At 57.9% G+C, this 268393-nt stretch overlaps 19 protein-coding genes and 1 pseudogene across 32 annotated transcripts in view; 13 read left to right on the forward strand and 7 right to left on the reverse strand.

Moving 5' to 3' along the window:
* Positions 1–213: 213 nt before the first annotated feature.
* SPEG (striated muscle enriched protein kinase) lies at positions 214–37670 on the reverse strand. The gene is given in 42 exon segments (XM_030952538.1): positions 214–684; positions 923–1072; positions 1328–1403; positions 1881–2104; positions 2177–2416; positions 2504–2804; positions 2807–3175; positions 3358–3522; positions 3708–3830; positions 4082–4249; positions 4329–4445; positions 4519–4671; positions 4798–6991; positions 7122–7190; positions 7285–7327; positions 7547–7699; positions 8014–8040; positions 8146–8318; positions 8478–8555; positions 8756–8816; positions 8965–9165; positions 9520–9613; positions 9697–9865; positions 10050–10162; positions 10905–11077; positions 11465–11588; positions 11714–11920; positions 12031–12135; positions 12533–12652; positions 12831–13060; positions 13207–13396; positions 13533–13691; positions 14968–15228; positions 17275–17456; positions 17652–17740; positions 18013–18224; positions 19892–20074; positions 20888–21031; positions 21975–23503; positions 24548–24929; positions 25190–25279; positions 37262–37670. Coding segments are annotated over 42 exon segments (10458 nt in total). The 3' UTR covers positions 214–476.
* A 2396-nt stretch (positions 37671–40066) lies between these two features.
* On the reverse strand, positions 40067–45423 carry DES (desmin). The gene is made up of 9 exons (XM_030952664.1): positions 44793–45423; positions 43297–43357; positions 43026–43121; positions 42775–42936; positions 42560–42685; positions 41676–41896; positions 41493–41542; positions 41128–41210; positions 40067–41008 (listed from the first exon to the last, which is right to left on the reverse strand). The coding sequence occupies exons 1-9, from the start codon at positions 45341–45343 to the stop codon at positions 40967–40969; spliced, it is 1392 nt and encodes a 463-aa protein (XP_030808524.1). The 5' UTR covers positions 45344–45423; the 3' UTR covers positions 40067–40966.
* A 6743-nt stretch (positions 45424–52166) lies between these two features.
* DNPEP (aspartyl aminopeptidase) lies at positions 52167–57247 on the forward strand. The gene is made up of 15 exons (XM_030952088.1): positions 52167–52194; positions 52325–52400; positions 52477–52565; positions 52639–52752; positions 53075–53200; positions 53339–53469; positions 53836–53920; positions 54333–54440; positions 54668–54745; positions 55077–55160; positions 55447–55607; positions 55752–55791; positions 56107–56208; positions 56569–56736; positions 57132–57247. Exons 1-15 carry the CDS (start codon positions 52189–52191, stop codon positions 57180–57182), a joined length of 1419 nt encoding a protein of 472 aa, XP_030807948.1. The 5' UTR covers positions 52167–52188; the 3' UTR covers positions 57183–57247.
* A 797-nt stretch (positions 57248–58044) lies between these two features.
* PTPRN (protein tyrosine phosphatase receptor type N) lies at positions 58045–70101 on the forward strand. Of its 5 annotated transcripts, none has more exons than XM_030952587.1 (23): positions 58045–58165; positions 59808–59858; positions 60050–60163; positions 60399–60504; positions 60624–60822; positions 60979–61303; positions 61514–61630; positions 61759–61838; positions 61914–62200; positions 62654–62740; positions 62846–62925; positions 63547–63611; positions 65854–66066; positions 66347–66556; positions 66648–66795; positions 66960–67033; positions 67325–67402; positions 67536–67655; positions 67768–67934; positions 69008–69061; positions 69173–69237; positions 69326–69399; positions 69500–70101. In XM_030952587.1, the coding sequence occupies exons 1-23, from the start codon at positions 58069–58071 to the stop codon at positions 69569–69571; spliced, it is 2883 nt and encodes a 960-aa protein (XP_030808447.1). In that variant the 5' UTR covers positions 58045–58068; the 3' UTR covers positions 69572–70101. The 5 variants fall into 5 exon arrangements, with proteins under 5 accessions (XP_030808447.1, XP_030808448.1, XP_030808450.1 ...); XM_030952588.1 differs by having other exon boundaries at positions 61759–61793; XM_030952590.1 differs by having other exon boundaries at positions 61144–61303.
* Positions 70102–70250: 149 nt separating this feature from the next.
* Positions 70251–75656, reverse strand: DNAJB2 (DnaJ heat shock protein family (Hsp40) member B2). Of its 4 annotated transcripts, none has more exons than XM_030952596.1 (10): positions 75563–75624; positions 74624–74712; positions 73492–73601; positions 73013–73066; positions 72750–72866; positions 72484–72573; positions 72255–72360; positions 72030–72100; positions 71589–71810; positions 70251–70658 (listed from the first exon to the last, which is right to left on the reverse strand). In XM_030952596.1, exons 2-10 carry the CDS (start codon positions 74686–74688, stop codon positions 70648–70650), a joined length of 846 nt encoding a protein of 281 aa, XP_030808456.1. In that variant the 5' UTR covers positions 74689–74712; positions 75563–75624; the 3' UTR covers positions 70251–70647. The 4 variants fall into 4 exon arrangements, with proteins under 4 accessions (XP_030808456.1, XP_030808455.1, XP_030808452.1 ...); XM_030952595.1 differs by having other exon boundaries at positions 70254–70658; positions 72750–72869; positions 75563–75656; XM_030952592.1 differs by lacking the exon at positions 70251–70658 and having other exon boundaries at positions 70677–71810; positions 72750–72869; positions 75563–75656.
* A 10252-nt stretch (positions 75657–85908) lies between these two features.
* Positions 85909–90088, forward strand: LOC115905640 (annotated as a pseudogene).
* A 1776-nt stretch (positions 90089–91864) lies between these two features.
* LOC115905520 (tubulin alpha-5 chain) lies at positions 91865–96306 on the forward strand. The gene is made up of 4 exons (XM_030951869.1): positions 91865–91957; positions 93585–93807; positions 94354–94502; positions 94714–96306. The coding sequence occupies exons 1-4, from the start codon at positions 91955–91957 to the stop codon at positions 95683–95685; spliced, it is 1347 nt and encodes a 448-aa protein (XP_030807729.1). The 5' UTR covers positions 91865–91954; the 3' UTR covers positions 95686–96306.
* Positions 96307–96825: 519 nt separating this feature from the next.
* STK16 (serine/threonine kinase 16) lies at positions 96826–99336 on the reverse strand. 2 transcript variants are annotated; one of them, XR_004060869.1, is made up of 8 exons: positions 99216–99336; positions 98306–98525; positions 98100–98233; positions 97905–98025; positions 97735–97830; positions 97543–97664; positions 97183–97456; positions 96826–97072 (listed from the first exon to the last, which is right to left on the reverse strand). XR_004060869.1 is itself a non-coding variant. In XM_030951870.1 (7 exons), exons 1-7 carry the CDS (start codon positions 99299–99301, stop codon positions 97318–97320), a joined length of 918 nt encoding a protein of 305 aa, XP_030807730.1. In that variant the 5' UTR covers positions 99302–99336; the 3' UTR covers positions 96826–97317. The 2 variants fall into 2 exon arrangements, 1 of the variants encoding a protein (XP_030807730.1); XM_030951870.1 differs by having other exon boundaries at positions 96826–97456.
* Positions 99337–99910: 574 nt separating this feature from the next.
* GLB1L (galactosidase beta 1 like) lies at positions 99911–105139 on the forward strand. 2 transcript variants are annotated; one of them, XM_030951872.1, is made up of 16 exons: positions 99911–99979; positions 100402–100574; positions 100893–101043; positions 101295–101355; positions 101622–101716; positions 102096–102276; positions 102358–102416; positions 102543–102754; positions 102841–102881; positions 103164–103282; positions 103396–103470; positions 103549–103638; positions 103771–103884; positions 104168–104299; positions 104628–104843; positions 104920–105139. In XM_030951872.1, exons 1-16 carry the CDS (start codon positions 99926–99928, stop codon positions 105136–105138), a joined length of 1992 nt encoding a protein of 663 aa, XP_030807732.1. In that variant the 5' UTR covers positions 99911–99925; the 3' UTR covers position 105139. The 2 variants fall into 2 exon arrangements, with proteins under 2 accessions (XP_030807732.1, XP_030807731.1); XM_030951871.1 differs by having other exon boundaries at positions 102543–102703.
* A 122-nt stretch (positions 105140–105261) lies between these two features.
* Positions 105262–112192, reverse strand: ANKZF1 (ankyrin repeat and zinc finger peptidyl tRNA hydrolase 1). Its single transcript, XM_030952316.1, has 16 exons — positions 112150–112192; positions 111646–111795; positions 111254–111363; positions 110760–110862; positions 110177–110361; positions 109787–109902; positions 109516–109669; positions 109094–109316; positions 108819–108917; positions 108476–108631; positions 108285–108383; positions 107607–107871; positions 107007–107118; positions 106733–106900; positions 106554–106624; positions 105262–105953 (listed from the first exon to the last, which is right to left on the reverse strand). The coding sequence occupies exons 2-16, from the start codon at positions 111764–111766 to the stop codon at positions 105833–105835; spliced, it is 2103 nt and encodes a 700-aa protein (XP_030808176.1). The 5' UTR covers positions 111767–111795; positions 112150–112192; the 3' UTR covers positions 105262–105832.
* Positions 112193–112313: 121 nt separating this feature from the next.
* Positions 112314–122639, forward strand: ATG9A (autophagy related 9A). The gene is made up of 14 exons (XM_030952173.1): positions 112314–112495; positions 112722–112765; positions 114119–114183; positions 114473–114634; positions 114738–114879; positions 115785–116533; positions 116826–116979; positions 117203–117382; positions 118172–118417; positions 118710–118930; positions 119349–119466; positions 119639–119861; positions 119983–120125; positions 120232–122639. The coding sequence occupies exons 1-14, from the start codon at positions 112393–112395 to the stop codon at positions 120235–120237; spliced, it is 2556 nt and encodes an 851-aa protein (XP_030808033.1). The 5' UTR covers positions 112314–112392; the 3' UTR covers positions 120238–122639.
* Positions 122640–122719: 80 nt separating this feature from the next.
* On the forward strand, positions 122720–129624 carry ABCB6 (ATP binding cassette subfamily B member 6 (Langereis blood group)). Of its 3 annotated transcripts, none has more exons than XM_030952175.1 (20): positions 122720–122841; positions 123690–124229; positions 124764–124901; positions 125181–125370; positions 125578–125670; positions 125925–126117; positions 126205–126326; positions 126409–126518; positions 126587–126652; positions 126788–126913; positions 126995–127071; positions 127176–127239; positions 127336–127421; positions 127511–127568; positions 127741–127845; positions 128218–128392; positions 128673–128785; positions 128877–128971; positions 129151–129219; positions 129309–129624. In XM_030952175.1, the coding sequence occupies exons 2-20, from the start codon at positions 123714–123716 to the stop codon at positions 129433–129435; spliced, it is 2523 nt and encodes an 840-aa protein (XP_030808035.1). In that variant the 5' UTR covers positions 122720–122841; positions 123690–123713; the 3' UTR covers positions 129436–129624. The 3 variants fall into 3 exon arrangements, with proteins under 3 accessions (XP_030808035.1, XP_030808034.1, XP_030808036.1); XM_030952174.1 differs by lacking the exon at positions 122720–122841 and adding an exon at positions 122985–123047; XM_030952176.1 differs by lacking the exon at positions 122720–122841 and adding an exon at positions 123059–123081.
* A 282-nt stretch (positions 129625–129906) lies between these two features.
* On the reverse strand, positions 129907–135700 carry ZFAND2B (zinc finger AN1-type containing 2B). Of its 2 annotated transcripts, none has more exons than XM_030952178.1 (9): positions 135590–135700; positions 134761–134855; positions 134201–134332; positions 133417–133568; positions 132866–132961; positions 132654–132723; positions 132050–132126; positions 131359–131437; positions 129907–131107 (listed from the first exon to the last, which is right to left on the reverse strand). In XM_030952178.1, exons 1-9 carry the CDS (start codon positions 135642–135644, stop codon positions 131069–131071), a joined length of 795 nt encoding a protein of 264 aa, XP_030808038.1. In that variant the 5' UTR covers positions 135645–135700; the 3' UTR covers positions 129907–131068. The 2 variants fall into 2 exon arrangements, with proteins under 2 accessions (XP_030808038.1, XP_030808037.1); XM_030952177.1 differs by having other exon boundaries at positions 131359–131440.
* Positions 135701–136292: 592 nt separating this feature from the next.
* RETREG2 (reticulophagy regulator family member 2) lies at positions 136293–150331 on the reverse strand. The gene is made up of 9 exons (XM_030952665.1): positions 150015–150331; positions 147715–147821; positions 142927–142957; positions 142047–142182; positions 140639–140723; positions 139738–139875; positions 139331–139425; positions 138320–138455; positions 136293–137596 (listed from the first exon to the last, which is right to left on the reverse strand). The coding sequence occupies exons 1-9, from the start codon at positions 150227–150229 to the stop codon at positions 136872–136874; spliced, it is 1668 nt and encodes a 555-aa protein (XP_030808525.1). The 5' UTR covers positions 150230–150331; the 3' UTR covers positions 136293–136871.
* A 102-nt stretch (positions 150332–150433) lies between these two features.
* CNPPD1 (cyclin Pas1/PHO80 domain containing 1) lies at positions 150434–156893 on the forward strand. Its single transcript, XM_030952333.1, has 8 exons — positions 150434–150664; positions 150848–150950; positions 153358–153439; positions 154004–154124; positions 154213–154341; positions 154501–154562; positions 154809–154926; positions 155446–156893. Exons 1-8 carry the CDS (start codon positions 150596–150598, stop codon positions 156085–156087), a joined length of 1326 nt encoding a protein of 441 aa, XP_030808193.1. The 5' UTR covers positions 150434–150595; the 3' UTR covers positions 156088–156893.
* Positions 156894–157847: 954 nt separating this feature from the next.
* SLC23A3 (solute carrier family 23 member 3) lies at positions 157848–162097 on the forward strand. Its single transcript, XM_030952479.1, has 12 exons — positions 157848–157886; positions 158151–158311; positions 158723–158817; positions 159145–159218; positions 159515–159696; positions 159847–159970; positions 160285–160429; positions 160510–160763; positions 160953–161058; positions 161133–161300; positions 161503–161598; positions 161766–162097. The coding sequence occupies exons 1-12, from the start codon at positions 157848–157850 to the stop codon at positions 162095–162097; spliced, it is 1776 nt and encodes a 591-aa protein (XP_030808339.1).
* Positions 162098–163812: 1715 nt separating this feature from the next.
* Positions 163813–205511, forward strand: NHEJ1 (non-homologous end joining factor 1). The gene is given in 9 exon segments (XM_030952496.1): positions 163813–163828; positions 163831–163907; positions 164470–164655; positions 165513–165722; positions 168113–168251; positions 169717–169775; positions 204355–204472; positions 204715–204818; positions 205079–205511. Coding segments are annotated over 9 exon segments (990 nt in total). The 3' UTR covers positions 205160–205511.
* A 4717-nt stretch (positions 205512–210228) lies between these two features.
* On the forward strand, positions 210229–220323 carry IHH (Indian hedgehog signaling molecule). The gene is made up of 3 exons (XM_030952543.1): positions 210229–210882; positions 216447–216708; positions 219652–220323. Exons 1-3 carry the CDS (start codon positions 210580–210582, stop codon positions 220311–220313), a joined length of 1227 nt encoding a protein of 408 aa, XP_030808403.1. The 5' UTR covers positions 210229–210579; the 3' UTR covers positions 220314–220323.
* A 12851-nt stretch (positions 220324–233174) lies between these two features.
* Positions 233175–241461, forward strand: LOC115905932 (motor neuron and pancreas homeobox protein 1-like). The gene is made up of 3 exons (XM_030952659.1): positions 233175–233610; positions 240486–240646; positions 241153–241461. Exons 1-3 carry the CDS (start codon positions 233175–233177, stop codon positions 241459–241461), a joined length of 906 nt encoding a protein of 301 aa, XP_030808519.1.
* A 3237-nt stretch (positions 241462–244698) lies between these two features.
* CFAP65 (cilia and flagella associated protein 65) overlaps positions 244699–268393 on the forward strand; it is a 32007-nt gene continuing 8312 nt past the window's right edge. Inside the window, exons 1-24 of one of the 2 annotated variants that reach the window (XM_030952417.1) lie at positions 244699–244746; positions 245430–245498; positions 245797–245951; positions 246635–246737; positions 248176–248342; positions 249422–249621; positions 250300–250430; positions 251537–251759; positions 252077–252342; positions 253558–253758; positions 254171–254527; positions 255242–255379; positions 256230–256478; positions 256904–257128; positions 257371–257523; positions 258772–258937; positions 259495–259623; positions 260113–260338; positions 261264–261392; positions 261674–261850; positions 262527–262593; positions 266410–266520; positions 267299–267490; positions 268234–268392. In XM_030952417.1, coding sequence (XP_030808277.1) covers positions 245430–245498; positions 245797–245951; positions 246635–246737; positions 248176–248342; positions 249422–249621; positions 250300–250430; positions 251537–251759; positions 252077–252342; positions 253558–253758; positions 254171–254527; positions 255242–255379; positions 256230–256478; positions 256904–257128; positions 257371–257523; positions 258772–258937; positions 259495–259623; positions 260113–260338; positions 261264–261392; positions 261674–261850; positions 262527–262593; positions 266410–266520; positions 267299–267490; positions 268234–268392 — 3993 coding nt within the window. In that variant the 5' untranslated portion in view covers positions 244699–244746. Of the gene's footprint in view, positions 244747–245429; positions 245499–245796; positions 245952–246634; positions 246738–248175; positions 248343–249421; positions 249622–250299; positions 250431–251536; positions 251760–252076; positions 252343–253557; positions 253759–254170; positions 254528–255241; positions 255380–256229; positions 256479–256903; positions 257129–257370; positions 257524–258771; positions 258938–259494; positions 259624–260112; positions 260339–261263; positions 261393–261673; positions 261851–262526; positions 262594–266409; positions 266521–267298; positions 267491–268233; position 268393 lie in introns of those variants that run through there. The other variant, XM_030952418.1, reaches the window with a different exon arrangement.

Consider the following 268393-nt stretch of genomic DNA (forward strand, 5'->3'; position numbering starts at 1 on the left):
GGAGCAACCTCAGTCTTCTGGTGCTGGTGTGCAAACCAGGGGGAGCACGAGGACTGGCACACCGTGGCCAGGGGCAGCTGCAGGCTGCAGTGTAAGGCACACGCCTGATGGGACCCATGTGGCCAGGACTGGCTAGCAAGCTGGCAGCTCTTCCCCTCCCACCGGGGGCTTCCCTTGCCCCTCTGCCTGCATCCCATTCTTCCCCCGACCTTCTGCCACATTCTCTGTTCCTTGCAGCAAGGCTTCCCACCACCCTCCCACTGCCGGACCCCACTGCTGGTCTGGCTGCGGCAGCACCTCCTCTTCATCGGCACTGCCAAAATGACGCTGCTGGCCACCATCACCCCTGACAGCAGCACGTGAGGTCCATGGACTCATCCTGGCGCGTCCCGGCTCCTCCTCAGCCGCCCCGTACTGCGGCCCATGGAATGTTCCTCTGGCTCCCCGGCCCCTGGTGGCCGTGGCCAAGGCAGCAGTTACTGTGGCCCTGGTGGCTGGCCGCCCTGGTAGGAGCGCAGTAAGACCTTGTGCTTTGTGACGGCCTCGCCGCGGCGCCTCTGGTGATCCACCAGGAATTCCTTGAGGCGGTTGGTGGTGAAAGTCAGGGTCTGGCGGCGCAGCTTCATCAGGTAGGCGTCCTGGAGCCAGGCATTGGCGAAGCAGTCCTTCACCGTGGGGCGGCTCCTGCGGCAGAGCCGGCTCTCTGTCAGGGACTTCTGGGGTGCCCTCTGCTGCTCCAACCCCCAAACCCAGCCAGCACCCTTGCCCTGCAAGACCCAGGGGTCCCAGCCCTGTCCAAGAGCAGCGATGGACTCCAGGCTCCCACTGAGGATATCTGGAGGGGTCCCATGTGGCAGGGGCTGGCTCAGCCACAGGCACAGTCCGGTGCCATGTGTCCTCCCTGGCTGGGCTGGGCACTCACCAGGGGTGGACAGTGAGGACCTTGCGGATGAAGAGGGCAGCAGCCTGTGAGACGTTGGGGTACAGCTTGAAGGCATCAAAGCGCCCTGCCAGGATGCGGTTCTCCGTCTCGATGGGGTCCAGTTCAAAGAATGGGGACCGCCCACTGAGCCTGTGGTGGTGGAGGGGGTGATGGGCTGGGGGGACAGTGGTGGGAGGGTACTTGCTGTCCCACTTCCCCCCCATCCCTGGTTTGAAAAGCCACAGCTACCCAGAGTGTCTTCATCTCCCCATGTCCAGCTGGGAAGGGTCTGCTGGGCTAACAGCATCCCTTAGCCCTCCGTTAGCTTGGTGTCCTCTGTGGCACCGAGCCCTGGGTGGGGCTGACTACACTTCAAGGTTCTCATCCCCCGACCCCTTGTCTTACATGATGTAGGTGAGGATGCCAACACCCCAGACATCTGCTGCAGAGCCCACTGGGTCTCCCTTCACCACCTCTGGCGCTGTGGGCAGGGGAGCAGGTCTGTCATATACACAGAGACACCAGCCCCAGCATCCCAGCACACACAGCATCCACAGTATCCCCAGCACTTACAGAAGCCCCAGATCCCCAGGATCCCCAACACCCACAGCATTCCCAACGCCCATAGCAGCCAAGCACCCACAGCAGCCACAGCACTCCACTACTGCACCCTCCAACACCCCTCCCTGACACTGCGACACCCTGACAGAGCCCAACCAGCCTCCAAGGATGCCCCAACTGCCCCACAGCACCCAGACTCTCCCACTGACCCCAGCAATGCTAAAGAAATTTGCATACACTCCCAGCACCCCAAAGGCCTCCCACCTTCCCCAAGGATACAGTTCCTCCCCATTCCCAAGTCCCCCAGAGCATAGGCATACATGCACACCTTTGGGAATAAGCATGCCCCAGTTCTGTCCTGTCCCCCACGCCACTACACCTGTGGTGCCCCACTCACACATGTACTCCAGGGTGCCAGCACGCCGCCCCAGCTGCCGCAGCACAAGTGGGTTGTAGGTCTGGGCACTGCCAAAATCGATGATCTTGAGGGCATTTGTGCCTGAGACGATGATGTTGTCTGGCTTGATGTCGAGGTGCACAATGCGGCGGCCATGCAGGTACTCGAGGCCCTGCAGGAGCTGCAGTACGTAGCTCACCACGTCATCCTCCGAGTAGCGAAACCTGGGGGCAGGTGCCATCAGCAGGTAGCCCCATACCAGCCACTGTCCCTGGTGGCCCTGTGCCCCCCTGTACCTGTCCACGATGCTGTAGAGGATCTCCTTGCCAGCACAGTTCTCGCAGATGAGCACCAGGTAGCGGGGGGTGATGTACGCCTCATGCAGGGCCATGATGCGCTCATGGTGCAGCGCCTTGAGGATCTCGTACTCCTGCAGCACGCTCTGCTTCCGCTCTGCCTCGTAGGGCACAATCTTGGCCATGAAGTGCTTCCCTGTGGCATTCTCCTTGCAGAGCCGGATCACCCCAAAACGGCCTCTGCGGCATAGGGCAGGATTCAGCATCCCTGGTGTGGGGTGCTGCAAGAACACCCCTGGCAGAGCACCTTGTCCTACCACTACTCACCTTGCTTTCTCGTCCAAGAAGGTGTATGGCTTCTGGGGGATGCCCTGCCGCAGTGATGTGCTGTCTTTTGCCCCTGGGACCCCACTAGCAGCTGGGGGCTCCTTGGAGGGTGGGGGAGTGGTGGTGGGCTCCGGCGCAGGGGGTGATGTGGGGGGCATGGAGATGAAGGAGGTTACCATGTAGGGAGGCATCTTCCGGGAAGGTGTGGTGTTGGGGGTGGGAGATGGTGTGGGGGCTGAGCTGGGCGTGGTTGACACTGGGGAAACGGTGGGGGACTTGGAAGGAGACAGAGCCTGGGGCGGGGGGAAGTGTCCGTGGGAGGTGCAGGGGAGCCCAGAGTGGGGGTGTCTGTATGAGGAGAGGCAGCAGTCCGAGGAGGAGTGAACATCAGCTCAGGAGGCACATAGACAGTGATGTTGGGTGGAAGCTCAGGATCTGGTGGCACTCCCTCTTCACGGGGGGCAGGAGGTGGAGGGACCCCTGTGGGGGCACCCTCCTGTTCTGCTCCAGCTGCCTTCTGTACCACTCCCTTGTGCTTTCGTGGTGGTGTGGTGGGAGGGGCCCCTGCAGCCACCGGCTCCACGTGCTCCTCGGGTGTCTGGGTTGACCGGCTGGAAGCCACCTTCTCAGGAACGGGGACAGCAACATCCTTGGCTGGGGCAGCTCCAGCATCTACAGGGAGCAAAGGGAGGTGTGAGCCAGGTGGGGGAAAGTTAGGAGTGGGCTGTAAGTGGCACCTCATTTCCCAAAGCCCTGGGGGGGAGATTCCATGGGACTCAAGGATCCCCAAAGCACTCCAGAGGTCACAGGTGGCCCCATAGCCACTCCATGCCTATGGGACAGAGCTTGCTCACCTGCTGCCTCAAGATGCACCTTTACTGAGGGGTTGCTGTAGGGTCCCTGCCCAGCCTTGTTGACACAGGCCACACGAAACTTGGCAGTGCTCCCTGGAGGCAGCTCAGTCACATTGAAGTAGCAGTCAGTGATACCAGTGCTGACAATCTTCCACTCGTGCTCCCCTGCCAAAGCAGAAGTAAGGTAAGGCGAGGGCACACCAGGGACAGGGGCAGCCCACTGTCCCCTGTCCTTGATTCTGCCAAGCCACAGGGGACAGCGAGGACATTGGGCACTTTTGTCCTAGGTGCCCCTCCATGAGCCCATATTCCTGGCTGTGGCTCCCAGGGGATGGGAGGCAGCCCCACACCTTCCAGTCTGCGCTCCAGCGTGTAGGTGCAGGGGGCTTTGCTCTCAGCGGGCTTCCACAGCACTAGCACCGTGTTCTTGTACTTCTGGGGGATCTCCGGCGTACCTGGCCGCCCAGGGAGCCCTGCAAGGGTACAGACAGGGTGGGCTGGGTGTTCAGACAGGGCAGAGCAGAGCTGCTGCAGTGAGAGGGCATAACAACACATGGGTTCAGAGATGCTGGAAATGCTCATGTAAAACCAGTCCTCTTTCAAAAGCCCCCGTCTCTTGCATGCCCCAAGAGAGCAGTACTCTAGCGAGCTGCACCAACTGATCCCCAGCCACGTGCCCGACTTGTGCCCTTCCTGTCTCCCGAGGACCCCCCAGGCTCCTTACGTGCTACAGCCAGCGTGCAGGAGCTGATGGCTGTGCCCAGGATGTTGGCGGCTGCACACTCGTACAGCCCTGCATCCTTCCTGGAGACCTTGGCAATGGTGAGCATCTGACGTCCGTCCTTGCAGGAGACAACGTTCAGCCCACTGTCGGGCTGCAGGGACCTCTTGTCTGTAGGGGGAGAAGAGGAGTGGGATGATGCAGTGCCTGTCAGAGCCCACCCACCGAGGCAGTGCGGGCAGCGCCCCACCTTTCATCCAGAGGATCCGTGGGGTTGGGCTGCCAGCAGGAAGGCAGCAGAGGGTCAGCGCCTCGCCCTCCAGCAGCACCTGGTCCTTCAGCTTGATGTGGAAAATAGGGGGGAAATCTGGAAAGCAGAGTGGCGGGTTAGGCTGGGGTGGGGATACACACCCGCCATCCCGTCCTGGGGCTGCACCTACCCGATTCACTGGGTGTGTGTGGCCGGCCGGCGGCGAGTCCCTCCTCCCGCAGAAGGCTGGAGGGGATGCTGGGCTGTGAGGCCATCTTCTCCTTCTTGCCCCGGGACAGCCCCCAGCGCTCCCAGCGGGACCTCTTCTGAGTGTCACCCCCACCTGTGGGCACCCATGGCAGGTGAGAGAGCGGGGCCAGGCCAGGGCGGCCACACCTGCCGTACCCACAGCGACTGGGCCGTGGGGTGCCCGCAGGAGTGCCCCGCGGGATCGCCCCTCATCGCTCACCTTTGGCAGAGGCAGAGGAGCCTGTGCTGGCCTCGGAGCGCAGGGACTCGGAGGAAGGAGCGGGAGCAGGGGCGGGCCCCGGCCGCAAGCTCTCACCCTCGGAGCTGGCGCGACGGAGCTGCCGGGAGCCCTCGCCCTCCGGCCGCTCATCCGACACGCTGCGGAGCCGCGCCGAGACCCGCTCCATCGTGGCGCTGATCTTCCTCCGCACAGCCACCGCCGGTGACTCGCTCTCCCCACCACCCCCCGGCTCTGACTTGAGGCTCTCTGAGTCCCTCCGCTCCCTGGAGCTGGCCAGAGCCATGCTCCAGGAGAAGCGGCGCCCACCAGGTGGGGTCTCAGTGCTTCCGTCCTCCCCCATGCTCTTCTTCCTCTCAGCCGGCGGGGTCCGCTTGAGGAGTATGGACATCCTCCGGAAGAAGCCTCCATCCTTCTCCACCTCATGCAGGTCCTGCACCGACTTGGACTTGGCCGCCAGCCCGGTGGGCCGGTCCCTGCGCAGCTCCAGGGGCACGCCGGCCGGTGTAGGACGGTAGATGCCCTCGTCAGAGGCTGGGGGGCCGGCCAGGTGCCGGTCCTCGGAGCGGGAGCGGGTGAGGCGCTTCAGTCCCCGGGTGAGGGATGATTCGCGGCTCCGCTTGAACTTGGCCTCAAAGACCTCCTCCGAATCGATGTCCTGGATGACCAAGGAGCTGGAGGAGCCGGTGGGTTTCACCTCCCTCCTTGCTGCTGGTGCTGGCGTAGGGGGCTTTGCAGGGCTGGCTGGTGGTGTCTCCTTGATGTTTGGTGGGGGCTCATTGGTGGTCAGTGGGGGCTCCTCGGTGCCTGTCTCCTCACCTTGAATACCTCCCATGACTTGCATCATCTTGGCATAGGAAGACTTTATGTGAGTTTGGGGAACAGGGGTTGTGGACTTTGGTGGGGTGGGAGCTCCTGTCCTCGCAGCCCCCTCCCCACTGGCTCCAGCAGCCTTGGTGGGTGTCTTCTCTTCCTGTCCCCTGTCCGTGGGCTTCTTCCCTGTGGTGGTGGCAGCCTTGCCGGCCCCAGGTGGGCCATGCTCCTCAGGGATGCGCCTCCTCCCTGAGGCGGCCTTTGCAGGGCCAGCCTGGGGAACAGAGATCTCTGCTGGAGGGGGCGTTGGTGTGCTTGGGGTGTCTGGTGGCACTGTGGGCCGAGCATCAGAGAGGGCAGAGAGAGAGGGGGACTCCTTGAGCCGCTGGGCCTCCAGGCAGGCCACCGGGATCTCCAGGGGCGCACCGGAGCGTCGGTGCCGGACTACAGGCTCTGCGTCCCCGTGGCTGAAGGAGCTGCTCTTCTGCAGCCGGCACTCAGTGGGGAGGAGGCGCGGCGAGGTGGCTTCACTGGAGGCTGCCCGCACCAGCCGTGGCATGGCTGGAGCCTCCAGGCGGGCTGACCGTGAGACTTTCTTGTCAGGGCTGACCCCCAGGGTCTCCAGGAGGGGACCCCGCAGGCCACTGACCTTGCTGTCCCCAGAGCTACCCCGCAGCAGTCGCTGCCGCATCAGCTCCAGGCGCTGGGCATGATCATCCTCCCCCCAGACCATCTTTCTCCTTGGCAACTCCATGGAGGCTGCCTTGGCTAGGGCCTCACGGGGGCCCCGGGCTGCCTCAGCCCCCTCCTCAGTCCCCTGGAGCTGTTGGAGCAGCAGGGCGCTGTCAGCAGAGCTGCCCCTCTTCAGCTCTCCCCGACGGGCACTCCCTGGGGACTCCAGGCTGGAACCCTTCCTCATGGCTTTGCGAGGATACTCCGGCCGCTTCTGGGCTTCAGGGGCTTCCTCATCAGAGGAACCAGCTGCCTCCACCTCTGCACATGGTCGCCGTGGCCCAGCACTCCTTGGCCGCTTCCCCAGGGCCACCCCAGGCTTCCCTGTGCCCTGGCTCTGCCACTCCATGGCAGACGCATCCCCCTCCGGCTGCAGCCCCTCGGATGTCCCAATGGTCTCATCGTCTGTGGGGATCTCATTGAGTGACATGCGGGAGCCAGAGAACTCCACCTGGTGTGGCATGGGTATGAAGGGCAGCTCATCCAGGTCGTCTGAGTCTGAGGAGGATGACAGCGCTGGTGACTCTTTGAGATGCCGGGGCACGGCGATGGAGAGGTGGTTGGACGTGTCCTCCAGCAGCTCTGGGATCGGCCGCAGCACCATGTTGCACTTGTAGCTGATCTGTGAGCGCTGCAGCCAGCAGAGAGGGCTGGGTCAGGCTCAGGTGCGTGGCATGGCATCATCCTGCCATTACACATCCCCCCATCCTGCCCAAGACACAGTCCCACCTGCCCTGTCCCTCCCCAGCCCCTGCCTTCACCTGCCATTTCCGACGGGAGATGAAGAGCTTGAGGTGGTCGGTGCTGATGACCTTCCCCTTTGCCAGTGTCTGTGGGGTGAGGGAACAACGGTGTCCCTTGGAGCCTGCAGCAGGCTCAGGGAACCCCTTGGCCTCTTGGCATTAGTTCCGAGCCCAGACTCACCTTAAACCAGGGATGCTCCAGGGTCTGTTCTGCATTGGGTCTCCTGTGAACCGACACCATTGGGTGAGAACACCCAGGACCACAGGCTTTGGCCAGGGGAAAAAGGGCAGGAGAGTCTGGCTGCCCATGGTGCACCCCAGCAGAATTGTGCAGCTAGCCTTGCCCTTGGGCACCCTGATGCATGGGGGTCCCCACCCTCCCTTGAGCACAAAGCTCATGCTGAAGGGGCAGGGGATGGGGAAGGGAACCCTGCAGTACTCACAGCTTGTCATTGACCAGCACTTTGATGACAAAGCCCTTGGCTTCCCGGGTGAGCCCCTGGAACATCCTCTCCTCAAATGCCACATTGTAGTTGCGGATGTTCATCAGCGTTGTCTTGTCATTCTCCCCCACAAAGGGGGAGATCCCTGTCAAGCTGCCAAGGAGGAGACACTGTCACTGGGCCATGGGGCCATGAAAAACAACATGGAAAATACAGGGAACTGAGGACAGGACCCCAGACCCCATCTCTGGGGTCATGGGGACATGGGAAACAGCATGGCAAGTATGGGATGCTGAGGACAGGACCTCAGACTTCAGCCCTGGTGCCATGGGGAGGGCAGGGGTAGGAGCAGCTGCAAAGGAGGCTGAGTCTGTAAGGAGTCATGTGCATGGTCACAGCCTCAGCTCTGGAGCTGGTGAGGGGGTGGAAAGGGTGTCTCTCCTGTGGAGACACACCGGGGCACTTACCAGAGGTATGCGATAACCCCCACAGGCCTGCAGAGAGGAGAGCACAGTTAATGCACATCACAAACCCTCCAGGGTGCCCAGTCTCTCCTGGCACAGCAGGGAGCCCACCGACCACCCAAGGGCCGCCCTTACCAGATGTCAGTGACGCTGGAGACAGGCGTCTGGTTGACAATCTCAGGGCCCACGAACTCAGGGGTGCCATACTTGCAGTACTGTGGCTCCTCAGACGTCAGCTCCTGTGCATTGCCGAAGTCACAGATCCGGATCTGCTCGCTGCTCAAATCTGCCATCAGGAGGTTTTCTGGCTACAGGACAGTGCAGAGCAGAGGGGAGCTTGGCAGGATGCAGGGGCTTTCCCCAGGGAATGAATGTTCCCTCTCAGCAGGACCACTCCCCACCCAGTGCACCAGGAGCCCTTCACTGGAGGCACCGGGCAGGAAGAGTCTATAAAGACTCTCACTCACTTTGATGTCCAGGTGCAGGACACTGTGCTGGTGCAGGTAGCAGATCCCTTCCAGGACCTGCCGCATGTACGAGCGGACCTGCAAGAGATGGAGTGAGAAGAGTGGGCAGCCCAAACGGGAGTCAGCTGCACACTGACCCTATGCAGAGGAGAATGAGGGCTGTGGCCCCCTTAGTAGCCTGATACAATAAGCACTACACATTTCTAGGCTGGGACAGACACCACTGTCCCCAGGATCCCTCCCTTCCACATCACTTTGCTCCCACAGCGTTCACTCACCTCCGACTCACACACTGAGGGCTTCCTCACCATCCTATCCAGCAGTTCTTCTTCAGAGCATCTGGGCCCCAGTCAAGAAGCATAAAAATTCCATGCTCCATTGTGCCCCACACCCAGCTCCTCTGCACCCACTCTGCCCACCTGTCCCCTGTAAGAGCCTCCCCTCCTCCCCTGTGCTGTGCACCCATGGAGCAGTGCCCAGAGGATACAGCTCCATGACCACGATGACGGCATTCTTCTTCTCAAAGGCATCGTGGAAGAAGACGATGCGCTCATGGTCCAGCTGAGACAGAATGTGCAGCTCCCTCCGCGCCGACTGCTTGGCCTTGGTCCTCCCAGGGATGAACTTGGCGGCGAAGTCCAGCCGGGTGCTCTTCTCTGTCACCCTCCGCAGATAGGAGAAAGCCCCCCTGCAATTCAGCAGTAGGGGTAAGGGAGGATAAGAAGGTGTGTGAGCAGGAGAGCTCCCCCTTCCCTGAGCAGCTGGCACAGGCACCCACTCTGCAGGGAGCTGCTTGCAGCCTCAGCTGCCTCTGTTACAGAGGCACAGAGACCCCAAGCTGGGCTTTTCTCTGACCATGCCAGGTCCCCAGCCTAAGCTGGCACAGGAGCATCCCCTGACAGCTGAGAGGAGCCCCAGCACACCAAGATCGGGCATATAATGGAGCTTAGTGCCCTATGTCGGAGCCCCAGGGTGCAGCCTGGCTCCAGTGCCCCAGTCCCTGCAGTGCCCAGGATGTCCCATCCTGCCGGGGCCCACCTACCTCCCGATCTCCTCGTGCACATCATAGTAGTCGGTCAGGCGTCGTGCCTTGTGCAGCGCATCCTCCTCCATGGCAGCATCCGCAGTGGGCTGGGCTGGGAGAAGGAAAGGCGCTGGCAAGGGGCAAGCCAGACATCCAGGCTCTGCCATCCGGGGCTGGGGAGCCAGTCAGCCATACCTGCCTGCACCACCAGCTCTGCTTTGCAGGAGACCTCCCCAGCCAGATTCTTGGCTGTGCAGGTGTAGACACCACTGTCAGGCTCGGCAGCACCCAGCACCACCAGCGAGCACTCATTGTCCTCATACACGAAGCTCAGGTGGCTGCTCTCCTCCAGCAGCTCCCCATCCTGAGGGTAGCAGGGGTATTGGGGGCGTCCTGTCCCATCCCTGACCAACTCCCACCACCCTTTCCCCATGGGTGGGGCATAGGACACATCCTTTATCACCAGTGCAGCAACCCCGGTGAGGCTGTGAAATGTGTGGGTCTGGTGGGAATATGGTTCAGGAAGGGGTTGGGGGCTCCCAGCCCACCTTGTACCACATGATGTCCGGCAGTGGTTTCCCCTCCACCACCACAGCGAATCGTGGTGTCTCCCCTTCCTGGGCATCGATGTCCTCCATGATGGACTCAAAACGCGGTGCCTCTGCCAAGAGATGGGGCATGGGGCACCGTGGGGCAGTGCCAGCCCCCTGCCAGTGGCACAGAGCGTACAGCTGCGAGGTGCTGCAAGTAGGGGTAGGGGCATGGAGTGACATGGGGCAGTGCCACTCCAATGCATGTGGAAGTGGGACTCCTCTACTGGGCAAACCACCAATGGCATGTGTCTGCAGCAGCATTCAGCAGTTTGCCTTTGGAGTGGGGCACTGTGGAGCAGTGCCATTCTCAGCACACAGGCATGGGGCACTGTGGGAATCCATCTCTCGTTACATATGGATGTGGGGTACTGTGGGGCACTGTGGAGGTGTCCCTTATGGTTCTTGGCTATAGGGCACTGAGAGCAGTGCCTCCCAAGTATACTCAGGGATGGGACACCCTGCAGCAGTGCCACCCATGGCACCCATGGCTAAGGGACACCATGAGGCACTGCCTCCCCAAGTACACACTTATGGGACACCTCTGCCCAGGTCACACATGGGTATGAGACACCAGGCAGCAGTGCCAATGTTCGTGGCTTATCAATTCCATGATTGCCACCCTACAGATCGGAATTGCCACAACATACGAGTGTGAAGGACTGAGGAGCAGTGTCACACTATGGGGCAGTGGCCCCATGGCACATGGGCATGGTGCACCATGGGGCAATGCCCCCCCAGCATATGGGCTTGGAGCACCATAGGGTGGCACCCCCCAGCAGAGGGACACCCTCCCCGTGCAGGGGCACGTACCTGCGAGGCGGAGGTGCAGGGTGCAGTGGGCAGTGCCGTGGCGGTTGCTCACCTCACAGGCCAGCAGCCCCCCAGCCCCCCGGCCCACGCGCAGCAGACGCAGGCAGTGCTGGTCATCGTCTGGCATCATCATCTCACATGTGCCCTCCAGTTCCCCCAGCACCTGCCCAGCCCTGCAAGCACAGCAGCTGTCACCTCACAGCTCCACAGGCAGAACAACTGCCCCACTGATAGATCCCACCCCACAGCCCCAGGACCACCTTCTTACCCACAGTCAGCCCCAGTTCCCATCCCACAGCCCCAGTTCCCATCCCATTGCTAGCTCTGCCTCCTCAATGGCTCTTGCCCCTTAATACCCTACAGATAACACCCCACAACCCGCCCCCACAACTCCTCAGAGCCCTGGACATCATCCTTGTGCACACATCCAGCCCAGCCCCAGGGAAGGAGCCCACCCCACACACAGTGGGCTGCATGGAGAGGCGGAAGTCCTTCTATGTGCATCCTGTGGGCTTATGCTAGGCACAGGGCAGGCAACAAGGCACAGTGCCATGTCCTACCTCTTCCAGGTGACAGTGGCCTCCACGTGGTTGATGGTGATGGTGATGGAGGCTGGCTGGCCTTCTACCACATACACCACGTCTGGCTTGTCCAGGATGACTGGGGCCTCCTCCAGGTAGGGACCTGCCAAATGCATTTTCACCAACCCCTGCCCACTCCATGCCACCCAGCCCTGGGCAGCTTGTCACCCAGCAAGGGACAGAGACCTCTACCCCAGCTACCCACTCCCTCCCCACTGCCCTTCTCACCCCGGTCCAGGAGCTGCACGGGCCCCACAGGTGGGGAGGGCTTGCTGTTGCTCTTGGGAGTGGCAGTGATGACACGGAAGAGGTACTGGGCACCCTTGGTCAGCCTGTGCACTGTGTAGGTGGTGTCCTGCACGCCGGTCACCAGCACCACCCACTGCATCGTGCCCAGCACTTGCATTTGCACCACGTAGGTCACCGAGTTAGGGTCTGAAAGGGGAGAGGGTCAGTGCAGAGCCCCTGGCATGGAGCTACCCTGTACACCCCATCAGGCACTGCCCACCCCCTGCCATCTTCCTGCCCATAGCCTGTCCCCTTACCTATGGCAGCATCCAGCCACTTGGGCTTGTTCCAGGTCAGCGTGATGGCTCTGCCAGTCACTGAGGCCACAGTGGGGGGCCCGTCTGGGGGGGTTGGCACCACATCTGCAGGGGGAGGTGGGCAGGAATGTAAGCATAGCCACTGCCCCAGCTTATCAGGGCATCTGCCTCATGCTCTGGGAGATACTGGCTGCGGGGATGGATGAGACCAGTAATTTCTGGTTTCCTGGTGGGGGCTCAGCCTGCCAGCCCCTGTGGGTCTGGCACTGCCAGCAAGCTTCATGCAGGACCTAGTGGTCCAGGGATGGCTACTGACCACACAAGATGAGAACTGCACTGCTGGCCCCACTTTTAGGTTGGATTAGAGACCTCCTGAGGTCCCCTCCAACCTAAACTGCCCTGTGATCCTATTCCCCTAGGACCTCACGACGATCCTGGGTCACAGCCTGGCAGGGTGGCAGTGAGTGGCCACACATCCCAGGTGGTGTCTGCTGCTGCTTACCAGTGACATAGAGGTGTGCATAGCACGTGGCCTTCCCCACTTTGTTGGCAATGACACTTTTGTAGACACCAGCGTGTGCGTGGCTCACAGCCGTGAATACCAGACGATGGATGTCTTTATCTGGTGGAGAACAGGGGGACACAGGTAAGACCCTACCAGCTAAGCAGCACAGAGCTCCTCTTCCTGCCTCATGGGGTGAAAAGGTCTAGGGGGTGATGCCTCCTCCAAGGGTGTTTCCCCTTCTCCCACCCCATGTAGAGGGACCCCAGGGGATGGGGAAGGCAACGAGGAGTCCTACATTGCATCATCTTGCGGTCATCAGTGCTGTCAATTCGGGAGCCATTGTGGTACCAGGTGATGGAGGGGTAGGGCATCCCGGCCACCTGGCACTCCAGCATGGCCTCCTTTGACTCCACCACGTCCAGGTTGTGCAGTGGCTTCAGGAAATCAGGCATGGTGAAGCACTCTGTCTCTGTCTCCACCTGCTCTGGCTCCTCCGGGATAGATGGCATCTTCTCCAGCTTAGAGCTGCAAGAGCCCGCAGATGCTCACGATGGGAGCACGGTGCAGTGCCCCCAGCTCAGCCCCAGCCCCAGGCTTTGTGTAAGCCTGTTGTATACTCCAGAGGGGAGTGAGCAGGGGGAAGCAGATTCCAGTGACCATCCAACTCTTACATCTGGGAGGCTGCAGATGGCCGTGGCTCCTCCACATAGAGCTCAGCAGAGCACTCCACATGGCCATGGATGTTTCTGGCGATTGCCTTGTACTGCCCTTCATCTTCACTGCCCACGTGCACAATGACCAGCGAGTGCAGCCCTCCGTCCTGCTGAATCCGCACGTTCTCCCCCTCCTGCACTGGCAGGCCTGTGCAGAAACACACACCACCATCAGCAGCAGCATCCCCTCCAGTCCCAGCCAGGTGCAGCCTTAGTGTGCAGCCCCCAAGGGGATGAGGTCTCCCTGCAGGGCCCTTGGCAAGCTCTCTGAGCTTGGGGGTTACCAAAGTGAGTCCAGGTAACCGTCGGAGGGGGAGTCCCGCTGATCATGCAGACAAAGCGCGCTGTCCGCCCTTCCACCACGTCCACATCCTCCAGCTTGCGGGTGAAGAGCGGCTGCACAGAGGGCTGCACCATCAGCCGGGCACTGCAGGTCAGCTCATCTGCGAGGAGAGCAGGCACTGTGAGCCCCACAGCACATGCCTGTGCAGGGCAGGAGCAGCCTGTGACACCCCCTGGCTGCAGCCCAGCAACCAGTGTGGCTGTGGGTGAGCATACCCCACACATGGTGTGGGTGACCCCGGGTGTGTGGGGTTCCAGGCTCTGACCCTGTGCAGGGCAGGGGGGCACAAATGTGTACAAGGTCCCCCTGCCCAGGGCTGGGGCTCTGATGGCAGCAGGCACCTCTTTCCCTTCTGCACAGCAGTACAGGTGCCAGAGCAAGGTGGGTGGGAGGATGCCCTGTCCTCCCCACAGGGCAGGAGATCACAGCTGGCCTATCCCCTTGGGAATGGGGCAGCAATGCTCGAGCAGGTAGTGCCAGCACATGCAGCATCCAAGGAGCAGCATGGAGACACGAGCAGGCTCGATGCTCCAGGTGAGGGGACTTCCAGCAGGGACCACTTTGCAATGACAGTATTGTCACCCACTCTGGGTAAGGATGGGCAACACAATTCTCAGGCACACCCTCACCTGCCTGAGCCCCAAACTGCTGCTGCCTTCAAAGCCCCATGGGAATACAGCCTCCTTCATGGAGGATTGCACAGGCACCAACCACAGGGTGCAGGGAATGCTGCTTCTCCCTGCAATGCCCCCCAGCCCAGCTGCCTAGGTGGGCAGGAGAGTGGACTCTGCGTGGGTCACAGCTGTGGGCAGCATGCACAGGCACAGGTATGTCAGAGCCATGGGACTGAGGCCCATGCAGCTCTTGCTGAGCTGCCATCAGTGATGGTTTGGTGGGAGAGGCTGGGAAGCCCTGACTCCCTGTCCATTTTCCCACCACCTCCCAAGCCAGCAGAGGCACATCAGTACTGGAGCAGGATGCCCAGAAGCTCTGAAGCCAGGGGACAGGGACAGCTGGACTCCAGGCCTGCATCCACCTGGTGCAACCATGGAACGAATGCATCTTCCCAGGTTTCAGGGAGCCTCATGCATGCTGGCAGAGGAGCTGACTGGAGTGGGGTGGGACAGAGCTGCAGGGCTCAGGGTGCCGGAGTCCAAGAACTGATGCACACCAGGTCTCCCTGAGAAATCTTCCTACCACCTGGGGCTACCACCCATTCCCTATCCCCCTGTCTCCCTGTACCCCATCTCCAGCGCTCACAGCTGCATCCCTGGGAACAAGAGCTCTGAGCCCAAGGTAGAGGGGGTCTTTCCACCCCGCTAGGGCCAAGCCCTGAGTGAGACCCCCTCTGGGGGAGCTGCACGCCCACCGCTTACCTTTGGCAGTGCTGAGCTTGCAGGTGTAGATTCCGCTGTCATCTTCATGCACAGAGGTGAGCAGCAGCTTGCACTTGCGCCCATCAAAATGCATCTTGCATTTGAGCAGTGCAGGCTGGAGCAGCCGGCCCCGGGACAGCCAGTCCACGTCCATGTCTGGCGGGCCGGCCACCATGCACTCAAAGACCGCCAGCTCCCCCGCCCCGACCACCAAGTCCTGCAGGGGAACCACGATGGCCAGGGACTGGCACTCGGGGCGAGCTGCCCGGGGAGGGGGGAGAGAGAGAAAGAAAGAGAGAGATGCATCTCAGCAACTGAAAAGCAACCATGAGAGGTAGCAGGGATGGAGTGGGAGTACATGCAGGGCAGTGGTTCATGCAGGGAGGGGGCCTGGTGCAGCGGGCAGGGAGTGCAGCAGGGAAGGGTGGGATGGGAGGCGAGATGTGGAAAGCAGAGCTGAGCAGGGAGGGGGCTGGGGGTGAGGGGAGGTGTCCGTGCCAGGAACACACCACACAGCGCTTTACCAAACAGATTTTATTAGAGCTACAAAAAAAAAAGGGTCACGGCCTCGCAGCCCGCCCTCCCCATCAAGCCCCCTCCCTGGGAAGAAGAGACCCACAGCCAGGGGATGCTCCTGAGGGACCCAAGCCCTGGGGCTACAAGGGACGTGTCTTGGTGGCCAAGCTGGCACCTGAGTGGCCACCGTGAGCCAAAGGGGCCAATGATCTCCCTCCCGCCTGCACCTCACGCAGGGTGTTCCCCGGTGGGGTCCCTGGGGTCTCCTGTCTCCCGCGCTCCAAGGTGACTGTCACAGAGCTCCCACCGCACTGCGGCTCCTTCCCTACAGCCCTGGCCGGCACGGCGGCAACCGCGGGCTCAGCTCCCTGCTCCCTTTCCCTGGGCAGCAAGAGAGAGGCAGCAGAACACACAGACAGGGACAAACGGATGGAGCAAGAGACAAGACAGCATCATATGGGCACCCTGGCCCGGCTGAGGGGGCGCCTGCTGCTCCCCTGCTGCTCCCCCCGCCCCGCCTCAGTGACGCCTGCCCCGGCCATCTGGCGAGCCCCGGCCCGCAGTCGAGGGCCCGCGCGTCCCCGCGGTGCGTCCAGGACGAGGCGGCGGATGGAGAAGGAGGTAATAACACAAGGTGAGGTCCACTGCCTAAGAGGTGTCCAACTAAGAGCCCCGCAGCCGCGGCTCTGAGAGATGCACCCCCTTATCGTACTCCCCCTGCGTACAGACAAAAACCGCAGTCAGCAAGCAGAAGGGTTAGTGCAGCAGCGACGGGAGCGGCACGGACACACATACCAGCGCCAGCACGAGGGGTGCGAGTGGGCAGCAAGGCACGGAGTCATCTGCTGAGCCCCCCAAGAAGGGCCGGGGTTGGGCCATCGCCCCTGCAGCCCGGCTTCTGCCCGTCGTGGGACCCTGGGAGGGCTTCCGCTCCCGCCCCCGTGCCGCCGCGCCTTGCTGTAGGCTGGGAGCGCTATCCCGGCAGCGTGCAAGCAGCGCAGCCAAGGCCGGGCTGGGATGGGCACAGCTCAGGGGGGCTCAGGCAGCCATCAGCGGGGAGGGCTGGGGGAGCAGGGCACACACAGCAAAGGGCAAGAGGAGGGAGGCAGCATCACTCATCCCCACAGGCCCCTTCCCTGGCCTTGGGGATACCAGGCAGAGCCTGGCTATCAGTCCCAACTCCCCCCTCACCCCCTCAAAATGCACACACACTTTGGGGTCCTAGGGGGACCACAGCAGGGCTGAGGAGCGATAGCAAGGAAAGGGGAGTGGACAGTGAAGTCCTGTACATATGGGACATTGCTGGAAATGGGCAGGGAGGGACCCCCTGCAAGTTGCCCTGTGCCTGGCAGGTAGCCTGGGGCAAGGAGGGAGCAAGCTGCAGGGAGTTTCCTACAGAGCCCCCAAGGCAAAAAGCCCTCCCTGGTTAGCCAGGGGCAGCACTGGGGCGACATGGGGTGAAGCTGGGCTGTGAGAAGCAGTTGGGTCTGGGTCAGATCAAGGGGGCTCTGGGACAGCAGGCAACAGGTGGGACCCAGGGCTGCGCATCTGGATGAGACAGCAAGGCAGACTGCCTTTTGCTGCAGGGCCAGCCTCTGCAGACAGCCCCAGGCACGCAGCTCCACTTTCCTGTTCCCCACCTGTGCCACCACAGGGGGAGCTGGCTTGTCCCCTTCTTATGTCACACCACCAAGTGGGGGGCCTGCAGTGGTGCCTTCTCCACAGCTCATGCAGGGCACTAGAGCCAGTTGGCCTCTCAGGTTCTTGAATGACATACTCAGGGAGTTTTACCTCTGACCTCCAGCTTGGCCTCGCACTGCTTGGTGCCATACTCGTTGACGGCCTTGCAGGTGTAGAAGCCGGTGTCAGTGTGCTCTGCCGCCAGGATGTGCAGTGTGAAGAGCCCCCGCACGCCCTCTGCCTCCTCCGCGTGGTGCCGGCGCCCATACTTCACTGGCTGCCTGTTTCTCAGCCTGCTCCAGACAGAGACGGAGCATCGTGGTCACACCTGGCCCTGCACACCCAGCCTGGCTGTCCCCAAAAAAACCTTCTCCAACACTCCCTGCTCAGGATCAGAGCTCCGTGCAACCATCCCCAAATGGAGAGGTCACTGTGCCTGTCCCCTCCTTTTCTGCCTAGTTGTGACCCCAGAGAGCAGCAGGACTCACCAGTAAATGATGGGCTTGGGCTCCCCACGGACACGGACGCTCATGCTAACATCCTGCCCCTCCAGCACCGACTGGTCCGACAAGGATACCTGGGGAAAGAGGGGTCAGAGAGTAGCAAGCACTGTCTGCACACAGGACCATGCACCCCACCACTGCACCCAGGGCTGTCTGTCTGTCCCCTGTCACAACAGGAGTACCAGGGAAGCTGGTGGGGTGGAGCCTGCCCAGGCGCTGGCAGGACCCCACATCAGGTCAAGGGCTAGGAAGATGAGACCCAGCACCTCCTGGCACCGAGGACCACGGTACCAGAGTCACAGGGCACTCTACCCCACTACCAGTCCTGGGGGATTTGCTATCTCACCTCGAAGGTGGGTGAAGCCTTGAAGGTGGTCTCAGGGGAGCCGCGGGCAGCCCCGTGCTCGGCTCTTGGCTGCAGCTTCATGGCCGGTCGGTGCTGGGGGGTGCCGGACTCGGGGAACTCTTCCAGTGGGCTCAGGTACTCCTCGTCTGATGTGATGGGGCTGGCCTGGCCGACGGCGGGGGGCAAGCTCCCATGCCGCTCCACAGCGGGTGCTAGCACAGGAGAGGCTGGATAAGGAGCTGGCAGAAATCGGAGCCGGACAGGCGGGTTGGGGCACCCCTTTCCCCTACCCGGCATTACAGGGGTGGACACGCACCCCGCGGCACATCCCGGCTCGGCAAGGGCCGGCAGCGAAGGGGTGCGTGGCCGCGCCGGGGGAGGGGGTGAGCGGCAAGCACGCCGCGGGATGATAAGGGCACGCGATATTCCGCAAGGCGACAGCAGGGCTCAAGTGGCTCTTACGCAGCAGCCCGCGCTCCCATCCTTAAGCCGCCCGGATTCCCGGGATGGCTGTCCCTGCCCGGGCCGGCACGGCTGAAGGTGACATTGGCAGCTGCGCTCCCCCCTGCAGCCCGCCCGCCCGCCGGTCCGCGCCATCGGGGGCCGGACTGGGGGACTCGCGGGGTGCGGGATACGGGGGCCTGCGGGGGACGGGATGGAGAGCGGTGACCGGCACAGGGGACTGACAGAGCCCAGTCCCCACCATGGGGGTGCCGGCCCCCTCCGGCCGGCCGCCGGAGCGCTCTCAGCTCCCTGCCCCGCGCCGGGAGTGGCGGGCGCCCTTCCCGGTACCGGGCAAGGGCTGTGTCCCCGCTCCTCCGTGATACCCGCGGGCAGCTTCCAGCGGAGAGCTGGGAGCCTGAGCCCGACTTCCCCCTGTCCGCACCCCCCGCCCCCGAAGCACCCCGCACTCACCGGGGCCACGGCGGCCCCGCGAGCCGACCCGCGCCACGCCGCCGAACCGCCCTCGCTCGGTGCCCGCGGCGCCGCCGGTGCCGGGCGCTCCAGCCCGCAGCGCCGTCGGCCCGCTGAGCCCTCCCCGCCCCAGCGCCGGCCGGCCCCCGGGGCTGGGCCAGCAGCTGGGGGAGGGCCCGCGGCGGGCCGGGGTCTGCCGGAGCCCCTCCCGGCCCCCAGCGCTGTGCCCCGCTGTGCCCTGCCCGGCCGCGGCTGCCCCTGGGTGTCCTGTCCCGCCTAACCACGGAGCGGGGGAGTTTTGGGTTCTTCCAGCCCTAGGGGCGGCTCTGAGCCTCTGCCTGCCGCCCAGAAACACTCTCTTGGAATGGAGTTTGGGGCTGCAGCGGACTGGGTATCCCCATGGTCAGCGCCGGGGAGGTTCTCCCTGCTAGCAGCTCGGTGGGCAGGGTGTCCCCACAGGTGATGGTTTGTGGGGCGGGGGTCTCCCCGCGGCCAGCGGAGTGGAGCGCAGGGATATACCCACAATCTGCGGGGTGAGGAGCAGGCTGGGATATCCCCACGGTGCACATGCTGGAGGTAGGAATACCCACAGGGTCTGCAGGCTGAGGGCAGGGGTACCCACATGGTCTGCGCGTTGTAGAACAGACTGATGTACCCCCATGTCTAGCGAGACACGGGGCAGGTGTGGGGGCCGGACACTGGGCTGCTTGCTGGGCGCCAGGGGATGCTCACAGCCTAACCCCGCTCCCCCCACGGTAGGATCCTTCCATGGCTGCCGGGAGCACGTCAGCTGCTTTGGTTTAGACCGAGCCTTGTAGGGTAAGGAAGCCGGTTTCTTCCCAGTGACAGCAGCGGCAGAGCTGGCAGCCAGCCTGCCGCGGCGCCAGCCCTCGCTCCCTCCCTGTCTGCCTCCCTCCTTGCCTCCCTCCTTGCGTCCCGGCGTCCCTCCAGCCGCGGTACTCACCGGGCCGCACGCTGAGGATGGCGCTGCAGCAGGTGGCCCCCACCTCGTTGGCCGCGGTGACAGTGTAGAGCCCGGCGTCCGCCACCCGGGCGCTACGCACCAGCAGCGTGTGGCGCTCGCCCTCCGCCTTGATGGGGCGCGTCGCGCTGCTCCGCAGCGGCACCCCGTCCTTCCTCCAGGACACTGCCGGCAGAGGCGGGGGTCACGCGTGGGCAGGACAGCCCGAGCTTTCCCGGGGCCCGCGCAGGGGCCCGGGGAGGCCAGGCGCTCCTTTGCCAGGCCTGAGGACCCATTTGCTACGGGAAGTAGCCCCGGGATCCCACGGCCCTCTGACGGAGAGACCGTGGCTGGTCCCTATCTGCTTCCTGACATCCTCCTGCCCTCCAGTGGAGGCTGGAATAGGGAATTAAAGCGGCTTGGCTTCTGCCTGGCTTTGGCGACTGGCACCGGTCCTGGATGCCCAGCTGCCCCCGCGCACTTCCTGGATACAGCGTGCCCGGAGGCCATCAGCCCTAAGCTTCTGGCCCCGGGAAACCACCTGAGCTGCCTCAACAGCAGCCCAGAGCACTGGAGAATCATAGAATGGTTTGAGTTGGAAGACACCCTGATGATCATCTAGTCCCAACACGACCCCCTTTCCCCCCCCCCCCCGGCATGGGCAGGGGCGCCACCCACTAGATCAGGTTGCATCACCGTCCCTGCCCGCGCAGCGCTCAGCAGCCCTTCTCCCACTTTCCCAACAGCCCTGCCCAGCACTGGGGGACAGCAGGCACCCTGTCCTCTGCCCTCTGTCCTGGCAGGCGGTGCCCAAGCACTTCACTCCTGTCTGAGGGGAGGAAGGGCAGAAGGAGTGCTCCCAGGATGGGCACATCACCTGCCCTGAGATACCCAGCTCAGCCCGGGTGTCCCACTCACGCCTCACAGGTGGGACATGGACATGCAGAGAGTCCCTCTGCCACGCCCGTGCCCCTGACACCCCGCTCCAGGGCAGCTCACCTTCTGGCTGGGGGTTGGCCGTGACAATGCACTTGAGCAGCACCTCTGCCCCCACGACAACGGCCATGTCCTGGATGGGGATCTCAAAGATGGGGGCTTCCAGGGGGTCTTCACCCGCTGAGACATAGGAGTCGTCTGAGGACTCTGCACAGGGAGAGACGGGCCCCGTGGCTGTCAGCAGGGTGAAGTGGGTGGGTGCTGTGCCATGCGGGGCTGCATGCAGGCAGAGCATGGGTCTCCCAACCCACTGCTCAACCCTCTCTGGGGCGTTAGCAGGTTCTTGGGCCATGCAGTGGATGGAATGGATGCATCAGGATCCACCATGGCACAAAGCAGGCAGTGGGGACAAGACAGGGGACCGGGAAGGGGCAGGAAGCGTACAGCTTTTTGTACATCCCCCATAGGGCAAAAGAAATGAGGTGACAGTGGGGTGTGGAAGAAGGAGGGTCATTTAGCTGCTGCACCCCCTGCCCTGAACTTCCCCCAATCCCTTATGGGATGGTGGCTGCTGCACCCCAATACATCAGCAAGCACCTCCCAGCTCCCTCCCCTCTCATGGCCCCAGCACACAGACAAAAGTCCTGGGGCTGTGCCAGGAGCCTCAGACATGTGGGCCTGACACTTCTCTGGCTAGAGTAGAGCCTAAAAGCTGCCAGCCCAGGTATAGTCTGATCTAACTGCTGCAGGCTGGGGTGGGCAGGACACCTCTCGCCCAGCCAAGCCACCTTCCCCTGGGGAAGCTTGGGCTGCATGCCCTGCCTGGACCACTGAGCGTGGCCCATACAGGACGAGTTGCAGTGGGTCCCCTGTGCCCTAGACCACAATTCAGCGTGCTGTATCTTTCCTGTGCCAAACAAGGGGTATGGAGAAGATAGCAAGCGTTGTAACGTCAAGGCCCAGCAAACTGGCAGCCAGGCTGGTCTGTCTTATGACACTGCTTGGTGCCAACTACCCCAGCCTCCAGAGTCTCGTCCCTCCACCCCTGGGCTCACCACACCTCAGGGGCAGGATGGAGGTCCCCCAACCCACCCAGGGGCTGGCCAGGCCAGCTCTGTGCCTGCAGGAGGGCAGAAAGCCATGCCCATACCTAGCTCTGGAGAGGTGGGCCTGGCTCGGCGTCCCTTCCCCTTGCTCCGTGTGCTCCTGCCTTCTTGAGCCATCCGGCCACTCTCTTTCTTCTCTGACACTTTCGTCTGCCTTCTCTCCACCTCCCTGCCCACACCGTGCTGTCCTGCCCAGCTTCGTTCCAGACGAGCTTCCTGCTCCATCCCCGGCTTTGCCCAAGGCAGGAACCGCACTTCTGTGGGCGTCTCTGGCCGCCGGTACAGTCCGTGGGGCACGGCCAGCCGGGCAGCCAGAGCCTCGTTCAGTGCCCCAGGGCCACGGGCAGGGCCTCCATCGGGGTACAGACTGCCTTCGGCGGGGCCCGCCTGCGAGAGGGCCACCCTTCCGTGAGGGCTGGCTTGTGCCAACGGCCACTGCTCCTTCTTCTTCACTTCCCCAACGCCTTCTTGCTGCAGGCCCTTCCTGGCACCCGCATCCTCCACTGAGCTGGGCTGTCCAGCCGCCCCACCCCCCCCCACCGGGGCTCTCTTCCCGCGCTGCCCCCCTGGCAGCGGCTCCCCATCAGGTCCCACCAAGGCCACGCTGGAAAGTGCCAGGTGCTGGATGACGTGTGTGCTCTCTGCCGGCGGGCAGCTCTTGGGCGGCAGTGCCTTGCGTCCGCCGGCGCCCTGAGAGGAAGAGGTGCGGGGGGTGCGGGGGGCACGGGGTGCGGGGGGCTCGCTGGCCGCTGCGGGTGAGGGTGCCGGGGGCGGCCCGGCTTTGCAGAGCTCCTGGGAGCGCCGCAGCTGCTGCTTGGAGACCGTCCGCTTGATGCGGCTCAGCTCCTCCGCAAACTTGTGCTCGATGGCGTAGACGCGGTTGGCGAACTTGCCCCTCTCGTCGAAGGAGGCGGCTTTCTGCCGGAAGGCCAGGCGCCGGCCCGCGGCCGTGCTGCCCGGCTCCCAGCGGCCGCCCTCCCGCAGGTCCTCCCGCGAGCCGCCCGGAGTGCTGGCGCGGCGCGGGCCGCTGCCGGGCTGCTCCAAGGAGCGCGTCTTGCGCAGCGGCAGGTTGGGGCGCGCGGGAAAGGGACTGTCCTGCTCCAGGCTCCTCTGCCGCTCCTCAAAGTACTGCAGCCGTTCAAAGATCCTGGAGCCAGCACGCACCAGCTTGGGCGATGCCCGGACGGAGATGCGGCCGGAGGCGTCGCTCATGGGTGTCTGCGGGCGGGAGTCCTGTGTGCTTCCCTGTGAGTACCCAGAGGACTTGGGCTTCTTGATCTTCTCCTCGTACTCCTCAGGAACGATGTCCTGGTACTCTACCGGCACCGAGGACTTCTTGCGGGGGGTCACGGGTGTGAAGGAGGGGACGCCAGGGCCACGGGCAGCGGCCTGGGATGCGGCAACAGCGGGCGGCTGCAGACATGTGCCAGCGCGAGGAGATGGCGAGCGGACGATGGGTGGCTTGGCAGTCAGTGGCAGAGCAGCGGGGGATCTTGGGGCCTCTGCACCAGGCTTTGGAGAGACAGGGGCTCTGTGGAGGTCATCTCTCCGGTAGCCTCCCTGGGGGATGCTGCTGCAAGGGCAGAGACAGAGGAGCATGGCTTAGAGACCACCCTTCTACCTGCTTGGCTGCATCCCAGCTTCCAGCTTGCACCACAGTGCCCAGTGGGGCATGGCAAAAGGGTCAAACAGTCAGGGCAGCCTGGGGAGACTCAAGGGGTCCCAGCAACGGCATCTGGTCACCTCCAGACCACTGGGAGCTGGCTGGGTTTTGTGAGAGTCCTGGGCTGCTGGGACCCCTTGCCCAGGGGTACTCATATGGAGCTGCAGGGTGATGCTGGGTTACCCAGTCAGTCCCCTCCCCAGGGCCACCATGCAGACAGGACCAGGGGATGGGGGTGTGCCCCAGTTTGCTGGGGTGTCCTGGTGTGCTGAGGCAGTGCAGCCTGGCCAGAAGGGGCCCCCAAGGCTGCAAGCCCTGCCTGTGCACATGCTGCTGTGGGCACATCTTCCTATCCCACTGCCCCCAGAGGGGCTCAGCAAGCGCAGAGTGGAAATCATAAGGTGGAGATGAGGTTCTGGTGGAAGAAGCAGCCTTAAACAAAAAAAAAGAGCAAGATGGAGGTCAAAGGAGCAGGCTTGCAGGTATGGGAACCAAAGGCAGTAGGGAGGGACGGGGGCTCTGAGCACATCAGCAGGATCTGGGGAGGCAGCACCCCTGCACCATGGGCAGACACTTGCCTGTGTGTGTCCCAGGCTACTGTGCACCTCCAGGTCCCCACACTGTGGGCTGCACCCCACCATGGTGGGGTGGAAGAGGAAAATGCCAGTGGTACAATCTGCAGGTGGGGTACTGCAGCTCAAGCAGTGGCACGGGCGATACACCCAGCCTCAACCTGGCCACAGCAGAAAGGGACCCCACTCTACATCACCCCCAGGCTGCGTTGCTCCCACCTTCTCACCAAGAACAGGCTGCCTACTGCTCAGAGTCCCCACTCCTCATCGGGGAAGGTGAAGGCAAAGAAAGCCCAGGTGGAAGGAAGGAGATGGCCGCAGGGGTTGGAAGGAGATGGCCCCAGCGCGATGTCCCCTCCGTGCGCTCCCCCTGGCTACTTACACGTGGAGCGAGAGCGCCCGTCCTCGGTACAGGCTGAAGGCGCTGCCGTAGGGGTCGCTGGCCACCGACAGGCTATCCTCTGACCCCCAGCTCGTGCCCACCAGATTAGCCCGTGATGCCCGCACCAGCGGCTCCACGCCCAGGTGCCGGACCTCGGCGCCACGCGGGGCCGGCGTGTTTGCTTGCCTTGGGGTTCCCTGCGGCTGCGGCCAGGCAGCGGGACGGAGGTAGGGTCCCCGTGCAGAGAGGCTGGCATCCGTCTCCTTCTCCACCACGGTCTGCTGGCTGCCTGACCAGCTGGAGCGCTCCTCTGCCTGGGACAGGGCCAGCACCGAGGTCGGCGTTGTGTTCATGGAGGCGTCCACGAGGGTGTCAGACCCACCTGAGAGAAGAGGGATGAGCCAAGAATGGGTGCCTGTGGGACAAGCTCAGCATCCTGCTCAGAGAGGGCTGAACCACTGTGGGGTGTCCCACAGGGTCCTGAGCAGCACCCTGCTGCCTCAAGCCCTCCCCGCTTTGTATGGGTGGATCACAGCTCCCTCTCCATGGACACCCCCAAAGCCTGGCCAGCAGAGGCCTTGTGGGGAGTCATGGCCAGCAGCCAGTGTCAGGGCTCAGTGCCAGCCAGGTGTCCCTGCTCACCCGTGGGGGTGCTGAAGGCCGTGTCATCCTGGAGATCACTGCGCTGTGTCACCTGGGGGTCGCCGGATTCATCCTCACCTGTCTCCGAGTCTGGGGTGGGAGGGGAGAGTAGGGAGTGAGGGTACAGACAGACAGCAAACCGCACTGGTACTGCCTGTTGCAGACCCATTGGCTCCAGGAGCACAACAGCAGTGCCCAGGCAGCTCCAGGGCAGGAGGCATGACTGTGACCTGCAGGGACAAGCTGCCAGGAGGGAAAGGCAGGACTAGGAGTGGGAAAGCCCAGCAGGGCAAGGGCAGGCAGGAACAGTGTTAGATGACGGGAGAAAGGGAGGCAGTGCCAGCAGTGGGAACACAGCTGGCAGAGGTGGCACGGGGACAAAAAAGCAGAGCAAGGGGACAGTAGAAGTGACAGAGCAGGGTGGCAGGCTGGGGCACAGGGTCCACTATGGAGACAGTGATGGCATTGGAAAGGCGTCTTCCTACCGTAGCTTTGTTTCCTGCAGGAGCGGAAAACTTCGCTTCCATAGGGGCAGCAAGAGAGAGAGAGACATCAACACCCGGTTATCGGCCCGGCCTGCGGAGACGCGGGGGCAGCCGGGGGCCCTTGTCCCCAGCACTTCCCCACCATGTCTCCACTCTGCACCACAGCCACTGCACAGCACTCCAGCGCGGCACACAGACCCTCTCCTCACACACCGTCCCACCTGTGAGTGCACAGCACCATTCCCTCCCCGTGCCACAGCCACATCCTGCCCAGCAGGACAGCCACCCCCTATCCCTGGAGCTGCTGGCCTCACCGCTGCAGTATCCACACATCCATCCCTCTGTGCCTGCAGGGCATCTCGGCCTGCAGCTGGACCCTCCCAGTCTGTGCCCCAGCTGGGCACTCCTGGGGGTGCTGGAGCACACGGACACGTGTCCATGTGCACGCAGCCTCCCCCTGGCATGTACAAATCCACCCCCTGCCCCACCAGTGCAAGTGCTGTACAACACAGCTGTGCTCCACAGCACAACTGCAGTTGATAAAGCCAAATTTCTCAGGGCAGGGCATCACTAAGAGCTGCCCCCCACCGGGCAGGATGTGGCAAGGCCATTTCAGTATCACCCTAATGTCCCATTCCAGGAAAAATAGTGCCATGCTTCCAGGGAAGAACTCTCTTTCCTCCTTGCTGCTGCCTAAGTCCTCCCAAGCTGCAGCAACAGCCCCTGTGGTGAGAAACATGTCCCCAGCCCCACCACTGCTCCTCTCCATTGCACTCTCAAGGTGTGTGGGGAGCCACACTGCTTCCCCCCACTCCAAGCCACCCCTCTGCAGCCCAGCACACGACCAACTGCTTCATGCACTGCTAGTGCATCAGATTCCCAATCCTTGCCGCAACAGTCCGGCAACGCCTGAGCAAGTAGAGCTGCAGGGCCAGGAGCAGACCAGCTGCATGGGGGACACTGTGAGCTCCTGCCTGACTGGGACCCTATTTTGTGGCTGGCAAGATGCAATCCAGCCCTGCCCAGCCTCTGCTTGCAGCATGGCGGTGGGCCCCATCCTGGCACACTGGGGGCAGCGGGGGCAGTCGGGTCCTGGTAACTCAACGCACCATGCGTGAAGCGCCCGAAGCGCCGCGAGTGGCCGGTCTTCTGCAAAGGAAAAGAGAACAGAGCATTACCCGTGGCATGGTGATAGGTACCTGCCATGCACTCACACTGCTGCCACACCACACCTCGCACTCGCACACACACACGCACACGCAGCCCCCATCCCAGCACACGCAGCACCGCTCACACCCACAACCTCTCACACGCACTCTGGCACGACAAATGTCACCCCACTCACGGCCTCCCACAGGCAGGGCACACCTGGCAGCGCTCACATGCACCCCCGCTGCACACCCACGGGCCCCACAGCACACGCCCCCGCGCACACACAGAGATGGATGGCTGTAGGTGGGCACGTGCGGCGCATGCCCAGCCACGCACGCTCACACACCTGAGCGCACACGCGCCGCACACGGGGTGCCCTCGGTGATGCCACTGTGCACCCCAGCCCTGTGCTCCAGCCCAAGCCCGAGAGTGACAGTGGGGCACCCCAGATGCCCCAGAATTGCTGCCTGCAGCTGGCATAGCCTGCACCGAAGTCTTTGCCTGGGCTGCTGCCCAAGCGCTCTGCAGCCCCTTCAAAGCCACCCAGCCAGCATGGGGATTTGGCCAGCAAAATGTCTTCCAGGCACTGGCCCAGACTCCGCCATGGCCACTGTCCCAGCACGGGACAGCATCCTTCTTCCCCTGCCAAGGCCGTGCCAGTTGAAGAGAGGCTGCCTGGCAGCAGGGCACCAGCCTGTCGGTGCAGGGCTGGAGGCACAGGGGCTGTGCTCGCCCATGCCGCCTGCGCGGGCAGGTGGGAACCGAGCACGGGCTGGAAGCACCAGGAGCTCCCTGCCAACTTGGCTGCCCTCTGTGCTGCAGCCCAGGCCTGGGCACCTGCGTGCCTGGGAAGGGACCAGCTGAGGGCAGCCTGTCTGCCAGACCCAGTGTGCACTGACGCCATATCCCAGGAAAGCAGAGGGACGGGGTGATCTCCAAGGCAGGCAGGAGTGGGAATGTGGAGTGCAGACAGGCAGGGTTGGGCTGCCAGGACTGAGCATCCTTCCCAGTCAGTCTGGGTGACAGGGTCTCCCCAGGACACTGATGGCCCATGCCCTGTCTTGGCAGTGGGGAGCCCAGGGCTGGACACCCGACTGTCTCAAAGCCCTTTGCTCCACCAGCCCCTCCTGCCCCACCATCCCTCCAGCCCCAAAGCAGGTCAGGGACAGCCAGACCCCAGGGACAGCCAGCCACCAGGGATGGACAGCCAAGCATGGCAAGCAGCTAGTTGCCCTTGAAGGGCAGCAGGCTCATTTCACAATCCCCAAAGCTGCTGCCGCTGCTGTGGCAGACCCTGCACATGGGCAGCACTCGGGTTCCCACCAACCCCCTGCCTGCATGCAGCGCTGGCCAGAGGGCAGCGGCTGCACGAGACACATTTGTATTCAGGCTGAGCCAGGCTTCACCTCCCCTTCTCGGCTGACTCTGCTGGTTCTGGCTGGCTGCCCATCTTCCAGGCCAGGGAAAGATGAGTGATTAACTGCACCATCGGCGGATAATTCCCCCATTAAAAAATGAAAATGCAATTGAGTGCCATTATCGGGTACTCCTGTGGCTTCCCCAGGGACGGGCGCCATCGGCTCCCCATCAAATATGGTGAGTGTACCCAGAGAGCTGGGCTGCATTGCCCAGAGCTACAGAGGGGCTGAGCCCCCTCCCCTTCACCTCTCAACAGGTCCCTACAGGATCAGGGCACCCTGAGGGATCAGGGCACCTTGCAGGATCAGGGCACCCCACAGACTGGACCCACCTCAAGCACAGCATCCACCTGCAGCCCACTAGGGAGCAAGGGCTGGGTGATGCAGGATCAGCCCCAGGCCAGGAGATAGAAAGGGGGCAGGAGCAGCTCAGGGCTTGGTGTGGGATCAGAGTCTGCACGAAGGGGACAGACAGGGAGTGGGGGTAATCCTCCTGCTTGGGATTTCATTTGCATGTTGGGAAAAGGGGTGGAGGAGCCCCAGGAGCACACTCTGTGCCACCCAGCCTGGAGCAGAGAGAAGAGCTGGCTGGGATCCACGCCCAGCTTCGGCCCTGCACTACGAGGCAGCTGGGTGAGACCCGGAGGTGTTTCCTTCCCCTGTGCCAGGCATGGATCCACCTGCCCAGGCTGGAGTCCTGTGCTGGCCCAGGCATGGGGCATCCCTCACCATGGCCATGGGGCCTACAGGGAGTCGAGGATCTCCTGGGACCGTGGAGTTTGCCATCACCTAGCACGTGGAACCCAGCACCACATGGCACTGCTGCCTATTGTGTGAGACAGGCAGACAGGGAGCAGGGATGAGGTGGGGAGGCAGTGAGTAACTTGTCTGGTGCAGAGAGACAGAGCTGTGGCTGTTCTGATACTCCTCCCGTGCTCAGCCAGCGCTGCAGGACCCTGCCCTGCCACACGGGCAAGCCCCTGGACTTGCTGCCCCCAAATGCAGAAGGAGCAGCCAGACTGTGCAAACCACTCTGCCCCAGAGGGACCCTCAGCACCTGCTCTCCCTGGGGACCCGTGTCCCATCGTGCATCTCCCACCCCTAGGAAGGTGCGGCGCGTGTCAGCCCCTTCCCAGTCCCCTCTGGGCCACCAGGCAGAGTGACAGTGGAGATGCTGTGCGTCCGCATCGGGCTGGCGTGCCCCGGGGAATTGGGGGCGGGGGGCTTCCTGGAAGTGTGCTCCCCATCCTCCACGCCCCGCGGAGGCCAAGTGACGTCCTTGTTGCTTGCTCGGCAGCGGAGCGAGCGGCGGGCCCGCGAAGGAGCCGTGCCTGTGCCAGGCATGCTCCTGACGCGGAGGGGATGACGCATGCAAAGCCTCCTCTCGGCTCCGTGACCACCGCCGGCGGGGCTGGCGAGCCATGCAGCAGCCTCCATTTGCTCCAGAGGGCACAGAGGGAGCAGAGGGGCGTGCGGAGAGCCCCGGCGGGCGCCTGGCCCGGGTGTTGGCCCGGCAGGCGCTGAGCCCCTGCCCTCTGCCCCTCCTGCCCGGGCCGGCGAGGCAGGCAAGCAGCCGGCAGCTCTGCAAGCGGGGCTGAAGCTGGCGCTGTGCAAAGCCCTGGGGAGCCCCGGGGGGCAGCGGAAGGGCTGGAGGGACACTCCCATTCCCGTCCTTTTTCGCATCCCAATTCCCGTCTCCATCAGCATCCATTCCCATCCCCAGCCGCTCTCGGCGCTGCCCCCTTCTCCCGGCACCCGCCCGCACGGCAGCCTGGAGCCCTTACCTGGAAACGCTTCTTCACCCAGATCTTCTTCATGCTTCTGCAGAGCCCTGCCGGCCCGGTGACACGGACTCAGGCCCGGCAGGACGGCAGCCCGCTCCCGGCGGGGTCCCCGCTGTCAGCACGCCGCGGCAGCAAGCGATGCTCCGAGCATCCTTCACCGCCGGCAGCCGGGAGCGGCGGAGGGAGAGGAAGGGGCTCGCCAGGTTGGGCTCTCGGGAGGGCTGGAGCTGTGAGCATGAAGCATCACTGGAGTGCTCCTCCCTCCATCCTTCCCCCGCCTGCCTCCGCCTCCGCCTCCCCGCCAGCCCTGGCACACAGTGACAGCGGTGGGGGACAGGCAGGGCACAGGTGGTGGGGGGCGAGGGCCACCGTCGTAGGGGAGGGAGGGGGCGTGTCTGAGGCGGGTACGTGGTTTCTCCACCTCTGGTTTTGTCTGCACGGCAGGCAGGGGTCCGAGCCCCCTGCCAGGCGGTGCAGCTGTACCACTGTCCCCTGTCACCTGTCCATCCTGCCCCACTGCCCAGGATAGGGGTTGCACTCCTCTCTCAGGACACAGCTCCCCCACTACAGCCCCCGCATGCAGACCAACTGGGATGGAACCAACACAGCACAGCAGCACCCTGTGTGCTGTCCCCAAAGTGCTCTCAAACAGGGCAGACTCAGTGCCACAGCTGCCACAAGCCTGCACCCAGCAGCAGGTTTGCAGTGTGCCATGGCACTGCCCAGCCAGGATACAGGCTCACCACCACTCTGCCAGCCTCTGCTCAGTGCCCCACATCCCCCAGGCATCAGTAATGCAGAAGGATCCCCTTGCCAAGACATGGGTGTGGGTCACAGCACAACTGTACATGGACAGGAGCTAATATGGGCACAGTGCTTCACATCAATCCCCCTGGCAAACCCACAGCCTCCAGTCTCAGTGCTGCTGCCAAGAGAAACCTTGCACCCTGCCCCCCAGGTGGCTCAGGACCCACATGGGTGTGCAGGGCTGGGCTGCTCAGCCCTGTTGTAGCATCGCTGCTTTGCGGCTGAAGGGGAGACAAGCTGCAGCTGGGAAGGTAGGCTGCTGTCCCTGTCCACGTGGCATGACACACATGAGACCTCCCTTCCTGCTGGGGTGAGGACCCACAGCACAGCTCAGAGCAGGACTCTGTGCCAGGACCCAGCTGTGATGGGGCTCCTGGGATGTGGGCAGAAGCTGTGGGTGGCAGTCCCCACGGAGGCTGGCCAGGGACATTAGAACCTGTAAGTGCTCCTTGGGTGCTGGCACGACCCTGGCACAACCCTGGCACACCTTCCCCAGCTGACCATCCTGAGCCCTGCTGCCTGTCCCAGTTTTCTAGGTGATGCTACAAATAAGCCAGAGGGGCAGTCCCAGCCTCACAGTCCCAGCAGATCCTGTCTTGCATGCCAAGCCCCTCACAGCTCTTGGTGCCTCATAGCTCGATACCTTGCCTCATCAACTCACCAAGCCCTGCAGCATTCACCAGCCCCCTTTCCAGGCCCTTGGAGAGGCTGCCAAGGTCCTTGCCTCACCTCTGTTTGAGCTGCCCCTTCCCACTGCAGAGCATCCATGGGGACGCTGCTGGAGGCCTCCCCACCCAGTGCGTGTCCCCACGCTGCTCACCTGTCCCCTGGGGAGCCAGCTGCTCCACGAGGAGCTGCTCACAGGCATCACGCTCCCCATGGTGCCTGGCAGCTCTGGGAGCTTTTCTCTGCTTCCCCTCCCAGCTCATGACTCCAAACGTGAGGCTTTTCATGGCTCCATAATAAGTTGCAAATTACCCAGTACAAAAGGAGCTGTTTATACAACATTTCTGTCAGTCCCACAATCCGAGTGATGCTGCGGGGTTTCCGTGGAGACCCTGCACGTCAGACAAGTCCTACAAATGCTACAGCTGGCATTAAGGGAATCTCCTGTCAGAGACAGAGGTCTCTGCTGCCCCCCACCAGCCCTGGCTGGGGACACAAATGGGTACCCTTGAGGCAGAGCTAGGTAAAGAGCTGAGCTGTGGGGCTCGTGTGTGTCAGGGCACCTGCACCCAGGGCTATCCTGCCAGGTACTCTCACCCTATCTGTGCATGCCTGTGGTCCTGCTGCAGACACATAGCCTGTGCATTCTTGTCACACTCAAGTGGGAATAAAATACTCATCAGGGATGCTGGGAAGAAGCACCAAGGCTTGGATGTGTCACACAGTGGTGCCAGGGCGAGGGTGCTGTCACCAAAGCACCTACAAGGACACCCTAGGTCTGGCCCCAGGAGGACCCCCTTTTTCCAGCCAAAACACAGTCACTTGTATATCCTCCACCTATCCTACATCTGCTGCCCATTGGTCACAGCTCCTGGCTGGCAGGGCACACAGCTCTTTCCAGCAACTGTGACTCTGTGGCCATCCCTCAGCAAAGGCTTCAGGAGCGACTCTGGGCTGTCCTAGAGATGCCAAACCTCTGGGAATAGCTGGATCACCTCCAAGAGGCTGTGCCTATTGCAGGCACCAAAAGTCACTGCAGAAGGTGTCCCACGGGAGGTGATGGTCACCTGCAGCTAGGGCTGCCCTTCTGCCCTGCCCCAGCCCAGAGGCAGCCCTGACAATGCCCTGCTCCTCTGCAGGTCAGGGACCCAGGACAGAGAATGGCAGCCAGCGCAGTGTGGCATGGACAAGAAGCAGACCTGGAGCAGATGGCCCCACTGCCACCCAGCTCCATCTTTGCCTGCTGGACACACATCAGCCCCAGGCAAAGCAGGCAGCAAACACTCGCTCAAACTGCAGCATTAATCCCACCGTTCCAGGAACCACAGCCTCCACACCTTGCTGGCCTCCCGACTGCCCTGCACAGGTCCTGACCAGTCCCACAGCTCTGGCCTGGCACCAGCCCCCTGCCCTGGTCCCAGGCAGCAGCCCCTTGTCTCAGTGCTTGAATAATTGATGGCGGTGTGTGCATGCAGCGTCGCGAGTAGGAGGAGGTCTGGCCATGAATCTTTCATGCGTTTGCACCTCCTGGAGCTGTTGGGGATGGTCTGCAGGAGGTGGGGATGTGCTTGGAGCCTGGGTAGGTGGGCACCTTCCGTATTTCTGTCCCCAGGGAAAATAAATACAGCAGTGGAATGTCCCTTGTCACCCGGCAGGGCAGTGCCACAGAATCCCTGTGAGCCTGTGGAGGAGCAGTGCTGCGCTGTCCCCCCTCTCCAAGGAGCTGGGACATCCCGGTGCCCTCTCCAGCTTTGCCTCCCTTTGCTGCCACAAGAAGGATGCCTGAGCACACAGCGCTCACTGCAGGCAGAGAACGCAGGGATGCAAAGCAGCAATGTGACCTTGGCTCTGGGTGTCTGGACACAGAGCGGGATGGCACAAGGCATTCCATCCCTGGCCTGCCAGCCTCTGGCATACCCCCCAGCTGGGAGAGGGGCTGCATGCTGTGGGGGAAAGCAGGCAAAAGTGCAGGCAGCAGGGTGGAAGCAACCAGCCCCTTCCAGCAACCTGGTGTCAGGAGGCAGGAAGGGCAATGGGAGTGATGGCAGCCCTGGAAGGAGGAAGAGGCTGCTGTCCCCTCCTGCAGTCGCGAATATTGGTTCTATATTTACCCGACTGCAGGCCTGGGTTTCGGCCTCTTGCCTGTAACACAAGCCCTGCAGGCTGCCAGAATCCGAGGGGATGGCACATTCCTCAGCAAAAATAACCCTCCAGCAGCAGGCGAGAGGGCAGGGGTGGAGGTGACTGACTGGACAGCTGCACCCAGCACCCCGCTCACCACCGGGGGCAGACGCTCTGACAGACCCGGGGACGGGAATCTGGCACACGTGGGCACCGCACCAGACCCCTGCCCAGGTGGATGGGGGCAGAGGTGGGAGCCACTCTGGGGCAGCTGGCATTAAACACAGGCACGGCGCTGCAAACTGTGGGACTAAAATTAGGCACTGAGATAAATGGCCAGAGATGCTGAGCCACCAGGGACACTGTCAGCACAGCCGTCCCCAGTGGGCTCCATTGCCACTGCCATGCACCATCAGCTGAAAAATTATGCCAACTTCCCCCCACTGTAACTCCTCGCACAGGAAGGGTTTGTGCGGGGCCATCACACACAGGAAGCCTCTGCCCCCTTTCCTGCCCTAAATCCAGGCAGGTTCAGGCTGTTTCCTGGACAGAGGGAAGCCTCCAAGACAGTTTGATTGCTGAGTGCAGGTGGAGGCAAATGGAGCAAAGCCCTGCACTGGGAACCCAAGATGGACACATCCAACCTTGAAATGAGAGGCAGCCTGGGTGGGGAGGATCAGGCAGTGCTGGCACAGTGAACGAGGGCTGGGCTCTAAAAGGAGATTAGCTCGGGTTCTTTAGAGGTGATTTAATCCAGTTTGCAGGGAAAAAATTCAGGAGATGCAGCTGAGAGGTGATAAAGGCTTTAGCAAGTCCAGCAGCAATGGAGCATTGGTAGGGGCCAGGGCTGTCTGGAAGGATCTGGAGGCTCCCTGAGTGAACCTGGGCAGCCCCTGGAGGGGCCTGGTGCTGGTGTGAGAAGGGTCAATGCACTCTGCCTGCACCTGTGGAGCTGGGGCACTAGGGAGAGCCTGCAGCAGGACAGGGCAGTGCAGTGGGGCATGGGGGGACAGCGTGGGACAGTGGGGACAGTGTGTCCCTGTAGCACTTGCACCAGCCTGGCCAGCCCCACACATGCTCTCCCCACTCCCCTCAGTGAGCACTGACGCACTCAGGGAACCTGGGAGAAGAGCAGGAGAAATCATTAGTGGGGTGGAGCGACAGATTCAGGGCAAGAGATTAGAGAAGCTAAATCGGGCTTGTGTGAGCAAGGGGGACTGCTGAGCTGGCGCAGGAGGAGCTCCCCAGGTTGAGTGCAGAGACACCAGCATGGAGCCTCCCCAGGCCACCAGCAGGGATCTGAGCCACCCTGGGGAGTGCCCGTGCTGGCCCCACAGAGATCTTCAGCCTGGCAGTGCACCAGGGAGAAAAGGGGCTCTGTGCCCACCAGAGACCACTACCAGAGAGGGGCAGATGGAGCCAGGACACCACAAGACCTCCAGACACACAGAACCAGGACCCCAAGTCCAGAGAAAGAGCTGGTCTTGCCGATGGAGCAAGGGCATTCCAATACCTCCAGACACAGGGGCCTGGGATGCCAAGTCCAGAGAAAGACTTTGTCCTGCCTGGAGACCCTGCACCCATCCCTCTTGCCCTGGAAGTGGCTGATGACCTAGCTCAGAGCGCCCCAGGGAACAAGGATGGGGTGTCCCTTCCCAGTACAAGGATGGCAGAGCTATGAGTGGAACTTCCGTGATCCCTGGAGACCTGTCCAGCCCTGCCAGGATGTGGCACTCTCAAAGACAGCTCTGTGCCACCACAGTGACAAAGCCACACCAGGGGCTGTCCTGCTCCTCGCTCAACCCAGTGCCCCAGAGGCTGCACAGCTCCAGAGGTGTCTCTGGCCCGGGGATGCCTTTTTGGGAGGCTGTTTGCTCTATGGTGGTGCATCCATGGCCAAGAGCCTGCTGGGAGGAGTGCCCAAGGCAGGGTGACATTCACACTGCAGGTTAGGCAATCCTGGCTGCTCAGTCCCTCCCTCAGCTGCCCCAGAAAGGCGGTGGTGAGGGCTGGCTGCTGGGAATTGGGAGCAGAGAAGAGTGCGTCAGCACAACGGGAACGGGCACCTGGGGAAATCAGACTGTGCTGCTGCTGGGCAGCACCAGTGGGGCCCGGACTGGTGTGGCCACAGAGAGGTGCAGCTGCACACCAGAGCATGGAAACAGGGTGACCCAGCTGCTGTCTGCCCAGGACAGGCTGCCCCTCCCCAGGGCAGTGCATGTGTCCCATTCTGCACACACTTCACCCCACACCCAACTGCACCAAAGGTGCACGGTCCCCAAGGGACCACTGTGTGATGCACAGTGACTCCACACAGGCTCACTGCAGGGCAGAACCCCTGCTGCACACTCCTCTGCTCCTCCTGCTACCCCACCTGACCTGCACATAACCTTCCTCCATCCTCCAAACACCACTTCTCCAGACTCCTGGCTCAGTGCTCCCCTTCAGCATTGTGAAGGCTCCTCCTGACCTGCCACAGTCACCCAGCCCCCTGCTCAGAGTGCAGCGTCTCTGGGGTGCCTCCTGTGCTGCAGAGTCCCAGGGCAGCTCCTTCCCTGGAGCCTCAGGGCTCAGTGCTGCTTCCCTCACTCCCATCCTCGCTGTCCCATGCAGACAGCACATCTCACTTCAGAGCAGCGCCACCCGCCTCCACACCCCCCAACACACAGGCCTTCAGTGTCCTAGGGAGGGGGCATCCATCCTCCACGAGGAAGAATTTGTTCACCAAAAGGGCTGTCAAGTACTGGAACAGAATGACCAGGGAAGTGGCGGAGTCACCATCACTGGATATTTGGAAAACATGTAAATGCGGCACTGAGGGACATGGTTTAACAGTAGGCTTAGCAGTGCTGGGTTAAGCGTTGGATTGATCATCTTAGAGGTCTTTTCCAACATAAATAACCATGACTGCATGACTCCACGGCGATGAGGCAGAGGGGGCTGAGCCGCAAACCTGCAGGATGAAGCAAGGGCAGCAGTGCCCATGCACTCCCTCTCTGACTGCTACACCCAGGGTGACGGTGATGAGCGGAGGGGCTGCCACTGGGATGAGCAAATGCTTGTTAATTTGCCTTGGCTGATTAACTACCCGGTCTCGCACATCGAAGGGCCACAGGCTCCACCTACTTGTCAGCCCCACCTCTCACATTAGGCTCCTCCGCCTCCTAGCCCCATTGGCGTTCCAGTTCACCCAGTGCATTTCCAATGGTAAAGCTGTTATGGTGAGCCTACGGGAGTTCTGCCCGTGGGCAGCTGGTGGAGGGTGCTGACCACCAGTACCATGAGCTCAATCCCCATCTCTCTCTCTCTTCTCTCTCTTTTCTCTCTCTTTTCTCTCTCTTTTCTCTCTCTCTCTCCTCCTGCCCCGAGCAGGCTTGGCATCACATGCTCCCAACACCTCTGTGCCCAGTCCTGGCACCCAGCCTGGCCTGGCAGTGGGTACTGCAGCCACATGCTCGCTCCAGGCTGGAGAGCCACCCCAGCCGGCAGCAGGGTGGGCACAGCAAAGCCCAGCAGCCCTGTCTGGCCCCAGGGCATGCACTGCAGCAAGAGCCTGCAAACGCTGCTGCCACGCTCAGCAAACCTGTGCCGAGGTCTGTGCCAGCACTGGTGCCGTGCTGGTGGCCCCGTCACCCTTACCTTCCATGTCAATGATGGCCAGCACAGCGCTGGTCATGGCCTCTCCCTGCTCATTCTCAGCGACGCACGTGTACACACCGGCATCCTCCTTCTTGCTGTCCCGGATCCAGAGGGTGCCATACTCCTCCCCACCCTGGGCCAGCTGCTCCTCGTTTCGGTACCAGCGGAGGCTGGGCCGGGGGTTGCCCACCACCGCCACTCGCAGCCGGATGTCACAGCCGGTGCCGATCGCTGCATTCTTCAGTTTCCTCACAAAGCTCGGCGCTGCCAGGCGAGCTGAGCCCTCCTGGGCCGGCCCCGGCTCCGCTGTGACCTTGGCGCGCTTCGGGGGGATGCCGGGGCTCGGCGGGGCTGCCCGGGGCTCCCCAGCAGCCCTGGCCGTGCCGCTGCGTCCCTGCGCCCGGTGCATGGTCTGCAGCTCCCCCAGCACCACCCTCCACCCGTGTCACCCCAAACCCGCACGTTGTGCCCTTCCTCTCCCCCTGCCTGCAGTCTGGGGGCGCTGGGTGCCTGACTGGGGCGCTGGGGCAGTGGCGACCCCCCAGTCCGAATGCCCTCCGGTGCGGTGCCTCCCCCCACAGGCTGCAGCCCCAGAGGTCGCAGCACTGTGGGCAAGCGAGGGACTATATTTAGGCTGGGACTCGGGTTCCTGCTCGCCCAGCCGCCCCTCACCAAGCGGCGCTCACACCCCGCGCTCTGCTGCAGCCCCGCGCCCGCCCAGCGCCTCGGCACCTGCTCCTCGCCGGCCCGCTGAGTCCCGCGGGTGCTGCCCGCTCGCTGCGCCGTCCCCGTGCTGGGGCCGTGGCGTCCCCCCCCTCACCCGGCCCGTCCCGCAGCCCCCGGCGAGCTGCGCTCCCTCTGCCCCCTCTCCTGAAGTGGCAGCTGCCTCTGATATGTCACATTCCTTGGCTGGGCTCCCCCTCTCTGCGCCTGCTGCCCCGTCCCTGCAGCCCAGCTCCACTTGCAAAGATAGAAAAGGGCCAGCACCTTTCCATATTAGCTGAGAGGCTCGGGGGGGACCCAGCCTTCCTCCCCCGCTTCCCCTTCTCCGGCAGTGTCATTGGATCGGGGCAGAGAGGGACCCTGACGGCATGTGGAGGGAAAGGACACCGTCATGCTTCCTGCAACGCCAGACCCGGGGCAGGAGCCAGCCCTTCAGGGCCCCTTAGCTCCGTTCCCAGCAGGCAGCAGAGCTGGGGCTCCCAGCATCCCTGACCACCACAATCCTCCCTGCCCGGAAGGCTGCAAACACAGCAGGACTCCGTTTCTCTCACGGGCCCCTGCCTCTGGCCCGGGCAGTGTGGCTCCTGCCAGGCCTGCTGGAGCTGCTCGGCCTTGGGGCATCCTGTGGGAGCTACCACACGGCGAGCAGTCAGGCACGGTCTGTGCCAGGTGCTGCCAGGCCATCCCTGGGCATGGCAGGGCTTCCCCATCTCCTGGAACCACGGCAGCCTCGGCACCTGGCTCCAGCCGCCGCGCCAGGGGCTGTAAATCTGTGTGAGCAGGAGGCCAGCCGCCCGACACCGTGCTTCCCAGCTGCAGGCCAGCCCCGGCGGCTCTGGCACAGCCCACTGCCACCAGCTCAAGGGTGCCAGCATCAGTGGAGCATCACTGGCAAGGAGGAAATCCCAGGATTTCCCAGCTGGGATGGCTGGGGCACAATGGAGTGGGATGCCTTGCTAGACCCACAGCCTGGCTGCAGAGTGGCTGAGCCAGCCCCAGAAGGGGCCTGGGGGCCTCTTCCCTGCCCTACAGGCAAAGGAATGTTTGTCCTCAGCCTGCCCCAGGGGCTGAACTCCTGCACAGCCTGAGCCAGCCTGGGCCGGCAGGGAGGGAGGTGTCATCGCAAGCCAAGGCAACCTGGGGACTGTCCACGATGTCACAGGGCCACCTGCTGGAGATATCCCTTGAGATCCAACACCTCCCAGCTGGGGTTTGCTATGCTGGCCTCTCCATCAGGGACACCCCCGACCACTCCCCACTGCTGGCAGTAGCACATGCCTTGTCCCCAAAGCATTACCCCGTGCCAAGCCCGCTGCTCCCCTGGCATCTGCTGCTGGCAAAGTTTTGTGGACCCTCCAACCTCTCCCAGGGCAGAGCAATCCTGAATTGCTGTCCCACATGGGATGCTCAGCTCTGGGCTCCACTACAGCATCCCCCATTGCTGGGATGAAGGAGCTGAAGCCAAGATGCCCACAACCTGAGCACAGGGAGAGGGGTAAGTGTGTTGGGACAAGAGAGCATATGATGCTGGCAGGCTGAGGCTGCAGGCAGAACCTGGGATACAAGCATAGGGTGCTGGGTCTGATGATCACAGGGTGCAGGGGTGTAGGACACTTAGGAAAGAGGATGGCTCTGCTTGCAAGTTGGTGACACCTGGAGGGGCTTGGAAAAGTCCCAGGCAGGTGTGGATTTGGGTAGGCTCCAAGTGGGTGTGTAAAGGAGGCGGCTGTGGAGCTGAGCCACCAGGACATGGCATGTGACCCTGGGTGTGTGGGGGAGATACAGGACCATCACCCAGCGCCCCTTCGAACCTGCTCAGGGCTTAGCTGTCACTGTTCCCTGTCCCAGCAGGACTTTCTCACCCAGTGCCACTGGGAAACCCACCACCTCAGGCAGCAAAATGCTCGAGAACTTTCAGTGTGAGAGACACGCACCTTTTGGGGGGCCCAGCAGCCTAGGGAGGAGACAGGCCAAAGAGCTGCTGGCTCATCCATCCACCTGCCCCTTGGGATGCCTCCCGCAGGTGCTGCCTCCCCACCACCCCACCCCTCTCTGCCCCAGAGATGCACTGAGACGACAGGGTGATGCTCCGCTGTTTATTTCAGCCGCCTGAAGAGTCTCATACACGTGGTGGGGTGGGGGTGCGTTGGGGCAAGGGTTGGGGATGCCTGCCCTGGCCCCCCGGGCCTCTCTCCGGCTCCTCTCATCCTCTCCCCCCTCTCTCCCATTCACTCACTCCTCCTCTCTCCTGTTTCCACCTACGGGTACCCTCTCGGCTGATGAGCCTGGCCCCACGGTGCAGCCTCCTGCTGCTGGGGGTCCCCGCCACGGGGAGGGGCGGGCACTGCCCTCCTCTGCCCCACGGGGCTGCCTCTGGGGCCGGGGGGAGCGAAGGGCCCGAGCCCCCCTGGGCTGGGGGGACACGCAGGCTGGGCCCCCCTCTCTGAGCTGGGCAGAGAATAGGGGGCTGAGCCCAGACCATGCCTAGCTTCTCCCCATGCCTAGCATCGCCGCCGTGCACCTGGAGAAGTGCCAGCTCCGGGGCGGCCGCGGTGCTGGAGTGGGGATGGGTCCCCACTCGTGTGGGATGAGCCCCAAGCCTGTGCCCAGGGTGGGAAGGGGACTGGGGGATCCAGAACCCGCTGCTGGGACCGTCCGGCTCTCCGTGGAGCTGGCCCAGGCCACCACCTGCTCCCCCCAGCCCCTGCCGCCTGTCCCGTCCCTCCCTCCTGCCGCCCCCCGGCCCTGGCCTGATCCTGACGCTGGCGCTGCTGCTGCCAATTTGCGAAAGCAGAGCGAGCCTTTAGAAGCCGGAGGAGAGAGCCCAGGGGGTGCGGGGGGCCCAGAGGCAGCTGCACGGGGGAGACTCCTCAGGCAGTGCCGGGGGAGCGCCGAGAGGCGAGCTGGGGGGCAAGAGGGGGGCACGGCGGAGGGACGGAGGCAGGGACAGAAGGTGCCGGTGGGCTGCTGGAGCAGCCTCCTCTACAGCACTTCATGCTGCTGCTGAGTCGCCTCGCTCACCACCTGTGGGAGAGGCACCGTGAGACGCCATGCCGTGCCACACCGGAGCCCCGGGTGCGGGAACAGGCGCTGTCCTCGGTCCCCTGCCTCCCCAGCACCCTCCGGAGCCACCCTGTGCTCACCTCCCCGTCACGGGTCTCGATGGTTTTGATCATCACGGTCTTTTTGGTGTGCACCTCGGAGCCCCGCTGCTCCGGGCTGGTCTCTGCAGGGGGAGGACACAGAGGATGGCACCACAGGGACATGTGGCATGGGGACACAGCCGTGGGGCTGGCGTCACCGAGGAGCTTCAGCAGCCTTGGTTTAACCCCCCCCCCCCAGATCACAGCAACACCCTAACAAGTGCCCCCATACCAGGGGCTCTGTGTGGCACCTGTGTGTCCCCAGCCGGCCAGCCTGGCTACAACCCCCCAGCAGGGACATTCACCCCAAAAGGGGAACACAGGAGACTCATCCCAGGTCCCCCTCCTCATGGAGTGAGACTCACCTCGGAAATTGAGTGCAGAAGCGAAGGTCTGGTGCATGGGAATGCTGATCCTGTGGGAACACAGAAGGGAAAGCTTAGTTTCTGCCAGCCCTAGCCCTCAGGTGTGTCCTCATAAAGTTGGACCCCCAAAAAACCGCTGACCCTGCCAGTCCCCTCAGTTTGTCCTGCCCCCCTTCCACTCACCGGTTCTCCTCTCCCTCCAGCAGCTTGCGGTATGTGGCGATCTCCACATCCAGGGCCATCTTGACATTGAGCAGGTCCTGGTACTCACGCAGGTGCCGGGCCATCTCATCCTTCAGGTGCCGGATCTCCTCCTCCAGGCGGGCAATGGTGTCCTGGTACCCGCCGGCCTCCCCTGCAAAGCGCTCCTCCATCTCCCGCATCTGCCGCATCAGCGAGTCATTCTGGGGAGATGGGGGTGCTCGGTGAGACAGGGATCACCCAGGGTGGGAGCTGGGGCATCCTGGGGAGAGCTGTGGTCAGCCCTGGGCTGGGTTCAGCTGATGTGGGACCATGATGAGTGACTGTAACCCTCCACCTGCCCAGCGCTAGGCACCAGGGACTCACAGGGGCAAGCTGGGCATGCACTGGGCAACCCCAGCACTCTGGTGCCCAGGTCCCCCAGCAAAGCCATCCTACCCCAGCAAAAGGGCACGGAGAGCTGCAGAAGCACTGGATGGCTGCCTGGGGGTGGCACTGGTGCCTGCTGGCTGGCTCCTGCGACCATGACTGTGCCAGAATGGGACTGTTGTGCCCTGTTCGTTTGCAACCACCTTGCCAGCCTGCAACCAGACACCCTGAGCCCTGCGCCCGCCTGCCTGGAGCCTCCCAGGCTGGGTCACATTTTACAATCTGCACTTTGATTCCAGGACTCTGCCAAAACACTTTGCAGGAGCCCAGGCCACTGCTGGGGGAGGTGCAGCCCAAATGTGGGGTACAAGGCCCCCTGCAGCAGCAACTCAGAGAGCTGGGAAGAGCCCCCCACCCCAGAGATGTCCCTGAGCAGCCTTGGAACAGCAGGTCCCTGCGGGGAGGCTGGGGATTTCTCAGTGCTGCCCTTAGCTCACCGTGCCCTTGAGGGCATCAATCTCGCAGGTGTAGGACTGGATCTGGTGCCGGTACTCCAGCATCTCCTGTTTGGCCTGCCTCAGCGCATCGTTGTTCTTGTTGGCCGCCTGTGTCAGGTCAGAAACCTGGGGACAGAGCACCTGGGGTCAGTGGGGATGGCCCCGAGGTGCAGCCCGCTGCGCTGGGGCCAGCCCAGGCCCGCTGCCTCCCGCACCTTGGACTTGTACCACTCCTCGGCCTCGGCGATGTTCTTGGCAGCAATGCTCTCGTACTGAGCACGGATGTCCCGCAGCGCAGCCGTCAAATCAGGCTTGGAAATGTCCATCTCCACCTGGATGTGCTGCTCTTGCAGCTGTGCCTGCAGCTCCCGGATTTCCTGCGTGGACAAGGTGACATCTCAGGGCACCCACTCCGTTTTCACTGCCCCGTGAGTGCCATTGGAAAAGGGTGCCACTTCTGACCTACCTCTTCATGCACCTTCTTGAGGAAGGCGATCTCCTCCTGCAGGGACTCGATCCGTCTTTCCAGGTCAATGCGTGCTAGTGTGGCTGCATCCACATCCTGGGAAGGACACAGGATGAGGGATAGTGAGGGGTGGCAGGGAGAGCATGAGGGCTGGAAGGTGCAAAGCTGTGCCCAGGACTGTGCCCTGGTGCTGGGGCCAGGCTGCTGGGGGGAGATCGGGGTGGGAGAGAGGGTAGGGTTCCCACGCCACCCTAAGGGGACAGGCACTCACAGCTCTGAATGCAGCGAGGTTGTTCTCAGCCTCCTCCTTCAGCTGGATCTCCTCTTGCAGCCTGTAGGCAGAGAAGGGAGGCTAGGGGGGTCTGGAGGGAGCTCCCTCCCTCTGTGTTGACGTCCCCCCGAGCTGTCCTGAAGCCCAGCAAGGCCCGGTAGGAAGAAAACAGATTGTCCTGTGTTCCCGGCAGGCAGCAGGGGACTGGCGGGGGGCCAGGGGCTCTTCCTCCCATTCCCTATTATAGTCAACGCCAGAGAGATCACAAAGACATGAGGTCAGCTCAGTGCCACGCACACTGCCCCAGCCCTTATAGGGGAGAGTGACCAGCAGCTGGGGGGACAGAGCGCAGGATCCGACACGGGAGTCCAAGAGATGGCCACCAGCTGAGCTATCCCAGGGAGAGCAGCAGCACAGAAAGGTTTCAGCAATGCTCTGGGATGGGATGTGAGGTGGGGAATGCTGTGGGGGAGGCTCAGGTCAGGGCTGGAGATCCAGGTTTGTGTCAAGGAAGGGAACAGTACTTCAGGCTGCATGTCAGTGGAAAGGCAGCAGGGAGGAGATGGAGGCGCCCAGGTGGTGCTGGCACATGGGGTGGCAGAAACCCAACACCCGTTTGTTCTGGGCCCCGCTCCTCCCGTGTCACTGAGAGTTCCTCCATGCCACCACCCCCAGCTCCCCCGCATCAGGGAGGACCCCAGCGCTGGCTGGCTGTGGTGGTGGCTGGGGCTACAGAAAGGGGCAGCAAGCTGTGTCACCCCGAGGGAATGGTGTCCCCAGGGCACAGGGTCCAGGAGGGAAGGTGCAGACCATCATCAGAACACACAGCTCCCCTTGAGTATCTGTCCCTACTGCCAGGTTCCCCATGCTCATCAGTCCCTGGGGGTTCCCTCAGCCTGGCCACCCTTGTGGATAATCCCCACCCTCTTCCCCAGCACTAGCCAGGTCCACAGCATCTCTGGGGTGTCCCACTGCTCACAGGGCACCATGGACACTCACGGCAGGCCTGGAGCATCCCTGGCCTGCGGAAGTGCAACTGCTGCCTCCCCTCCCTCCTTCATGTCTGGAGCTGATAGAGCACCTTCCCTGGGTTACCCGTCTCCTCACTTCTGCCTGCCTGACTACATCTGTCTGTCCGTCCAACCCACAGAGCTCAGCTCACCCGTGGGCCCAGCAGCCCTCCCCCATGTGAGCAGAGCTGGGGACCCTGGGGTCAGATGCACTTTGATCTCTCAGTCCTGTGGTGTTACAGCCTCACTGCAGGGGAGAGCACAGGGGACACCCCTGCTCTGGGAGCCACTCTCCCCTCTGGGTGCTGCCCAGAAAGGGGTCAAGGGGGACAGAGTACTGGGGTCAAGGTGGGCTCTGAGCACGAGGCGTGAGCATAGCAAAAGGCACCTGAAGAGCTGCCCGGGCAAGCTCTGCTCCCACCCACCCCTAGGGATGGAGATGCACTGACGGATGCCTACAGGGACCTCCAGAGCCCCCCCACTCACTTCTGCTTGAGCTTCTGCAGGTCATCGAGCAGGTTGTCACGCTCAACCTCCACACGAGCCCTCTGGCTGGTGAGCACGTCGATCTGGCGCCGGAGCTCCCGCAGCTCCTCCTCGTACATCTCGGCCACGCGGGTGGGCTCCTTGCCCCGCAGGCGGTTCACCTCGGCCACCATGAGCGCGTTCTGCTGCTCCAAGAAGCGCACCTTCTCGATGTAGTTGGCGAATCGGTCATTGAGCTCCTGCAGCTCCACCTTCTCGTTGGTGCGGGTCTGGAGGAACTCCTGGTTCATGGCATCGGCCAGGCTGAAGTCCAGCAGCTCCCCGGAGCCCTGGTAGGCGCTTTGGTAGGTGCGCAGGGGCGTCACGCGGGTGGTGCGGAAGGTGGACAGGCTGGGCACGGCCGAGGTGCGGGACACCTGGTAGACGCGGGAGGTGACGGAGCTGCCGCTGCTGCCCTTGCTCCCGAAGGAGGCTCGGGGGAACACCGGCGAGCCGCCGAAGGTGCGGCGGTAGGAAGAGACCCGCTGGCTGGACGAGTAGGACTGGCTCATGGTGGCGGCGTGGGCAGGCGAGGCCGGAGCAGGGAGCAGGCAGAGGGCTGGCGAGCGGCCGGCACAGCTCGGAGAGGCGTCGGGAGGGGACCGCGCGCCGCTATTTGTATCCTGCTGACATCCCCGCCCCTCCCGCCGCCGGGCAGCTGCGGGATGCTGCCGGGAAGAGAGGGCCGGCAGCCCCCGCCCCCTGCCCCTCACCTGCACACACCCCCGGCCGACGAGGAGCCCTGGGCACTCCCTGGGAGGCCTCGACACCGGCCCCGGCTGCTCTTCTTGCCCCGTCCCTGGGGGTGCGAGGGGAGGAAGTGGGGCAGACTGGTGGTGAACCCCCTATGAGGATGTAGTGCTACCCAAAGGGGCCCAGACAGACAGACACAGAGCCTAGGCTGACGCCATGAAGGGAAAGAAGGGAACCTTCACAGCATCACTTGACCCCCTTGAGCCAAACCCCATGCCAGGTAGCCGTGGCCCCCAAACTGGTCTTGAGCACCCCAAGCACCCCAATGATGCCCTGACCCACCCCCTGGCAAGAGCACCAGGCTCAGGTCTCCATGTGGGGCCAGATTCCCATCCAGAAAGTGAGCATGGAAGGGCCTGGAGAGGGGCTGATGTGGGAGCACCCCTGCCCTGAGTGTGCTTGTACTGACCCACCACCCACACCCTCTTTCTGGCATGGGGGGCTGAGCAGTGGCCAGGGTCTGGGTGCTTTTGGAGTGCTGCTGAGTGACCCCGAGCAGGTGCTGGGTCCGAGCCCCAGTGACGGTGACGTCAGCCCCTGTCCTCGCCCCGGCACATTCCCAAAGCAGCAGGCACTCAACCAAAATAGCCTTCCCAGCTCATACTCGTGGGGTGTGGGACACACAGACGTGGTATTTATAGTGGGGGAGGCACTCTGTTAACCCTTCTTGCTCCAGGCGTGTGGAGAGCACAGCTGGATGGGGACCCTGCCTGGAGCAGCCCTGGCCCCTCTCTGATCCCCATCACCCCAAGAGCAGAACGTGGTCCCCAGGTTATCCCAAGGCACAGCAGGCTCTGCCCCGTCTCCTCAGTCTCCCCCTTGGCCAGGAAGTACACTGGGGGTCAGAAAGCCCAGCCCTGCTCCCCAAAAACTCCCAGAATGGGGAATTTCTAAGTTCATCTGAAAACCCCCACTCCAGCTTCCTGGACAAGCAGTGAGTCAGGTCAGAGACCCTCAGGGCCTGCACAAACCCACAACAGTTGAAAAGAACATCCTGAGGGAAGGTGCCTGTGCTGGGGGAAACCCTCATGAGGGCTCCCCTTGCCTGGGCAGCACCCCCTCCTCCCCAGACTCCCCAGCACACCTGGTGACCCCCTGCTCTGCCCAAGCTGGGCTGTTCTGGCTGACGTCAGCTGGCTCAGCCCCAGTGCCTTTGTCCCTGAAGGCCCTGATGGAGGGGACCGCTGTGCCACTGGGCACAGGGTGACTCAGCAGCAGGACAGCACTCAGCCCTGCCTGGCCCTGCACCCCCAGCCTTCTGTCCTGGCTGTAACACAGAAGCCAAGCAATGCCATGGCTCACCCATGGCAGCATCAGCATCAGGCAAAGGCTGGGCTGGTTCATGGAAGCATTCATCCCTGCCCTGGCTCTGGGAGGAACTCCCCCCTGCTGCCTCCCTGCTCCATGTCACTCGGGCAGCCAGCTAAAGTCTGGGTCCCACAGACATGCAGGTGCTCAGTGCCCTGCATCCCTCCTGCTCCTCCAAGCCCCCATCCCTGGAGCCTCTCCCAGCCTCCCAATTGCAGAGTGATGTAGCGTCTTCCCAGAGAGTACAAGCTGCCTGGAGGAGCCTGCCTTTAAAAGGGAAGGTATTTCCAGATGAGGTTGTTTCATCCCAGCTCAGGGAGAGAATGGAAGAAAGGGGGGGCTTGTGGGGGGAGAGTAGATGGAAAAACAGACAGCATCCTTCCTCCTTCTGGCCCCATTCCGAGTATGCCCTGCACATCCCAGAGCCCCGCACGTGTGCCCTGCCCGTGCCGCAAGTTCCAGCAAGCGGCCCTTGGTGTGCAGAGGGGCAGGTGGGTACCCCATGAGGGGCATCTGGGACAGCACACCACCAGGAGCAGAGCTCAGCCATCCCTTTCCATGACCCACCCCACTGCTGTGCCAGCTGGGACTCTGGGGAGGATGGACTCCCCAGGGATACTGTGTCCAGAAGTGCCTGGCACCCTGCCCTGGTAGGTTTCAGGTAATGAAAAGGTGATGCAAATCCCATCTCAGGCCTGGGTAGCCCTTGTTGCCATCCTCATCCCATAGAGCAGGAGGAGGCAGGGTTGGGGCGCTCCAGGGAGGGGAAATGCACTCTTGGGCACTGCTGCTTGGAGGGGAAGCAGCTCAGAGGGGTTAACTGGGAGCATCCTCCTGACCCTGCTCTAGGGCAGCCTGTTTGAAGTGGCCTTTCCTCAGCTGTGGTGACAGCCTTCCGGCATGGTCCTGAGCAAGCAGGGGCCCCACGTCTTGCAGAGGGTGGACAAGCCTCTTAGGAAATCCCCGTCTGCTTGGGGGGACCCAGTATGCCAGGAAGGAGGCATGAAAAGCAGGACCCAGAGACCCTGCCTGAGTCCCACGGACAAGATGCCAAACACTCTGTGCCAACTACAGACCCAGAGGCTGCAGAAAGTGAGGAGGCTGTGGAGGCCAGAAGTGCAGGGCTGCCTCCTGTCCTGTCCAGCCTGTGCAGCCTCCCCACAGCTCCATCCCAGGCCAGGCTGACCCAGACCAGTGGAGCCTGGGAAGTGGCTCCTGAACCCCCGCACTGGCCTGGTCCCAGTTTCCATCAAATCTTGGATGAGAGTGCTGCCGGGAAGGCATTTGGAACTGGAATGTCAAACAACTCCCTCTGGTCATGACATCCCTGTGAGCAAAGCCAGCTGCATCCTGCAGCTGCCCCTCCCTCCTGGCCCTCCCTCCCTGCCGTTCCCCCAGGATTTAAACCCAGCACAGCCTCCTTGGGCTGTGGGTGTCTTGGGGCTGGAAGCTAGACAGGATGTGGGGACAGGGTGCTGGCCCTTCCTTGTCCCTATGCCCTGCCACCAGGACCCAATGCCCCCTTATGCGTGGCCTTAGCTCAAGGGTGAGTTGAGAAATGGGAATGAGAATGGGAATGAAGCAGCGGGGGTGTCCATTCCCCTCCCTCCTGACCCCTGGCTGTCTTCCTTCATCCCGCTCCTTTTACAGCCATGAGCCTCCCAGGCGCCTTTACCCTAAGAGGGAAGGACTGTGTGGCCCATTCCCCAGTGCTGACGGATCCATGGTGCATGCTATTGTCTAAATAGGAGGTTGCTCTCCCTCCCTGCCTGGACCAAGGCCCAGCCTGGCCTGCTGGGGTCCCAGGAGCTGGTGGGTAAAGTCTCCAGTCCCCCCATACCCACTGTTCATCCCAGCTGCCCCCATGCCTTTGCCCATTCCAGAGCTCAGGACCAGGGGGTGCACAGACTGTCAGTTTGCTCCTGGTCCCCACCGCCATGTCCCCAGGTGATGGGGATGCTGAGGACATTGTCCTGTCTGTGAGTGGCACAGAATGCTGGGGGTGCCTGCATGTCCCCACGACAAGCATGGATGCCAGGGGTGTCCAGAGGCAACCTGTATAGATGCTGGGAGGTGTTTGCTCACCTCCCTTGGTCTTTGTATGCCCTCTGGGTGAGTTGTTGCCCCCATGTTTGACAAGCATGCTGGGGGGTGCCCTGAGTTGTGTAGGTGATAGGTGAGACCAGCTATTTCCATGTCCATGTGGTTGCTTGACGCATACCCCTGCTCCATCACTCCTCTAGAGCTGGCCCTGTGGTCCATGGGGATGTTGGGGATGTTCCCTCATCCCTGCTGCGTAGGGGCAGGCTAAAGGGTGTCCTGCCCTCACGGTCCATGGGGACATTCACCTGCCCAGTGGTGCGGAGATGCCAAAGTTGCGCAGCTGCCCTTGTGATCCACGTGGCCGGGAGGATGACGGAGTGGCTGAGTGGCCATGGGGATGCTGCAGGCCTCGATAGCATCAGCCATGCCAGTGAGATGAGGTAGCAGCACCCGCTGCATCGCTGGTGGCTCACGTAAGGCATGGCGGCCGCTCGCTCAGCCTCCAGCAATTCCTGGGCGCTGATTTCACTTTCCCAAGCTCAGACACGTGGGCTGGGATGCGGGGGACCGCCTCGATGGATGCCATCCCTTTGCTCATCCTGGCAGGGCTGACAAGGGGGGGTCCAGGCAGCCTGGCAGGCAATGGGAGAAGGGGGTGGCACTTCCTGGATCTCTGCTGTGTTTACAGTCTTTGTCCTGGGCCAACTTTCCATTAACCCCTTCCAGCAGGGAGGGCTAAGCGCTGTCTGCCCATCCCCAGAGCCTGCTGCCAGCAGGGAACGCTTCTCTTACAAAGCCTGCCCAGAACCCCACCTGGGCTGCCAGGGGACGCAGGAAGGACCACGGTGCCCTGTCCCTACTGGCCCTTCCCTGCCAGGCACCCCTGGGCACACACGAGCCCAGCAGCAGGGTGCATGCATGCGGAGGAGGAGCTGATGCTGTTTTGGAAGGGCTGCCTGTGGCTCCCCGCTGCTCTGGATGACCCGTGGGGCAGCACGGGATGGGGGACAGCAGCACTGTCTTCCCAGGAGCACGGTGATGGGGTAGGGGGCAACCACAGCAGGTGCTGTGCAGCCCTTGGCACCCAGCCAGGGGTGAGTCAGAGCCCACCCGGATATAGGCATCAGGAGCTTTTTCTGGAAGTCCCGCTGTGCCGGGAATAGCTGTGGCACGCCGAGGCACTGCCCTTTGCTCACAGCAGCAGGGCTGAACAGAGGCCACACCCGGCCCTGCCACTCACTGCTGCTCTGACACTTCTGAGCCCGGCACACCCTGCCCCTGCACACACACACACCTTGGGAGCCATCCACCCTGAGCACCCACTGGGTACCCATCCGCTCTGGGCATCCACCGGCTGGGGAGCCAGGGCTCTAAATGTCCTCAGATGTCCCTCAGGCGCAGCCTGGGAACCATTCAAGAGCTCCTGGCCATGAGCTGGGTTCCGGCAGCAGGGGGGTGACGCTGGCAGGAGGAGCGTGGGGATGGCTGCCTGGCACACAAGTGCCTTTGACACACGTATCCCAGCTCTGGGCTGGAGTGCTGGGTGCTCCCAGCCTGCTCCCAGCCGGGTTCCAGCCTGGCCTGGGGGGCCTGGCCCTGTGTTGTGCTGTGGTTGACATGGAGACCCTCCAGCTGTCTGTTTGCCGGGTGCCAGGCAGCGGGAGTTCTCGTTCCCATTTGGTGGCGGGGAGAGGCAGGTGCTGGGGGCTGGGAGCGTAAATCCAGAGCTGTCAGGAGCTCTCAGCATGACAGGTCACAGGGTCAGGGGCAACAGGACCACCAAGTTTCCAGTCCTCAGAACAGACAGTGTCTCCAACTAACAGGGTGCCCACATGGGTGACTCAGGAGCTGGGAATCCAGCTGGCACCCTACACCTGGGCCCCATGCAGCACTCACAGGCTGCCACGTCCATCTCCCGAGGCCACATACCCATTGCTAGGAAGAAAGGATCCTGCTGGAAAATGATGCACGAAGACCGATTGAAACCCAAAACCTTGCTGCTGCATCCAGCCCATGAAGGGAACCCAGACAAGGGTGGGAGGCACCCTAATCCATGCAAGGCCAAGGGGTCCTATCTCTTGGGGTCCTATCCCAGGAGTCCCCCTGGGGCTGACAGGCAGCTTGGGTGCTGCGCTGCCACAGTGCCAACGCTCAGATCCCAGGGCATTGCTGTCGCTCAGAGACATTTGTCTCCAACATGGCACCAAGGGTTTGTGCCTTGTTTCCTGTGAGGAGCAGGCAGTGCCAAGGCAGGGGAGCGACAACGATGGGGGGCTGCAGCTTGGCTGTGACCCACGCCACTCCAAATATACCTAGCCTTGGGGAAGTGAGTGTGTTTTCCTGTGCACCTGCACCCCTCTGCAGGCAGGCCAAGCCCCATTCTGGGGCAGTCCCTGCTCCCCCAGTTAGCCCTAGAACTGGGGCACACTGGGGCAGGACGGGTGACCATTGTTGTGGTGCCTGTCCCTGCCCCTTGCTTCCCATCCCCGCCCCTCCTGGCTGTGTTCCTCTTCCACCCACCCTGAATTCAGCTGTACCCCAGCCTTGTCAGGCTCTGTGTTTGCCTGGCTTGGGCCAGGGTGCGGGGTGAGGGGTGCATGGTGTGATTGCATGGTGTGGGGTGAGAGTGAAAGTGCAAAGTGCATGGCGGGGGGTATAGTGTGGGAGGTGCAGAGTGTGGATTGCGGGGTGCAGGGTGAGGATTGCGGGGTTCAGGGTGTGGATTGCGGGGTGCAGGGTGCAGATTGCGGGGTGCAGGGCCGAGTGCAGATTGCGGGATTCAGGGTGGGGATTGCGGGGTGCGGATTGCGGGGTGCATGGCCGGGTGCAGATTGCAGGGTGCAGGGGGCGGATTGCGGGGTTCAGGGTGTGGATTGCGAGATGCAGGGCCGGGTGCAGGGTGTGGATTGCAGGGCGCAGGGTGTGGATTGCGGGGTGCAGGGTGCAGATTGCGGAGTTCAGGGTGCGGATTGCAGGGTTCCGGGTGTGGATTGCGGGATGCGGATTGCGGGGTTCAGGGTGCGGATTGCGGGGTTCAGGGTGCGGATTGCAGGGTTCCGGGTGTGGATTGCGGGATGCGGATTGCAGGGTGCAGGGTGCGGATTGCAGGGTGTGGAGAGCGGGGTGCGGATTGCAGGGTGTGGAGAGCGGGGTGTGGATTGCAGGGTGCAGAGTGCGGAGTCCGGGTGCAGGCCGCGCGTTCCTCCAGGCCAGCAGGGGGCGCTGGGCGGGCGGGCGCGGGGCGGTGGCGGCCATGCAGGTAGCGGGCGGGCGGCGGGCGCGGGACGGGATCGGGTCGGTGCCGCCCGGGACGGGGTCCCCGGTCCCGCGGGGGTCCCGGCCCGGGGCGGGGTGTTGCCGGCAATGTGCGGTGACGGCGGTGCCCACAGGCGGCGGCGCAGGGCTCGAAGGCGGCGGCGCAGGAACTGGTGAAGTTTGTGAACCGCAGTCCGTCTCCGTACCACGGTGAGCGCCCGCCCGCTCCCCTCCCCGGCCCTGTTCCTCTTCCCGCGGGCGGCCCTGACGGCTCTTCCCCCCACAGTGGTGGCCGAATGCCGCAGTCGGCTACTGCAGGCTGGCTTCCAGGAGCTGAAGGAGACGGAGCACTGGGACGTGCGGCCGGCGCAGAAGGTGGGCGCGGCTGGGACGGGGCAGCGGGAGCCGAGGTGGACGGGGCATCTCACCCCTACCCCTCTGCCTCCAGTACTTCATCACCAGGAACTACTCCACCCTCATCGCCTTCGCCGTCGGCGGCCAGTTCCAGCCCGGGAATGGGTTCAGCCTGCTAGGAGCCCACACCGATAGCCCCTGCCTCAGGGTAAGTCTCCCACCTGGGTGCTGAGTCTTCCTCTGTGTTCCGCCAGTTTCATGCCACAAGCAAAAACTATCCTGACTACTCCTGTGCCCTGCAGCATCATTGTTGGCTCCCTACACCTCCCAAATCTGTCACCCAGAGCAGCCCCTGCATTGCTCTGCCTGCTGCTGTCTCCTCTGTGTCCCTGGTCCTGCAAAGCCCCTCACAGCCCCCTGTGCTGGCAGCATCAGCAGATAGGCTCTGGGCATGAGCTGCCCAGTTCCCACCAGCTGCCCGTTCCCCAGCGCTTCATGGTGCCAGCAGTGACACCTCTGCTGTTGCCCAGGTGAAGCGTCGCTCTAAGCGGGGACAGGTGGGCATAGTGCAAGTCGGAGTGGAGACCTATGGAGGGGGCATCTGGAACACCTGGTTCGACCGTGACCTCACCGTGGCCGGGAGGGTGATCATAAAGGTGAGTCTGATTTAGGGCACGCATGGTCGGATAGCTGTGTGTCTCTGGCACTGGGTCACTGACCCCCAAGCAGAGTGGGACCTGCTGCAGCCTCTCAGCTCTGCAGGCCTGGCCCCAGAAGGCCTCCTTGTGTTTCAGGACCAAGCCACGGGGCGCCTGGAGCAGCGCCTGGTACGTGTGGAGCGGCCCGTCCTCCGCATTCCTCACCTGGCCATCCATCTGCAGCGCAGCATCAATGAGAACTTTGGGCCCAACACCGAGCACCACCTGTAAGGCCTGGCTCAGCCCCGACTCCTGGCCAGCCCTTGGGAGGGCTGGGACCCAGCTAGAGCAAAGCCTCGCCTTAGCTCTCCCTTTGGCAGCCACTCATTGCAGGGGGGAGATCGGAGATCTGCAGTGGCTTTTAGCCCCATAGAGTACTTCCAGGAGATGCTTTCAAGCATTTGGGACAGGACACTGAGGTGTCCTGAGGTGGCACAATAGATTTGTGTTTAAAATGTGTATTCTTCCTCCATGTGACATATCAGTCATTCCCTGGAGGAGCAAGGCAAACACACCAGGAAGGGTTGGCAGTGTGTGACCCAAGCAGGTGATGTGAGCAAAGCTCTGGGAGCTAATGTTGCTGACCCCCACAGGGTTCCCATTCTGGCCACTGCAGTGCAGGAGGAGCTGGAAAAGGAGGTGCTTATGGAGTCCACACCTTGCAGTGCTGCGGCCCAGGTGAGCTGTGTGCCAAGGATCAGCAGGGACACTTGCAAGGACCTCAAACTTGTCACCTTTGATTTTGAGTCCTCAGGGACCTGCCACCAGGCTCCCCTTCTCCCTGTGGACTGCTGGTAACCTTCCACTCTGCCTCACAGCTGTGTACATGGCACATCTGTTCAGCCATCTCTCTCTTCTCACGCTTGCCTGCAGCCAGTGTGGAAGGGGTGCATCTCCCTGGGGAGGCAGGGCAGGGATGGGGGGCCATAGAGCTGTCCTGGGTGAGCTGGGGGCTTGAACATGGGAGATGTTAGTAGGAGAGAGGACTTTGCCAATATAAGCAGGATCAGGGACAGCTTTGCAAAGGGAAACCAGGAGTTTCTCCTGCCATCCACTGCCTGCTCTGCCCACAGCTCTGCTTTGTTCCCAGGCAGAGCGGCACAGCCCTGTTCTGCTTTCCCTGATCTGCCCCCAGCTGGGGGTGAAACCAGAGCAGATTGTGGAGATGGAGCTATGCCTGGCAGATACACAGCCAGCGGTGAGTAAGGGCAGGAACCTCCCTCTGCACACAGCCTGTGGGCTGGCACTACACAGGTGTTACCTGGTGCATGTCCTTTGCCTGGGGTGTGCCAGGCTGGGAGCTGAATGGAATTAGAGGGAGCTGCTCCTGAGGGGCATAGATAAAGGGTACTGGAATGGGAACCCAGTGGCAGGTACTTTTTGGTGACCCAGAGCTTATGCCCTACTCCTCTTGGCTCTCTGCAGACGCTGGGTGGTGCCTTCGATGAGTTCATCTTCTCCCCACGTCTGGACAACCTGCACAGCTGCTACTGCGCCTTGCAGGTGAGAGGGGAAACAACCTGGAGGCTGCAGCATGGCCCCCATGCGCCCCAGCACAGCTTTGGGCTGGCCAAAGGCTCTGCAGGGAGTTGTGTTTTCATGGAATGGGTCTAGATAGTTGGAGGACCTGGGGTGGGATGCCCCCTTTGCTGGGCGCGTGGGATTCCCAGCAGCTCCCAGGGGTGACTCCTGCTGTCGCTGGGCAATGTGTGTGCCCACAGCTCCCTTCCTCCATGCCTTGGACTCTCCTGGGGGGTTTCCTGATGGCTCGGTTCTGAGATTTCCAGGATGGAGTGGCACTCATGCTGGTTTGCATTCCCCCCTAATCCTGCAGGCCTTGATTGACTCATGTGCAGCACCCTCGTCCCTTTCCGAGGAGCCCAATGTGCGTCTCATCGCGCTCTATGACAACGAGGAGGTGAGCGAGTGGCACAGCCGTGGGGTGGCTGGCACCAGAAGGTGCTCCATGTTCTCTGCTCTTCCCCAGCCATGCCTAGCATTGGACAGAGCATCCTAGCGGGAGAGAGATCCCACAGCCCAGTGGAGGAAGCAGGGATTTGCTTACAACCACGTGGAGCATGGCCCAGGCAGGGGTGGGAAGCACTGGTGTGGCAGGAAGCTGCTTTGCTGGCCTTAGGGAGCAGCCTGTCACCCCTCTGGCCCCTGTGGTGCTGCAGGCTTGTGCTGATGGTGATCCTTGGCAGGTAGGGTCAGAGAGCGCACAGGGCGCAGAGTCCTTGCTAACGGAGCTGGTGCTGCGCCGGATCTCTGCGTCGCCGCACAACCTGACAGCCTTCGAGGAGGCAGTGGCCAAGTCCTACATGATCAGTGCTGATATGGCCCATGCTGTGCACCCCAATTATGTGTGAGTAGTCTGAGCTGTGCCACAGGCGTGACAGCCTGCCCTGCCACCTGTGGGATGTATCCCCATCACTCCCCAGGTGGTACAGACAGGACAGTCCTTGTTGCAGCAGGGAGGAAAGGCTCTAGTGTGAAACTTCTTTTGCAGGGACAAGCACGAGGAGAATCATCGTCCAGCCTTCCATAAGGTGAGGGCAGCCTTCTGTTTGGGTCCAGGATGGTTGCTGTCTGTCTGTCCTACATTCAAATGGAAAATGTTTATCCTGCAATGGGATTTGACTATGCCACATATCTGATGTTAATCACTTGGGATCCCAGTCTTGTCCGTAGAGCTCCTCCCTGCTCTGAGCTGGGGCTGTCCCCATGGAAACACTGTCCCCATCCCATGGGCTTACCCAGCAAAGGGAGAATGGATGATATGTTGGGCATTGCCTGGGCATGGGTGCTTCCAGGGCCACTGACTGTTCCTGGGTCCCATCACGGGCCTGCCTTCCTTTGTGCAGGGCCCTGTCATCAAAGTGAACAGCAACCAGCGCTACGCCTCCACAGCTGTCACTGAAGCTGTAATCCGGGACATTGCTGCCCGCGTGGGTGTCCCTCTGCAGGTGAGCAGGGCGGGGTGAGCCCTCCTTGTCCATCAGGAGTTTGGCAGGATGAACCCTGCCCCTGGGTTCAGCAGAGGGGCCCTGTGCCAAAGCTCCCACCCCTGTTACTATGTCTGACCCCACTGGGGTCTCTGTGCTGCCTGTTGCTCTGGGGCTCCAGCTCCAGGACTGCCTCAGGGAGCAGGCTGGTAAGCAGAATGGAGCCTGGCCTGAGCGTGTCCTGTCACTGGAGCATTCTTTGAACCCTGGCGTGGGTCGGTGCTGCTTCCCTGCCCCAGGTCGCCTCCCTTCAGGGCTGAGGGCCCGTGTGGGAGGCCATGGGGTAGCATGTGGAGCTGCTGAGGTCTTGCCCCCATGCAGGAGTTCATGGTGCGCAACGACACACCCTGCGGCACCACCATCGGCCCCATCCTGGCATCCCGCCTGGGGCTGCGTGTGCTGGACATTGGCTGCCCGCAGCTGGCCATGCATTCCATCCGGGAGATGTGCTGCACCTCGGGGGTGCTTCAGAGCATCACCCTCTTCAAGGTGAGCCCTGTGGCCCCCATCCTGTGCTAAAGCTCGCTCCCTGCTCCCCTACATCTCCCACATCCCCATGTCCCCGACCAATCCCTGCTTTGGGGCTGAACCCAGCCATCCCACAGAGCTCCCCAGCTCTCTGGAGCAGCTCAGGTACTGGCTGCTTCCAGAGGTGCCCCCTCTCATCCCAGCCTTCCCCAGTGACTGCCATCCCTAAGTAGTTCCTATGGCAACCGGTGCTAGCCTTGAGTCAGCGATGGGTTACTATGGCGACGTGGTCCTGCTCTCTGCAAGTAGCTGCCTACTATGACGCTGTGACAGGGAGCTGCTGCCTGCCCCCACTGCCTGTCCCCCCACCCCGCACCGCCTTGCTCGGCCCACCCTGACAGCCTCTTTTCTTCCAGGGCTTCTTCGAGCTCCTGCCGACGGTCAGCAGCAGCCTGGTGGTCGACTGAACATGGCGGGGAGGGAGTAGCAGTGGGTTTAGTCCTGGGGCCATTAAAGCATTTCTGTCTCACCAGCGAGTGGTCCATGACTGTGGCTGGGGCTGATGTATGTGGTTCCTGCTGGGGACTCCCATGGCTCCCACCTGTGCTCTCCCCTGGAAGCGTGAGCGAGGCCTATTCACCCTTCCACAATCCTTTTTCGAGGGATGCTGGGGGTCCCAGCTGAGGGGCCGAACAGGGCTCGCCTTTTGCTCAGGGAGAACTGGCGGGAGGATGTTCGGTCTCGTGCAGCGCTGGGGCCGCCCCTTTCCCCAGGAACGAGCCTGCGGCCGTGTGCGCAGGGATCTGCCGGCGCCAGACCCGAAGCTGCTCGCTGGGGTCGGTACAGGGGGTCCCTGCCCAGGCCGGGGCTGCCTTCTGCCAGCGGCCAATGCCCGGGCGGTGCCGCCGGGCGGGGTACGAGGGTGCGGCTCCGCGCTCGCCGCTCATTGGATGGCTCTCAGGGGCGTGTCCCACGCGGGAGCCAGTGCGGCCGCAGGGCAGGGAGGGGGCGGGCGCTGATTGGCGGGGGCTCTGCTGGCGCTCGGCACACCCCCGGGGGGGCGTGACTCGCCCCTGGGGACGCGGCGATTGGCGGGGCGCTCGGCCGCCTCTCCCCGGAGCGAGGCGTGATTGGCCCCGCTGGACAGCGCGGGGCGTGAGCGCGGCGCTGAAGGCAGCCGCGCGGGTCTCTGATTGGCCGAGGGGCAGAGGGGCGGGACGCCGCGGCAGCGCGCAGCGCGCCATTGGCGGGGCGGCGGCGGCGGGCGGGGCGCGCGGCGCGGCGGGGCGCGGGTTGGCGGCGGCGGCGGGGGCGCGGCCGGCGGGTGCGCCATGGTGCGGCCGTGAGCGGAGCATGGGGCGGCGGCTCCTCCGGGCGCTCCTCTGCCTCCTCCTCCTGGCCGGCCGCGGGCAGCTGCGTGACGGCGCCGCCGCCGCCACCGCCGCACACGGTGAGACCGCGACCCCGGGCAGGGCGGCTTTGCCCCGGGCTGCGCGAGGGCCGGAAGGAGATTCCCGGGGAGTGGCGGGGCTCGGGACTCCGCGGCCGGTGCGGTCGCCGCCGCTGTAGGGTGCTGTCACGGCGTGCAGCGGCGAGTCCGGCCCCTGGCGGATAGCGGGACTGGGCGGCCCGGGATCGGCACCGCGGGTGCGCCATTGGCACCGGGGGCGCCCGTCTCCCGGGACTGCCGGGCCGGTGGGTGTGCTAAACCCGGGGCACCCCGCCGGCTGTAGAGGTGCCGCCCCGCCGAGCCCGAGAGCCAGCAGCTACGAGACGGGAGCAGAACGGTGATTGCTCATGCCCGGGGCAAAGCCGGTGCCTGGGGCTGCCGCAGGGATGGGGAGCCCGGGCCAGCGGCCCTGAGCGTGGCTTGCTCTGGCCTCATGCCGCCCTTTAGCCGCCTTCCGCCTGTAAGTGCGGCCGCCCGGGCCGGTGCACCCGCTCTTCTCCAGGTCGGTCCGTGTGGTCCGTGCTTGGGGCTCGTGGGGACCCGAGTGTCGCTGTCGATAGCGGGGCTGCAGCCCACCGGCACGGCACGGCACGGCCCCGGCTCCGCTGACTCACTACTGGGCGCCCGAGGCTGCTGCGCCCCTCGTCCTCCAGCGGCCCGGGAGTGCCGGGATGGATCCCGCTGAACCGCGGGGCCCGCTGCCCCCGGGAGCAAGCAGGGAATGGTGCCGGCAAGGCTGCGGCCGAGCCCGTCCTGGCCGGGGGAGCCTCCCGGAGCTGGGGCCACCGCCCCTCCCGGCGTCTCGGCGGGAGAACGCTGCGCCTCTTCAGCACCGCGGACAGCGCCGGCCCTGCCGCCCGGCCCGGCCCCGCTGCCGCCGTTCCTGGGGTCACCCCCGGCCGTGGGGTCCTGTGTCCCGCACCTGCGGGGCCTCCGCCCCGGGGGACGCCGGCCCGGGAGTGCCGGGGTTTCGAGGACCCTCATCCCCACTAGCCCCCTTTCCCCGCGGCGGGCTTGACGGGCCCCTCCCTCCCCTCCCCCCGGTTGTTTTCTCGTTCATTCCTTGCCATCCGGGGCTGAGTCATCGCCTGCTGCCGTCTCGCTGCTGACGGTCTTGGACCGAAACGGGGGGGGAGAGGAAGGGGGAAGCCGCCCCCTGCCCAAGTGCTGCCCGCCGAAGGGGTTGGAGAGGTACACACCGCACACCCCCAACAGCACTACATCCATGCTGTGGGGTCCGCCTCGCAGGGAGAGTGGATTCCAGTGTCACTGGGTTGCTTCCCTTCCTCGTAGTACCACATGTAGGAGGGCAGCAGATGTGGTTTTGCAGGTCTCTGCTGCCTCAGCCTTACCTTCCTAACTGCCTGCACCCCAAAAAACTCCAGGCCTTCCCCACTCTCCAGAGCCAAGGGTATACTTTCTACACAGCCCCCATCTTGTCTCTGAGGGGCAGAAAAGACTGGCACCGAGCCTCTGCCATGGGCTACAAAGCTGTGTCCCCTCCCACCACCACCACATTGTGTCCCTACGCTGCTTTTCTGGAGTGTGGGGATCCCCCAAGCAGCTAGTGATGAGCAGATTCCATTGGAGCCCCCCTTGAAGGCTGTGCTGACTGGTCTGTCTGTCTGTCTGTCTGTCTCAGGCTGCCTGTTTGACCGAAGGCTGTGCTCCCCGCAGGAGGTGTGTGTGCAGGGTAAGTGGCAAGCAGGGGTGCAGGGATCTCCTCTCCCTTCCCAAGTGTGTGTGAAGGGTACAGGGATGCCCTGCAGGGGAACCTAGGGTGCAGTGCAAGGAGCCATGGCAGGAGAAAGGTGAGGCTGTGCCTGGAGAGCCTCACATCGGCGTGTTTGTTCATCCAGTCCCGCTCTCTTCCTTCTCTGGCAGATGGGCTGTTTGGGCAATGCCAGGTGGGCTCCGTGCAGGACAGACCCTACTTTCAGGTCACATCTCCTGTGCTCCAGCGTCTGCAGGATGTCTTGCGGCATCTCATGGCACAAGGTGAGCGGGGGAGCGCCGGGGAAGTCCCTGGGACCCTGCGGGGAGGGGATGTCAGGTAGAATTGCCTAGTGGCTCTAGAGCTGTCTGTGGTCCTGCTGGCCCAGGGTGGGCTGAGGAGGAGTGGGGTCAAACTCAGGCCATGGGACACAGGGTCAGAATATCAGGACGGCATCCCATGCACTCACACCACGGTCGCCAGGCTGCCTCCATGCCTCACAGCCTCCTCCCACGGCAGGGCTCTCGTGGCAGGACGGCATCACCCAGTATGTGATCTCTCAGGAGATGGAGCGCATCCCCCGCCTCCGCCTGCCGCCCTCGCTGGAGCCGGTGGCCAGGGACAGGTAGGACAGCGCCGGCAGAGCTCAATGGAGCAGCGAGGGCTCTGTCCCCGAAATGGGGTTTAGGGGAGGGACGTCCCCCTTTACCCAGGTGAGTTACGCCAGCGCTGTTTGCCTTCGAGGTTCCTGCCTCTCCGCAGCGAGCCCCGGCGAGCCCCGCTGGCCCCAGACCCCGGCCTGCCAGCAGCTCAGCATCTGGAGCAGCCCCCAGCACTGCTGCTTTCCCCTCTGGTGCAGCGGTACCTGGAGCACGTCCTGCTGCCCTCCCCACCCCAGCTGGCCTACGAGGAGGCTCTGCTCAATCCCTACTCCTACCACAAGGTAACTGGGGGCTGAGCGCCTTCTCCTGGGCAGAAAAGTAGAGATTGGCAGGGAGCTGCTGCTCTCCCAGCACTTTCCTGCAGGTGCTGGGGTACCGCCTGCCTCTACCCAGGGGTGACAGGGGACCTGTGGGTTTGACATGTGTTTTGGTTGCAGTTCGGCTATCAGGATGGTGCTCACCAGCATCCCAGCGGCTCAGCCAGGCAGAGCTCTGAGACCTCCTCGCTGCTGGGCCGGGTCCCTGCCCAGACCCTTTTTGGGGCTGGCCCTGTGCCCTCCTATGGCGGGCAGCCAGGAGTGGATGGGGGGCATCTTTTCCAGGACTTGGGCATGCTTTCCCTGCCCAGAGAGAAAGCTGGCCGCCCGGACCCTGCCAGCACCAGGCTCCAGCACAGCTTGCGGCTCCCCAGTGACTACAGAAACGTAGAGGAGAGGGAGCAGCAAGCAGCCCTGGCTGCCCAGCCACCCTCTGCACAGACGGGTACCTTGTTCTCCAGCCAGGCACCAACCCTTGTCCCTGTCCTGTGCCCACAGCCATGAGTTCCTCGTGGCTCACACTTTCCCTCCTCTTTGGGTTTATGCCCGTGGGCAGAATGTACCCGCAACCCCACCTGCTCCATCTGCTTCATCCCTGGCCCCTGGTCTCCCTGCAGATGCAGAGCATCCAACCTGATGCTACATCCTCTTGCAGATGCTGCCCTGAAGAGACTGGCTTCTCTCCTGGCCAGCTATGGCCTGGGCCTGCCAGAACTGAGTCCCCAGCAGATAAGCAGCCTATCCACCCTCCTCCAGCTGCTCCAGAGCTCTGGTGAGCTGGGTGCCGGGATGGGACAAGCAGGGACTGGCAGCAGCAGATGCTAGCATGCCCTGTTTCAGGGTAGGGAGTGTTGCCTTTTGGGGTGGGTGCTGCAGGACCTCTGTCTCTCTCCTTTGCAGGTGTTGCTGGCCCTGAAGTGCCCTCAGTGAAACGGGTGGGTTTGCAGCAGGGTGATGCTGGAGGAGGTGCCGTGGCACAGGTGGGATGAGAGGGAGGAGACATTTCCCCAAGGCTCTCCTCAGAGATTCCAGCTTCTCCCTTTTTCTCCCTTCAGGTGATGGAGGGAGACATGCAGCATGGAGAGGAGCCAGTGCCCCCTTCTTCCACAGTGCCACCCCCCAAAATCCCAGCCAGCAGCTCCCCAGGGGAAGGAACGAAGGGCAGGGCAGCATCCTCACCAGCTCCCCGGGCTGAGCCACAGCAGGGACACAGTGGGGATGCACTCAGCCCCGGAAACAACATTGTGGTGGAGAAGAAGAGCTACACAGAGATGAAGGACAGTGGGGCACAACAGGGCATGCGGCCGCTAGACGAGTATGGCTACATCATCACAGACCAGAAGTGAGAGCTGGGGGTCATGCAAGGGGTCTGCATGTGTCAAGGGTCTGTATCTCCCCACCAACAGCTGTCACAGCTTCACATGCTTGACTGAACCTGTTGGGTCTTTGGTAGGGTTGGGTTTTTATGGGGTCAGCTCCCACTGATCCATTCTCTACCCACAGCCCTTGTTCCACCCCAAAGCCTTCCTTCCCCAGCCCACACCAAGGCCAGAGCTCACTGTTGCAGGATGGAAGGCTGGGAGTGTGTGTGCACAAATGTCTCCGTGCACACTCGTGTGCAAGGGGGGTCAGCTCACCCCACCCACCCACGGCCACACTCTCACCTCCTGCCCAGCCTGACACCTGCTCTTGCTGTGTGCTTGGGGCTCCCTGAGCCTGCCTGTCCCTGCTGCCTGACACGGGGCTGTGCCCTCACCCCTGCCACCCCCTCCTCACCCTGACACTGTCCCCACAGGCCCCTGGGGCTGGCTGCTGGCGTGCAGCTGCTGGAGCTCCTAGCCAAGCACCTCCACCTCTCCACCGCCAGCTTCATCAACATCAGGTGAGGGAACTGGTGCCATGGGGCAGGAGGGACTGGGCTGTGGTGAGGGTGGGTAGGGAGTCTGCATTTCCAGCTGTCACACTGTGTCCCCCCTGTCCCTGGCAGCGTTGTGGGTCCTGCACTTACCTTCCGCATCCGACAGAACCCGCAGAACTTTTCCCTGGCAGATGTGGCCAGCCAGACTGGTGAGTTGGGCAGCATCCCCCAGTCTTGTTCCTCTCTTTCCCTCCCAGTTGTGGGGTGCCCTTCTGTTGTGGTTTGATGCTGGCGCAATGCTAGTGCTCTCATGAAAATACTTTGTCTCTGGTTTCTGCTGTGAGATGTGACCAGGAATAAGCAAAGCAGGCTTTTACTTAGGAATAAAGGAAAGAAAGCTTTATTAACTAAATTAAACTAAACTATAAGTTAAAAGAAACACACACAGGGAAAATGAAAACCTTACAAAAACATTTCCTCTTCTGTCTACCAAACTTTTATAATACTATACATCTATTTTTTAAATCACTAGTTTTCTGTCTATCACTATGTTTCAGACAATTAATCTTCAGTTCATTAAGAGGAGAGGAGTCTTTCTTGTGCTATAGTGCTATGGCAGCATCCCCCAATCTTGTTCCTCTCTTCCCCTCCCAGTTGTGGGGTGCCCTTCCCAGGGACCAGGGAGAGAGGGCTCCTGCTGTACATGCCCGTGCCTTTGGCTGCAGTGGGGAGCTGCAGGGGGCAGCTGTCAGAGCTGCCCCTTGGCTCTGTTTCTGGGGACTCTCGTGTGGAGGGGAGCATGCCTCTGACCATCTCCTCCCTGTCCACAGAGCGAGTGAAGGGAGAGCTGGAGCACGAGCTGGGCCTGAAGATTGTGCAAACAGGAGTGGGAGAGGTAGGAGTGAGCAAGGATTCCGTCCCTTGGGGCTGGGGAGGGCAGGGATAGGGGAGTGGGGATGCTGATGCTGCCACTGGGTACAAGCCAGGAGCCCCCAGCCCTGGGGTACAAAGGCCTTTGTGAGTGAGCTGTCCCTGCAGGTCTGTGGGACAGCTGGAGAGTAGAGGAGACGGCAGTGTTTGGGATGCTGTGTTGGAGATAGACTCCAGTCCTGTGTCGGAGGACTCCTGTTGGAGACTGCTCCACTCCTGTCTGTCCATCATCCCCTTCCACTGCTTGGCAGCACGATCCTGCCTGGGGCTCTCAACTCCTTTCAAAACAAAAGCTCCACACTGTTTGAAGGTGGTTTGAGAGGGATTCCCAGAGGCTTTTCCTACCCCAGGACCGGGGGGCTGCAGGCTGTATCCCTCAAGGCTCATCCTCATCCTTGTCTCCCTCCAGCCTGCACACCCATCTCAGCTGTGGCCTGGGCACCCGAGCACTGGGATGTTCCCAGGGCACCCCAGAAGCCATAGCTAGGCAGGCAAAATGCCATCATGTCCCCAGAGAATGGCAAAGCAGCTGGAGGCAGGGATGGAACAGGAGCCATCTGTTTGGAGAGGGGTTACCCCTCCCCATGCTCCTCTGAGGAACCACAGGAACAGTCTCCTGGGACAGGGAGCAGGGATTGGAGATAGGGACCGAGCCTGGCTCCTGTGTTTGCAGCCTGAGGAGGAAAAATGGTGTAGCACATCCCCAGCCCAGTGCCCCCATTTCTCACTTCTTGCCATGTGGCTGTAGTTGTGAGCAGGGAGAAAGGAAGGAAAGAAGGGGGAACTTTGAAGGACGCCATGAAGAAAGGGTGGCCTGGCCACTGAGGCAACCTGTGTCTATCAGCAATATGCAGGGCAATGCCTTTTGATGAGGCAGGTGGCAGGAACTGGGGTAGATGTCAGAGATGACAAAGATGGAGCTCAGAGGAAGCTGAGGCAGCTTTGCAAGCCCCCTTCTGCACTGACCTTCCCAGTTCTAACCAGCTTGTGCTTTTCCTTCATTCCCTCCCGGCTCTGGACGGTGCAAGATTTGAGGAAGAGTGATGTAGGGAGGCGGGGAGACAGCAGGGCCTGGGCAGGCCTTGGGAGAGAAATCCCTTCTGCCCCCCTGGCTCTGCTGATACCTCCACGGGCTGCAGGGCTGCTGGGAGGTGCTGGGCCTGGTGGGTGCCCTGGCTGCAGGACTGGCTGCGCCCTGATGGCAGCTGGGTGCTGGGGGCAGGCGGCAGCAGGGACACCCAGGCTGGGGACATCCCCAGGCAATGACGAAGATGATGATGATGTAGTTGATGATGGTGCAGTGTTCCCTCGGTAACCTCATCAGGCTCATAGCCAATGGGAGGCTGTGGCAATGAGGTAATGCAGGGCTCTGGCAGCTCATTGGGCACAGGATGTTTGAATTGGTGATGGCCCAGTATCCCTGTGCTGCCCTAGCTGGACCTAGGCAGTCATGGCATTGACAGGAAGGTCTTGTCCAGCAAGGCCTGAGCTACATCCCATGCCAGCATGGGGCTGGTATGGATTGGGGTCTCCCACAGTCACAGGGAAGGAGCCCGAGAGACGCTGCCTGCAAGGTGGCAGGGGCTGCTCTGTGTCCTAACCAATGAGGGCAACAGGGAGGACTTGTCCCCTAGCTGGGATGGTACCAGCAGTGCTGGCAGTGCTGGCATGTTGCCCACCTTGCCTCCCTCAATGTCCTGCTGTGGAGCAGTGGCTGCAGGGGAGGGCCAGCGCCAGTTGGGAAAGTGCCCTGGGAGTGACACACCCAGTGCTGCAGTTGCCTGTCCTACACCATTAACTCCTTGGGCTGAATTCAGCCCTTGTTGATCTCCAGCTGGGCAGAAGGAGGTCAGGGAACCAGAGTTCTAAGGGGCTGCTGCCTGCCTTGTAGAAGGGCGGTCCAGGCTGGGTTCGCCTCAGGCAGCAGCCCTGAGTGCTGGAAGCAGGAAGCCACTGCAATGTGAGGTTGGCCAAGCCCCAGGGACACCACTGTAGTAGTTCCCCGTGTGACACAGAGGTGGGTGCAGTCTGCCTCACCCCAGTGACACCAGCTCTGCCCCAGCTGAGGGTGCTGGGAGAATCACCACCCTCAGGAAGGGGAAGGAAGAGCCCTTGCTCTGTTTTAACCCCCAGCAACCCCAGATGTGCAGCAGAATAGGGTCTCTGCCCCCCAGCCCCATCTAGCTAACCCTTGGCTTGGTCCCCAGCGGAATGAGGCTGCTGCCTACTCGCGCCCGTCCCGCTTCGGGGATGGCTTCCACTCGGTGCTGCTGACCTTCATCACCCTGGCCTGCGTGGCAGTCCTTGCCATCGTCGTGTCTGCGGCCCTCTGCCTCCGGCGCCACGCCAAGCAGCGGGAGAAGGAGCGCCTGGCTGCCCTGGGGCCAGAGGGTGCTGCTGACACCACCTTCGAGTACCAGGTAGGGCCCGCGGGATGCGGGATCCTGCAGGATGCGGGACCCCGCGGGATGCGGGACCCCTCGGGATGCGGGACCCCACGGGATGCGGGACCCCACGGGATGTGGGACTCCACGGGATGTGGGACTCCACGGGATGCGGGACCCCGCGGGATGCGGGACCCCGCGGGATGCGGGACTCCACGGGATGCGTCACTGCCGCGGGTCAGCATCGCTCAGGGTGCGTGGAGCCGCCCTGTGGTGGCGCGGTGGCCGAGGGACAGGGCTCTTGTTGCCTTCCCAGGAGCTGTGCCGCCAGCACATGGCTGCCAAGTCTCTCTTTGGCCGCGCCGAAGCACCGGCGGCACCGGCGGAGACTTCGAGGGTAAGCAGCGTCTCGTCCCAGTTCAGCGACGCGCCGCAGCCCAGCCCCAGCTCCCACAGCAGCACGCCCTCCTGGTGCGAGGAGCCCGTCCAGTCCAACATGGACATCTCCACAGGACACATGATCCTGGTGAGCCAGCCTGGAGGGAGGGAGCCAGCCCCCACCCCAGCCCTGCCTCTGCCCCTCTGCTGCTGGGCTGACTCCTGCCCCTCTGCCCCAGGCATATATGGAGGACCACCTCCGCAACCGGGACCGGCTGGCCAAGGAGTGGCAGGCACTCTGTGCCTACCAAGCTGAGCCCAGCATCTGCTCCATTGCCCAGAGTGAAGCCAACCTGAAGAAGAACCGCAACCCCGACTATGTGCCCTGTGAGCATCCCAGCCACCCTGCCCCAGGGATCAGCCCCAGGCACCCGCTGTCCTGCTGGAGCAGGGCCTGGGGCATGGGGACACTCAGGGCCATGGCTGGTTGCAGCATTAGTGTGCCTGCAGCTCCTCTAGCCACTCACCAAGTCTCCTGGCCTGTTCCCTAGATGACCACGTGCGGATCAAGCTGAAAGCCGAGAGCAACCCATCCCGCAGTGACTTCATCAATGCCAGTCCAATCGTGAGTGATCACTGGGGGCTCCTGCCCTGCTCCTTGATGTGCCCAGCCCAGGTGAGGTTTTCACTCTGGGATGGAGCTGGACTGAAGTTACATCCCTCAGGGCTATAGATGTGAGATTTGTGTCCGCCCCATTCCTCAAACAATTGTTAAATCCCATTTTCATCCTGGCTGGGGCACCTGAACCTCCCTTCCCAACCTCCCTATCACCCCTAGAGTATCCCCCTACTCCTTCAAGTGTCACCAACCCCTGGCTGAAGAGCATGAAGTCTGATACCCCCTTTCCTGCTCCAGATTGAGCACGACCCACGGATGCCAGCGTACATCGCCACACAGGGGCCCCTGTCCCACACCATTGCTGACTTCTGGCAGGTGAGTGTCACACAGCTGTGCCAGCGCATCAGGGTCCCTTTGTGTGCTGCCCACAAAAAGGGTCACAGGGGCTTTACTGTCCTCCCACCTGGGCTATCCCCCAGCAGTGAAACCCCCCTTGCCTTGCCCACAGATGGTGTGGGAACATGGCTGCACTGTCATTGTCATGCTGAGCCCCCTGGCCGAGGACAGTGTCAAGCAGTGTGACCGCTACTGGCCAGATGAAGGCTCCTCCCTTTACCACATCTATGAGGCAAGTGTGGCAGGTGGCCTGGGGCATGGAGCATCCTCCAGCCCCCGTCCCCCTGAGCATCAGTGCAGCACTTGCCTGGCACTGATGCCCACGCTCTGCCTCGCTTGGGCAGGTGAACCTGGTGTCAGAGCACATCTGGTGTGAGGATTTCCTGGTGCGCAGCTTCTACCTGAAAAACGTGCAGTCGCAGGAGACCCGCACCCTGACGCAGTTCCACTTCCTCAGCTGGCCGGCGGAGGGCATCCCCACCACCACCCGGCCCCTCCTCGACTTCCGCAGGTGAGCGCCCACCTGGCACCGTGCCAGCCCTTGGGGAGCCGGCGGTGATCCCAAATGCAGGCACTGATGGGCCAGGTGAGGACATCGCTGCCACGACGATGAGGGTCGGGGCCATGGCATGGACCACGTGCAGGACTAGGAGCTGCCATGGATGGGAGGGAGCAGAAAATACAGGTTTTGGCCAACTTGGGATGAGGCTCAACAGAGTTGGTGGGCAAGAAACCTCTGGCTGACACTGCCAGGGCTCTCCAGCCTTTACAGTGAGGGTGGGAAAAGTGGTCTTCCCCTGAGCTGGCATGGAGGGCAACATTGACTGGCACCTTCCCCAGCCATGGGTGCAAGAAGAAATCCCCAGAGCCAGCCTTAAACTGGCTGTAACCCATTGCTCCCAGTACTCTATAGCCAGTGGTGGATCCCCAGCTAGCCCAGGGCAAGGGCTGCAGGACTGGGACTGCTCCCAGGAGACTTGCCTGCCCAGGTCTTTAGGTCCCTGGTGGTGGTGGGCTCTTGGCAGGCACAGGCTACTCACTGTCCCTGGGTTGTGTGGGGCAAGAGACCCAGCCTAGGGCAGCGGGGGGGTCTCTGAGCATGTTGCCCTCCTCTCAGTCCCGCTCACGCTCTCTCTCTCTCTGTCTGTCTGTCTCTGTCTCTCTCTCGCAGCTGCCGGCGTCATTTTTGTGATTTGCAGCTAGTAATCTGGCTCCAGTTGCATAGTCACAAAAGTGATCGTTGGCAGCCGTGCCTGCTGCATGGAGCATGCCAGGAGCCCCACCGGCGCCTGGCCCCCAGCCTCACGCCCCACCGGACCAGAGCCGCTCCCCGGGGGTCCTGCCACTGCTCCCCTCCCCAGGCTGGCCACCTGAGGAACTCAACTCCTTTCCCTGCCCACTTCCCACTCATGGTCCCCATGCCATGTCCAGCACCATTGTGGAGGCAGGAGGAGCCATGAGCGGGACCCCCAGGGCCACATCATGGTGTGCTGCTGCCCTGCCCCACTGAGCACAGCAAGGGACCTAGCACAGCCTTGACCCTGGCACAGCAGGGCACTGACCTGCTCCCTCTTATCCTTGCAGGAAGGTGAACAAGTGCTACCGGGGTCGCTCCTGCCCTATTATCGTGCACTGCAGGTACTGCAGGGGATGGAGGGGCATTTGGGAGTGACTGAAGGCTGGGACCTGCTGCCCAGGACCAGTCCCATTGGGACCAGCTCCCCTGGACCAAGCATCTGTGTTTTGCAGTGACGGCGCAGGTAGGACTGGGACGTACATCCTTGTCGACATGGTCCTGAACCGAATGGCCAAAGGTAGGTGCAGGGAAGCACCATTTCTGCCCTGTCCCTGAGCTTGGCCTGTGAACTCCCCTCCTAGCCCCCCTCTCTCCCTCTGCCCCAGGGGTGAAGGAGATAGACATAGCTGCTACGTTGGAGCATATCCGAGATCAGCGGCCCAGTATGGTGCAGACCAAGGTACGCCCCAAACTGGGGATCCTCTCCCTCCATGTAACCATGCATAACCCCGGGGGCTGAGGTGGCAGGGACCCTCACGTCTCCTGCTGTGCTCCTGCAGGACCAGTTTGAGTTTGCACTGACGGCTGTGGCCGAGGAAGTGAACGCCATCCTGAAGGCACTGCCGCAGTGATGGCAAGGAGCCCTCCCTCCTCTCCTGTCTGCTCCCTGCCCTGCGCTTCGCACTCTCCTCACCGGCCTCTGGGGCTGCTCTCCCTGTAAAATGGTGTCTGTGCTTCTGGCTCTGCTCCCCCTGCCTCCAGGCGCCCCTTCCCATCTCCCCAAGGACACTGACCTCAGGCCCTCTGTGTGCAGGAACCCCATCACACCCACTGTCACCTCACAGGGGACAGGGCTTGGTGGCCCTTAAGCCCTGTGGAGGGGGACACCAGGTGGTGCTGCTGGGAACTGGCAGAGGGACTCCCCAACCTGCCAGTTCTGTGTTAGCCCTCTTCCTGTACCCATGTGAGGGGCAGAAGTGGGGGCAGGGGTCCTCCACAGTTGGGGGGAGCATGGGGTGCAGGAGGACGTGGCCCAGCCCCACTCCAGGTCCCCTTTGTGTGCTCCCTGCCTAGTCACTCAAGCAGAAGAAAAATTTCTAGAGAACTATAATTTTGTATCTTGATGTGAATAAAGTTCTTGTGTCACGTTCGTGCAGCTGCAGCCAGGTCTGGCCTCTGACTGTATGTTTTGGGATGGCACAGGGAGGAAATGGGACGTTCATGCATCTCTATCCCTGCACTCTGCAAGTGCCAGACAAGTACGGCTCACCTGCAGGCAAAGATGAGAACCCTGCATCCCCAGCCCAGAAAAGTCCCCACAGGCAGAAGCTACTGCAAACAGGTTTATTGACAGCTGTTAGCAGAAGGGGGGTAGAGAGGGGGGCTACAGCGAGGAGGGGGGCAGAGCCCAGCCCTGCTGGCTGAGCCCAGCCATGCTGCCCCTCGCTGCATACAGCCAGCAGCCTAATCTACAGCAACCCCCATCACCACCCTCTCCACCACCCTGTGGTGCCCAGGGCCTCTCCCCTCAGCCCCAGGCATTGCTCGGCCACAAGCCCTGTCATGCCTCCCCTCACCGCATCCCACGGAGCCAGAGGGTGCTGGGGAAGGGGGTGGCAGGGGGTGGCCGTGCAGGGAGAAAGCGGAGTCCTGGCTGGGAGAACCTTCGTGGGCCAGTGGGCGTGCGCGGTCCCCGGGCGCAGCAGCCTCAGAACACACCTGGGGAGACAAGCGGAGGGGGGTACACAACAGCACCTGTGAAATCCTCCTCGGCCAAGGGCTGGGGAGAGGCAGGGATGGAGGGAGGAAGGTCCCAGGCGGAGGAGGAAGACAGCCAAGGCAGAACTACGGGCAATGAAGAGGGTAGAAACACTTGTAAACAGCACAGAGGGTCACTGCTGCTGTGGGAAGCAAGGAGGGACAGTGCCCTGGAGGGTGTGCAAGGCATACAGAAGGGAGTGACCAGGCAGAGTCTGCAAGGAGACAGAGGAGGAGGGAGTACAGGCAGGAGCAACAGCATCCAGAGGGAAGAGACAAGACACAAGGCACCAAGCAGAGGCTATGTGCACAGCCCTCCTTGCAAGGAGGGGAGCTTAACTCAGCACTCCCTGCAGCCTGGGCAGGGGCAGGCTGCAGCCAGGGAGGCACCTGCTGGAGACCCTGCCGGCCTGCAGGGCTGGCAGGGAGAGAGGGGCGGGCACAGCCAGAGCATGCCTGCCCATGGGCCCCCCACACTTCCAGCAGACAGGGCAGAGAGCTGCCCCTCTTCCTGGGACCCCATCAAGAGGGCTCCTCTTCAAGCCACTACCTCCAAGTCTGGGAGCCTCCAACGCTGGGATGCCACTAGCCATCCGCTCACCTGAGCAAGGAGGCAGGGCAGAAGAGACCCCCTCCCTTGCTAGGGGAGGCAGGAGCTGAGTTCCAAGCAGTCAGACTCCAGCCCTGCTTTCCTCTCCCTGCCTCACGCTCAGAGCAGGGGGCAGTGCCACAGCTTCACTTTGGGGGCAGGTTCATGCCCCACTGCAGCAGAACTGCTGGCCCCCCGTGGCTCCTGCTCCAGCCCCCCCCGGGCACCACGGGCTCTGCGGGTGGAGGACGGGCTGCTGTGGCTGCCCCCCGGTGCTGACAGGGAGCCGGGGCTGTGCCCACCTGCTTGGTGGTGCCCCGCAGCTTCCATCTCAGAGAGGCTGTAGGCCATGGCCAGCTGCAAGTCCTCATCCTCATCCTCGCTATCCGTGTAGAGGCAGACAGGTGAGGAGCTCGAGGTCTGGTGTGGGGCCGGTGCTGGCGGTGAGTGGGGCCGTGGCCTGGGGAAGGCGTGCTGCTCCCGCCGGCTCAGCTCCAGCCCCAGCGCCATGTCATCAGGAACACCTGTGGGGACAGGGGCAGGGCTGGGGGACTCATCTACTCCAGTTCCCCAAAGCTGGCGTGGGGCCCTGGCACCTCCAACCCACCCCACCAATCCTTCAGAGCAGAGCTCCAAACCAGGGCCAACCCTGGCCCAAAACAAAGCCCGGATGCAGGACCTCCCAGACACCCCAAAGGTGTGAGGGAGATGTCAACAACTCGGTCTGCAGTGGCCCTTCTCACCATCGATGTGGATCGACTTCAGCTCCCCATCCTCCTCCACTTCCACCCGCTCACGCCCGTTCTCAACAATCCTGCAGACAGACAAACAAACAGATGGATGGTCAAGGGCCATGCAGCCAGTGCAGGAACCACACTGTGGTTCCCCCCACAGCACGAAGCTGCAGGGTCAGAGGCTGCTGATGGAGGGAAGTCTGTGGGAGCAAGGTGGGCTGGCACTGTCCTCACCTCTTGGTGGTGATACGCCTGCCATTAACAAAGGTGGTGGAGGTGGAAACAGAGCGGAAGCCCAGTCCTGCGTCTGGACCAGAGCTGAAGGATGAGGCGAAGAAATCTAGAGAAGGGAGCAACAAGGTTGGTGTCAGGCTGGGTGTCAGGAGGGCAGGGGACAGACTCTGCACAGGGGAACATGGTGCTCTAGGACTTCCCTGCTGGGAGGAATGGCAGCATCTCCTACCTGAGGATCCTGGGAAGGGGGAAAAGAAGTGGGCTCCCCCATGGTGCCGGGGGCCAGGTCCCCGCAGCTCGGAGAAGGGCATCATGTCATCTGAAAGGCAGGGATCCCCCCCATCAGCATTACCCCATCAGCTTGGTGAACCAGAAGCAGGGCACTGACATGGGGACCCTCTGCCAGGGCCAGCAGTGAGCTCTATACCCAGGCTCAGCAGCTGCCCCACAGACAGAGAGATGCCCAAGAGCCAGCCTCCCCTGCCCCACACGCACCAAAGAATTCAGCAAAGGGGTCTCGTCCTCCAAAGAACTCCCGGAAGACATCGTGAGCGCTGCGGAAGGTGAAGGTGAATTCAGGGGCCCCAGCACTGGCCCTGGAGCTGCTTGCTCCTGCTGGAGAGAAGACACTCAGTGTTAAATGGAGCCCTGGGTAACACCTCCCCTAAAGGGTGGGGAGCCCTGGTGGCACTGACCCACCCTGGGTCTTCAGGCAGGGATGTATCCAGAGCTGCACTAACCCCCAGAGCCCTACTCACCTGCTCCCATGAGTCCATCCTTGCCATAGCGGTCGTAGATGTCACGCTTCTGCTCTGCAAGAAGAAAGGGGGCTGCGGGGAAGCTGCCTGCCAGGTGGGGACAGGAGCATTGACACTTCTCCCAACTAAGGGAGCAGCAGGGAGCAAGAGGAGGTGGTTGGCACAAGCCCCTGCCACTCCAGCGCTGAACCCAAACCCAAGTAAGACCACTGGGCGAGAATACAAAAGCTTCAGGGAGAGCCCATTGTGGATGTCAACAGCTCAGCATCTCTCCCAAGGGCTGTTTTGGGAGATGTGAGGAAGTAACCAAGCCCCAAAAGCTGTGTGGTAAAGCTGTAGGGACCCACTGCCTCCTGAGGACAGCCAGGGATGTACTGGGTGAGCCCAGGAGGAGGACATGCCAGTGTGAACAGTCCCAAGAGCACAGCACACACACACACACACACACACACACACAAGAGATCACCGTGGCCTCTTACTGTCCGACAGCACTTCGTACGCCTCGGCGATCTCCTTGAACCTCTGCTCAGCATATTCCTTGTTGTCTGGGTTCTTATCCGGGTGCCATTTCAGAGCAGCCTTCCTGTACCTGCACACAGGGCCAGTGATGGGCATGCAGCAGCCCTTGGCCACTTGGGCCAGCAACCCCCACCTGAGCATGCACCTCCTAGCCTGTGGGCAGGGGCACCCCAAGCTGCTTCCCCCAGCACCCTACAGCCTCAGGCACTGAACAGGAGCTCCTGGACTAGTTCTTCCTTCCAATGGTATGTATTTTCATATATAAATATATATATACACATATATATAGATATAAACATATTTATGCATACACACACCAACACACACAGACTAAACAAACAAACCAGAAATTACCCCAGAACTGCAGCACAACCACAGCAGAGCAATGTGTGCCCACCTCAGCTGCCCTCATTGATGGCTCAGGACAATGCTCACAGGTTTGTTCTGGAGCCTTCATGGGCTCCACTGTGAGTGTGCATGGACCAGGAGTTGCTAGGGGCCCCCTGGGGCCAGGAGAGCACCAGCAGCTCTCTCCTCCCCACTGCAGCCAGCTAGGGTTAACCCATGCTTCTCAGCTTCTCCCACTCCCTCTTGGGAAGCCCCCCACGGGGACCTCTGCCACCTGTTGGCAAGCCAGCAATCTGCTGGCATTCCCCTCAGGCAATGCCTCACCCCAGTGAGAGCAGCAGCACCTGGGCAGGGCACCAGGCAGGAGTTGCAGACACTAAGGAGGCTCTGTCAGCTCCCCAGCAGTACCTGAGGCACAGCACCCACCTGCCCATATCCCTGTGCCCCAACTATCTGCCATCCCTGCACCCTCTGGCAGAGAGAAAGAGGAGCCTCCAAACACCACCAAGACTTGCCTCCAGCCCCAGGCTGACAGCAGGGAGAGAGGAACCAAATCCCACCAAAAGCTGCCTTTGTATGGCAGCAAAGCCCAACCCCACTCTGGCATCCATACAAAGGAAACAAAGGCTGAATTGTCACCCCCTGTCCCCACCGGCCCCGAAGGGAGCCCCTGCCTCACTGGCACCGGGGGGGGGTGGCTTGGGGGACAGGCCCACAGGCAGAGGCACGCTGCCATACACTTACGCCTTCTTGATGTCCTCAGCGGTGGCATTGCGGCTCACCCCCAGCGCTTCGTAGTAGTCGACCATGACGTGAGCTGTCCCACGGGGTCACTGCAGGGGGAGAAGGCAAAGTCAGGAATCCACAGGCACAGCCTGGTGGTGCTGGGTGTGGGACAGCAAGGGCAGGCTGCTTACCCTCTCTAGTGCCCGGGCCACCCCACTGCCTCCCGAGGGCAACCCGGTGCCACAAGCCATGCCCAGCTCCCCAGCACCCTGCGCGCCCCTCGGCCACCCGGGAGCACCGACAGCCCCAGCCGGGGACCCTTTGCTGCTGACGCACCGCCGGCCCGCCGGCGTCACCCCAGCGTGCGCAGGCAGGGGGAAGGGGGGACGGGTCCCCGCTGCCGGGGCCGCTCCCTGCCCGCTCCCCCCGGGGCTCAGTGCGGGGCGGGGGGCAGGGGGAGGCGCAGCCCGCTAAGGTGCTTAGCGGCTGCAGAGGATTAAGGGCTCAGCGGGGCCGTTCCCGGGCACGCCGGGACACTTCCACCAGCCGGCCCGCTCCGGATGGGGGACAGGAGCAGAATGCGGCCGCTGCAGCCCCCCGCCACCCCCCGCGGTACCGTTCCGCCCCCGGTACTCGCCCCCGGCCCGTGAGTCCCAGCTGACGGGAGGGCGGTGCTGGCGCTGGCACCGGCACCGCCGCGGCACTGGGACCGCCCCCCGGCCCGGCCGTAAACACGGCGCTCCCGGGGCCACCCGCCGCTGCTGGAAGTTTCCGCACCCCGCCCCGCCGCCACCGGCGGGCGGCCCTGGGCCGCGGCCAGCGGATCTGGGGCACCGGGAGGGGCGGCGGTGGCAGCACAGCAAGGGACGGCACCGGCCCCGCTCCCCCCGTGCGCCACGGGCCGCCTCTCCCCGGTGGCCCCTTGCGCCCCGCTCCCCGTCCCGGCCCGGGGCCCACCTGAGCGCCGCCGCAGAGCCCTCCCCGCCCGCCCGGGCCGCCCGCGGCCGGTGTCGCGCGTCCCCCGCGCCCGGGCCACCGCGGGCCTGGAGGCGGCTCCGCTGCGTGACGGGCGGCGGCCGCAGCCAACCGCGGGCCCTGACGTCACGCCCTCGCCGTTCGCCGGGTGACGTAATGGGAGGCGCGTGCGGGCCGGGAGCGCGGCCGCTGCGCCGGTCGGGCCCCCCTCAGCCACGGGCTGCCCTCAGCCCGGTCTCCGTCCCCCGCCGGCTCCTCCGCTCCCAGGGCCGCGCTGGGCCCCGGACAGCGCCAGCAAGGTGCGGGTGCGGTGGCAGCGGCCTGTCCCGCCGATGCCGGTGCTGACAGCGCACCGCAGCGGGGTACGGCTGCAGCCCCGGGCAGCGCCCGGCGCCGCGTGCCGCTGGCTTCCCGCCGAGTCAGCTGCCCGGCCGGTCCCGCCGGCAAGGAGGAGCCGGCCGGGGGTACAGCTGAGGTGACTCAGCGCTTTGTCGGGGCGGGGGACGTGACGGGGCGCAGCTTGCCGGAGTGGCGGGCACAGCTCCCTGCCGGGAGCCCGGGCCGGCTGGCACCGCTGTGGCACCGGCAGCCCGGAGCTGCAGGCCACCCGAGCATCAGGGTGCCCAGGCCCCGTAGAATGCACCAGGAGCTGCGTTGTTGGCTTTTCTCGCTCTTGACCCCTGCCCGGACAGCTGTTGCAGAGGGGCTGTGCTCACCCATTCTCAGGGTCCTGGGCAGTCTCACTCACCTGCACCTTTGAATGTGTCCTCGCCACGGGGATTTATGATTCCCTCTTGCGGCCTGGATGGGAGAAGGAGGGAGCTTGATCTCTCTGCAGGGTCAGAGATTTTTGGATCCACTGCCACACCTACACCACAGCTGGAAGTTTCCTCACCTCCCATACATTCCTAGCTGGGAAGCCTGGCAGAATGAGGAGGCCTGAGTCTGAGACAGGCCATTCCCAGCACTCCTCAGGGACAACTTCCAGGACAGATATCCCCGAGAAGAGCCTTCCCCAGCCATGAGTCGTGCGCCTGGGGTAGATGAAATGCCAAGGGCATCATCTCATGTGCCAAAGGCATTTCTGTCTCCAAGGGATGGGAGACCCATCCCCTGCCATCAGACAGCAATTTCCTTGATGATTTCCTTGAACAACGGCTTGGAGTGCTTCCTGCCCCCGGGTTTTTTTTTCCCTGGATGCCATTGCAGCACTGTCCTCCCGTACCTGTTTGCCCACGAGCAGGGAGCGGCTCCCTGGGGGCTGCCTGTAGCCAGGGCGCCCTCCCCGGCTGCCGGGGCTCTGGTTTGGCCCATCTGCCCAGCAGTGGGTGCAGAGCCCGCAAGGGCACTAGATGGAGCCACAGGCTGCTTCACAGGGATCCGATCCTGCGGCTGGGAGGGCGAGGAGGAGCCGAGTCTTGGCGCCTTGCTTTCCTTCCCCTGGCTTTTGCAGCTGATGTGAGGACAAGGAGGCCCCCGAGATGACAGATCTCAGCTCGCTCTGTGCACGCCGGTGGGGAGGCCTCTGTGCTGGGATGGGAGAGAGCTCTACATGCTGGCTGTGAATCTGGAGCCGGGGGAGCACATTGCTGATGCTTTCATGGCAAAAGTTTCCCTCACACCTTGAGGATTTGCAGTGAGGAGGACTGACACCTCCCCAATATTCTTAGGGGAGGCAATGGAGAGTTGGGCAGTAGCCCACCACAGCCCTGGAGAGATGTGTATCAGCCACACCTCACCCCAGACCTGCCACAGTCACTCTTCTACTCAAACCTGGCAGCAGCCAAATAAAAGAAGCCCATCACATGAAAGGTGCCTCACACCTTCAGCTGCAGCACCCTGCCTTCTTTACCTGCCCTTTACTCCTAGGTCTGCCTGAAGTCCTGATGCTCACATCAGCTTTGAATCAAGCACAGGCATCTTGAGTGTGTCTCAAGAATACCCTTGTTTCTTAACAAATTTTGAGGATCGCTGTGTTGGAAGCTTGTTTTCAGCTTTCCAGGGTCTCAAAAATGCTCATGAAGTACTCTTGAGACTTTCTGAGGAAAGAGGTTTTGGGTGAGCAAAGCAGGATGCCAGTGGGCCAAATGTTTCCATCCTGGTTACCCAATCTCTCAGGAAGCCAACAGAATTGCATCATAAACCCATGATATATTATTATGCAAACCACAAATTGAGCTATATATTTTTTTCAGCACTGCACAACATTTCAGGTTTTGATTTCCACATGAAAACACAAGCCCTTTCACAGCCTTAACAGAACTGGCAATTATGTACTGAAAAATTGTGTTCTTGGCAATTTTTGAGCTAAGAAGTGCTCAGCAAGTCGTGTGCCTGCTGCTCCCCTCATCACATGCAGCCAACTTCCTTCCTCTTCTCCCCATTCCCCAAGGGAAGGTCCCCATTTCTTGCAGTGGAGCTGCAGCAGGGCAGGAGCAGGAGCCAAAGCCACTAGGGTGGAGTGAGAGGGTTTGAGCAGAGTGAGACAGGCTCCTGGGTGCCATTTCTGTGCCACCTTCCTCTGCCTGCCTGCTTCTAGGACAGATGGCAATGCTGGCCATCTCTTGGCATGGCCCAAAAAAGGGGTCAGTGGGAGCTCCAGGGCTTGCTCACCCCTGAAAGGGCTGCATTAGATTGGGGACCCCCAAGTACAGGGGAAGACATTGAAGTCTTCCCCAAGTACAGTGAAGACATTGCCTGAGCAATTTTTAAAATCCCCATTGGTTCTTTTACTCACAGTCCTGCTGTCTCATCCAAAAAGCCCTGTCCACCCTGCCTAACTTCCCCGCACAGCTAATTTCCTCACACCTTCATGTTTTTGATGCATGTTTGTCTCAGAGGCCAGGCTCTCAGCCGCCTGCCCATCTCCTTGTCCACTCTGTTCTCATCTCAGCTGGCTGCTTTAGAATTGTACCTTCTAGAGACTGGGGACAATCCAGGGAGGCAAAGTCATGCAGCTGCTCTTGGTTTGCATGGCAGAACAGAAGAGAGAAACAGCAAAGTCAGGGTGACTTTGGTCCAAGCAGGGCAATGACTTTGAGGCAGATTTAGCAATGTGACAGAGCCCGGCTGTGAGTCCCAGGCTCTGCCTTGCAGGGATGCTTGCGTGTGCTGACAATGGGGATGCTGCCCCAGCCAAAACCCAGGCAAAACCGAGGTGCTTGCAGATTTTAAATCAACAGAGTCAGAGGCTGGCAGAGATGGCAGAAGCCCATGACTGAACAGGTTATCTGTGATGAGCAGGCACACAGGCCCAGGGAGCAGCTGAACCTCATTAGCAGCAGAGTTTTGCCCACATCCCTGGCATGTGGTTGGTGACAAGTTGGGCTGGATAACCCTGTGGGGCACAGGAGCAGAACACCTCAAACTCATCCACAGGGAAGCTGGGAGCTTCATGGGCTGGATCAGATCCCAGGGGAAGGAGATGAAAGATAATGACTAGACTGATACCACACACCCCCTCCATGTGCTAGGGAACCCGCCAGCTGCAGAGGGGAGCAGAAGCTGCAGCTGCACTGGACAGGAAGGGATTCTGTTGTGAAGCAACACCTGATTTTGCTCATGCACACCAACGTGTCCATGCCCACACTCTCCCAAGCTCCACGTCCCCCATGTTCATCTGGCTTGGCCAGGATTTTCTGCAGTGCCTAGTAGGATTGGGGTCACAGGCTGGCTGGTCCTCACTGTGCCCTCCAGCTCTTGCACAGCCTTGGCTCATTGTTGTCACCTAGGCATGGCTCAAAGGCAAACAGTGAGCCAAGCAGGGACAAATAAACAAGGATGTGGAGCAAATGCATTTGCATGAGAAGAAAATGAGAAAGAGTAAAAAATAAAGCCAGAAAGCAACTTTCTGTGGTTTTCCATAGGCCTTGGTGGCTAACTACCAGTGCAATAGTGGAACCTTGGAGAGAGTGCTGTGGGGTGCTGTAGATGCAAAGAGAAGTCTGCAGTTTGGATGCCATCTGTAACATACCCTCATGTAACACATTATCTGCTGAAATCGACATTTGCAGTTCATCAGGCCCACTCTGAGAGCATGAGTGGTCCTAAGTGAGGGTCTTGCTGAGCTGCTGATGGCAATTTTTAACTGAGCTGGGAAAACTGCGGTAATTCCAAAGGACTGAAGAACAGAAATCACTCCAGTCATTAAAAAAATAAACTGGTTGACCCAGAAAACTCTAGATTACTGATAATACCAGAAAGAAATAACAGAAGAATTATTTTTTATTCTGTCAGCAGAGAATTAAATACTGGAAAATGTATTTGCTACTGATGTCCTTGTCTCAGGTAAGGAAAGTATTGCTTTGCAAACTTGTCATCACCTTCAGCATGATTATATGTCTGGCTGATTCAGATCAACACCACTGGTATGACACCCTCACTTGGAAGCTGGCAGGAAATAATGCTAACAGTACTTGCATAAATCACGGCATTGCTGCAAAGAGGGGTGAAACAATCAGTTTTCCATGTCCACAGATGAAGGAAGCTCAGAGCTGCTGCCAATGGTCTTTCCAGATCTACTTTTTGTGTTGCCCCTATATATATTTTATTTGAATATTATCTTGGCGTGCCAAGCCAGCGTGTTTTGCACCAAGGCATCAATAGCAAAGATGTGCTTGTTAGCCAGGAGCTGTACTGCCGAAGGCCTTTGCAGTGCAGATCCCCAGGGCTGATTGCAAGGCCCACCGTGAAAGAAAGAAATATTTACTAAGAAATATTTACTAAGAAAAATTTGGGATCACGCTAAGCTTGGTAGGGTACTAACATTGAAGGGGACAATTAAATCTCAGAGATGGTTAAGAATTGTCTGATTAAAAGGCCACATTACAGCAAAATTGCTTGAACTAATTACTTTGAGAATTTTAGGAAGGGGCAGTCTTGTGACTTTTTACTCTGCACATCCTCTTGCCATCCTGTCGCTTGATCACTGGCAGTGTGGGATTCACTTCAAGACCATTGATCGAGCTGTGGAAGCCTGGCAGGAGTCCCTGCGCAATCCCAGCAGCTCTTTGCTGATGATTCACTGTTGCAAACCAGCACGTGGGTTCCCGGGGCTGCCTTGCCGGGCACCACACCCTCCTCACAGCAAGCCAGTTACATCCCCGTCTTTCTTCCTGAGCAGACCTGTCATCTCAATAACTGAAACCAGGAGTATTTGGCAAGTGGGTCTTCCTGTTAATCAGCGCCTAATAAGGCTGCTTAGGGTGCCCCAACATAGGCAGGAGTGCTTGGCGCCCAGCTCTTGCCAGGCTCTGCATCCTCCTACCTGGGAGGTGTCAAAGCTCTCCAGAACGTGCCCAGTGCCAGGCTATTAAGTGACACAAAAGAGCCATGCTGTCCAGGCCACACCATCGCAGGGAAGGGCACAGCAGCCCTAGTCGTGCTCAGGGTGCCTGGAGGTGGCTTGTCCTAACAAGGAGGGCCACATTAAGCATGAAAATTCAGCAGATTGGTGTTCCGAGACCTTGCAACAGGGAAATTCTGCCAGATTGCTGTTATTTGACATGCACAGCCTCTCATCATCTGGCTTAACTCTTCTAGGAGGCTCTCAGATACCAGTTTGAGCCAGGCATCCTCAAGATGGCCGTTGAGCTCAAGGTGTCAGCCCAGCGACTTGAGGCCACTGGCTCCCAGCCCCAGGCTCTGGGAGGAGCAGGAGGACAGCCCTTGTTTCACAATATCACACTCTCTCTGCACACATCAGCTCTTGGCAGGAGCACTCTGGGAGCCATTACCCAGCAGAGTTATTAAATGCATCTTTTATCACATTAACTGTTTCCCTCTGACATCCAACAGTGCTTGGCCAGTTGCCAGCACCTCCTTTCCACTTTTAACAGCTCCACAGCAATCCCCAGGACTCCAGGCTAGTTTCTCCAGGCCCAGCTCTGCCCTTGGCTTGCCCTGGGGCCAACAAGCTGTTTGCAACAATTATACAACTCACTTCCAAGTGTAAGTGTAAAACAAACCACCTTGCAGACATCTCCCCAGCCACGGGATGCTCAACTGCTCTCCAAAGGCCAGGGCACAGCAGGGCTATTGTAAAGAAGCTTCTGTGACAGGAATTATTTCCTTTCCCTGTGGGTGCAGGACTGGCCCACCTGGCTGTGGTTGATGTACCTCAGAGGAGGGGGTGCATCTGCAGAGCTGCCCCATGTGAATCTGCCATGTCCCCTGTGCTGCCCAGGGGCTTGGCTGCTGTCCCTCAGGCAAGGCATGAGCTCCTGGGAGCAGGGGAAGTGGTGGCTGCCTCTTGCCCCATCACTGCCAGCTCATGTCTTTGGCATTGCGACAGAGCTGGCCACAGCTTTGTTGCTGTTCTGAGAACTTGTGAGACAGGAAGGCCTAAAGGGCTGGGCATGAAGACATCACCATGCCTACACTTCTGTCTGGTGTATGGAGAGCCCCTTCAGCCTTCTGGGGTAACCCACACCCCTCCAGGAGTTCCTACCATCACACAACCTTGCAGAATTCATTGCACTTCTATTTCCAGGTATTCCTGCACTGCTTGTGCCATCACCAGCTCTGAGAGCTGATGGAGAAGAGGAAAAGCATCACTGGCACCTCCACAGAAGCCCATCAGCACTGCACACTGGTATTCCCTGAGAACATGGGCCCACCTCAGCAGGCTCAGTCCCTCTGCCACCCGCCTGGAGGCAGATTGTTCACACCAGGCATGCTCAGACCTCTGACATGAAGTCACTGCAATTAGACAGGTGAGGTTTTATTTTGCTCCCGTGGGTGTGTAGCTGCCTTTCCCAGGACATGAAGAAAGGCAGGTGACACCAGCAGCCAGGGCAGCTGGCTCTGAGCCAGGAAAACTGCTCCCCCAGGGCCTGCCGTGCCTGAGAAAGAGCTCGTTCCAACTTGTCCCACAGCCCCTTTTAGCCTCGCAGGCTGGGGCTTGGCTCGTGGGCTGCCTGTGTCCCGGGAGTGCCTCCCCGCTCCTGCCCTGTGATTCAGGGCTTAGGACTGTAGCGAGGTCTGGAATTAGCTTTATTGTTTCTGCACCAGGGCACATGCTCTGGGCAATGCAGCAGGCCTTGCACAATTAACTTCATTATATCTGAACCAGCAATTATGCTGCTGCTGCTCAGCTGCAGCAGAGAAAACTTCTGTCAGATCACTACTGTGCCCTACATCCCAGCAGATCTCTGAGAGTAAATGCCACATGTGGGTTGTTGAAGATGTTCAATGTGGCCTCTATTGAGTCTCTGCTTGGTCTCCTGATACTCTTCATTCTTTCCTTGCAGCCCGTGGTATCCAGTCTTCCTTCTTTCTCATCTCTGGATCAGCTCTACCTAGTCCACATGAAGGATGAGGCCTTCAGAGGGCCCTTTCTGATCTAGACAAGGCATGCATATCTTAAGGAATGGCAAAGGGAGCATTTTCTGCCCATCTCCATGCTGTGCTAGAATTTTTCAGGGTGGCAAAGTATGTCCCAGATGCTGCCATAGTAGAACCTCAGCAGCACTGGGACATAGGATGCCAGGCCATCAGCAGGAGCCAGCTGTGCTTTAGGGACCCTGCTCAATGCTCAGTGGGACACTGCTGCAGCAGTTAGCATCACAAGGGCCTTGCTGGAACTCACATCTGCAACATCAGTCAAGCTCCATGCTTTCAACAGACTTATTGGTTGCACCAGCCAACCTTGTCCAGCCTGTGCCACTGCTGGAGAGCAAACTGCACAGGGCACTGATGGACTGGAGGTACATCCTGGCTTCTCCACCTCCCCACCTCTAAGAGGATTAAGGGCAGAGCAAGGACAGAGTGAGGGGTAAGCAGGGCAAGCACGGATACAACCTCTTTGGGAAGCTCCTGGCTGAGATTAGAGACACAGACAGGAGCCCTGCTCCTGAAGCACCTCTCACCATCTGGTCTTTGCTGTAAAGTGGGGGGCACAGTGGGCTTCCTTGCCAAACCTACAGCACAGCTGTGCTCTCTTCTACCTTCCCAAGAAGGCCATGTCCCCAAACTGCCCCGTGACACTATTTGCTCTGCCTGGAGCAGGCAGGGTGGAACTGAGGTCTGAAAACTGGGAACAATAGTTTGGGCTTTCCTCAGCAAAGAAAGCAGGGAACTGGGGTGTGGATGGGAGGTACCAGGCTGGGCTCTGAACTCATCTCCCCAGTTTCTGCTCTGGGTGCTTTAGGTGTGGCAGTCTTTAACATACTTCTGGAAGACAGCTATAGAGAGAGAGAGGCTTTGTTTGGGTAACTGCAAGCTCTGCTCAGAGGTGTTCCTGTACCAGCAGGTACCTGCCAAGAGCTGGCTGGTTTCTGACAGTGGCAAGCAGGGGCTTCCCCTGCAGCGGGCAGGGCTCTGCCCCTCAGGTATCTTCAGTGTTTTTCCTGTCCTTCAGTAAAGAGATGGTTGAATTCTGACTCTATAGCCTAGAATTTTCCTTGCTTGCTATTTGCATCTCTCTCTGGTGGCTGATGCAGGGTCTAACTATGTTCTGAGCATCAATGAAAATGTTTCCTGAGCAATTCTTGTAATCGTGTGACTTCTGATATTGTCTGAAAACATTTGCAGGGCCTTCTTAGATGTGTGGGTAACATCTCTACAAGAGAGGGGTTGCCTCAGGACAAATCCAGCCAGAGTGAGCTCAGCCTCCACTGTGTGCTTTCAGGCTGCTGCTACCAGCATCTGGCAGGCTGCTGAGCAGTTAGGCACTGACAAGATGCAGCCGATTGGTGCTCCCTGGATTTAGCCAGATGTTCTTAAGCATTTCAAAAAAGCTTAGACATCTGTTTGGGCATTTCAGATCAGTGGCACGTGGGGATGCGCAACTCCCAATGACTCACAGCTCTCTTGTCAGTTATTCCCATTCGGATTGCCCAACGAAACAGCATCTGAGTGATTATTTTCACTGTGAACACACATTTGCAGCATTGACAAATCAGGGACATTTCACTCTCAACTCTCCACCACCATGGTACGTAAACTGATCCATGATTTTGCACTCCTGGGTACCACCAGATTCTTATATGAATCTTCAGAATTTGGGTGAACTGCACAGCCTGAAATGCTGCTGGCTGCCTAGCTCTGCTTCCAGCCACGCTGAAGGCATTCATGCTATAAATGCCCCAGAATTAATTGGTACCGTGGAATTAAGGAGGGTTCTAGGACACACCCAGTGAGAAGTGACTCCCTGGCATCCACTATGTGTTACAATGAACACCCTGGTGAAGATTTTCACAGGGAAGATGATACCATCACTCCTTTTCACTCCAAATAACTTCTGGGGCTCAAATTCTGATGCCTCAGTGCTACCAATTACTCTCTCACTCTCATGGACTGCCTGCATCAGCATGGTCTGTGTTATCTAGTGATCTCTGAGGTCACTCAAAGGACATTTATACCACAGGGAGGCATTTCCAGAGTTATCCAGTCACGACAGAATCCTCTGCAGGTTCAGCAGCACTTACTACCTGGGGCATTTCTGTGGAAAAAAAAACCAAACCAAAACTCAATATTTTCCCATCATCTTGATAAAACCCACTCTGATTCTCTGGCTCAGCCATTTCTGCAGGTCTCAAAAATGTGTTGCTTAGACACCAGCATAGGCTTTGCAGCAGTGCTCTTGCAATCAGTCACTTTTCACATGCTCATCAGTGAAGGTGACACTTTCCAGGTGACTCAGGCACAAAGAAAGGCTATTGTGGGTGGATAATTTAGGTCCAGCTTTCAACTTTCAGATCAAGCTGAGAGATGACAGCACTTTTCAGTGAAAAATCATTAAGTCAGAGTGCTGAGGCAGATGCAGGGCTGGTTCTGCACCAGAGTGGATGCTTTGAGTGTTTTGGAGGGGGTAGGACACATTATTCATTGTAGTAAGGCCAGATATCAGTGAAGTCACTGTAGATTCCAATAAAACCCCTCCAAGGTGCTCCAAGCTCTCCCTACACCCTCACTATTCATTTCATAAAGCTTTGTGAAATCAGATCAAACCAGTGAAGGTAATGCAGAGCCAGGATAAAGAAGCAGCCCATTGGCAGGCAGGGCTTTCAACACAGCCCTGGGGCACAACTGTTCTTGAGGGGCTTGACACAAAGGACAGGATTTAGTTTTCCTGCTTTTTTCTCAGTGATCTCCAAAGGGGTTAGGAAAGTTTGGGCTCATCTCTGGAGGGTTTCCTCCACCAGTGTTTCTTCCAGAAATTCTCCCAGATGTTTTTCAAGAAGCCTTGGGTGGCTGCCAGAGACCTGGCTCACTGCTTGCTCAAGGATCACATCAGCACCTAAGCCCGCCAGGAGGGAGGACCTGGGCCAAGCTCCTTGCTGGCTTTCCTGCTTCAGCCCCCGAAGGCTCTCCTGCTTAGTGCCTGGATGGTGCCTTTCACCAGCAGGGCACCACGCTGGAAGTGCCATCTCTGTTCTTCAGCAGAAGCCCTCTGCCAAGACTGGCAAGCATAGCAGGAACAACACTTATGCCCCACTGCCCTTTCCTCGGGGGGACCCTCGGGTCTCCCGTGCCCCACTCAGGGGATGCTGCTCCCCGAATGCCCCACCAGTGCACCCCGCCAGGCAGCACAGCCCCATCTATGCAAATCTATGCAAATATGCGCAATGGACGCAAATCTATGAAAGCGCTCGGGCCCGTCTCGGGCGGGGCGGTCCGCCCCGGAGCGCCGGTGCCGCCCCCGGTATAAGGCGGCGGCGGCGGGGCCGTCCCGGAGCGCGGAGCTGCGGCAGTCCGGGGACAGGCGGGTCGTGCGGCAGCGGCGGCATCATGGTGAGTGCCAGCCCCGGCTGCTCCCTCCCTCCGGTCCCGCCGGTGCACCCCGCAACGGGCTGGGCTCTCCGCGCCTTCCCGGCAGGGCTCTGCCGGGAGCCCAGCAATGCGGGCAGCTGCATGCCCGCTGTGCTCGCCCTGCCTTTGCCTGGCTTCAGCCTCTTCCTGAGCTGCTCCCTCCCTGGCTCTCAGCAGCCTCCCCTCTTTAAGCATCCCCTCGTACCCGCGGCTACGGAGACGGTGCTCGGGCGGACATGCCGCGTCTCATCCCTCTCCCACTTTTAGTAGTGTCGATTCCTGCCTGTGTCCCGCGGTGCCATCCCCGGCTGCGGCAGTTCACCCCGTCTGCCAGCTCCCCACGCTGCTGGCCCACAGCTGAGCTCTGGCAGTAAGCTGTGGCTTCCTTCACCCACTGCCCTGCTCCAAGGGTGGGCATCACTGTGGGTGGGCTTCCAGGCTGCCCTGCTGCCGTGGTCCTGCGGCCATCTCTGGCTCATGAGCTCTCCAGCTGCCCTGGAGAGCATCCCAGCCCCAGGGTTTCCCGGGCACCCTGCCTGCTGTCCCGTGGAGCCACGCTCCCAGCCCGTCCTGTGCCAGACCTTGCCATGGAGAAGGTAGAGTCTACTGGCTGGTGAGCAGCACTGCTGGGTCCTAGCGCTGCTGGGCTCTGCCCAGCCTGTTGTCAGTGCTGGGTCCCACAGAGCCGGTCCTGGCTGCTGCTTGTTGTTGGGATGAAGTGCAGTGAGCAGCATAACCCTCTGACACCCCCACGCTGATTCACAAGGTTCCTTGCCAGGGAGCATCCTCTCTCATCTCCTCTTCTTTGAGGTGCTTGCATCTGTGCCAAGTGTTTTCTGTGCCCTTCTGTAGAGGATCTTGGAAGACTTACCTCAGGTCTTAAGTCCTCAGGTCTTACCCTTGGCTCCTGGTGTTACACAACATTTATGGACCTGCTGGGAGGGATAGGTGGGGTATTGCTTTGCTCTTCTTGCACCTCAGCTTTGGGAAAGGTGAGGACATGGGCTTCTGCCTCTCACCATGGCTATCAAGGACTTATTTTTTTGCCAGGCCTCACTGTCACTGCTGCCTCTGAAAGGCAGCACTGAGAGCGCTTTAGATGCAGAGAGCCAGGACATGCTACATCCTGTGCAACTTTGTGGGACAGCAGCCATTGCCCTGCTCCTGCAAAATGGCTGGTTCCACCAGCTTCCTGCCAGCTGACTCATCGTGGGGCACCATGGCTCTGGGAATCCACCTTGATTTGGATGCTCCTCTGACTCAGTTGTGCCTGATGACACATCCAAATCCTTGGCAACAGCAGGTCTAAGGCACTAAATACTTTCATTCTTACCAAAAGAACTGCAGGCTCTGGGGTGCCTCATCTGAAGGGAGTGAGGTTGTAGAGCCCACCTTCACCTGGCTTCTCCTGGGGGTCCTTGAAGCTGTGAGCTAGGAGACCCTCCCACCTCAGCCTTTCTGTTGACTTAAAAAGTGCAGCTAACGCTTCCTCCCCCTCTAGAGCTAATTTAGGGAAGCTGAGCCTCAGAGCATGGCAACCATTCATGTTTGTAAATCCCCCCTCTTGCTGGGCACCCATTCTCAGTGCCCTCAACTCCCAGTGTCCTGGTGGTGCTCTGCTATCTCAGCCTTCAGCTCTGTTGTTGGAATTGCAACAGGGCCTGTGCCAGATGCTGCTGGACCTCAGCCCTTAAGCCACGTGGATGTTTGGGCAATGGAGAAGATGCTCACTGGACAGATCCAGGGCTGTGGGTGAGGCCAGTCCAGGGTGGCCTGATATCCTGGCTGCTGCAGATAGGTGTCCATCTCCTTGGGCCCCTGATGTGGTCAGCGCAGTGATGAGAGGCAGAGCGCTAGATTTGGGAGAAAGCAGAAAACTGAAATGCACCCAGGCACCCAGGCATGAGGGCAGTGTGGCTTGCCCAAGCTGGCGAGGGCCAGAGCTGCCCTTCCAGAGCTGTGCACTTCCTGCAGTGATTGCATTTCTGGTCTCTGCTGGGGTCTGACCCTGCCTCCCCTCCCCAGCGCGAGTGCATCTCCGTGCACGTCGGCCAGGCCGGCGTCCAGATGGGCAACACGTGCTGGGAGCTGTACTGCCTGGAGCACGGCATCCAGCCCGACGGGCAGATGCCCAGCGACAAAACCATCGGCGGGGGGGATGACTCCTTCACCACCTTCTTCTGTGAGACGGGGGCTGGCAAGCACGTCCCACGGGCCATCTTTGTGGACCTGGAGCCCACCGTGATTGGTGAGTGCACCCTAATTGGGCTCTGATTGCGGTCATTATTTTGGGGAACAGCCCATTGCAGGACACTCCCAAGAGTGCTCCTGCTACCTTTCCCCAGATCCAGTTAGCAAATCTATTTTGCCACTCTCTCCTAGATGAAATTCGGGGAGGAGTCTACCGGCAGCTCTTCCACCCTGAACAGATGATCACTGGCAAGGAGGATGCTGCCAACAACTACGCCCGTGGGCACTACACCATTGGCAAAGAGATCATTGATCAAGTGCTGGACAGGATCCGTAAGCTGGTGAGTGATTGCAGAGACGGGATGTGTCTCCCTGGATTGGGATCCAGTATCATTCAGACGGTGGGAGCATGGTGTGAGCTCTGCAGCACCTTGGGAGGAATCTGCAGCTACACAAACAAAAGTCTGAAACTTCTCTCCAGCCAAGTCAGTGCTTGAGGGAACCTTACTTGTCTCTCTCCACAGGCTGACCAGTGCACAGGCCTCCAGGGATTCCTTGTGTTTCGTAGTTTTGGAGGTGGCACTGGCTCTGGATTCACTTCCCTGTTGATGGAGCGGCTCTCTGTTGATTATGGCAAGAAGTCCAAGCTGGAATTCTCCATCTACCCAGCCCCACAAGTCTCCACTGCTGTGGTAGAGCCCTACAACTCCATTCTCACCACCCACAGTACATTGGAGCACTCGGACTGTGCTTTCATGGTGGACAACGAGGCCATCTATGACATCTGCCGCCGCAACCTGGACATCGAGCGCCCAACCTACACCAACTTGAACAGACTCATCAGCCAGGTTGTCTCATCCATCACGGCATCACTACGGTTTGATGGAGCCCTGAACGTGGATCTGACTGAGTTCCAGACCAACCTGGTGCCCTACCCTCGCATTCACTTCCCCCTGGCCACCTATGCCCCTGTGGTTTCTGCTGAGAGAGCTTATCATGAGCAGCTGTCAGTGTCAGAAATCACCAACTCGTGCTTCGAGCCGGCTAACCAGATGGTGAAGTGTGACCCTCGCCATGGCAAGTACATGGCCTGCTGCCTGCTGTACCGCGGGGACGTGGTGCCCAAGGACGTCAACGCCGCCATCGCCACCATCAAGACCAAACGCAGCATCCAGTTTGTGGACTGGTGCCCCACGGGCTTCAAGGTGGGCATCAACTACCAGCCCCCCACGGTGGTGCCGGGGGGAGACCTGGCCAAGGTGCAGCGCGCCGTCTGCATGCTCAGCAACACCACGGCCATCGCCGAGGCCTGGGCTCGCCTGGACCACAAGTTTGACCTGATGTACGCCAAGCGCCGCCGGTGCACTGGTACGTGGGTGAGGGCATGGAGGAAGGGGAGTTCTCCGAGGCACGGGAAGACATGGCCGCTCTGGAGAAGGATTATGAGGAAGTGGGCCTGGACTCCTACGAGGATGAAGATGAGGGTGAGGAGTAGAGAAGCTACAGGCCTGAAAATGACCATGCTTCCTGCCCCTGTTATCTGCAGAAACCCTTTGCAATAAACCATTTCAGATCCTCCATGTGTCCCAGTATCCCCCAGCTGTATCGGTTTCTTGCCAGGTCAGGTGTGTGGTGAGTGCTTCAGCCCTGCTACTGGTGCTGCTATGCTTCCTCCCAGTGCTCTGCTCCAGCCACAGATCCGCCCTTGGCTGAGAGCCCCACAGCAGAGGGATATGTCCAGGACACGTGGCAGGCTCTGGGAAGGTGCTGAAGCATGTCCTCCAAAGGGATCTGTAGGAGTGCTGCTGATGTGATAGGAGAAGTACCAAACTTAGGCATGGGGTCCTCTGTCTGGGAGTACCTCTGCCCTCAGCCTGCCCTGCTCTGCCAGTGCTCTGCCTCCCCCCTGGGGCCCCCTGGCCCTACTCTACCCAGCCCAGATCATCTTCTGCATTGTCCCAATTCTGAGTCCTCTCGCTGCCCTGCCTGGTGGTAAGGAGTCCCAGCATCAGCTCTTGGCTCCAGCTGCAAACTGGAGATTTCTGTTACCCATTATCCAGTGTGCTGTTTCCAGAGATTAATTTTCCCCGCTTACCACTAATGCTCCAGCTATATTGACCCACGGGGGCTGTCCTCCCCTGCCCTCCTCCTCCCAGCATGCACCCGTGTCAGCTGGAGGGGAGAGTGGGGGCCAGCCCTGGCTGCTGGAGCACGGCCAGGCACTCATCCCTCTGCGCAGGGCTGCTGGCACTGCTCTGCTTGCCTGAGACTGGAGCGCCAGGCTCAGACTGAGTGGTGCCTGCTGCTGCTATGCCAGGGCAGGAGTCCCTGCCCCTCGCATCAGCTGCTGCTCTGATCCACTCCTTATGTCTTGTCTGATTGTGTGGAAAGGAAGGAATCTGCTCCTTCAGAGTAATTTCATTGCTGACATCTCCCTGTGTCTTCACAGACATGACAGCCACCAGAAGGATGTTGGAGTTGGAATTGTGTCCTATAGCTTTTTCTAGAAGTTATCCTGCACCTCTGTCCTGGACAAGGGACCCAGCAGTCTCTCCTGGCATGCTGCTGAGCAGCAGAGGCCCATCCATCCCCATGGCCAGGGAGGGCTAGCTGTGTGACCCAAGGTCCTGGCATCAAAGACAGAGCCTCTCCCTGCTCAGGCAGCACTCAAGGCTGATGGTCCAGGCATCCTCAGTAGCAGGATCAGCCCTGGCCTTGGCAGGGGTGGCTGCACTGGCCAGGGCTCAAACAGAGCTGCTGCTCCGAATGTAGTCACAAGTTATTAACAGCAAGCAGGCTGCAATGACCCTTTTTTGGCAGCCCAGATTTGTCATGCAGATCTGCAGCCTCACAGGGTTGTGCAGCACTGCCTGTCTGTCCCCACCAGGAGAGAAGGGCAAACCTTGGCTGGAGCCTCCCAGAGCATCGATGGCAAAGGGAGGTTTGGGGGACAAAGTGGGCTCCTGAATCTGATTCGTGTCTCTATCGTGTTTCTCCTCCTTTCTCCTGTTCTAGAGGTCTCCCCACATCCCTGGGGGAGCTGGTAGCAGAACAGGTTAGGGACTGTTCTACCTGCTCTGCCTCCGGTGCTGGTGGCTCAGTACTGCCCGTCACCCCTGAGGACTGGTCCCCAGGCCTCCTGCCGACAGCCGGGACCGCTGCCCCCGCCTTCCTGCCGGCAGAGAAGGGAGAGCAGCTTCGGGCCCCGCACCTCGGGGTTCCTCCGCAGCCGGGAGGACCCCGCCAGGCTCCCGCGGCCCCCGAAGGGGGGACTCCTTCCCGCATGCAAGCGTACCCAAATAAGAGGGCGTGGCGGGGCCAAGCCCCTCCCACCCATAAGAGAGCGCTGCGGCGGGGATTGCCGCAGCCGCAGCTCCGCGCCGAGCCCCGCCGCACAGAGCCGCCGGGACAGCCCGCACCACCCGCCTCAACATGGTGAGTGCGGGCCGGGGGGCGGGCACGGCAGCGGGGAGGGCGCCCGGCAGTGCCCCCGGCAGTGCCCCCGCAGCACCGTGCCCGCTGGAGCCGTCGCGACGCGCCCCCTCCTTCCCGCCGTGACCTTGGGCAGCGCTACCGACCCCTGCCCGGGGCAGCCGCGCTCCCATCGCGCTGTGCCCCCCTCCCCGCCGCCACCGGCACCGGGGCGCCTGCCCCCCCCCACCGCCACCGCCACCGCCGGCGCAGCGCGGGGGGGCGCTGGGGACACAGCGGGGTGACCTCTCCGGCAGGGAACGGTGGCCGCGGATGGACGGGGACAGCTGCCGAGGGCGGAGGCGCCCGCCGGGCACCGCGGGCCGGAGCGGGGTGTTCAGCGGGGCTCTCCCCGCGGCAGCGCCCGCCCCATCGGGGCTGGCGGCGGGGAACATCTATGGGGGTCCCGTCCCTTCAGTGCCGTCCCGCGGGTGTCTGCCAGCGGCGGAGCGGGCTGGGGACGCTCTCGGAAGCGGGCAGTGGCCGGTGCCCTCGCCCGGGGCCGGAGCGTCTATATTTAGCGGCTCAGGAGTGGGCCGGGGCCGTGCCAGAAGGCGCAGCGCAGCGCAGCGCAGTGCTCTGCCCGCCGCAGCGCTGCCCGGGGCCTGCCGGGGAACCTGCCCCCAGCTGCCCTCCCTTCCTCTCTGTGGCTGGGGCTGCCCTTGGCCCTCCCGCGGGAGGAAGGAGCCCTTGTCCTCCCCGAGTGCTGGACCGGGGCACGGACCCCATCGCGGCTAAGGGCACTGTGCAGTCGGGGAATGCACGAGTGAATTGCTCCAGGAGCTCGAGGCTGAGTCGGGGTGTCCTGCTCAGGGAGGCAGGGATGCCAGGAGCAGTGAAACAGGGATGCAAGGACTAGCAGAGGCGGGGTGCCAGGGACAGCAGAGGAGGGATGCTGGAGTAGCGGAACAGGCCTGCACCTCCTGACTGGAGTGCATGAGGCACATCTCCAGCTCACAGCTCCTCAGCACTTCTGCCGACACAGGTTTTGCAGCACAGGGTTGAGACTGTGTAGCCCAGGGAATCTTTGTTGCCTCAGAAACTGCTGGTCTTCATAGCCAGCCCTTACCTGGCTGCCACCTACCTCCCTTGCGTCCCCAAGGCCACTGACCCCCCGTACTGCTTATCTGGCTCTGGAGCAGCAGGCAGAGGGGTTTGCCCATGCTGATTGCCCATCATGGGTTAAATGTGTGTTCCTGTCAGCTCAGCTCCTCACTGGATTACTGTTGCACGGGGAAGGGGCTGAGGCTGCCAGGGACCCTGGCAGAGCAGCTGAGCCAGGTTCTACTCCCCTTACTGCTGGAGGACAGGCTCAGACAGAGTCCATTGAGCTGGTGGCCTCCAGTGACGGCAGGGGTCAGAGGGATGCCAAAGCTGGCTTTTGATCCAGCATGGTGCCTGTGCATGGCTGAGAGCAACACCGGCTATGGGGAGTCCCTCAGGATGTCACCCAAAGGAAGATGTCCTCTCTGGGATCACTGACCAGAGCAGATACGGTGTGGGTGACTGTGGCACTGGCACCAGCTAGAGCCCTCCCTGGAGCAGGCAGGACAGAGCTGTGCCAGGATGTGACCCTGCCTCCCCTCCCCAGCGCGAGTGCATCTCCGTGCACGTCGGCCAGGCCGGCGTCCAGATGGGCAACACGTGCTGGGAGCTGTACTGCCTGGAGCACGGCATCCAGCCCGACGGGCAGATGCCCAGCGACAAAACCATCGGCGGGGGGGACGACTCCTTCACCACCTTCTTCTGTGAGACGGGGGCTGGCAAGCACGTCCCACGGGCCATCTTTGTGGACCTGGAGCCCACCGTGATTGGTGAGTGCACCCTAATTGGGCTCTGATTGCGGTCATTATTTTGGGGAACAGCCCATTGCAGGACACTCCCTGGAGTTCACACAGCCTGAGGTGCCCCCAGGGGTGGGTAGCCGGCAGCTGGTGCTCGTGGTCTTCTGACAATATCCTGAATGGGGTTCGACCCGAGGGCCCTTTTTTTTTTCCCCAGGAGAAGCCACAAATATGAGCACCTGCTTTTGTTCTTGAAGTGTTCTAGAGTCGGCAGTGCTTGTACCACATGTGCACAGAGAGAAACCAGCCCAACCGGCACGGCAGCTCCTGCTGCGCTGTGGGCAGGTAGCTCCTGAAGGGTGGGAGAAGCTGAGCTGCGCAGGGAGGTGGCAGCCACCTCCTCATGCCAGAGAAACCTGATGCTGGCGTTGGCTTTGCTGACGTGTGGGTCCTTGGCCATGCCAGGGGCAGGCGGAGCCAAGGTGAGGGACGGCTGCTAACACCCACGTGTCTGCTTGGCGGCCGGCTCAAACCAGCAGCCTCGCCTGGGCTCAACCTGCCCCTGTTCTCTCCTAGATGAGGTTCGAGGAGGAGTCTACCGGCAGCTCTTTCACCCCGAGCAGCTGATTACTGGCAAGGAGGATGCTGCCAACAACTACGCCCGTGGGCACTACACCATTGGCAAAGAGATCATTGATCAAGTGCTGGACAGGATCCGTAAGCTGGTGAGTGACTCCAGAGAGGCGATGTGTCTCCCTGGACTGGGGTCCAGCATCCTGCTGGGGCTCAGAACACACTGCAAGCCACGCTGTGCCCTGGGTAAGATATGAATCTGACCAGGGCAGGGATACACCAGGTCCTGAAGGGACTTGTGGACAGCCAGACTGTCACAAAGAAATGTATCTCAGAGTAATCTCTCCCCCTCTCTCTCCACAGGCTGACCAGTGCACAGGCCTCCAGGGATTCCTGGTGTTTCACAGTTTTGGAGGCGGCACTGGCTCTGGATTCACTTCCCTGTTGATGGAGCGGCTCTCTGTTGATTATGGCAAGAAGTCCAAGCTGGAATTCTCCATCTACCCAGCCCCACAAGTCTCCACTGCTGTGGTAGAGCCCTACAACTCTATTCTCACCACCCACACTACACTGGAGCACTCGGACTGTGCTTTCATGGTGGACAACGAGGCCATCTATGACATCTGCCGCCGCAACCTGGACATCGAGCGCCCAACCTACACCAACTTGAACAGACTCATCAGTCAGATTGTCTCATCCATCACGGCATCACTACGGTTTGATGGAGCCCTGAACGTGGATCTGACCGAGTTCCAGACCAACCTGGTGCCCTACCCTCGCATTCACTTCCCCCTGGCCACCTATGCCCCTGTCATCTCTGCAGAGAAGGCTTATCATGAGCAGCTGTCGGTAGCTGAAATCACCAACTCGTGCTTCGAGCCGGCTAACCAGATGGTGAAGTGTGACCCTCGCCATGGCAAGTACATGGCCTGCTGCCTGCTGTACCGCGGGGACGTGGTGCCCAAGGACGTCAACGCCGCCATCGCCACCATCAAGACCAAACGCAGCATCCAGTTTGTGGACTGGTGCCCCACGGGCTTCAAGGTGGGCATCAACTACCAGCCCCCCACGGTGGTGCCGGGGGGAGACCTGGCCAAGGTGCAGCGCGCCGTCTGCATGCTCAGCAACACCACGGCCATCGCCGAGGCCTGGGCTCGCCTGGACCACAAGTTTGACCTGATGTACGCCAAGCGCGCCTTCGTGCACTGGTACGTGGGTGAGGGCATGGAGGAAGGGGAGTTCTCCGAGGCACGGGAAGACATGGCCGCTCTGGAGAAGGATTATGAGGAAGTGGGCCTGGACTCCTACGAGGATGAAGAAGAGGGTGAGGAGTAGAGAAGCCTCAGCCAAAAAAGGACCACGCTCCTTCCCTGTGTTACCTGCAAACCCTTTGCAATAAACCGTTTCAGAGCCTCCGTGTGTCCCCGTATCCCCCCAGCTGTATCGGTTTCTTGCCAGGTCAGGTGTGTGGTGAGTGCTTCAGCCCTGCTACTGGTGCTGCTATGCTTCCTCCCAGTGCTCTGCTCCAGCTCCAGCTTGCTACTTGTGCAGGTAAGAGCCCTGGGGTCTAGTCCCTGGTGCCATGGCACACATCCCACCCCACTCGTTGCTCCAGCCAGGGATGGGAACCACTTCCTCATGTGATATATGGCCCCATGTTGTATCCTGGAGCTCAGGAGAGCAGATTTAGTCTGAGCAAGAAAAGAATGGCAGCTTTTAGGTCTCCTCATGTGCAGCCCAAGGGTAGGTGGGCTTGCCTGGAAAGATAGTGCTTGAAGCAGTGGGAGGAGTCTGGCAGCCGTGCCCCTGTGGTCACCATCCAGGGCAAGGAGTGTGCCCAGTCTCTGGTGCAGTGGGGTGCACCCTGCAATGGCACCCAGCATGGCACGGACCCCGCGGCTGCTGTACTGCTGTGTGCGGTGAGAGGATTAAAGGAGGGCAATGCTCCCTGTCAAACTGCTTGTCTGCATCTCGTTTTTTACCCCCTCTCCGTGGACAGCTGACCTGCTGAAGCCCCTCCAGCCAAGGCTCCCCTCTGGGCTGGGGGTGTCCCTAGTGCTGGGGTGGTTGTGCTGTCCCCATGCTCTGCCTACCCTCACCAAAGCAGAGCTGCTGCTCCTGCCTCCCAAGGTCTGGCAGCTTCCCAGTCTGGGCATCTACCTCCCTCTTCATGGGCAGCAGAGAAGTTCTGCCTGTACCCCCGCCGCTGCCTGCCTGCCTGCCTGTGCTGATCCCTGTCCCGCAGTGCCCAGCTCTGGAGGCTCTGAACAGCAGTGTCTGGCTCCAGCTGCAGTTGTGTTAGCTCCCAATAGGAGCATTCTGGGGCCAGGGATTAACTTTCCCTGCTTACTGCTAATGCTCTGGCTATGCTGCCCCGGCTGGCCTCCGCTGCCCTTCGCCTCCAGCAACGCATGGCTGCCCGGCCCAGACAGCGTGCCCTGCTCTTCCCACGCCCCGGCAGAAGCCCTCCCTGCAGACAGGGACACAGCCACAGCTCTGCAAGAACATACTTTACTTCAAACACAAGGCAACATCGGTGCCAAGAGCAATGGCAGAGTGGGCACTCCCTCTGCCTCCCTCCAGCACAGCACCGGGATCCGGCCCGCAGCTCTGCTCCGGGCAGCAGCAACCTTCCTGGGGCACAGGGCTGCAGGACAGCAGCTCCCATCCCCACGAGGGGTCCCACAACATCCTCTTCTGCCACCCCCAGGGAAGGCAGCAGCTGGCAAGGGACCCATGTTTAGCAGCAGATCACATATCCACAGCTCAGGGGCACAGACCAAGGCCCAGGCAGAAACATCCAGGGCACAGAACACTCCAAATCCAACACACCTCCGGCACAGAGCAGCAGCTCTTCCCCAGGGCATCAATCCCCTCTGCAACAGGTCTGTAGGGCAGCAGGGATTAGGACAGCTGCTTTTCCCCTGGTTCAGCCCCAGGACGTGTCACCACTGGAAGGGGATGGGCTCAGATCTGTGTGGTGTCCTGTCCTGCTGGTGCTGGCTGCAGCCCCTCCAGTTGGTGGATGATTTCATTTATGCTGGGTCTCTCCTGGGGGTTCACTGTCATCATGGAGAAGAGCAGGCGTTGCAAGGCAGCCGAGTATCTGGAAGAAAGAGCAAGGGGAGGACCCATGTGGTGCCCAGCACAGGGGGCCACCCAGGAACGGGGTCACCCTCCCCAGCCCCTCACCTGGTCGTGGAGGGCAACGTGAGGGGGTTCTGAACTGCCAGAGCCACACTGTCACCCTTCTGGAAGATGGCATCATAGGGGCCCTCTCCAAACATCATGCAGTACAGCACACAGCCTAAGGACTGGAGCGAGATGGTGTCAGTACAGCGCTGTAGCAGTGGGATGGGGGAGGCCAGAGGGCTGGATCCTTACCCAGATATCCGTACGCTCATCTATCACACACTGGCTCGGCACCGTGAAGAGCTCGGGGGCACGGTAGGAGATGGTGCAGCGCTGGGCAGCCCAGTCCTGCAAAGAGGAGGATGGGGATGAAGGGACTGGAGCAGGGACAGGCTCATGGGGTGACGTCCCAGGCCACCCACCTGCACAGCCATGGCCTCCCGAGAGCTGTTGACTTCAATGCGAGCTTGGTTCATGGAGCCCAGGTCCATCAGCACAGGCTGGTCATCCTCATCCAGCAGCACATTGGTGGGCTTGAGGTCCCTGTGGGGATGGACATCACTGAGTGCCCACTGGGGCCCCTGCCAATCCCCCCAGCCAGTGCTGCCACCCCTCACCTGTGTGCATAGCCCTTGCTGTGGATGGCCTGCAGCCCACGGCAGATCCCATGGAGGATGAGGAGGATCCGCTGCTCTGGCATGAAGCTGCCTTTCTCTCGCAGTGCTTCCACCTCTCTCCAGAGGGTTCCGCCCTGGCAAACACAAGCAGCTGGTGACCACGGCTGCTCCAGGGGTGGTGGGGCAGCCAGGAAAGCCCCCCTCACCTTCACATAGGGCAGGAGAAGCCAGGCTTCGTGCTTGGTGCCCTTCTCCACCATGCAGTGGGCCACCAGGCGCAGGATGTTGGGGTGGTCGAAGAGGCCGTGCATCTCCACCTCGTGCAGGGCGGCCTGGCGGTCCTCCTTGTCGTGGCACAGGATGCGCTTCAGGGCGTAGAAGCGCCCGTCCCGCAGCCCCTCCACCAGGTCCACATAGCTGAAACCCCTGCAAGGAGTCAAGAATAGCGTGGGGGGGGGGGCTGTGACATCCATGCTGGGCCCCTGTGCCCAGTCTCATCTACAAGCACCCAGGGGAAGGGGACAGAGGGCAGCATGAATTCCCCAGGTATGCACATCTCCCCATCTTGCAGGCACCTGTGAGGAACCCAAAGCATCCCCTCTCTGTATGAAAAACCCCACTGGCTCAATCGTCCCCACTCCCATGGCTCCAAGCACCCACTTCTGAGAATGACCAACCCCTCCCTGTCACTCTGCAGGAGAATCATCTGTCATGCACAAGCACCCCCAATGCTGAAGCATCATCCCTCAACAAGCCCAAGTACTTCCCCAAGCCCCAAGGTGACCTGAGCTCAAGCATCTCCCCACCTGCCCAAGCATCCCGTGCCTGAGTGCCGCCCCATGCCCAAGCATGTCCTCATGCACAACCACCCCCCATGCCTAAGCATGTCCCCAATGCCAAATCATCTCCCATGCACAAGCACCCCCGTGCCCAGCATGCCCCCCACACCCAAGCACTCCTCCTGTACAAGCACCTCCATGCCCGAGCATCCCCCACGCACAAGCACGCCCAAGCATCCCCCCCGCGCCCTCGGCCCTCGGCCCCCCTTGCCCGAGCATCCCTCCCGGAGCTCGGGGACCCCCGCCCGAGCCCCCCGCGCCCCAGCCCGCCGCGCACCCCTCTGCCAGGCGGTGGAGCAGGAGGTACCGCGCTCCCCCCAGGCTGACGGTGCCCCGGGAGCAGACGCACAGCGTCTGCCCCATCGCCCGGCCGCGTCATCGCCCGGGGCCGCCGCGCGTCACCGCCCGTCACCGCTGCGTCACCCGGCGGGCGGGGCCGCTCCGCCTCCGCTGCCCGCTGCCGCCGCGGCCCGGACCTGCCATGCCTCCGCCTTGCGGCGGGCAGCGCCTCCCGACACCCCTGTCACTAGCTGTGCCACCAGCTCTAGCACTCGGCCCGGGGACGGTTTCCTTTCCCTCACTCGGCAGCAGCAGCCCTCCGATCAGAGCTACAGCCGAGCTTTCCATTACCACCTCTCTGATGGAACAAGCGGGCTGAGTTCAATGGAAGGCTTCTGCCTGCTGGTGACGCTTTTACGAGGCTCCTTGTCCTCTCACTTTGATTGTCACTCCGCATCCCACTGGGCACCAGCGGTGTGCCCGCCGGCCGGAGCTGCATGCCCTGCTGGGGTGGGCTTAGCGGGGCTGGCCAGACCTGGGGGGTCGGAGCCGCCCAGCCCTTTGCCGTGGTCCCGCCCCAGCTGTTCCAGCTGCCCGCGCTTGGGGCCGGGAGAAGGAAGTGCTGGCCGAGGTCCTTCCCGGCTCACGTGATGGTGGAGCCACGTCCAACCTCGTCCCCATCCCGGGCCCGCCGAGCCCCCGGCGAGGATGGGACTGCCGGCCCTGGGCCTGCTGCTGGCAGCGGGGCTCCTGCACACGCAGGTTAGCAAACAGGGTGGATAGTGTGGGAGAAGCGCACAGGACTGAGCTGTGAAGGAGCGGGTGGGCCGCCTCCCGAATCTGCCTTCCCGATCCGTCTCCCTGCTCGTCATGCTGTAGCTCCCTCCTGCAGCAGCCCATGGCCTGCCACAATGTCCCAGCTTGCGTTCCCAGCTCCTTCCCTGCCCTCGCAGCACCCACCCCAGCAGCAGCGTCCCCACAAATGCCACCAGCCCGGGCGGGGTGTTTGATTAGCGGGGAAGTTCAGCTCCTCCCTCCTGCTCTCCCAGGACAGTTTAGCACCCACTTCGGGAGAGGGCACCTCCAAGAACCAGCCTCGTCAGTGCCTGTCCCGGGAAGCACAGGAGGGGGCGGCTGGCCTCGGGGCGGTTCTGCAAGCCTCCAGCTCTTCCCTTTTCCTGCAGGCCTCCCCTTCGGCGCGCTCCTTCCAGCTGGATTACGAACACAACTGCTTCCGCAAGGACGGTGCCCCTTTCCGCTACATCTCGGGCAGCATCCACTACGCCCGCATCCCGCGCCCTGCCTGGAGGGACCGGCTGCTCAAGATGTACATGAGCGGGCTCAGCGCTGTGCAGGTGTAAGCCATGGCGACAGCCCTGACGGTGCACACCCCACAGCCACCACGGCCTTTCTGGGATCACTGGGAACAGAGACAAGGGTGTTGTCTGAGCACAGGGAGCAAGCACCAGCATTTGCACTTGGCTGTGACCCACCCAGGTCACCCCTGCCAGACACAAACATGAGTGTGGGCTGGTTGAGTGTCCAGCCCGAGTTGCCACACTCAGCTCAGGCTGCAGGCCAACTCCCAGAAGCAGAGGGACCAGCAGGTGGGATGGTTCCCTTTCGTGCTGGGATGTCCTTAGCTCCTGCATGCTGATCTCCTCTCTCACGCCAGCTACATCCCCTGGAACTACCATGAGACACTGCCAGGAGTTTATGACTTCACTGGGAACCGGGATGTGGAAGCCTTCCTGGACCTGACGGCTGAGCTGGGACTTCTGGTGATCCTGCGGCCGGGGCCCTACATCTGTGCAGAGTGGGAGATGGTGAGCCCTGGCCCCCAGCCTGGCACAGAGGGGTGACAGGTGGTCTGGGAAGGACACAGCAGGGTTGACCCTTCTGGCTGTCATGCTGACTCCAGTGCTGTGCCCGCTGTGCCCAGGCTGCTGCCCCAAAGGCCACAGGCCGTTGTGCTGGTGCCAAGCACTAGCATTGCACTGGCCGATGTCAGCAGTGTACAGGCCCAGGCTGCTGAGCAGTTTCTCTGCCTCCCTCTCTGCTATGTGTGTTTCTCCAGGGTGGCTTGCCTGCCTGGCTGCTGTGGAAACCAGACATCATCCTGCGTACCTCCAACCCTGGTGAGGCTCAGCACAGGGCTCTGGCCACCGTGTCCTTACAGCCTGGTGCCAGTCCTGGCTGTCCTCCACACACCTGCCAGCTCTGCCTCTGTGGTCTTTCCCATCATCTTCTCTATCCTCTGAGAGCCCCATAGTTTGTACTCCATCTCCATTTCCCCATCTCGCTTGACTCTGCCCTATCTGCTGTGTCTTCCTCTTGGCAGGCTGGCTGCAGGTGGGCTGGGGTGGATGCTGCAGCCAGCCCTGTCCTGCCTCTGTCCCTCTAGCCTACCTGGCAGCCGTGGACTCCTGGCTCCATGTCCTGCTGCCCAAGATCAAACCACGCCTGTACCACCAGGGAGGGAACATCATCAGTGTGCAGGTAAGGTGCTGTGAGGCCCAGCCCTGTGCCCTGCTCTGGGTCATCTTTCAATGTGCCCCAAAAAGCCACCGGTGTCCCCTACACCATGCTCTTATCCAGAAAAGCTCAGATAAGTCCCTCCCACCTTCTGGACCTAGATTTAAATCCAAGGGCTGGGAATCTGAGGTACCACAGCTGTGGTTTGAGGGATGCTGACAGAGCTGGAGCTCACAGTGGGACTGGAAGGTTATGCTCAGGACCCCCCTGGGGGTTGTCAGGACATCTGATGATGTCCAGAGGAAAGGGGGGGGGCGGGGTTTGTGCTCATCCCCGTGGGCAGTGGGACCTGTCTGCAGCCCGGCCACTGCATACTACATGTCAGTCCCTGCCCTGCTCACAGGTGGAAAATGAATATGGGAGCTACTATGCCTGTGACCATGGATACTTGCGGCACCTGCTGGGCTCCTTTCGGGCGCTGCTGGGCAGTGAGGTGCTGCTCTTCACCACCGACAGCACGGGAGCCCAGGAGCTGCGCTGCGGCACCCTGCAGGGGCTCTATGCCACCGTCGACTTTGGGCCAGGTATCCTGTGGGGGAGGAGGAGAGAGAGGATGGGGGTCCCTCCTCTGTCCTGCTCAAACCTCCCCCTCTGCACCTCCACAGGATCCAATGTGACGGAGGCATTTGGTGCCCAGCGCCGCGTGGAACCGAGGGGGCCCCTGGTGAGCTTGGCATGGGTGCTGTGGGGGAATGACCCACGACGCCTTTGGGGAGGCAGAGGTGCCAGGCAGTGAGGCAAGGAGGGGCACTGGGCCGAGGCTGCAGGTGACAGTCTCTTTGTCCTCCAGGTAAACTCCGAGTACTACACAGGTTGGCTGGACTACTGGGGCGAGGCACATGCCAGCACCAGCGCAGCGTGGGTGGCCCGGGGGCTGGAGGACATGCTGCAGCTGGGAGCCAGCACCAACATGCAAGTAGTCACCAGGCAGAGGGCACAGCCACCAGGGCAGTGGGCATCACCTCTTGCCTTCATCCCACTGGGATCAGGCCAGCATGGACCGTGGGTGCTGAGGGGAAGGGGCAGTGCCTGGTGAGCCCCTGCTGGGTCTGTGGGGTTGCTGACCAGGCTCTCTGGGTGTATCATAGGTACATGTTCCATGGAGGGACGAATTTTGCCTACTGGAGCGGTGAGTAGAGCCTTGCTCTAGGGAGGGAGGGGCGCACTGCAGGGCTGGGGGGCTTTCCTTGGCCATCCCTGAGAAACCTGCTTCAGGCTCTTGTTCTGTCCCATGGGGCAGGTTGACACATAGCCAAGGGCCCTTGAACCCAAGCTTGTCTTCTCCTGGGGACTCCTTTCATGCCTATGCAAGGGCTCACAGTTCTGGGCCATGCCCCCCCACACTGCACTGCAGCCAGCCTGGGGCTGGGTTCCATGCCCTGGGCTGTGCCAGAGCCCCCTCCTTGGCCAGGTGCTGACTACAAGGGCCAGTACAAACCAGTGACCACCAGCTATGACTATGATGCCCCCCTGTCGGAGGCAGGAGACCCCACTGAGAAGCTGTTTGCCATTCGCACGGTCATCAGCAAGGTAACGAGCCTGGCAGGAGTTAGGGGACAGTTCTGGGCACTGCTGCTTGTGTACCAGCAGGGCAAGGGACAGCTCCCTGCTCGCCATGGGGCAGCTGACAGTCTGCTGTTCAGTTCCAGCCCCTGCCAGCTGGCCCGATGCCACCTGCCACCCCCAAGTATGCCTATGGCTGGGTGGCCCTGCAGAAGGTGAGTGCCCATCCTGAAGGCTGTTCTGCCCCAGCGTGGCACTGCTCACCTGCCCAGCACCCATCCCTCTCTTTGCAGTATGCTGACCTCCTGGATGTCTTGGATGTGCTGTGCCCCTCTGGGCCCATCCAGAGCCAGTTCCCTCTCACCTTTGAGGCCCTAAAGCAGGTGAGAGGCTGGGTGTAGTGGTGGACACTTGTGGAGACGCTCCTGTCTGCCTGGCCCTGGCTCTGGGGCAGAGGAGCAGAGCTCACTTCCAGCTCCATTTCCCTTCCTGTGCCACTGCACTGTGTCCTGCAGGTCCATGGCTTTGTGGTGTACCACACACAGCTGCCCTGGGATGTCCCAGACCCAGCCATGCTGGGTGCTCCTCCCCACAGCATCTGTGACCGTGGCTACGTGATGCTGCAGAAGGTGAGGCTATGGGAGCACACCAGTCCCTGGGACAGTGCTCCAGGGGGTTGTGGGACCTGCTGGCAGTGGGGCTGTGCCATCCCAGGGTCTTGGGGACAGCCAGGGTGACAAAAGCCATACTGAGCCTTTACGGGGTCGCTCTTGGGCCTAAATTTGCCTCCTCTGGGGGCAGAGAGCAGCCCTGGCTCTGGAGGGCTGGCAGCAGGATGGTATGTGCCTGCTGGCAGTGTTGGGGGTGGTGGGATCCAAACATGGGCCAGCAGCACTGGCTTTGTGGCTTTAGGAGTACCAGGGCACGCTGGAGCGGGATGGGCAGACAACATTGCATGTAACAGGCAGGGCAGGGGACAGCCTGGACATCCTCATGGAGAACATGGGCAGGATCAGCTTCGGGGCCAACACCAGTGACTTCAAGGTAAGGGGAGAGCGCCCTGAGGCTCCAGAGGGGATGGCCTGGCAACCCATGTGACCAAACACCCTCTCAACTGCCACCTGAGACAGGCTAGCCTTGGTGGGGCTAATCCCAGTCCTGCTCCCTGGCTCATCTCAAACCTGCCAGGACAGGGCTCACAGACTAGCACCCCTCTCCCACTTATGCTGCCACAGCTGCCAGGGCCCTTTGCTCCTTAGAGGGGATTCCATCCCACCCTCACTGCTGCCAGGGGGACATGCCCTGGGGCTGCCCCAAGTGTCCTGACTGTGGCAGATACTGCTGCTTCATTTCCCCTCATGTTCCACCTCAGGGCTTGCTGGGAAACCTCTCACTGAACTCCAGGCCTCTCAGCAACTGGCTGATCTATCCCCTGGCCATAGACACCACAGTCCAACAGGGCTGGCCCCACACTGCTCTGCCAAAATCAAGCAGTGGGGGCCGAGTGGGGCCAGCCTTCTACACTGGGACCTTTGAGACACCTGGCATCGCCTGGGACACCTTCGTGAAGTTCCCAGGTTGGAGCAAGGTAAGGCAGTGCATAACTGGGAAAGGGGTAAGACTGGACCAGGACACAGCTCAGTCCCATCTCCATCATCTTCCAGGGACTGCTGTGGATAAATGGCTTCAACCTGGGCCGGTACTGGAGCTGTCGTGGGCCCCAGCAGACCCTGTTTGTGCCTGGCTCGGTGCTGCACGCTGGCCGCCCCAACAACATCACAGTGCTGGAGCTAGAAGGGGCACCTCCCACTCCCCTCCTGCTCTTCCTTGACCACCCCCTTTACAACAGGACACTTGGCTGCAGCACCATGGCCACGGAGTAAACACTGCTGGGCACTGGCCTTGCCTCTCACTGGGGCTGGGGAGATGGCAGGGGGCTGACGAAGCACAGGGGCTAAGGAAAGTGGCACAGGTCCTGGCACAGACCTTTGGGGACAGGCAGGGCCTGTGATAATGACTAAGGGACCCAGGACTGAGCTTGATTTGCATGTCAATGCCACACTCATCCCAAATAGTTCCAGTGACCATGCTGATTCCCCCATGGCCAGGGGGTCAAGGCACCTCTTTATTGACAATGTAGGCAGAGGAAGTACCTGCTAACATGATGGCTGAGATGCTGATGGCAGCCAGGAGAGGAGAGGTAAAAGCACAGCCTTGATGGTGTCCACAGGCATGGCTGGAGGTAGCTCAGGGCTGCAGGGTCTGTATGTGTCAGGATCTGTCCTTACACCTACAGATAGCAACCTGTGAGGTAGCCATGAGAAAAGCTGGCAGCAGGACCCCTGCCTGAAGCCAGGCCACCAAACAGTCCCAGCCCCTCATACTAGCACATGGAGACGTCTTAGTTATTAACTTTGCCAGAGTCACCACCCAGAGTGATATTCATGCCTAGAGAGTGACATGGCCAGCTCAGTCCCTCTGCCATCGCTGCTGCACAGGCTCTCCCTTGCTGCACAGCCAGTGCTCAGCCACGTCCCCACCACAGTGGTCCTTGGCAGGTGGCAGCAGCCTCCAGCGTTAGGTGTGGCCAGCCTGGGCCCGGCGGTGTGTTTGCAGGCAGGCCGTGGAACAGAAGGAGAAGTCGAGGTAGTGGAAGGGGATCCGTCCCAACAGGGACTCTCCACACTGCCAGCAGCGGCTGCAGGAAAGAGCAGAGCTGGCCCTGAGCAAAGGAGACGCTTGCAAAAGAGTTAGTAGAGGAAAGGGTTCCCTGCCTGGACTGTGACACAAGACATCAGCAGCCTGAGGGAGCTGGGGCTCCTCTGCTCTCACAGGGCTGATGTGCTCACCCAATGGCCTGGCCAGGACATACTCCCTGGGGGACATGCTCTGTCAAAGTGTGATGTGAGGTACTTTAAGGCAGAATGAACATTTAGGTGCAAATACCACATTTAGGGGCTTGGCCCTATAAAGGTTGTAAAGCCCCTGCCCAGCTAAGCATGGGGAGTGCTGGCTGCCAACAAACCTGGTGGGGTGGCAGAGGAAAGCAAACAGGGACACAGGAGTGGCTGGGGCGTTGACTTGCTGTAGATCTGGCTGCAAGTGGACCAAGTCATCCTTAGCAAAATATTTCAGGGGAGCAGGGCAAGAGAGGGAGGAAACTATACAAGCACTACCGGGAATTGAGTGGTCAGGAATAGCTTTAGACTGGAAATGAGAACTGGAGCAAGAAAGGCAGGGAACAGCTGTACTGACATGGGAGGATTTGTGTTCAGAGCCATGCTGCTGGGATGGTTACCTGATGTTGGCAGGAGTCATGCCGGTGTCCTGCAGCTGTGCAGCCAACCTCCTCTCAGCAGCCAGTGCCCTCTGGGGAGCAGAGACAGCTCAGCCCCTGCAGCCTTGGGAGCTGCTGTGCCCAGAGCACACCACATCCGCACTGCCCTATCTGGGCTGGATCCCCTTCCCAATCCTCACCTTCTCCCTGTCAGACAGGGCTGCAAACCACTGCTTCCTTTCCTGCTCCTGCTCCCAGCGCTGCTGCTCCTCCCGCTGTGCTTGCTCCCGTTGCTTCCGCTGGGCTTTCTGTGCCCGCTTCTTCTCCAGCTTCTTGGCCTCCATCTCCTGTGTCAGGGGCCCTGGCACCTGAGGGCAGGCAGCATCTCCCACTGAGCCGGGGCAATGCACGAGTGGGAAGGGAGAGCTTTGCTCTGGGGCTCCCCTGTGGGTGAGGGCAGCGGGCAGGCCCCACCTTGGCACGGCTGTAGTCGTACTTGTCTGGATGGGCCACCATGAACTTGCGGAAGGCATTGCGGGTCTGTCTGTCAGCAGAGGTGCAGTATGGGGTCCTCTCCTGCCTGTCCCTGCGAGACAAGGGAAACCAGACAAGGGAGACCAGCTTGCTCACACTGCCATCTTACTGTCTGCATCCCACTGGGCTGTGAGCCCACAGACCCCCCAGAGATGAGCAGTGTGTACTGCAGGCCACAGTATCACAGCCAAGGAGGGGAAAGTTCCTTATTCCTATACTAGAATCCTCCAAGTCCTTCTTGCCTCTCAAAGCCCCTGCATGGGGCTTTTGTCTCATCCGGGCCCTTGGAACAGCCCACCAATAAACCTGGGTGCACTTTGAGGCACTGCCCACCTCCTGCCATGCCAGACCAGGCAGGCAGAGAGAAGGGTGGCTCAGCTCCTAGGCCTCCTATAAAAACCCCAGACATCCCAGGTCACAGAGACCAATACTGGCTGTCCTAGGACAAGAGTGGCACCAGTTCTCTGTGGCTGAGACAGGAGTGAATCGCTGGATTCCCACAGCAGGAGTTGTGAAGCACTGGGTGCCCTGCAGCCATACCTGAGGGCAGGGTCTGCTCCTGCCTCCAGCAGCAGACACACAGCCTCAGCCCTGCCAGCCTGAGCTGCCACGTGAAGCAGGGTGCAGCCCTGCTTGTCCACGGGCTGGTTCAGCAAGGAGCGGGCCATATCCAGAGACTGCCCATCCTCACTGTGCTCTGGCAGGCCCCCGTTCTCTGGCACTCCCAGGAGGTGCCGCAGTGTCTGCATATCCCCTGTCTTGCAGGCAGTGAACAGAGCATCGCAGAGCTGGGTCTGAGGGTCTCCTGTGAGGGAAGAACAGGAGGGGAGTCCAATGGGCAGACTGGGCAGAGCAGCACTCAGAGCAACACACATAATGCCTCAGCTTGCTAGCTGGATTTGGGCACTGCAGGATCTCCAGCACCTTCTGGAGTCTGTGGCCATGTGCTATGGCATTGCTAGGCACTGTTGTCAGTAGCCAAGTCTCCTCCTAAAGTAAGACCCACTCCAATCCCCACAACACACCTGGCTTAGCCAGGTGCTGCCTGGCCCCCTTGGCTCAAACACACTTGGCTCACTCAAAGGCACATGACTGCACTAAAGACTTCTCAGATCCAGCTGTTCTGGGTATCTGCATGACAATGTGCTCTTCACCCCACTGACAAGCCAGCAGTAAATGGGGCAGGCATTCAGCCAACACAGCTCCCAACCCACTCACCTCCATTGCTCCAGGGAAGCAGCCCAGCCTCAGCCTCCCCCTGCAGCTCTGTCACTGCCTCCAAGCCAGGCTGCCCACCAGTCTCTTTAGCACAAGGCCCTGCACAGGCAACGTGTGAGGAAGAGGGTCAGAGTCAGCCTGCATCCCAGCCATGGCCTTCCTACACTGCCCCTGCCAGTTCTTCCCCTCACCTTTCTCCACCTTCTTGTCCCTCTTCTTCCTCCTTTTGCGGTTTCGCTTGGGCATCACCTCGAACTCCCGGAGGTGCAAGGTCCCCAGTGTCACTTCCACAGTCTCCAGTTCCCCTGCAGGGCTTTCTTCCTCCTCTTCCTCCTCCTCCTCTGGGGCTGAGGAGGGTGATAAGACTGGGGCTAAGGCTCCACACAGAGAACTACTCACTCAGGGCTCTGAGCCAGGAACACCCTGTCTTTCTCCTGTCCAGCCACACTCTGAAGCTGCAAATCTGGCCCATGCCATAACATCAAACCCCACCTGCTTGCTCGGAGTCATGTCTCCCTCCATGGTTCAACTCACCTGTTGTGTCTTCCTGCGGGGGATCCACTTCTGCCTTCTGCCTCTTCTGCCAGACCCTCCTGGGGGACCCAATGATGTCCTCCAGTGGTGTGTCCTTCCCTGGGCAGCAAGGGTGCTCCCATCACTACCTGGGGACAGGGAGCACCCCATGTCTCCAGGGTCTGAGGGCTGAAGAGCTAGCACCTCCACCCCATAGGGTAGCATCCCCTAATGCACGAGGGACCACATCACCCCACCTGCCCTGACCCACAGGCACGAGGGCTGGTCCAACTCACCGTACACCTGCAGGCTGGCCAGCGTGGCGTGGACTCGCAGCACCTCTCGCAGGGTGGCCCTGCGGGTGCTGAGGGGGATGTGACAGATGCGAGGGTCCCCTCGGGTGAGGGGTGGGTTCCTGCCACCGAAGAGCAGCGCATGGTTGTGATGAGGGGCCCGGAGGAAGATGCGCTGAGCTTCACTCAGGGGCTGTGCCCAGGCTGCCAGGAGGTCCTGAATATCCTGGGGAGGAAGGAGAAGCGTTATGGGATCCTGAGCACACTATATGGGGCAAACATAGCTCTAGAGCAGGGACAAATCTAGAAGAGAGTAGCCCCAGTTGGGCCCTGCCCCTTCTTCCAGAGCCCACTGCCCCTGCCATGCCCCCCAGCAGCAGTGCGGCAGAGGCAGCAGGAGCACTCCCTGCTAAGTGCACCCTCACCTTGAGCAGTGCAGCCTCGTTGTAGCGGCGCAGGGAGGCCCCAGCAGATCTGGGGGCTGACCCCGGGGTCTGGGCATCCCGAAGGCCCTGCGCTGTGCCCCGCCGTGCTTGCACCGTGTACCGGTGGAAGGTCTTGTGCTCCTGCACCTGCAGGCTGTGGGGAGAGGGGCAGACATGAGCCACAGAGCTTAGTGTGCGTGACATTAACATGCAAGAGCAGCTCCAGCTGCCTGTGCCCAGAGGGACAGTCCCACTGTCCCCCTGTACTCACCCCCGGAACACTGCTCCTGCGAAGTGCCCGCCACCCATCATCAGCACAACCCAGCACGTGCTTGCATCGAGGCTCTGCAGTGATGCCGTCAGCTCCACCGGCTCCTCAATGTCACCCTGATACACAGACACCCTTGCTAGCACCCATGGCGTTACCTCCTTACCTCCTGCTGTCCCCAGAACAGAGACCAGCCTCTCTCCTAGCACCAGAAGCAGGTTTCTGGGAGCACCCCAGAGCCCAATAACAGCCACCAACAAGTCTGGGGCTCTGACCTGGCACCAGAGTCCACCCTTCCTATCACAAGAGGCAGAGATGTCAGAGAGACATCTACACCTGAATGTCCCCCACCTTTCTGGACTCCCTCTCCCACGCAGCTGGGCTGTGACTTGCCTTCCCAGTGAGCAGCACACAGCGGTAGGCGGAGATGAGCTGGCCCTTGGCATTGCGGAGCAGCACTTTGTGGGAGCGGGGAATCTGGGGGGTCTGGCCACTGTCACTGACAGAGGGCAGCAACTCCGACTCACTGCTCACATCAGAGCTATCCGAGTCGGATCCTGAGATGCTGGAAACATCACCTGCAAGGAAAAGAAAGATGCAGTGAAATAAAGCAAAGATTATTGAACAGCCTCCCCGAAACTCTCTAGGTGACTTCAAGGGCACTTGCAGAGTGCCCACAACCCCAGAAATGTTCTGTCAAATAACCCTATATATCACAAACAGGCTGTGACCTGGGGATATAGGAGCGTGGAGCTCTGGATCCCCAGACATGGTTAGGCAGGGGTACAATTAAAACATCCCCTTCTGCCTATAACAAATCCTAACAGCTCAGGAGCAGTGCTGGACCCTGAGAAGACCCCACAGGGACAGAATAGAGGAACCCTGAACTAGCAGAGGGCTTCATCCCTGTACAGAGGAACCCCAGTGAGGTTGCTGACAGCCCCTGGGCTCCAATGCAGACAATCCAGCTTCTCACCTGTGCGGGTTTTCTCCTCAAACACTTCCTCAGGCAGTGTCCGGCGCCCCAGGAGTCGCTGCTTCAGGTTGAAGCGATGCCAGTCAAGACGGTAGTGCTCAGTCTGTGGAGCAAAAAAAATATGAGCTGGCAACATCTTGGTGGTTCATGAAAGCCATCACCACCAAAGGGCATGAGGTGACAGACCCCAAGGACTAAACTGATGCTGGGCTCCTTCAGCAGTCCTGACTGGAAAATCACAGTATTTTAAGGAGTTACCCATGAAACAATTAACCTGAACAAGTACAAGCCTGTGCTGCACTTACTCTTTAATTCCAGTAAATGATACCTTTAATTGACAACATACAAGGTTTGAGTGCCAGATCTCAATAGGTCGTGAGCAGTGGGCAAACAGCCAGCACTGGGCTGCACCATGCTGGGGCTGAGTTTCCATAGCAGGATCCCACCAGTCATGCCAGCCCCAGTCCCACCTCACACTGCTCAGCCCTGCTCACCTGCTCCTCCCGGCTCCCAAACACCTGCCCGCAGGTCAAGCAGCACATCCTCTCTGGCACCTCGGTGACCCCATGGGGCTTCTCCTCACAGCTGGCTGCTGCAGGTTTCTCTGGAAGAACAAGGGAGGGCTGAGCACAGGTGTACCGCAAGGAGTGGAGCCTCCTCGGTCCCTCCTCAGCCAACCCAAAGAAACCTATGCTTGAAGGAGCTTCGGGGACCTTGGGGGGTCACCAAAAAAAAGCCTATTTACCCACCCACCCACCAGGTAGCTCCCATGGCTAAGCTCCGGGGTGATCACCCAAGCTGAGCTGGGGACAGAACACAAATCTGTGGCGGACACGAGCTTAGTGAGATAACCTCCCTCCCGCCGTTCCTGCGGAGCCCCACGCACCGTGGCTCGCAGGAGCCGGCTGGGCAGCACCCGCATCCGCAGCAGCTCCGGTGACCAGGCTCAGCCCGTGCAGGAGTTCAGGGTCCTGGGCAGCCTCAAACACCGACCTGCTCTCCGGCATGGCTAATGCTTCCGGGGACGGGACAGCGTCTGAGGAACGGGCCCGTCAGCGACCGCCCCGACACCGGCCCCACCGCTCTGCCGCGGTCCGAGCTCTGTGTTCGGGACAATCCCGCACCGCGCCCGGCGCCCGCGCGCGATGCCCCTTCCCCGAGCCGCCGTACCCCCGTCACCCCCGGGCCGCCGCACCCATACGGACCCCCCCGCCGCACCCCGTCACCCCCGGGACCGCCGTACCCCCGTCACCCCCGCCGCACCCCCGTGACTCCCGGAGCCGCCGCCGCCCCGTCACCCCCGGGACCGCCGCACCCCCGTGACTCCCGGAGCCGCCGTACCCCCGTGACCCCCGCCGTACCCCCGTCACCCCCGTGACCCCCGCCGTACCCCCGTCACCCCCGGGGCCGCTCCCCCGTGCCCGCCCCGCCGCTCACGCGCGGCCGCCGCCGCCGCCGGGCCCGGAAGCGCCTCTCGTCACATCCCGCGCGCCCATTGGCTGCCGCGTCCCACCCCCCGCTCGCCATTGGGCGCCGTGCCCGCCAGTCGCGGGCGGGGCCGAGCGGGCCGCGCCGCGCCGGGCCGGGCCGGGCCGCGCCGGTGGCGGCGGCGGCGGCGGCGCGGGGCCCCGCCATGGCCCACTTCGAGACGCAGTACCAGCGCCTGGAGAGCTCCTCCACCGAGTCTCCCCCCGGCGGCGGCGACCTGCTCGTCCACGTCCCCGAGGGCGCCAAGTGTGAGCGATGGCACCGGGGGTTGGGGCCTGGCCGGCGGCGGGGTGCGGAAGAGGCCGGGGGCGCGGGGGAGAGGCCGGACCCCGAGGGGAGCCGCGGTGGCGGCTGCGGGGCTGGAGTGAGGCCTCGGGTGCCAGGGGCAGCGGGGAAGGGGTAGGTTGTGCTGGTGACAACACCAAGGGTGAGTGTACTGAGGACCCCCTCACCCTGTGCTGCTTCTTCCTTCAGCTCCGTGGCATCACATCGAGAACCTCGACCTGTTCTTCTCTCGCATATCCTTTTGCAGGGCGAGGGTCAGGCGGGATGTATCCCCCTCCTCCCCGCTCTAAGTACAGGGAAAACATGGAGCTTTGTGTAACTTGGAGCTTGGGCAGTGCCAGCCATTCCTGTAGGACAGTACACAGCTCCAGAGGGGCTGACAGAACCCCCCATGCCTTGGGACGCTGTCACTTGACACAGGGTCATACACGTGCTTCTAGGAATTCTTGGGAAAGTGACGATGATACTGTTGTCGTTACAGTTAATGTGTTATAGTCTTAACAGAATTTTATTGCTAGCATGGCATTTACAATCAGGGTAGTACAGGATTTCTGTAGGCAGAATCAGTGTAGTACAATTTTATAAGTAGCGCAGAACAGAATTTTATAGTATCTCTTAGTTTGTGGTTTCTAATCAGCTGGACTCTTTACAGATCAGGACATATCTTAATATATGGTTTGCTAAATCAATATAATGATTGTAATGAAGACTCAAAAATGACATAAACGGAGTCATTCACTTAGTCCTCATTGGAAGCAGATGACAATGGGGGTATCCCTGGCTGCTGAGGGGTCCTGGGTCTCACTGTCCACCAGCAGCTGTGGTACAAGTTCCCACTTAGGATTTGTAACTCCTTGATTTTGTGGTTAGTGCTCTGGGTGCTGTTAATACTTCCCTCTTCTGTCATGGGGTCATCACCTCTGTTGGGTTGGCCAGGTGCCTGGGACCATCAAGGACAGCACGGAAGAGAGTAATCAGCCTGGTGCCAAGGAATCTTGAGGCCCATGGGGAGGGAAAGCAGAAACCCCGTTTGATTTATCTACTTGGTTCACAGGACCTTCAGTGCCTGATAACTGGGCAAAGGGTGACCCACTAATAGGTGACACCCTCGGTGACACAGCAGGGCTGCTTGCCTTATGAAATGGTGTTAATTATGCTGACCACATTGCTGGGGGCAGGAGCAGGTGCCAGGTGTCACTAAATACGTTTTGTCTGTCTCTGTCTTGTCCTGCCCTAGCCTGCCCTGCCCTATGCACCGTTGTGCAGCCTGAGTGCAGGCTGAGTTTCTGCTCTGTGCTCAGCAGACCCCACTGTGGGTATTGAGTGCAGGAAGGAAGGAGCACAAACAAAGCCAAGTCCCTCTACCCCAGCCATGCTTTACCTGGGCAGAGTTTTTTCTTCAGAGTGTTTTCCTTGTTTTCCTGCACTGGGGAACCAACTTGCTGATGAGTGGGGGTGGGACAGATTTTTTCTTGGTGGTGAAGGGAGACTTGGCTGAGGAGCTGTGGAAATCAGTGGGACAGAAGCCTCTTCATCCTTCATCAGAAAGGAGTCTCCATGCTGTTTTCCTTGACTGTGGATTTCACGTCTATAACCTGCATCAGAAGAATGGCTTCACTTGCATGCTCATTGGAGAGATCTTTGAGCTCATGTAAGTGCAGGTTCCCCTCTGTTGTGGCTGCTGGGGAACAGCCCCAGGCACTTGCCAAGCACTTGCAGCTGTGTAGGTGGAAGGGCTTCTTTCATAAATATCCTGTCTCCCCTTCATCAGGATTTTCCATGCCCCAGACCCACATTTCACTTTGAGGAACCATTGCCTGTGAGCGTTCCTGCTGCCAGGGCTGTGGGATTGCATCTCTGTGGCATATGACCCTGGCTGCTTCACGTTTAGTGGTGGAGCAGAAGGGTGATTCCCTCACAACACTTCTCTTTTTTCACAGGCAGTTCATCTTTGTGGTGGCATTCACCACTTTTCTTATCAGCTGTGTTGATTATGACATCCTCTTTGCCAACAAAGCATTAAATCACAGCCAGCATCCCACTGAGCCCATTAAGGTGACTCTGCCAGATGCCTTCCTCCCTCCAAATGTCTGCAGTGCAAGGTAGGGGCAGTGGAGGGCATGTTAGCCACTGCTCTTGTTTTCCTAAGTACTCAGGGCTCCTGTCTGGACCTGTGTCCCACTACTTGCCTCTTCTTGCTTGCAGAATCCAGGCAAACAGCTTCCTCATCTGCATCCTGGTGATAGCTGGGGTTTTCTGGATCCACCGACTCGTCAAATTTATCTACAATATCTGCTGCTACTGGGAGATTCACTCTTTCTACATCAATGCCCTGAAGATCCCCATGGTAAGTCGCTGAGCCCGGGGCTGCATGCAGGGCTGCTGAGGGTCATGGGAGGCATTTGCTGGTGTTTGCAACTTGCCTTCATGCCTCTCCTCTCCTCAGTCAGACTGAGCACTCTTCCCTCTACTCCATAGCCACATGATCTCCTTTCAGCCTCTCCTCCAGCAGCCAGTTTGTTCCGTGTTACCCTCTCTGTGCTCAGTCTGCCTCTCCGCCTGCTGGCGCGTGCCGCTGCCATATGCCACCCAATATGTGTGTTCTGCAGCAGTGGCCTTTTCTGTGATGCCTTCCACAGATAAGCGAGGATATCCTCGTACCTCCCTGAGATGTGAACAACCTCAGCTTCCTTGTTTATTTGGGAGGCTTGGAGCTACTTAGTTGTGAAGGTCACACAGCAGATCAGTGTGTCACAGACGGGGTTTGAGGCTTGCATAGACAGTCTAGCCCAGAGTCCTTGCTCTGATGAACAACATGAAAAGGCATGTGTGCATCCTTTGGATGGAGAAAGTATCTTGAGAAAGGTGGGGTGAGCTGAAAGGCTTGGATTGTCCCCAGTTTTTCCATGGGGTCCCTCTGGGACACTGCTTAAGTCCCTTCCATGTTTGTTTCTCCCTGCTGACTCGAAATGGTAGCTCTGGGAGGAACCACGAAAGCCTGGACCTGTGTTTATGCCTCCAAGGAAGCTGGTGCATGTGTGGCTGGGAAACAGTCATCTGTGCTAATCTAGGGGGTAAAGGGCACCATGGCAGGGTGTGGGGTTTGCCTGCTGCAGGCTGAAGTGGTGCCAGAAGGTGCCTCACGCCCTGGTGTTGCATGCACTTTGCCAGCGCCCCGAGGTGTGTGCTGGGACCTGGCTTCTGTCCCTGGATACTTCTTGCTCCTAATCTTGCTGCTTGTCCACCTTCCAGTCCACCCTGCCCTACTACACCTGGCAGGAGGTGCAGGCCCGCATTGTGCAGATCCAGAAGGAGCACCAGATCTGCATCCACAAGAAGGAGCTGACAGAGCTGGACATCTATCACCGCATCCTCCGCTTCAAGAACTACATGGTGGCCATGGTGAACAAGTCACTGCTGCCCATCCGCTTCCGCCTGCCTCTGCTGGGAGACACCGTCTTCTACACACGTGGGCTCAAGTACAACTTTGAGCTCATCTTCTTCTGGGGTCCCGGCTCCCTCTTTGAGAACGAGTGGAGCCTGAAGGCTGAATACAAGCGGGCCGGGAACCGCCTGGAGCTGGCTGAGAAGCTCAGCACCCGCATCCTCTGGATTGGCATTGCTAACTTCCTCCTCTGCCCCCTCATCCTCATCTGGCAGATCCTCTATGCTTTCTTCAGCTACACGGAGATCCTGAAGCGGGAGCCGGGCAGCCTGGGTGCCCGCTGCTGGTCTCTCTATGGCCGCTGTTACCTGCGTCACTTCAACGAGCTGGATCACGAACTGCATTCACGCCTCAGCAAGGGGTACAAGCCAGCTTCCAAATACATGAACTGCTTTATCTCCCCGCTTCTCACCATCGTGGCCAAGAACGTGGCCTTCTTTGCTGGCTCCATCCTGGCTGTGCTCATCGCTCTCACCATCTATGATGAGGACGTGCTTGCGGTCGAGCACGTCCTGACCACGGTCACCCTGCTCGGGGTGGGCATCACCGTGTGCAGGTGAGGTGGGTCTGTGCTGCCCCTGTGCTCCTGGCAGCGCTGTAGGGAGCAGTGGGGCTGGCAGCAATATGTAAACATGCTCTTTGCTTGCAAGTGGATGTGAATCTGTGTGGATGAGGGGCTTGGCTGGGGAGAGGTAGTGATCCTGGCTGCGGTAGTTGTATGGTGTGAGGGGCTGCTCTGGTCGGAAAGCTACAGGTAGAGCTGTGATATGGGCCAGTCACCCTGCCCTCCCAAGATGACATCTCCCAAGAACTGAGGTGTAATGCTGTGATGTTTCCCTGTTGTGCAGGTCTTTCATCCCTGACCAGCACCTGGTCTTCTGCCCAGAGCAGCTGCTGCGAGTCATCCTGGCACACATCCACTACATGCCTGACCACTGGCAAGGCAATGCCCACCGCTACGAGACCAGGGACGAGTTTGCCCAGCTCTTCCAGTACAAAGCGGTGAGCTTGGCTTAACTGTGGGGCTGGGGACACCTACCCCCATCCATCACAGGATGGAGAAAGTGCTGGAGAGCTCAACAGCTCCTGGGCTTATAGAGGAGCAAGGCAGCATCCTCAGAGATACCCTGCCCCAGAAGATGGAGGGCTACCTCTGGGGTCTGTTTTGGGATTGTGGGTTTTTTGACCCTCAAGTTTGTGCTGAACCCCTCATTTCTGTGCTCAGGTCTTCATCCTGGAAGAGCTCCTGAGTCCTATCATTACCCCTTTGATCCTCATCATCTGCCTGCGGCCCAAGTCCTTGGACATTGTTGACTTCTTCCGTAACTTCACCGTGGAGGTGGTGGGTGTGGGTGACACCTGCTCCTTTGCCCAGATGGACGTGCGCCAGCACGGCCACCCTGCGGTAGGTCCTGTGCTGCCCACCAGCATGTCTGCTCCTTTAGACCCATGAGAGGCCCGAACTCGCCACTCCTGGCAGCCCACAGCCCAGCCACACACCTCTTGGTAGGGTGTCTGGATTTGGCAGCACACATCACCAGCTCCAGAAGGCTCTTGTGACCCAGCTGTGATTATTGACCAGATGCTTCGGGAATCAGGCTGTGTCATGTCTTTGATGTCATTGCCTGTTTTCACAGCCAAGGGTTCTGTGTCCTCAGGAGAGTGAAATGTGGACATTTAGAAAGTGTGGTCACTTCTCTCCTGTTTGTGCTCAGGAGAGAAGCAGTCTAGAGAAAATAGGAAGCATTTTCCATTATGAAAAATCTATGATGGAGGGAAAAGGGGTCCATCTGTTTTGTGTGCCTTGGAATTTAGGTTACTTGCCTAGGGAAAGACTTCCTAGTGACACAGTCATCAACTAGGAAGGAAGTGAACTCATTGTGGCAGGAAACTTTTAAGAGGAGTTATTTGTTGACTCTAATTGTTCCTGTCTGTGTGACTGTTCATAGCTCCCCAGTTCCCTTGCAGCAATTCATGTTCTGAGATGGAGTTGGAACAAACTGTGTTTGTTGCTTCTTCTCCTGAGATGGCTGAATGAGCATGGGGACTTCTGGTGTAGCATCTGCTACATAGGGCACCATGGCCTTGCATGGGCTGGGTGTTGCATGCTTTGCCCAGACTGATTGCAGGATTCCCAGGGCTGGCAGGGTTGCAAAGCAGATCCTGTCTCTCATTACCCATCTCTTGTCCACAGTGGATGTCAGCAGGAAAGACGGAGGCCTCCATTTACCAGCAGGCAGAGGACGGCAAGACGGAGCTATCCCTCATGCACTTTGCCATCACCAACCCCAAGTGGCAGCCACCCCGCGAGAGCACAGCCTTCATCGGCTTCCTGAAGGAGCGGGTGCACCGGGACAGCAGCGTGGCCCTGGCTCAGCAGGCTGTGCTCCCTGAAAACGCCCTCTTCAGCTCCATCCAGTCCCTGCAGTCGGAGTCAGAGGTGCCCAGGCTCAGGGCGTGTGGGTTGTTCTTGGGGTGCTTGCTACATGCTGGGAAATTCATTGTCAGGCCCTCTGGGTAATTTTGCCCTTGCCTGAGATGCATCTGGGGATGAAAATGTGGTAGATCAGCACTATCTGGGACACTTTTGAGTTTCTAGAGAAGGTAACAAACAGGCTGTCCTAGAGCCCTGTGAGATGGGAGAGGGGCCAAGATAGCCCAGCTCTGTGTGTCTGGTGAGATCAGTCCTCCAGCTCTGCACAGGACAGTGACTTTCTCTTTCAACTCTGCAGCCTCACAGCCTGATTGCCAATGTGATAGCAGGCTCCTCAGCACTGGGCTTCCACATGAGCCGGGACGGACAGGCTTCCCGCCATCTCTCAGAAGTGGCCTCGGCTCTGCGTTCCTTCTCCCCACTCCAGTCTGCCCAGCAGCCTTCCAGTGGCTTCCAGGCATCGGGAAGGGACGGAGAGGCAGCCCAGCCTCGTGGTGCCAGTGCCATGACAGCCTCTGGGTAAGCTGCTGGCTGGAGAAGGGCAGCCAGACACCTTGGACGTTCCTTTACCCTTTGCCCAAATGCCATCCTGTTGTCCTAGATGCATGGTGGCATTTATCTCTGCAGTCTGGACAGCAAGGGACATTCACAAGCAGAGTTAGACTCAGGTCTAGGTGCTGGTGCCAGGTGCTAAGGCTGGCCCCAAAGGATAGTGTCAGGGTCCTATTGCTCTCCTGTAGGTACAGTGGTGAAAGACCCCTGTGTAGGGAAGAGGCAGTGGTGTAGCAGGGCTTGTGTATTTTGGGAGATGCTGCAGAGGGGCCTCTTCATACCCAGTTCAGGAGCAGATCTCTGTGAGCCTGACATTAGAGTGGAGAGGGGCTGGGCGTTGTGGGGGCACCTGGGCAGGAAACAATACTGGTGTGTTCCGTGGCAGTGCTGATGCAAGGACCGTGAGCTCGGGGAGCAGCGCCTGGGAGGGTCAACTGCAGAGCATGATCCTGTCAGAGTATGCCTCGACTGAGATGAGTCTTCATGCACTCTACATGCACGAGGTGAGCAACCCAGAGCTAGGCTGGCCAGAGGGGCATGGAGCAAGGCAGGCAGGGCTGGGCCGCCCTGTCCATTGTGATGAGAAAACCAGTGTGTATGCAGTGCTGTGGAGAGGGTGTGTTTGGGCATCTGGTTTCTCCCACGCAGCTGAGTCACTCGTGTTTTGGCTTGCAGTTGCACAAGCAGCATGCCCAGCTGGAGCCCGAGCGGCACACTTGGCACCGCCGGGAGAGTGACGAGAGTGGGGAGAGTGCCCACGAAGAGCTGGACACTCAGCGGGGTGGCCCTGTCCCCATTCCCCGCTCTGCCAGCTACCCCTTCTCCTCACCACGGCAGCCTGCTGAGGAGACAGCCACGCTGCAGACTGGCTTCCAGCGGCGATACGGTGGCATCACAGGTACGGAGCCAGGGCAGAGGTCTGAGTTTGGGTCAGAGCTCTGTAACCGATGTCCTTTATGGACTGGCTAGGCACTGGCAGTCCCCCAGGTAGCTAATCTAATTTCTTGCCTCTCTTGCAGACCCAGGCACAGTGCACAGAGCCCCATCACATTTCTCCCGCCTTCCTCTGGGAGGCTGGGCCGAGGACGGGCAGTCAGCGAGGCACCCAGAGCCTGTGCCAGAGGAGAGCTCAGAGGATGAGCTTCCGCCACAGATTCACAAGGTAAGGGTGGTGGCTGTGGCTGAGAAGGGCAAGGTGTACTCTGATGCCAGGTTGGGGTGCTGGCAGCTGGTCCCAGCAGGTGCCACATTGTCTCTCTATCTTGCAGGTATAGCCTGGTAGACTGGGCATCTCATGGGGCTTGCAGATTGGGAGCCACCTGGACAGCAGGATGTGGCATGGGCTTGATTCTTCTCCTGTACTGAGTGGACATTTTGTTGCCATCAATTGCTGAAGAGACAAAACTTGCCAGGCCAGCGTCTTTGCTGTGGCACCTTGTGTCTAGCCATGTGTCAAGTCAACGCCACTCTGACTTGTGGGGTGAATGCGTGTGTGAGTACATAGCTGTGTCTGTGTTCACATCTGTGTCGTCCGTGTCGGAGGATCTCTGCAGAGCCTCTGGAAACTGATGTGATGGGACTAGCAGTGAGGAGCTGCTGGTGGACTGCTTTGGAGGTGGCAGCAGCAGCTGCTCTTCAAAGAGACGGGAGATGGCATCAGCTCCATCCAGATGTGCGCCCGAAGCTGGGACCTGCCGTCAAAATGAGGGCAGGAGTTGTTGAGGGTGGTCTGAGGGAGCTCAGCCTGTAGCACCACTCTGCCCTGCCTGCAGCCCTGAGAAGGTGCCTAGGACCATGTTAGTCCTCCTAGAGAGGACCAGTGTTGTGCCTCTCAGCCCAGAGCAGGACAACAGTTGGGCAGTCACCCAGCCCTCTGTCCCTGCACCCTGCAGAGGGGTGGGCCCTGGTGGCTGCTGCTGGTATGAGTACAGGTGAGATACAGAGCTGGTGGGAAGAGCTCTGGTTCGATCCAGGATGCTGCAGCTCTTCCCTGACTCATGACAGCTGGCCCATTCCCTGCATGGAAGAAAGGGCCATTGGAGTGATGCCTCCATGCCAGGGCAGCAGCATCCTCCCATGTTTGGCACCTATGGGATGTGGGCTACTAGTGGGCCCTCCTGCAGTGCCAAAGAGACCCCAGTGTGGAGCAGCCTGGCATCTTTCGGGAGTGCTCACAGCCCACTCAGAGCCCACCCTGAAGGTCTTGTGCTCTGTGTGTTGGTTCCTTTTCTCCAGGCACAAAAAAGGCCTTTTTCCCATGCCTGGGTGCTGTTGTATTGGTTGTGTCCTTCTGATGCAGCTGTTCCTGTGGAACCGGGCCTTTCCTCTTCCCCGGCAAAGGGTTTGGTTCATCTCAAATCTTGCCCAGAGGTTCCCAGCTCCTCGTTTCCTCCTGAAACCTTCCTTTTGCTTACAACATGGTTTCAGACAGCTGCTGTGGAGACCATGCAGCTGTCTCATGCCTGACAGAGCAAGGAGGGGCATCCTGAACCCAGAAAGGAGAGGCACACCTCAGCCCAGACTTGGGATGGTGGTGGGGAGTCAGGATCCTAGCTGTGCAATATAGCCTCAGACCTTCCCACCATCCTCCTGTTTCCCCTCTTTTCTCTTTGCAGCTTCTGGGGAATTGCATCCCAGCTAACTCCTGCCTACGACTTCCTTTCCATTCCCCTTGCCTCTGGCAGGGGCTGCTTGCTTTTGTCATGCGCTCTGCGAGCACTGCACACCCTCCTCTGCTGTCTCTGGAGTCCAGGGCCATCCCTCTTCTCGTGCCAGGGTTATTGCCCTCTGCCCTTTGAGCCTGGGACAGCTCTAAGCCACCTGCTGCCAGTGTTTCTGCACCTGAGTAGCCATGAGCAGGGCCAAGGGGCTTGCACAGGGGCAGGCTCTTTGGGGTAGCAGGCTCCTTATTGCCATGGGGAGGGCTGGGCAGAGCTGGAGCTACTGGGGTCTGTATGAGATCAAACAGAGTCTTCTAAAGCAGAGCTCAGGGTGGGGATCAGCTCTTCAGTGCTGGGGTCAGGGCTCTGTGAATGTGGGTGCTGCTGGGGTCCTTCCATGAAGAAGTGGCTGCAACCGCTCCACAGCAGCTTCAGCTTGGGGCTGTCATGGCTTGGTGAAAGAAAGCAGAAAGCAAATCTAGGAACCCAGATTTTCCAGTGGCTTCTCTTGGTGCCCAGGCTGCTGCCTCCCCTCTCTGGGCCTATGGGACACTGTGTCTGGGCTTCCTAATGGAGTTGCTGGTGGTCTGTACAGCTGAACGGCTGGAGGCAGTGCCCTGGGGCAGGGGAAGACTCTGGATCTTTCCCTGGGCTGGCAGGAGGGAGATGCCAGGCATAGCAGGCCCAAGTCTTTGCCGCATGTTTTGCTTGTGTCGTCAGTGTCCCATGTGCATGGCGAGCCACTCTTCCTCATCTCCTCCTGAGATGTGCGGGCACGGAGGTCCCTGGGGAGTGCAGTATCAAACCCCCGTGCCCTCGCTGTACAGCTGTATAGCCGTCTAATAAAGATGGGGTGTATCATCCCTGCCTGTGTCCGAGTCTCCCTTCGCTCTGTGGTAGCGTGCAGCCCACCTGCGCCTGCCTTGCGATGGCGGCAGAAGGCTGGGAGGAGCCAGCCGCCTGCTCCGGCGGCACGGGGAGCTCCCAGGAGGAGGCAGGGGCTATATTTATCCCTGGGAGGGCAGTGCCCCGTCCTGCCTGACCTCTGTGGAGGCCCCGCAGGGGCTCCTGGGGCTATCGCGGCACCGCAGGGCCGGGCTGGCGGCGGCGATAAGCGAGAGCGGGGCGTCTCACGTCGGAGGCGGAGACCCTCCGTGCCTGCCGGCCCGGGAGTGTGCCCTCGGCACCGACCGCTCCCATCCCCGGCGCTGCGGGGAGGTCCGTGCCGCCCGGCGCTGGGCACGGGGAAGGGACACACGCAGGGGTTGCGGTGCCGGTGCCGGGAAGGAGGCGGGCGGGCCGGAGCCGGCGGTGCCGGCGCGGGGCGGGGAGCGGGGCGGGGCGGAACGGCGCCAGGGCCCGGCTGGCAGCGGCGGGCGGCGGCGCGGGGCCCGGACCGGGCCAAGGCCGGCGGCCCAGGGCAGGTGAGCGGGCGCGGCGGGGCCGACACGGCGGCCGGTGAGACACGGCGGCGGCGGGGCCGCGGCCGCCTGTGCCGAGCCTGAGCGGCGCCGGCACCGCACGGGCATTCATCCGGCGCGGCCTCTGCCTCGCCCTCCGCGAGTTTTTCCTTGATGCGTCCCTGTCCTTGCCCTTGCCTCTCCCCTGCACGGCCCCGCGGTTCCTCGAGCATCCTCCGCATCCCCGCCCGCTCGCCCACCCGCGCCCCTGCCGCTGCATCACCGCCGTTGCTCCCTCCCACTTGAGACCGTCCCTAGCTTCACTCTGCCTTCCTGTCCCTGCGGCTCCCGCTGTCCTCGTGTCCGAGGGCATCCTCAGGGGCCCGGGTGGCTCTGGAGGGCCCCGTCTAATGTTGTGCCCCTGTCCAGAGCACATAGCAGGTGTGGTGCTCGTGGCCATCCCCATGCAAAGCTGGCCCTGCTTGCGTGCACCACTTTGTGTGTGCTGCACGCAGCATGTCATGTGTGTCCATGTCCAGTGGTACTTGCTCCTGCCCTCTGAGGGCCCTTGCTGCTTGGCCATGCCGTCCCACTGTGAGTCCCTCTCTGCAGCTGGCTACCACAGCCCATCCTGAAACCTTGTCTCAGGTTCTCTTCTCTCCACAGCCCGGGACTTGGTGACCTGCCAGGATGGCCGTGCTGGGGGGTTACTGTGAAGGCAACAACTCCATCACCCAGGCCTGGGTCCAGCAAGGCTTCCAGCCCTGCTTCTTCTTCACATTGGTGCCATCTGTGCTGCTGAGCGTCTGCCTGTTGCTGGGTGCCCTGCAGTATGCCTGCTACGCCCGCTTCAGCCGTGCCATGGAGCCCAAGTACATTCCCCGCTCTCACCTCTACCGTGGCCAGGTCCTGCTGTCCCTGCTTCTGGCCCTGCAGCCCTTTGGTGGGCTGCTGTGGCAAGGAGTGGGGCTGAGACAGCTCTATGGGTATATGTTGCTCTATGCCTGCCTCTGGGCCCTCAGCTGGGGCTGTGCCATTGCCCTCCTGCAGCTGGAGCACACCCGGGTGCTGGCCCATGACCGAACACGGGGCCATGGCACCGTCCTCCTCCTCTTTTGGGCACTGGCCTTTGCTGCTGAGAACCTGACCCTGGTGTGCTGGAGGAGCCCTCTGTGGTGGTGGGCACTGGAGGACACCAACCAGAAGGTGGGCTGGGGATCTGTGGCCAGGGAAAGGGGGCGAGGCACTTTTGGGGATGGGAAGGACTGCGGCATCATGGTGTGGGGCTGGAGTATGCATGTACTGCCATGCCCAGGGTGTTTACAGTTCTGGGTTGCGCCCACATATCTGCCAGATATTTCAGTCCCAAGCTCAGTTATCACACATCTCTCCATGCCTCCACCCAGCTCCTGTCCTGCTTCTACCCAGCCCAGACCCATGTGCAGAAGTAGGGCTGTTTCCCTGATTCCCACAGCCCTTTTCCCCCATGTACCCCTTAGGGTAGATGCACCTTGAGCCAGAGGGCATGGAGCCAGCTCGTGTGGGGAGGAAGGAAGAAGTCTAGGTGCTGCCTGAGGTGCTGTGCTCAACCAGGGACTCCCACTGAGCTGCATGGGGTGTCCCCTGGCACACTGCACCCCATCCTCATGCTCTGCTCATTGTCTCTCTCAGATCATACCCATCCCATGCTCAAGGTTGTGCTGAGGGCCAGCTGAGATGCTGAACTCTCACTCCATTCAGGTGCAGTTTGGCTTCTGGCTGCTGCGTTACGTCTGCACGTTCATGCTCTTCATCCTGGGCATGAAGGCCCCGGGGCTGCCCCACAAGCCCTACATGCTGCTAATCAATGAGGAGGAGCGGGATGTGGAAAACAGCCAGGTAAGTCCTGGGACTGAAGCAATTTTAGGATATGGCCAGGAAGGAGCTGGGGATAAAATGGAAATACAGCTGTCCTGGGATCAGCATCTTCATGAGATGTGGGAGGACAAGGTTTAGGGCTGCCCAAGCTCCCTGCTTGCTGTCACTAGGATGCAGCCCTGTTTGGAGGATGGAGTGGGCACTCTGGAGTGGGGCTGGATTTCTTGTGGTGTTGCCCAGGACCATTGCCAGCTGGATTGGGGTGCCAGGGCAATGACTCCTTGCTCTGCTCTCCCCCAGCCACTCCTGACTGATGCCAGCAGGACCACCTCCACCTGGAAGGATTTCCGGAGGAAGCTGCGGCTGCTGGTGCCGTACGTGTGGCCGAGGGGCAACCACCTGCTGCAGGGGCTCGTGCTGTTCTGCATGGCACTCATGGGGCTGGAGCGGGCCATCAATGTCTTCGTGCCCATCTACTACAAGAACATTGGTGAGGCACCTGGAGCTTGGGGTGTGAGGGTCACCACAGGCTCACCAAGTGCTGGGGGGTGTTGAGATGACCTGGAGGGCTGCAGGGGTTTGGCAGGAGCAGAGTCCAGGGGGTCAGGGTCCAGCACTGGCTGCTGGGGCTGGTTCCCACTGGCACCCTGGGACGCTCCCTGTCCCTCCATCCTGACCCTTGGCACACTTCCCACAGTGAATGAGCTGACAATGGGTGCTCCCTGGCACACCCTGGCCTGGACTGTCTGCATCTATGTGGGGCTGAAGTTCCTGCAAGGTGGAGGTGCTGGTAAGGACCATTGGGAAGGATGGGGCACTGACGAGAGATGATATTGGGCACATCATACCAGTTCTGGGGTGGCCAGGGAAGCTCATATGCCCCATCACTGCTGCTGTCTTGGAATCAGCAACCTGGGCTGGTCCCAGGTTAGGGAGAGTGAGTGGGCTTCATCCCAAATCCCCCTTTCCCAGTTGGACTTTTGGAAGTCTTCTGCATGCCCCAGTGGGGCTGATCTTGGTTGACCTTTCAATGCTGCCCTGCAGGCTCCACTGGCTTTGTGAGCAACCTGCGCACCTTCCTGTGGGTGTGGGTGCAGCAGTTCACCAACAGGCAGGTGCAGGTGCAGCTCTTTGCCCACCTGCACGGGCTGTCCCTGCGTTGGCACCTGGGGCGTCGCACTGGTGAGGTCCTGCGGAGCGTGGACCGGGGCACCAGCAGCATCAATAGCCTGCTCAGGTTAGAGTGTGCCTGTGGTGGGTGGGGGCTTGGCTGGGCAGCCCCACCGAGCTGGGCTGATGCCCCATTTCCCCTCCAACCCCCCAGCTACATCATCTTCAGCATTGTCCCCACCATTGCGGATATTGTCATCGGCATAGTTTACTTCACCTCGGTCTTCAGCGCTTGGTTTGGCCTCATCATCTTCGTGTGTATGAGCCTGTACCTGAGTGAGTGTGGGGGCTCAGGGTGCAGGGCTGCCAGGCTGTGGGGTGGCAGGAGCCTTGCAATGCAGCTTCCTCCTGTCCACAGCTCTGACCATCTTCATCACTGAGTGGAGAACCAAGTACCGTCGGGACATGAACACGCGGGACAATGAAGCCAAGTCCCGGGCCGTGGACTCGCTCCTTAATTTTGAGACGGTACTGTAGGAGTTGGGGGGGGGTCACTGAGGACTGCTTGGGTGCTGATACCAGCTCTGCTCCTGTAGGTGAAGTACTACAATGCAGAGAGCTATGAGGTGAACCGCTTTAACAATGCCATTGTCAAGTACCAGGTACGGGGTGCTCAGTAACTTTAGGGGCACCAAGGGGGAAGAAGCCAAACCGCATAGGCACCTGTGGGGATGATGGAGATCGCCACGGGTCTGGTTTTGAGGCAGCAGCATCCCACAGGACTTTGTCTCTTCCAGGTCTCAGAGTGGAAGGTCAGTGCGTCGCTGGGCCTCCTCAACCAGACCCAGAACCTGGTCATTGGCCTAGGGCTGCTGGCGGGGTCCCTGCTCTGTGCCTACTTTGTCACTGAAAACAAGCTGCAGGTAAGGCTGGTGCCAGCCTTTGCAGAACCTTGCTGAGGTGGGGCCCTGGGGCTGGTGGTTACAGACCCCTGTCTCTTCCAGGTGGGGGATTTTGTCCTCTTTGGCACCTACATAATCCAGCTCTACACGCCACTCAACTGGTTCGGGACTTACTATAGGTAATGCTGGGAGGTGTGGAAGTGCCTGGTGTCCCCCTCTCCATGGGTGACTGGGTTTGTATGTGCTCCCCCAAACCCTTTTCTCTGGTCTTTGCCCTCTTCAGGATGATCCAGAATTCCTTTGTAGACATGGAAAATATGTTTGAGCTCTTCCACGAGGAGCAGGAGGTGGGTGCCACCTTTCTGGGACCTTGCTCCCTCGCTGAGTCTGTGGTCCTGCCCTGGGGATTGGCTGGTTCTGAGCCTGAGCCTCTACTTCGACAGGTGAAGGATGTGGTGAACGCCAGCGACCTGCGCGTGGAGGCTGGGCATATTGAGTTTGAGAACGTGCACTTCAGCTACATAGATGGGTATGGGATACTGGGCACCGGGTGGGACCTGCTACAGGGATCTGGGGCCATGTAGTGGCCCTGAGCCCCTCTCCATGTCCCTCTTCCAGGAAGGAAATCCTGCAGGATGTTTCTTTCTCTGTGATGCCTGGGCAGACCCTGGCTCTGGTGAGAGTGGGACTGTGAGTTCACTGTGGGAGGGAAAGATGGGGACAAAGAAGCTGGAAAATATGAAGGTGGGAAGGACAGCCCCCAGCAGGACCAGCCCTTTCCTGTCCAGCCCCTGGCCTCCAGCAGCTGGGAATTGGCCATCTCTAAGTCCCTTTTCCTTTGTATGTAGGTGGGACCTTCAGGGTCTGGAAAGAGCACCATCATCCGTCTGCTCTTCCGCTTCTACGATGTACGGGGTGGCTGCATCCGCATTGACGGGCAGGACATCTCCCAGGTGAGGGGGAAGGGCCTCCAAGGACCAGGGAGGACACACCAGCTCATCTGGGCCTTGCAGCACTGCTCAGTGCAGGCACAAGCACCTCCCCAGGGTAGGGGTGAGCATGCAGCCCCCACAGACCCTCTGCAGGCTGTGCCAGAAGTGGCAGAATGGCATGACTCTGGGACTCCAGGCTGAAATGCTGGGTACTGACCACAGCTCCCTGGGAAGGTCCAGAGCACTGTCAGGGCCCCCCACTGCAGAGTGGAGATGCAGCTGACAGCACATAGCTTGCAAGGAACGGGACTCATGGCTGAGGGTAGGGCTGGGTTTTGGAGGGATCTTTGCATTTGGTGTGGGTGTGCCTGAGCCCTCTCCCCTGCCTCCCAGGTGAAGCAGGCTTCGCTGCGTGCTCACATTGGGGTGGTGCCCCAGGACACGGTGCTCTTCAACGACACCATCGCCAACAATATCCGCTATGGACGGATCCTGGCCACTGACCAGGAGGTACAGGAGGCAGCCCGGGCTGCTGACATCCACGACCGTATCCTTTCTTTTCCTGATGGTGAGACCCCTGCAGTTCCCGCCATCCCATGGTCTCCTATGACCTTCTAGCTGCCCTCACAGGTATCCTTAGGGGACATCTCCCACGGGGACACTGCATGATTTTTTCTTGCTTTGCCTTTCCCTGCCTTCTTTCCAGGGCTAGATCAGCCCCTAGGCAGGGATAAGCTGAGGCTCCACCATGTGGCTGTGTAGTCACAGCAGGACGTCCCAGGGCAGCAGGTCCCCATCTCCATTTCAGAGGGCACCAGCACATAACGTTTCTACTCTTGTGGCTGCAGGATACAACACCCAGGTGGGAGAGCGGGGGCTGAAGCTGAGCGGGGGTGAGAAGCAGCGTGTTGCCATCGCACGCACCATCCTGAAGGGTCCCCACATCATCCTGCTGGATGAGGTAACAGCAGCGGCCCCAGCCCAGCCTCACCCAGCTCTGCAGCTGCCCACACAACCTCTGTCCCTTCCTCATGTTGTGTCTCACCTTGCAGGCCACATCTGCACTTGACACAGAGACTGAGAGGAACATCCAGGCTTCTCTGGCCAAGGTCTGCGCCCACCACACCACCATCGTTGTTGCACACAGGTAGGGACAAGGGGAAGGGGCTGATCTGAGAGGTGCTGGCCAGATCCCACAAGAGGGGCACACAGACCTGCCCCCTGCTCAGGAGGTGAGAGCCCCTGGGGTTGCATCTCCTGGCACCATGCAAACCTTCAGGAACCCTCTGCCACCCGAGTCAGGGTAACACCTGCTTTTCCCTGCAGGCTCTCCACTGTGGTAGGTGCAGACCAGATCCTGGTGCTTAAGGATGGACACATTGTGGAGCGAGGGAGGTGAGCACAAGGGGAGGGCTGGGGGAGGGAATCCCCTCGCTGGCTCTGGGGCCAGCTCAGGACCCTGCATCCCTCTGTTCTCCTCACAGGCATGAGGAGCTGCTGCAGAAGGGAGGTGTGTACGCTGGCATGTGGCTGCAGCAGCAGACTGGGGACGAGAGTGAGAGCAAGGAGCACCGCACTGAGAAGCCCCAGAGCAGCAAGAAAGCGTCATGAAGATGACCAGGAGTTCTGCTGGGATGCTGACTTGGGTCTAGGCCCCACACTGCCTGGGAGTCTTTTGCTGGCTGCAGGCAAGGGCCCTGCCTGCCCTAGAGCTGCAGGGGCTTGGTTGGACACTCCACTACATTTGTACATGTTTATTTTGCTGTTGTGTAGTTTCTTAAACCAGGTCCTTCCCAGGTCCATGCCTGTGTGCTCTGGGCAGGCTATGTGCCTCTTGGTGGGGGCAGGCAGGGTTAGTGCCTGTGCCCTTGGGTCAACTGGCAGCTCTGCCACGAGGTTGAGCTCCTTGGGATTAGGTGGGCAAGGGGTTGAACAGGCTGTGAGCACCTGCCCCATCCCCACACAAAGGGCTGCACCCCAACAGCAATGGAGGAGCAGGGCAGCTGGTGCCCCCTCATCCCTATGTGCCCCCCACTTCAACCACCATCCACAGAGATGTGCCACTCTGGGCCGGACACCAAGTGACTGCTCCCTCAGGTACCTCTGTACCTTGTACTATGCTTTTATTTTCTCCCAAGCAGCACTTTGACAAGTCCCAGCATTCCCTGGACCCAGCCTGACCCCCCTCCCTCAGCTGCTCAGAGCAGGACAGCCCAGTCCTGTGCAGAACCAGGCACAGACCTGCAGGCAGGAATGGTTGCAGTAGCAGGTAGGAAAGCAGCACAGCTCTGCATGGCTGCAGATGCCCTGCAAGAGGCCAGCAGGACAAATCTCCTCCACCCAACCAGGCTCCAGACTCAGGGCTTTGTTTGTAAGGAGAGGTTCTGTGCTACTGCTATCCAGGAGGGGATCCCCAGCAACACAACTGGAAGAACAGGCATTCCTACCCCAGCAGCATTTAAACAGGGCCCTGTTTAAGTTTAGGGCAGCAGGAAGGCAGCTGCAACCATCCCACGTGAGCGACGTTGCCATTTGAGTCAGTGCCAAGGTTACTTATTCTATTAAACCAGAAAGGAAATGCAGCTCCATTCAGTCTCAGAGAGGTCTTGTGCCCCAGCCAGGCGGGGTAAGGCCCAACGTGCTCTTGTACATGCAAACAGCAGGGAGGCACTGAGGCTGTGGGGAGCAGGGAGGGGCTGCTTTCACACTGCTGGGAGGCTGCACATTCAGCCATGCCATGCCCAGGCAAGAGACCATCCCAGCCACATTTGCTCTTTGCTGAGGGGCTGGCACAGCCCTCCCCAGAGCATGGAATCCAGCCTCCCACTACAGAAGGCAGCTACATCCCAGCTGTATGTCTGAGCATGCAGAGACATCCCCACAGAGCTCTGCCCTTGCCCCACAGTCCCAGCAGTGTTGGGACATGGCTGTGGCAACTGCAGGCAAGTGCAGACCCTGGGCTACTGCTTGCTTTGGTCAGTGCGTACCCAGCCCGGTTCTGTACACTCTTCACCTTCCCAGGAGCATCAGCAATTGGCTGCACTAATTTTATATAGGTACTAGGGCTGAAGTGTCAGTGTATATTTGGTTGCTTACAGCTCCCAGGGAGATGAGCTGTCCTTGGCAAGGGGCTCTTGGTACCAGTGTCCAGGCCAGAGCCCCATGGCATCCATGTGGGAGGCCAGAGCCACTCCTTGGTCACAAGCAGGATCCTGTGTCTGCTGGCCCAGCCTGCCTCCCCTGCCTACGACATGCTGCAGTTGGATGGCTTTGAACCGTGTGCCTGGAACAGAGAGAAGCACACAGTGAGCAAGGGCAAGCAGGCTCCTTCCTCTCTCCTACAAGAGGGCACATCCAGTGCTCAGGTTCCCAGAGATGAGTGCTCAGCAGTCATGCTGCCGCTACCCCAGGCTGGGCTGCCCTCCTGGTGAGGAAATCCAGGCTAGACAGAGCCCAGAGTAAGCAGAACCCAGGGAGGCCCCCTCCCTCAAACAGCCCCACAGCAGCGCAGAGCCCATGGCCAGCCTCACTCACCTGCCGCTGCGACTGCTGGTACTCGGCTTCGCTCGCTGACAGTGCCCGGGCCAGTGCCAGATCCTCCTCCTCCTGTGTGCTGCTGGGACAGTGAGTGGTGCATTGTGTGCCTCAGCCTCCCTCAGGCTCAGGCTGAGTGCTCAGAGCCCTTCTGGCCTTCAGCATCTCACTGCAACCCCCCAGCATGTCTTAAGGCAAGGAGCAACTGAGGATAACTTTGAACAGGCATGGGGCTGGGGAGGGAGCAGAGGATCCAGCTGAGGCTGGCAGCCAGAAATTCGGGCCAAGGAGAGCGATGCTAAGTCCAATCAGTAATATGGTGCTTTTAGCAGCACTGGGCACTGTGCCTGGGGACATGAGCTCCTAGGTGTCCTCCGTGAACACCCCTACTCCACCTATCACGCTCCAGCCAAAGCCATTAGCTGACAAGTGGTCAGACAATGGTTTGCCCTACTCTGTGTGTCAGTCACTGTCCCCTACCAGCACCCCTAGGGCTGAGGGCTTGCTTGCTGAACAGTTAGTTCCCTGTTGGCTCTGGACTCTTCCTTTTTTCCCCTGTCAGCCAGAGAGGCATCATATGCAAACACGTGCTGAGAGGAATGTTATCCCAGAGCCACATGATGCTTCCCCAGGCACCTTTCACACACAGGGGAGTGCACAACACACCACACCACGTGCTTTGGGGCTGTACCTGGGCTGCTGTGCTGAGCTGCGTGCTGACTCTGCCAGGGACATCTCCAGAGCTCGCTGCAGTGCCTCTTCCTCACTCTGAAACAAAATACCTTGTCACCAGCCTGGCCAGGGTGGGGGGCAGGACACAGCCCTCAAGCATTTATAGTAGGTACAGTCCAGGAGACCAGACAAAAAAGGTGAAAAACTGGGGCTCTGGACAGACCAGCAATGCTCTCCCACTGCCCAAGGGGACATATCCCTGCTTACTAATGCAGGAGTATGCCATGAGTACCAGTGGAAAGCAACTTCCAGTCTCCTTCAGCCTTTGCTTGTACTGCAGAAAGACAACACCCAAGGAAAATGGCTGGTGCACTTTGTCCCTTTGGGGAAAGCTAAGCACCAAGTGCTTAGCTCTTAGTGCTTAGCTGAGAGCTGTCATTTGCAGGCACCAGAGCAAGCTCTGATTTCCCACAGAACATTCAGGATCACTGTCTGCCAGGGAAGACATAGCTGGGAGCACAGTCACCTACAAAGTGTGGGCTAGAAAGCATTTGTTGCAGTCACATCCTGCAGTTCTTAGAGGGCACAGAAACCACCCCAAATGGCCAGGCCAAGCCACTCACCAGCCCATTCTGCAGCATGACAGCTGGAGGGGAGGTGCTGCGAGTCTGCGACGCAGCTGCTCTGCCTCCCCTGCAAGCAGAAGAAAAGCTGCGTTATTGTCAGTCCTGCTATGGCACAAGAAGAAGGGGGTTGTCACTCTGGCATTCCACAGAGAGCCAAGATGAGCCTGGTCATGCCCACCTCAGAATTACAAGTCAGGCCATCACCTTACCTGGCACAGGCCAGAGAAGAGGAGCTGTCTGCTGGCCGGGCAGCTGCAGTGACTATTTTGGAGGAGGATGCCTGGGCTCTGGTAACTGCAGCATTCCTAGGACAGACAGGACACCTCTGAGAAACTGTTTACCATCATGAGCAATTCCTAGGCATTGAACACCTTGGGATATCAAGCCGGATAAGTGAGGCACGTCCCTGGCTCCTCTTCCTCCCATGTTGCAGCTGTTATTCCCAAGAGTTTCAAGTGCTCTTTCTCTCCCTAAAACCCTCTACCAGGACAGGCAGAAACCCATGGCTACAGAATAAGGGGCTGGGGAAAGAAGCAAGAGCAAAGCAGTCAGCAGGCAGTACTGAGAGCTTTTGCTGCAGGACAGACTGAGTATACTGGTGTGCTTGGTGCTGCAGGAGGACACACTGGCACACAGGGCAGGGAGTGTCAGAATGCAGCAGTCCCAGACAATGGGTCAGAAGGAGCTGAGCTTCTTCCCTGTCACCAATTTGGCAAACACAGTCCCACCCCTCCCAGCCTGTCTGTTCTCAGGCCCTCACCCTGCTTTGGAAAGGGGATGCCCTGCCCCACTGCAGTCATGGTCCAGGGGGTGCCGATGCTTGAGGCAGTAGTTCTTGTGGCACTGGTCACAGATCACCTTCATCATCTCCTTCTGCTTGCAGCCAGGCTTCAAACACTTGTTGGTGAAGATCTGAAAGATGACATGGCAGTGCTGAAAAGGACCGTATGCTGTGGGGCTGTTCCTTCTCTCCATGCCAGGCCCTGGGCACTGACCAGCCTTCCCCATCAGCGTTATCTTCTGCAAGGCTCTGAAATTTGTCTCTGAATACTTTAGATGTCTCTGAATACTTTCTTTAGATAGTTCATTAGTAATTCACTGGTGCCTCAGTCTCCAGAGATAAGAGTCTCCACAACCACAGAATGCACAGCAGGAGAAAGAGTGCCTTGCCCAGGGACTCCTGCCTTCCATACCAGAGCAGTGATAGCCCAGGGCATTCCAGCTGCTGCTGGGCTGGATTCCTGCAGGGCCAGCCCCCTGCAGCAATTTCATCCCCTGGCAAGATGGGGTAGCTATTTGCCAACTGCATTTTCCTAATAGCAGTACGCAGTTTACCATCCCGATGTCCCAGGTGGCTGCCCAGCCCCACTCCATCACCACCTTCCTCCCCTGACAGCCTCCACAAAGCCCTGAAGATGCCTCCAGCTCACGAACCCTCCCTGGATCAGCCTGTGCCAGGGCTGAATCTGTGCTGTTTTCATCCCATTGCCAGGCTGTGTCAGAGACCTGGCAGAGCTCACCTGGCAGAGCCCCACAGTGCCTACCTTGCGCTTGCGTTGTGCAGGGTCAGACTTGCAGTCACGGTCAATGTGCTCACCCACCACAACATCAGGCATCTCCCCCCGCCTCACAGGGACTGGGGTGTTGCAGAGGGGACACACTGGGACCTGCACATCCTGCAGAGACAACAACAGGGAGCTGGGAGCAGGTAGCTGGGCAACCTTGAGCACTGCACAATCATCTCTCTCCCTTTCAGGACCTGCCTACCATGGCTTCCACAGCTTCAGCTGCAGTTTGAGATCCTGCTCATGACCCTCCAACCAGCTTGCACAGCAGGTGCAGAGGCACAGAGATACACTGTGGGAAGGGAAGATGGTGCGGCTGGGAGATGCCCAAACCACTTCACCCAGTGGGAGAGGGAGGGTTGGATGTTTGTGGCACTGAGACGCAGATCCTGGCTTTCAGGTACATCTTCAGATTCAGTACACATCCCAAGGGTGACTGCTCAAGCGACCAAAGTCACCAGAGATTATTATGATGGGTGGCTAGAAAAGCTCAGCAGCTCCATGCAAGAGGGTGGATGAGATCTGCTCCCTGCACTTACCTTCTTGTAGGCAGAGGTGCAATCGTGCTGGGCATAAGTGATGTGGTCGGTGCAGAAGATCTGCTCGCAGGCATCGCACTTCAGGGGAAGGAAGTCTAGGAGCAGGATATGGCATGGGCAGAGAGCATGGAGATCAGCACTGCCCACCCGTAGCCCGGGCGCCTCTCCGACTTCCCAAAGACAAAACAGTGACCCCGCGGCAAAGCCAGAGCCGCACCTCTCATCCCCCAGCACGAAAACAAAAGGGCTGCAGGTCCACAGCCACGTCTTCAGAAATACCCAGGGCTCCTCTACTCAAAACGTGCGATCCCCGAGATTAGGAGTAGCATCCTGAATCACACGGATTTCCCCGCGGGCTGCCGGCCTCAAACCGGTGGGAAGTGATGCTGACAGTCGCTACGGACTTCGCCCACCGGGATAACCGGGGTATGGCGGGGTCCCAGGGCCCCGCCGCGTGCGGCCTCCCCAGCCTGCAGCACCCAGGCCCGGCAGAGGGGTGCCTGTCCGGGCCCTGCCCCGCTATCCCCGGGCAAGAGCCGCTGCCCAACGGGTAGAGCCGCGTACCCGGACAGAGCCGCCGGCGGAAACCCGGTGGCACGGACAGCCAGCCCCGCCCTAGCGGGGTGCCCGCGGGCAGCAGGAGGATCAGGGACCCCTCCGCCATGGGCAGCACGGGTGACACGTCCCGCCCTTCAAGCCCCGCTACCGAGCGGGCGCCCGGCGCCGCCCCGCCGCCTCCCCGCAGGCCGGGCTGCCCGCTCCGTGCCGCCCGGGCCCAAGGCCGCGGCCGTGCGAGCCGCGCCCACCCCCCGGGCTCCCCGGCGCTCACCCAGACGCTGGCAGGCGGGCCAGGAGCAGTGCGCGCCCAGGTCCGGGAACTCCATGGCGGCACCGCCGCCACCGGCACCGGCGGCCCCGCCGCGCCAGCTTCCGGCGGGGCGTCACGGGGCGGGACCGGGCCCAGCCCCGCCCCGGCGGGCACAGCCCCGCCCCGCGGCCCCCTCGCCCCTCCGCATGCCCTTCCTCCGGGAGCACCGCGGGCACCCGCGGGAACACCGGCTCCAGAGATCTGCCCGGCGCACGGGGAAGGCTCAGGGCAAGGCAGAGTCCACGAGGGCCGTGGCCAGAACCATCCTGCCCTGCCAGGCCAGCAAGAAGTGTGTGCCGCCATGGGACAGCTTGAACTTATCCCTCCATCCTTCCTCCCCTGCCCCAAGGGAAACCAACCGCGGATCCTGCCGTGTAACAAAGCTCCTGGCTCTATTCCAGTCACCTCGGAGTCTCCAAGCGCCATGCTACGATGCCCAGCAGAGCACAGATGGGGTGCTAGAAGGGTCAGTGGTGCGGAAGGCAAGAGATGCCACGGCAGCAAAAAACTGGAGTACTGAACAGGGCCAGGAGTGAATTTCATTGATTGCAAAAAAAAAATCAACTCCACAGCCACTCAGTAACAGAACTCAAATGAGACAGGGAAAAAAAGCAGGTATCGCCCAACACCCTGTTCCAGCAGTGACACAAAAGACAGTAACAGTCTGCAGAAGAGGTCTCTTTGCACAACACCCATCTGCCCTTGCCCCCTTACTGCTATCCTCTGCTCCACAGACCCCTTTTCCTTTGCTTGCCCCTGAGAGCCACATTTGACTGTGCACCCCATCCCTCCCCCCAGACAAAACCAAGGAAAGTTAAAATTATTTACACTTTTAGCCATTTAAAAACCCAATAAAATAAGATTGCATATGTCCTACTGGGGATGTGGGTATTAGCAGCAGCTACAGCTAGCTCGGTACTCAGCGTGCAAAACAAAAGACAAACAGAAGACAGACCGAAATACTGCACCATTACTAGGAAGCGTTTGCTGGGGTTGGTGTTTCAGTTGTGGCATAAGGCTTCTAGGAGCCGGCTCCTCCCCAGCTGCAGGGTCTCCTGCTCAGCCAGTGAAGGCCAGGCTCTAGAAGGATGGAAAGGATTCATTATTCCAGACACAGCACATTAACACTGATGCGTTTCCATCCCAGTCAACACAAACATCTAAAAACCCACTGCACGTTCACTGTGTGAGTTTTTCCTTCTTTCCAGTGATGATGGAGGAAAAGGGGGAGCACAGGTAAGACCTAAGACATAGATGTTGCTGTCATCACTGCCTCCTCCTCATCTCCTTGCTTTGGCAGCTCAGCAAGCATGGGAGAGGAGGGAGACGGAGCAGCCTCTTGTGCCTCCTGCTCCTCTCCGAACCCCAGCTCTACATCCATTTGCTCCAGCTCCCCCTGATCCAGTAGCTCAAAGTCATCTGCTTCCTCCTCATCCTCCGGTGAAGCTTCTGTCTCTGTCTCCACCACTTCGCTCTCTGACAGGTGTGCTTGGAAGCTCAGTTTCTCTTCAGGCTCCGTGGGGAGGAACTCAGAGAGGGGGGGCCCCTCGCTGGCCTCTGAGGACCGCAGGAGGGCAGAGAGGGTATTCTGCACCGCTGTGGTGATGGCAGTGGTGACGATCTCCTCGCTCAGCGTGTTAATGCAGATGCCCAGGCCTGGGGCAGGGACAGTCTTTGGCTCTGCATTGCCTCCTGCCGCTTGCCCGCTCCCATTGAAGTGCGTATTTACAAAATGGAGAGGAGACGCGAGGCGAAGGATGGAGAGGTCAGAGTCCGTGGCCTCTTTGTCTGCTGAGTCCAGCTCACAGGCAGCGTGGGCAAGCTCAGGACCCAGAGGCACACCAAATGCGTCTTCATCACTCTGTGGTCCCAGGTCTCTGGAATGATATTCTTCCACGGAGGGAAACTCTGCCAGGTCCTTGGAAAATGACTCCTCTGGCTCACTGTGCAGGCTCTGCTGATCCAGGTCTGAAAGGCACCAGCATTAAGGTACGCTCCCTCACCTGGACTTCCCACCCACCTTCCCCAGCTGACACACCACAGTTGACTTTAAGGTACCTCCCCTATCCTTGGAGGACAGCAGGAAAAGGTCTGCAGTTATTCCCTTCTGCCAGTGGCATGATTCATGTGTAGTGTTTCTTTTGTGATCCTGTTCTATGTGCTCTGTGCTCAGAGAGAACTTCCTGCTCCAGCTCACGCTCTCTGCATTTAGAGCCTCCCATTAAAACTCCCAAGGGTCAGGGAAATTGTGCTTGCATCACCTGCCTGCTCCTTCCCAGACACTCAAGTGGCCACTGAGTGGATACCTCTAACTGAGTGGTTACCTCTATTGTTCTTCACCACTAACCAGTCCTTCTCTGAGCTAGTAAGTCTGACCTGTTTCACCCAGCATCATATCTGTGTGTGAGTATTCTATTCAGTTATTTCTGTGGGACTTTGTGGCCTTGCTCCCTTGTTGGAGTCACAAGACTGCATTGCTGTGTGGGGCAATAATTAGAGGCTGATATCCTCTCAGGACCAGCTTATGATCAGCCATGAAGTCAGGGCATGCTGCACTGCTTTTCCTTCCTCCTTTCAATGCTCTTCCCATGCAAATAGATGGGTTCTCTCCCTGTCCTCCCATTTGTACGACCCATTGTTCTGGGCCAAAACACTGAGGATAAGGGGGCAGCAAGGTGTCCCATTATGTACCTTCAGAAACGTCCGTCAGCTGTGGGGTGGTAGCCCTTGAAACAGAAAAGCCCCCACTCTCCAGGATAGAAGCCTCCTCATCAGAGAGCTCAGAATCTGTGATTGACAGTGCCAGGGCAGTTTTCTTCACATCCACCTGCATGGGATGAAGGCAGAGAGACAAATTCCTGTGTGTCTAAGTACCCATGCTGCCTATGGGCACCTCCAGACCCTCCAGGTAGAAGTCCTTGCTGGAGGGACAGTATGCTGGCAAAGTGCTCCCTGCACTGGAGGGAAGGGTAGTCTCAGCTCACTGGCTTTCCTGCAATAAATCACTGCTCAAAGGTTTGCCTGCTCTCAGTGAAGAACACAAAAGAGGCACCACAAGATGGGATGAGATCGTAGGAGTCTCAGAAGGCTTTGATCCTTCTCCTGCGATCACCAAGGAGAACCCTCTTGCATTCAGAGTGCAACAAAGCCTTCTACAAGTAGCAGTGGTTCAAGTATCCACATTCCTTTGGAAACAAACTTCCCACCTCACAGCCCAGCTACATGTCCAGAGCTGCTACTTGGTTTGATTCTGTGGTGCAAATATAGAAAGGTCACACACAATCTGTCTGAAAGCAAAGAACTGTGTAAGAGACACTAGAGCTGCTCAACTCCCTTTTCCGGTTTTGAGGAGCCTCTGCACATTACAGCAGGGAAGCTCATTTCTTCAGGAGACGCTCACATTCTCTGAGCATGAAGCATAACCATCAAAGTAATTCTGAGGTCAGCACGAGGCTGGGACATGGCTGGCCCTGCCCTACTATGGCATCAACAGTTCTGTGGCACCAAATTCTCAATACCCAGATTGGAGACAATGGCCTTCATCAAACACATGACCTTTTCCCCTTAGAATTCTGCAATTAAGTGATTTATTGCTCTGCTGTGTGTTATCATTGTTGCTGTACTCAGACCACTCCTTGGCTCTCAAGCTGCTATAGACCAGGGAGGAGGGACTGGCTGCTGCTAAGCTCTTTGAGCTCTTACCACTGGGGAGAAGCCTGACAGCTCTGCTTCGCTCTCACTCTCCGTCTCTGCTGTTGGCTCATCACCTGCTGCAGGCTCGCTCTTCCCTTGTCGTTCTGTGAGAAACAGAAGAAAGGCTTCACATGACACTGAAGGAATTTTCTGCCTTTATACACCACTATGCCCTACTTCCTCTGTGAAAGTGCACAGGGTTCCTGGAGACAAGCATAATCTGTTGCTCTCGTGCTGTTCTCAGGATCACCTGGGAGCACACAGTTGCTCTCCACATAACCCTTAAGTTTCCACCCCTGCTCCTCTGCAGCCTGTCACCACACAGTGTTGGCAGACATGGTCATCTATTGTCCTTCTGCTACGGCTCCACCCTAGGAATACAGCACCAAAAACAGCTAGAGAAGGTGGTTCCTTACTCTTCTTCTCATGCTTGTGGTGCAGCGTCTCTGCCTTCATACTGTAGTCCAGTTTCATCAGGACAGGCTCCAAACGTGTGTACATCCTCTGGATCAGCTCATGGTAGACCACCAGAGGCCACAGCAGAATGCTGAGCACTGTGGACATGGAATGCAGCAGTGTGAGAGACAGATCAAGCACAACCTGACTCTTCCTGTAGTGCCACTGAGAAAGTCTTCAAGGGAAACACATTTCAATGGCATGTTCTTTCCCATCTGTCTGCCTAAAAATCCTCATCCATGGCTCTTATTACTCATTGCAAAGCTGCTTGATTAACCAGGTTTTACTGCCAGATCTTAGATAGAATATAGATTTATGTTAAGATAAAGCATAAGCCCTTCTCTTCAGCCACTGCATCCCAGACTCAACATGCAAAAGAAGCCCTAAAATGAGAATTAAAACTAAGTATTACCAAAATTTCTATATGGGTAGCTGCATCGAGCTCACGTGTAGATGCACTCACAGCAGAGCACCAGAACAGAGTTATTAGGGACTCATGATGCAGTGAAAAAGGTCTATTTACCCAACATGCAGCTTTGCTAACAACACTCTCGATATGGATTTGCCACCTTAGGAAGTGAGACTGTAACTTCCTGATTCCCTGGAGCCTCGGCCAGCACAGCCTCAGCAGTGGGGAACAGAGGGCACCAACGTTTCAGTCACGGCTCCCTCTCCTGCCTTTGCAGTCGTATTGCATGCACGTGCTTACACAGACTTCCTGGAACACATTCCCTGTCACTTGATTCATCATCTAGCACAGATCCCCTTGAGAAAACTACAAATCTGCTTTTACCAGCCTATCAACAGCACAGTTAGGTCATGTCCCAGCTTAAGTCAGACTAGAGCACTGCTTATACTCACGAATGATGTAGGAGATCATTATGCCTGGAACATAGTGTCCAACTACAGCCAGAATCAGGCAGCCTGAACAGACACTCATGCAGAACTGAAGGAAGAGAGAGGAACAAACAGAAGTGACAAGAGGCAGAGATACATCTATGCAACCCATGCCAGAAACCCATTAGTGCAACATGAGGGATGGCCCTAACCAAGTCAGTCAGCCAGCTCTGCACCAAGTACATTCAGGTGCTGACGGTCAGAACTCGGACAGCTCGGTTGGGCTAAGCTGTAAGCATTAGAGGTTCAAGTGCTGGATAACCAAGGTAACCCAACGCCCCAATAAACAAATCAAAACTTTATCAGACAGTTCTTTATGAAGTAAATTACATTCCTTGAGGATATGATGGGATATTGCAAATTGCCACTTGCATATCTCTGCAGAGCTCAGCACTTCAGGAGAAAACTGTACTGTCCTGGCAGAGACAGGAACCTATTACAGAATCACCAGACGCTGTGCCACTGCTGTGCCATAATGGCAGAAGCATTAGCAGAGCCCACTCTCCCATCAGACCAGGACCCTTCTTCTCTGGAAAAAGTCAAGTATAATGGTGCAGCCCTTGGCTTGTCTTACATTCTCCTGGGGGCAGGTGGGGGGAAATGAGAATAGACAATCTGCAAACCAGGGCATGGGTTCAGATATGGACTATATCCTGCAATTAAGAGTTCAGTTCATAATGGAGAGGACCTGCAAAAGCTAAGGTTCCTCTATGGGCTTTGCTCCCAATGATTTAATTCTTTATGGGCATCTTTGGATCTGGTCTTCTACTCCCTGTGGCTGGGACAGAAAAGGAGGAACAAGCAGGGTTAGAAACCCACTCCTTTTGACACACTGGATGCCAGGAAGCCTGACACAATCCTAGTGGTTGGTCTGTCCTACTTTTTGTGATGCTAAGGCAGTTCCTGTCTATAAATCCTTTCCAAACAACACATCACAGCCATTAGAACATGTTTAATAACAAGTTTCCATGCACTCAGAAACAGCGCTGCGTTTGGACTTTGCTAGCAACAACCCTGGCTAGTGAAATAGGACCAGCTAAAGAATGGAACTCATGAAAGGGCCAGAGACTGTAGGCTTCCCTTTTTTTCTCCCCAGTCCCAATCTAAGAGCTTCCTTTGCACACTAAGAAATTAAATCAAATACAGCAAGCCATTCACAGGAGAGGTTAAGTTCAGCTCCAGTTTACAAATACTGGAAGTCAATTACACATTATTTAAACTTCCCATGGCATAGGATCTGCAAGGAATGAACAGCAAATATTGGACAGAGATAGCAATTGTAAAAATACTGAATTTACATTCTTCCATTTCTTAAGGCACAAGTAATGGAAATAAAAGCCCCTGCACAGAAGAGTAGGTATCTCCAGCTTACCTTGGCAGGATTTTGCCTCTTGTACTGTAGCAGTTCCTGCAGGTAGAGCCTGAAGGTGACCCAGCTCTCTGCCAGACAGTGGCACAGCTCAGGGACACTGAGCAGGTGAGGTTGTGCCCCTGAAGTCACCCCCTCACTAGAGACAGACAAGAGCAAGAAGACAATCTTTGAACATGGTCTGTTTTCCTGGGGGAGAGGAACAGCTGCACCAGGAAGCGGAGTTCCCTACCAAGACTTGACAATACTGACTGCATTTTCAACTGAACTATGGAAGATGCTTGATTTAGAGACCGTTTTTCCCTTCAATCAGGAAGAAAGTCAAGAGACACCTGAGCAAAGCAGCAGCAGATACCATGCCACAGAATTCCCATGCCACAAGCCCAAGATGCAAAGCAGTTTACTCAAAGCCACGCAGACAGAAGCACTGGAGGTGGAACTAGTTATATGGCCTCCTCTGGCACCAAGTCCAAGGTAGGCAGAATGCAGTGCTCAGACCTACAACCACGGCCAAGGATGCAAGCCACGCCACCAGAGAGAGCACGTTCAGCCTGTGGAAATGTCTCAGTGATCTCCTCCTCTCTGGAGGACTCTTAAAATAGCTCAGATAGCTCAAAAGGACAGATCCAGGGAAGAAACCTAAGAACTCCTAACATCAGAAGTACTTGAGGTTTATTGCTACTGAAAGAACACTAGCTTTCCCCAGAGTCCCAAACTGTGGCTCCTGAGCTGATAAGCAGCTACCAGTGAGGAAGTCACTAGCAATGTTTCACAGCAGGAGCCATGCAGTATATGACAACAGGAAAAAGGACAGGTGAGATCACCATACTAAATTAAGGCTTCCCCACTGTCCCCACACCAAGGAACGCATCTGCGAGCTTACCTCTCTCCTCCTGGCTCCTCTGATGGCTGTGCTGTAGAGAGAACACAGCAGATTAGTCAGCCAAGTAAAAAATACAACCTGACATTTTTACCAGTTGAACAGAGCAGAGCTGCAGATGTATCATCCTTAGCTCTGGATGCACCCTGGGGACCGTCCTTGTGCTCTCATGCAAGCAGGAATCGCTGGCTCGGAGCCTGAGCTGAGGAGGCTTTAACCAAGCGTGCCTGGAGACTTGGAGCAGCAGAGCCACTGGTCTTTGGGCACCCCAGCACACCTTGCAGCCTAACACACACACGGCAGGGCACTCATATCTGAGGTGTACCATGGTGCTTACATGGGGCTGTCTGCTCCAGGGATGATGCAGCTTTTCCTGGTGTCCCACATGTCTGGGCAGTGCCATTCCCACAGGGGGTGCCAGCACTTGTCATTCAAAGGGGGCTGCCAGCACACTTTTGGAGCTGGGCAAAGCTTCAGCTTCCATTTCAGAGCTAAACATGGTACCAAGAGGTCTGAGCTGCATTTCCCACTGACCAGGCCCAGTCCTTGGCAGAATGCTATGTACAAATACCAGAGATGTCCCTGTTGTCTCCATCCTCTCCCATGGAATGAAGTAACAAATAGCAGTCTTGTGCATAATTTTCTAATTTTAGGGCTCTTTTATATCCCCTGACAGCCTTTTGTGCCAGGCACAGATATAACTATACTCCTAAGGTCTGTCATTCTGGATAAGGGAAAGGCTCTCCCATTCCCCTCTGCACTGAACCCAGTGATGATCAAACAGGGACTTCGTTAATGCAGTACTGAAAAGAGGAGTGTTGTTTCAATAGCAGAGGTCATGTCCAATTATGCTCTTGGATACACTGAGAAAAAAAATTTCTACAACTGAAAACAATTTCTACAACTGAAACTCATCAGCCTGGTTGCTCACAGATTTGGATATCTGTGATATCAAGCTGACTGGTATCTCAGGATGTACAGGGCTCAACCAAAGCTCTTCTGTCAACACAGTCTTTGTAAGTCTCCTGTGTTTAAGAATGCCCTGTTCATGTTCTGATAGCTCACTGAGTTCTACCCTCCTGTACCAGCCTGCCTACTGTCCTAGAGCTGGCAGGGACTGATATATCTTTGATGCTGTCTGACCCACAGTAAACTTGGTGCATGAGGTTATAACCCTAACCCTGTCCCCTACACTTCATGTCACCATGTCAACAGAACTAAAATAAAGGAAGAGAGCTTAACCCCAGAGACTAGACTTATAGTTGGAAATGAGGTAAAGAAATGCAACGTGTGCAAAAAGGGGTTTGAATCCTCCCTGGAGTCACCAGCCAGGCACAAAGCCCAAGAGCAGCAGCGACTCCCTCAGGGAAATGCACCAAAGATGTGAACAACCATCACTGCAATCACCCAGTGAGACTTCAGACTCCACCCAGCTCAAGCCACAGAAGAGACCAACTGCTTGTAGCAGCCCTGCCACTGTTCTCCCAAGACACAGGGTGTTGGGCCAAGTCTGCCAGACTCCTCCTCCCGCTGCAGGCACTGCACCAGCCGGCTCAGCGGTGGAGCAGGAGGCCAGCCACCCGGGGAGGAGGCGATTCTTTGAGAGCATGACCCAGATTTCCAGTAATCAGGCCTGACAAGAGGAGCCCACTGTTCTCAGACCGGGCTGCCCATCCGCTCCTCTGCCCACGAGCACTTGGCATGGCGGCTGGGGCAGCTCACAGAGGGAGCCTGAGCTGGAGTGTGAATGTGATGGAGGCAGCTCCACCCCCACAGGGCAGCTGCTTCCCTCCTGCAACCGCCATTGCTGTGCTTTGTTATTGTGCTCAGGAATCTAAAGCTGCTTAACCGCAGCACACAGAAATCCAGCTCTATCTCTAAGCCTCATCCATCACCTGCACTAAATCACCAAATATATTACATCTGGCACTGGCCAGTCTGTGAGGGCTGGCTACACCAGTTGTACAGTGTACCAAATGAGAGGAGCTGGGATGCTCTCCGCCTCTGCTGGACAGATGTGCCAGCAACACAGTAACTGGGATGGCACAGGAACCCCACTCCTCTCGACTGGCTTCAGTCATCCAAACCATCCAAAATACGCCAGCAGAGGGAGTGAAACAATTCTCAGTTGATGCTGAAGGTTTCAGAGACACTTTGGGGAGCAGAACACTTCAGCAGGCTGCAGGGTCTTCACGTGATTTCAGCTATCTGGCAAAACACAAGCTGTCTTTAAGATCAACAGTATGTTGCTTCCTGTAGTAGAGCAGTCTGCCTGCTGGCCATCTCAAAGCACTGGAGTCTTAGACCAGTTGTAAGAACAGCCCAATCTCAAAAAACCTAGAGCATTTCCAAAAAGAAATGTTCCCTTAGTTAAGGATTAACTTCAGCCTGTGCTGAAATACTGTCAAGCATCAGTATAACTAAGTTGGCAAGCAGGATACCCAGAGCTGGCCTCAGATTATCAATAACTGGCTGAAATCTTTCTGTCAGCATTTCACACTGGACTGTGGATTAATACAAATCACTTGACATACACCAGACTCTTCTAAGAGATCAGACAGCCATGCAGGAGTTTAGGTTACATGTTGGTACTGACAAATTATTGTTAATGGATTCCTTGGTTCTTACAAGTTTTCAATGCTCCTCCAAGAGACATTCTTCATCTGTGTGTAAACTTCAGCTAGAAAGCAGGGGCCCTTTTTAAGGAGTACTAGCATTCAATTGCAACACAACTTTTGCTAGAGCTCTTCCACACTGCACTCTCCTGCACCGACCAAAATACAGCTGCCAAACAGCGATGCTACCAAAACTTGATCCCTACTTGACACCCATTTCAGGTGAAACTGGAGATGCTTCCTAAGTCCTTAAATAGTATCTAAAGGAACTACCCTACATGGGAGCTGAAAATATGCAGTCCCTTCTGAAAGGGCCTAAAAAAGTTGCACATTTTGATGCTGTTAGCATGATCCTGATCACAGTGTGTGAGTAACTGCAAAATACATGCTGAGATTTTAGCATTCCTTCAGAAGTCATTTTATAAGCAGTCATCTGAGACATACACAACTGTCACAAGCTGAGGTTTGTATGTACATGCTGACTCTTGAAGGTATGGTACTGACCCATCTCCCAGAACTCCAGCAAAGACTAACAGGAAGCACTAAAGGAGGTAAGCCACAAAGGGGCAGCTCTGCTTCAGCAGGAAGTGGGAGCCAAACAAGAACCCCTAAGTGTTCAGGAGTACCAATTCAATGGGAGGCCCCTCGGGAATGCAGAGTACCACTCCTTCCTCATGGAAGCAAAGGAAACACGGTCCAGTGGATCATGTCAAAATCAGTGCTGTGACCTAAACAGGCACATCAGAAAGGTGTCCCTGTTCTCTGCAGCAGAAAAGCAGGAAGGTGTGAAATATGTGAAGAACACTGAGGAGAGGTGCAGTGGGATGTGCACCGACTTCTAGCAGAGCTGATAGCATAGGATGAGCCTAATCTCTGGTGTTGCTGTTTTGTTTGCTTTTCTTTTTTATTCTTCATGGCTCTGCTTCATATAAATTGATTTCAGTATGAATTTCCTATTTCTTCTATGACAACAAAACATTTACAGGCCAAGTACTTGCTGGAATGATTCCACCCCCACCTGCCTCAATGACACCATTCTGTACTGGACACCAGGCTTTTGCATTTCTGGACATGTTTCAAGAGAGGTGGTTTGGGTTGGCTTTAAACTATTCCCTTAAAAAAACAATGTGAATAAGCAGGAAATTAAATTGGCCAGTCCAGTTTAACTGCCTGGTTACCTGAACCACACAAAGCAAACAGTTTCAAGACTACAGCTGTAACATACTAATCTTATCAGGATTTCTGTGAAAGCACCCTTTAAGTCAGTTCCCTTATAGGTCAAATAAAGGGCACCTTACAAACACACATATAGAGGGGCTTTCATTCAGAAACTCTCCCTAGAGTAGAGAGGCAGGGATGGAGGGCCCTGAGCTGCCTTTGAACAGCAGCAGTAGATGCAGTAGGCGGGTCTGGGTTCTGTCATTTAATAAACTCCAAAGAAGGAGGCACTCAAAGCAGACAGCAGCCAGTCCATGTCTACCATCTTTATGAGGCCATTCCTCTTGCTGCTTTTGTGTCTAATGTTGGCACAGACCCTTCAATAAAAGGGAAAGATAAGACAGGTGATCAGACTCACTGATTAGCTGGAGATCAGATGCTGTTCAGTACAGGTACAATACACTAACTGTTGCTGCTGTCAGACTTCATCATCCACTCTGCTACCTGCCACAAGAAGTGGCTCTCATTTGCTCTGCTTCTTTCAGGGTGTAAGCCCACATTGAACTTAACTAAAACCAATCCACTTCCCTCCCCTCCTTTACTTTCCTTTCCTTCCCTCAGCTCAGCTGGCCGTAAGTGCTCAAACTTGAAATGATCTTTTTGCCACATTTTCAGGAGAGAAAAGACACAACAGAAACACATCATCCCTGTCATTAGCTTCCCTGGCAAGCTAGCTGGGCCCCTTAGTCACTCTCAAAATTAGCCACTCCCAGAATTTCTCAGCACTGGGAGCAATTCTCCATGCCCAGAGCATTAGGATACATGCCCAGAGTATTAGGATACATCCTAATCCTCTGACACAAAAGCATAAGAGGCAGCAACAGTACCTGGGCCTGCAGTTAAAGTAGGAATGAGGCTTACATGACTGGTGAGAGAGCCCAGGAAGGGCCAAAGGCATAGCCCAGCAGCTGGTAACACTAGAACCATGCCACTATCTACAGTGCTAATCATCACATACCTGAGAAATCAAACAGGAACCTGGGTTTCCACTTCTCCAACAAGAGGATGCCAAGAAGGGACATGCTGAGGAGAAAGAGGGGTCTCAGGGAGGTGGAGGAAAACAACCTAGAAATGAAACAGAAATTGTCAGACAGGCAAAAGGCAGTAAATTACTGCTCTCGGTGAGCAAACAGATACAGCTCAAAGCAGAAATGTCCAACTGCTATGGGCCACTGCAGCAAGCATTGTACTCTGCAGACACCCACCCACACCACAGCACATTCTCAAATGGTGCCTTTGCCCACCACCAGACAGCTGACTCCCTGCCATCTTCCAGTGCTCTCCTTCCCTGCTTCTGAGCTCCTCCCCAGGCTGCAAAACAAAGCTAATGCTCACTTGTACAGGTCCCTCCAAAGCCTCAAGGTGAAGGCTCTAGATAACATAAAGACAAACTGCTGTAGCAGAAACTGCTTGCCACTCAGCCTGTTTGCTGAAAACCTACATCCCATTTGTGACAGCAAGGTCCAGCACTACATGCAGGTAAGCATCTTGCCATTCTAGGTGCTCATTCTCTTATCACAAACCTCTCCCCGTTTGACCAGAGCCTAGCTAGCACTTAAATGGTTTAGTTGCTCACTTGACTTTATCATAAAACTTTCCATGTCCCACATCCACACGCTGGCTCAAGCCACTTGCCAGCTCACGCAATACTACTCACGCACAGCTGTGCAATGCCACTCAAAGAGTTTATCAGTCCACAGAGATTTGACAGCAAAGGTGCCAGGCAGCCACCTGTGCCAGCAGTGGCTGTCTGCATTCATCCTTTTCTCTAGTTCAGAAGAGCTGCTTTTAACTCACTCAGAAAAAAAAATACAAGAGAAATGCATTCACCTTCCTCTCTTTAACGAATACTCCTTTCCAGAAAGAGGAGCAGTTTTGCTTTTTTACCCTACTTCTCTTCAGTGAGTGTTTGCCAGTAACTAATGACAAATACACTGAACAATGACTGTGGTCAGGATGAATCTCACAGTGCAGAGCAGGGAGGGGGTCCCACCAAGTCACAGGTGGAGAACTGGAAGTGAAATGTGCCTCACTGGGCACACACAGAACAAAAGCTGCACTTTCCATGGGCTTACAGGACCTTTAATGACCTAAACAATGGCATTTGTACTCCTCATTGAACAGCAATTCTGTAGCTTAACACATCATCTCTGGAAGAATTTCCTATTCCATCTCATTTATGTATTTCAGTAAAAAGATGCTAGCTGAATCTTCTGCGAGACCCTAAATGATTTTTCCTCCTCTATTGAAATCTCAGCTATCCCGTATTTTGGGTACTCTTTGTTCTTCTCTACCTTTTCACACAGTCTCTGGGCTGTCATTGTCTATTATCCCTGCCATCTCCCCTACCACCTGCACCTCTCTCCCTCCTTCTCACTTCATAGCTCTGACTTTTCAGCAGGTAGAGTAAGTAGTCCAAGAGTTTACGTCTGGCTACCACATACACTTCTGATAATCATACGCATGAGGGAACAGAACATAAGCTGCCTCATCAGAGAGACTTCGAAGGCTGTTTTGTCACTTATTTTTCCCTCCTCCGACTCCAGAATCTGCCCCTTCCTATTTCATCTGCAAGCAACGTTTAACTCTATCCCAGGCCACTTCTGACCTTTTCTGCTGGGAAGGCCACTGGCTGAGAGCATTTTCATCAGTAAAACTGACTCACTGTTTATACAAACAAACAGGATGTTTTTCATTCCCATCCACAGCTGGGCTCTGCCACTCACACTCCCATCTCCCCACTGCCCTGCCGAAGAGGCAGAGAAGGCAAAACAGGAAAGGGGGAATGCTGTCGCGCCAAAGCCGAGTGAGAAATCAGCACCTCCCGGGAAAGATTACCGAGCTGAAGGGTTTAAATAAAACGCCCCAGGGCAGCTGCCGATGCAGGAGGCCGTGGAGCTCTCTGACCGCAGTTACCGAGTGAAACGAACTGATAAAAACACGGATGCAAAAATTAAGCAGAAACGTGCCCGGGCGAGGCTCCAGTTGGGCCCATCTGCATTTTATTATCGCGGGACAAGGCAAATCCTCCTGGCACTTGCTCCCTTCAGGGAGGGGCCTGTTTATGCCTGTCAGAGGAAAACAGCGCGGCTACTCCCGGCTGTGCATACCCCACGGCGGTGCGGGCTGCGGGAGCGCACGCCGCCGGAGCCCTGGCACATCGCCGCGGGCCCCGCAGCCGTGGCACGCTGCGGGCACGGGCACGAACCGGACGGGCGGCACCGACGGCTCCCCGTCCCCCTTCCCGCCCCAGCTCACCAGAGGGCCCCGCCGAGCGCGGCCGCGGTGACCAGGCTGTGCAGCGGCCTCTCCCACACCAGCAGCCGCTGCGCCGTCGCCAGCGCCGCCTCCCAGCCCCGCAGCCGCTGCCGCAGCGCCGCCGCCAGACGCGCCGCCGCTGCCGCCGCTGCCTCCTCCTCCTCCTCCTCGGCCGCCGCCGCCGCCGCCGCCTCCTCGGCGCGGCCGCTCGCCATGGCTGCGGGGGGCAGAGGGCGGAGGCGCCGCTGTCACCGGCCCGGGCGGGCGGCACCGCCTGAGGGGACCGGCGGCCGCTGCCGCCGCGCGCGTGCGCCAGGGGACGGCCGAGGCGGGGGGGGACCGGGTGACACCGGCCGCGCGTGCGCCCGGCGGCGGCAGGGGCGGGGAGCGGCCGCGCCCCCGCACCGGAACAGGAAGGGTGGCAGGGCGGGCGGTGGCGGTCAGGCTGGGAGCGGCTTTGAGGGCTCGGCTCCTGACCCTGCGCCGGGCCTCGGCCTCGGAGCGGACCGGCCCCGCGCCCTGACAGCCGGCCCCGTATCGCCGGAGGGGATCTGTCAGCCCCCGCCCTGCGAGCGGGCAGGATGGAGCTGGACGAGCTGCTGCTGGACGAGGAGGGCGCCTTCTCCCTCAGTGGGTTCCAGGAGTTCACGGTGAGTGTCCGCGGCCCGGCCTGCTCGTAGCAGGCCCTCGGGGTGGTCCCCTATCCCCCGCTCCCGGGGAGCCCCGTGTGGCCGCACGCCCCGGCCCGGTGTAGCCCTGAGCTGGGGTGGGGTGGAAGGCGCGGTATGGGAGTTCTCTGGGCCTTCCTCACGTTCCTGTGTGTGTGCCCACAGTTCCTGCCCAGGCACCAGCAGCTGAGCGAGAGAGTGCGGAAGCGGCTCTATTATGGCTGGGACAAAGACTGCAGCCTGGATAATCTCTCCAGCCCTGTGGCAGGTGGGTTGCTTATTGTCCCCAGATGGTAATGCTGAGTCAAAGGGGTTGGAAGTAGCCCAAGGGGACGAGACCAGTAGGTCACCTGCTTCCTCCCCGGCGCCAAATCCCACCCCTGCCCAGCCTTTCCCACTCTGTACAACACAGCAGGGCAGGTTGCCAGAGCCTCATGGTTCCTGTTCTCTGTTTTGTTGCCCTGTCTGGCTGTTGCTGCATTTTTAACATCGTTATACTGGTGTATAAAGTCCTTTACATTGCTTGTGAATTCCTTGGCAGAGCAGGTTGTGAACTTGTTCTTGCTGAGAGCTGTCTTAGATAATTGCTTGTGCTCTGCAGAACACTCAGGGCTTTGTTCAACTTCTAGTTGTGAGCAGCAAGGTGACAAGTTCTTGCTGTGTTTGTCTGAATCACGTTTTTTTTTGCCTGTCAATTCAGCAGTGTTTTGGGGAGCAGAAGGACAAGGCTCACTTAAGGCTGAGGAGCTCGTGCAGGTGATGGTGGAGAAGAGTGGAAAAGGGCATGCAGTGGTTTGCTAGAGGGCCTTCACTGTGTGGAGTTCTCAGCATTTCCATGAGCTGCTTGCTAGGGAAACAGGCTGAAGTTGCCAGGAGGCTGTGTGTGATGTGCCTTGGTGAGGAGGAGGATGCTGAGCGTGTGATGCCAGGGCAGCCCCAGGCAGAGCAGCCAGCTGCCTGGGCACTGCTGGGAGTCATGAGTTGTAGCACAAGCAGTGTGAGAGGGGCTCAAGGCTGACGTTACACTGGGGTGCAAGGTGGGGCTGTTCCATGGATGGCAGTTCAAAGGGTACAGTCATGCAGAAAAACTGTTGGGGGCTATTAACTGTAAGGATTCCCTTGCACTCAGGAAATGCTGTGGTTCCAGCAGCTGGGGGCAAAAGTGGCACATGGAGAATGTGTTCATGGGCTGTTCTGCTTTTACAGCCTTCCTTCACCAGCTCCTTTCAAAAAATGGGGTCCAGGACTATGATATCTGCCTTGGTACACCTGTGTCATTGCTACATGGCAAGTTTATGGCACTGTCCTCAAACAAGATAGAGGCTTGTTGGGAGAGTGGAATAGCAGGAAAAGGTCTTTGGTGTTGGAGGTTGGTTGCAGAAGGCAGTATGGGACTGGCTGAGGAGAGAAGTTGAAATGTGAATTTGTTCCTTTGGAGACAGAAGAACAGTAACCACACTCAGTGTGCTGTGCTGTGAGATGGGAAACTGATCAGCTGCTGTCCATTCCCTCTAGGACAGGACACTGTTGTGAGTTGGGTTTGTGGGCTGAAGAATTTGGTTTCATATCAGGATGAGCCTGTAGGGATCACTTGTGATGTTGGTACTGCCTCTGCGGTGGCACAGTGGTGGCCTGGAAAGGCAGAGAGAGCAGCAGCAGTGGGAGGGGCTGGGCACAACCAGTGGGTGGCTGGAGCTGTGTCTGCCTGGCTGCACACCATAGTGGTGGTGTGGCCTGAATGGTGTAGGGAAGTTCCTCAGAGCAGTGTTTTCTGAGCTTGGTGGCTGCTCTTTGGGCAAATCACTCATGTTAGTACAGGTGTTCTCTTAGTTGCTGGAGAGACATAGAAAGGAGAGGTGCAGTGATGCTTCCCCTGGTAGCTGGAAATGCAAGGCTCTGCTCTGAATCTGCTCTGAACTCTGCTCTGAACTCTGTTCACCAGCAATTCTGTCAGCCAAGGGCTCAGAAACAAAATGAAGTTTCCTGTCTAAAGCGCTTCTTGCCTAGCATTACACTGTGGTGCTGCTTGGTATGCTCCAGCTGGTCCTGTTGTGTAGGGAAGTGAGATGGGAGCTGCTGGAGCCATCTGCCAGTGTGTCAGTGTCTGTGCTTGAATGCTGGGGCATGTCCCTGAGTGCAGGGGAAGCAGGCTGGGCTGCAGTTACACCCTCTCGGTGCTTTGGTACCTGTTGGCTCCTGGTCACATGGGTGCCTCCTACTCCGTCATCTCAGGGTGGTGTAGGGTGAGCTGGATCCGTGCTGATGAGGTCTGGAGGGGGAAGATGCTGGTGGTTGGAGGGGAGCAAAGCACCATGAAGATGTGGTGTGACACCAGGCCCAAGAAGCAAGAAGGCCTCCAGAAGGGCTGTCTGAAGTCCTGCAGGGTGAGGGCAGGATGTTCCTCTGCAGCTGACTGCTGGTGGATCCCTGTGACACAGACCTGCTGATCTGGCACTGCCGCAGGGCCTTGGTCACTCGCATCCTCTTCCTGCTGTGATTTGCCTGCCCTGCATGTTTGTTCCTCAGTTGTCCCTGACCTCTGGTAAGGCCTCAGTTTAAATTAAACTTGAAGGGCTGAGCAAACACCAAGACCTGATGGGCTTGTAGGGAGAGGGGAAAGGTGCGCATGGGCTGGGCCACAGAGGACTAACTCTTTTGGTGCTTTTCTGTCCTAGATATTGCTGTGGAGTTGCTGCAGAAAGTGGCTCCCAGTCCTATCCGCAGACTCCAGAAGAAATATGTGTCTCACGTATCTCGGTAAGAAGCAAAACCTGTCTCTTCATGTCCTGTGTCAGAACTTGGAGCTCTGGTCTTACCTGTGACTCACTTTGTCTCCTGGGCCAGCCACTGGCTTTATGCCTACGCCTTATTAGTGTCAAAGAGAAGCTGGAGGCACAGACAGCAGGCACAGTGACTTCCTGATGCAGCCAACTTTGAGTTTATCCTGCTCTCTGGGGTGCATATGTGCTCTTGTTACTGGGAGTCTGTACTGGCTGCATCTGCAGCTCCCTGGCTAACCAGATTTGAACCTGGAGTCTCCTCTTGGCAGCTGAGCCCTTGCAGCATGCCTTGCTGCAGGCAGGGCTGCTCAGTTTGGAGCTGACTGTGCCTGGGAACAGAAACCAGGGCTTTCTGCTCCCCACCCTGCATCCCTGGCACTTTCTATTGCTGCAGCTCAGGACAACTGTGACAGAGCTAGCAAGGCTGTGATCTATCTAGTGATTTGATAAACCTTCCTACTGTCTGCATGGGGAGGGAGCAGCCAAGTTGTGTCCTGGTGCCTGGGACGTTTGTAGCATTGGCTCTTGTCCTGTCCTACAGGGAAGCTTGCATCTCGCCCTGCGCCATGATGTTGGCCCTGGTTTACATTGAGAGACTCCGGCACCGGAACCCTGAATACCTCCAGCAGATCTCATCTTCAGACCTCTTCCTGATCTCCATGGTGAGCAGTGGGCAGGGGGGTAGCTGGGCAGGATGGTGGGAAGTGAGTGCACTGGAGGCTGAGATCCTGTCCTTTATGCTGCTTTCAGATGGTTGCAAGTAAGTATCTGTATGATGAAGGTGAGGAAGAGGAGGTGTTCAACGACGAGTGGGGAGCAGCAGGGAAGGTGGATGTCCAGACCATGAACACACTGGAGATGAACTTCCTGAGCGCCATTGTAAGTGAAACTGTAACTGCTGCCAACTGTTTCACAGAGCAGGGGAAAAGAGGGAGTCTGGATTTCTGTTTTTCTCCCACATGCTCCCATTAAGGGATAGAGAAAGATGTGTCTGGGTGCTGGGTGACCTGCACTGACCTTTAACTGCTGTCCCGGCAGGACTGGAGTCTCTACACGGATCCTCGGGAGCTGTTTGAAGTGCTGAGCTGGCTGGAGGGACGGTAGGTGTCTAGGGTGGGGGTGATCCCTTTATCTGTATTGCAGCCTGGCTCTGCCCCTGCTTGGAGATGGCCCTGCTGCAGTGAAATAAGAGGCTGGGCCACCTTTGAGCCTTAGCTAGGCTCTGCAGCTCCTTTCTACAGAGCTTAAGCAGGGTCTTCTCCAAGCCTGCCTGGGCTGAAGCTGCTTTTGTGGGGAAGGTCCATATCGTGTCCATCATTCCTTTTTTTTTTTTTTTTTCCTTGCAGTGTGGCTGAAAAACAGGGCATGTGGCGTGGCTGGTTCACCTACACAGATCTGTGTGTCCTCATGGAGCAGTCCATGTGGCAGCATGTGCTGGGCCAGTTCTACCAGCAAGTGGTGAAGGTAATGGCATAGGAGAGCAGCTAATTGCAAGAAGATGGGACGCAGCAGGCTGTGGATTTGGAGCAGGACCCTCTTTTCCACTCTTTTCCAAGAGAACAGCATCTTGGTTTATTCTCTGTTGAAAAGGGAGGCTGTCAGAAGGTGCTGATTTGCAGCTGCACTGCCTGAGGCACTGCAGCCTGGTGCTGGGTAGTGTGCCCTGTGCCAGACCACAGTCCCATAAGTCATGGTGCAAGGACATGGTGGTGGCATGGAGGCAACTGGGTACCAGCTAGGGTCTTGAATGGGAACTTGGCTTTTAGCTGAGGCATTTTCGTTTGTGATATTTAGGTGCAGCTTGGGCAGGCTGTGTGCTGCCCACCATTACCAGTGTGGCTGCCTGCTCTCGGCATCCAGCCCTGGAGCTAGTGGTGCTTTTTCCTATCACGGCTGCTGGGTTGATCGTGGCCATGCTGCATCATGGCTAGTGGGGGGTGCTGCTGCTGGGGGTGTCTGGGCTAACATTTGGCTTCTCCCTAGCTGGCCTGCCTCCTGGGCGTGGTGTACCTGACGGGCTTCGCAGCCATCTTCGCCTCCATTGCCGTGGTGCACCGGTCTGTGTGCCTAAGGAGTGCCAGCACTACAGCCCCCCGGCCTGTGCTGTTCCCCGAGGAGGGGAGGTGCCAGCTGGATACCCAGGCAGCCCCAACCCCTAGCCAACCCCAGCCCGAGCTGCCCAATGTCTCCTCAGCCAGCTGCACCCGTTGCCTGGGGGAGAACGAGACGACCAAGGAGACCAAGGAGCCCCATCGTGGAGGTGTCACAGCGACTGCGCTCTACCTGTGGAGCAGCGTGATGACGGCCCTGTCCTACCCAAAGGCACCTGATCTGGCCCAACACAGGCACCTCCCACACGGTCCTTTCCGGAAAGTGCCCACTGCCTGTGAGAGATCCAACCGTACCGCCCCCAGCACAGCCCCCAGCCAGCCTGGCCCTTTTGGACTCGCCGTGCTCCCAGCCGCCCCGGTGCTGCACTGCCATGCTTGCTCAGCCACTGCGGGCCCCACATGGGATGCAGCCCCCAACCGTGAGGACTGGCTGGACCCCCTGGGGCTGAAGCAGTGCTTCCTGCATACTGCAATGGATCTCAGTAGAATCAAGAGCTTCATTCTTCCCAGCTAGGAATATAGAACAGCAGCCCCTTTCCCCTTCCCTTCTAGTGTGGCACAACTCACTTCCTTGCACTTCTGGGATCCCTGATCCCTGGAACTGCATGGGGCTGAAGGCCCCTGCATTACTTTCAAACCAGCACTTGTGTCCCCCCACCTAGGGCAGGGATGTTCTTCACTTGGGGCTGCTGGGACAGGTTGGCAGAGAGCTGGCTTGCTGGGGTGGGAACTTAATAGCTGGAGGGTAAATATGGGTTGCCTTTGGGCTGGGGTGCTTGTGCAAAGGAGGTATTGTACCTCTTCCTGTAGTGAGTGGTGTTGGACAGAGGTGGCATATGGGATGTTGGAGGCTGGGACTGTGTGTGCAGGGTGGAGTGGCTAAGGCAGTGACCCCAATGAGAAGGTGGGGTGCCTGGGGTACAGGAGAGGAGGTTGAAGGAGGTGGGAGTGAGCTGTTTTTACACTGGGGGGCTGTTAGGCCACTTCTTGGAACTTGCAAGAGTGACACCAAGCAGGTACCCCAATGTGGCTGTGCCCCACTGGGCTTGGTGAGGATGAGGTGGGGTTAGGGCTGAACTTCCTTATCCTGCTTGTGTTGGGTGTTTTGAATCTGGGGTGCTCTGTGACCCCATTTCAAACCCCAGCTGTCCATGTCTGTGAGAAAATAGTGCCTGACTGCTCCTCAGAGTGGGAAGAAGGCACCTTGTCTTGCTGACCAGGCCAGCTCATCATGCCCCTTCTTTTTACTGTGGATTTTACACCTGTTTTTCACTCTTTTGTAGATGCAAATCTCTTCCAATAAAAGTAGTTCTTGCAGTGTGCCTGCCTCGTCCTGCTGAGCTGCTCCATACTGGCAGCTGTGCCTTGCTCCTTGCTGTGCAAGACAAACCCTAGGTGCTGCCGGTGAGCCCAGGAGACCTGCAAGGCCCGTCCTGCAGTCTCTCCTGACAGGAGGGATATCAGGTCTGGTGCAGGCAGGGACAACAGGACAGAGGAGGATCCCCATCCTTGGGAATGCGGGGAATGCATGTTCTCTTCACTGCTCTTTGCTCTCCAAAGCCTTACCTGTTAATGAGTGAGCCTTGAGCAGCACAGGCTTGACCAGGTCACTGACACAGCTGCCTCTGCCCCGTGACAAAAACACGAGCATCCCTGTCCAGCCAAGCAGGCAGCTCCTGTCCCTGGCATCCTTCTCCAGTGGCAGGATTCAGTATGCTCCTAGGAGAATAGGGGATATAATAGACCCCCACTGGAGACCAGTCTGGACCAGGAGAGCAGCAGATGCCCCTGCAGATGCTGGGGTGAAACAAGCATGAGCAGGGCATACCGAAGCTGGAGGATGCTGCTGGTGGGAGTAGTCTAAACACATGGAAGAAGAGGTGTCAAGGCTGTGGCCTACCCAGTGCTTGCCCACAGAGGCAGTGATAGGATCCAGGCTGTGGGTAGTTGGCATTGTAATAGTGTCTGATGGCCTGCTTGTGGCTGCCTGTCACCTGGCTCTCATGGTGACAAACCAAGGTGACACTTACATTCCTGGCCACAAAGGCAGATAACTAACCAACTCAAGTTAATGGCTAACCCTGGGGCAGCTCCTGCAGAAGGTGGAAGTTCAGCCGTGTGAGGATTTGGGAGGAGCTCTTGGGGGGTGGGAGCCTGCCCACCCTCTGCACCAAAAACTGGGAGCAGTGTGGGGAAGCCAGCAGCATGAATGGGGGCCGTGGCAGAGCACCTGAAGCTGGGAGCCCCATGCTTACATCCTGCTCCTCCCAGAAGATGTGCTCCTGGATGATGAGCTGCTGCTTAGCCCTTCAGGTAAGGGGGGACCATGGTGAGCAGCCAGAGAGATGGGATGATGAGGAGAGAGCTGGGATCTCAGATTGTAGGGCAGGGGCTGCATCCTGTCAGGCAAAGGGTGTGTAGGGCTCTGGTCAGTGTGGCTGGGAGAGGAGTGGGCAGTAGTGAGTGCTACCCAGGTGGTGTCAGTGGGCATCCACCCTCTCAGGGGGCCTGGGCATAGGGAGCTGCAGCTCTGGGTGCTGCAAGGAGTTGTGACTGCTCCATCTCTTCCTTGCACAGCACCTGGCTGTGCAGACCTCCTTGCTCTGCATCTTCCACCTCCTCCTGCTGCCCACCCTGCCCCAGGAGCCTCCTCATGCCCACACCACCAGCAAGCTGCTGGCACGAAGCCTCTTTGCCTGCGGTATCTCCACAGTGCTGCAGACCACCCTGGGGAGCCGGTGAGCAAGTGGGAAGGGGCACAAAGAAAACCTCTTCGTGCTGCATCTCTGCACAGTTGTCACAGATGTCTCCTCCCTCTCACACGCACCTCTAGAAAAACTCTCCCTCCAGCTCCTCACTGCCTTGCTCCAACATCATACACAGCTCCTTCACACCATCTGATGCCTGTGCTGCCCACATAGGCTGGGTATGGGATTCAGCAAAGCCTCTGACATCTGCATCCACTTCATGTGCTGTCACTTGGGATGTACTAGGGCACATGTAGAATATGGGGTAATCTCCTGCTGCTTTGGGGTTCTTATCTGCTTCCCTTCCTACCCCTGTTCCTCTGGCAGCCTGTGCTTTTGGAGCAGCCTTGTTCCCTTCCCTGTCCTTTCTCCCTAATGTGCCGTTGTTGTCCCCTTCTTCAGGTTGCCGCTGGTTCAAATCCCATCCTTTGAGTACCTGGTCCCTGCCATGGTGCTGAGCTCCCACCTGTCCCCTGGTGCCAGCACAGACAGGAATGGTAAGCACAGCCCTGGAGCCTGTGTCCCTTGGGGCCTGGGCCGTGCTGGTGCCAGGGGAATGGCAATGATGGTAGGTGGAGTAGGGATGAGGGGCAGCAAGGGGTCCTGCCTGCTGGTCCTTCTGGTGATGGTGCACAGCACCCTACTCACTCCTGAGTGCACTTGCAATGTACCTGGTCACCTCCCCAGGGCCAGGGCTTATGGGGATGGAGATGCTGGCACACTTCCCCTTCTGCAGCCAGCAGTCACCTTACTGCATCCTCTTGGACACAGCTCCAGGAGCCCAGGATCCATGCGTATCCCACTCTTCCAAAATTCCCTTCCAGGCACAGCCATGGCCAGTACATGCCTTGTACCTCATTGCAGAGACACAGGGAGCTGGGCTGACTCACTGCAGGAGGTGGGTGCTCCTGTGCTGGAATAGGGGTCCCTATCCTGCTCCATCAGCTTTCCACTTGTCACCCATATTCCTGCACCCCCAGACTCTTTTCCTGGGATTTGCCATGAAGAGAGTTGTGAAGGCAATGGGGATCATGATGCATGTCCACGTATATGTTTCTCTGTGCTTGGGGTGAGCAGAGCACATGAAACAAGGACTTGTTCCCTGCTGCTGGGGTGGTGGGAATGGGGCCAAGGGAAGGTGTTGGACTGCTCTCCATGTACCCTGCCCCACAGGTCCATCCTTTCCTCTTGCAGGTCTCTGGAGCAGTGCTGATCTCTGGGCTGATTCAGCTGGCACTGGGAGTGTCTGGCGTGTGTGGGTGGGCAGCGCGGCACTGCGGGCCCATGGTCCTGGCCCCCAGCCTCTCCATCATCGGGCTGTCCGCATACAAGGAAGCTGCTTTCTTCTGCTCCACCAGCTGGGGAGTAGCACTGCTGTATGTGAGCCCAGGGGCTGTAGTGGTGGGCAGCTCCTGGGCCTTTCTTTCACCAGCAGGACAGGGATGGGGCACCCTCACAGTGCATGGTGCACATTTGGGGCCCCATCACTGACTGTGATGCTGTGTGACCTGTGCCCACTCTCCTAGGCTCATGCTCCTCGCTGTCACCTTCTCCCAACACCTGCGGTCCTGCCGCCTGCCCTTCTGTGCCTGGCCCCATGCCTGGGAGGGCTCCACAGAGTATTCAGCTCCCACCCTGCGCACATTCTCGGTACTGTGGTTTGTCTGCTCTCTTCACTGTCACCAGGCTTCTCTCTCCAAGCCTGGCTCTTTGGTGTGGGCTTAGGTGAGACCTGGACCACAGGCAGGCATGAAAAGCTGTGGTGCAGTTCCCAGAACATGGATGCTTCTGGGGAAGCGTTGGGGACCTAGGGTGTTGGAGCAGAACAGCTTGGGGTGCTTCCTACAAGGGCAAGGGGAGATGTGGCACGACTCCTCGGGAAATGTGACAGGACAAGGATGGGGTGCTAGCCAGGGCAGGCAGGGAAGGAGGGTCCCCTGCTGAGGGTCCCTTTTGCCTTGCAGGTACTGCTCCCATTTGCTGGTGTCTGCATTGTCTGTGCCATCCTCAGCTACTTCCACATTCCCTGGGAATCACTGGATGTGACCATGGGACAGTCCTGGGCCAACAGCACCTCCAATGCCCCTTGGATTCACATCCCCTATGCAGGTGGGGGGCAGCAAGGTTGAGTGCATACATCCAGATTTGGACAGGATTTCTATCACCTGTCCCTTCTCCCTCTGCTGCAGGAGCGTGGAGGTGGCCGCTGCTCACAGCCCGGGCGCTGGCAGTGGGCATTGCCATGGCCATGGGCTGCAGCATGAACTCCGTGGGCTGCTACGTGCTGTGCGGGAGGCTGCTGCGAGCCCCCCGGCTGCCCCCTCACGCCTGTAACCGGGGGCTGTGCATGGAAGGGCTGGGCAGCCTCCTGGCGGGACTGCTGGGCAGCGCGGGGGGCACGGCCTCCAGCATTGCAAACACCTGCGCCGCTGGCCTCACGCAGGTGTGCCAAAGCAGGGGGACATGGGCTGGCAAGGGAGGGGGAGGCAGTCGAGCAGGTGTACGGGACTCGTAATTGCCAGGCTGTCACCGAGCCAGTGCTGGGAAAGGCGGGTGTGTGTAGCAGAAGGGGATGGGAGACAGAGCAGGGGGTGATGCTACTCATGCTCACTCTCCCACTCTTCTTTCCCAGGCTGGCTCTCATCGCTCAGTGCAAGTAAGCGCCCTGCTGTGCATGCTGCTGGGCCTGTCCCCGAGGCTGGCAGGGCTCCTCACCCATGTGCCACTGGCAGTTCACGGTGGGTACCCCACCCTGCCCCTTGTTGCAGCGTCTGCAGCCTGCCTGGCACCTCCTGACTCCTGCCCCTCGCAGGAGGGGTGCTTTGTGTAACCTACGCCGTGGCTGTGGGCACGGGGATCTCCTACTTCCAGTACACAGACATTGACTCAGGGAGGAACATCTTCATTGTTGGCTTTGCCATGTTCATGGCACTGCTGGTACCGCGCTGGTTCGGCACGGCTCTGGCTCCCCTGGCCACAGGTATGAGGGACATTCCCCAGGCAAGGCAAAGCCTTGAGTCCCATGGCATGGTGAGCACACATCTCCAGTGTTCTGGGAGCCTGGGTCAGCTCATGGCAGCAGGAAGCTCCCTCTTCAATCCCTAATTCTGCCATGGCTGCTCATGCCCCTTTTCCCTGGCTGGGCTGGGACCTCCTGGCTGATTCTGGCACTGTCCCTGCAGGCTGGGTGCCACTGGACCTCCTCTTCCTCTCCCTGTTTATGGTCCCTGTCTTCTTAACTGGCTTCTTGTCATTTTTTCTGGACAACACAGTCTCAGGTGAGGAGCTGCCCTAGGTGCTCTGCATACGCCCTGCTCTGAGGACTGGATCTGTCCATGGGGCAAACCACCACCTCTGCCTCCAGGCAGTCCTACTGAGGGTGCTGGGGCTGGTGTGGGCTAGGAAGAAGGGACTCCCATTTCACTGCCTACCTTCCTGCTTGCAGGAACACTGGAGGAACGAGGACTGCTTTCTGAGCAGCCATGGAAAGCCAGAGCTGGAGACTGTCACCTCCACGGAGAGAGAGGGGAAGCCCGCCAAGCATATAAGCTCCCTGCTGGGCTAAGGAGGCTGCTGCCATCTTCCTGCAATGCCTTTCTATGCTGCTTCCTCTGCCCAAGGAGTGAGGAAGAGGAGGAGGGCAGCTGTGCCACTGAGGAGGAGACTGCTGGCCCGGGGGAAGGGACACACCTGCTCCCCAAACCCAGCTCTGGGGACCTGCAGCCAGCAATAAGACCAAGCCAGACAGACATGCCTGCATGGCACACTGTGGCCTGACCCTGTCATCTGGGGGTGCCTCGTGTGAAAACAGGGCTGTGCCCTCAAGGCAGCTTGTGAGCCACATTGCTCCTCCTTTCTGAAGCCCTCCAGGACTGAGCTTCCACCCTCCTAACACAAACCTAATTTCCCTGCTTGAGAGCAAGATATAAAAACCTTCAACTAACTTTGCCTTTTCCAGGGGTTTTCTTTCCAGATGGGATTTACCTAGGGGCTCCCCTGTTGCCCTGAGGACTGTGACAGAAGGGCAGGGCCACCTGGTGCCACTGCAGCTGAGGATGTGGGTACCTGTAAAATCCACCATCACCCTGTGGATGTGACATGGGGAGGGTTCAGTGCTTTGGCCAACCCCAAAGGACTGTCACTGTGGCTATGCTCACCTGCTGGCACTGTGCTCAGGAAGACTGGCTGTCCTGCTGTGTCCCAGTTGTGCCTATGGCCCCTTGATGCCCATGGCACCAGGTATATACCAATGCTCTGGCACTCCAGGGTGCTCCAGGCTGGGAGTGCAACTCAGGTCAGTTTCCCAAACAATGAACATCCTTTCACCTACAGTCAGATAGTGCCAGTAGTGCTCACCATATAAATACCCCCATGGTATTGCTCTTGTGACTACACTAGCTGATAGTGGATTTCCCTGAAGAAGAACATCTCCCTCCACCTGGTCCCACGGTGAAACACCCAAAGGTGGATGCAGGGTGGGAGGGATGAGGTGGCACTCTGTGTACAGATCCCTAGGTGTGAGCACTCTTTCCCCAGCTCTCTGTGACCCCCACAGCTGTACACAGCAGGATAATGCCCAGCTCATCCTCATCTAACCAGCATTCCCACCTGACCTTAAATTTCAGCTATGCCCGAAGTCCAGCTGGGTCCTGCACCCCAAGGCCGATCACGCAAGCTAGTCTGTCCTGCACTGCAAAGTCCTTGCCTACTCCCACGTTCCCTGATTCCCTGTCAGGATGCAAACCCTGTGCACTGACCACACTGCCCTGGGAGGTGGCTGCAGCCTGCATGCTGGGGAGAGGGGCGAGTGGAGGGGTGTGTGCAAAGAGCGTAAGTGGGAGACTCAGGGGCAGTGTGTGAGCCCAGCCTGGATGGCCTCAATGCACGGCGTGCTGGTGGGGGATCACAGTCAGAGAATGGGTGATGAGGTTTGGAAATCAGTGCCTGCGGTTAGCGTGGACCTCAGTGTGGAGGGAACTGGGGGTGTGTGGTGTGCCAAGCTGGCACAATGCTGCTCTGTGCGCAGGCATGGAGACAGCGGCACCCGCAGCCCCAGCCATGCAGGGCTCACTGTGCTGCAGCAGCCGAGTCCCGCACCCCTGGCAGGGCAGCGCGGCGGGTGCGTGCCCTGCCCGTGCCTGCCCCGGCACCCTGGGGCTCAGGGACAGACCTGGGCCAAGGAACACGAGGAGCCCCGCGCTGCCCCTCCGGCTGCTCAGGGCTCTGTACCCAGCTGGGCACTTGTGCCAGGACACTTCGCAGCAGAATAAAGCCCTAAAGCATTTCGGTCCCCATCAGCATCTCGGCCGTGGCACTCGCTGCGACAACCGCGGCCGCTCTAGAGGGGCAGCCAGCTCGGCTCGCTGTCCTTATGAGCAGGCAACGGAACACCAGCGTGCTCCGGGGCTGTGGGGAAGGGATGGCCGCGCCCGGGGCGCAGGGAGCGCACATCCCGGCGTGCCCCGGCCGCGCACGCCGCGGAAGAGAGCAGCATGCCGGGAGCCGTAGTCCGCCCTGCCTCCGGCCCGGCGCCGCTCGCAAGCCCGAGCCTCCACATCCCCCGGCCGCCGGCTCCTCCTGTCCCCGGGTAATGCTGCGGCTCCGCAGAGCCCGAGGCCTGCGGGCAGCCGCGATCGCTGGGTCCCCGAGTGTTTTGGGAGCGTGGAGCCCGTCCCTGGGCGGAGCGGGAAGCGGCGGGGGCTGCCGGCGCTCTGCCGGTGTCTGTGCGGGCAGGGCTCGCCTGGAGCGCGGGGATGGGATGCCCCGGCAGGAGGAGGGTGCAGCACCCAGCTCCCCGCCCGGTGCCGGCGGGGCAGCCTCACTGCTCATTTGGGCGTAGATATCTTGCCGTGTTAGCGCCAGCAAGCGGCGGATAACCCGGGGAGGCAGCAGTTCCACTACTGTGCGCCTGCTGGAGCATCTGGGGTGCTTCTTGTGAGCTGCGGCCGGACCTGCCCTGCAGCAAGCTCCCAAAACACACGCCCCAGCTCTGCTGCTTGCATGTGTGACCAGAGCTGGCTGAGTATCCTCACTTCTGTGCTGTCAGGTCACAAATGGGCCAGCCGGGACTGCCGGTCCCTTGAGGCCACCCCAGGGACCAGGTCTGCCTGGGTGGGGGTTGAGGCAGAGACCTGGTTGCTCTCTTGCAGATGGAGAGCTCTGAGGAGCTGGAAAGCAGCCTCCTGACCCAACCCTGGGCTTCTGTTTGCTTTGGTGAGTCCAGTTTTCTTGCCAAAGTGTGCTTCAGGGATACTGGCTATATCCTGCTGATCTCTGACCTCAGCAGTGTGTGGTACGAGAGTGCAGATACCGAGGCTGTGGGACAAAGGTCCAAGGTGAGTATCTGAAAAGGCCAGGGGCCTCTTTTTCTCCTCCCAGCAGCTGACATTCCAGCATAAATTCTTAGTGACACAATGGCTGCTGGATCTGACTGGGCTCGGGTGCAAATGCCCAGCCTGGGAAGTCCCTGTGCGGCTCTGCTCAAGCCCTGTCACCCCCCTTGGCCAAACACCCTTCTCCTGGGAGAGTGGGCCACTCTGTTTAGCATGCCTGGGGCAGCCAGGTGGGTCTGCATACAGAGGCTGGCACAGTCTCTTCACTTGCGGGCTGGATGGGCAGCTGGTTTCCCCAGGGTCAATGTACTAAAGAGGAGCTTGAAACAAGGCTGCCTTCTACTCATGACAGAGAGATTCTGTTCACATTCATAGCTAGTAGTCTCTCATGGGGCATCCTGTCAGCTTGGCCCCCAAAAATGCATGGAGCTGTGCCTCATCTCCTCAGCCCATGTGCCCAGGCCCTTCATGTGCCATTGGAGTGGCATGTCCCTGTGTCACATAATGCTGAGTGGCTGGTGGCAGGAGGGATGGGCAGATGGCTGCAGCCATCCCCCAGCTCTGGCAGATTGTCCCGCTGTGGGCTCTCAGCCAGGCTATGGTGCTTGTGGTGGCATGCAGGACAGATGTGCTAGTGCAGACTGTTGCAGCCTGCCCATCCTGGACTGGCAGGACAGGGGAGTCTTCCCAGCATGGCTGACTTGGGAGAATCAGTGAGGAATGTCATGTCAGCTGGAAGCCAAGGCCCAGGAGTGGCTTTTTGCACTGGAACATGCAGTAGTTTATCTCCTTTGGTGCTGGGATTTCTGCTGGTTTTTCCCCAGTGCTGTGCTGTGCCCCCTAACCTTGCCTTTTCCCAGGAGCTGAACAAGCGGCTGACTGTCCACGTGTCCTCCTTCCTGAACCACTTGTGCAGCTTGATGTGCCCCTTGCTGGCAGGGCAGCCAGGTGCCGCCGCTGCCTTCTCCTGCCACCGCTCTGCCAGTGGCCTCAGGCTGCACGTGAAAAGCGAGCTGTCAGGACTGCCCTTCTACTGGGACTTCCACTGCTGCCCGGCTCCCTTGGACATGGTGAGCAAAGCTGCAGAGAGTTCAGGGAGGGGACTGGCCAAAATGAGGGATTATTTCCTTAGGCTTAGAGGCTTTTAGAATAGTCTCAAGCCATGCTGGTGACTGTAGGTTGCCTGACTCTGCCTTCTGCCTCTCCCAAGGCTTACTGTCCCCATTTCTTCCCATTGAGGCTTTGGCTTGTGCCATGCAGTTACACAGGGATGGCCCAGCACATGCTGCTGCTGGGGCATAAGTGAAATGTCCTTGTGAGAGCCCATCTAGAATTCTGCATCTGAGTATGGGGTGTTTGGCACAAGAGGAACATTGACATGTTAGAGGGGGGCCAGAGGAAAGCCACAAAGATGATGAGGGCTGGAGCTCCTCTCCTACAAAGACAGGTTGCAAGAGATGGGATTGTTTGGCACGGAGAAGAGAAGGCTCTAGAGACACCTCGTTGAAGCCTTCCAGTACTTGAAGAGGGCTTATTAAAAAGAGGGAAAACAGCTTTTTACGTGGGCAGATTGTGATAGGACAAGGGGAAATGTTTTTCAACTATAAGAGGAGACGTTTAGATTTACTACTAGAAAAAAAGTCTTCGTGATGAGGCACTGGAACAGGTTGCCCAGAGAAGTTATGGATGTTCCATTCCTGAAAGTGTTCAAGAGCAGGTTGGATGGGGCTTTGAGCAACCTGATCTAGTGAGTTATATCAAAAACCCCTTCCAAAGCAAACCTTTAGATAATTCTATGTCCAGTGTGGGGTGATGCCCTGCCAGCACTCTCTGTAGAGCAGAGTGATGCTGTTCTCTTTAGGAGCAAGCCATGAAGCAGGGCACAGAGCAGCGGGTACCCCCAAATGGCCCGCAGGTGGAATTAGAGCGGATTCTCCTGGCTTTTAGGGGTTTGCTGTTTCACGGGCGCGTTGCGTTTGCAGAGGCAGCCCTTGCGGACCCCTGCAGGTGGGGCTCCCCCGGGCCCTGCGTCCCTGCGCGCACAAGAGGGCGCCCGGAGCCCGCGAACCGCCCGGCGGAGCCCCGGGCCCGGGCCGGCGCTGCGGCCCCGCCGCCGGCGGGAGGCAGCGCCCGCAGCCCCGAGCCCCGCAGCCCCGAGCCCCGCAGCCCCGAGCCCCGCTCCCGCTGCCGGCCGCGGTTCCTCTGCCCCCGAACGGCTGTGCTTGGGCATGGCTGGGCGACAGCCGGGCTCCCCAGCTGCTGCGGGGGCTGCTCTCACCGTCAGGGTTGAACAGGTAATCGGGGTCCTGGCTTGGCTTAGCCCGGGAGCTTGATGTCCCTCCTCGGGCAAGACGCACAGAGGCTGAGCTGAGAAGGTGCTAAGCCCCTGTTCCTGGCTGCTCTTCTGCTTTATCTTGGACACACACTGGATCTCTGCAAGACACCAGGGAGGTGGGAAGCAGTTGAGGTGCTCAGTGTGGCTGGTGTGGATGCAGTGATGGGGACCAACTCTGCCCCAGCCAGGGGCTTGAGGGAGGCATAGAGCCTACCTGGCTTGGCCTATCCCACCTCTGCTGCAGGTGGTGCACTCCAAGTGCTCCAGTGGGTAATGGCCGTCACCTCTGGGCTCATATCTGGGGCTGAGCAAAGCACAGAGCCCACTGTGGGGTTGCCATAGCAGTGAGAATGCTTCGGGAGCAATGCTGGGTTTGCTGTCCTCTCACCCGTGGGCTCAGCCTGGCAACAGAAACAAGGGGCACGATAGGTTGGGGGATCTCAAATACCCTTCCAGAGACTGAAGGAGCTGATAGGAGAGAGGCTGCTTTGTGTGCTTTGGTGCCTGGGCTCTGAGACAGAGGACATGCCTAGGGCTCTGCATGGGGCTTGTGTGGTGTAAGCTTTGAGGGCATACTGCAATGGGGGCTGCAATGGGGAGCATGCACAAGTCCTGCCTGTTGAGATCTCTTTTGCTTTTCATCTTACTTCCCTGGGAGTGCCTCTCCTGTTTATCAAGCCACAGTTTGACACCTTGGATCTTTCTGGTTTTTCACCCAGCCATGCCTGTTTCCGGCGTAGGAACATGCCATGAGGTGTGCAGAGCCATGGGGAGGGTGTGGGTGGCACGTGGCGGGCTCTCTGTTGCACCCCAGGTAGTGGGTGAAGCACTGCCTGTCCCTGCACTCTGTTTCCATCAGGCTCTCCCACCTAAGCTCTCTCCTGCTGCAGCCTCAGCTGAGAAAGGATGGGGCTGGGATGGAGGGATGTGTCTCACAACATCTGGCCTGCCTTCTCCCAGCTCACTGGACTTGTGTGAGATGTGGGGTATTTTGTGGAGCCCTGTGTGACCTGGACTGCAGCTCCTGCTAGGACCTTGCTGGGTGCCCTGCTCTGACCACTCTGTGGACAGCTGTGTGCCTTCCTGGACCTGGACCTTTCCTAGAGCACCCCTCTTCCATTGTAGGTGTCCCGTCACCTCGTGCGGCCCCTGATCCAGATGAACCTGGTGCTGCAGTGCCAGGTGCAAGAGCTGATTTCCCTGCTGCTCCAGAAGGATGCTGAGATTGAAGATTACAGGGACAGCGGGGCCACTCTCAGCAGAGGTGAGGAGGGATGCCTGGGGCAGGGAGCAAGTTTCCTCCTTAGCACTGGGCTGGCGTGCTTTGCTCCCTCTGGCTGTCACCCAGCCTGGCTTGTGTTTCATGTTTAGCTAAGCCAGCAGCACAGCAGTAGCCAGAAGGCTGGAGCAGCCTCTGGGGTGCGCTGGGGGAGGAGCAGCCCTTGACCGATAGCTGTAGGAGTTGGGGAGTGGCCAAGGGGCTCTCCAGTACTCTGAGAGCACCTGGCTGGTCCCCAGGAGCCAGTGGGGAAGCCTCAAGGGCTGGCCCTGCAGTGGTGTCAGGCTCTCTTCCCAAGTGCAGTAGCTCACTGAGTGCTTGGACAGCACCCAGGGGCTCCGGGCTCCCCCAAATGTGGGCAGTGCAGCCGTGCTCATGGGCCCTCCTCCAGTGCCCAGCCCACTTTGTCATCGGGGTGATGGGCAGACAGTAGCCCCCCTGGGTAGGACATGGGGCAGGGGGTGCTGCCCTGGGGAGTGGTTTGTTCCCCACCTATGGAGGTTGGCTAGGTGCTGTTTTTTGGGTCATCCCTTGCTACTGCCATGCTTGTCCTGCTGCCACAGGTGATACCTGCACTTCTGCAGGAACATGGTGCCCTGAGCACGCAGAGACTAATGGGGGTCAGCCCGGGCTTGTGTATCACATCCAGGAAGATATTGTGGTCCAGACCCTGTCCCATGACTGGTGGCCCCTCCACAGGAGCCTGGGTCTGCCCTGTAGGTGCACTAGAGCTGCACTGGCCAGCTGCACTTCCCTCTATCCTGCTGCATGCGATCTCTGCAGGGCTTGGAGCAGCCTGGACAACCTGTCTTGGGTCCAGGGACTGATGCTGGTGAGCGGCTGGTCTCTCTTGTCCCTTAGTTGGTGCAGGGCAGAAAGCTGGGAGGAAGCATTGCACCCTAGTGGCTGTGCAAATCCAGCCGGCTGCTTCTCCAGTCCACATCTTAGCAACAATGTGGAAAAACTAGTGTTTTGGATAAGGTGCAGAGCAGAATATAACAGGGGTTTGTCCCTATTCTGCAAGAGGAGGACACAGGCTGGCTCACCCCTTCAGATGAGCAGCTGGACAAGCAGTGCCCTGTCCCACAGACTCAGCTTGTTCCAGCTGGAAGGTCTGGGAATGGTGTTGAGCATGTCCTGCCACTGTTCCCTACTCCTCAATGCAGAAGTGCTGGGACAAGTGTGGATGGACTATTGGCTCTGCCTGGCTACTGTCTGCTTCAGCAGGCTCAGCCATGATTTTCCAACTTCCTTGTGGTCCTTGCACCTTCTGCTAACCAGGTGATGTGTCCTTAGCCCAAGAGGCCTTGCTGGTGTTTCCTGCTGATTCTGGGAAGAGCGTACTGAAGCTTTTCCCTTGCAGCATCCTCACCCCATGGTCAGGGAAAGGGGAAGCTGTGGTGGGAGGTCTGGCCCAAGCTGCCCAGGCTGATCTGTGTCTCCCTTGCAGACCGCCTGCGGACAGAGCCCTTCCGGGAGGAGGTGTTTCAGCAGAACTTCGTGGCTGAGGTAAGGGATGGTGCAAGTCCTCTCTCCTTTGCCCAAGGGGTGGTTTCATCAGCAGCTGCAGTGTGAGGTGTGCCAGGCTGCATGGGAGCACTGATGGGGATAGCTAGACTTGCCTAAAGAGGGGTCATGCCCTCTAGCTCTCCCATGGCCTCTTTGTGTCCTTGCACCTCACCTCTAGGGCTAGCAGAGCTGGGAACAGGCCTGACGTGGCTGGATGGGAACTGCCTAGTTGCTGGGAGCTGCCAGAGGTGCTTCACAGGAGTGTGCCATCACTGGGGCATATTCACCATATTCACGTGCCTCCCAGACTTGATCTAGACCCAAACACTGCTGCTGATGGCAGGCAGGGGTCAAGTGAATGAGGAGAAGCCATTTCTTTTTAGTTCACCTGTTGCTTTTAGAGGTGATTTTGCAGTGACACATTGTGGGGACAAGAGCTTTCCAGCATGTTATCCATGCTCTGCCTATCACTGTCCCCTTGGCACACTCAGCTCTAAAATCAGACATGTGCTTTGGAGAAACTGGGACTGGAAGGAGAGAGTCTTTGATCCTTTTGCATTACTGGAAGTTATCGCAGAAGCACTAAAATGATTCAGACTGATGTGTCAGGGTCAGAAGTGCTTGATGTCCATTGATGCAAAAGGACTTGGGACGTTTCTGTGTGTTCCTGTGCTCGCTGTGAAGGCACAGGAATGGGGGCAGTGGTACCTGCTGAGGACCAGGCAGTCAGCCAGGGTGCCAGTGGTATCACACGGGCTTTGGGAGGATGGTGCGTTATGAGATGAGGTGATGTTCTTTTGCAGCCAACAATAGATGATCTAAAGAGTTTCTGAAAATTGGAGATGATCCCTCTTTTATATGTGAGGCATTGCATCCAGTGCAGGCAACTTTCCCTTGGCTTATGAAGGATAGAGATGAATTCACTGCTGGACTGCAACTTGAAGGTTGCCTAGGGACCAGTGATCATGACCAGATTACATTCACCCTGGGCACAGAAAGGACATTCCTAAGCAGTAATTTATATCCTTCATGCCTTGAAAGAGCTAATTTCCCAAAGCAGGGGGAAAATTATGAGTGAAATCAGCTCAGAGGAAACATTTAGATAGAAAAATGTGAATGAAAATGGTGAGCTCTTTCAGAAGAATTTCAGAAGCCACAAAAAGCCACAATTCCACAATCAAGAAAGAGGGCAGCGCTGGCCCAGAGCCCGTTCTGGTTCAGCAGCAAAGTGAAGGCAGCAATTAGAAATAAAAGAGCAGTTTATAACAAATGGGAGAGCGGGAGTAGATAGCAATCAATATAAATTAGAAATTATGAAGTGTAGAAAATGGGTAACAGAAGCTAAAGACATCAGGGAAAAATCATGGCGATGAACAGAAGGAAAGGCTTTTATTTAGTGTAGCAGGAGAAAACCCCAAGCTCCCAGCAATAGCATAAGCTTATTAGCAGACAGAGGTGGTAAAATGATTTATACTGGACCAGACATGGCAGAAGCAGTCAATAAATGTTTCAGTGCTGTAGCTGGAAGGGTGCAGGCAGATGTGCCAGGATAGGGGGGATGGTGAAGTGTCTTTGTAGAAGAGTCATCTGAACAACATCTGCTAAAGATGAACATCAGGCTTGAAATTCAGAGTCCTCCAAGAGCTGGTCAGGTCTGGGCCGTGGGGGAAGGTGCAGAGTGGGCAGGAGGGGGGTGAGGCAGAGCCTGGCAAAAGCAGCTGGTGTGGAGCACATCTGGCACAGGCTGACATGATGTGATGGTGGTTGGTCCTGTGTGTCCTGAGAACAGTCCAGGAGCAGTGTCTTGGAGCCAGATAGGGAATGGAGGGCTCTGGGAGATGCTGCCCCTCTGCATCCTCTGGTAGCCAGGTCTGAGCCCTGGCTGCAGGGGAGAGGCTGGTGGAAGGATGCAGTTGTGCACTTGGTCTGCTGGGAGGGTGTGTGTTTTCTCTGCATTCATCCCATTCTTTATAAGCCAGCTGATGATGCCATCCTGCAGCAATGAGCTGTGAGATGCAAACAGCTGCTGCCTTTGGTTTGAATGTGGTACCCCGTTGTTCCTCCTGATGCCTCCTAGGTTTTGTGTTAGTGAGAAACCCCAAAAATGCCTTTTCAGCTCTTCACCACTAAAACTGGCTCTTCACCCCAGTCTCTCCTCTCATTTCTTGTGGCAGAAAGGTCGCCTGGGTGACCTCATTGTCTCTGTGCAGTAACTTCAGAGCCTCCAGGCAATTTAACACTCTGTTTGTCAGCTCCTAAAAGGAGCAGCACAAGGAGCTGGGGTCCCTCAGGACGTGCTGTGGGGAGCTGGGAATGCACTGAGCATCTCTCATGTCTAGGTTTTCTAAAAGATGCTGGACAATCAGCACAGAGTGACAGGAATGAACTGAGTTCTGGGGAGAGAGCCTGGCATTGAGGGACTTGGAAGGGAAGAGCTCTCTTTAATCTTCCAGAGAGCACTGGAGCACAAGCCAGGCACTGGGACACAGAGCCAGGGAATTTCAAGTTAGAATGGAAGCGCTTGGGTTTGCTCCTGCCAGTGACTGGGGCATGCTCCCAAGGGCAGTGGTTGATCCTCCATCTCTTAATGTCTCCCAAAGTGGGCTAGGAGCCTGCCTGGAAGAAAACCAAGTTGCTGGGTTTGGTCTTGGGATGTGCATGGTTGAACATCAGTGGGCAGGAGGTCAAGAAGAGAGATCTATTGGTCCTTCCAGTATCTCCGTCTGTGAAATGGGGTTGCAGGTTGTGGATGTTTGGTTGTGGTAAGCACCTCTGGGCTGGAAAAGGATTGTGAGGATGTGGTACAGGGCTGGATGTGGGCAGGTGCTCCACAGCTTTGCTCACTTCCCAGATATTTGCTGTATCCCGCATGGAGAGGAAAGGACCTGTCAGTTCCCCAGGGCAAGCTACAGAGCCTCTCAGCTTAGGCATGCCCTTTATCTGGGCTTGTGTGCACTTGGCTGTCCAGGGCATTTTAACTAACCATGGGGAGTTTTCCAGCAAAGCCCTGGTAATATTTATACGTTTAGGAAATGATGCTTTCACACACACAGTTTTTGGCAAGGGTTCACTGCTGAGCAACTGCCTGGGCTTGAGCAGAGCTGGAAAGAGAGCAGTGGCTGTGCACAAGCCGAGGCGAAGCTGGTGGCTTTTATTGGCAAGCCCAGGGGTTCACACCATTAGGGGAAGGAGAAGGCGGCTGCTTCAGGGCTCGGTGCTTCAGGGCTTCCCCAGCACCATTCCCAGCAGTCTAGGACTCAGCAGGCTGGGGATGTTTTGTCCCCTGGTGTCCCTCTGGGTTACAGAAATGGCCCCACAGGGCAGGGTGGGGTGGCCACCCGTGGGTTTTGAGGGCTTGCTCCAGCTTGGCTACGGTCAGTGTTTCATGACACAGCTTATTCCAGAGTCTGCACTCCGACTGAGAGGGAGAAGGGTGAGCAGTTCCTGCAGCGCCGTGCCCCCTGCTCTGAGGAGGGCAGGGACAGGTACACCGAGGACAAGCTCATGGATGCCATCAGTGCAAATATAGCCCCCGTGCCCCAGGATGCTCTGCCCTGTGTATTTTTATCTGCTGTGGCTGGCCGGGGGCGGCTGCTCCGCACCTCCGCAAGCGGAGCGCAGGACCTCGGCAAACAGGACGCGGCGGGTTCACGGCTCGACCCCGGGGCCCGGCGAGGAGGAGGAGGATGTACCATCAAAACAAGCAACGCTGCAGAGGAAGATAAACAGGCAGCTTCCAGTGTGGCCCCGGCCGAGGGCAAGTGGGAGCCCCGGGGCCAGGGCTGGCGGGGGTGCCGGCAGCGGTGCTGGCTGACGTCAGGGCGGCCGGGGTCAGCATCCCTCGCATTGTTTCCCACCCGGGCTGGGACCCGGGCCAGGCACCCGGCCCCCTCCCGGCTGGGGACACAGGCCAGCGGGGCAGGTGGAGGGTGGCCGGGACACGCTCTGCAGCAGCCACAGGCCAGTGCCACAGCAGGTCCAGCCGGGCACCTGGCTGCTGCTCACTGCCTGCCTCCAGCAGCCGCTCTCTCCTTTTTAACAGGAACTAAAAATAAGCCCTGGGTAGTGGAGTGGCCTGCGTGTTTTGCAGGGTGGGGATGGCATCCCTCAAACCCACGCCAGCTCAGGGCAGTGGAGAGGAAGCAGCCCTTTGGCTCCTTCAAACGAGGGATGTTTGTAATTAGTGCAAGGTAGCTGTGGCTTTGCAGCTGTGACTGGGCCAGAGTGGGGCGATGGCATGTGTGTGACATGGACTGCATGCACACAGGGTATACGGCTTGGGAGAACGTGCTGGGGGTGCTCTGCTGGGCTGGGCCCCTTGGCGTGGGGCTGGGGAAGGAGCTGTGGCCACAGTGCTGTTGCTGTCAGGTCTAAGTGGTGCAAAATTTGCACAGCCCTGAGCAGGTTGCCTCTGGGCAGAGGTGGCAGCATGGGGCTGGCTTGTGGGGCAGCTTGGATGAGCAGAGCAAGCTCTTGTGTGCTGCCAAGCATTTGTGCTGTGAGCCCCATGGGTGATGGTGTCTTGTTCTGGACTTGGGCCACCTGGGTGGTTCTTGCTTCATTCCTGAGCAAGCTTTGGTCACATCATCCCATCACTGCCCTGGGGTCTCAGTTGCACACTGGAAATGCAGTGGGCCATGGCTGTGCTGAGCAGAGTGGGGCACCCACTGCCCTGCAGACGTGGTCTCAAGGAGCTGTGCACTGCTGCAAGCAGGAATGGAGTAAGGGCTGCTTATACTCAGTGTGAGCACATGTACCAGAGCAGGAGTGTGAGAGCAGCACTAGGAGTGTGCATGCTGCTACTGATGGGAACAAGAAGCACAGTGCCACATCTGCTGGCTGAAGAGGACAGGGGACAGGGGCTAGCACTTAGTGTCCACAGTGGTGCACCTGGGGAGACGCACTGGTGGTCACATCACAGTGTGGGTGCTGACCACCAGCTGGGCACAGCCCCCTGCAGTGTTTGCCATAGAGGCCCGTGGTGGTCGGTGTTGCGGTGTTATTTATTTATTTGCTGAGGCCCCATCAGGTGAGGGGCACCCAGCCAGGCTGCACTTTTGGGGCTGCCAGTGGCAGCCACAGGCCGCTTGCACAAGCAGTGAGTCAGTGCAGCTACATGCTGCTAAAACCAGACTTGGCACAGGCACCCCAGAGCAGCAGTCTGCCCGAAAGTGCCCAGACCACGGGCAAGCAGTGAGTCCCCAGCTGCTGGACCAGGGCTAGGCTGGCTGTGATTGCTCCAGCCCTTGCCTCTGCCAGGGATGTGGATGCTGTCCCAAGAGCCCTGAGGGGTTGTTCCTTCTGGGGATTTGGGGGTTTCAGAGCCCAGCCCCGTGGCTGTGGCTGTGCCGCTGTAGAGAGGAGTGGCACCTGGACCAGGTACAGGCAGCTGTCTGCTTGGTCCCAGCCCGCTTCGGCCCAGCATCACCCACTGGTTTATTTGGGGATGGAGGGATGGACAAGCACCATCACAGCCACCCTCCCTGGGGTGCTGCACAGCCCTTGTCTGGGACGTGTGGTCTGGCATGTATAGAGAGCCCTCCTTTGCAGTCGGGGTGCTCCTCATCCTCTCCATGCCATGCCATGCCATGCCATGCTGTGCTGTACCATGCACAGCTGTGCCGCACTCTGCTGTGGTGTGCCAGGTTGTGCCATGCTGTGCCATGCACTGCAGGCAGCAAGAGGGGCGTCACAGATCTTCTGGCAGAAGGGGCCAGACCCTGCTCCTGCGGGAGAGGCCCCAGCCTGTGCTTGGGCACTGGCTGTGCAGTGCTGCTGAGGAACAGCTCAGCTCGGGGGATGATTGATCTCGTGTCAGCAGGCGGTGGTTTGAGCCAGTGCCAGGCCTCAGCTCAAATGGGAGCATTGAAGGGGGAGAGCCCCTTCCCCCTCCTGAAAGCAGAGCAGCCATCCCCCTGCCACCAGCCCCGGCTCTGCTCCCACATGTTGGCCATTATCGGCCCCGCAGCTGCAGGCAGTGCCCAGCCCTGGGAGCGCCAGGGGCAGCAGGGAGCACAGATGTGTCTGGGGTCCCAGCCCCACCACGCTGGGCTCTGTGGCTGTGTTTGGGCTAGAGGAGGGCAAAGGGGACATGCAGGGGTGGTTGGCAGGGGAGAAGGTGTGGAGCATGGTCTGCCCCTCACCACTGTGCCTTGCAGCCACCTGTCCCAGCTCAGGGTATGGCAGCAGCTCCTGGAAGCAAAGGATCTTTTGGGAAGGAAAGTAGGGTAGACTTTGATGAGGCACTAAAGGCATTGCTCTGTGTTAGCAAGGGATGTGGCAGCAGCTCTGTTCCCAGCTGATGGGGTTTGGACTGGGGTGTTGCCATCCCCGCTGTCTCCAGGGGCAGAGGAACAGTGCTGCCTGCAGGCCTGGTGCTGCCCTCCGCAGCTCCTAGCACCCTTCTGTGCTTGAAATGTCAGGTTTTTTCACCATGTCCCTGTGTGTCCTGAGCCCTTCACTAGCTTCCTCCATACCCACAGCTGCATCCCTTCTCCAGTGGCATCCGCTGGCAGCTTTAATTGGTGTTTCTGAAAGCTGATCCCTCCCTATCCCATGGGCCAAAGCCTCTGTAGCCTCCCCCAGTTATGCCAGCCCATGCAGAGGTGATACTGAACAGCTGAGACATCTGGGCAGACAGCAGCACCTGGGAATGGGTTGCTCTGCACCCCAGGGGATGCAGCCATCGGATTCCTGAGTCTGCCTGCTCCCACTCTGCCTGGACCTTTGCACTCTAGGTATCTGTGTAAGGAAACAGGGCCATTCATGTATTTCTCTCTCTATTTATACCTCTCCCTTTCCGTATTTAGTGTGTGCGCAGGCAGAGGGGGCAGCAAATGCCGGGGCCACTGATGTTCTTGGCTCCAGCACTGGCTGGAATTTCGTCCTGGAATGTATCCTGAACCGCTCTGAAAACACGAATAAATCTCTGTGTGTTGTGTGCATGTGTGTACACAAACACATAGACAACGTATAGACATGGAGCCATATAGGGCATTTGTGAGCTGTGCTATTTAAAGGAAGCAGTAGTTAGAGGGTTCTCAGAGAGGCAAACACCTCTGGATCAAAGGGATGCAGGGTGCTCTGCTAGTGACCAGGCATCTGAGAAGGTAGCTGGCACTCGCTTTGTCCTCTCCAGGGAGCTGAAGCCACCCTGTTGGTGACATGCCCAAAGTAGCACGCCCTTCAAGCACCAAGCAGTGCTCTGATCCCATGGTGCCTACATTTGATTGAGATCTCTGCTTCCTGGCCTCCAGCCTCTCAGTGAGAGCCCCAGAGAACCAGCCTCTGTGCTGTTAATAGAGGCTGCAGAGCCTGATCGGGAGCTGGATGATGTTAGGCAAAGATATCAACCCCTCTGTGGCACGGGGTGGGCTTCCAGAGCATCAGGGGTTGTCTCCTGAACATCAACTAGTGCTCACAGCTCTTGAGGAGAGATCGTATGGGAAAGGAGGAAATAAATGCTGGGTAACAGGTCCCAAGTAGGTGCTGAACTGGGCATCTCCTTGGGATGCTTCAGCATCTGCTGGTCATGGCTGTCTGGGAATGACAATGAAAAGGAGAAAAAAAAATTTGGTACCAGATCCCAAACAGGATGCTTGGCCATGCCAGTTCTTCAGGAGGTGCTGGCAGCTGCCTTGCTGTGGATCCTGGATGAGGCCCTGTTGGGAGCACCAGTGGGTCTCCCAGCACCTTTTGGGCAGGAAACAGGCATCCTTTTTTTAGCCCAGCTCAGGGTCACGGTGGCTTCTTTTCTTCTGGATGCTGAAAAACCTGATATCTTGGGCTGAAAATGCCCACGTTTGGTCTCTGGCCAAAGGCGATATGTTTGTGGGTGGGGGAAATTGGAGCAAATTCCTGCTGTGAGTCCTGCACGTGTGCGCGGGCGTGCGGATAGGGGAAATATAGTTTTCCTTTTGAAAAAAAAGCCATGCTTATTTTTATACAGAACTCCAGAAGGGCTGAAGGTGGAAACTTCATCTGTCAGCAGCTTTCACAGGGGAGCGGGTCCCTGCCTGAGTTTGGGGGGAAACCACAGCTGGGTGTTAATGGGACTGTTAATGAATTAATGTTGGCTGCTGGGGGCCAGCGGGGAACCTGGCTCAGTGCAGCCGGAGCACATGGAGCCCTGCCCGCACGTGGGCTCCAGCACAGCTGCAGAAAGCCCCAGCTCTGGGAGCCGTGCACTTGGGGAGGTGTGAGTCTCTTCAGGCATGCCTCGCTCTCTGGGTTGTGGAAACACTTGGAAATGTGGCCACATTGCCTGGGGGAGAGGGTCCTACACGCGGGAGTGTGGGTGTGCTACCTGTGGGCATCTGCTGCTTGGGCTGGTGATACCATTTAAGGCTGGGTCTATTCAGCTGCTGAAACCAAACCTTTACAGCAATTCAAAGTGAAGTGAAATCCCCCCAGGTTTATTTATGGGCTGGAAGCCTGTGTTGGTCAGTCAGTGCAATGCCTGTAGCAGCACTGGTCTCTGCACAGCGCTGCCTATCTGCGGCCCTTCTCAGGGTTATTTCTTTCTCCCCAAAATGTGGAGGAGCACCTATGTGAATGCAATAAGCACAGCCATGCCCCATGCTGTGGACTTAGCAGTACCTTTGCAGACTTTTCACAGCTGGCTTGCTGGGAGAAGCTCTAGAGGACAACGAGGAGGTCAAGGAGGTCATGGTAACGTGCTCACTTGATGCCGAAACGATAGCATGCAGTGAGGCTGAGAAATAGCATTGTGTCCTGCTTGGACTGGAAATCAGAGGGGAAAATGCAGAAACCATCTGGGAAAGAGAGAGTAAATTCTTTTCTGTAGACTTCTCCTCCTGTGTCCTTCAGGCTCTGTGAGTGAGATCTCAGCCTGTGGTGTCTCGGCAAACTTGTGGCATCTCCTGGAATTTCTCCCTCCAGTATCAGACTCCTGGTGAAGCAATGGGAAAGACTGGCCATCCTGAGGGACAGATGACTGTGCAGATGACAATGCCAAAGAAAGGATGGCCATGCTGAGGAAGGAAAGACTACACCAAGGAAGGGATAGCTATACTGGAGAAGTGAAGACCATACTGAAGTAGAAATGACTACTCCCAGCATGGGACTGTGGATGGACTGGTTCCCCAGCAGAAGATGCTGTTATGGATGGAGAGAGAAAGAGACAGAGCCTCCTTCTCGGCTGAGAGGAAGGCTGAAATAGCCTGAGCCCTTGGGAACTCTGCTTGCTTCCTGGGGATACTGTGCTTGATGCAGTGGCCGCTTGGTTAGACAGACTCTCATCTCAGTAAGGAAACCTCTCTGGGCATTTGGACCCGGTACCTTTCCTGGGACTTTGTGCTGGTTCTTCATAATCAATCTCCAAGTATGTAGCCAACATCTGCTATCCAGCACCAAGCCCAGACAGTGGCACTCAGGGCCTGGAGAGGGCAGTGGCTGGGCCCTCTGGCAGGACTGCTCTTTGCAAGGGTGGGCTGTACACAACTTGCTCCCCAGCACTGGAGAAGGTCCTTCAGAGGAACCCAAATTCCAGCTTGGAGGGACTCTGAGGCGCTTCTGTGCCCAGCTGCCTGCTCTTGCAGTCCAGCTCTGGCTCCGCTGGGCCTAGAGCCCTTCCCAACCCTATCTTAGACAGACGGATATCCCAAAACCCACTGGTCCCAGGGGCTCCCACTCTGGGTCCCTCTGGCTGAATGAGGTGGTGTGCTTGTGCCCAGACTGTCCCCTCCTGTGACTGTACAGTACACACAGCTAAATATATGTCCGTGCAGATACAGGAACTCAGAGGGGCTGAGTGATGCTCCTTTTCTATACCTCTTTTCATGGGGAGAGTTAATGAGATTCATGTCATTAAAGGGCTGATGTTTTGTGGGATGGGAACCTTTTAAACGGGATGTGTCCTGGCTTAGTCATGGCAAATATTTACCAAAAAAAAAAAAAGAAAAAAAAGAGAAAGAGGAAAAAAAAAAGGGACATACCATATAAAATTAGAGCTCTGAAAATAGTATTTAGACCAAGTGAGAGAGAGGAACCTAAAACAGAAAATACAGCCCAGTCTGTTCAGGAGTCAGGGGAAGAGAGAGTGGGGAGGCGGGGGAAAGCCAGAGATAAAACGAGAGAAACCTCGGCAGTAAAAACAGCATCTTGGTAAATAGACTATTAAAAAAATTCTGACCCGCTTTATGGCTTTCTTGGCTGCCGTTCAGCTGTGCTGCCCTGGCCGGCACGGAGGGAAGGTAGCAGGAGCCGGCGTCTGTGTGGATGCTCAGAGCCCCGGGACGCGGCTTCCCCCCACCCCCGCCCCGGAGCAGCCGCACAGGGCGTTAAATTTAGCCACATAATGATGGCCCTGAGGAGGCAGCCTTTTGTAGCCACACTATAATTACTGCCTCGCTTATAAATTTTATTTTTCTTATTATGTTTCCTCCTCCTCCTCTGCTGGGGAAGGGGTGGAGGGGTCTCCCACACCCCTGTCAAACCCACAGCTCTCTGGAGAGAAGGGGGTACCATGGGATATAGGGGAAGGTGAGCATGACTGCCCAAACCCTGAGCTGCTCTCCTGCCCCAATACAGGGCTCAGCCCTGCCTTTGGGGTGGGCGAGCTGTGGAGCTGAGCCCAGTTTGGTAGGGTTCCTAAAGCGTGGGTGTCCTGACCCCCCCGATACCTAGTCTCACCCTCTCAGGCTGCTTCGGAGATGGACTTGTGCAGGCAGGACCAGGGGATCTCTGGTGGGGCTGCGAGCCCATGTCACAGCCAGGGTTGTAGGGGATGCAAGGAGAGGCCGTCTGGCCCTGCTTGGCAAGTCACGGGCTCCAGCCCTGCTGCTGGCAGAGGTGGGAAAGGCGAGAAGGGCGAGGGGTGGCCAGGAGCGGGCAGAGGGTTTGGCTCCTCTCTGGGCCAGTGCAAGTGGGGGACAGCTTCAGGCCGGGCAAGAACGTGCCAGAAAAGGTCTCGTTCCCCTCTTGTTTTCCCAAAACAAAGGAAACAGCCTTGCATTGCTGGAAGTCGCGTGCTTGGGCTGTGCTAGCTTGTTATCATCCGATAACCTGGCGACCTGGGAGCTGCCCTGCTCCTCACCCGCCGAGCCTGCACTACGGGATGCAAACAGCTTCCGCATGAGCTGCCCTTTGCAGAGATCCGTTTTCCGCTTCCCGGGCTGGGGGGGACAGAGGTGGGGGCACGTGATGGCCCTGGCTGGCCCCAGGCTCACCATGTGCCACATGCCTGGGAGGAGATCTGCCCCTGCAGGTGATGATGGATGATGAGGGCAGAGGAAATGCAGAGATAGCAAGTGCCTTGGCATGGCCCAGGTGCTGCCATCCCATGTGAAACATGCAAGGAGATCTGCGACTCTGCTGTATTTTGCTTTGTCCCATGCAAATTCCCTGAGAGCACCGTGGCCAGGCTTTGCTGTGGAGCAGGATGGGCAGTGTGCAGGGCTAGGGGTGGCAGGGGTCCCTTGGGGCATGCAGCAATGCCTTCAGGGAAAGAACCCTTGCAAACTGCCAAGGAAGGCTGTCCAGCACCAGGACTGCCTGCTTTCCCTTCTCCTAGGCTCTTGCTCTGGGGAGGATGCAGTGATGCCAAGCTGCCCTAGGGACTTTGATGGGACTGGTGGTCACAGTGGTGTTCATCTATCGCTGTGGGCACAAGTGTGGGAGAGCATCTCCATACACAGCAGGGCTGTGTATGGGGCACGTGCAGAGCCACAGCAGTCTCACCCAGCTGTGCCCAGGGGAGCCGGCTCATCCCAAAGCAGCCCCTTTCTCCTGCCCTGTGCTACAACGGCTCTGTTCAGCACAACGATGACCTGAGGCAACCTCCATCCCTTGCTCAAGTACCCGTTTCAGGGCAGGTAGGACAATACTAAATCAACTCCTTTAAAGCCTCCTGACCTGCAGCCCCACAGACGTGCCGGTCTCCATCCCTCCCTCATCTCCTGCGGGCACGCTGGGGTCTGGTGCTCTGGCCAGCTGCCCGGGCACGGGGCTGCCTCGGCTGCTGGCCAGCAAGCTCCTGGCCTGGCTGGGGCTGTGCCCTCACCCTCCACCCCACTGCGGGGTCCGTGGCTTGCGCCAGGCGCCAGGGATTCAGCACCGAGGTGGTCGCAGGAGTCCCCAGGGACAGCAGCCACCACCTCACTGGTGGTGGCTTGGGAGCCTGGAGAGCGCTGTGGAGCAAGAGACAAAGTGCCCTTTCAGCCTAGGCCCTGGAAGGGTGTCTGTGTGTGTGTGCAGAGGGTAATGCCTTCGGCCCTGGGGAGAGGAGAGGAGAGGAGAGGAGAGGAGAGGAGAGGAGAGGAGAGGAGAGGAGAGGAGAGGAGAGGAGAGGAGAGGAGAGGAGAGGAGAGGGAGAGGAGAGGAGAGGAGAGGAGAGGAGAGGAGAGGAGAGGAGAGGAGAGGAGAGGAGAGGAGAGGAGAGGAGAGGAGAGGGAGAGAGGAGAGGAGAGGAGAGGAGAGGAGAGGGCATGGGCTGGCTCTGTCCCCACGGGGAGCCATCCGTGCACGTGTGCCTGTGCATGTGCTTGCGTGTGCCTCTGTGTGCAGGAGGCTTATGCATTTCCGTCTTGGTGTATTTACATACGTCATGTGTGTATCTTACTCATCACTGTGTTTTTCTTTCCTTGTTCTTGGGTCTTTCCCCCACCCCCGCCATGGATCTATAATTCTTATGGCATTTTATTCTTTGCTTTTATTTTTTTTTTTTGTCCAAATCTACAGTTTTGGAAGTTGCTGCCTCCTTAGGAAAATAAACTGTATTTTTAGTGCCTGTCTGCAGAGCTACTGATGCTGCCTGCCCCTGCTCATCACTTACTCACTACTTGTTTAAGCTTTTTTTTACCCCTTTGCTTCGTGCTGGGATGTGGGGGCAGCCAGCAGTGTGCTGGGGCTGAGCAGCATGGCAGGAGCACGCCAGAGTTGTCAATGAGTGAAAGGCAGCTCCAATCTGGCCTTTATTGAGGTCTGGGTTTGCGTAGCTCTGGAGCGGCCTGCCCTGTAATCAGTCAGCCACCAGAGTTGGCCAGCCTTGTAATAAAGTAGCTCTATATTTATTTGTTCTGTTTATATGCTGCTCTGTAATAAGTTGGGAGTCTTCCCCACTCTCCCCATTTTCTTTGGGAAGTTCCTCTGGGTCTCCGAGGGGATCTGCCATCCTGTGTGCAGTGGATGCTTGGGGCCCTGCATCCTGCCAGCTGCTCTGGCCACATATGGGCCGTGTGCCTCCAGCTCCGTGTGCCCCATACACCCCAATGTCCAACTGTTCCCAACCTCTCCCCAGCATTCCAGCCCCATTCCCCAGTGCAGAGAGCCACCCTGGTACCCCACATCTCCCCATGGCCCCTTCTCCTCCATCCCCGTTGCCCCCAGCGCTGCCTCTGTGAGTCCCCCTCCCTCCCTCTCTATTTCAACCTTGGGTCTTTTTATAATACATTCATTAAAGGGAGCTCAGTTGCCCTTTCCCCAGTGAGGCTGGAACACTGACAGCCTGTTCACCCGTGTGTCTGTAATTAAACTCAATCTCTGGGTGAATACAACAATGTGACTGCACAGAATAATTCCTGGAGATCCTGACGCCGAGGAGGAGTGTGGCCTGTAAGCAGCCCATTCACGCCTGGCTTTCTATAAATACTTTACTATGTGGCATTAAGAAAACTTCAAGCCCTTTCTCCCCCCTTCTTTTTTTTTTTTTTTTTTATTAGTGCTACATAATATAGTAATTGTGTGACTAGAAGGTCCCCCCTGTGCCTGCCCGGGTTCACAGGCCTGGGTGTGACCTTGCGCCGAGCACAGGAGCCATGCCCAGGGGCTGCTGTGCCCAGGGACCTGCCAGCCTCACCAAGGGATGCAGGTGGCCTGCAGAATCCTCCATCCCAGAGCTCTGCCAGGATAAAAGGCTTACATCCCTAAAAAGCCCTTCCCAGTGGTGTCCCTGCTGGCAGCAGTGCTTGGCCGATACATGTTCTGTGGTCCTGGGAGCTGTGGCTGCTGGAGGGAGGCACTGATGGATATTGGGGAGGAGGGATGAAGCCTCTAAACTTGTCCCACAAAAGCTGCCCAGTGCCTCTGGAAGCCCTTGGGCAGGGTCTGCATCTGGTGGTGCAGAGTAGAGTGCCAGGAGAATTTCAAGTATCTCCCATCTCCTCCATCTCTCACCCTGCTTTGCTGCTGAAGTTCCCCTGCATGGCTCCCCACCTCCCCTACTTTATTTATTTTATTTATTTATTTTGTGGGACAGCCCAAACTGCCCCCTCAGCCCCAGCACTAGGGGCTTGGATCCCAAAGGAGGAACAGCCCGGCGGCATTTGCATCCCCATCACTGGCACGCTGCTGCAGATTGGATGCCCTGGATGTCAGAGCCGCGGAGATGTGGCCGCGGTGGGTGACAGGGACGCGGCAGATGGCGCCCTGGTTCCGGTCACCGCCTGCCTGATGGGCGGCGGCGGCGGGGCTGCGGGTCCGGCACTGCCCCTCTGCACCTCGGGCACTGCATCCCGCATCCACAGCGCTGCCCCTCTGCACCTCGGGCACTGCATCCCGCATCCACAGCACTGCCCCTCTGCACCTCGGGCACTGCATCCCGCATCCACAGCACTGCCCCTCTGCACCTCGGGCACTGCATCCCGCATCCACAGCACTGCATCTCTGCACCTCGGGCACTGCATCCCGCATCCACAGCACTGCCCCTCTGCACCTCAGGCACTGCATCCCGCATCCACAGCGCCGCATCTCTGTGTCCCAGGCACTGCATCCCGCATCCCCAGCACTGCATCTCTGTGTCCCTGGCATTGCATCACCCTGGCTGCAGCCTCTGTGACAGGGATGCTTGAAGGCAGCAGGGCTGGTACCCACATTGTGCTGTCACCCTGGTCAGTGGTGCAGCAGGAGCTGAGCAGGCTCATGCAGCCAAGGAGCTTCCCCCATCACTACAGCATCAGCCCCGTGTGGGTTAGCCCTCTGCCCAAATGCAGGGGTGTGCCTGCAGCTGGTCTTGCCCTGGTCTCCCTGCTCCAGAGGTCCCTCCATGCTTACTTTTCTCAGGTCAAATGAATCAGGGCAGATGAGTGAGGTTAGGCTCCAAATTCGGGGTTCTTGGCCTGTTTTTTCCTTTAGGAAGGCTACAAGAAGTGAAAGGTGTTGGTGGGAGCAGCAGAGAGCTGGGGTCCCAGCTCCCCAGCCCCTGCTGGGGCAAGGCAAGAAGGACTGGAGCCAGCTGAGTGCTGCCCAGCACAGTGTGGGGAACAAACAGCATCAGTGGCCACGCACACCTCCTCTCATTATTTATTGCTTACTCCTCAGAAAGGGCCTCTGTTTCCCTATTTATGATTTTGCTGCAAAATCTGTTGTTAGAGAGATCAGAAATTTTGCTTAAACCTCAGCTCTTGAAGTGATGGTACTGCTCCACTGACCATGCTCATCCAGTGCTGGCCCTTTCATTCCAGCTGGGATCAGCAGTTATTCTCTCAGACATCAACACCACTGTGGGCTGTTGTCATCCAAAGAAAAGACCTTTATCCATTTCCCCTCTCCAGCCTTTCACTTGTCACTTTGATAGCTCATCTTCAAGCTGCCTCCAAGTTCAGGGGTACCACCAGGGTCTCCCCACAGCCAGGTCTCCTGCCTCTGCCCATAGTGAGGGCTTCGGCTTCTGGGAAGCTCTGGCAAAGCTTCCTGAGACCTGCACAGTGGTCTGTCCCATGCAGCTCCACAGAGATGTCCCTCTGCTCTGGAGGCTTCCAATGGGCTCAGGTCTCAGCAGAGCTGCACAGCGAGAGCCAGGGTGCCCTTCCCCTGGCTCCTTTCTGTGCCAGCCTGTCTGTGCAGCTCCCAGTGCTGCTGCCTCCCCTGCCTTTTACTTATGTGTTTTTATGGCTCAGAGGGAGCCGTCCTGCCCCAATTCCCCGCATGCTCCTAATTTCATAGTTCTCTCCATATATCCATATATATCCATATGGCATTTGATACAGGTTTTATGGGCATTTCCATACATTTTACAGACACAGCCATTACAGAGCCAGGTTTCACCCGAGAAACCTCAGGGGAGCAGAGCACTGAATCGCCTTAGTCTTGGCCCCAGAACAAGGCTCTCTTCTCTCCCTTGCCGGGGCTGCCGCTATCAGCGCTGCAGAGGGCTGGGGGATGGCTTGGGGCTGGTGTGCCAGCCTTGAGAGCCAGGGTGCTGCCTCAGCCTCATCCATCCTGCTTCCTGCAGCCTCATGTGCAAGCCCCAGGGCTGTCATTCTGCCCTTTGCTCCCTCTGCAGATGGGTGCTGCTGGCAAGGGACAGCTTTGAATTCAGGACCACAGTCCATATGGCTGGGTTGCCAGTATCCAGCCTGTGTACCTGTACATCCAGCTGGCTGTGGGGACTGGAAGCCCCTGGCTGTGGTGCAGAGAGTGATGCCATCCCAGCTCTCGGGGCAGGGACACCAGTGCATGAGGCTCTGAACTGCAGCTGCTGCAGTGCATGCAGAACATCCAACCTCTGACACAGGGCCTTCTGGCTGCTGGAGGGGCAGAAAACCCACCTAGCAGCTCTCTGCACATATTTTGGCCTGCTACAGAGGCTGCCATCACTGCTGTAATGCCCAGCACTGCACAGGGACTGATTGTGTTCCCAACACGAGGGAAGAAGGCTTGGATCTTGTTTAAAAAGGAGTAGGGTGACATGTGTCTTCATCTTCACCACAGCCAAACCCTAGAGCAGCCTGAAGTGCAAATCTGAGGCATCACCATGACATTGTCTCTAGGTGCTGGGCTGTTGAGCACTGTCTGCAGGGGAAGATGGACTGGGACAAGTGCATGCAGGGTTGCATGCACCTAGCACCCCTTAGCACTCCCACAACCTATGGCTACTTGACAGGGGCAAACATAGCAGCATCTGGCCTCAGTTCAGGACCCCAGCTCTCCTGGCCTCGTGATGGACTGATGGGATAAGGAATTTTCCACCCTGCGTGTGAATTCCCATTTGCAGGACAAATGCCCACTCCCACCCAGCACTGCCTCAAGGACTGCTCCTTGATGCTCAGCCATCCTAAACACGGCTGTGGCATCATCCAGTCTAGCCCTGCATGTGAGCAGTGCCCTGGATCAGCTATTAATAGCAGCTCCCCTCTCCCCTTTCGAGGGCTGGTGGGAGTCCAGGGTACATCCCACTCTCTTTTCTTGAACAGATCCTGAAAGCAGTAACCATTTGTGGCTTCCCTGGCCAGCATGTCTTTCCTTGGCCTCCAGCATGTTCTATTTTCTGTGCTGTTTACTGTTCTTCTGTGGGCTGTCAGGTTTCCATGCTGGGGAAAGGCTTGTAAATGGGGGGGTGGGCAGTGAGTCCGGCTGGAGTGGCTACGGGAAGGCAGGGATGGAGGAGCACAGACATGGCCTTTATCACATTCTAGGGGATGTGTGCCTCATAAATCCAACCCAGGCAGATAGGGGATAAATCATCCCAGCTGGGACACTGGTGGTTACCCATGGTTAGAAATTAACTTTGTGTTGGATGGCTCCCAGGCTGTGGGATGGGAAGGGAAGGCTGCTCTGGGCAGTGTGCCTCCTGCCTGGACAGCCCTGGAACCAGGCTGCAGGCAGGCAAGGAGATGCCCACTGATCTGGCCCAGGCAGGCAGAGCTGGTGGGCACAATTAAAGCCAGAGTGATTAAGCAAACAAGCTGAGATGGATACTGTGGATGAACCTGTGCTCTGGGTGATGATGCTCTGGCATTCACTCTGAGCTGCCTGGACTTTGGCACTTTGATGAGTGTCTGTAGCCACTGCACTCATCGTCATGGGGCTGCAGCACACTGGGCACTAGGACTGGTCTATATGGGAGGGGACAGGGACCCCAGGTGGGAGGGAAGGCAGTAGGGTGTGCTTGCAGGGACTGTCACCTTTCCCCCCAGTTTTGGCAGAAATGGAAGTTGCATCTGGTGTCACAGGGACTTCCAGGCTGGGGCAGTCTCTGGCCTGGCTCTGTGCCTCTGAGGGTGGGAGGAGGCAGTGAAACCCACAGACCCTATTTCACTTTCCATCTCCAGCTGCAGCATCCTTCTAGCCCCAGTTCCCCTTTCTCCCGTTCCTAGTGTTCCCTGTCCAGCTCCATGAACATCCCCAAACTCTACTATGTGTAGGGCCAAGGTTTCCATCACAGCTTTTTAGGTGTGCAACTACAGCAGCCTCTTCTTCTGGTCAGGTCAAGTGCCCACAGCTGGGACCGTGTCACTCTTGGAGTCTCAGAGCACCCACTGAGGAGGAAGAGGGGAAGGGGCAGGGGTGATGAGGACACCCCTCCTGCAGTGGGTCTCCAGGCATCTGCCTCCGCTCTCTCCTGGCCAGCTCTCTAATAGCTCCCCAGCTTTCCTTTCTAATGAGGCTCTAATTGGAAGCCGGTTGTGCTTCCCTTCCCCTCCTCTCAGAGCTCTCCAGTCCCAGTGCTGCAGGGTGATTAAGCTGAGGTTTTGGGTTTTTTTAATATGGCAGAATTATTTTGGAAGGGCCAGGATCGTTACATGACGGGCTTCTTGAAAAACCCCAGGCTTCGCCTTTCAGACGAAGCCTTTTCAAGTGGTTTTGCACAGTACACGTCTCTGGGCAGCGACCGTCTCGAACAGTTACTGTTAATTATAGATGCCTCTTTCCCGCTCGCCCATTACTCAAAGGATTTTTGTGTGTTTTAACAGTGTTTTACATCAGCCTGAATAAGACTCTATTCAGTATTTCCAAGAGCTGGAACTTGGGCATCCCCTGCTGTATGTGTCGTGCTCTCCTCCCTGCATCCCTGGGGCCAGGGACCGGGCAGGCGGCATGGGCACAAGCCTTCCTCCCGCTGCCGAGCCAGTGCATGCACTGCTCTGGATGCTCTGGATGCAGAGCTGTGCCTGCTGCATGCACACTCCCTTGGCGCCCTTCTGGCTATGTACGGCCTTGGGTCTGCATGCTCAGCTCCTTGGGCCACCTCCTGAATCCACCCTCCATCATCCTTACACACTGAGCTCCACTGCCCGCTGGTGCAGGCTCAGACACACCATGTGCTCACATCCGTGTCGTCCTCTTTGCCCAGGGATTCAGAGTCAGCGACAGCCTCAGGCACAGTGGTCCCATCCTGGTCTCCTTGGAATGTGCAAGGTCATCTTCTCCTTGCTGAGTTCCAGGCCAGTGTGTTCCCCTTGCATTAACACAGTAGCTGAGGCTGCTCCCCAAGTCCTCCTCCATTGCCCAGCTATTCAACAGCAACTTATTGCAATAATGTCCTTGACAATGATCCTACCTCCCATGCCATCCCATTTGTACCCTCTGCCTGCAAAAGCCACCATTTATTCCAGCTTGCCTCCTGTGTTTTACCTTAGGTGTAGGCTGTGAGAACGGCTTGCATCTTCTCCCATGACACCCAAGCTGGCTTAGCCATCCTTCTTGTGGAAACATCTCATCCTAAGTATTTTCCCATTCCTACTGCAAACCCCAGATGATCAGCTGGTCATGCTGGTTCCTTCAGAGAGCTCTGGTGGGTTTGAGAGGGGTGATTTCCCAGTGCAGAGTGATGCTGTGCCTTCTCTCCAGCTGCAGGCTACTGGTGTTTCTGCACCTGAAGCATTTCCAGGTGAAGAACTGAGCTCTGGGTCTCCTCTGAGAGATGGGAATCCCCCCAGGCTGTGCTGAGCACTCCACAGAGAGGGCACAGACTTTTGGGCAGAGCCACCTGCCCAAATGCTGGGCAGCTAGGCTTGGCAGTGGGTGCCCCTGCCATGCTTGGGCAGTGCAGAAGTCTAGAAGGGTTGGAAGATAAGGAGCAGCACCAGGACTGTTCTGTTGACCAATTTCACAAGGCCAGAGGTGACAAGAGCTTCCCCTGGGTCCTCTGTGAGCTGCTGGCTGCTCCCCCAAGAAACCCTAAGTTGGAGGGAAAAAGTGGAACCTCATGCCCACCATCCATCCTCTTAAAGGCTTGAGTGGGGACTGGAGACAGTGTGGGGGCACTGTGGCATTGTTCAGGGAGAGCCCCTTTAGGGAAGGGGGGGATGCACCTTGTTTGGGCACCTCTGCAGCCCTTACCTCCTCCACCTCAGCATACAGGGCACTGTGGTCAGGCCCATTTATAAAGCTGGTAAATATATTGGCAGAGTTTGTGTCCCCTCCAAAGGTCAATATTTGTGCAGAGTTTAATTTTAACTTAACAAGCAGTTGTTTGCAGAGGCTGCCCTGTTTGTGTGTGTGTGTGTGTGTGTGTGTGTGTGTGTGTGTGTGTGTGTTTCCCCAGTGCTGGGTGCCCGTGGGGAGCAGTGTGAGCGCTGGGCTGTGTGCCCTGACTCACCGGGGTGCACGGGGGGTCGGTGACACTTCCCGCTCCCGCAGATGCTCCGGATGCAGGGGCAGCACTGTGTGGTACAGGAGATAAGGTCCAGGGTCTGTGGCCGAGTCTATAAATGCAACCCACAAACCTCTCCAGGAGGTGACAGTGGGCACCATGTGCCCTGTGAGGCTCACAGGGAACAGCAGCCAGTGGGGACAGTGGCTTTCCCAGCCTGTTCTGACCGGTGCTCTGGGCTTGCTACAACCGCACAGCCCCCAGCCTTGCCCCTTCTGAACCCGTGTGGCTTTTGTGGCTCTCATCCATGTTCTGGCAACATGGGTCTCCCAGCTGAGCACGTCGTTCAGGCTCTTCAGTATCACTGCCCATGGGGTTTTATACCCCCTGTCCACCCTCCCACCCCACCAGGTAAGGCAAACCCGCATCCCACATGCACCTGCAACACCTCCCCAAGGCTGGTGGCTCCTTTGGAGGTCTAGAGCTGAAGTGCTCCTGCGCTGGCAGGGAAGAAGGGAGAGGTTCTGGCCTGGTCTGTACCCAGACACCCAAGGCTTCTGTTTCTGCTACACCCAAAACTCCTCTAGCTGAGACCCCATGCTGTGCTTTACCCAGAGGCAGGTACCCTGTCTGGGCTTGGGGACTGGCTGTGACACTCATTCACTCCTTAGCATCTCACCCCTTGGAAGAGAGGCCGGGATCTCTCAGTGCCTGCGGTGCATCCTGGCATCCTGGGGCAGGATAGGTCAACAAGTTGGATCCAATACCTCCCCCCAGCCCATCTTGCTCACAGTACAGAATGTATTGTCTGTGGGAAATGGGAGAATAACAGTGGGAACAGCTCTGGCTTCAGGAGTTTTTCCAGCAGCCTAGAGGCAGGAAGGGGGGGTGCAGCTGGGGGAGAGGCAGCGAGGACAGAGCCCACCATCCCCGCAGTGTGGCTGCTGAGGCTCCGTGTTTTGCAGCCTGCCTTGTGGGTGCTGAGGTTTGGTTTCCTTCTCTCTACTCTTTTCCTCTTCCTCGCCAGGCCCTGGGGCTGCTGACTGACCTCAAAGGGAAAAGCAGGCTCCGAGGGACAGCAGCAGGGATGGGCAGGGGTAAACACGGGGCTGGGGCCGGCCAGGCAGTGGGTGATGGAGGTGAAGTCATGCCGTGACGTCAGGCCTGTGGCTTTGGGGACAGCCGTGGTTAGGCTGCTCAAGGAGGGGCGGCTGTTTTCCTGCAGCTCCGCCACTTGCTCCTGGTGCCCGTCTAACTTATAAACTTTAATGGCCAGTTTAAAAGGTTCCTGCCATGGGCACCTTGTTGCCAGATTTAGGTTTTTAATTTGGAAACTTTCCCCTCTGTGGTCAGAGGAGGAAGGACTTGGGTCCGCTCAGGGCCAGTCATCAGGACACGCGGGTGCCAGAGAGACAGTCCAAAAGGACCGTGCTGCCGTCACTGGTGTCGGGACAGGGCTGGCCAGCACGGGGCAGACGGGCTGCAGGAGCCCCCTGCTCCCTTCCTGCTGCCCACATATTGGTGGAATAAATTTAGCTCCTCCTCCACCGCTGGCTGGGGAGCACCGTCAGCTGCCACCTGCTCCTGATCAGCACAGTCCTGCCCCTCGGCCCCAGGGGTCGGCACAGCTCTGGGCTGTGTGGGCAGCATTCCCATCCTGCCGCCCTTGGAGACACCAGGGGCCCACAGGCCTCGGCTCACAGGGGTGAGCGTTGGGCTGCAGCCACGTTTGCTTCTGCAGTGCCAGCAGAGCTGGGGTTAGACAGAGCCGGGGTTAGACAGAGCTGGAGTTAGGTACGGAGATGGAACTGTGCGCAGAGTCATGCCTGGATGTACTGCTTGGCAGGAGGATGGGATGCAGGGCCAGCACTACGGGACACACTGAGGGCATGGCACTGCTGGTCTTCCTCCTCTTCCTCATGTCTCACCTTCCCCCAGCCCCTGCGAGGGGTGGCTTAGCAGAATCACATTTCCCTACTGCAAACTCGGCTCTCCTCTGCTTTCAAAGACTCAAGAAACCCTTGGAATGCCCAGGAGTTGTTGGGTGCTGGGACACAGGGTGAGACCTAACCCTTGCATTCAACAAGGAAACCGGCCTGTAAGCTTGATGGGAGCCTTCCCACAGTCTTTCCACCCAGCCCTGGGGAGAGCAGGGACATCTTAACCCCCCCCAGCTGCTGCCACTGGGGTTACTAACTGTAGGGTTCCAAGGAGTGACCATGGCTTGGCTGGGTTTCTCCTTGTCATCAGACTGGTGTGGTGGGCCTTGTCCATGTGTTCATGCTGTACAGGCTGGCTGTCTGAGAGCACTGCATGAGGGCTGGTCCTTCCAGTGCATGCTGGTGTGTCCATGCTGTGATGGGCTGGATCAGAGCCCACCCTGGAGCATCTTAGCTACTAGGAGGGTCCAGGACTTTGCTGGGGGTCTGGGGAGATTGATGGCAGACAAGATGGCTGGCTTGGCAAAAGCCTGCATCCCAGGGGTTGAACTTCCCCAGGGGGGGCACCCAGAGCACTATAAATAGCACATGAAGCCAGAGGAGCAGAGGAGTGGCCCTGGTTTACCAGCACTTTCATACCATGGCTTTCAAGTGGTTCCCCTGCCTCTTCCCCATGAGCCAGTGGCCCATCTGGGCCTCCAGCGCTGTGCCGCGTGCTCTGCGGCCGCTGGAGCTGGTGCCACATGCCAGCCCTGGGGCAGCCCTGCCTTTGCCAGCCCTGTAATTGATTCCTGCTCTCCTGCATGGGTGGAGGCTGCAGATGTGTACCCTGGTAGGAGGCAGTGGGCTGTGGGCACCAACTGCAGGAGCCAGCATGGGCAGAGTGAGGAGCAGCCCAGTCCTCGCCTTGGCTCTGAGGTTGACTTGAAGAACTGCCTTTTGAGCTTCCAGGTGTTTGAAGAGGTTCTCTGCGAACCTCAGTTCCTGGAGGCAGGGCATTTAGGGGAACCCTGTTACCCACTTAGGGGCTGCTGGAGGAGCTGGGGTACTATTTGGGATGATGGCCACTGATGGCAGTGCAAGGTGACTCTGTAGAGGTCCCTTGTTACTCCCCTGAGCCTGCAGAAAGACCTGGCCATGGTGATGGCAGGGGTTTAAGTTGAGGAGGATTTTGTAGCCTGGCACCATATAGGAGACAATATATTTGAGCATGTTATTGAGAATAAGGTTGCAGATAGATCAATTTTTAGACTGGAGGGTGATGGTGTTCCAGAAGAGAGGGACTGCAAACAGATGAGATTTTACATGAGCACAGAGCAGCTGGAATCAGATGTCCTTGCTACCTTGTTTTCCAGTGCTGCTGCTGACAGGTAGTGCTGAATGGAAGAAAATTCCTTAGAAAAATAGGGATGAAAATCGTGAGGCTTTTAAAAACACTGTATTTAGTCAAAGGGCATGGTTTTGCTGTCTGGAGATGGCAAGGGGTGGGTGAACCCTTCTGAGCAAGGCAAGCATGAATGGAGAGAGTGAGGTGATGAGTGGGCAGGGGGCTGGAAAAAGAAGCAGTTGTCAGAGCTGAGAAGGTCTTTGCTCCTCATTGCCCGAGGGGAAGTGGTGAAGCTCTGAGCATCTCCCAAAACAGGCTGGGATCTCCACCCTTGGAAGTGAGCAACTTGGGCTGCAGTGGCTGAACCTGGCAGGACAGAGATGGAAGAGGCTACAGCAACAGGGGAAAATCTGCTTGCCCAGGTGGAGTGGCACAACGTGGGGCAGGGTTGGGGCCACAGCTCCCAGCTCTCCCAGCCCTCTCTGCCCCCCCAGGTAGCACCACAGGAACCCCATCCCTCTCTCCCAGGCCTGAAAGGGCGAAGGTGCCCTGACAGAGTGTTTTATTCGCAGCAGGTGCCTGAAATCCAACCGTGGTGGTGCAGTAATCCCTCCCCTCACCTGGAGATGAACCCAGCTTGAGAGACATGGCTGTGCAGGGTCAGGCCCTGCCGGTGTTGGGATTGCCCCTGCCATAAGCAGAGCGTGTCCCTGGCAGCCTGACGGGCTGGTCCTGCCGCGGGAGACAGGCGCGTAATGCCTGATTTCACAGCACTGGCATGCTCTGTTTGCTTGTGGCAATGATCTCTCCTGCCCTGTCCAACTCCAGCCCTTGGCCAGACCCCAGGCTGCAGCTCTGCCAGCTGGGATTAGGTACAAGATTTGGGCTAAAATGTCTTTGCTCTTGGCTGGAGCAATGTCAGAGGGGGGAAAGGTCAGCCTGCCATCTCTGGAGATGGAGTTCCTGCCCTGCCACCAACGCATGTGTGGCATTCCCCAGAACTGACTTCAGCCCTCACAGCCAGCACTGGGGCTTTGCAACCCCACATAAAAGAGGTGGAGGAAAGTAGAGATTCCTCCATCTCTCTGATGCTGAGGTTGACCATGAGATGGGCATAGGTCCCTGGGCTGTCTGGAACAAACCAAGGGAATACTTGTACAGGAGAGAATAACAGGAGTGGTCCATGCAGAAAGAGTCTCCCATTTGCTGTGTGCTCCCAAAGTGCTCCTTGCTGTGTCCAGCTTGTTCCAGCAAAGCCTTGTCTGAGAGCAGGAGCTGTGGAGTAGCAGCCCCTTGCCCTCGATGCCTCCAAGAACAGGACTGGGGATGGTTTGGCAGCAGATAAGCAGTGATGCCCTGTGGGATGGCTGGCAGCAGAGCAGGATCTGTGGCACCCTGGCAAGCTCCAGCCTTGGACTTACAGGAGCACTCTATCTGTGTCTCCCTATTGGATAGTGCTGACCCCAAGCCAAGGTTTCTTATCACCTCATGGCGAGGTGCACAGCCCTGAGCAGCCCTCCGTGTCCCTGCAATCTTGCCCTCTCTCAAAGTGCTGCTTCCTGCTTGTCAGCCTGGACCCCGGCTTTGTTGGCTGGGCTTGCTTAGCTTTGACAAAGTTTATAGTCCTGGAATGCAGAATGGCTGCTGGCCTCCCTCCAGCCTAAACATCCCCACCCCAGCGTGCGACAGGCACTGATAAGGACGAGTGCCACAGCGGGCAGGTATCTCGTGCCCAGCCCGCGACCTCTCGGCCACACGGCCTTGAAGGTTGTCACGGTTGTCATCTGTCTCACGCGCGTGTGTGTGTGAGCACGCGAGCTTCTCCCATCCCCAAGAAATGTTCTCCACATCCCTGGTTTTCTCTCCAGGCCAAACCCACATGCACGTTGCCCGAAACCGACTCCGAACAGACTCCTTTGATGAGCAGGGCTTAAATATATATTTGGCATTCCAGCGGCAGCGTGCCGAGCGTGGCCAAGGGTGTGAAAGTGTTTGCTTGACAAACTCCGGGGGCTCTCGCCTCTCTGCTGGCTCTGGGGATTTGCAGGAGAGAAATATCAAGGAATTTTTCACCTCTCTGTTTTGTTTTGTGTTTTTATTTTGTTTTCCTTCTGCGAGTGCATTTTTAGCTCTGGTGAAAAGTGCCTGATTGACAGTCACAGAGACTGAGTCCCCTCTCTTTGGGACAGCAGGAGCAAACACAGGAGAGGAAACAGCCCTGAGAGCCTTGCACTGAATGTGGGGGCTCCCATCTCCTTTCCACTGTCCCTGTCCCCTCCATGAGTCCAGTGCTGTCAGGGACTGATTTGGGTACCAGCAGGGTGGAGATGCCCCACATCCTAGGAGTCCCAGGCTGTGGTCTTCTCAGAGCTGGCTCTTTTGCAAAGACCCTCTCCCTGCTGAGGGCAGTGGGTTCCAGTCACCACTCAGCCAGCCTCAGAGAGCCCCAGCACCACATTGTGGGGACACCCGTGCCGGTTGCTGCACCGAGGATGTCCCGGCCAGTGTCCCCCCGTGCCGTGGCACCAGCCTGGGGTACGTGCTGCTCTCCAGGCGCCTTTGGGGTTGCAGAGGGTTTGTCACCTTGTGCCTGGGGGTGGGGAGATGCAGCAAGTGGAGCAGAAGAGTGTCTCCGTGGGCAAGTTGCAGACGGACAGGTTGGTTGCTTGCAGCCCCCTAAAATGATGCATGGGAGGTGTTGGGGGCATGAAGTCAAAACCCTGAACTTCACCTGTCACTCAGCTCCTTCTGGGCTGTGGCCCATGATGGGGCAGGAAAGGCAGCTCCATCACCAATTTCCATGTGACACAGGATCCATGGAGGGGCTGGGATGTGCAGAGCAGACCAATGTGCAGAGCTGGAACTTGGATGTGAGCCCAGACATGTATCCTGCATGGGGAGGAGGAGGAGGAGGAGGAAGGCAAATCTTCCTCATTAGTCCAGCTACTGCATCCCGCACCCATGGAAAACGGGGAGGGGAGTCCTGGGCAGTGGATTTGGTTTCAGGGCCCATGTCTGCAATGCCTGCCAGAGTAGACTGAGAACCTGGCTGACTCCTGGGGAGGGGGCTGAGGGGGCTGCATCTGTGTGTTCCCAGCTGTCCCCAGTGTAATCCTTTATGAAAGAGAACCCTCTGCCCTGCTGCATCCCCACTGTCAGGTCACAGTGCTGCCCGACCCTAAATCACCTGCCACTCCCAGCCTGATGGATCACCATGGAAAAAAGGGGTGCTGCCCCCAGACCAGCAGAGGGAAAGGGTTTGGGATCTGTGGGGCAGAGGTCCAGACTGTGGAGGCTGCAGAGCAGGGGTTAGGATGTTGGTAGTCTGTGGGGAGAGGCTCGGTGCCCAGGGACTGCAGGTCAGAGGTTGGTACCATTTTGCAGAGGGATTGGGCTGCTGTGAATTACAGCTGCTGAGAAGGGGATATGGAGGGACTGTGGAGCAGGGTTTGGGATCCTGAGGGGCCATGAGTTTAGGGGCAAGCTATGTCCCTGGGGTAAAGGCAGGCTTGGCTTGGGCTCCTCGAGGTTTCCTTCCTGGCCCACTGAAGAATCGCTGGCTTCTCTGAAGGATCATTGACCTGTGGATTTCCTCGGCAGCGAGTCCCTTTCATGTGGCCGCTTGCAAACTCTCATGACATCACCACGGGCTGCTCCTCCTGGAGACAAACCCAGTGCTTTTTAGGGTTTTGCCTCCCCCCCTCCCCAGCCTGTGTGTTTTGGCCAGGGGGGACCCGGCGAATCACGTCCAAGAGCAGCCACTCTGGCAGGGAGATGGTGCACAGGGCTGGGGGGCAGGGAGAGGGCAGAGTGTCCCCCCCCATTGAATAAACATGGGCTGGCCAGCGATGGAGGGGGCTTTTCCAGCCTGGACCACACCCCGGGGGGCTATTTTTGCCATGAATGAAAGGGCTGTGTGCTCACAGGGCAGGCTGGCCTCCTGCCGCCGCTGCTGCGCATGGAGAGCTCTCCTGACACTCAATCCTGGTGCCTGGCCGGGGACCAACATCCGCACTGAGCACAGCTGAGCACTGCCCCTGGGACACCTGGGCACCTGGAACAGCTGGGCACTGCCTGGAGGGACACCTGGGCACCTGGCACTGCCCGTGGGACATCTGGGCACGTGGAACCAAGTGGGCACAGCCTGGGGTGACACCAGCAGGCTGCCATGCCTGGGAAACACGGTCTGTCACGGGGCAAAGGGAAGTGATGGTGACTCAGTGGCTGTGCCAGCAGCAGTGCCAGGGCTGCTGGGGCATGTTGGACCCAACCCTGGTGGGGCCATGTGCCTGGGGACGTGCCCGAGGCAGCTCAGCAGTAAGCCCTGCTGCCCCCCTGCCCCACACAGAAATGCTTCCTGCTGCAGTTTCGGGTCACAATGGGGCAGCATCCCCAGGGGCTGCCCCTATGGCTGCACCTGTGCTTGGGAGGAACTGCAAAGCCACAAGGGTGGAGCAGCTGCCTCCTGTTCAACCTTGGTCCTAAACACACCCAGATTCTCCCTAAAAGCCCCTAATCCCACCTGGCTCAGCACCAGCTTCCTCTCTAGGCCCTGTTAGCTCAGCTAATCCCTTGTGTGCCAGGTTTAGGGATGTACTGGGTGCAGTATTTCCATGGTTGCTCCCTTGTCATCCCCAGATTTTGTTTCTCAAGGAGTATGAGGGCTGCTTTGCCAGTTCCCAGCTCTGACCCACACTCCTGCTGCCTCTGCCAGCCTCAGTGCCCCACAGGTCCCAGGGGACCCATGAGTGCTTGTACCCATGAATGAGTGGCCTGTCCTCTCTGGGTGGAGCCGAGGTGCTGGATCCCACCCATCACTGTTCCTTATCACCACACAGCATCCTTGTGATTCACCAGGTGTGGCTCCCTTTCCATCATCCCACTTTGCAGGAAGTTTCCTGGCCAGCCCCCCGTGAGCTCTGTGCAATAATAACAAGCTGGGATGAGCTGGCTGGCCTTCCTGAGCAACCCTACAATAACAGAGCAGTGCAGTGTGTCCAGCTTTCCTGGGCAGACAATAATAAACCCGCATGAGCTGGCACACTTTGCGGAGGAACCCTACAATAATAAGCCTGGATGATGTGTCCATATTCACCCAGTCGGCCTAAAATAACAAGGCAGTGTGAGCCACCCAACTTCCTCACAGATAAGTGGGGTCTCTGAGCTGTCACTCTGGGAGAGGAGGCATGCTGGCCACCAGGTCTCCATGTCTTCTGCTCTTGACCCTGGAGAAGGCAGCCTGTGTCAGTGATGGGTCAGGCTGGTGGAGGGGAAGGCCATAGGTACTATCAGCCTGTGACTCTGCCTTCCTGGAGGCAAATCCTCACTTAGTCCTGGCATGCTGGGACCTGCTGCACTTCAGGGCATTCTCCTTGTCCATCTCCCTTGCCAAACTGGCACTCGGTGCCAGCTTCCCCAAAGGCTCTCCTGCTGTTTCCTCATGGGCTGCTGGACAAATGCCCATGGTCAAGCTGGAGCTGGGAGTGCCATCAGCAGCTGCCACCAGACCCTGCACAGCAAGGCCCAGCATCTTCCAGCATTGCCCAGGCGGGCAGGCAATGCTAGTGCTGGGCACAGCTGTTTTTCAGGGAGTTTGTTGGCACTTGGGCAGGGAGAGGGCTTGGATGCCCATGGGTTTGCTTGGCAGCATGGCAGGAGGGTGTCTTTCCAAATGGGTTGGGGTAGGGACTGCCCACTGGGGCTGGAACCACTCACCTCCCCCAGGGTCTCTGCCGAGCCCCAGGCTGCTCCCGGTGGGTTGGTCCTCACATGACTGGGGAGGAGATGCTGCAGCCTCCTGCCCTACCTCTGCTCTGCCGCTGGCCCTCCTTTCCCTGGGATTTATCCCTGCTGGGTGCAGCAGTGAGCGGGCAGGGTAGATAGAGCATCCCTCCCTCCATGGGGACCCAGCATCCGCCCGGCGTGGCGGCGGCACAATGCAGAGCCCCCGCCGCACCACGCCCTCGCTCAGTGTCTGCGAGAAAGGCTGTAACCCAAGCCACAAAAACAGCACAAGGGGAAAAGAAAAGGGTATTGAGCGGCGGGGCTGCTGCGGTCGCCGGGCAGCATAGACTGCTGGTTGTTAAGCGAGTGGCTCGCTTGCAAAGGCTGCCTTGATGAAGTGTGAGACAGCACTTACGGAGGGACGCGGGCAGGCATTCTCGCTCCATCTTCCGCTCACAGTGCCGCTCTTTATGTGCCTGACATTTGCTCGCTGGAAAGGCCCCTGAAGTCAGGGGGAAAGGAAAACATTGCAGGCAGCAGGGCCAGAAGGGTGCTGGGAGGAGTGCTGTGCCGAGCCGTGCCGTGCCGGGCTGGGCTGGGCTGGGCCAGGCTGGATGCTCCTCTGTCCCGGCCTCACCACCCGCTCTTCCCCGGGGTGACCCCTTCACCTCTCAGCAGCTCTCCGGCTGCCTTCCCCTGCCGGCACCGCCACTTCCTCCAGGTGTGCGCAGCCTGGCTGCCTGCCTGCCTGTGCAGCCCTGGCCATCCTGCCCCTGCCTGCTCCAAGGGCGGGCTGGCAGCACCGCCAGCTCTGCTGCTGCTGCTGCTGCTGCTGCTGCTTGTCCCCTGGAAGTGTATGACGGGAGATGGAGACAATGACAGAGTGAGCTCAGAGCTGGTCCCTTAGCCACCTGCTTCTGGGGTATGCAGTGTCCCAGACTGCTGCAGGCTTGGGGGGTTGCAAGTAGATCTAAGGGCTGGAGGAGCTGGGAAAAGTCATCAGTGGTCAGTGTAGGGTACCTCGGTATGCCTGGGGGTGGCTCTGTCCCCAGGGAGAGGGTCATTGCCCCATAAGGAAGCTGGGGCAGGGAACTGGGCTGATGGGACCTGCTTCATCCCAGGGAATAAGCACCCCTTTCCCTGCCCTTGATACCATCTGGAAGGGGACAGTTCAACCCTCTCCATTTATTTTCTTGCAGACAGATCCTCTGCTGCTGGCAGAGGATGAGTGAGCATCTATCTGGATTCCAGAGGGGGCCTCTCCCCAGCCTGACTGACATTGGCATAACCATGGGCAGAGATGCCCAGCACAGATCCAGCAAGCCATTCCAGCCCCATTCCCAGGAGCATGCACAAAGCCTGTGGCAGGGTAGAGTGCCAAGGGCAGCCTGTGAATGCACTAGCCACAGAGCCCTTCCCCTGCCCACCATCGACTGCCACAGCAGCACCAGGCTTCATCCATGCCAGTGTGGCAGGGGGGTGCCCGGTGCCAGAGGGCCAGTCTGCCATTCCTGGTCTGTCACTCCACCACGCCGCTTCCATGGAGCCCACTGGTGGGGGCAGCCTGGGGAAGCCATCCTCCCCCTTGGCACACACCCCTTGGCTCCAGCCCCGGCAGGAATTATTAAGTGTGCCCCTGTGGAGTATGTGCTGAGGCTGGCCACGGGAATGTGGGCAGATCTGACATACAAGCCACAGCAGCCAGGCTATAATTTCCAAACAGGCCCCATTCGCTCTATTTTCCAGTTAAAAATATATTAAAAAATAGGAATGTGGGATTTGTAGTGAAGAATGTTGGTAACCGCTTCGAATGTCTGGTGTGATAATGAAAGGGTCAGTCCCCAGCTTTGAGCATGACCGATTTAGACTCTGGTGCTTGGCAGTGCTGCGGGGGCCCAGCATGATCCAGCCTGCCTGCAAACCCATCCTGGGCCAGGCAAAGGTGATGCTTCTGTGCTGGAGGCATGGTGCTGTGCTGGGTGATGTGCCCCTTCTGCCCACACTGTCACGAGACCATCCAAACTGCTGTCCCTTTTGGCCCCTTGAGACCAGAGTCTAGGCAGGGGGTGGGGAAATGCAGAATGCCTTGGAGATAGATTTTGTACCCTGCTGCATCTCTGCACTGGGATGCAGCCCCATAGCTGCCCACTGGGTTGGGGGTCACTGAGCGGGGCTGCAGCCCAGCTCCCCCTGAGCTGCCCCTCCACACCGTGGGCTTGCTCTCAGTGTGATGCCAGGCACCTGCCCCCCTTTGGTGGGCACACTGCTCCCCCCTCCCTGCCCCAGCTCGCAGTTCAGGCTGTGCTGCGGAGTGTCCCGTGCCGCTGCTGCAGCCTTGAGTCCCTCCTGATACTGGGGCAGCCCACTTGGCCTTGTGGCCAGGTAGTCATAACAGGCCAGACAAGCCATGCCAGCTGCCGAGGCATCGCTCCCTGGTGCCTGGGGAGTGGTGTGGAGCAGCCCAGCCAGCACTCCCCCAGCTGCCAGCTCTCTGCTGTGTGCCTCCCCGGACCTCAGACATCATGTTTATCCTGGAGATGGGTAATCAGGGAAAAACAAGTCACCAGAGGCCAGGGCTGATGTCGCAGTGGGGCCAAGCTGTCTGCAGCAGGGTTCAGCTTTGGAATAGAGCAGTGGGGCAAGGAGGAAGGGGAAAACCAGCTGTAGCCAAGGCTTGTTCCCCCATCCAGCCCTTTAGGGGACACTGCGTTGTCCCTCTCAGCCTTCGGGGCCATCAGGTGGCCGGTGGCTGGCACAGCATGCTCTGCTCCCTGCTGAGTCATAGCTCTGCAGGGAAACGCTTCCAGCTCTGGTTATAACCCATTTCCCTCCGGGGCTGTGAAGCGCAGCCTCCCAGTCCCGCCGCGGGCCAGCTCCAGCCACCCCATGGCCCTGAGCCCGCGGGCTCCAGCCGCCGGGAAGGGCAGTGGCAGGAAGTGGCTGCTGACTCCCAAATTCCACCCTGGGCTTGCTGGAGCTGAGCCCTTCCCGCAGACGTGGGCAGCAGGTGCCCTGCACCTGCAGACCCCTGTGCCACCCCAGATGCCCAATCCCCCTGGTGGCACTGGGCACTCTGCTTCCAGTGCCTCCCCACAGTGCCACATCAGTGGGGGGGGTGTGCGCTGCTCTTGGGGACACTGGGTGGCTGCAAGGATGATTTGCCCCATCCCCAGGGATATCTGGGCAGCTCAGCTGGGGCTGAGCACTGAGTGAGCGAGCAGCTGCCCTGCCCAGATCCTTGCTTGAATGCTGTGAAGTGGAGCAGCCTGGGCAGCCCTGGGGCTTGGGGCACATCCCAGGTGCCATCCTGAGTGGGTTGGAGCAGAGGGGATTGGGCAGCACCCTGCACCTGCATGCATAGCCTGCCCCATTGCCCTGGCATTCCCCAGACCCGCTGGTGGCAGGGAGAGGGGATGAGCACCCAGAGCAGTGGCACCCAGAGCTGGCTGGCTCTGCAGGGGACTCTCCTGCCCTCCTGGGGCACTGACCCACGCAGTGCTATCTAGTACACTTTGCTCACTTCACTGCCATTCCTGGCTTTCCTGGGAGCTGCTGTTTGCTTTTCTCTGAATTATGACTCCAGCTTGTGCCTTTGATCTGGGCTGTGTTGGCCACCCGTGACCAGGCCCTCTTCTGCCTTTGAAGTGCAGTCACCTTCCCAGCCTTGGATGCTGCTTTTGCAGCCTTGGGTGCAGCCCTGGCTCTGGGGTGAGACACGCAGGGCAAGAGCATCCTTGGGGTGCCTGAGGTGCTCAGCATCCCTCCTCCTCCCCTCTGGGACCTTGTGATGAGCCAGCACAGCTAACAGCTTGGAGGCTGGACACTGAGGCATTGAGAGCTGTGCTTGCCCAGTACCAAGCAGTCCCAGGGATGCAGGTGGGATGCAGGTGGGATGCTGGCAGCAGAGCATCGCTCCCTCCGGTGGCAGTGGGCAGGGACAGAGGAGGTCACCTGTATAGCAGCTGGTCAAAAAGCAGATGCCAGTGCATCTCCTACTGCCAAAGGGCCTTTCATGCCTATGACTCCAGCAGAAGAGATGAGACCTGCGTGGAAAGTGTCTGCTGTCTGGGCAGCAGCCAACCCATCCTGGCATCAGCCCTATCCTGCCACCCTGTCTGGCAGGGAGCAGTGAGGAGGGCTCAGCCTACCTATTCTGCCCCTGGGAAGCTGGGGTCAGGCTTTGGACTCTGGCCTTGAGTGGGTCTGAGCGTCCCCATCCCCTCCCCACTTTCCTGGCCCAGAGAGGATCCTACCTTATCTGTTACACTTTGTTCTCCTGCTGTCTGGGTGTGGAGCAGGGCAGAGATTAGTGTGTTCAGACCTTTGACACACACACACACACACACACACACACACACACACACACACACACACACAGAGCCACACAATCAGCCATGCGTGCACCCAGAGCCATGCTCATGTGCACACTGCTGCACACACAGTCCCTGTGCACGTCATCATGGCACACTCACCTGCACTTGTAGGCCCATGCTGTGCCCCATACCCCCCCCCAGCACCCCCTCCAGGGCACATACCCGTTTCCCTTTCCCTGTGCATGTTTGCTTGAGCACTGTGAGCTATGTTATGTTCCCAGTGGAGTGTGGCACTTCCCCAGCCTGCCAAGATCTCTCATGTGCATCAGCACAGCCCAGCAGGAAAGGTGGCATCCCGCTGGCAAGGGGTGCAGGCAGGAGGAGGGGGGCTTCCCGTGTCAAGTGTGGAGGGAATAAAAGTGCGTGCAGGGAGGCAGGAGCTGTTCTGGCAGACTGGAAGCAAACCTGGTCATCCCTCGTCTCACTGTCACATCATTTTCACTTTCTGTGGGGCCACCAGGGTGCCTTGTGCTGGAGGCTGTGGTGGCAGGCAGGGGCTACCTGTTCCTACCTCTTATTAGGTCATGTCCCTGCCCAAGGCTCACTGTCCATACTCACAAGCTGCAGCCCATGCTGCTCCAGGCAGGGCAGCCACAGCCCTTCCAGAGCGATCTTATCTCCAGCACTTCATGAATGACCCAAAAGCCTCTGCAGTCTGCCTCTCAATGGGAAGAGCAGGTGTGTGGAGGTGTGCACGTGTGTGTGTGTCTGTATGTCTGTCTGTATGTCCGTGTGTGTGTGTGCACCGCTGGGAGCAGCCACATCCCAGCCAGTGCCAGAGCTGCCTGTTCCCACAAACTCTGCTGCACTCCTGGGCTGAAACAGATGTAACCTGGCAGGCAGAGGGGGGCACAGCCCCTTCTCTGCCCCACGCATCCCTGTGGCAGGGTGACCTGCAGGTGATTTCCTGGCAGGGTGATGGTGCCTGTGCTTTCTCCCGCAGACCCTGCCCCGGATCTGCAGTGCGGGAGAAGGGCAGGCGTTTGCCTCTGCTCTGCAGCAGCTCTACACTGCAGTGACACAGCAGGAGCTCAAGCAGGCTCGCAAGCGCCATTGCTCTGGTGAGGATCTCCCTGGCTGTGGCATGGGGGCATGTGGTGCAGCTGTCCCCTCGACTGCTGAGCCACATATCCTGGGGTAAGGGAAGTGTGGCCCGGGGTGCAGCTCACGCCATGCAACAGTGACCCCCTTGCTTTCCCCCATGGGCTAGGCTCCCAGTCCAAGCACAGTTCCTGGAGTGGGTTTGGGTAAAGCCCCATGCTCCCTTATCTCAATCCCCAATTGCATCTTTTTCTGGTACCAGAGGATGACGTGGATACAGCACCCCCTGCAGAAACCACAAAGCACCCCCATTCACCTGCTGCATCCCAGGAGGATGAAACAACATCTTCCAGCGAGAGAACCTCGGTGAGTGCAGCTCTAGAAAGTCTCTCTGTACCAAAGGCAGGATGGGGCCCACATCTCCTTTCCCTCCTCTCATCCAAGCACTGTGCCCATCCAGGATGGGCTAGGAGTCTCAGCTTGGTTCCTAGCCCGTTCTACCCCATGCATCCTTACTGGGGAGTGTGTGATTGCACAGATGACAGGAATGTCACTGCTTGCACACTTGCACACATCATGCATGACTCCCCAAGGTGGAATTGACACTGCCTCCTCTTTGTTTCCAGCCAGCCTCCTCCCCAGCTCAGAAGTCCCGGCTGCCTGCAGCCAAGGCCAAGCCAAAGAAGGCAAAAGGGCTCTTCAGCTGAAACATTGCTGCCAACCCTGCTGAGGTCTCTGCTTCCCCCAGCATGCAAGAGAGGCAGGGCAGACAACCCATGCATTGGCTGCTCTTCTCTGCATCTCCTCGTGGACCCTGCCCAGGTCATGGTCCCCTCCCAAGATGTCTCCAGTTGGGGAGATGGAGCTCCTTTCTTCAACAGTGTTTCAGGAAACAGCTTTTCTAACTCTTCCCTGGTGCAGAGTTTGCCCAGGCTTTCTCTCATGGCAGAGCCAGTGCTGGACCTGGGAGAAGTGGGAGGGATGCTGCCAGTGGGTGTGGGACAGCTGGGGCTCTGGCAGAGCTGTGGCGTTTGGCTGCTCTTGAGTGGGTTTTCAATAAAGGGCTGTGTCTGGGTGAGATTCCCTCTCCTGCTCTGTCCCACCAGGTCTGTAGTGTCTAGGAAGGGATGTAACCTTTGGTGCTGCTGGGTCCCCCCCTCAGGCCAGCCCTGAGTCCAGGGGCTTGCAGTGACTCTGGACAGTGAGGTGAGGGCAGCTCATTGCTGTGGCACAGCACACAGCTCCCAGCCATGCCGTGCCTCACCCTGAGCAGCAGTGTGTGTTTTGGGCTGTGCACCAGAGGATTCCCAGATCATGGGACACAGCTGAGGCGGCTGGAGCCCATGTTCTTGTCCCATACCAGGATACACACCCTGTGTGCTGGTGCCTGCAGAAGCAGGCTGGCAAAGGCCCTGATAGGCTGAGGGACACACTGCATTTGCAGGCACCTCCACCATAGTTTTTGGGCAGATGATAGTGGCTGGACCCTTGCTTTGGGCTTCAAGAAGCAAGAGACAACCAGAACACTGACACACTGAATGCTGCCAGGCCTGGGAGCAGCCCTGGAGCAGGTTACAGATGCTCCCTGGACACAAAACACCACTTCCATCCCTTCACACTCCATCCATCCATCCATCCATCCATCCATCCATCCATCCATCCATCCATCCATCCATCCATCCATCCATCCATCCATCCATCCATCCATCCACTCCTGCTCTCCTCTTCCAGTCCCTGGGTCCACATGCTTCCTTCAGGACTGGGATCCCCTTCCTGTGCCCAGGCCAGGTCTGAAAACAGCAGGCAGAGAGCCAGGCAGCAGGCAGGCTGCAGGCAGGGATGCTGCCCTCCTGGACAGGGACCCATGCCCCCAGCTGCCCTGCTCCCTGGGGCTGGGCCAGCTGCAGTCATGCTGCCTGTTCTCCTGGGCAGCAAGGGGGAAACAAAAACATCCGGAGCAGTCCCTGTGTCTGTGGAGGGGAATGAAAGGGCCTTTGCTGGGCCACAGCCCACCAGCCCCAGGGCGAGTGCAACCAGTGGCTTTTTATATTTCCTTTCTGAGGGAGCAGCATGCAGGGCAGGGTGGGTGGTGGGAAGGGAAATCCATGGGATGGGGAGTTTGTGCTGACTGCCGTAGCTTACATATCCTGCATTTTCCCATCTGCAAACATCTCATCTTGGCAGCTTTGAGCCTGCCTGCTGGGCACTTGCCCCCAGGGAGGGTCCTGATACTAGCTGAAGGGTAGGACCAGGGCAGCAGCAGCTTAGCAGCTTCTTAACAGTTTCCTGTATCTTCTGTTCCCAGGTTGTCCCTGGTGCAAGCCCTGCTCCATCCATATGCACTCCATCTCTGGGGCAGGAGCTGCTCTGTTGTGAGCCTCATCCCTCAGCTCTGTGCTGGCTCTGGGGGTTTGTGCTGTCCCCATGCCTGCCCGCACATCCAGAAGGAGTGCTTGTAACCCTAGTGAGGGCATCTGGCTTGTCTATCCCCTTTGGGTCTGAGGAGACATCATAGGGAGAGGCAGGGCTGAAACAATCCCAACCTGGCTGTACCAGTGGCTGGTGGACTCTCTAGGGGAGGAATGGGTGGTGCAAACCAGCACCTGCATCCCTGGGTCATTCCTGTGAATTACTGTGTCTCTGCTTCTCCCTGGGGTGCTCAGCCCAGGGGAGCCAGTCCCAGGGATGCTGCAGAGAGGTTGCTCATGAGCCCTGTCCTGCTGCAAAGTCTCTGTGGAGTGTCCAGCAGCCCTAAAGACCTGCTGCAGGGACAGATCTTGTTCCATTCATCTCTCTCCCAAGGCAAGGGGAGGTGGGGATGTGGGAGCATGGATGGGGGGTAAATAAAAGCAGGAGAGTGAAAACAGTAGGAAAAAGAGCTTTGCCAATGTCCCCCAGGGAACCGCAGGGACCCTGGCCCTCAGGACTCTGGCATGGGGCCACTGGTTCCTCCCTGGCCCAGGTTGTTGCCAGCTCCAAGGAATGTCACTACACATTGTCCCATGCTGTCCTGCTGGGGTCTCCTTCACTGTCCCCACCCCCTCCTCCCTGGAGCCAGCTGGATTTGAGCTCCCGACACACATTAAAGGCCACAAGTTCGGCCTCGGCCTCCATAAATTTGATTCCATAAATATTAGTTTTCGCAGGGTTTAATGAAGCCGTTATGCTGGGCACGGCCCAGCACCCCGACCCGTGCCCTTAATAAGGGCTCTGTGGCCTCGATTAAAGGGACCTTTCAATCGCTGTCAAGTATTTTTAGAAAAGGAAAAGAAAAAAAAAAAAAGAGAGAGAGAGGGAGAGAGAGAGAGAAGAAGACGACCAAGGCAGCGAATAGGGAGAGGAAAATCCCAAACCCGTGCAGTGCAAAAATAGAGAAATAGCACCACCTAGACTGCCTGGCTCGGCTCCGCCGCCCGTCCCTGCGCAGCGCCCAGCTCCGGGCAGCCCTGGGAGCCCAGCGAGGGGCGCCGGGATGCTGTGCTGCTGCTGGGGCAGGGACAGTGCGATGCCGTGGTGGGGACAGCCGAAGGGCAGAGGAAAGAGGCACTGGTGCCCTCTTGGAATGCAGGCAGGAGCAGTGCGCCCTGGTGTCCAGGCCAGAAGTGCCTGAGAGGGGCCGAGTGCTGAGGGAAATGCCATGTGAGCAAACGTTTCATCTCTCCCACTGCAGCAGCAAGGGTCCCTTCCCATCAGTTGCCCAAGCAGGAGTCCCCCTCCCCAGGCAAAGTTTCCCCCCTAAACACTGGTTATCCCAGCCAGTGACAGCCTCCCAGGCAGCTCAGCCTCCAGCTGCCTCCCCGTACACGCAGCTTGGCTCCCCTGTTGTGCCTGGTGTCCCTGTCCCACTCGGCCCTTTGTGCCCCAAAGGCTTTGCCTGGCAGCAGAACTGGCTGACGTTGGGAATGCTGCATGGAGAGGTGATGGACTCTGCACCCAGCCACAGGGCACTGCCGCTGCTTGCTGTGGCCAGAACCAGTGCACAATGCCACGGCCCCTGCATGGGCGGGAGTTGCCATCACCAGCAAACCCAACTCCCTGTCTTTCAGCCTGGGCCTCCATGGGACATGAATGCTGTCACCAGCAAGGGCAGGGCTAGGCTGCTTACTGTGAGCCTGGAGCTGCTGGGAGGGGGACAGCGGCTTGTGACATGCACACCGCATGCTGGCAGGCTGCAGAGGTTATTGGGAGGTCTGGGTTTGGGACATTGGCATTCATAGGCAACTTCTCCCTGGGGAAGGGCTGCAGCCTCCAGATGCAGTGCTATCCCAGATCATCCTGCTTTACAGTCTTGTGATGTGCAAAGTGGGAAGCTAGGCTCCTTTTGTTGGGAGTACAAAACACCCCGGAGGATCCTGTGAATCTAGTCCAGGGTCCATAGGGTCTAATTTTCCTGTGTTACTGATGCACGGAGAGTTGTGTCCCTCCTGCATCCCTGAGAAGCCAAGGGCAGGGGTGGAGAATGGTGCTGTGGTGTGTCCTCTCTGCTGTCTCTGCTGATGCCCTTAGGACACTCCACTGGAAGGATCAGCCAAAGAAGTGTAGAAGTGGGGTGGCCTGGGTCTGCTGGCCAGACACCCCAGCTCCATCATGTGCAGGGACAGTGGACAGCTCTATCTCACCATCCTGCTCAGTGGCAGGTCTTCACAGAGGCCCTGGGCACTGCTTTTGGGTGTGCAGTATGAAAACCAGTACAAAAACCTGATGGACCATGGCTACTGAGTATGAAAACCTGAAGGAGACACCTCTGCCCAGCTGCACTTTGCCTGTAGCTCCTGCAAAGGAAATGGTCTGCTAGGGGCATGAGATAGCAGCATCCCAAGTCTGTGGGTGATGCTGTCTCCCCAGCCTGCATCCCTCTTGCCCAGGCTGTTGGCCCTGCTGAGAGCAGCAAAGCCCTGCAGCCAGAGCTGGATGTCTGGCTGGGCTATTCCAGCCTGGCCACTGTGTATCCCTATGAGTGAGCCGTGCCCCGCGCTCACAGAGGAGCTGGTGAGGGAACATCCCTGGGAGAGTCTGTGTGTGTGGGCATCCCAAGGCACTGCCTCACCTGGGAAGATCCTAGGGAACCAGAGGGTGCTCAAGCGGACCCGTGCCGGACCCCTCCCCGGCACACAGCTGGGGGAGAACCGGGGGGGGCCCTTCAAACCCTCGCTCCTGAAATCAGGGTGTTATATTTACTTTCCCCTTTTGGCAGCTAGAAGGGGAAGCCCATCCCAGCCCCTCATTGTTGTCTCAGCGAGTTAATCAGATGCCATAATCCTGTTGTGGAAATATCGGGCCTCCCTGGAAACAATGGGGAGCGAGAATATTGTGGTTAAATTTCAACCAGCTGCCTCCCTGCTCTGTTTGATCCCCGCCCGCAGGCCCGGGCCCCTGGCGAGCAGGCGGCGCGGCGGGGGCCGGAGCCCCGGGGGTGCCACCCCGCGCCCACTCCGCCGAGAGGGAGCCCCCGCAGGACGCCCCGCCAAGGGGGGCCGAGGGTGCGCGGCGGCCCGGGCGCACCTTGGGGCGGCGGCGGGGCTGCCCCGGGGGGCAGGTGGCGGCGGGCACCCCCGGTGGGGTGGGCTGCGGGGCTCGGCAGGGGGGAGGAGGCTGCGGGCGGCCCGGGGCAGGTTCCACGGGGAGGAGGCGAGAGAGGGAGGGCGCTGGGAGGCTGGGACACGGGCAGGGTGCGGTCCTGGCGGTTCCCGGTCCCGGATCTCTTCAATTTCCCCTCTCACTCCTGCCCGGGGAGCCGAGGCAGCGGCGGCTCCGGCTCCGGCTCCAGCCTTGCCGCGCTGACCGCCGAGGCGCAAACCGCGGAGGGCTCCGGCAGCGCCGAGCCCCGCGCCCCGCGCCCCGCAAGCGGCCGCTCGCCTGCCAAAACAAACGGCCCTTCGCTATTTATTGCCGCCGCCGGGCCACGGCAGCTCAGAGCGGGCCGACGCCAGCTCGCCGCACCGGGCAGCCGGAGCGCACCCGCCCCGGGCAGCCGCCGCGCCCCGCCGCCGCCGCCGGCACCGGCACCTGCCCGCCGGCTGCGCGCCGCATGGGGAGCCCCGGGCCGGGCGGCGGGAGCGGCGGCCGAGCTTAGTGGGGACCCGGAGCCACCGGTGCCCCGGGCCGCCCCGGGGCCGCCGGGCGCGCCATGAAGCCGGCGCGGCTGCTGCTGCTGCTGAGCGGGTGCGCGCTGCTGCTGGCGCCGGCCGTGCGCGGCTGCGGGCCGGGCAGGGTGGTGGGCAGCCGCCGCCGCCCGCCCCGCAAGCTCATCCCGCTCGCCTACAAGCAGTTCAGCCCCAACGTCCCCGAGAAGACGCTGGGGGCTAGCGGCCGCTACGAGGGCAAGATCGCGCGTAACTCGGAGCGCTTCAAGGAGCTGACGCCCAACTACAACCCCGACATCATCTTCAAGGACGAGGAGAACACTGGCGCCGACCGGCTCATGACCCAGGTACGGCACCGCTGCCGCCCGGTTCTACCCCCGCGCCGGGCATCTGCGGGCACCGGGGCTGCCTCACAGCGCCCTGCCACCCGCTCTCCGGGGACCGTGTGGGCCCCGCGCTGCGGCTTCCCCGTCCCGCCCCGGGCATCCCGGTGCCGGGTCCGGGCTGCCGGCGTGCAGCGAGTGCATCTCCCTTCGTCGGGCGCTCTGTCCTTTCGGCTGCGCTGTGCGCGACGGCCAGCACGCTGCGCCTTGGGACGGCAGCACCCTGCTGCCGGAACCGGCAGCACCTTGTCCCCCGAGACGGCAGCACCCTGCCCCGCTGCTCCTCGGAGCCTGTGGCACCCCTGTCTTGCTGCACCCCGAGGAATGCCCTTGTGACTCCCGAGCTGGCAGCACCCTGCGTTGCTGCCCCTCAACTCTCATCCCACTGGTCCCCAGGCTGGCTTAACCCTGCACTCCAAGCTGGCAGCTGTGCCCCTGAGCTGTGCCAGACTGCCCCCGATCCGGCAGCATCCTCCCACATCCCCTCGATCCGGCAGGGCTGTGCTGCGCTGTTCCCTGGTCAAGCAGCACCCTGGCCCATGCAGCCATCCTGCCCCTGCCCCTCTACCCTGCCTCCCCACTGCAGGGCAGGCAGCCTGCCCGTTGGATCCGAGGGACAGACGAGAGCCTCGTGTGCTGCTGTGTCCAGGAGTGCTCTTGCTGACCTTGTCCCCACTCTGATATTGGAACCCTCAGTGCTCCCCTTCCTGCATGTCTCGTGTGGGATGGTTCAGGGTGCTCAGGGGGAGCTGCTTGCTGTGCTCAGGGCTGGGGACAACCTGTTACTGCCTTGTTGCAGTCAGCTCCCAAGTACCCGGGGCTGGCAGGAAGGATGGGGGGGTGGACGACACAGACGACAGCAGAGGAGGGGGGGTGATGCTGGACGAAGGTTACTCTGTGTTTTAATATTGCCAGGAGAATGCCTGAGGGTTTCAGGAATGCAGATAAGGAGCCGCACGGCCTTGCTAAGAAACCTGGCTACCAGCCTCAGCAGGGTTACAGCCTGAACGAGCTCCTGGGGGAAGCAGAGGGGAGCTGGGCTGCCCTTCTGCCCACTGCACCCCCGGTCAGGGGCTGGCAGGTGGGTGAACATGAGTGACTGTGATGGTGGGCACCGAGCAAGGCCCTGGCCATAGTGTCTGACCAAGGTGTTCATAACATTGGGAGGAGAAGCTTGGGTGCTGGCTTGACAGCTCTGCAGCCCCGTGTGCCCTGAGAGCAGGTCCCTTAGGGCAGGGACCATAGTCCTGGTTGGTTTTCAGGCTGGGGACTGTAGCAGAGGGAGTGGGATCCCCTGCAAGGCAGTAAGCTTTGGGAGTTGCACAAGTTGTGGTTGCTGGTGACTGGAGTCCTGGAGCTGGGCTGTAACCTGGCTCCCCGGGGGAACAGCTTCAGGGATATTTGAGGAAGCAGAGAGCTCCTCTTCCATACATTGGGGAAGTGGATGACATCATTGGAGGCAGGAGAATGCTTCTTGCTGTGTTTTCTCCTGAGAGCGCTCCCTCCACCTTCTGTAACCCAGCCAGTGCCCCTCAGCACACCTGGGAGAGGGAGTTCTCCGTGTGCCAGCCTAACATTTCATGCTGTACCACTGCCTTGTTGGCAGAGTACCTAGAAGCATCTTGGTCTTCTTGGGCTGCACAAATGAGGGTTCTTATTCCAGTAGGGTCCCCAGCCACTACACATCCATGCACAGATGGGTACCACAGTGCCTTGGGCAGCTCTGCAAGGAATTCTTCCTCTTGCTATGGAGGTGGCATGATTTCTGGTAGCTTGCTGCCATCCCACAGCTCTCTGGGATTGTTCTGTGCCTCCTGGCTGGGGGAGATCCCCCCAGATATGGGAACTCTAGCTCTGGTACCAAGTCCTGTGTTGCTATGGGTTGGGAAAGGCCATTGACCCAACTCCTTGTCCCTTCCCCCAGAGCACTGGCTTTTACTGCTGTTGACTCACTTCAAACCTGTTTTCTTTCCCCAAGTCCAAGGGTCTGGGTGTCCCAGGCAGCCGGAAGATGTCGCCTGCTTAGAGGAGTGGGTAGTGCTGCTCTCTGCCCGCCTCTCCTTTATCGTTTCATCTTCCTCAAGAATTCCAGTGTGTTTGCTCTCACTGGTCCCACTCGGAGGTGCTGAGATAAGGCTGGAGGCAGAACCCGCCTCACCTCTCCCCAGCAACCTGGCCCAGGAATGCCATGGGTCCCCTGCCCCCATGGAGTCCCAAACCCAGCCTCTCCCCACCCCAACCACCATCCCTTGCAGCCACTGCTTGTCCAGCTGACACGGAGACCATCCTTGCAGTGGTGAGGAATCTCTCATGAAGACTTTTGGCTTCTTTTAGGGGAAGCCTCCCTTCAGGAGGAGATGCTAGTAAGAGCCCTCTTCTCCTGGCCAGGCTCTGGGCATGGGAGTAGCTGTGGCCACTCCATTCATGACACCTCTGCTGAGACTGTGGTCACACCTGAGTGTCTTTCATACTTCCCCTGAGATGACCCTGTGGTCCCTGCTGACTGCACCCCATCTTGGAGCTCTGTCCTGCTGCCTTCCCTAAAGTGGTTTGGCTTGCCCCACAGGACATGGTTCTGTCCCTGGCAGGGACACAAAAAGGGAGATGCAGAGGTTGGGGAGAAGGTGGGTAGAACTTCTTTGCTCAGCCCAGCCCAACATCCCCATGATCTTCAGCATGAGGTGCATGGGACAGCAGAGCCACCAGCTTTGTGTGGTCATGTGGGGCCCTGTTCTGCATGCGAGCTGGGGGTGCCTGGTCATGTGCACCACTACAGGGACAACCTGTGCCCTCCCTGCAATCACCATCAAACACAGAGCCCGTGGACAGCCCACATTTATGAATTTTCTGGTCCCTGCCTACCTGTTCGCACAGGCAGCAGAGCCCCTGGGCAGGCACTGCCCATCCCTACCTACTCCCTGCAGCTCGTGTGTGCTCCCTGACCACTGCTGCCTGCTCCTTACCCATCCCTGTCCATCGCTGACCATCGCTGTCCATCCCTGTCTTTTGTTGTCTTCTCTTTGCCTCCTCTGCCTGCTCCCTGCACATTCCCACCTGCTCAGCCTTGCCTATCACTTCTTGCTCCCTATTTATTTTTGCTCATCCCAGTTTCCTCCTCATCCTCCCTGCCGATCCATGGTTTTTCCTTGTCCGCTGGTGCCCTGCTCACCATTCCCCCCCGTTAGTAGCTGCTTCCTCTCCGCCCCGCCTGTGCTGCCCGGTTCTTGTCCGTCGGTCTCTGCTCCCTGCGGTCCCCGCCGGTCCCCTCCCGCGCTCTGACACCTGCTGGCCACCGATGGCACCGGCAGAGCGGGGACAGGGCGCTCCCGGGCTCTGCCTGACGCTGTCCCTGCCCGGGGAAAAAGGCTGGCACAGTCTCGTTGTTTTTGTGCGTGCAGGGTGCCCCTGGAGGACAGAAAAGCTGGCACTGGGGGGAGGGGTGCCCAGAGGGGTGCCCAGAGAGGGGTCCTGGCATGGTAGCGGCAAGGGAATGCCTGGAGTGATGCCTGAGGGATGCAGGGGGGCTCCGGGGATTTCCTCCTCACTTCCAGTGCTGAATTCCCTTACTGCGGGGTCCCGGTAGGGCCGGGGACCTTGGGAACAGCTCGTCACATGTGCCAAGTGGCACCACGGTGCTGCTGGACGGGGACAAAAGTCACTCTCCTCCCTATTCCTCCTCCCCTCACCTAGCAAACTGTTTGTCCAGCACCTTCCTGGCTTATCTCCCCACGCCCAGAGAGCTGTGGGATGACGGCAGGCCTCATGTGGGGCAAAGGCCTGCCTGGCACTGCCCTTCCCTGGGCCTGGACCCTGCCAAGGGAGAGCAGGTTTCCTCAAGAGCAGCAGCGCCCACCTTCCCAGCACGGGAGCAGGTGCTTGGGGACAGGGTAGGGTGAGGACCTACATTTTCAGCCCCTGCAGAAGCAGTGTTGGGGCATTTCTGAGCCTGGAGATGTAGCCAGCATCAGGTTTTAAAGCCCTGGCTCATGCTTGCTGTAACTGTCTCAAGGCCCATGACATGCTACAGTGGGGAGCTCCAGCACTGAGCTGGGCATCGTGCAGAAATGTGCCCAGCAGTGGCTGTGTTTTAAGCTGCTGCCCAGTCATTTCATTTAATGCTTCCCAGGACTGGCCTTGTGCCTGACCATGAATACTCTGTCTTCTGCCTTGATTTTATGGGACTCCTTGTTTCCTGGGGAATGGCAGTGAGAGGAGCCCTGGAGGCAGAGCTCTCCCGCCCAGCAAGCACTGGGTGGTGACAATGGGACTCCTGATCCAGCTGGCTGCCTCAGGACCAGCTGTACCTGTAGGTGTGAACCTCAGCCTTTGGAGCCAGTGTAAAAACACCCCAGTCTCAGCTTGTCTCTTTTAAATTGCTTTAAGTTTTATACAGTTTCACTTGGTGTGATTCTTCAGATGTGCTGTGCAGGGCCAGGAGTTGGATCTTATGGGTCCTTTCCAACTCCCTCAATTCCATGATTCTTCAGGATCTCACAGAATCTCCTTTCTGGGCTGCACAGCCCTAGTCCATTCACCTGGTTTTCTGTAGAACCTCCCATATTCTTTTTCCTACACCTTTTCTATCTCTCCTCCATCCCTTCAGCAGCAGGGTAGGGGCCCAGAAGCTGGGGCTGTAGTTTTGCAAGTCAAGCACACAGAGTTTTGATCTTTCCTTGACCTTCAGCTGTGGCTGGGGGATGTGGGGCAGGGCAGGATAAGGCTGGGAGGACTGTGAAACAGGCATTTGGGGCTGGCATCCCTCTGCTTGCTGGGGAGGATGGCCACGGGCACCTACTTGAATGTGTGACCTCTGTGGCCAAGCGGTCTGGGGCTTTCAAGACCTGCTGCTGTTCCTCAGCCCAGGATTTTCAGCCCCTGTGGTGCAGAGGGGTGAAGGGGGCTTCACTCCACATTCTTCCTGTTCCAGCACAACAGAGCTCTTGGGAAGGCTTAGCATTTCCCACAGGAGCAGAGACTGGCTGATGCCATGGGGCTGCCCAGTGCTGTGTCCCTGTTACACACACTTCAGCAGCCATACCAAGCAGAGCTGTGTTGAGGACAAGGCAGGGTCTTTCATTTGTGCCTGGAGACAGCCCTAGGGTGCCTGGGACCTCCTCCCAGCCTGGTAGCAGCAGGACTGAAGCTCCTGTATCCTCCTCGTGTGAGATGGGAGCTGCTGGGGTACAGGTAGCACGGGGCAGCTGAGCAGAGAGGGTGTTTCAGCCCAGCCCAGGCTGTGTTTCCCAACAGGCTCTCAAATGAGCCTGGGATGGGGGAACAGAGGGAGGTGCCCTGTTGGTGCACTCTCCTCTGCCCAGCAGTGAGGTGGAAGGCTCTGCAGGGAGTTTGGAGAGCATGGGGTAGACAAGGCACCTCATGTTCTCGGATCTTCCTCTGCTGGACCAGCCCCCAGGGACCTGAGGGCCCAGGGAGGATTAACAGAAGCACGGTGGGATGCAGCCTGCCAAGCAGGCAGCTAATTCCTCCCTCCAAAAAGCTTTTACTGACTCTGTCCCTCTGCCCTACAGCGCTGCAAGGACCGCCTGAACTCGCTGGCCATCTCTGTCATGAATCAGTGGCCAGGGGTGAAGCTGAGAGTGACGGAGGGCTGGGATGAGGACGGGCACCACTCGGAAGAGTCGCTGCATTACGAGGGCCGAGCTGTGGACATCACAACCTCAGACAGGGACCGCAACAAGTACGGCATGCTGGCTCGCCTGGCCGTGGAGGCTGGCTTCGACTGGGTCTACTACGAGTCCAAGGCACACATCCACTGCTCTGTCAAGTCAGGTAAGTCTGGGCTGGGGGCAGTGAGTGGAGCTGGGGGCCAGACCCCCTCTTGCAGCATACCTGGGGAACCTGGGGAGCCTGGCTGGCTGGGTAGGGTGCTCCTGCAGGGGGTGCCAGCTTTTGCATCTTGATTTCCGTATCTGGGGCAGACAGTCAGGTGGGGAGTGAGTCACACGCCTGTGACCAGCCAGTACAATGGGGCAAATTCCCCATCTGGCTCCCATGGACCTACATCTTGACCCACCCTCTCTACCCTCTTCCTTTTCTCAGCCCACATCCCTTTCTCCCCCAGCCTGACCCCCCCGGTATGTCCATCACCCTCCTCCCCTGCCTCTGCCCTTGCAGTCCCTTAGAGCCCATGCTCAGCCTCATCCAGCCCTCTCCCTCTCCACTGCTGGCTGCTTTTGAGCTTCTGCTGTTACAGCAGCATCTGTCCATCCCTGCCTAGCCAGGGATGGGGTCAGGGACATCCCGACAGGGACAGGCCAGGGTACCCTGGGATCGGCTCTTGGCTGTGCAGCACCGTCTGCAGAGGGGAGCAGAGCTGGGTGCTGCTTTGAGGGCTGCTGTCGTCGCTGGTGGTGTTTGCTTCCTCCTGCGCGGTGCGCTGCAGAGGGGGCGGCAGGGTGGAGGACGGGGCGAGAGCTGCTCTCAGGCCCTGCCCGTGGTGCGGAGGAGATTGCGTGGGCTGCAAGCCCCCCGGGAGGAGCAGCCGTGCCCGGGCTGGGCTCCGTGCTGGCTGCAGAGGGCAGCAGCGCCCCGCGCTCGGCTCCGGCCGCCGCCGCCGCCGCCGGGAGGGGCCGCGCTCTGCCCGCGCCGCGACAGCCGGGGAGGGCTCGGCGTGGGCACCGAGGGAGCCTCGACGGCTGCTGGCACCCGCCCCCGAGCAGCAGGGCCGTGCCCGCGCGGCCGTGCGCGGCGGTGCCGGGGCGCCTGTGCTGCCCCGCGCCCCCGTGCCCGGGCTCGGCTCAGCTCCCACGGCACTGTGCCTGTCCTACCGCCCTAGCCCGCAGCCAGCGGCTCGACGCCCCCAGACGGCAGCCCGGCCCCCCGCGCTGACCCGCTCCCCGTGCTGATGCCAGGACGGGCACCACGCCGGCCGGCGATGGAAGCGGGGCCGCCGCGCCGCGCAGAGGGAGCCATGCACCCCCGGAGAAGAGGGACAAAACGTGGCCGGAGGACCAGGACTCCCGTGCCCCCGGGCACCCTGTGGGGCTGGCAGCAGGAGTGGGGCCAGGCTCCGAAGCAAGGACCATGACCCCACAGCTATGAAGCTGGCCAGAGGAGTGGGGCTGTGCCCCTGGAGAAAGACGGAGGCTTTTGAATCCTTCCCTTGGACCAACTGAAGAGGGATGCCATAACCCAAGCAGCAGACTGGGGCCCTGAGGCCCTGAAGGGCTTCTAGAGGCTGGTCATATTCCCCTCACTCTGCAGCAGCTCCTCAGGGCTCTGGGTCCCCCATATTTTTCCCCAAGGCCATGGGCAACCCAAGAGTGTGTGGTGGAGGCTGTGGGGTACACATCCTGATCCCCTCAGAACTGTGTACAGAGGGCAGCCGGGCTGCTCCTGCCTCTTAGTAAATGGCTTTTATTTTTGTATGGATGGCCACATGGCCTGTTGTATGTATTGTGTCTCCTCGGGTCCTTCCCTGCACTCACCTACCCCTCCATGCCCCGCACCCATGCCATCCACTTCTGCCAGGCACCCCTCTCACCCTCCTGCTCTGCTGCCTGCCAGGGGATGCAGGGTGCAGGATTTGGGACCTGGCCTCCGGGGCAAGGACAGGGCAGACACTGCACCTCTTCTGAGCAATAAAAGGATTCTGTCCCAGAGATGGATGCCTCTCTTCATGGGCTTGGGGGCTGGGATTTGGCTCTGCCCAAACCTGGGGAGTGATGGGGGCAGTGCTATCTGGGAGGGCACATTCAGGGATTAGATGAGAGAGCTGGGAGAGGGCCCTGAGAGGTGGCTTAGAGCTCAAGGATGGGACTGTGCAGAGCTAGGAGCAGGACCCTGAGGTGAGATGCCACTGGCAGAGGGTGGGAGGATATCATATAGACACTAACTTGGGAGTTGCTGGGACTTGGGGGAACTCTGCTGCTGGTGTAGCTAACCACCATTCCTTGGGAAGCCAGGGTTCCCCTGCTAAGTGCCAGAATGGGCCCCTGGTGACACTTCATCTGGGGAGGGGCAGGAGCTTTGTGCCACCATCCCAGGAGACAAGCCCAGAGAGTTGGTTCCTTTACCCTGTGGCAATCACTAGGGAAGCCCTGTGCAGGAGGCTGGTAGCTTTTGCACAATGGTGGCCACAGGTTGTGACAACTCCCTACAGCCCAGAGAAGCAGGAGCTGGCTGGCATCAGTGGTGCAGGGGTGAGCAGGTGGGAGAAGAGAGCAGGACTGCCGCAGGGGGTGGAGGGGCGCTGCAGTGCTGGGAAAGGGCGCTGCATCCTGCACTGCTCCTCCAGCATCCTCCCAAGCAGTACCGAGGATCAGCACTGCAGGGAACAGGGATAATGTGGGGGTATGCAGAGTGAGACCAGGCACTCTGCTCCTCAGACTGCCATCCTCTCAGGGCCCTGCCTCTGCTTTTTCAAACTTCAGGTGCCACCTGGCAGTGTTTTGCACATTTCAGGCTGTGGCTGTGTCCCACTCCCTCTGCCTGTTTTGGGGCTTGGCTCTGTACAGCAAGCTCAATGCCCTGGGACCATGCTGGAGTCCCCAGGTGCCACCTCAAGTGACGTGGTGGCTGAGGGATGAGGTGCCATGAGGACATTGGTGGCCGGGCATGTGTAGAGGACAAGCTTACAGTGGTGATGCCAGGGCAGGGTCATGCCTGGGTGGGCAAAGCCGGGCAGACTGGGAAGGTGTCTGTGCACAGTGGAAACGTGGTGCTGAGGGTGTGGCTGATGGGTAACCCTGGTGTCTCTCTCTCCCTGTGCAGAGCACTCAGCCGCTGCGAAGACGGGGGGCTGCTTTCCCGGGCGGGCCCTGGCAACGCTGGAGGACGGTGCCCAGACGCCTCTGTGGGCACTGCGCCCGGGCCAGCGGGTGCTGGCAATGGATGGGGCAGGCAGGCCCACCTACAGTGACTTCTTGGCTTTCCTGGACAAGGAGCCCCGTGCCCTCACCACCTTCCACGTCATCGAGACCCAGGAGCCACCGCGGCGCCTGGTGCTGACGCCCACCCACCTGCTCTTTGTGGCAGAGAACGCCTCGGCGCCCACCGCCCGCTTCCGTCCCATCTTTGCCAGCCTGGTGCAGCCGGGACACTTCGTGCTGGTGGTGGCCGGGGGGGGCAGCCTGCAGCCCGCTGAAGTGGTGCGGGTGTGGCACCGCAGGGACGTGGGCGCCTATGCGCCGCTGACACGCCACGGGACGCTGGTGGTGGACGGCGTGGTGGCCTCGTGCTTCGCTCTGGTGCAGGAGCAGCAGCTGGCACAGCTGGCCTTCTGGCCACTCCGGCTCTACCACAGCCTGCTGGGGGGGCCAGGGGTGCAGGGGGATGGTGTGCACTGGTACTCAGGGCTGCTCTACCGCCTGGGCAGGCTGCTCCTGCCCCCTGACAGCTTCCACCCACTGGGAATATCCCAGGCGGAGAGCTGAGGGTGCGCCGCAGCCCCAGCCGGCACAGCTGGTGGAGGTGGTGGCTGCAGGGTGACTCACGGGGGCCAGCGCCCCCTCCCAAAGCTGGGTGCCCATGGGGAGCTGCTTCCAGCCCTTCCTGCTTGGGGTACAGCCACCTCCTGGTTGGGAAGCACCGAAGCTCCATGGTGTGCCTCTCCATGTTGACCACCCCCTCCTCACCCCCTGTTCCTGGGGACAGGAGGGAGGCATGAAGGGTTTTCCCCCGGGACAGGGGCTGCCCCCGGCTGGATCCACATGCTGCTATGTGTGTGTGTGTGTGCAATGTGTGTGTGCGTGTGCCGAATTAGCTGACGGAGTCTGAATGGGAGGGGGGAGAGCAGAGAGCCCTGGCTGCTCCACCGAGGTTCCCAGCCTGTCTGCACCCAGTGGGGAAGTTTTGGGAGAGGGGCCCAGGCCCTTTGCTAGGCAGCCTGGGTGGGAAGGCAGGCAATGCTATTTCCAGCCTGGGACACGGCAGCTGGATGGAGGGTGGCCCAGGTACTGGGACTGTGCCTTGTCCTTAGCCCAGTGTAGGGGCACTCAAAACAAGCAGGGGTGGGGGTCTGGCACAGCTCTGGCATGAGGACTTCCGACTTTGTGACACAAGTTCCACTGGAGTGATAGACTGGGGAGTGAGGTGCTGAACTCTGCCCAAAGCCAGCACCAGAGCCACCCAGCTGGGCATCCTGTTGGGCTGCTGTGACAGCATGGGGTGCTCTGGCTGGCAAGAGGGGCTGTGGAGGCAGACACATGGGCAGAAGGGTGCAAATGTCAGCCAGGCATAGACACACTGGTGGGAGCAGGGGTGGGGAGAGTCAGGGCTGCAACCCCAGCCTGCTGGAGCCTGAAGAAAGAGGCAGAGGAGAAAACCATTCCAGCATCTGGCCTTGAACTGGCTCAGCCCAAAAGCCTTTCCCCACCCCAAAGCTAAAAAAACTCCTCAAGCTTCAGACCCTGGCTGGCCTGAGCTCCCCAAGCCCCCAGCACCCCAAACCCTCAGGGTAACTCATTGCTGCTCACCCACTCCTGGGACCTGGGGAGAGTCCCACCAGAGCTGCAGCCACAGTTCCCCCACTCCAAATCCCAGCTAGAGCCTCAGCCTCCCCTGGCTGCACATCAGTGGAGGGGAGGGGGCTGAGGGAGGCAGTGACCCACGTCCCCCCTGTAGCATCACGCGTCTCTATTTATTTATCTGCTCTTTGTATGTACCATAGCTGGGAGGCAGTGTGGGCGCGTGCAGGGTGACATGGAAGTGCAGGGCGGGGGTGGGAAATCGTTTGGTTGGGCGGGGGGTGATTTTTTTTTTTTTAACAAAAAGCAGAAATTATTTAAAGATTATTTTAAAGCACAGCTTTGATGGTGATTGTTGTCCAGGATGAAGTGAGGGAGCGTGAGCGTGGCCGATGGATGGCAGGTGTGTTTTTGTCTCTTCACTGGATGTACCTCTCCTGGTTGGGGACACAGCCCAATAAATCCATTGTCTCCCCAGAGGGAGCTCGGAACTCTGGTGTAGGTAGGGCAGGCAGGGATCGGGGGTGCTTACTGCACCCACTGTTAAAGGGCAGGCAGGGCTAGAGGGCACCTTGTGCTTCTCTAGGAGCAAGGTTTGGTCACCCCAGTGCCCTCCACCAGAAGGATGACATCTCTCTCCTCACTACTTCATCCATACCCAGGGGAGGCTGTGGGATTGACCCAGTCTGCACGGGACCAAAGTGTCATTAGAGGCACCTGGCAAGTGGGGCAGGATGTAGGGACTGTGGGACTGCCAGGGATACCTCTCCATCCCAGTCTGGAGTCGCCACCTCAGTGTCTGTCCATCCTTCTGTACCACCCCCCATCACCACAACCCCCACCAACCCAGAAGATGGAGCCTGTGTCCTGTTGACAGGTTTCCAGTGTCACTAGCGTTAGTCAGTGCTGTCCCTCCGTCCTTGTCAGCCCTCTCCCCCTCTACCCCATCCCCCTGCCAGCAGAAGCAAAGTCCAGCAGCCAGCACCCCACACAGGCTCCCCACGCCTGTGCCAGCCCCACACCTCTCTGAACACACCTGCCCCATCTCCACGCTGCCCTGCCGTGGTCCCGCGGGCCCTGCCGGGATCAGGATCTCCCTCGGCCTTTCCCTGGACCGCCCAGCACGGCAAGTGTGAAGCAATTCGGCAGCAGGCTGTCAGCGAGGGCCCGCATCACCGGCTAATTTAAGGGCTCTGCAAGGCGGCAGAGCTAATTTAATTAGGTTCTTATTACAGAGAAGGACAAATTGGTCCCCGGGGGCCCACGGGGTCAGGCTTTCGAGAAGTGCTTTATGGAGTGAAATTTCAATCAGGCTGCTGCCGCAGGCAGGGGGAGCCAGAGGCAGAGGCTGCACAAGGAGGGGATGTGCTCTTTGGGGTGCCCGCTGGGGGAGATCAACTCCAGGTCCAGGTTTTTAGGGAATCACTGAGTGTGCGGGAAGAATTCTTTGCCCCATTAGGAGGCTGCTGCAGGGTATATGGCAGCTGCTTTGGGATGCAGGCAGGGAAAGCAGGGAGGGCCTGGCTCTGAGCTGGCTTCAGGGCAGTGAGAGGGAGGGAAAACATCCATAAGTAAGATACCAAGGACTTTCTGAAGCTCCATTAACTCCCCCACAGCTCCATAACCCCACATGAAAAGAATGTTGAGGACAAAATGATGTGCAGCTGACGGACAGGACTTATGGGCGTCTCTTCCTTGCCTGGATGTCATGTGCTTGTCTCTCAGCCCCAGGAGAACCAGGACAGCCTGGAAGCTGCCCCACTGCCCCTGGGCACATGAACCAGACCCATCTCCCAGCGTGCCAGTGCCAGGGGAGGGGTGGTCCCAGCAGGGTCCCAGCTGGGCAGTGATGGATGGCGATGCTGGTGGGTGGCCGGCAGAAGGGCCGGGCTGGAGGGTCCCACAATGGATCTCTCTCCATCAATTTGTCCTCATTACCATATAAATGGTGGGTGGGAGGGAGAGGAAGGGCATGTGGCGACAGGAGACACCCCCACATGTTCCCATCTGGGGTAGCGCGTCCCCCCTCCCCATCCTTCCAGCCCTGTCTGAGCGTGTTAAACCAGCTCCAACAACCCCCGGCCCCTAATTCAGCAGAAGAGAGGTACCACCCCCTATTCAGAGCCTTGAAAAGGCTACAGGGTCCGGCGCTGTTAACAAGGGGGGACATGGTCCCCGTCCCCGCCTCTCCCGTCTGTCCCTCGCCCCAGGCCTTCTGCCGCGGCAGCGCCGGCCAGGCTCGTTCGCTGGGTGCTGGGGGCTGGGCTCGGGCAGCCCCGGGGCTTGGGGAGCGGGAGCGGAGCCTCCCGAAAGGATCCCCTGTTTGGGGCAGTTTTGGGGGCACGCGGCCGACAGCAGGGTGGGACACTGCCAACGCTGCCCCGCACAGGGGCCATGTCCCCGGCCATGGGACTGGTCTGTCCCCACCGGCCCTTGGCTCTGGGTCCAACCAGGTCCCCATGGCCCGGGCTGGGACGCGACTGGGGAGGGGGGATCGCCCCAAAAGAGCTGTGCCTGCGGACATCGGTGCAGCAGCTTGCAGGGACCCTCCTGCCAGCGAGGGCCGACCGACCCAGAGTCGCCCCCAAAACCCCCGGAGCAGCCGCCCCGCCCGGCCCAGCCGTGCCCGCGGCGGAGCCGTCCAGCCTCCCGCTCCCGCTGGCGCCAGCGGAGTGAATCCTGGTGCCTTTTCCGAGTGCTGCTGCTCCGGGAGCCGGGGCAGGACCCCCTCTCTGCAGGGCTACTCGGGGGGCAGGCGGGGTGTCCTAGGACACTGTCCCCGAGCCCACGGAGCCCCGGGGACAGCGTGGTGTGTGCTGCTGAGCCCATCCTGCACCCCCAATTCCCTCCACCTTCCCCTCTGTCCCGAGCCCCCACCTCTTGCCCCTCTCTCAGCCGTGGCACCTGTGTGACAGCATCGTTGGGAACAGCCCCACCACAGGTGCTGCAGGACCCCTCTGCCAGAGCAGCTTCTCCCGGCAGGGACGGAGGTGTTTTAGCAGGCAACAGCCTCTGGGTGTCAACCAGAGCCTGCTGTGCCTGTGTGAACACGGCGGACAGACAGACAGATGCACGCATCCCTACACATGCCTTTATGCCCTGGACAGACACCTGCCCACCACCGCACTGGACACCCAGCAGACACACACCAGCTCCCAGAACCGCCCTCCGGTGCCGCAAATTACTTCCTTTTCAGCTTGTATCCTCTATATCCCAGGAGCACTCACATGTCCCTGTGTCCCTGATCTCTGTCCCCTCTAGGAATAAGTTGGGGGTACATGTTACTATAGGGACAACAGGACATGGGCACACCGTGGAAGTGCCCACCTCTGCAGCCATACCCACCCCACATCTGCCAGGTGCAGAGAGTACTCTGGACCCTTGGAGGGGCCTGACAACCTCTCCCACCACACAGGGTGACCCCTGCCAACCCTCCTGCTGGTGGCACACCCTTAGCTCCCGCTCGCATAGTGTGGGGTACACGGCTAACACATCAAAGCCCCCCCGTCCCTTCCCTTCCCCCTCCCCAGTCACCAGGACACACTCGGCACCCACAGCGGGTCCCTGCTGCAGAACTGGCAGAACTGGGGGTGATGCTGGTGGTGCCCACCCTCCAAAGGAGGGAGAGGCAGGCAGGGGCAGCCGGGGACAATGCAGGGGGCAGCTGGCATCAGTCGCTACCTCTTGTCTCAGTAGGAGCTGGGGACTCCCCGCGCTCTGAGGGCACTCAGCGGGACACAGCCCCAGGAGAAACGCCACCGCCCTCCGGCACTGACTGCCAGCAGCCGCTGCGTGGTGCCACAGGGGCGGCGGGATGCGGCTGTGTGAGCATGCAGCCACACGCTGGGGACGAGTAAGAATCTAATCAGGGTCCTTTTCCGTAATAAATCATTTGTCTTAATCCAACGCCCTCCCTCCTGCTCTAATAACTCCCAGCACTGGGCCCCACAGCCACAACAATGCAGCTAATGGAACGATTTATTTTCATAATGGTGCTGGTGGGGAGAAGGGGTGGCCGGGGTGGGGGCAGCATGGTCTAGGGCAGGAGTTTCTAATTAGTGAATGAAATTTGATGTAAGGCTGGAGGAAGATGGATTTGCTTCCTGACAAGGGGCCTTTCAGCTCATCAAAGCACCCGAACAGGGAGGTAAATTAAATTATTTCTAATTCTTCACTAACCTCCAGGGAGTCACCCTTCCACCAGCAAAAGATGGGTCCATTGCTGAAATGAAGAGGCACTTGAAGGGCTGAGGTTAGGTAGAAGGGACCAATGTAAGAGATGGGGATGACAAGATGGGATGGGGCAGGACAGAGGAGCAGGACAGGCTGCCATTGACTTTGCTGGAAAAATAGGGAGGGAAAAGGTGGTGATGGAGGGAAGAGTTGCAAATGGTCAATAAATAAACAACTCCAAGGACTAATGACTAATTTGCTGTGAGTTTTCCATCCATCCCTGTCACCTAAGTAGACCTAGAGCAGGGCTGAAACACAGCTGGTGCTGGGATGGAGTAGAGCAGCCCAGCAGCAAGGAAACAGCATCCCAACCCTTAAGGGTTCTTGAGCAGGGACAGCACTAGACTGTGAAGGGGTGACTGATGCTGAAGAAGGCAAAGGGCCCAGTGTAGGGGATTGCTTCAGCAAAGGCTCCTGTTCTCATGTCTTTGTATAATTTAAGGCCAACACCAATGAGGTCAATGCCTGTGGCATAGAGCTGTTCTTGGGATGCACAGCATTTTTTTTAAATGCCCAGCTCCTGCAGTCCTGTGATGGAGACTTGTTTTACAGAACAAGTGCACTCCCTCCAATTTTCTCCCTCTTGCAGAGAGACCTTCCAGTGTCACCCTGCCATTAGCCCAGATATCCCCAGCAGCAGAGTGGAAAGAAGCAGTCCTGGTGCTGTGGCTGAAGTCAGCCCCTGGCTCTCCGTGGAACAGGGAGCATCACAAGCTGTTCCCAAAGCAGCCAGGGCTGTGTCACAGCTCTGTGGGGCCAAGGAAGCCCATTCAGGAACAGCAGGTGGGTTCCTGAGGGACTTTCCGTGTGGAATCATGGACTGCATTTCCTGCAAGACCTGCCCTCCCAACCTTCCTCAGCACTGCCAGGCACAGCCCAGGGGGTGAAACGGGGATTAGGGGAGCTGTGTCGTACTGCAGGGAGCTGGGGAGGCACAGCAGAGCCCGGGGCCTGCAGCAGTGCCCGGGTTTGCTGCAGGCTGGGCAGCACAGTCCCCTCCCCAGGCTGAGCTGGGACAGGCGCGGAGCCGGCTCTGCTGACCCAACACTCCAGGAATTTAATTTGTTTAATATATTCCCTGGGAAAGAAGAAAATAAATAAGTGGCACCTTGCTTGCCCCCATGTCTCACTCTCACACGGGCGGTGTCAGCTTAACGAGCCGGGGCCCTCAGGCTGATTAAGCGGCGCTGCTGCCGCTCGCTCGCAGGGAGGGGCGAGCAGCGTGATCGATGGACGGAGAGCATCAGCCCCCCTGCCTGGAGCTGGACGGCTGCAGGCAGCACCATGCCTCCCCACAGCCTTTGCTCCTGCACTCCGCACCCAGGCCTTGCTCAAGGGCATGTCAAAAACCTCCTCTTGCCCCAGGACAGATCATCCTGCCCCGTGGCACAGGCAGTACTCAGGAATGCGAGGCTGGGGCTGTTTTCGACTCTGGAGGCAGGGATGGACACACTGGTGGCTTCCCACCGCCTGTGGGTCTGTGTGGCACCTCATCAAAATAGGGGCTGAGGACCAGAGCTGTGCAGGGCCTTTGTGCTGAGCTCTAGGTCTCATCCTCACTGTCCCCCGTGGGCTGGGGTAGGGACACCTGGGGATACTGAGGCACAGGGATGTGCTAGAGGTGATGGGGACAATCCAAGGGGAGCCCACGACTCTTGATTGCTCCTTCGGGGCTTTTACTAGTGAGCCCTTGCCAGACCGCTGGGGAAAGCATTCCCCCTTTTCCCCATCCGCTCCTCACTCAGGCTCCTCTGAGCCCTGTTTGCCGATGCCTTCACCTCCCCCTCCCGGGTGTCCCTGGGTCTCACTACAGAGACGTCACCGTGTCCCACCATTCCTGTCCCATGGCATCACCATCCCCTGCCCCCACCTCGGGAAAGGATTAATCAGCAGCCAGGGAGACAGGGTAATAAATGGCCGTTATCTTGTTAATGAGCTGACATTAATTAGAGCCCAAGGTCCTGGGAGGAGCAGCTGATTTATTCTGTGGTCCCGGGAGCAGGTTAGGTGCTGACTCCATGGAAAGGCCATTAACAGCCAAGAGGTAAGGCTGTTTTGGGGGAACTGGTGTGTGTGAGGGTGTTCCTCCCCCTCACTCCTGCACCCCCAGACCCCAAACCTGGCTCCGTCCCCCCACAGGCAGCAGTTCTGGCTTTGGGACAAGACACAGTGAAGCCAAAACAGAAGATTGTGGAGGTGACAGAAAAAATCAGAGCCGGGGGATCCCCCTGGTGCCAGGGGGAAGGTGACCCTGGCTGTGTCAGAGATGTGTGACACTGGACACAAGGTGCTGGAGTGCTGTGCAGGGCAAGGGCTGTGGGAGTTGGGCTATGGGGAAGCAGCAGGAGGGACAGGTACATTCAGTCACTTCCCTGCTTTCCTGGATGATGCTGAGCTATGGAAGAGGCTGGCTTGTTTAATCTCTCCCCGCAAAAGACAAGGCCTGGGTGAGGGCAAACACTGAGGATCAGCCATGCTGCTCCCTCTTTTAGGGGCAGTAGGATAAGGGAGGTGTGTCTGAGGGTGCTGTGTGCTCATGGTGTTTCAGAATCAGATATCGCACAGTGGTCAGGAGCTAACAGGACTGGAAATGTAGCGTTATACTCCAAGTCCTTGTAAGAAATAGATCCAAGGTGCCTGTGTCCCTGTCACTCCAATCCATGTGTGGATGTGTCACCCCATCCCCACAAGTCCCTGTTGCTCCATCCCCATGTGTTTACGAGGGGACAAGTCCTCTGTCTCCACACTTGAGCACTTTTCCGTGCATTGCTGAATCCTGGGAACCCAACAGCCCTAGGGCATCCCCTGAGCCCTGTGGCTGGTCCTGAGGGGTGCTGGCAGTGTGCTGGGATCAGGTGTGACACTCCAGAGCTGCCCTGGCTGTTTGCTGGGGCAGGCACCCTCCCTGCCCGGCCAGCCTTCCCGTGCTGGCTTGCTATTCCCTGCTCCAGAGTGGGAGCTGTTAACACGTTTTTCTGCTCAGCCTTGCCATGTCCCATCAGAGATGAGGCTGCTTATTTGAGGAATTGCTTGGCTAAATAAACAGCTGCCCAGAAATCCCTGCAGGAGGCCTGTCTGGGAGGGGCTGAGCCGTGTTTGCTTTCCCTGTTAACCCTTCTCTGGGGGCTGGTACCTGGGGCTCCCTGAGGAGGGGGGTGGGTGCTGGGGACGGGGGCAGGGGGATGGAAGCACGGGAATTTCTGCATTCATTCCAGGACAGAGCCCCACCTGTTGGACTGAGCAGCTGATATGGCAGGATGAAGAAACCCTCAGGAGCCTGTGACTGGCTTGCAAGTCTCTGAGTTGGGTAGGATTAGGGCAATCCATGTGAGAGGGGATCCAGGCAGGGACAGAGCATGGCAGTGACTGAGCGCAGGACCTTGGAAGCAGGCAGGGAGGTGGCTTCACTGACTTGTCCCCTGTCACCATCAGAGCAGAGGGAGTCCCCTGAAGACAGATGAGAAGCCCTGTGAGAATGCCCTGAGAGCATTTCTGCTCTGCTCCCATGGCAGTGGTGTGGATGCCCCTAGCAGTGTTTCTGCAGAGGGGACAGCCCCCAAACAAGCTGGGACCTCAGAGCTGGCTGTGCCAGATCTGACACAAGGTACACTCAGCTCCCACCACTGCAGGGCCGATTAAGACCGATTATCTGGTTGGTTAATGGCCCCAAGCCACTCACAGGTGACTTAGACTGTTCATTTAGCCACAAATCATGGCTGGGCTGGCAGTTTATTTACCTTCCCCACCAGCCTCCTGTGGCTTCCCAGACTCTGGAGATAGTGGGTGGCCCGGCTGTAAGGGGCAGGGCAAAGGCAACATCCTGCTGTGGGCAATGACCAGGGCTCCCACAATACCTGGGACACCCCTAAAAGGGGCTCTTGCTCCCAGCACTTCTTACCGGGGCTCTGCCTGCTCGGGGATGAGAGTGGGGTGCTCCTACAGCCTCTCTCGTGGGGGAAGAGCTAGAAAAACACTTCTGAGCAGGCTTACATCCTGACTCCAGTATTATGGTGACTCCGGGCTGTATTTCTCCACTAGTTGGCTACAGACTTTGGAATGGCACAAGATGACCTGAGGCACCAGCTCCAGAGCAGCAAGACCTCTGCTTCCTCTGAGATGCTTTAAACAAGGCTGACACACTGTGGGTTTCTTACTGAGAGGTATTTTCTAAAGGTGGAAAGCTCTCGGGGCTGTGACCTGGTGAGTAGTTAATGCTTAGCAAACAGGTACAGCCATGCTGGAGACAGACAGGGAGCTCTTTCAACACCTGAAAGCCTAAATGGCCTGGTTAGAAATCAGGGTTTCTGTCATCTCTCTGGGATGGGCTAAGCCCTGATTCCTGCACGGTCTCTGTGTCAAAGGTAATTTCTATTGACTCAAGGCAGGAGGTGACCCAAAGCTGACAGAAGGACCTGGTGCTAAATTGTCAGTCTAGGAAAGTCCAAAATGAAAGGTTGGGTGACAATCAAGACACCCCAGCATGGGTCATGCCATATGTTGTGTCTGGGATGAAGACTCGATCCTGGGAAAATTGAAGCCTGGTCCCAGTTGGGAATTTTTTTATCAGGGTATGGATTTTCCTCGGCACCCTTGGCTTTGATCTTGGGGCAGTTGGATTTGCTGAGGGACATTACGTTGCTTCCCAAGGTGATACTGAGGAAGTAGTGGGGCTGTAAAACTGAACTGTGGTCCCAAATATTACCTGTGATCTCCATGGCTTGTTTCTGAGGGCTCAGGTACTGCTGGCAACAAATTGGGGAAGTATGTGAAGTGCTGTTAGTAGTGTTGTGGGACTCTAGAGCAGCTCTACAGCTCTGTGTACACCAGACCTGGGTGTCTTTGGTGGCCGTGTGGGTGGAGTGTCCTTCTAGTTTTATTTCTGGTGCTTGAGCTTACATGGATGGGAGTCACCATGGAGTCAATTCACTGGAGGCTATGGACACAGTAAGAGCTCCAGGTGTCTAGCTGTGTACCTTCCCATCAGCAGTAAAGGGGGCTTTGCAGGGCTCATGTGTGCCTGCAGGGGTGCTGCTGTGAGTGCTGCTTTCACGTCACTCAAGGGGGACTGAGCTCTGAATGTCCAGCTGAGGCACATCCAGAAAATTCCCCCCAAGATACCTAGGCAAATGAAAGAATCCCGGGAAGCTCAGGGCTGTGTGAACACTCCTGGTGATGCCCCTTGCCCAGGGTGGGATGCTGTGATCAGGGTCAGCCCCAGAGAGGTGAGGGAGCTGAGGAACTTTACTGCTGCCTGGGCAGCATGGACCTCTTGCTGGTCTGCACTTTCTGGACAGAAATAGTTTAAGTGGTTGAAAGTGGAGGTACCTTTATGGCACACTGAACATGAGGTGCATCAGGCAGGGGACAAATGGAGATGCTGATGGGGTAGGTTTTAGCACAGAGGAGCTGTGGGGGGCCTGGGAGCGAGATGATGCTGACTGGGAACATATCCCCTCGAACTCCACCTCATCCTGAACTGGGGTGATTTCCTGAGAGAGTTTCTGTCCAAAGGGCCCTGAACCCTCAGCCTGGAGATCTCTGGCTGGTATCTTGGGGTCTGCCACCTGTGGCTGATGTTCAGGGTTGCCTTACAGCCTCCTGTGCAGGAAGGATGCTGGGCAGAGGTGAGGGGCCAGGCCACGGTCACATTCACTTATTACAATAATCTGATTTAGTTAGCAACCAGGTGAGCTGTCACTGGAGGATTTGATGGATGGGAAAGAGAGTTCCCTCCTTCCTGAGGCGGGAAATGAAGCTAATCAGACCTCGGACACCTTAATCCAGCTCTGATCTGATTAATGACCCTGAAGACTGTGAACTCATCAGCACCCTGGCATCTATCACTGCATTGCATCCTGCCCCTTGTGCTGTCCACCACCCAGCCCAGCTCTTCTGCACACAACTGTGGACACCATCTCTCTCCCCTGTGTGGCATGGGCTGTGTGCCAGCTCCTGTGGTCCTGGACAGCCCTCTTACAGGGTCTCAGACTCTGCTCCAAATATTGCCACTCATCATCCCTCCATGATTTCTCGAGATTTATTTGTTCAGGTATTTCCAAATAAAGAAATAAGCCAGGTTCTATGGTTCTGTCAGCAAAGATTTCTTGCTTGTGCAAATTCAAAGGCTGCAGCTTGGCTGGTTGCACTTGCATCACCCTGGCATCAGTGAATTGGGCACTAGCATGAGCTGCTGATCCTTGGGAGAGTTGCTTGTCTTTGGAAAACCTCCTTGGGTAGTGTAGGGGATTTCCATGAAGACAGTGAGGCTGTGACTAAGAGCTATGACCAGACCCCTCATTCAAGCTCCCACTGCCTGAGCTATGCACTGGGTACAGTCACAGATGGCCTCAGGGCTCACCAGGAGTTACCTGGGCTTTCCTGGGCTGCCTACCTGCCTGTCTGTTACCCCATGGGGGTGACTGAGGTGGTGATTTCTCTGTTGTGATCCAGCCTCTGCTCCAGGTGTCAAGGCACATGCCTGTACAGAGCTAACAAACCATTGCAATCCTTGAGGTCAGTCCTGAGGGCTCAGGTGAGGAAGGGGTGGCTCGCCCTTCCCATGCAGGCTATTGATCTGCAGTGGAACACTTGTCCTGCCTTCACTGTGCTCTCTGTTCCCTGGATATCTCTTGTAGTTTCCCCCTGTGCTAGGGACTCAGTCTGCTCTGTTCCTCCCCAGGTCTTGCCCTGTCTGTGCCTGCTGCTTGGCTGTGCTGGCACTTCCCTTGGGGGGAGGGAGAAAGTGCTTGGTGTCCTTTTGCTTGTGGGGACATTGGCTTGTCCTGGGAAAGCAGAGGGGGATGGAGTGGGGGGATTTCCTTTAGGCATTATTACATTTAGGCAGGGCAATAGCAGCTGCCCTACTTCCCTTCCTAAGATCAGGACCCATCACAGGACACAAAAAAATCAGAGGCTTGTGTCACTGTGTCAGAAGGATACAAAAAAGTGGGAACCAGAGACAAACAGGAGCAGACCCTTAATGACAGATTCCTAAAGCACTTGCATGCCCGTTGCCTCTCCCTGAAGGCCAGTGCCAGGGGATCTGGACCAGCTCCAGGGCAGCACTGGAGCCCAGCAGGGCTTTGCCTGCATGTGCTGAAGTCTGTCTCGTCTCTCCATGTCTCCTCCAGTTGCTGCAACCATAGACCCTGCTTTCCAGTGCCATGGGGCTCTGGATCAGGATGATGGGCTCAGCGCCCTGGGTGGGTCCTGGCGGCTGGGGGGACCTCTGGCTGTGGAGGGGCTGGGGAGGGGGCAGAATTGCCGGGGTCCGACCCGGGCGTTTGCCCGCTGCAGCGGAAGCCGGAGCAGGGCGGCCGGTGGGGAGGGCGGCGGGCCGGAGCGGAGCCAATGGGGAGCTGGGGTAGGTGGAGAGGGGGTTAAAACCCACCCCGGTGCCGTCGGGCGAGCGAGTGCCCGGGAGGCGGAGCGGAGAGGAGGGCTGCCCTCGAGGGCAGCCCCGCTGAGCGCGGCGCGGCCAAGCGGGTGGATGCCCGCCGGTGCCGGGGCTCGCCCGGGGCTGGCCGGCCGGGCTGTGCCCTGGCAGGGGAGCGGTGCGGCGCCGGAGGGCTCGGCGGCTCCGCACGGGGCACGGCCATGCACAAGCCTATGGAGAAGTCCCAAAACTTCCGCATCGAAGCGCTCCTGGCCGAAGAGCCGGCGCGGAGCGCCTCCCCGCCGGGGCTGAGCCCCGGGAGCCCCGCGTCGAGCCCCGGTCCCGCCGGGCGCTCCGACACCCCCTCACCGCGGGCGCCCCCGGCCGCTGCGCCCCTCGCCCCGGCCGGCTTCGTGCCCAAGCCCGGCTTGCTGCACCTCTCTGGCCCCGGGCTCGGCGCCCTGCCGGCCCTGTACTCCCCCGCCGTGTACCCGCTCCCGAGCCTGGGGGGGCAGCACCCCGCCTTCGCCTACACCGGCATCCCGCACCTGCCGCCGCCCGGCGCGGAGCACCTGAAGGCGGCCGTGGCCGGCTCCTTCCCGCTGGAGCACTGGATCCGAGCCGGGATGCTGGTTCCGAGGCTCTCCGACTTCAGTGGTGAGTGAGTGACCCGGGGACCGACCCTCCCGTCAGGCGGAACGCGGCTCTGGGCCCTTCAGCCCCGGGGGCACCCGCCGGCACATGAGGTGCGGGTCCCTCCGACAGCCCGGGACTGAGGGTTCCCGACCCCATCTCTTCGAGGCCCTCCGGTGCTCCGGGTCGGGAGCCCGCAGGTACACTGAGCCCTCAGCGCTGACCCCGATACGCGGCTTTCTCTGTACCCACACCCGCTTCCTAGCCCGGCAGGCCTGGGGCGGGGAGGTGGGGTGTCCCACTGCTGGAGATCTCCGAGGGCTGCGAGGCCCTGGCGAACAGATGCGAAGGGCGAAGTCTCGCCTTACGCCGGCCCGGTGTTCCGGCAGAGCCCCGAGAAGCGCTGCCCGCGCCGGCGGCGGCAGAGCCGCACCGCGCCTACCCAGGCTGCCGGCCCCGCACGGCGCCGCGGGCTCCTGCGGGGCGGGAAGGAAACGAAAAGAGAGAAACGGCGGCAAAAACCTGCACCGGGAAACGAATAAATCCCTCCCGGTGTGTCTGGGAACGAACCCGCCCCAGTCCCGCTGGATGCGCGGCCGGATCGGGCTCCGTGCAGGGCCGGGCCGGCGCTCCGGCTCCCGCTCGCCTCGTGGGATGAGCGGCCGGTGAGCTCGTTCCTGGCGGCGGCTGCGGGAACCGGGCGGCCCGAGAGCATGCTCGGCTCCAGCCCTGCCCCAGTCCCTCCTGGTGGGCACCACCAGGGCTCGGGCAGGCACCGGACCCCGCACTGCTGCCATGGGTCCTGCAGGGCGCGGACGGAGCAAGAGCTGACTTCAGGCACTGGTCCCTTTCGCGTCTGGCAGCCCAACCTGAACCCTGCCCTGTGGTGGTCAGTGAAAAGATGGGCATTAAACCAAGCGTGACTGGTTAATAAAGCCCCGTCAGAGTATCCAGATTTGTTAGCTGAGGGTAAAAAAAAAAATCCTAAAAATTTGGAAGCCCATTTGCAAGATAATAATAATTTTAAAAGGCTGGGTAAATAACAGTGCAAAAATTACAGAGAATTACTTGAAAAATCACAAAATCACATGTATTACTCCTACCTCAGACTATTCCTGGTCAAGTTAAAGGGAAATCGGCTGTTTTTTCCCCCACACTGTCTCCCTTTACCTGGCTTCCCCTAGACTTTAGGAAAGCTCTATCTGTGAATCTAGAGGTGAAGAATAAGCCTCCAGTGCTATGGGTTATGTGTGCCCTTCAAAGATGTCACTAGATCAAGAAAAAAATAAATCCTGATTAGTTAGAAGTCTTCATTATTTATTACATCTTCTTGCTCCTCTGCAGCAGCCTCTGTGTTATCTTTGAAGGATCTGGGTCCGTTGGTGTATCTCAGCATCCTGCAGCTTCATACAGGGCTGTGTTTCACCACAGTGGGGATGCTCCACTGCATCTGATCCTGTAGCCCTGAGTGCAGCTTCTGGCAGGGATAACATAGAGATATTTGTACATCAGCCCCATTCTTTTCAAAAGCAGCATGTGATCTTCAGCTGGTTGTATCCAAAACCTCACCGAAAGGAAACAAATTCCAAATTATTGGCATGAGAACAACTTGTGAAGGGAGCTCTGCAGAATGTGCTGGATCAGAATGTCAAAGGGTCTTGTGGGAACCATTGGGCAGGGCTCCTATGGAAGTTCAGCAGGAAGAAAAGCAGTTTCTGACCCAAGTGTTACTTGCTTGGGTTCTGGAGATCCCAAAGCAGGGTAGACATGTGGAGGTGTAGCAAGGATGCAACAAAAGCTGCCAAAACTATAAATTTTAAAAACAGGATGACCACTGCCTCAATCCATGTCCTTACTAAAAGGTGTTTGTTCCCAATTCCTGGGAGCCCTTTGGAGTGGGGATTCTTTCTCTACAGAGTGTCTTGTCAAATATTTCAGCAATTCTTCTGCTGTGCAGAAGAGAACTTTTTCCATCTTCACATCCTTATTTCTGTCCATTGGTAACCTTAGGGTTCTCAAGGGTGTCTTCAGGCCCTTGCTCCTGTGGGCTCACTGAAGCTCTGAAATCAGGGTCATTTGCAGCTTGCTTTCTCCTTGTACCTACAGCTGCAGGCTCCTCGGTGTGCTGGCCATGCTGTAGGGACAGGGACAGGAGAGGGCACCTGCCTAGGATCTGCTGCCTCCACAGCCCTTTCTCGTCTCTCTGAGGAGGGGAATGGGCTGGGCAGGAGCCTTCCTTCCATTATTGGCACAGGTCTCCTGGGCTGCCTGCAGTTTGTGGGAGCCCCTGTCCTACCACCCAGCCTAGACAGACAGATGGACAGACCTGCCTGGCTGAAGTTTCCAGAGTGACCAAGTCCAAGTGTCAAGGCTGCTGGTGCCAGTCATGTTTAACTCTCCCAGAAGCAGTGGGCAGATGCTGTAAGAGATGAATCTGAAAGCCTTCTAGGACATATTATGGATCATTCCAGGGGCTGATCACCCTTGGGATTTATTTAAAGGGAATTCCAGGAGTAAATTCTGGAATGAATTCCTTCTTTGGGTGCATGTGTAGCAATGTTTCGCAGGTGTGGTCTGGTTTGATCTCCTGGGGACAGTCAGGAGGGGGGAAGCAGCAGGACAGCCCATGAATTGTAAGCTCTGGGGTATTCATTGCACACACCCCCCTGCTGTCACCTGCGTGTGGGGCTGCCAGGGAGGCTGGCTGAGACAGTCGGTGCCCCCAGGGCCTGGGTGCTGTGCTCGGTGAAGCAGTGCCCTGCTGTGGGCAGGGTGAGTGCCTCCCTCCCTGGCTGCCTGTGCGGAGCCGCACGTGGTGCCGGGCTGCCTCTGCTGCAATGCGCACTCGGGGGGCTCTGCAAGGCCTGGCTGCAGGAGCAGGCATGCCCTTGCTGCAGGAAACAGGGATGCTGCCTGCCCAGGTTCTGCTGTCCCCAGCCTGGATCCCTGTCCCGGGACTTTGAGCACCTCCTGAAGCACCCGGAGCAGCATTTGGCACTGGGATGCCAGGCCTGTTACTTTTTCTGGGAGCTGTGATTTATTTGCCTTTTCTGTCAGTGTGGAAGTGTGGTGCAGTGGTAGCAGCCAGTGCAGAGACCACTGCAGCTGAGAGCTGTGGAAGTGGGGGGCAGTGACATACAGCTGTGGACTCTCAGGAGGAGCAAAGGATCCTCTCCGAGGGACCTGGTGCTTAGATGGCTTTCCTGGCACACCACTTCCTTGCATCACCCACTCACTAAGTTGATGGCCTGGAGCCCAGATCAGATGCTGCCCATGATGGCAGAGAGCTTGCTGATGGGCTGTGCTGAGATAGGAGAGCAGACAGGGTAAGTCTTACCAAACCTGCTCAAAAAGCTATGCCTTCCAAGGCTCACCAGGTGTAGAGTGGTCTGGTGTCAGCTGGAAATATGGGCTGGGAAACAGCTGGCAAGCAGCAATTGAGGTGCAATGGTGGAGCAAGCAAGGGGCTTGCAGAGGTAGCAAGTGCCCTTACACATGCTGCCCCACTGATAATGGCCAGGACTGCTGGCAGGTCAGAAAAGCCTCTGGTGACGACCCTGATGCTGAGGCTACCTCCCTGAGCTCTGACATCCAGAGAAACACCTAAAGCAGTCAGGGTGTTAATTTCCTCTCCTTTATCTGCCAGACCACAATTTGAAGTGAACTGTAGTTAAACAAACCAAATTAAAAACAAGTGAGTTAATATCAACCTAGGATTACCCCTGTTATCAAGTAGGCGGAACTGTATCAAATAAACCAACAATTCTTTATAAGCTTTGTCTAATTATCCAGAAGGCAGCTGCCTTGCAGAGCTCCTGGCCTCAGACTCGGAGGGCATTCCTGGCCCCAGGCCAAGCAGTTTATTTACTGATACTGCAGCCAGGTGCCAGGCACCCTTCAGGGGGTCCAAGCCCTGCCAGGCTGAAAGGATGTTGAGACAAGCTCTGATCCTGGATGGAGTGCTGCAGGAGATGGCTGAGCCGAAAATAAATCCCTTGGCAAGCAAAGGTGTGACACTGGGGCAGTCCCTGGTCTTCTGGTAGGAGCTGGGTAAGATGGAGAGCCTTCCCAAAGGATAATACTTTGTGAGATGCTGGGTTCATAGCTTGATGAGTGGAGAAGGTAAGCCCTGGGAGGCATGCTTGCTGTGCACCCTTGGGAGGATTCTTTGTCCATGTGGCAGCCTGCCACAGGACAGGGAGGCGTGGGACTCAGCAGAGCATGCTGATAGTCTCAGCTTCTACCTCCTTCCTTTTTTCTTTTCACAGTGAGAATCTGCAGATCCTCTTCTGCCATACTCTCTCCACACAAAAGAGCTAGAGCCCTTTGGGAAAGGTAACAGCAGAGCTGATGCCAGACATGTTGATCATTCATGTCCATGAAAACCTGCTGCCCTAGGTGGCTGCAGATCAGCTGTATTGCCTTGGGCTTTCTCAACCTGGTGTGGAGGCCAGATCTTGAACAAGCCACAGTGGGGAGCACTGGTGATGGATAATTATAGCTGCTGAAGGGTGTGTTGTCAGAGGAGGTCACAGATTAGGTGGCCAGCCACACTCTGTGGGCTAGGCACTGGACTGGTGGTGGCTCAAACTGGATGACAGCACCACAGATGGGTTTGAGGATTTGGTTTGGTTTGCTTTTTGTCAGCACTGGGGCAGGAGGCAGGGTGAGTTTCCAAGGAAGTCAGGCTCTGTAGAGTATTTGTAATGGGCACACTGCCCTGAAACTGAATTGGACACTGAGAAGGAGAAATCAGGGCTGGCAGCAGGGCCATGCTCCAGAAATCAGTCCCCTTGATTTGTAGTTATTTGGGATGTATGCTGTTTGGATTTATTTGACTTTTGGACAAACTTTCTGTTCTTCTTTTCCCTGCTAGACCAAGCAGTCCTCAGCAGCTCACCTGGGGAAAAGTGAGTCTCTTGAGAGAGTGTTGTCAAAGCAGGCTGCCTTCCAAGCTCCTCTGAAGCTGGACAGACCAAACTCGAATTGCTTTTAGGATTGAGATTCTTCTGTGAGGCACTTCTCTGCCTCTACTCTTCTGCATCTGGTTTTACTCTGGTCACATATGACCTTGCTAGAGGAGGCACAGAGGAGCCTTTCAGGTTGATCTGAAGGATTTCTGTGCTCCCTGGAGCCAGGACACAATGCCCTCGGAGCTGAGCCCTGGGCTCTCTGCTTTGGAGTGGGGAATTCAGACTGGGAATGTGATATCTCTTCACTGCTGGACCCTCCAGTCCAGAAAGCACAAAACTCCTGGATTTTTGGATGCTGAGGGGGCACAACCTCTTCCCTTCTCTTTCCCCAAAACATTCTCTAGAGACCATGCTCAGAAAGAGGAACTGCTCAGAGGGGCCCTTCCCTGACCTGGTACAGCCAAACTGCACAGTGCAGCCTCGTTGCAGGGAGGGATTCTGGGGCTCCAGGTGCTCCAGCCGCCCTCCTGTCTCTGTCAGCAAAGGAGGCTCACTGGGACCCTTGGGGTGCTGGACACTGCCTGGGGCTGCTTTGTGTTGTGCCCCCAGCAACAGAATGAATTTCCCCTCCAGTTGTCTCTGATGCATTTCTGGGCTTTCCCTCTCCAAGGAGCTGCAGAAGGTGTTAGCTTGGGCTGCCCCATCCCTGCAGATGCTAATTCCCATAACACCTCCTTTTCTTAGTCAGAGGAAGCCTTTGCAGACCTGTTTGGTCCCATGGTTCCATGGAGGATTTGTACAGCCCAAGCATCCACAGCTAGTCAGAGCCCAGATGGCTGCTGAGCTCTGCAGAGCTGAGACATCTCTCATCTCTATTTGTCCTGGAAATCTTTTGAACCTCTCATTCAGTTTTAGCCTTGAATATGTTTCCTATGCAAAATAAGGCATCATGTCAGAATCACTGGCACAGTGGGCCTCTGTTCAGTCAGTCCCTCAATTAACTGGCCAGGTGGGTCCCACAGGCTGTCTCTCCTGGCACTGAGGGGCTACAGGCAGAAGAAGGGGCTGTGTCTGTCCCGCTCCCATGAGGCATTTGCACAGCCCTAGCCCAGCCTGTGTTCTATGTGTTTGACCCAGCATCCAGGTACTTGGGATCAAACCTGTGTTGTGATCAGTTAATAGCTCCTTCATAAATTCCTGCCTCATGTGTCATCGCTGTGTTTGTGAAGGGCTCGGTGGACACCTCGGGAGATGGGCAGGTTGGGATCAAAGCTGGAATCTGGGGGAGATAACATGAATGGTGCCCCATGCCCAACAAAGTGGGTCAGTTGGAGTGGCCCTTGCCAAGCAAGGCACACTTTTGGGGCCAGGATGATCCGTCTTGTTACCCAAGATGTGTCAGCAGGGATGTGCCAAGGTCCTTTTGCGTTAGTGCCCACCACCACCACCTCCCCCTGTTCTCCCCCACGCCCCTCCCTGCTGCTCCAGCACTTTATTCCCAGCTGCAAACCCCTGGGCTTGCCGCTGTGGTGCTGGGAGAAGCAGTAAAAGCTGAACCCCAGGGGGACAATAAAGGCAGTGCAGAGGAGATAAGCAAGGATCAAACGGAGAGCGGCAGCCACCCTGTGCTGGACTCTCAAAGGTCCCTTTGTTCTGCTGCCTCCTGGTTCAGTGCCGCTCTGCCTTCAAGGGCTGCAGGTGAGATAGCGGTGCTCACGGGCAGCCCCAGCGCAGCCCCTGGCCGTTGAGCTGCCACCTGTGCGGCCCAGCAATAAAAAAAGAGAATTAATTTCAGTCTCAGCACCGATCCCAGTTGTACACCGAGGTCTGATAACATATCTCACTGGTTCCTATCAGGCAATAAAGCCATTATTGGGGTGGGAGATGATGGAGACATTCACCTTCCTCCTCATCCTGGCTTTGCTGAGGGGTTGTCCCCTTACCAGTCTGCTGTCCCCTGACCCCTGCCCGCTGTCTGCTCTACAGCTGCCCCACAGTCTGCTTTGATGGGGAAGTGCCGTCGGCCCCGCACAGCATTCACCAGCCAGCAGCTCCTGGAGCTGGAGAACCAGTTCAAGCTCAACAAGTATCTGTCCAGACCCAAGCGTTTTGAGGTGGCCACGTCGCTGATGCTCACTGAGACACAGGTACCTTGGCCCTGGGGGAATGGAGCATAGCACCATGGAGCTGCTGTGGGGGCAAGGCAAGGTCATGGGCAATGCTCATGCCATCAGCCCCCACCCCACTGCTCCTATCAGTGCCCCTTCAGGGCATCCCCTGCAGAGACCTGTCTGGTGGGCTTCAGGGTGTTCTCTTGTGGTGGGCACCCCAGAAATACTGCTCCTCTTTTTACCTGGCACCCCCAACTTGGATTTTAGAGCCTTCCCATCCTTCAACATGCTGTGGGAGGGGGCTTTTTGTGGAGTAATATGAAAATGTCCCTGTGCATATCCTTGGCTGGAAGGGCGGAAGGCAGCAGCCCCCGTTATTCCTCTCCCCATGACAACCTCATCCTCTTTGTACATACGTGTAGCACCATGGGATGCCCTGCAATGAAGAGGGGGGGTTTTGGGGGGGCCCTCCCTGCGGGGAAGGTGAGTGGGGACAGGATGCAGCAGGGTACATCCTCTCCCCTCGGGATTTCCCTTGGCAGGTGAAGATCTGGTTCCAGAACCGCCGCATGAAGTGGAAGCGGAGTCGCAAGGCCAAGGAGCAGGGGGCTCAGGTGGAGCCTGAGAAGCAGCGAGGGCTCAGCAAAACCTGTGAGAAGCTGCTGCCCAGCGAGCCCCAGGGACAAGCTGCCGAAAGCCCCGAGTTCATGGGGCACAGCCCTGACTCGGGCTTCCTGCACTGCAGCGCCGCCGAGCTGAGCTATGGCCAGGACTCGTCTTGCTCGGGGGGCGAGGAAGAGGAGGAGGACGAGATGGGCGCCACAGAGAGGAAGATTGGCTCTGTATTGTGAAAGGCGAATGGAGCCAGCTGGGCAGAGGGGCCAGGCTGTGTTGGGAGGGTTCTCTTTGCTGGCAGACACAGACTGTGCCTGGAAGGAGCAGGGGGCCACAGGGCACCTGCCACCCTTTAACTTATGTGTGTTTGGATCCTATTTAACTTGTAATTATTCCTCTGTGTGTATCTGGAGGAGTCCCCAGATCCCTCCCCTATAAAGCTGTTATCTGGATGCCTGTGCTTTTCCTTAGGGGACAGAAAAATCCCCTGTCCTGCTACTGTGCTGTCCTACCAAGTCTCTGGGGAAAAAGGGGGGGGACAGCTGGCAGCCTGCTGGCCCAGCTGCAGGAGGGAGGCCCAGACCCTTCTTTGACTGCACTGCCACTTCCCTGACAGCGCCTAGAGCAGCACATCCAGTGTGGTGCCAGCTTGTCCTTCCCCTTGGTGGCATGAAGAGCTGGGAAGGATGCCCAGGTTGCATGCCAGCCTGCCTTGCCTCCTCCTGCAGCAGTACATCCCTGGTAGGGTCTGTGCTTTGCAGGGCAAAACTGTCCTGGGAAGCAAAGCTGATGCTGTTTTCATGCTGCAATTAGCCTGCTTGCATTGGTGTGGCATTGTCCCAAATAAACAGAGGGGGAGGAGGAGGCAGGAAAGTGCTCAGGCTGTGAAGGCTCAGTGCTGTGGTGAGCTCCCCTTGCCCCACGGTGATGCTTAGCCTCTCTAAGTTCTTCTCTGGGCTTGTTTCATTAAGCTCTTGGGATCGTGCTCACTCTGACTGGGCTGAAGTCAACCCTTGGTGGCAGGAGGGTGACTGACACCCTGCACCACTTCCCTAGCAACACTGGGGCTAAGCACTGACTCCCTGTAAGTCAGCAGGCTGCCCGTGTGCTCACAGGATGCTGGAGGGTCCTGGAAGGCCCTATAGACCTCCCGTGCTTCCTGTGCCTTACTGGGTCTCCCCCTGGGGGGCTGAGACGGCCGTGGAGGCAGAGGGGCAGCCCTGCTTCAGCCCTGCAGTGCGCCAGGAGCTGCAGGGTGGAGCAGGCTGGGCCGGGCTGGGTGACCGCTCCCAGACACACTGTGATGTCCCTCTGTCCCACACCCTGCCGTCCTCTCCTGTCCCCGGCTCTGCCTGAGCGTGCAGGGAGGGCTGTCTGCGCCGGGACTTGTGCTGGGGGTGGGAATTGCTGAAGCACAGCAGCCCCTGTGGAATCCTGGCCATCTCTGGCAGTCGGTCGGTGACAAAGGGACAGGTCAGCCTTGGTGCGGGGCTGTCACACATCGCAGGGCTGGGAAAAGCCTGGGGGCACCACCCTGGGCAGGGGGGCAGATGCGATGGTTTTGGGACAGGGGTGGGCAGGAGAAGCAGGTGACAGGAGAGAGGAGCATGGAGACAGACGGACGGACGGACGGACGGATGGATGACGGTCCTGTGCGGGGGGACAGTGACCCACAGTGGCTGCTGGCAGCTCAGCAGTTTCCCCCGGGCACATGGCATCCTCACTGCCCACGTTCCCTCTGCCCAGGCAGTCCCTCTGAAGACACGCAGGTGTCCAGACCCCTGGAATGGCCCGTGGGGATCTCTGGCTCTGGGGAGGCTGCAGCCCTTGCTCCAGGGGGGAGGTATGAGCTGGGGCAGCAGCAGGTGCCAGCAGCCTGCCGTGGGTGTGTAACGTGGGGCAAGAGAGAAATAAATGTGGTGCAGGGGGGGAAAATACAAGGAAAGGAGGAAGGGATAGGGAAGCATGAAAGGATGGTACCCAATTCCCTGCCCTTGCCGTGTGGAGACAACAGAGGAGGAGAGACCCATTGCTCCAGGAGAGCTGTGCCAGCTCCCAGCAGAAACACAGGACTGGGCACAGAAATGCTGGCACCTGCCAGCCCGTGGCTGCAGGAGCATCAGGGCCAAAGACATCCATCACCTGATGGGCAGCCTGGCTCAGCCAGCGACCACAGGGAGTACCACACACTGGAGCAGGGCTGAAATGGGGGACAGGAGTGGTACAGGCAGAGAGGAAAAGGCAAGAAGGAAAGCAACAGAAGTGCCAGGGAGGAGGAGGGGAGCTGAAGGCATGTCACAGGCTTAAAACGTTCACCTTGATGGGCTGTGACAGGTTTAATTTGCAGAGTACAATCATTAAAGTGATGGATGGGAGGCGTTCATCTCGCTCCTGCTGCACTCAGGCCCACCGTGGCTGCAGGAGGGTTTGTTTTGTTGCTGTTATTTATGAGATTGTTTCTGGAGGAGCCAGGCACTCGTCCAGGGCTAGGGGGACAAAGGAGGGGACACAACTGATGCTGGAAGAGTTAGAGTGCTGATTTACAGCTGGGCTGCTTAGCGGGATGACTCATTTGTAAACACTGACAAATGCCATTAGAGCTGCATCTCCTTCCTGCCTCTGCCGGGCACCCTCCCTGTTGATGCAGCCAGCCCCACTCTCCCCCACAGAGCTCCCTGTGCGCCCTGGAGGCACTATCTGTCCCTCCCCACCGGAAAAATGAAGGTCCTGTCTCCTTGAGGGTCATGCAGGGCACTGGGAAGATGTAGGACAGTCCCTAGGATGGTGCTGGTGGTGCCCCATGAGAATGACACCTGATGGACTCACGCAGCCAGGGCTTCCCACCCTCTGTGCCTTTGCTGGTCTTGGCCCCATAACTACTTTTGGCAATGATAACAACTTGTTACTTGTGTCACCAATGCTTCAAGGAGCTTAGGGTGACCTGGCCCCATTAAGGTGTCCCTCGATCCCTATGAAAGCGCTCTCCAGCCTGATGCACCTGTGACCCCTTGCCATCCAGCAATCCCCCCACTGTCCCCACTCATATATCCGATGCCTCCACGGACTTCACGGCTCCTCTTTGCTGGCTCAGCTTTATGCTGCCGCCCCCCCGTACTCATCCTCAACACCCCTTGCCCCACGCTCTCTCCTGCATCCCTGCATCCCTCCCTCTTCCCCCCGCCCTCCTCCATCTCCTTGCCCCTGAACGTCCCATCTGTCCTTGATCTCTGTCTCCTCCCTGCACCCCTGAGAACCCCTCACGGCCTCCTTCCCCGCTCGGTGCTCTCGGACTCCCCCGGGCTCTGCCCGTGCCCTCTCCCTGCCCCGTTCCCGTTCCCGCTCCCCGTCCCCGCGCGTCCCTCCGCCGCCCCCTGGCGGCCGCCGCTGCCCGCGCGGATTGACCCGAGCCGGCCGCCGTCGTCGCTCCGGGAGCCGCTGCAACCGCGTCCGGTCTCCATGGCAACGCGGGCCGGCCCGCACGGCGCTGAGCGGCCGCCACCGGCACCGGCACCGGCAGCGAGGTGCCCCGGGCTCCCGGTGCTCTAGGGAGCCGGGCTGGGATCGAGGGAGCCGGCCTGGCCCGGGGGCGGTGGTGACTCGGGGCCCAGGCTTCTGCTCCGCTCCGGGGGCAAGCGGGATCATGCTGGAGCGGGCCGTGCCCCAGGGAGCTGGGCAGGCGCTCGCTGTGGGGAGCGGGGGCCCGTCACACTCATCCACACGGGGCTCAGAGGGCCAGGCCAGGCTGCCGGGCACAGCTGTGCTCTGTGGGCCGGTAGTGGGCAGGGCTGTGCTGCCCAGCGCCAGAGAGAGCCCCTCCGCAGGGGCTGGGCTGTGTCCCATAGGCCATGGGGACAGCCGTGCGCTCTGGAGAGGGCTGCACTGGGGACACGGCGGGGGCTGGGGACACGGCGGGGGTTGGGGACACAGCTGCGAGCTGGGGACACAGCGGGGGCTGGGGACACGGCGGGGGTTGGGGACACAGCTGCGAGCTGGGGACACAGCGGGAGCTGGGGACACGGCGGGGGTTGGGGACACAGCTGCGAGCTGGGGACACAGCGGGGGCTGCTCCCGGCGGGGAGGGGGCTCAGCGCCACCAGCAGCCTGAGCAGGGCCATCGGTCGCTGGGAGTGCCCGGCTCTTGGCAGCAAAGGGTTTGTGGGTGCAGGAGCAGCACGTGTGAGGACTTTTCCCTCTTGTTTCTCAGATGCTTGCTGAGGTGCACGAGGAGCCCCAAAACTCTGACTCTTTTTGGAAGAGTGGCCATGACAGGAAGGTGAGCGGAGGAGCAAAGAGAACTACTGACTTGGGTGGATTGTCTGGCAGGCAGGGAGAGGAAAAACATAAAAACTGCCCTTCATCACACTTTTTAGTATCTCCTCCCTCTGCTGTTTGGGCTGTGGCCAGGAGGTGTCCTCCCTGGACCCCGGAGCAGGGCTTTTGCAGCCTCCTGGAGTTTTGCCGCGGGGTGGCTCCTCTCATCCGCTGCCACAGTCAGAAACCCTCAGCGTAGAGAAAGGGCTGTTTGTTTGAGTGATTTCTCCTCCCTTCCTCCCAAACTGCTACTCCCTAAGGTGTCTCCAAGAGAGGCAAAGAAGAAGAAAGTCATATTCTGGGGCATTGAGGTGCCTGAAACACTGAGTTGGCATGACTGGAAAGTTGGAAAAGAGGTGATCAAACACCTGACCTTGAAAAATGTTCACAGGAAAGCCCAGAAGCTGAGTTACAGGTGCGTGGGAAGTTTGTTTGTCCTTTGTACTCCTCATGCTCTCTCTGCATCCTCACTCCTCCTGCTGTATCAGTCACATCTGCACCTTTTCTCAGCTTCACCTTCCCTCTCTCCCCTTGAGTGCTGTGCTGGAGACAATGGGTGCACCCTTACGTAGCAGGACAGAAACCTGCTAATTCAGAAACACAGGCCTTGTTCCTGGCAGAAGTCTGTTAAATGAAATGCCTTGTTTTAAATTCTGTTTTGCTGATACTTCTGTCTGTGAGGCATTTCCAGTCTAGTGAGATTTTAATTGTGGATGTATGCCAGCCAGTCACTAGTGTGACCTAAAACCATTGCTCCCGGAGTCCCTCTGGGTGCTGAGCCATTCCAGCAGTCCCTGTGACTCTCCCTGCTCTGAAACTCAAATGTGGCTGCCCTATGTGTTTTGCTCATATTGCCTGTCCCGAAAACATAAAACATTGTTCAAGGAAGGGGTAGGTACTTCGAACTGGGAGTAGGTTTTCAGGACACCTGGGTTCTGTCCCTCTCTACTATTTTGCTGCCAGAGTACCCTTGGGGTCCAGTGTGTAAAGTGCTTCTAAATTGTGGGGTCTGGAGTTGTTGGTTATTTATTCTCTTTTCTGCTAACTGAAGCTGCCCACCCTCAGACAAAAATCTCTTGTTTTGGTTTTGTTGCCTAGAGCTCCTTCCACGCCATTCTTCCTCACTGTTTTCCCGCAGCCGATCACTCTGAACCCCGGGATGTCTGTGAGGCTGCCCGTCGTTTTCCGGCCCAGTGAAAAGGTAAAGCAGCAACATCACAGCTGCCCTCAGGGCTCAGGCTGCATTCTGGGGGACAGCAGTGAGCCTCTGCCTCTCTTGTCCTTTCTGATTTGTTCTCACTTGAGTGCATGAGTCCTTGGGGAAATTCCAGCATAGAAGGTGTGGGCAGAATGGCCTTCCTGATCTCACCATATCTTCATTACCTGAGGGAACCCTAATCCCTGACTTCTCTGCAGAGTTTGCTGGTAGTTATGAGAGGAATCCTCACAAAAAGTATTATTCCCAGTTTTTCATGTACTACTTCTGCCTTTCCACTCAGTAGGATAGAGTGCTTAAACAGTCCACACCTGGTTTGATCCCAAGGAAACACATCTGGGTGGTTTTAGTGCAGAACCTTGGGTTGAGAGGCTCACTTTCTGCCTTCCCAAAGGAGATGCCAAAGCCTCCACATTCAAGGGCTACCTGTTTTCTAAGGGATATATCAGGGGCCACCCTTCTTTTGGATGGAGGGTGTTTCTGTAAGCTTTATTTTAAACAGCAATGGTTCTTTTTATCCAGACCCTTTTCTTATTTTTCAGGTTGTTTGTAGTGTCTGTCTTGGCTCTGAGTGTTGATCTCTGGCTCTTGTCGATAGCTGTGTGTCTTTGATGTGTACCTCTGTCCTAGCCATAGAGCATGGTCATTGGACAGATTCCCAGTACTCTGCTCTCTTAGTATCATGATTTTCTGATGACTGTTCAGTGTTCCCTTTATGAAATAAGCTGCTGGCCTTGTTCCACTTTCAGTGAATAGTTTGTCTGCAGCACATCAATTGCTAAAACAGGAGGCTTGCCTTTCTTAGAGAGAGCAAGGACTGTGTGTGCTGCAGCGTCCAAGGTCTCTCCTTACCTGTATAAGTGTTACTCAGGAGGATGACAAATGGGAAGCATAGAAAACACATATCTTTCAATTCCTTCTATCTTGGCTTGTTAGCAGATGTCCTGAGGCTATTTCTACACAGTGCTGTCAATGCTGCATCTTTAAGTTGTGTGTTATCTGCTTGGATCTCTAGCTGAAAAAGCATTTAATCAAAGATTGAAACTTCTGTGCTCATGGAGCTCAAAGAAAAGCTGTACATGCTTCAGTTCAGCTGAATTGGGATCTTGAAAATACTGAAAGAAATCCATCTGCCTTGGAACAAACCGGGTGAAACTAATGTGGCCTTCAACTGCTCTTCATGGGAGTATTTGTCTGTTCCCTGATAGAGGAGTATGCCTGAGTACCTTCCACACTGCCTGCCCTTTCTGAGTGATTCATATGCTCTCTGTCCTGCACAGAGGCCTCCACTGGTGCCTCTGTTGCCAACATTTTTTCCCCAACACTTGCAGTGGAAAAAGGTGACAGGTATTCATGGTCGGAGCTGCAGCACCTGCGAGGGGGAATCCATCTAACTGCTGTCTCCCTTTGCTTTTCTGTGCAGAGGGACTATGAAGACAACATCCTCTTTATGAAAGCTGAGGGTGAGTTCTCTGTTAGCCTGCAGGCTCTGCTTCCACGCTGCTGTCTGTCCATGCCAGCTGCTGTCCAGTTGCCTGTCTGTGCTACCCTCAGTGCTACGGAGGCAGCATTTACTGTCTGCAATGTTGGGTGAGTGAGAGGTGCCTAAGCAGACACTCCTGCTGTTTTCTCAGGTATCTTGCCACTTTCTTGGACTCTCCAGTGAATGTAGCTCATTCCAGTGGTTATTGGTTCTGTTGGCTGCCTTAACGACAGGCAACTCTGCCTTCCCTAAGGTCTTGGCAGAGAAGGCAGCAGAATGGTAGTACTACAGGTCATTGTGGGCACATCTTGGCATCTCACATCTGTTTGTTGCCAGCATATGCTGAGAACTATTCGTGCACAGGAACTAGGTGGGGACAAGCACAGAACATCCCACATTCACTGGAGAGGCCTGGGCTTCTGTTTAACCAAAGGCAACCTGCCCAGCATGAACAGGGAGAGATGAGCTACCAGCTGGAAACATTTTAGTCATTTAGGAGCAAGGATGCTCCCAGTTGCCAAAGTTTGTCCTATTTTAATGAGGAAGGACAGTACTGTAGAAAGGAATGCAGTGAAGTTCCCAGGCAAGGAGGTGTACTTCCAGCCAAGTGATTCCAACCATTTCAGGTGTTTCAGTCTCCTCTTGAAGAAATAATTTGCTACACATGATAGACCCAGGATGTTGGAGGATAAGGATGGTAACACATAGCTTAGACCAATAAAATAGAAAAAGCTGATGGCATATCATGTTCTTTGCAGAAATCAAACAGGCAAAGGGGGTTCTGGAAAATTGAATAAGGTATTGGGGAAATGGCTCAATCCTCTTTTGTCACCTGAGCATATCACAGAGAAAAATTAGTAATTTAAATTGAGTAGCTGCAAATTTAGATACAAGAAAAGCAAATATTTAATTGTGGAACTGGTTTGCTTGCTATCACCTTATGGTCATTAATAAAGTTCTTAGCTGTAATAACTAAGATTCTTTAAAGTGTGAACAGAGCAGAGACTAGAGACAAATTTCTTCACAGCATCACATATTTGTCCAGCTGCATTTGGGATTCTTCCATTCAGCACTGGTTGCTTCACATCCTAACTGAATAACCTATTGAGAAAGGCCCACCCTATGCATGATTGCACAGGCAGCAAGTGATCCATTGATCTGCTAAAAATGTATCTCCATTTCCTAGTGATCTCCTTTGCATCTTTGACTGGGAGACATCAAGTCCTTTCTTCATGATTCCTGAGAGTGGCACACTGAACCCAGGTGCTAAGTGCTTGGTCAAGGTGATCTTCAAGCCCGAGGTGGCTGGGGTGCATTATGCAACAGCAACCTGCTGGTTTGGAGGTGAAGAGAAACAGAAGAGGACAATCATGCTAAAAGCCCTGGGTGAGTCTTTCTTGCATTTAACACTCAAAGAAATGTGTATTACCCCTAACTCTGGAATAGCATTCCACAAGGGTACATGGAGGGCCTGCATTCTGAAGCTCTGCCACACTCGGCTCAACCCAGTGATGAGCAAGTGAAGCCCACAGTTTGAAAGTGGCCCGTGGAATTCTCTAGTGTACTTTTGCCAATTTGGAAATGTTATCTGAAGAGACAGAGGGTCCAATATGCCCTGTGGCATGTTTTGGCCAAAACAGCATTTCTAAGGCCTGTTTGAGTTGACAGAGGGGAAGAAATGAGAGGAATTCACTGAAAAAAGCCTCCACAAACTCCTAGCTTTGTCTGCACTCAATGTCTCCTGTCTGTCCCTCCTAGACAGAGAAGCAGAGGGAAATTTCTAAAGCTTTCTGGATGCAAGCTAAAATAAGCAATGATTTCATTAGCAAGTCCATGCCTGAAGTGACTTGGATGGCCACTGACAAACACAAAAATGTGGTTCTGAGTTAAGTAAATTAGGTCTAGAAGGGAATTTATTCGGTTCAAAACAGGGCCAACTTTGAAGGTAGAGCTAACTTCAGAGTTATCTGAGGTTCTTCAGACCTTGTCCAGTTGAGTGTTGAATATTCAAGAGTAGAGGTTCCACCTGTCTTTCCTAATCCAGTATACTATTCTCTTTAATAGCCAAATACCCCTGCCTGTGTGTGAACGTGACAGGAAAGAAGCCTGGAAAGTTTCAAGATGTCCTGTGTTTTGGATCAGTACCAGTGGGGACAACTGTGGAGAAGTCTGTGGAAATCTTCAACATGTCTGTGGTATGGGGAGAGGGAGATTGACTTCTTGTGGAGAAGCTGGCAAGCTGGCACATTTCCCTGGGATATTTGATCTTGTCTATCTCCCTTAATGCTGTGAAAATAACCTAAGTGTGAGTGTGAATGAAGCAGAGGTGATGAGCCTTCCCCTGCCAGCCATGCCATTCACCCTTGCCTCCCAGCTACAGTGCTAGCAACTTAGCCATTTGCAGCATGGTATTGCAGTTTCCCCCTGCTTCCCTTCTGTGCTTGGTCCAGATCACCATGTCCTTTGCACCCTGCAGCTCTCCTGCCCACCCTGGACAAATCCATCAATCCTGTGTGGCAGTTGTGGCAGTCTCAAATTGCTGTGTGTGTGTCCCAGGCAACTGATGGATCTTCCACTGCCCTCTGTGGAATGCAGCCCAGTGAATTGTTCAAAAAGTCAGATAGATTTGAGTACCTTGTTACCTGTGCCAGCTCAGCCCTTCCCAGCCTCTGAAGTGATGGATGTACTCAGAGGCTACTGACATAGATGACAGCAGTGCTGACTCCTCCACAGGCCCTGCAGCTTGGGAGTGGAAAAGATGCACTCATTTTTGTACTGTTATCATTCACACTGCAGGGGTGCTCAGCATTACCAGGCAAGGTTCAGGACAGTTTTTTTAAGGGTCTTGAGTAAGGTGTCAGAGCACCAGCTTTGGTTTTTTTGGGGGGAAAGAAGACCCATAAACAAGGTGGAACTGTGGATAGAGGGAAAAAAGTTACCTGCCTGCATGTTCCCTGGTCACAGCAGTCATTTATGTCACAGCAGCTATTCTGGCCCCTAGGGACACCTTGAGCCATCTTTCCACCTACCAGGAGGGACACTCCAGTCCCAGAGATCACAGGGAGTTTTGCTGCAGCCTGATGATTTCTGAGCATGTTGAGGGAGCTTGAGTTGCTTGAGTTGCCACCCATTCTCCATCAGAACAAAATGGCAGAGGTTTGCTGCACAGTGGTTCTGTGGAGCCTTTGGTGTTCTTGGTGGTGTTCAGCGCTGCTGAAAACTGCAGTTCTTACCTGATTAGTGTCCTTCATTCAGAGCTCATGTTGGCTCCTTTGTTAACCTGTTTCTTTTCTACTTGTAGGTTGATGCACCATATACAATAGAAAGAGCAGAAGACCCTCTGCTTTGTGGTTATGTTTTCTCCTGTAATGCATCCAGTGATGTTGTCCCTGCCAAAGGGAAGCTGCTCTTGTGCATACGGTTTCAACCCCAAGTAGTAGGAGAGCACAGTACTGACTATTTCACTATCACATCTGCTGGATGCCACTTGAAGACTGTTCTGAAAGTGGTTGGCTCATGTAAAGGTACCAAAGCCTTTCTCATTTCTCCCTGTCAGCTTCTCTGGAGGGAAAAGGTTAGTGCTTGGGGAAGGGCTTGAAGTTATCATAGCCTGAAGTCACAGACTAACCTCCTACTGGGATCTGGCTGTCCCTGGTGTACTGTTTGGGATTTATACTTGCTTGACTGTTTTAAGTGAATGTCCAACTGTTTGCTAGGACCAGTAGGTTTGCTGAAGAGTTTAATCTGTTTGGGAATATCAGTTAAGTGCAGCAGTGTCTTGTGACATGTTGAAAGAAACAGCTATGACAGGTCCAGGATCTTACCTTGCATGTTGTGCTAGGTCCTTCAGTGTCCCTGCACCAGCATTCTGTGAGCTTTGACTGGATCAATCTTGGAGAAAGTTTGATGCGGACACTGAAAATCAGCAACACGTCCGATGTCCCGGCCTATTATCAGTTTGATATTGATTGCAAGGGGAGTGTCTTCTCCTTGGATCGCCCCAGTGGAGTCTTGGAGGGCTCAACAACACTGACACTGAAGGTGATCTTTCGACCTACCCACCCCATGACCTACCACCGCAGAGTCGCGTGCCTCGTCCACCACCAGGTATGGGAGGCAAAGGGTACTTTCATTGCTGTAATACTTTAGAGGCATCTTCAGTGCAATCCAACAGAACTGGCCTGTCTCAGTAGACCCTGCAAATCTCTTCCCACTGCATTTTCATTGATAGCTGTCATAGAATCATTAAGATTGGAAAAGACCTCTACGATCATTGAGTCCAACCATTGACCTAGCACTGCCAGGTATACCACTAACCATGTCCCCAAGTGCCACATCTGTATGTCTTTTAAATACCTCCAGGGATGATGATTCAACTACATCCCTGGGCAGTCTGGGGTGACAACCATTTTGGTGAACAAATTTTTCCCATTATCCAATCTAACCACTGCCCAAACACAACTTGAGGTCATTTCTTCTTGTCCTATCACTTCTTACCTGGGAGAGGAGACCAGCCCCCACATAGCTACACCCTCCTTTCAGGTAGTTGTAGAGAGCAATAAAATTCCCCCTGAGCCTTTTTTTCCCCAGGCTAAACAGCCCCAACTCCCTCTGCCATTCCTCATAAGACTTGTGCTCCAGATCCCTCACCAGCTTCATTGCCCTTCTCTGGACATGCTTCAGCTCCTCATTGTTGTTCTTGTACTGAGGGGCACAAAACTAAACACAGTAAAGACACAGTCTCACAGTTGCTGAGTACAGGGGGACAATCAGTGCCCTGGTCCTGCTTGCCACACTGTTTTTGGTACAAGCCAGGATGCCCTTGACCTTCTTGGCCTCCCAGGCACACACTGGCTCATGTTCAGCTGTTGTCAGCCATCACCCACAGGTGCTTTTCTGATGAGCAGCTTTCCAATCACTCTGCCCCAAGCTTGTAATGCTGCCTGGGGTTATTGTGACCCAAGTGCAGGACCTGGGCTCTTGTTAAGCAGAATCCCCATGGTGCAGGTTGCTATGAGCAATAGGGTGTGGACAGTCAGTAATGCCTGCAGATAGGGTGAGGTGCATCCTCTGTGGCTCTTGTCTGTTTAGGTCTCTCTCCTAACTTTAGCTGCATGGCTGTGCACTGAGTGCCTTCAATTTTAACTTCAGTTTTGAGAAAGTTCTTGTCTCACATTGAGACATAAAGTAAATGGCAGTTGAAAACTGCAGATACTAAGCCTTTCCCAGCATGGTTTTGGAAGTGAGATACTGGTATGGTGAAACTCTCAAAGCAATCACAGGACAGTTTATTTCTTATTATCCTGTCTTGTGTTTTCCCAGGAACCCCTGTATGTGGACTTTTTTGGTACCTGCCATTCGGACACAGCCAAGCCACCCACCCTTCAGAAAAGACACCTCTCCTGGTACCGAACCAACATGGTGAGGGGACTGACCTTCTACCCCCCTGATATCCTGAGTGAAATGCTGAAGAACGAGAAGTTGCAGATGGATGAAAAGGGAGCCCTCATGCTGCCCCCTGAGGTATGAGCTGCCCTCCCTGGAATCTAAGACACTTTCAGCTCTTCTCTATAAATGCTGGGTATCTATTGTATAGAAGTCATATCTAGAAGGGCTTGCAAGTGCCAGACTGATTTCTTTAGTATTTCTGCTGTTGATGTTCCCAGTACACACCAACACTATCTTTGTCAGCTGGCTTTTACCCAGCTTCTTTCTGGCTTTAACTCAATCATGGGGCCATTTTTGCTTCCTCTTTAGTCTCAGATTGTGGCTTACAAACAGAAGCCTCCTTGAAGCCTAGACTTTGAGCTGTCCTAGGAACTCTTGCTGAAGTGCACCTTGCTGAAGTGCCCTCTTGCTCATGAAGGCAATCAGCACCTGGTGTCTCCCACAGGCACACTTTCCCTACTCACAGTGAGGTATTTCCATCCTGTAGGTTTCTGAGGACCAGCCACCCAAGGAATACTTTGAACCCAATGCCATGGCTGAATATTTCGACAATGGTGAAAACAGCGACCTGGCCTTGTTTCCTGCTCATGTTAGTGTCAGCCCCAGGGAGTATGATTTTGGATGCTGCATGCCACCACAAAAATCTCTTTCTCTCTATGTGACCAACCACACCAAAGGAAGTATCATGGTTGCCTGGACTCCAAACCATGACAGTGCCTTCCACGTGCACCCTGAAATCTGTGACGTGGCACCACTGAAGTCTTCAACCTTCCATGTCTTTTGCAGGCCCACTCAGGTCAACAGTCTTTATGCAGCAGAGCTGGAAGGCTTTGCTGTTTATAAGGTTAGTAGGAATTACTAAGACTAGAGATGACCTAGCAAGCAACTTTTTGCAGAATAAAGTATTTCAGGGGAGTTAAAATTCAGTTTAAACCCTTTAAAACTAGCACCTCTATTAACTCTTTTGGCCGCTGCTTTGATACACTCTTGGGTTAAAGTTTCTTTTTCACCTGTGTCCTGGCAGAGAAATGACAGAACAAGTCACAGCTCATGCATCTGCACAGCCACACTTGCTCTTACCCTTAAGAAACATGAAGCATGGTACACCTCACTGAAGGAGGAATTACTATGAATTACTGCACTATGAGTGTAGATGTGAGCCTGCACAAGAATGGTTATTGTGGCCTGGGTGGTGGGCAAGAACTTGGTCTTTGTGTCTGGCCCTCCACAAGTAAAGCTGCTGAGGGCACTGTCTCTCTTCTCCCAAGTGACATGGGATTCATGTTACACGAGTCTGCAGTTACAGGAGATTTAGCACCCAGAAATATCCTGGTAAGTGAAACTTAGCATTTGCCATCTGTTTCTCATCTGGCACTGGTCAGTCCTTCTTCCCTGAAAATGTCAATTCCTTAGCCCCAGGGCTTTTATTGAACAAGCAGCTGCGTTAGGTAGTATGTGCACTTGGTCTCTTCCAACTCAGATTAATCTGTGATTCCGTGAAGGCACCTTGCCACACTCCCTTCCTGCACACACTGTGTTGTCCCTTGTGTGTCTGCAGGTGATGAGACACTACAACAACATTGAGAATGATGCCACCATCTGTCCGTCGTGGTGCCTGACTGTGAGGCTGAGAGCACACACATATGAAGAAAACCAGGAGCACATCATTCCACAATACATCCTGGATGTCCCCAAAGTGCGTAACTGATTGACGTTTGGATCTTTGCAGAGACACTCAATCTTCTGAATTCTTTACTTTGTCTCCCATTGCACTGAGATGTGTCTTTGGTGGTTTCTGATGGTGTGGAGGCTCCTGCTGTGATACAATAGTATGCTGTTTCTCCTGCATTAGCTTCCCAACCTCCACCATGTCAGCTGTACTAACCATCTCAGTAGTTCTGAGAGAAAAGCTGTTGGGATCACCTTATATTCTGTTTAGGTGGACATAGGCACTAACAAAGAGAGCCCAGGAGCCTCAAAAACTGCATGCACTTGGGCAAACAGAATCCTCATGAAAGAGAACTGGTTATAAGATAGAGGGGAAGGTTCTCTCTCTCTCTTCCTGCTGTTTCTGTAGCACAGTAAGGTGTTTTTCCTATGAGGTTAAGGGAGATCTGATCCTAAGACATAAGAATAGTCTAGAGAACCTCTTATGAAATCTCTTCAGCTAATCTAGGCCATGCAGCCTTTATTTGATGTGCATGAAGTGGAGCAAATTCCAGCCTGCTGGAATTCTTCACCCAGGATGTCACTATCCATGCAGAAACTGCGGGCACCAGCAAGCAGCTCGCTTTCTGGATGGGCATGATGGAAAATAGGTTCACCAGTCCTGTGAGCCCATGAGGACCACTATGGCAAGAGAAAAGACCATCCTTTGTGTACCCTTAGGTGGTTTAATTTCTTTCCTTGAAAAGAAGCAGTTAGAAAGTTCTCCATAGACTCAGGATAGTGCTTATTGGAACCTGGAATTTAATATAGGGAAAACTTTTTATTTAAGCTGGTTTTTAAACCCAGTGAAAGCAACCCTTTTTGTTTGTCTCCACCAGACTTTTCCTCCTGTGGTTTGTGACACCGATACCTACCGCAGCATGCTGTTGTCCAACACGAGCACCTCTTTGATAACCTTCAGTGTGAATCACACTGAAGACTGTCCCTCTGTTTTGGTCAAGCCCAGCTTAGGACATGTCATTCCAGGAGGCCACCAGATTTTCCTTCTCTCCACTCACCCAGTTACGACAGTCTTGCAGCAGCATGTCCTGTCTTTGGAGCTGAACTCTTATCCTGCATACACCAAGGTAAGGAGAGGGAAGTGGAAGATGGTGAGCAAAGTTTTGTTCCCTTGTAGTCTTCCCTTTTCACAGTGACTTGCACTGGGATGCTTATTACATCTCCTAATGGTTAGTTTAGATTTTTCTCTTTGGAAATAGGAATGAAAGAATATTTTCAAAATTTAATATGGAGTCAACATTGCAGAAAAAAGGCCTTTGTGGTGCCAAACATCCTGTACCCCTTGTTCCTTGCATTTCCATCTCTTGGAATAAATACACTGTATTATGCTAAGGGCCTGACTTGACAGCACAGCCTAAAGCCCTTCCCCTCCTTATTAAGATCCAGATTTTTCTTGCTTCTCTCTCAGAAGGAGCAACATCTTTGTAAGGTTCCTCCAGAGGTAGCTGAGACTTCTAGCCAATGTCTGTTACTTTTTCTCTTAATTCCACAGGAGATTGTTCTCCAGAGTTGTGGACAGTCCCTTCTTTTGCTCTTAGAAGGTGATGGAATTCTCTACTTCAAGCCTCTCCAGATCGGGACCTCCTCTACTCGAATGTACACCATTAAAAACTGCACAAGGCTACCCATGGTTTTCACATGGAGGATCCGTCAGTCAGACAGGAAGATCCTGTCTGTCAGCCCCACTGCAGGGGTCCTCCAGCCCTATGAAGCCATGGTAAGTTCAAATTCTACCAAAGTTGTAGTTTGCTCTCTACAACACAACCTCAGCCTGGCTTTGAATCTCTGGATATTCATTCCCAGTGTGAATCTTTGATGCAGATGGAGGTGGTGCATCTGTAGAGAACTAGGTTAGCTACAATGGAGGAAGGGACTGTGCATTAAATGCAATTGCTGAGGTGTTTGGGTTTATTTCTGGACTGGAGCTCCTGTGGGCACTCTTCCCTCTTGTGATTGCAGGCTCAGGCATGGACTTTTAGTCCTGACAACGAAACCAAGTATGTGCTGCGAGCTGTGGTGTTTGTGAAGTGGAAAAGCCCAGGGCCCGTGTCTCCCACAGATGTCCATTATGTCTTACGGGTCATTGGAGAAGGGGCACTGGGCACCCTCAGGGTAAGGAACAGGGGCCCACTGAGTACTAGTAGGGGGGACCAGGGTGGGATGGGGGTCTTGGACTTTCCCTTTTCCCTGTACTGGAGGCAGCCAATAAGGATTCACAGCAAAATTCCCAGACATTGTTTTCAGTGTAAATGACAGTACTCATTCTAGTGGCCTAATGGCAACATGTTGTAAATGTCCTGCCAGTTCAAATACAACCTTAACAAATCCTCTGGGATTGCTCTGTTCCAGACTAAACCAAGGAAGCCATTTGGCTCCTTGGGAATCACGGTTCTCTCCTCTCATTCTGTCTGTTCTCCTTCTCCATTTGTTTTGCTGTTAGCCTGATTTCTAGGTGTAGTGGACCTTTTAAAGTGGTATAGCCAGTACACCTCCATGTGGCTTTCCTCCTGTTATCTGCAGGTCTGTGCAGCCACTTTAATTTTTAGTCAGGTTTCTTAATAAACCAGAGATAAATAAAGTAATACTTTGAAAGTCATTGCCCAATGTCAGTCACGTTGATTGAGGGGTGATAATGTCTTCGAGGTACATAGTCATTATAAATTGTATGTGAGTGCACAGCTAGCCAAAAGAGAGAGGCGCTCTTTAAGCCGTCACAAAAGGGCCAGCAAAAATCTCTCAGCCTTGACCCAAGTGCAACTGGCCAGCTAGTGTTCTCACAGCCCTGAATATGCTACACCCTACCCCGCAGACAGCCTAAAAAACAGTAGGAGAAAGCATTTGAAGGAGGGATTGAGTCCCTCACAGACCTTTTCCACATTTTATAGTGCTCCAACTACCCGAAAGGAGTTTGTAGCAAAGTGGGTGTTGGTCTCTTCTCCTGAGTAATAAGCAATAAGGCAAGAGTAAATGACTTAAAATTGCACCAGGGGAGGTTTGGATTGGATGCTTGGAAAAATTTCTTCGGGAAAGGGATTGTCACTCATTGGAATGGGCTGCCCAATGAAGTGGTTGAGTCATCATTCTTGGAAGTATTTAAAAGACGTGTACTCAGGGACATGGTTTAGTGGTGGCATTGACAGTGTCAATTGTTGGACTCAATGATCTTAGAGATCTTTTCTAGCCTTAACAATTCTATCTCCCAGGGCATCCCAGGTCCTACACAACGCTGGGAGTCCTTTGCACTGCACTGTATGTGCCATGTGCCAAGGGATCAGCATGTGATGAGATAAGTGGTGGCTACACACAACCACTATGCTTGACATGTTAAAGTGACCTCAGCATGGTGGGTTTGTATTCCAGGCAGAAAACGACTATCTGGACCTTGGAAATGTTCTAGTTGGTGATCAAAAAAGCTACAGCATTGTACTGCTAAATGATGGGATCTGTACTCTGAATTACATCCTCAGTGTGGAGCAACTCTTCACAGGGCCTCATGACCCTGAGGAGGTCTACGGCGATCTACTGGGTACTGTAAAGGAATTAACATGGGACAGCACCTTAGTTTTGCCCTCTTTTCTCCAAAACCAATCTAGAATTAACTTGGAGGTTGGACTGCTTACTGGTTGGCTTGCACTGATTCTCTCAAACCTTAAGTTGACTGCCCCTTTGTATAGGACGTGACTTTTCTATCTTGCTGGGAAAAAGCATAATCCAGAGTCTGACAATTGAAGTTAGACCAATCTGGACCTTGAAATAAGATACAATTTCCCAGCAGAGGAGGAAGTTAAATAAAGGACCTTACCAGAAGAAATGTTGGAGCTCAGCTCTTAGCTGCCTATCTAGAGGACCTCCAGTTGGGAAGTTCCCTGCTCTTTGCTGGCCAGAGGCAATCTGGATACTCCCAGTAAGCTGCCTACAGTTCTATTCTGGGAATCTCAAGTTCAGCACTTGAAGCTAATACTAACTATTAGGCAAGGGGTGGCAGTGGCTAGGGTGCAGGTAGACTTAGTGATCTGTGCCACAACATGTGTGGTGTAAGAGACAGTAATACCAAGAGCTCATACCACCTCTTGTATCCTACAGCTCTAGAGCTGGAACATTCCAGAGGAACAATTCCTGCAAGATCAAAAGCTTCTGTTGGAATAAAAGTAAGGCCAGCCCGTCGGCTGCAATACACCTGGAAAATCAGATATGATATTTGGGCACCCAGAGGTGAGATGGATGTTTTGGGGTGTTCAGAGATGGGGGACAGTGTTTGTAAGAGACTGGCAAGACAAGGAGTTTTCAGCTTGGAAGGTGAAAAATGCAATGTCATTTGAATGAAAGGGGAACACAAGATATAAATAACTGTTCATGATTTTTCAGTGTGAAAACAAGGGGCACTTCATAAAATGTTTGGACTGTAGGTTTAAATAAAAAAAAAGCATTTCTCGCATAGTGCAAAACTAAATTGTGTAAATGCACTGTTGAAAAGGACCACATTCATAGTCTTTTGGTGATGTCTAAATGCAGAAGTCAAGGTACAACAAGAAGTCAGTGGTTTAGGGGTTTTGAGAAGCTGCCAAACAAAAGACTGTACAATGCCCATTCTTTCGTTGTTCTTGGTAGGGCCTCTTTCCTCTTTGCTGCAGCCAAAATGACCCAGGCAGCAGCCCCTTAATGGTACATGAGTACTTTTTTGGTGTTTCTTTCTCTCCCAAGCTGCAGATCTTTCAAGTGCTAAAGAGACGGATGATTTCCTGTGCCGCATTGTAGCAACAGGCGTCTACCCAACTTTGCGTATCACAGACGCTTGTACAACAGGGACTGCCAGACGTAACAGCAAGATGCACATCTGGAAGCTCTTCTCCTTGGACACACTGAATGAATACTTGGAGAGAGACCCAACTCCTGGCGAGCTCACCTACAAAGTCCCCACAAGGCACAGGTGAGATGAGGAAGTGGCTCAGTGGATCTTTGAGTCCCTTGCATGAGCCAGACAAAGATGCTGTGGCTTATTGGCATGTGTTGTAGCTCCTTGCTGTGTGGCACCCTGTTTTTCCATTCTAACTGCTGCAGGCAGTTGCTCACTTCCACTTCTCTGCTTATGCTCCCTTGAAAGGAGCCACAGAAACAGAGAATTATTTAATTGCAATAACCTCCAAAAGTCTCGGATGTAGCCTCTTGCTCAAAGCAGGGACATATAGATCAGGTTGCCCAGGACCTTATTCAGTTCAGTGCTGAATATCTCTGAGAATGGAGAACCCACAGCTTGTCTGAGCTCCTGTTTAACCATTTCTGTGGTGAAAACCCTTTCCTTAGTATCTCATCAGAATATCTTGTATTGAAACTTGTGCAGTTGCCATCCCGACCCATCGCTTCATAAGGCTGAACAAATCCAGGTCCTTTTGTCCATCCTTGTAATCATAGAATGGTTTGGATTGGAAGGGACCTTAAAGATCATCTCATTCCAACCTTCTGCCATGGCCAGGGATGCCTTCCACTAGACCAACTTGCTCAGAGCCCCATCCAGCTTGGCCAATGTGCTCCAGCTCTCAGCCATTTTAGTGGCCCTCCATTGGGCCTGCTCCAGTATGTCAGTGACTTCCTTATACCGAGGAGCTAAAGAGAGACTTCAGCCTAAGCAGGACTCTCCTATGTCACTCACTTTCATTAGACATACATAAAAGATTTTGAAAAGAAAATCAGGTCTGCCTTATGCCCAGTGTCCTTTTTCTCAAAAGGGTCAAGAACATAAGGTAAGACAAGAATTATAAGGAAGACAGCCAGTGTGGAATGACCTTTCCCCTGTCATGCCCTGATGACCCTTCCTCCTGTTTCAGTTTAATATCTTCTTTCTCTCCTGTGACCAGCACATGCTTGATCCCTCCAGTGTATACCCCTCTCCTGCTGGATTTTGACTTTGGGTCTGCCCCAGTAGGCTCACAGCCTACCAGTGTGATGCTTCTGCTGGAGAACAAGGGTGTGGTACCTGTGGACTGGTAAGCAGTGCTCACTGGAGCTCAGCCTTCTTTTTGGGGGCCTGGAAGTGCTCAAAGGGCTGTGAGAAATTTGCAGATTAATAGGGTGGGTTTTGTAGGTACAGCTGCAGCTGAGATCTGTTGATGACTCTACCTGGGAAAGCAATCAGGGAGATCCAGATCAGACCTGATGAAATGTGATGTGGCCACCAGATGGGCTAAGCCCATTTGGATTGAATATGTGACCATAGCCTTGGGGAAGTTGCATATCCTCGTTGCTGACCAGCTGATTGGTTCCCTAGGGCCTTCTTGTTTCCTTATGATCAGAAGATGGACATAGAGCGATGGGCAGAAAATGTTGACTTTACGCCCCAGGAGCTGCACCAGATGAGGATTCAGGATAACCAGCTCTTCAGTGTTTCCCCAAAGTCAGGAACACTTCTTCCAGGGCAGGAGGAATCTGTCCACCTCTCACACAGGTGATGACAAGCCCTGTTCTTCAGAGCTTCATGCTGTGTGCCAGAACAACACATACCATCAGTCCCCTGAGTTTACATGCCAGATTTTCCTTCCTCATCATATATTCCTCAGCAGAGGCTGGGCAAGTAAAAAGTTCCTGAACATGTCCAGTTTCTGAACCCCACAGAGCTTGTCTTCCTCAGGAGAATGTTTTAATGTCCTTTAACACTGCAGAGCAAAAGGCATTTAGTGTGACATGCTGGGGACACTGGTCTGCCTTGACCTGACAGTTGAGGAGATGAACAAGATGCTGCACTTCCTATGCTTTTGATTATGTAATGATATTCCCTTTTTTTTTGTCATCAGCTAGAGCTGCTAGCCCTTGCATGCCTGTGGAAGGTATGAAGAAAGCGGAATGCTTCCCCTCTCAAACCAGACCATATCTGAGAAGTTCTGGCATTTTGTTGGCCTAAGAACTTGGGTCCCTAAATAGGTGTATGACTAAAATCAACGTTGTATCACTCATTCCCACCCAAACACCACTGGGTTCCCCCCACATCCCCGCGGCCCTTACGCAGCAGTGACTCTTTAGCTGGCAAGTGAATTGTCTCTAATGTTCTGTGTGACTCTGAGTCTATTATCCTGGGCACAAGGTTGATTTCTGCTGTTTTCCTCTCTCTCCTCTTTCACTGCTAGACATGAGTTCATTGGCAATGATCGCCTCCCTGTCCTGCTGAAGATTTCCTATGGCCATGAGATTCTGGTAAGATAGCAGGTGTCCCTTCCTTCTATTTGCTGAACAACAGCAGGTAGGAACTGCATTAATAGATGTTTTCCCCAGAATCTGCATAGTGTACAGGGGGCTGTGGCCTTCCCCTGGAATTTGCACTAGCCAGGCAGTAAGAGAGGGCCAAGCAGAGACATAAAAACAATGTTCTGACAAACTTGTGGTTCCAGCACAGTGATGTGGGCAGTGCACTGGCAGAATGGCCCTTGGATGTTGCATCTGCTGGATTCTTCGTCAAGAGGACTATTATTCATTTATTTATTATTAGCCTTTGTATTTTATTAATGGTGTTAGTGCAGAATTGCTTCTTCCTTCAAGACAACTCCAAGTCCAAAATAGCCTTCCCAGGTTTTACGGTCCCTGCATGTTTTCCATGCCCTGATGTAACTTATGGCCAGGATTCCTGTGCATGCCTCCCCTCATTTCATCTGCCTCACTGTGAGTTGTTCCATGCAGTTCCTGGAGCTCAGATCTGCAGCCCATCCTGTATCTCTCTTATGCAGCTTTCCTGAATCTCTCCATCTCATCAACGCTCCATACTCTACAACCCCCCCTGGAATATGCTTTTCTCCAAATATTCCACCATCACCTGCTGTGATGGTAGTTTGGGAATGCACAGGGTGGCACAGCATCCTCCACCTCTGGGGTTACAGGGTCAGCTCCTTCCCCAAGTCCAGAAGATAGTCCCTGGGTTCCTGGTTGGCTACAGTCTTTGTCCACCCACTTATTTCTCCTACCAATGACAGAGGAGATTCTTACTCATTCTTCCTGCTCGACTGCTTCCTAAAGCATCCCAGATCTGATCTGTGGTGTGTTTTCCCTGAGCATCTCCTCAGGCTTGGAACTAATTTCTCTCTCTCCCCCTCTCTCAAACTGTCAGTTAGAGTCAAAGTCACCTTGTGCTCTGCCAGGCACTACTCATGCCCGGCTGAGCCTTCCTGTCTGTCTCTGAAGTTTCCTATGAGACCATTGTGTTCACATATCTCTTTTATTTTTCTTTTCTTTCAGGGCTGTTGTCAGCTGAAAATCCAACCCTTTGACCAAGCTGTTCAAACAGTGGCTTAACTGTGCCTTCCCTCAAAGCCCTTGGACAGGCTCCCTGTGCTCTGCCTGCCTGGCACAATCCTGAGAGTGACTGTGGGGAAGAGTTGGCCAGTGAGGGAAGAGGCTTTGGAGCACCAGAAGCCTATAGGGCATACATCCTCTCTTGCCATATAGCCAGTGGCTTTGGTGGCTACCAGAGGCCACCACCCTCTGTCATGCTGTCCCTGCAGAAAGGGCTAGAAAAGCGTGGGATACCCTGGGGATGAAAAGATCCCTTGGTGCCTTTGAGCTCTGGCAGTAGGAGCTGTAGGAGCCAGTGCAGAGACATGGAGCAGTGCAGGTGGTTGCAGCCTGCAGAGATGCAGTGCCACTACTGAGCTGCTGATATCAGAAAGTAGGAATGGGAGATACTTCTTTGGCAAGGAGGGCAGCTGAGGGACTGAGCACAGTGTGCCTGCTTTCCCTGCAGTCATGGCATGAAGTGCACAGAGTTTCCAGCTCCTGGGGCAGAAACTGCCCTAAATATGCTCCCATTCCAGGGCTGAGCAAACCTTCACCTGTGATTCTGGTGAAATATGCAGAGCATATACTAACCTTAAGCATATGTTAACCTTGAACAAATGCTGTAGTGTCACCCCAAAAGTTAAGCTTTGGAAATTTCTGAAAGCAACAATAAACAGAGGAGGAGCCCATTGGGCTGGGGTATTGCTTGGTTACTCTGTCAAATTCCAAATTATTTGGCTTCAGAGCTGTGTGGTTAGCCACCTGCAAGCCAATGCCTGTTTTTCCTTTGGGTTTAAAATCCTCTCTGTGATGACTTTACCTACATGGATAGATTTTGGCCTCCTGCTCCTCTGTTTCCCCAACTTAATTTTCAAGAGAAGCTTCTCTGTTATTCCTTCCCCATTCACTGGCCAATTTTTAGTCCTCTGATGATTTATAGGTACTCCAAATAACCCAAACTGATTTCCCATTGGCATTTTCTTCTGGCTGTAGGCCGAGACATCTGTAGGACTTCTGTGTTTCCAATTCCTTGTGCAGCAGGGAAACAAGGCCTCCCACTGCCTAATGCTTTCAGAGATTGTCTTTTGCCTCTTCACCTGTAAGACTGCTTGTTCTCAGACCCCTGAGATTGTTTGGCCAGGCAGAATTTGCAGCCCCCAGCAGTTTTAGTAGGAAAAGCCCAGCCAGCTCATGTGTTGCAGGCTGAGGTAGGCTAGTTCACAGAACTCCCTGGAGAGAAGGGCTGGATCCCAAGGAGAATCCCTGAGCACACAGGTTTTATAAACTGCAAGTGTTTGCACTTCACTTCATAGCTGCTAGTTTGGTGTAGTGAGGTGTTATCACCTGCAGCATGTGTTCTTCAGGCAGCTCTCCTCCCTGGGGAATCTGGCATCCCCTGGCATCCCTCTTATGATCTTAAGTCTTCACTGTGGGATGAAGTCTATGCACTCTAGAAGGAGAATTGATGGCAGCAAGTCTTCACTTTTCTCCATTTATCTCTCTTTAAGTGATAATCCTCTAAATGTCATATCCTGTGTCAAATGGAAACTGATGACAGTTTTTCTTAGCAGTTGTGGTCTGTTGGAATGCAAGGTGGGTTTTTGATCAAAGTTATATAAATAGATCTTTCACTCCAAAAACTCAGGGAGGTTCCTATCCCTTTTTCTTTTGAAGTTTAAAAGCAAAGCTTTTGTCTTCTACTTTCACTTCATCTGGCAAGCTGTGGTTCTCAGGAGGCTGAATACTCATGTAGTGCTTTGAAAAGATCCCATGTGGGACCTTGCTAACCTTGTATTTCTAGTTCTTTTTCACTCTGCATTTTGTTTATAGATCTGAACTGGAATGGTTTCTTTAAAAGGAGTTTTCATTCTCTGCTCTTTTTAAGGTAGGTGATACAGTATCTCCTGCAGGTGTCTATCTTTGCAAATATTCTCTCTGTCTTTTATACATCTATTTGAAAAATAGCCATGCTTCAGGCTTAATTACTGTGAATTGCAGCAGCTTGGCTCCTGTTGGCCCATGCAGATACATTACTAGGTGACTGCTTTGCAGCCTCTACCCCAAAGCAGACAGCTCAGGGGTTATTTGGAGTGATCCTGCAGAAAACAATGCATCATCGGTGCATCTTCAGCATGATTGTGGTTTTCTCAAAATGCAGGAGCCGATGTGAATGCAAAATCCTTTCTGTGAAATAGCTCTGTAATCTCTCCACTTTGCTTGGAGTGCCTGGTGGCTGCTTTGCCAACAGGATACTGTTGATTATCACTTGGTCACTTAAAGTTCAGCTGGAATCTTCTTGCTTTTGGACTTCTAGCTTTTGGGCTGCTAGACACATTCTTGGAGCACTCTAGAGGACAACCAGATGAGCCTTTCCCAGAGGAGGCCATTACTTACCTAAATCCTGTCTTTCCAAAGTATTTGGCTGTGACAGCTGCACACTCTCCTATGTACAGTCCAGACATGGAGAATTTCCACCATACACTTGCACATAGAAGCACTGATGCTGGCATAGTAGAGGGAAAAGTACAGTCTTTCTGATAAAAGAAGAGAACCTTTCAGAGAAAATCTGGAGTAGGTTCTCCATCTCCTTGATTTTTGTCTTAGGACACACTATCCTGGTATTACCAATTAAAGTTTGTAACTGTGTGGCCTTCCATTTGCAAAGTACTTCAGAGTCCTTTGTGCAGATGTTAGTGATGGGACCAAGGCCCTGTGAGGAAGTGACTGCATTTCTCTCCACTGTAGCTGACCTTCAGTGGTGTGACAGTGGAGCACGACCAGCGCTACGTTCATTTTGCATCCACCAAGCACGTCTTTGCACCCATCGCTGTGGGAGGCTCCCACCCCCCCACACAGGTGAGCATCTTGGAGCCAAAGCCAGCAGCGAGTGTAGGGAAGGAGCTAGTACTGCTGTGTCCCAAGGACAGGCAGTGTCTGAGGCAATTCTCAGAAAATTGAATGGCCTCCATAGTGAAGCATCACAGGGGAACTCCAAGGATAGCTCTAGGCGGAGTTTGGAAATAGCTGCTGGGAAAGTACTTCTCACCATCTGCAGTTTGACAAGATTTGGTGTTCACTCTGTACTCAGAATGCTTATGAGGTGTGTCGAGCTGTTCACTTATTCTCTTGCATTGTATCTGAGTGAAAACTTGCCTAGCTGCTCCAAGTACTCTGGAAAGAAACCCTAATTAGTTTTTTAGTAAATTAATTTTACTTCCTTAAACACTTATTCAGCAAAAAGGCAGCTTTGATTATGTTCTGCCTAATTTACTTGGGAAATGAACAAGTCTGAATTGAATTAAGAGCACTTTAATAGAAGTGCTTTTGCATTTTACGTAATCCGCTTTACAATGATCCCTTCAGCTAATCTGTATTAATTTTCCCCTGGTGTGAATTGACAGGACACCATTTGGAGAGGCACTTTGGTTATCAATGTACAAGTGTGGTGATAAACCTCCAGCACAGCTGCCTATCAGAGCCTTGGTGTTAAATCTTGACACTATGAGGTCTTCTCATTCTTAGGAGATAAGCTGATTAATTAAATATTAATGCTTATCAGCACCCCCTGGGGAAGCATTAACTAGTTTAACTTGTACCTGGTATAAAAAGCACTGCTCTTTCTGACTCACTTCAGATTTATAAACTCTACAATGGTGGCTCCATGCCCGTGACATTTGAGGTTCAGCTAGACAACCTTATGAAGATACGGGAGAAGAATTTTCAGCATGCTGTGTTTGCCTGCCTAACTCCTAGAGGAGAAATCCCCCCTGGTGAATCAGGGCACATTGGATGGATCTTTTCACCACTGGAAGCTAAAACATACACGGTAAGAGCCTCCTCATGACTGAAAGAAACAGATTCTGTTGTTGACCTAAAATTCTTTAAGTTTCTTACTGGTGGTTGTAATGTAATGCTACAGCTGAATTGAGCTCTATGCCTCCAAGAGGCAGAGTCGTGAGAGCAAATTAGTGGCTGGTCTGGTCTAGAAATGGAGCAGAGAAATTTGTCTCGTAAGTTTTTTCTTCCCAAGAAGAGATATCTTCCACAACCAGAGTCATCCCGGTATTTATTTTTCAAGTAGCAAACAGTAACTGGGGATATCAGTAGTATCTGTTCAGATTTGTGGTTCATTGTTGGCCTCCAAAAATTCCCACCAAAGAGACCGAAGTCGATGTCTTCTATCATTGCAGTGTATGCTGCTGCAAACTTCTGAAAACAGCCTTCCCAAAGACCTCTGTCCTGGGCTGCAGCAGGCAGGCAAGGCCAGAGCTCTAGCACTAATTGTTGCTTCAGTCTGTGGTGAATGCATGGATAAATAAATTAATTTAACTTTAAAACTCCAACCTTTGCTCCAAGATGTAGTCTCTGTCCATCTCATACTGTAACTGGCTACTTGACTACTTAACCAGCTTTCCTGGGCTAGCAGGAAAGGGCAAGGCCTGAAAGAGCAAAAGAGACTGGATTTGTCTTTATCCATGCACGGGGTGTATTTAGACCAGTCCATTAGCTTATTGCACATCTCTCCCAAATATGACTCTGCACTTAAAACTTTTATCTTGTCTGAGGCAGGTTGATGTTCTCATCCAGATCCTGGAAGGTGACTCGACCCAGATTACTTTCCAGGGAGTAGGCTACAATCCAAATGTTGTAGAAGAGGCTGCCACATCCAGACAATTTTTTTCTTCTGCAGTCATTCCAGGTTCTGCCAGGCTAACTGTGCCTGGGCAGG

The sequence above is a fragment of the Camarhynchus parvulus genome, chromosome 7 (assembly GCF_901933205.1).
Source record: "Camarhynchus parvulus chromosome 7, STF_HiC, whole genome shotgun sequence".
NCBI lineage: Eukaryota > Metazoa > Chordata > Aves > Passeriformes > Thraupidae > Camarhynchus > Camarhynchus parvulus.

Excerpts from the sequence above, each read along its gene's own strand:
- ATG9A (XM_030952173.1), top strand. The coding sequence starts at position 112,393 with ATGGCCCACTTCGAGACGCAGTACCAGCGCCTGGAGAGCTCCTCCACC. Across the intron at positions 114,635-114,737 it reads CCAAATGTCTGCAGTGCAAG|AATCCAGGCAAACAGCTTCC; the intron begins GTAGGGGCAGTG and ends TCTTGCTTGCAG. Across the intron at positions 118,418-118,709 it reads CCCTGCAGTCGGAGTCAGAG|CCTCACAGCCTGATTGCCAA; the intron begins GTGCCCAGGCTC and ends TCAACTCTGCAG.
- LOC115905520 (XM_030951869.1), top strand. Across the intron at positions 93,808-94,353 it reads CCTGGAGCCCACCGTGATTG|ATGAGGTTCGAGGAGGAGTC; the intron begins GTGAGTGCACCC and ends GTTCTCTCCTAG. Across the intron at positions 94,503-94,713 it reads TGGACAGGATCCGTAAGCTG|GCTGACCAGTGCACAGGCCT; the intron begins GTGAGTGACTCC and ends CTCTCTCCACAG.
- ANKZF1 (XM_030952316.1), bottom strand. The coding sequence starts at position 111,766 with ATGCCGGAGAGCAGGTCGGTGTTTGAGGCTGCCCAGGACCCTGAACTC. Across the intron at positions 108,918-109,093 it reads GGCCAGCCTGCAGGTGTACG|GGAAGGACACACCACTGGAG; the intron begins GTGAGTTGGACC and ends CTTGCTGCCCAG. Across the intron at positions 107,119-107,606 it reads GGAGCAGACCCTGCCCTCAG|GGACAGGCAGGAGAGGACCC; the intron begins GTATGGCTGCAG and ends CTTGTCTCGCAG.
- CNPPD1 (XM_030952333.1), top strand. The coding sequence starts at position 150,596 with ATGGAGCTGGACGAGCTGCTGCTGGACGAGGAGGGCGCCTTCTCCCTC. Across the intron at positions 150,665-150,847 it reads GTGGGTTCCAGGAGTTCACG|TTCCTGCCCAGGCACCAGCA; the intron begins GTGAGTGTCCGC and ends GTGTGCCCACAG. Across the intron at positions 150,951-153,357 it reads TCTCTCCAGCCCTGTGGCAG|ATATTGCTGTGGAGTTGCTG; the intron begins GTGGGTTGCTTA and ends TTTCTGTCCTAG.
- DNAJB2 (XM_030952592.1), bottom strand. The coding sequence starts at position 74,688 with ATGGTCGACTACTACGAAGCGCTGGGGGTGAGCCGCAATGCCACCGCT. Across the intron at positions 73,602-74,623 it reads GCTGAGGACATCAAGAAGGC|GTACAGGAAGGCTGCTCTGA; the intron begins GTAAGTGTATGG and ends CCCTGTGTGCAG. Across the intron at positions 71,811-72,029 it reads GAAGTCGATCCACATCGATG|GTGTTCCTGATGACATGGCG; the intron begins GTGAGAAGGGCC and ends CTGTCCCCACAG.
- PTPRN (XM_030952587.1), top strand. The coding sequence starts at position 58,069 with ATGGGGCGGCGGCTCCTCCGGGCGCTCCTCTGCCTCCTCCTCCTGGCC. Across the intron at positions 66,067-66,346 it reads ACACCACCTTCGAGTACCAG|GAGCTGTGCCGCCAGCACAT; the intron begins GTAGGGCCCGCG and ends TTGCCTTCCCAG. Across the intron at positions 67,935-69,007 it reads CCCCTCCTCGACTTCCGCAG|GAAGGTGAACAAGTGCTACC; the intron begins GTGAGCGCCCAC and ends TTATCCTTGCAG.
- RETREG2 (XM_030952665.1), bottom strand. The coding sequence starts at position 150,229 with ATGGCGAGCGGCCGCGCCGAGGAGGCGGCGGCGGCGGCGGCGGCCGAG. Across the intron at positions 140,724-142,046 it reads AGAGGCAAAATCCTGCCAAG|TTCTGCATGAGTGTCTGTTC; the intron begins GTAAGCTGGAGA and ends CTCTTCCTTCAG. Across the intron at positions 137,597-138,319 it reads GCTGACGGACGTTTCTGAAG|ACCTGGATCAGCAGAGCCTG; the intron begins GTACATAATGGG and ends GGTGCCTTTCAG.
- DNPEP (XM_030952088.1), top strand. Across the intron at positions 54,746-55,076 it reads GCTGCTACTGCGCCTTGCAG|GCCTTGATTGACTCATGTGC; the intron begins GTGAGAGGGGAA and ends CTAATCCTGCAG. Across the intron at positions 55,161-55,446 it reads CGCTCTATGACAACGAGGAG|GTAGGGTCAGAGAGCGCACA; the intron begins GTGAGCGAGTGG and ends GATCCTTGGCAG.
- ZFAND2B (XM_030952177.1), bottom strand. The coding sequence starts at position 135,644 with ATGGAGTTCCCGGACCTGGGCGCGCACTGCTCCTGGCCCGCCTGCCAG. Across the intron at positions 132,724-132,865 it reads TCTTCTCTGGCCTGTGCCAG|GGGAGGCAGAGCAGCTGCGT; the intron begins GTAAGGTGATGG and ends TTCTGCTTGCAG. Across the intron at positions 132,127-132,653 it reads TCATGCTGCAGAATGGGCTG|AGTGAGGAAGAGGCACTGCA; the intron begins GTGAGTGGCTTG and ends ATTTTGTTTCAG.
- GLB1L (XM_030951872.1), top strand. The coding sequence starts at position 99,926 with ATGGGACTGCCGGCCCTGGGCCTGCTGCTGGCAGCGGGGCTCCTGCAC. Across the intron at positions 103,639-103,770 it reads CCTTTGAGGCCCTAAAGCAG|GTCCATGGCTTTGTGGTGTA; the intron begins GTGAGAGGCTGG and ends TGTGTCCTGCAG. Across the intron at positions 104,300-104,627 it reads CCAACACCAGTGACTTCAAG|GGCTTGCTGGGAAACCTCTC; the intron begins GTAAGGGGAGAG and ends GTTCCACCTCAG.
- ABCB6 (XM_030952175.1), top strand. The coding sequence starts at position 123,714 with ATGGCCGTGCTGGGGGGTTACTGTGAAGGCAACAACTCCATCACCCAG. Across the intron at positions 126,519-126,586 it reads CGCTCCTTAATTTTGAGACG|GTGAAGTACTACAATGCAGA; the intron begins GTACTGTAGGAG and ends CTGCTCCTGTAG. Across the intron at positions 126,914-126,994 it reads TCACTGAAAACAAGCTGCAG|GTGGGGGATTTTGTCCTCTT; the intron begins GTAAGGCTGGTG and ends TGTCTCTTCCAG.
- LOC115905932 (XM_030952659.1), top strand. The coding sequence starts at position 233,175 with ATGCACAAGCCTATGGAGAAGTCCCAAAACTTCCGCATCGAAGCGCTC. Across the intron at positions 233,611-240,485 it reads GAGGCTCTCCGACTTCAGTG|CTGCCCCACAGTCTGCTTTG; the intron begins GTGAGTGAGTGA and ends TCTGCTCTACAG. Across the intron at positions 240,647-241,152 it reads TGATGCTCACTGAGACACAG|GTGAAGATCTGGTTCCAGAA; the intron begins GTACCTTGGCCC and ends TTCCCTTGGCAG.
- STK16 (XM_030951870.1), bottom strand. The coding sequence starts at position 99,301 with ATGGGGCAGACGCTGTGCGTCTGCTCCCGGGGCACCGTCAGCCTGGGG. Across the intron at positions 98,234-98,305 it reads TTCTCCTGCCCTATGTGAAG|GGCGGAACCCTCTGGAGAGA; the intron begins GTGAGGGGGGCT and ends TGTGTTTGCCAG. Across the intron at positions 97,665-97,734 it reads ATGAGCGTACGGATATCTGG|TCCTTAGGCTGTGTGCTGTA; the intron begins GTAAGGATCCAG and ends ATCTCGCTCCAG.
- SLC23A3 (XM_030952479.1), top strand. The coding sequence starts at position 157,848 with ATGTGCTCCTGGATGATGAGCTGCTGCTTAGCCCTTCAG. Across the intron at positions 161,059-161,132 it reads TGTGCCACTGGCAGTTCACG|GAGGGGTGCTTTGTGTAACC; the intron begins GTGGGTACCCCA and ends TGCCCCTCGCAG. Across the intron at positions 161,301-161,502 it reads TCTGGCTCCCCTGGCCACAG|GCTGGGTGCCACTGGACCTC; the intron begins GTATGAGGGACA and ends CTGTCCCTGCAG.
- DES (XM_030952664.1), bottom strand. The coding sequence starts at position 45,343 with ATGAGCCAGTCCTACTCGTCCAGCCAGCGGGTCTCTTCCTACCGCCGC. Across the intron at positions 43,358-44,792 it reads CTGCAGAAGCTCAAGCAGAA|GCTGCAAGAGGAGATCCAGC; the intron begins GTGAGTGGGGGG and ends CTCTGCCTACAG. Across the intron at positions 41,009-41,127 it reads TCGAGACCCGTGACGGGGAG|GTGGTGAGCGAGGCGACTCA; the intron begins GTGAGCACAGGG and ends CCTCTCCCACAG.
- IHH (XM_030952543.1), top strand. The coding sequence starts at position 210,580 with ATGAAGCCGGCGCGGCTGCTGCTGCTGCTGAGCGGGTGCGCGCTGCTG. Across the intron at positions 210,883-216,446 it reads CCGACCGGCTCATGACCCAG|CGCTGCAAGGACCGCCTGAA; the intron begins GTACGGCACCGC and ends TCTGCCCTACAG. Across the intron at positions 216,709-219,651 it reads CCACTGCTCTGTCAAGTCAG|AGCACTCAGCCGCTGCGAAG; the intron begins GTAAGTCTGGGC and ends CTCCCTGTGCAG.